The sequence below is a fragment of the Stenella coeruleoalba genome (assembly GCF_951394435.1).
Source record: "Stenella coeruleoalba genome assembly, chromosome: 2".
NCBI classification, from domain to species: domain Eukaryota; kingdom Metazoa; phylum Chordata; class Mammalia; order Artiodactyla; family Delphinidae; genus Stenella; species Stenella coeruleoalba.
In genome coordinates this window covers 178,097,814-178,386,171 of record NC_137147.1, presented here as the reverse complement: position 1 = coordinate 178,386,171, position 288,358 = coordinate 178,097,814, and the positions used below count along the sequence as shown (strand labels likewise).

Genomic DNA, 288,358 nt, shown 5'->3' with positions numbered 1-288,358 from the left:
ACCCCCAAAAGACTAAAATATCTTATAAATAATTGTATATTGACTCTATGCTGAAATGATCTATGTTGAGTATGTTGTGTTAAATACAATAGATGTTATGGTATTAAAATCATTCAAATTAACTATTCAAATCAATCTTACCGGCTTCTTTTTACTTCTGAAATATAACTACCAAAAAAAAAAAAAAAACTTGAATTGCTTCTGTCATTCCGTACGTGGCTTGCATTACGTTTCTGCTAGACAGTGCTGTCAGAGGATTGTGGATTACCTGCTTGGATTCCCTAAGAAAAGCAAAGATTCTTGAACTCTAAGTTATAGTCTATTACCGCTGTTATTTTTTTTTCCATTGGGAGGAACCTCTTAGTATGCACAGGAAGTGGGTTTTTTTTTCTATTGTGGTAAAATATAGAGAGCATATAATTTATCACTTTAAATATTTTTAAGTGTACAGTTCAGGGCCATTAAGTACATTCGCACTGCTGTGCAGCCACCATCATTATCCGTCTCCAGAACCTTTTTCACCTTCCTAGACTGAATCTCCGTACTCAGTAAACAATAACACCCTATTCTCCCCTCCCCCACTCCTTGGCAGCCGCCATTCTACTTTCTGTCTCTATGAATTGACTCCTGTAGGGAGCTTACATTAGTGGAATTATACAGTATTTGTCCTTTTGTGACTGGCGTATTTCACTTAGCATAATACCTTCAAGGCTCAACCAGGTCAGAATTTCCTTCTTTTTTAACACTGAATAATATTCCATTGTTTGCATCGACTACATTTATCCATTTATCCATCAATGGACACGTGGCTTGCTTTTACCTTGTGCTATCGTGAATCATGCTGCTGTGAACATGGGTGTACAGATACCGCTTTGAGTCCTTGCTTTTAGTTCTTTTGTGGATATACCCAGAAGTGGAGTTGCTGGATCGTAGAGTAATTGCATTTTTAATTTTGGGGGGAACTGCTGTACTGTTTTCCATAGTGGCTGCACCAATTTACATTCTCACCAACAGTGCACAGAGCTTCCAGTTTTTCCACATCCTCACAAGCACTTGTTATTTTCTTTTTCTTTCTTTCTTTCTTTCTTTTTTAGTACCATCCTAATGGGTGTGAAGTGGTATCTCACTGTGGTTTTCACTTGTATGATGAGTGATGTTGAGAATCTTTTCATGTGCTTGTTGGCCGTTTGTCTTATCTTCTGTGAGGAATGTTTATTCAAGTCCTTTGCCCGTTTTTAAACGGGTTTTTGGTTTTTGTTGTCGTTGCTGTGAATTGTAGGAGTTCCTTATATATTCCAGATCTTAATCCCTTACCAGACATGTGATTTGCAACTACTTTCTCCCATTCCATGGGTTGCCTTTTCACTCTGTTGGTAGTATCCTTTGATGCACAGAAGTTTGTAACTTTGATAAAGTCCAATTTATCTATTTTTTCTTTTATTGACTGTTGCCAAACCTAATGGCATGAAACTCTTCCCCTCTGTTTTCGTTGAAGAGTTTTACAGTTTTAGGTCATACCTTGAGGTCTTTGATTCATTTTGAGTTAATTTTGTATACGGCGTGATGTAAGAGTCCAACTTTTGGATTCCCAATGTTCAGTACTGTATCTTCTTAGATGATTAAACAATTAGAAAACCATATTCATGACAAACAGCAATAGGAATGTGCTTATTCGGAGATGCCCTTTGATGAGAATCTTTAATGGTAGGAAGAATTTTATATGGAGTATCCCACTCCTTAAACCACAGAAAAGGCTCATGTTTAGTTTCAAAGCTCCCTGGTACTTTTCCTTAAAAAACTCCCATTTTCAAAACTTAGGGAACTCCTCCTTCCACCTCTCCCTGAAAGAGACCTAAAACATGGAGCAAATATTAAACAGAAATCTCAATGAGATGGCTTTAGGATACAGAGGTCTTCTTTTCAATGTTTGATAGCTGTTTACTCTGTGCCAGGCAGTCCCCTTTACTATGATGCTTCCCACTCGTGTGGAAGAGGATATTGTTACCTCTGTCTCACAGCTGAGAAAACTGAGGCTCAGAAAAGTTAAATCACCACAGTGCATTAAGTAGAGTGCCCTGTGCTATACCCAAAAAACAGGGGGTATACGTATATGTGTAGCTGATTCATTTTGCTGTACAGTAGAAACTAACACAACCTTGTAAAGCAACTATACTCCAATAAAAATTAATTTAAAAATATAAATAAAAAAGAAAAGGTAAGTGATGCAGGATCTCAGCTCGATATACGTTTCCAATTCTGGGCTCAGATACTTAGTTAATATCTGTCTCCAAACATTTAGTTAATAACCAGTAAAATTCTTGTAAAATTAAGCAAAATATGAATCCTTATTTCAATAGGACTGGAAGAAATACTAGTGTAAACAATGAAAAGAACTTCTCTCTAGAATTCAACCTCAATCTTGTTACAGATGTGTCCCTACCATTTGTTATGATTCCTTCGTCGTGTCTATTTTTAACTGTTCCCACAATTCTATTGGCAAGCAGATCCCCAGTAAAATGCCACTCAAGATGTCAGAGCCATAGTCTTAATTTGCCTCGTGTTTGTACTTTCGGTTACTGCCATTCTAGTGCTTTTAGCTGATTAGTCTTCACTTAGCTTCAGGTTTTTGTCATTACAAAAGGATACGGAAACAAACGCTTACCGTTTTCTAAATCTCTAACACATATTTAGAACAAAAACTTTCCAGCAATTCCTATACTATTTAGTGACATATTTGTGACCCTCCCTTTCTTATTTTAGGCTAGCACATCATTTGGTACTTCAGTGATCTCTTTTTTATTAAGGTAAAATTCCTGTAAGATAAAATTAACCATTTTAAAGTACACAATTCAGTGGTACTTAGTACATTCACAATATTGTGTAACATCACCTCTATCTAGTTGAAAAATGTTTTCATTTCTCCAAATGGAAACTCTGTACCATTAAATAATAATTTATCCTTTCTCCCTCCTCCCAGCCCTTGGTAGCCCCTAACCTTCTTTCTATTTCCCTGAATTTACCTATTCTAGATATTTCATATAAGTGGAATCATACAATATTTATCCCTTTGTGTCTGACACTTCACATAGTACAATATTTTGAAGGTTCATCCATGTTGTAACATGTTTCAGAACTGTATTCCTTTTTATGGTTGAATAATAGTCCATCGCATGTATAAATCACATTTTGTTTATCCATTTATCTATTACGGGCATTTGGGCTATTTTCACTTTGGGGCTGTTGTGAATAGTGCTGCTGTGAACATTCATGTACAAGTTTTTGTTTGAACATCTCTTTTCAATTCTCTTGGGTACATACTTTGGAGTGGGTTGTGGGGCAAAATGGTACTTCTACGTTTAACATTTTGAGGTACCACAAAGCGTTTTCCACGGGGGCTGTACCATTTTACATTCCCAAAAGCAATGTGCAAGGGTTCGAATTTCTCCACATCCGCACCAACACTTACAATTTCCCATTGTTTTGATTATAGCTATCCTAATAGGTGTCAAGTGGTAGTTCATTATGGTGTTGATTTGCATTTCCCTCACGACTAGTGATGTTTAGCATTTTTTCACGTGTGTTTTGACCATTTCTATATCTTCTTTGGAGAACTGTCTATGCAAGCTCTTTTCTCATTTATAATTGTGTCTTTTTTTTTTTTTTTTTTTTTTTTTTTGCGGTACGCGGGCCTCTCACTGCTGCGGCCTCTCCCGTTGTGGAGCACAGGCTCCGGACGCGCAGGCTCAGCGGCCATGGCTCACGGGCCCAGCCGATCCGTGGCGTGTGGGATCTTCCCGGACCGGGGCACGAACCCGTGTCCCCTGCATCGGCAGGCGGACTCTCAACCACTGCACCACAAGGGAAGCCCTGAGTTGTCTTTTCGTTGTTGATTTGTAAGAGTCCTTTATGCATTCTGGATGCTAAATATTTTCTCCCGTTCAGGAGGTTGTCTTTTCATTTTCTTGATAGTATCCTTTGACGCACAAAATTGTTAACTTTTGGTCAAGTCCAAATTATCTACTTTACGTTTAGTTGCTTGTGCTTTTGGTATCTTATCTAAGAGTCCATTACCAAATGTATGTGGCCTTTGTGTACCTGGCCTATGTTTATAATTTAACAGAAAGCTCTCTGAATCACATTGAACTCGGGTGGCCTCGGCCTGCAGCGGCTTGAAGCAGGGTTTTGGTTCCCGGCCAGTGATTGGGGTCGGGTCGTGGTGGTGAGAGCACCGAATCCTAGTCACTAGACCAGTGGTCAATGACAAGGCCCCGGCCCTATGGCTTTGCAGAAGAAGAATTCCCGCAAAGATAGAAAGTAGTGAAACAAGTGAAGTATTTATTAGGAGAAAAAAGAAGTACAGTACGTGTGGATAGACGCACAGGAGGGCTCAGAGAGAGAGTTGCGCCCTCGTGGCTGTCTGAATCACTTTTATGGGGCATTCCTTCTGGGTTTCCTTTGGCCAATTTTTTTTTTTTTTAACTTTGAAAAATGGCCAATCATTTTTATTTGCCTGGTTCAAAGTCCTTATTTGGTGTATCTCAGGATTTTCCCACGCGTGTGCGCGCACCTCTTAGCCAGAGGGATTCTACTGAAGTGGCCTATGGGTAGACTTAGCCACTTAGCGTCACTCCCCTTTTGACCGCCAAGGAGCCTTTCTGCACGTGTGTAGTCAGGGAGGTCTCCTGACTTTGAGAATGAGGAATATGTGGTCTCTTATCTTTTATCTGGGCCGGGACCAGCGTCCTCTCTCAATTGTCCTGTTATTTCCATCTTAGAGCGCAGGTCCACAAGGAATGAACTCAAACCGTTTGCCCTGAGAGCCCATCTGTCTCCTGCCTCAACATATTTAAGGAAAATATCTCATTCATACTTGAAGAGGCACCTATAGGGGCTTTATAATTAGAGTACTAATAACAGTATTATTATTTTTTTTACCAAGATGGTACACTACATCCAAGCCTTCCAAAGAACTTTACAAATAATTGAAGCCTCACAACATTTTGGCCAAGAGCTGTCATTCTGCACATTGAGGACTTCGAGAGGAATGATATACTTTCGTCACATAAACCATAGACAAGAAACAGACCCAAAATGCCATTCTTTCATCCTAAAAGATCTCAAAGGGTTTATAAATGGAAACGACTAGGCTTAAGCGCAGACCCATGTAGCGAGAACACAAGTGTGCTTTGACCGCACACATTAAGGCCAGATAACAATTCGGGAGGGGTCGTCTACTTGGCTCCAGTATAAGTACCCCAGCAAGAGGAAGGGCAGGCTAGACGCGGGTTACTAGAGGTAATCTTGTAGAAAAGGGAGTAGGCAAGTTAAACCCTAGGCAACAGAAATACAATACTTCAATGAAACGTATGCACAATTTGATCTTACATTATACTACATGCTTACTACGTACCAGCGACCATGCAAAAGCATCACACGTTATTTAATTTCATCCTCACAACAGTTCTGTGAGGTGGGTTCCATTATTATCCCACTTTATAAAGAGGAAGAGACTTTTAGGAAGTTGAAAAATCTCACCCAAGGCTGAGCAGATCACGGTGGCAAGTCATGATTGGAGATACGTATGTATGTGTACACTGTGTGTATATATAGATGTATGTACATATGTATGTTGATTGCAATATAATCATTTCTACTACTGGTATTAGAGATTTGTCTTGGAGTCATCTGACTGTAAAACGGGTAAACAAATAGTAATTCAACATGGGGAAATTTTGCCACCATCTGGCAGCGTACATGTATTTTAACCTATGAAATAAAGATAATGACTCAAAAGGAGGGAAGGAGGGAGGGAGGGAAGGAGGGAGGAAAGAGAATGACTTGCTGAAATCTTGTCAGATCAAGGCAGATTTAATGAACCTCATTATGAAACGAGTCTGGCTCTAAACAGGCCATGCAGTCCGAGTCCTCTGTTCTAAATAAAACTCTACAATTTTCAAAATGGCTTCACGCGTCAGGGCACTGGCTGAAGTGTTGCACTGGCCTTGGTTTGAAGACCCACAAACACCATCCTGCTCTGAGGGGCTTTGGAGAAATCCTTCGTCCTCTGAAGATCAGGCTTCTTGTCAGAAAATTAGGAAAAATAATCTCTACTTCCTGAAGTTGTAGGAACTAAATGTACGAAAGAGCATAGAGAGTTTGACCAATGGAAACCAGTCCATAAATAGTAATCCTTCTTCTCTTATGCTTTCTTATTGGCAGAGAGAGAGTGAGGGGTATCCCCCAAGGTTTGGTTAACTTTCGCTTATATGCAGCAACAGTGAAGGGGCAGCAGGTGTGAAAGAAATACACAGTCAAAAGCTCTTATTAATAATTCTGTTACAATTATTTCCTTCCATGTCTTTCCTGAAAGCGTTAGCTGGCAGCTGTGACTCCTTCAAATGCTGAGCTCTTTATGCAGTGATTCTGAGTCCTATTTGCCAGTTGTTTGCAGGACAAGGGCACTGCCTCTTGCGTTGTGCCCAGTGATGAATGTGACTGCCCAAATCTTTCTCTCTCACGCACACACTCACACAGTCCAGAAGAAAAGGAGGAAACAAAGACATTCATAAAAAGTAGAGATCTGATACGCTAAGATTTTTCCCACCCCAACGCTATACCACTAAGCCAGACACCAAGTAATTGTGAAGAGATAACATTCATTTTACTTAAAATATTATCATGGGAGCTCTAGATCCAGAACACAAAATATCACATCTATATCTTCTTGCTGATGAACAAAGCCAGCTCTGATGGGAACATAGATTAGTGCAGCCACTGTGGAAAGTAGTGTGGAGGTTTCTCAAAGAACTAAAAATAGAGCTACCATGTGACCCAGCAATTCCACTCCTGGGCATAGATCTGAAAAAAACAAAAACACTAATTTGAAAAGATACATGTACCCCAGTGTTCACAGTGGCATTGTTTACAATTGTCAAGATAGGGAAGCAACCCAAGTGTCCATCGCCAGATGAACGGATAAAGAAAATGCAGTATATACATACAGTGGAATACTACTCAGCCATAAAAAATGAGATAATGCCATTTGCAGCAACACGGATGGACTCGGAGGGTATTATGCTAAGTGAAATAAGTCAGAGAAAGACAAATTCTGTATGATGTCACTTATATATGGAATCTAAAAATTGTAACAGACTAGTGACTATAACAAAAAGGAAGCAGACTCACGGATATAGAGAACAAACTAGTGGCTACCAGTGAGGAGAGGGAAGGGGGAGGGGCATTATAGGGGTAGGAGACTGAGAGGTACAAACTATTAGGGATAAAATAAGCTACAAGGACATATTGGACAACACAGGAATAGAGCCAATATTTTATAATAACTATAAATGGACTATAACCTCTAAAAATTGCGAGTCACTATATTGTACACTTGTAACTTCTATAATATTCTATAGCAACTATACTTCAATAAAAAACAAAACAAACAAAAAATAAAATAAAACCAAGAAGCCTGAATACATCTAAAATATATATGTGAATACAAGCTAAAATGTAGCCTGTTGCCAAATCTCTTGATTTCTTTCTCCACAATGGAAATACTATTCTAACCACTTCAGCTGGAACCCTGCACTTTACGTTTCTTCTCTTTCATCTTTCCGTCCCATCAGATAGGAAATGACATTAATTTTTCCTTAACAAATATCTTTCAAAGCAATTCTGGTTTTCTCTCCTCACTGTCATCATCCTAGTCAACAATACCAAGTCTGGCTTTCTCACTTTCCATCTGGAAACCTCTGCGGTGTGCTTGTCCAGAGTCCCCTTCCGCTCTTCAATCACATCTGAGCACTGCCAATAGATTCATTTAAAAGACAAAACAAAAACACCACTCGTGCCAAGTCCCTGTGGTGTGGACAAAACTTTCTATGGAGTTTGAGTCCTCTCTGCTGGGCCCATGGAGGGCCTTTCCCATTCTCATTCTTCCTCCCCAAACTCTTATGCCCTTGAGCCTTGAAATCTCTACTCCCACCACCCTGTCTCCCTGCTTCTTTGTTTCTAGCATTGTGTCTACCATACAACCATCATACATACAGCTTAGTCTGTGAACGAGTGAATTAGCCCATCCTTCACACCATCCACATAGGAAGAGAAAAAGCCTTTGAACCTTTTCTGAATATACAAAAGCAGACCTCACACGCAATTACCTCATGTGGCCATGTGTCTACTCTTTCACTTAATAACTATGAACTGGGGGGACAATAACAGAACAACTTATAAATGTTTTGGCTAGTACATTATTTTATTGTCTTAACAAACCATGTGCTATTTTAACAGAAAATTTTCTAAGAGGGGAGCTTGTAAACGCAGACGCATATACTTTATATAGCACTTTAGAAGTATTCATTATTATTCATGAATCTTTGTGACAGTAAAACCAAAATAAACAAGGGAACCAAAACTCTGTCAAAAAAGAACAGATTGAACCTTATGAAGGATATCTGATGCGCTCTCAGAGATTTCAGAAATCTGTCTTGTTCCTACCATGGCATGTTTGGTTGATGGTTGAAGCCCTTAACATGGAATGCCTGCGTTAGTATAGCATATGGAACATTGGTTTTCCAAAGGCAATTTTTAAAGATTACTTAATCCGGGCTTCCCTGGTGGCGCAGTGGTTGGGAATCTGCCTGCTAATGCAGGGGACACGGGTTCGAGCCCTGGTCTGGGAGGATCCCACATGCCGCGGAGCAACTGGGCCCGTGAGCCAGAACTACTGAGCCTGCGCGTCTGGAGCCTGTGCTCCGCGACAAGAGAGGCCGCGATAGTGAGAAGCCCGCGCACCGCGCTGAAGAGTGGCCCCTGCTTGCTACAACTGGAGAAAGTCCTCACACAGAAACGAAGACGCAACACAGCAAAAATAAATAAATGAATTAATTAAAAAAATAAAAAGATTACTTAATCCTGGATAGGCCATTTTGGGTGTCTCATAACAATTCCAAAGCAAATTTTTAAAAAATTGATTTTATTACCTCAGGTATATTATACATCTCTTGACTTAACCTGTAACCTAGTAAAATATTCTCCCAAAATAGTTTGCACATTCAAATGGTCAAAATTCTTTCATTTGTATTTTAATATCTTCTCAAAAATGGTTGCTAAGCTTTTTTCAAAAGTAAAAATTAGAACTATATATGAAGAATCTCCCCTCCCCTGCCTCCACTGAACACCCACCAAAGCAGAGAGCTTTAAAGTGGCACCTCAGAAACAGTGTTATAGGAGATCGAATTATTTCTGCTTCTTCGGTATTCTGGTGTAAGAATAAACTCTAGTCTCAACAAATAAGGATTTTTAAATAGAGCCAATTAACATAAGCCTCTTTAAAATTTGTTGCAGTTAATTCTGTCCTTCACACTTCGATAAGCTTGGGTTAACTTTCTGTGTTGTTACCTTCCTTTAACATAATGTTAAATGGCAAACGAGTCAGAACACAAATGAGCAAGTAGGATGAGTAATCCATGATTTCTTAAGTTTTGCAGCAGGTTTTGAGGGAATGGTGGTTATTTCCATTCAGTTTTTACTTTAAAATTACTCTTCAAATCCTTCCTGTAATGTGCTGTCATTTCACAAATTGCTTTTGCTAGGTTTTTTTGCTACAAGGATGGTTGGTAATGTAATCTGTAATGCTCTTTGAAGTCATGAACTTTAAAGTTCACGCTGGGGTTGGGGCTATGTGTAGAGTTCAAGGGCTGTAAAACATCATGGGTTCGTTGAGAAGATTCAATGGAATCACACCCATCAATGACTAAGATTGCTTTGAAAATACTAAGCCCTCAGTAAAGGTTAGTTATTATCATTATTTTAGTTATTATTACTAAAGGTATGTCTGGGTTTTTTCTTTTTTTTCCTAGAAAATCTTTTTTTCTTATTTAATTTTTTTTGCAGTATAGCTGATTTACAATGTCATGTTAGTTTCAGGTGTACAGCAAAGTGAATCAGTTATACGTATACATCTATCCAAGCGTTTTTAGATTCTTTTCCCATACAGGCCATTACAGAGTATTGAGTAGAGTTCCCTGTGCTATCCAGTAGGTCCTTATTAGTTATCTGTTCTACATACAGCAGTGTGCTTATGTCAGTCCCAGTCTCCCAATTTATCCCTCCCCCGCTTTACCCCCGGTAACCATAATTTTGTTTTCTACATCTGTGACTCTATTTCTGTTTTGTAAATAAGTTCATTTGTGCCATTTTTTTAGATTCCACATATAAGCGATATCATATGATATTTGTCTTTCTTTGACTTACTTCTCTCAGTATGATAATCTCTAGGTCCATCCATGTTGCTGCAAACGGCATTATTTCATTCTTTTCTGTGACTAATATTCCATTGTATATTTGTACCACATCTTCTTTATCCATTCATCTGTTGATGGACATTTAGGTTGCTTCCATGTCCTGGCTATTGTAAATAGTGCTGCAGTGAACACTGCGGTGCATGTGTCTTTTCGAATTATGGTTTTCTCCAGATATATGTCCAGGAGTGGAATTGCTGGATCATAAGGCAGCTCTATTTTTAGTTTTTTAAGGAACCTCCATACTGTTCTCCGTAGTGGCTGTACCAATTTACATAGACAGTCTTGAATTAAGTAAATTTCTTATTTTTTTGTCTTAATGAATATACTCAATCCGTATGACTCACCCTATATAACGTATTTCAACTTTTCAAAAAATAAGGAAAATTATAGAGTATGCATGAGGACATATAAACATGAACTCATTTCATTTTAAAGCAATTTTAGCACTATGATTGTTGTTTTCTTGATGGAGTTTCTGAATTCTGCCCTCCAAACCCAATGGAGCTTGAAATTATGCCCGTTTAATCTTGAATAAGATACTATTAGATAGAATTATTATCTTGAGGTAACTTCATATATTAAGTAAAAGGCCTCAGAGTTGTGATTTCTGTCTTTTTTCTGAAGTAGAGTATACATGTAGGAAAGTGCACAAGTCATGAGTCTATAGCTTAGTGCATTTTCACATAATGAACCCACATTTGCATAACCAGTATTCAGGTTAAGGAAGAGAACATTATTCGCACCTTCGAAGTACCTCAGTACCCCATGCCTTCTACTAACCAACGACAAAGAAAATCACTGTCATGATGTTTAACACTATCTATTAGCTTTCCTGTTTTGGAATATACCACTGATACATGCACTGGTTTGTATGTTGCTTCTTCCACTCGGTGTTATGTTTGCAAAGTTCCCCCAAGTTGCTGTGTGTAATTGTAGTTTGTTTATGCTCATTTCTGTGTAGTATTTCATTGTATGAATACACAACAATTTACCTGTCCATGTTACTGTTGATGGACATTTGGGTTGTTTTGTATTGGGGGCAATTATGAAGAGTGTGCCTAGGATCATCCTTGTCTGTGTCTTTTAGGAAACATATGAATACATTTCTATTGGGAATAGAAATGTACTGGATTCTATACAAACCCAGGAGAGGAATTTACTGAGTCACGGCATGTGATGTTCAGCTTTAGCTTAGAACAGCCTGAGCTCTTCAACTGTTTCTCAAACAGTTTCCCAAAGTGGATGTGCTTATTTACAATCCCCAAAGGAAGGGTTCTAACTGCTTCACATAATTACCAATAGTTGGTATCAATCATCTTTCTATTTTCAGCAATTCTAGGGGATGCAAAGGATCAAGAACTATAAAGGACGAGGATTTATAATCTCTACTCAAATTAGTTACTTACTCCAACTTCACAGACCTTAGAAGAAGATACAATATTCCCGGGTCAGAGCTGAAGGACATTTTATTACTTCACATCGATTACAGTAACCAGACTACCAACTTGTCTGAATGTGTACCCTGAGCCTCAGTTCCCACTGAGCAACGCAAATAAAGCCAGATGGTACCTGCGTGAGCAGTCAGGTGCATTACGGGAGAGCAATCCTGGCCTTAGGGAAGTCAAATTTTTTATAGTGGGCAGTAAGCAGGCCGGCTTTGCTCCAGAAGGAGATACTGCCTCAATCTTCCAAGGCTGTATGTACACTATATAAACATCAGTGAAAAGGTAATCAGGAACAAAAGCAGGCTCTCAAAGCAGGGTATTATCTCTGCTTGCAAGACATGCAGAAATGCAAGAGACCCATGGAGAATGATCTCTCAATATTAGTATAAGTACATTAGGATTTTAATTTCTACTTCACTGATAATATGGGGGAAAAAAAAAGAATCTTGATCCCTACCTCACACCATAACACAAATCAATCTTAAATGGAGTATAGATATACATATGAAAGGCAAAACAACAAAGCTTTTAGAAGGAACACAGGAGACTATCTTTGTGACTTTGAGACAGGCCAAGATTTATTGAAAAGGATCACCATACATTAATTGTAAAGGAAAAATTGATAAATCTGACTACATTAAAGTTAAAACTTGGAATTATCGAACTGAGTCTTCTATAGGCATCACGTTTAAAGAAAATACATACTTACTGAGACATTTTTTTCTGTATTTTTCTTTCCAGGACCTTTTCAATACTACAGCAAACATAGGTTTGAAGAGAAAGGAGAAGGTATAAGCAGCAGCTTATAACCTCAGAACGTAACTCCAATAGCCTAGAAGATAGGGCATTACAATAGTGGAGGCTTTCTATACCTTGCTAACGAGAAAGAAACCCTAGCAACCTAGATAGTTTTTTTTTTTTTATCAGCGGACTCAATGTTTTTCCTGTTGCCAATGTGGTCAGATAAATAAACGTATCTACAGATGTGCTGACCTGCAAATTAGTACTTGATGTACACACCACGTTTTCATCAGGCTTTTGTTGCAATGAAACATCTCACACAAGTTAAATGGGGTTTATTTTCAGGATGCTTACTAACTTGAGAAAAGATCTGAACACGTTAGAAACCAAGCCTGTGAGGTGATGAGCAGGAAAGGGTTTTCTGTAAACTCAATAAAGCTTAAACTTCAAGATCTGTGACTGGTTTGGATCTTTACCAAGAATCTGGGAGAGACCCTAGTCATTTTATGTTTGTCATTTTATATTCTTTTTCTTATATAAGACTCTTAGAATTGTGTAACTTTCAGACTTGAATACCTGCGTCCACCCCCACTGGCCAGTTAACCTTCTCATTTCTTAGGCAGCAAAGCTTCCCTAATGTGGGTTCATGGTCTTCTTTCCATCAGCTGGTGTCCCAGGATTACCTATCATTTCTGCTTCCTCATGAACTCAGCACCCTGGCCACGCTTGTTTTCATCATGACCTCAGATCCTGCTGTCGCATTACTAGGTGCCTAATTATTTCAATATTGCCCAGTTAAAATACAAAAGGAGGCTAGGGATTGGTCCAGCTTCTCCTTTTGTATTGGACCCCATCACAAATCACCAATCAACCTAAGAAACGACTGACTGCCCCGTGTCAGGCATCTAGTCCAGATACAGGAGGATCCCACTGCCTGCTTCTTTAACACGGGTTCTGATTGCCATCTCTAACACACACACAGGGCGTCAAAAGCTAAGGCAACGGAGAACCTCAGCTCTGGGGTGAAAGTTGAGAGAATGAAACATGGGATGTGTGAGGCTCACTGCCTACGTTAGATAAGGATGTGGCAAGAACCCTGCAACATTTACATACATAAGAGGAAGCTGCAGATCGGTAGAAGTTTGGTATCAGCTTAGATTCTCTGAGCCACTTGCCGGTCTCAGAATCCCTGAATTAGGGAAATCTAAAAAGAGCCTCACACCAGCTCTTCTGTGGAATCCATGGCTTGCGCCGTGCTCCTGACCTGGAAGGCACGGGGAGGATGATGGTTTTTCCCAGAGCAGCCAAATTTACAGAGTGTGCCATTCACTCCCGGGCCCAGAGTCATCGGAAATCAAACCCACTGGTAACAGGTGAGACGTTATCAACGATTACTAAATTATCTTTAAGGTAGTTTAGCGGTGGTCTGATTTGCTTCATTACTAAAGATTTAGGCCAAATATATTTTTTGATAATGAAGATACTTAATTACTAGGAAATGTGAGGAAGAGAAGCTTAGAATGCCTCTGTACTAGGCCAGTTCTCACCAGTGTTTAGAACAGGCTCTCTAGACATGGAACAGAAAGAGAACTCATTTAGCGCCACAAAATACACTCAAGTTTTATAAGGAAAATAGAAAGTTTGTCCTACAGAGGAAATCAATCCCTGTGTGTGTGGGTGGAGAGACAGTTGGGAACATAGGGACACAGCCAAAGAGAGGAAAACACTGCAGCATCAGAAGAGAGGGAGGGAAAGTGGGCAGGAAAACAGCCCATCCATCAGCAATAAAGCCACCGGGGACAGAGGACTTTGGCTGATGGACAGCTAGGTTACCCTGAAAACTGCGGGGCTACTCCATGTGAGGCAGGGACAGAGAACACAGCATTTCCCTCCCTGCTGGGCTTTTATTTGTCCCAAAATTGAACAATAAAGTTCCACAAAGTTTCATATGTTCTCTCTCTCTCTCTCTTTTTTTCTCTCTCTCCCCCTACTGCTTTCTTCTCTTCTTATGAAAATAATGTTGAGTGAATTAATGGAATGAACTAGAGTACACTATGGTATAGATAGATGAGAGAGGGAAGAAGAAAGTTTAAAGAGTGTGCATTTTTTTTCTTTTCTACATCAATGAAAGAGCAAACAAGTCCATATACATTCAGTGAACACTGACCATGAAAAAGCATCGTGCTCATTCAGGAAAACAATGATAATAAAGATGAACCAATAAAGCCAGTGGTTATGAGTCTGTATCCTCTCATCCAAAATGAGGATCCCAAAATGTTGCTAGCTCTCTCCTCTTTTATCTGTCTCCACCTCTCCTTCTGGATCATCGCTGTCAGCACACAAACATACTTTCATCTTAAACAAACAAGGAAGGGCTTCCCTGGTGGCGCAGTGGTTGGGAGTCTGCCTGTTAATGCAGGGGACACGGGTTCGAGCCCCGGTCTGGGAGGATCCCGCATGCCACGGAGCGGCTGGGCCCGTGAGCCATGGCTGCTGAGCCTGCGCGTCCGGAGCCTGTGCTCCGCAACGGGAGAGGCCATGACAGTGAGAGGCCCGCACACCGCGATGAAGAGTGGCCCCCGCTCGCCACAACTAGAGAAAGCCGTTGTGCAGAAGCGAAGACCCAACACAGACAAAAATTGAATAAATTAAAAAAAAAAACAAACAAACAAGGAAACAAACCAACCAACAAATTCCCCTTCAACCCACTTCCTATAGCCCCACTTTCTGACCAATTTCTCTGCTCCCTTTAGCAGACATCCTTAAAAGGTCTGTCAGTCCTCTCAGTTGTCAGTTCCTCTCCTCCCGCGGTCTCTGAAGCACATCTCCATCAGGTCTTCCCCCCACCAGCCTACAGAAGCTGCTTCTGTGCCCCAGTCCTCAGTATCTGACACAGTCAGTCATCTCACTTGACTTCCAGGATGATCTCCTGGGTTTCCCCATAACTTGCTGGTGGCTCATCAGTCTCCTTTGCTGGTTTGCCCTTGTGTCTTGACCACCAACGGTGGAAGATGTCAGGTCCTCTTTTCTTCTCTGTTGACTCTCATGCCCATGGCCCTGTAATCCACTCACTTGGCTTTAAATACCATCTCCATACTCATCATGCCCCCATTTTTCTCTCCAAATGTTGAAGAGACATCTCTAACTCCTCATGTTCAAAACTGAGATACTGAGAGTCTCAAACTTATGTCATCCACAGTCTTTCTTCTTTCAGTTTAAAGAAAGCCTGACCTTCCTAGGATTTGCTCAGACCCAAATCCTAAAAGTCTTCCTTGGCTTCTCTTTTCAGATTCCTCTTGACTCTACCCTCAATCCGCATTTAGAATCTGACCACGTTTCAGGCTCTGAAATCCTGTTACGCTGGGTCCTCACCACCGTCTTACCTCAATTTATTGTAACACGCTCCCCTTACGGTCAGTTCTCAACACGGCAGCCCGACTGATCCTTCTGAAATGTAAGTCAGAGTGTGTCTGTCTGCACTGAACACCTTGAAGGGGTTTCTCACATCACGTGGAGTAAAAGCCAAAGCCTTTGTGATGTCAAGGCCCTGGATGATCTAATTCCCACAACGTCTCCAAACTTCTCCCTGGCCACCCTCACCCGCTCTACTCCAGCCACACCAGAATGGCGCCCTTCTTCCGAAATGCCCAGTGGCTCCCACCTGGGGTTCTTTACTATGACGTGACTGTCCTGTCTTTCTGGGTGCTTTTCTCCTAGGTACAGCCAAGGCTAAGTCCTCCCCTCTTTCTGGCTTTGCTTGAAACTCTCCTTCTCAATGAGCTGACCTTGTCCACTGGATCTAAAATTGTACGCTGCCCCTCCAGTATTCCAGATCTCTTTACATTCTTTCATTTTTTTCTGTAACATTTATGACCTTCTCACATAGTCTGTAATTTACTTAATTAGAATGCTATTGTTCTCTAATTCAAAAAGGTACACACACCCCAATGTTCATAGCAGCACTATTCACAATAGCCAAGACATGGAAGCAACCTAAATGTCCACGGACAGAGGAATGGATAAAGGAGGTGTGGTACATATATACATGGAATATTACTCAGCCATCAAAAAGAATGAAATAATGACATTTGTAGCAACGTGGATGTACCTAGAGATTATCATACTAAGTGAAGTAAGTCATACAGAGAAAGAAAAATATCATATGATATCACTTATATGTGGAAACTTAAAAACGATACAAATGAACTTATTTACAAAACAGAAACAGACTCAGACTTACAAACTTACGGTTACCAAAGAGGAAAGGAGGGGGTGATAAATTAGGAGTTTGGGATTAACATATGCACACTAATGTATATAAAATATAAAAAATAGATAACCAACAAGGACTTACTATACCACACACGGAACTATACTCAATTTCTTGTAATAACTTATAATGGAAAAAATATGAAAAAGAACATATAAATATATATAACTGAATCACTTTGCTGTACACCTGAAACCAACACAACATTGTAGATTAACAATACTTCAACAACAACAAAAATGTTTTTTAAACAATGCTATTGTTTACTGTCTGTGTCCCTTGACCAGAATGTAAGCTCCTTGAAGCACAGGCATTTTCATCTGCTTTCTTCACTGATCACTTCTAAGTACTCTGAACACAGCCTGGCACATAATACAATTAAATTTTTAATTACTGAATTAGTGGGTTCCTATCTTTGAGGAGCTCACATTCTAGTGGAAGAGAACGTACAGGCACAATTCGTGTGTTCAAAGTGTTTTGAGAAGATAGAAAAGGGAGTCATTTACTGTGTTGGGTGTGGGGATTGGTGAGAGCATCAAATAAAAGAGGGATCTTGGAGTTACACCTCAGGGGTGAACAGTTAAAGCTGAAAAGCTGGACCGGAAGCCCAGGGAAAGGGCAGAGCATTCAAAGTAGAGAGTTCACATGTGAAGAGCACAACAGTACAAGGTTATAAGGTATATTGGTGTGAGAGGGGCCAAAATATGAAGCTTGAGAACTTACAGCCTCTGTTATCCTTATTCACCACTCTCACTCCCCAACCACCCTGTCTTCTATCGTCTTTTTTTGTTTGTTTCTTTGTTTATTCTTCTGCTTAGATACTGGACTCTTTTGGGTTGACTTGTTAGAACTCTAATTCCTGAATTGAAGAATGGGCCAAACTTGACTGCACGAGATGAGAACAGAAAGACACCCAGGGGGACAGATCCAGGAAGGTGAATGAGGCTGGGGGTGAGGGTAGGGACAGAGGCGAAAAGAGGAAGAGGGGAGGCTGGGGAGATTCTGAACAGCTGCCATGAAGACCGGAACTTTAGAAAGAAAATGTTTCTCTGAGTTATGCAAAGTGATTTCTCTCTCTACCAGAAGACATGAGTAAAGAACAACATTGCAGTCAGTGCTTTGGGGAGTCCATTTGTGTTGGTTTTCCATAACCCCCGGCCCCAAAGCACCTCTACAAAAAAAATGAGAGTTGATTTAGAAGTAGGATTGACGGGTGCGTCGACTTAGAAGATCGGGTTCAGGATGACTCTGAGGTTATTAAGCTAGAGATTTCGGGTAGAGGGTGACACTACCGGCCAATGAGAGGAACTCGGGAGGAGCAGGTTAGCAACTAAGAGAGAGGGGGGTTAAAAATAATGTGTCCAGATTTCAAAATGTTGAGTTTGAAAAGACTAAGGGACGTTTGAGGGAGATGCCCAAAGAGGCACTGGAATACAAATCTGAAGCTCAGGAGAGCTGAAAATAGAGATTTTGGTGCCGTCAGCAGACGCTGAAACCATGGACACGGATGGAGGTGATCGTCTAGGGACAGTGTGGAGAAGGAAACGAGGACTCCAGGGATGGGCTGATGAGGGGAGGGCAGGGAGAATGGAGTGTGAAGACCAAAAGATATCTAGAAGTTGAATCATCTCAGGATGATTCATGTCTCTGACTTTGCCTCTGTGTCTCTTACACACACACACACACACACACACACACACACACACACACACACACGCACACTCCCTTCCTTTTATGATCAAATGAGGTCCAGAGTCCAAGCACCAAAGGCTGTAAAAGAACACTCCCCCCTTTTGCCTATTCAGCCAATACCTTCTCAACATCTTAGCTAACTCCAGAGTGCCAGATTCTTAGTAGGGACGAGGAAGTAATAATAACAATAAAAACTAATCTTCGTTAAGGGCCAGTTACTGAGCTAAGATTTTACATAGATTATCTCATCTCATCCTCATAACAACTCTATGTGGGTTTTAAAATTTCTATTGAATATGCAAAAAATTAGACTCAAACACTTGAATAATGGCCAGTGATCAAAGGCCCGAGGCAGTGGCCAAACTGGGATTTAAATCTGAACAGTTGATTGGTCCTTGCTTTGCATTCCATCACAATAAGTTGCTATGTTTCTCATTTCCTGATGAGAAAGATTAAGAATCTTATTTAAGAAACTTTCTTAGCAGGAAAGTTGGAAGATTGGAAACAAAAGTTTAAAATTCACAGTGGGGCTTCCCTGGTGGCGCAGTGGTTAAGAACACACCTGCCAATGCAGGGGACACGGGTTCGAGCCCTGGTCGTGGAAGATCCCACATGCCGCGAAGCAGCTAAGCCCGTGTGCCACAACTACTGAGCTTGCGCTCTAGAGCCCACGAGCCACAACTACTGACACTGTGCACCACAACTACTGAAGCCCACGTGCCTAGAGCCTGTGCTCTGCAACAAGAGAAGCCACTGCAATGAGAAGCCCACGCACCACGACGAAGAGCAGCCGCCGCTCGCCGCAACTAGAGAAAACCCGCGCGCAGCAACGAAGACCCAACATAGCCAAAAAAATTTAAAAAAAAAACAATTCACAGTGAAAGAAGAAAGCTATTGGTAATCAACAAACCTGAGTGTAAAAAAGAGATTTTAAAACATGAGTAGATTACGAAGGGGCCAGAGTGATATAAATAATCCCAAGTGTTGGAGAGTATTTATTTATTGTATTAGAGACATAGAAATACACATCTGAAAAGCACTCAGAAAAGAAAGACGGTCTTCATTCCTATCCTGTAGATCATTTCTAACCACACGGCTTTTTCTCTTCTCCTTGTCAAACTCCTAATCCAGATAAATGTTTAGTCATTTTCAATTTATCAGAGAATGTCCAAGTACCTGCACTTAAACCCTCACTACATTTCCAAAAAAGGATCACGTTTCCTGTGTTATGCTGGCTACTTGTGACAGTGGAATCTTCAGATATGTTCTCTACTGGTCTCACGATCTAAGTCTGTTTTTAGCAGGACATTTTTCAGTTTAAATAAATCAAGAGCAATTTAATTTCATCTGTTCTTAAAGATTCCGAGTTTCTTTTTTTCAGGACCCAAACTGCACTCTGTAAGATTTCACCTCTCAAGACTAAATTGTGCTTTGGGTTTATGGACAATCTTAATGTACTAAATTTGTACTAAATTTGTTACTGAATATCACCATCTTCATGGGGTGAAACACACTGGTGGGAAAGCCAGTCACTATAAAATCCTCTATTTTCCAGATCACAAGATGTCTAAAAATAACTCTACTTTTTATGGTATAGAAAATAGAGTAAGCTATACTGCAGTTTCTTGTCAAATGTAAACCAATCTAAGAAGTAGATTTATGTAGTTTTGCTAATTTTTAAATCCTTTACTCTCTTCAAGGCCACCTTTTCCACTTTCTGCTTTCTTACTAAACCATAATAGATAACAAAAACTCACTTTTAAAACTCCATCCCCCCCCCCCACCCAAAATGGAAAAGAAAGATACCAGTCATTGCACTCTATCACTCAAATCTGACTGTGAGAGCAGATGAGAAGAGGCTGAGTGACATTTGGTCCTGGTCAACCTGGGTAGGGTGTAGAAGAGGGGGCACATTTGCTGAAAGTCAAGAAACCAAGCTTCATTTTTGGGTTTGTTCTGTAAGTAATTGTGTGACCTTGGTCAAGTAGTAACCATAGGTTTTACAAGGTGCAGAAACAGATTTACTCATCTCTTCAACTATTCATTCAACAAACATTTCATCACCTGCTGTACACTAACTACTTTGCTAGCCGTGGGTGATAAGTTTTGGTTGGTTGCTGGTAGATCTGTATCCAAGCATGACTTCTCTGTAGAGCGAGTCTTGTTTCTCAGTCTCTCCTACAATGGCAGATCCCCAAATATCCAAGCTCTACTGCTGGGAAATAGCAAGTGGAGTATTAATATATTCCAGTATAAACCTTTCTCTAATAATAAAAATAAATGATAAAATGAATTCTTTACCGCAAGTGTATTTTTTTCTAAAGTTCGATCTTCCCCTCATACTTTGATTTATTTATTTGCTACAGTAAGGAAGACAAAAATGGATGGCATAAGGAACACAACAGAACATTTTAGGACTCAGAGAACTAATTAAGACTGTTACGCAGGCACTGGCTATATCGCCTCTCATTAAGTTGGAAGTCATTGAGTCTTTCACTTATGATAAATCCAGAATCAGGACACCCTTTGACATAAATCATAGCAATATTTTTTTTGGATCTGTCTCCTAAGGCAAAAGAAACAAAAGGCAAAAATAAACAAATGGGAACTAATTAAACTTAAAAGCTTTTGCACAGCAAAGGAAACCATCAATAAAATGAAAAGATAATCTACTGAATGGGAGAAGATATTTGCAAATGATATGACCAATAAGGGATTAATATCCAAAATATATAAACAGCTCATACAACTCAATATCAAAAAAGTAAACAAGGTGATTAAAAATGGGCACAAGACCTGAATAGACATTTTCTAAAGAAGAAATACAGATGGCCAACAGGTACATGAAAAGATGCTCAACATCACTAATCATCAGAGAAATGCAAATCAAAGCCACAATGAAGTATCACCTCACACCTGTCAGATGGCTATCATCAAAATGTCTAAGAATAACAATTGTTGGCAAGGATGTGGAGAAAAGGGAACACTCCTACACTGTTAGTGGGAATGTAATTGGTGCAGCCACTGTGGAAAACAATATGGAGTTTCCTCAAATAACTAAAAACAGAACTACCATATGATCCAGCAATTCCACTCCTGGGTATATATCTGAAGAAAACAAAAACACTAGTTCAAAAAGATACATGATCCGCAATGTTTATAGCAACATTATTTACAATTGCCAAGATATGGAAGCAACCGAAGTGTCTGTCAACAGACGAATGAATAAAAAATATGTGGTATATACACACAACGGAATATTACTCAGCCACAAACAAGAATGAAATTCTGCCATTTGCAACAATGTGGATGGACCTAGAGGGTATTATGCTTAGTGAAATATGTCAGACACAGAGAGAAAAATACTCTATGTTGTCACTAATATACAGAATCTAAAAATTACAACAAGCTACTGAATATAACAAAAGAGAAATAAGACTCACAGATATAGAGAACAAACTAGTGGTTACCAATGGGGATAGGGAAGTGGAGAGGGGCAAGATAGGGGTAGAGGATTAAGAGGTACAAACTACTATGTATAAAACAAATAAGCAACAAGAATATATTGTACACCACAGGGAAATATAGCCATTAATTTGTGATAGCTTTAAATGGAGTATAATCTATAAAAATATCAAATCACTATGATGTATACCCGAAACTAATATACTATTGTAAATCAATGATACTTTAATAATAAATAAATATATTAATAAATTTTAAAAACAGGGGAATACAAGGAAAAATTCAGAACCAAGGGGAAAATTCCAATGTGAAATTTTTATTGAAAAATAGCTATAGATAACTTGGAGTCATGGACATGTTAAAACAAAACACAAAAACAAAAAGAACCCCCCCCCCCAAAGCTAAGTGAGTCAGAAAGGTATATTCTCCCCAAGCATTAGAGGAAAACAGGTTGGACTAAGCAATTATTAATGCAAGTTATTAACGAGAAAAGATGCCTAAGCAATTGTATGCATTTAGTCCTGCTTTAAGTGGTTTTATAAATATATTATGGTTTCCTAATTGAAGCGTAAAAAAAACCTGAATCCTGTTATGATAGAACCAAGCATAATTGGTTGGAAAACTATGAAGTTCCTTGATTCAGTGAACCAACGCCTTTGGACCAAGATCCCCCTGAATGACAATTGCTCTAACATCAGAAGAGTGAAATAACCAGGAAGAAACAATAGTCCCACTGGGATTCTGATCTTGCAGTTGCAAACCTGAAAAGTATAGTTAAAGATAAAGGCTCCTGTCTCAGGCCTTCGCTTACCTTCTCGATATCAATCTTTTCTCTGACCTCACATCACATGCATTCCTAGAATTACCTGAAAGACCTTTGGGTTAAATTTTGACCGTACTTTTGATGTAACTGCAAATGACTAATTTGTTATTCTTTACGTTTTAACCCACTAAATTATTTTGCTGACATGGTTTGTTCAAGCAAGGAATCTTGGTCAGAAGGCACAGAATATCAAGATTATTAGAAATCGGATTGCTGTTCTAACGACTGAGAATGTCTCTATAACTGTACATTAAAACACTGGGCTTAACCATTCACCACATTTTATCTACATGTTCCAGACAAACGACAGGACAAGCCCACACTCAGAAGAAATGTGGCGTGTCCCAAATCTACAGGGCTACACGTTTGCGATAAATGCATGAAGACCAGGACAGGGTCTTTTTCTTATAGCAAGAGAAAGAGTAGGATCCAAAGTCATGATCAGGAAGACCACCGACATCATCGTTGCTCCAACGTGGGCATATTCACCTCTTCTATGATTACTAGCTTCCTAGACCATCCGACTGCAAACTTCTTTAGAGCAGTGATTTGTTCGTTATTATATTCTCAGTGCCTGCATCGACTAGTCAATGCTCCACCAGTGTTGAATAAATGGCATTTTGGGGATATACTTGTGGATTCCATTGGGAGAGCTGTAATCAATGGTCAAATCCAGAGGAGGAATCTCAAGGTTCCCTTCCTGACATCTTCAAGAATTTTTCATTTTCCCTGTCAGCAAGTACAGGCCAGGCCAGCAGAGGGCAGTGTGACAGATCACAGATCTCATGTCAGGGAGGACTTTTTAATAAAAGACACCGAGATACTAAGAGTTTGTTGGTATGTGAGACCCCAGCTTATGGTCATTTGTCTACTGCAGAATAGGTAGTGTTCAGTCTTTTTTCTTAAAAATAGTTTTGATACATGATACCAGTGTGCTTTCATATAAACACTAGGATGTTCAAGAAAGGGGACCCCCAGTTTCTGGCTGAATGTCAAGTGGAAGGCATCACCTCCCCAAAGTGACCTGGGCTCTTCAAGGCCTTGAGATGCACATACAAATGGCCACCACATATTAACATATTGCAATATGGGTCTTTCACTGAAAGCATTCCCCAGGTTCCAAAGAGAGATTCCATGCTCATAAAAACAGGACCAAAAATAGAAGAAGTTACTTCAAACAATCCTGAATGATTTACTGTGTTTCTGACAAGGGGAAAGACAGAGGACATTTATTTTCCCTGCCATGAACACCAGAACGTATTAACATTATTTTTGGCAACGTGGAAGAAAATGCAAGTCATTGCTGCAGTGCATCCTCAAAACCCCATATGCCCATTCATTTTCTAGAACATGTGCAAGTATTTTGATCATCCTCTTTGGGACAAAGTACCAAAGGTCATTCTGAAAGCAAATATAGACTTGAAGGTATTATTAATTTATAACAACTTCTACTGATTAGACTTAAAAAATTTTTTTACCACCTCATTTTAATAATTATGCAAATGTTAAAAAACCTGACATTGGAGCACTCCTTAGTACCCTCAATACAATCAACATTTATTTCTTATTTACTATGCGTTATGCATTCTGCTAGTCTCATTTGTTCCTGTCTTCAAGGAACTCTGTCTTGTTTCTTAACACCTAGAATAAGTGTATAGAAAACAGAAGTTGAGCTGACGGAGTTCATTGTCACCCTCTTGCTGCCTCAAGCTTTTATCGTCCCTGGCTCTGGACAGGGATGATAAAATTAATAAAATAAGATTAATAAAAAAGTAATTTCAGCAATGTTTATTGATTTTTTACTATAGGGAAGTGCATTAAAGGAGCTTAGAACTTGTTCAGCCTTAGAGAAATTCTGCAAACTTGGGGCCAAAGAATTAGCAGATAACAGAGTCTAAAGTTGCTTCACTACAATATGGAGTGTATACTGTGATGGTTAATTTTATATGTCAACTTGCCTGGGCCACAGGGTGCCCAGATATTTTGTCAAACATCATTCTGGGTGTGTCTGTAAGATTGTTTTTGGATGAGATTGAATCAGTGGACTGAGCAAAGCAGATTGCTCTCCCTAATGTGGGTGGGCCTCATCTAATCAGTTGAAGGCCTGAATAGCACAAAAAGGTGGACCCTCCCATGAATAAGAGGGAACTCTTCCTGCCTGACTGCCTTTGAACAGGGACATTGGGGTTTTTTGTTTTTGCTTTTGTTTTCTTGTTTTCAGACTTGAACTGAAATATCAGTTCTTTTTGAGTCTCAAGCCTGTTAGCCGTTGGACTGGAATTATACCATTGCCTCTCTGGTGTCTCCAGATCTATCTATCTATCTATCTATCTATCTATCTATCTGTCTATCTATCGATCTCAAATTTATATATACAATTGACCTTTGAACAACACAGATTTGAACTATGTGGGTCCATTTAATATGCAGATTTTTTCCAGTAAATATGTACGACAGGATTACACCCTCCACAGTTGGTTGAATCCACAGATGTGGAACCGCAGATCCAGAGGGCCAACAATAAGTTACATATGGATTTTCGACTGTGCAGAGGGTAGCACCCCAACCCCCATGTTGTTCAAGGGTCAACTGTAAACGTACATCTTCTTGGTTCCGTTTCTCTGGAGAACACTGACTAATACATATACCCAGGCCGAGACTGGAGGAATTAGGTCATTCACTGCCTATCTACGAGGAACTCAGCATTCTTGTCTCAGATTGAAATTGAGAAAGGCAATGACTTGGGGCAAATCGGATGGCTTTTTCTTCCCGTATTCACCATAATGAATCTACTTTAATAACTGAGAATGCCATGTACCAAAAATCCCAGTCAATCTCCAGGGTTCATCAATAAAAGATCAAGGAGATTTTTCTCTGTTAAAAACTAAAAGGATTTAAAATGTAGCCAATCTGGCTTTGGGGGTTTTGTTTCATTTTGGGTTTTGAACCCACACGGATTTTAATCGATGGATGTTCTTATCGTTATGTTTAATGTACAGAGAATTGATAGTTCAAGCAATTAAATGGAAAAGTTGGCAGTCCACAAAATCAGCTAATGTCCCCCAAACTGTCTATGCCCCGACAAAGTCAGTTAGGCCCCTAGATCAGCTTGCCTGAAACAGAACTTTGTCTTGACAGCTAAAGAAAATACTGTGTGTCTACCTGTGTGGGGTGTGTGTGTGTGTGTGTGTGTGGTGGATCAAAGAAAGTGCTGGCAACTTGTTCTTTGCCCAGTCAGCAGTGTCCAGAGAATAACTGAAGACACAGAGAATTACCTTAGGGTTTACACATACTCAGCCTGTTACTAAAGGTTTGGGCTGTAATGTTCTCCCAGTTCTTGATGCTTATTTCAGGTTCTTCTAAAAGAGAAAAATCTTTTTCTTTTTTTAAAAAAAATCCGTCCTTGTTTCTGAAAGTTCTAGCTTTCTAAATTTTTACTGAAAGGTCAAGACACTCCAGCAGTAATTTCAGACACTATATTACCTGCCAACAATTTCTAATCTTGAGGAATAATCTGTAGGCGAAGGAGGAGGTGTAAGTAGTAATAAGATGAGTTCTGACATTAGACGGACTTGGATTTTAACCCTGGGTCTACTGTCTAACTGTGCGCACTTGAGTAGGTTGCTTACCCTGTCTAACCCTCAGTTTCCTCTTCTAGAAAATGGGTTTGCAATAGTAACAACCTCACAGTTATTATGAGAAAGAATTGAGACCATGTATCTACGTGCTTAGTATAGAGTGGACGTGTGGTAGGCGTTCAGTAAGTGTTAATGATGATAACAATGTTGTCTGCAAAATAAAACTTATACATAGTAAAAAATAGACAACTTTATAAAACATAAGAACGTGTCACTGGATATGGTACTCCCCAGGCTCTCCTTAACTTAAGAAGTCACATACCATATTCTCAACTCTACTGTCTCTTATTTAGTATTTTTAATTGACAGAAAAATTTAGCTTTGGCATAAACAATAATATTTGTGAATCACAGGTTTAATGTGTTAGTTAGGTTTTCTCTAATAAACAACATAAAACTAAAGCTATTAAAATGCTTGTCTGTGTATCACTTAGGACCATCTCATGTCTCCCCAACAATCCATATACAGCATTTTAGGAATAAAGAAATAACAAATAAGGGACTATAAAGAAAAGTAGATAAACATACACCGAGGAGGGCTTTGTGGAGGAGGTGGAATTGAGGAGGGGTTGAGGATAAAGAAAATCAAATGACTCAGATAAGAAATGATTGTAAATGAATGAACCAATCAATGTATCACCATGTCAACTAGACCTTCATACATCAACAGGGCAAGGGAATAGAACACGCACAGACCCTCGTTAACGTTCTTGACCTGATTTGTGGTCCCACAGCTGATCAGAAACAGACTCCCATTTGCAGAAAACTTACAGACATTTTACTCTTTCTTTTTATGTGGGATCACTGAAAATTAAAAAGAAAAACAAACACCTAATAATCTGTATAAATACTCTGCAATGCTGCCACTTTCTCAAAATGTGTCCTAGGCAGGTTATTTTCTCTCTCTAAGCCTTTGTTTGCTCATCCATAAAATGGAGACAATACTTGCTTCAGAAGTATTTATTATGTGGGTTAAATGAGGTAATATGTAAGGTGTTTCTCACTGCCTGATTGAGTTCTCACTAAATGGTGACTATTATTATAATTATTATAACAATTTATCACAGTTTTACCTGTAAGTTTTAACAATTAATTACAAAGAACAATACAACAGAGGATCCACATCTGGCAAAGGAAATATTCCTATCGACTGTATGTAAGTACTCGAGGATGAAGGGAAGAAAGCTTAGTTGCCTCTGAAAGAATACGATGGTTAATCGTCACGCTTCTGAGGCATCAATAAAATATGAGATCGCGTTCACCCTCTTCTCTGGAGGACCTCGGGTACTTTTAAATGGACATCCTGCTTAGAAGATTATATATTATGCAACTGAATGAGTTCATATTTGCTTTGCACCCTGAGGGATTCACTCAGATTTTATAACAGACACTCCATTCATGGATGGAGCAAGATCACGGTTCTCCAGAACCTCTAAGAAGTTGATAAACCGGCAAGAAATATGGGTGACTCACATGAGCTCAAGGGACACAATTACCATTCCTATTTCAATTTGATAGCTGATGCGAAAAAGCAGTCTTTTTTTGCTGTGCTTAATTTTCATGAACTACCATAAGCCTGAAAATTCACTGAAAGGGAATTGTCAGAAGCAAGAGAATAAGACCTTAAAATCTGAGAAAATCTACATGTACAAATATGGTTGAATGGGAAAAGAGTATTTTACTAATATGTTAAACACACACACACACACAATCTCTTAGTATTTCCAGAGCTTCCTTCTCTGAAGGACTCAAAATATTTTGTGGAGGAAAAAAAGCTTTTAAGATTTCTGCAAGATAGATATGAAGACAATACTCCTACTTTGCAAAGGAGAGCAATTCTGTGATTTTCTACAATCTTTATTTACCTCCCTCCAGAGTTGACTAGTTTGAGAAATATGTTGCCTATAGCAACTGTTTAAATCTCAGTGATTGAAAACATTCACCAGCATGAGCAAGGGACTGTCACCTGTTTAAATGAGGTTAGGGCAGCTTTTGTGGTCTTTCTTCCAATGCAAGAGAGCATCCGGCCTAGGGCTCGGCATCACCTTGTTTGTGAAAGACCTGTTCTCCCAGAAATCTTCTTTCCTTTCCTTCTTCTTCTTTCTTCTTTTTTAAAACAGCCCCATTCAGCATCTTCCCATGACCACAAATCACTCATTTCTCTAACAGGCGAAGAAAGAGTACACACAGTCAAATCACATCCCTATTTCAGGGTGTTTAAAGTATCACACAAACAGGGGTCCTCACAGCACCATCAGCTAAGCCTCTTCTTACCCTTCTCAACTAGGGAGGCTTAGTGGCCTTGCAGCAAGTGTCGATGGGAAGGATGAATGGTCCTGACATAGAGCGCTCTTAGTCGTGCCTGAAAATCCTTTCAAAACGTGACCTTCTCATGGACATTCTGGAAATTCTTTTCCTGGCCTTGGCTTTGATGCCACTCCCTGAAATAGCAATGTTTACAGATAGTCCCAGGAAGAGAAAAGGTCTGTGAGCAGGGCCGTGGCATTACGCTATGTAAGTCAACATCACAGGAAAATAATTAGGGACAGAAAACTCACACTGAGTCCTCCGTGCTGATGAGAAGGAGGTGTGTATTCTCAGCTAAAGGCAATGTTGTGGGTTAGGAGTCAAATGCATGACTAGTTGTAGGGGTGACAGAGTCCCGAGGCTGAGTCCACCGGCCACAAACAAATGCAGAATGCACTGGAATTGAAGAGTGAGTCCAAGAGACAGCACTGACTCCCCCTTCCTTCACGATTCTTCTACATAGATGCTCAAAGGTCAGAACCCCTGTGCCAGAGAGTTAGTCAGGAACCAGCGGGCACAGACTATTCATCAGTCACGATGCTTTTATTACTGCAGTAGTGCCAAAGGAGGTTAGAAAAGAAGAAAGCAAGACCATTGCCACTGAGAACCATGCATCTTCCCCTGGCAAGATACAAACCTAATTACAGAAAGACAGGAGAACCCAAGCCCCAAATCCTTTCTTTTTTGTTATGCCCCTAAAAAAAAGTTACTGTGTGGAAATCCCATATTTCCTTTTTCTAAAATCTATTTGTGGGATCTCAGATCTAGTTGATTCTCCTGAGCTGGCCATTAGAGGGGGCAGTGGAAATCACACTGAACATCTACCATCTGCCAAGTTCTGTAAATTAGCTTTATTTCTCTCTCTCTCTCTCTGTCTCTCTCTCTCATCTATCTATCTATCTATCTATCTATCTATCTATCTACCTATTTATCTATCTATCTATCATCTCTCTCCAAGGTTACACACTATCTCAACATCTCATGTAGAAGGCATTGCTAGGGAAGTTAAGAATTGACTGTCTTTTACACTGTCAGTAAGGCATGGAGCTGGGATGGAAAGACATATCTGTTTGACATCACACTGCTTGTTATTTTCACCTGGCCACAAGGGCACCTCTGAGTTTGGTATTCGTGGCTGAGATCCCTCTAGTAAGGGTTCCATAAATTTGCCTGTAGGGTAAAGCCAACGGGGTGGTAATTCCCAGTGAATGAAGGATTGAATGAAGCTTGCACAAAGAAAAGGACAGAGGACCTTAGAGTCTGAGAAAAGACCTGAGGTTTTCCTGCCGGAGCAATACACTGACCCCTGCTCCTTGACTGCTGTCCTCACGGAGAGTCCTTGAAGAACCAAACCATCTTTGTCTCTATTTGCACAAGTGTCCCTCAGTGAACATGGAGAGAGGGGGGATCTTCCCCCCCGACACAGAAATGACATTGCTACTTTATTTCACAAAGAGTATTTTTATATTAGGCAAGTAAAGGATTCTTAGTTACTCTGACAATGTTGGACTATGCCCACAAAGAGGTTAGTGGTCTATTCATCAATCTATGGAAGGACTTCTTCTTCTGAGAAAAGTTCTAATAGAGAGACAGATAGATAGATAGATAGATAGATAGATCAATTGATGGGTAGGTGGCTGGCTGGATAGATGGATAGACTATACAGATAGGCAGGCAGGCAGATATGTAGGTAGGTCAATAGATAGGTAGATGAATATATCAGATAGAACAATAGATGGATAGATGGATGAATATATCAGATAAATAATTAGATAATGTAGATAGATGTGAATATTTATAATTTTATTTTGGAGAACTTGATTTAACTTTCAAACGCTAAGGTAAATCACAACTTGGCTGATATAATCAGCAGATTTAGGGGGTCCTTGCTATGATTTCATGAAACTTATAAAGATCTCCAATCTGACAATTATCACACTGTGTTATAATTATCTATTTACCTGTGTTCCTTGTTGGTACCCAGATCTTCCCCTTTCTGGGATTACTCTTTCTTTTAATATTCAAATAAAATACCTTAAGACAATTTCTTTGTGAAATTGTCTAGTCCATATTCCCAAGAATTCTGTGGAGAACCCAAGTGAAGGATAATTGTTTTCATGGTCATCTCTTCTTATATTTCTAACTCCTGATATATTCTCACTATTTATCTTTCTTTGTTCACAGTCTACACAGATTTTCTCAAAGTGTGGCCTCCATCTTACCTCCTATGTTGCTGCTCCTTTGTTAAAGGATAATTTTTAAAAGTTAAATTGTGACGCTCATACAAATAGAAAATGAACTGATGCCAAGATTTTACTTAACTTATGGTTGAGGGAACCAGTAAGATGTTACCACTGCTTCAAATAAGAATATTTGAAAATACGTGCATATAGGCTGAAAAAAATTTTGCAGATCAAAGCAAGAGTGGTCAATACCACATGGCGATAATCAACTGTATGTCCCCACAATTTGCACTTTTGTGAACAAGAATCATTTGCATTGCTGCTGCCATTCAAGCTAGCAGGGTTGTCAAACAGCTCAAAGACAACGGACGCTGGTGATGGCACAGAGGAGGCTCTGGACAGTCAGTAATCACTTTTCCCATCACAACATCTTCCAGAATTTTTTAGGATATGTTTTCCTCCGTTCTCCAAAGAGAGTTGTTTTTTAATATATTTTATTGACGTTTAGGATTATTAAAACCTGAGACAGTAACAGACAATAGCACATCTCAGAAAAGCAGGAGATAACCCGGAGTTGAATATCCAGTCACTTGACATTGAACCCTCAGTCATCTGTAGCGAAGAGACTTTCTCATTGGCCATCTTCCTCCTCAGAGAAAGGCTGTCCTCACCAACCTCAGCTCTTCTCTCCATCCAGACATTTTCCTTCTTTTATCTGCAAGGAAGCCCTCCCTTCTCTCCCTCCTTCATCCAGACTGACTCTGAAATTTATTCACAGCATCTAAAGGTCTGTTAGATGTTTTCCCACATAGAGACAGGTTTTTGACGTAAGTAGTATTCTGTCCCTCTAGGGCATTCTGTCCAAAATGCTGTCAGCTTTGACAATAAGAGCATTTTTCTTCTGCTCACACAAACGTTTAGGCTCTCTGAGAATATTCTTGAAATTTTCAACACTTAGCCCGCAGTGAGCCTTCGATAAAATGCTGTTCTTTTATAACTTAGGTAAACAAAACCGAAGAAGTTCAGTTTGAACTGAGAAGCCTTCCTTCCTTTTGAATTCAGAAGCCCTCATCTTCCCACATCAACATCTGATCCGGCTCATGACTCTTTCTGAGTCTCAGGGTGCACTGTTCTTACTGAGGAGAATTACTCTCAATGGATGTGAAAAGGACCTCTTCTCCTCCAGCTCAAGTACCCTTTCAAGAGTTGGCCTTCCTTGCCTAGCCTGCGGGTGGGTAAAGGTTACACAGGAAACCTGGCTGATGATTTGAAAACATGACAATCAGTAGGCTAATGAATAACTCAAATTCAGTGTGTCTTGTTCTTTCAATCATGGCTATTTGATGACTTTCCAGAATGTAATGTGGTAAACACTCACGCTTTCTATTTTTGTAAAAAAAAAAAACAAAAAAAAAGAAACAAAAAACAAACAAAAAACTCACTTAGGAAAAGATGAATTTGCTTACAAGATAACTGCAGCAAATACAGAGACATCCTTGATAAGAAGGCCAAATGAAGGCCTGGTAAGAAGAAGAGGCACGGGGAACCAAGGACTGTATTTGCTTCCAGGAGACAGAAGTGTGCACCTTCTTTTTTTTTTTTAGTGTGTGTGTGTGTGTGTGTGTGTGTGTGTGTGTGTGTTGCAAACTCTAACATCTGGGGGTGAGGACGGCAGACAGGAAAATTAAGTGTGTAAAGTGGGGCTGGGGGAAGGTATTTGGACCAGATGGTATAAGTCCCGGGATGATGGCATTATAATTTGAAGGGCAAATGCCTCCTGAAAAGTCTATGGCTTGTACTTGGCAATAGTTGACATGGTCTATGATTTAGGACTAAACATTTCATGGATCCTCTAGGTTTTCACAACCTTTCTGAAGGGAGAAAAGGAAAGGGGTCCTATAGCCTAGGAGTTCTCACTTATATTTGATCCTCTCAATTATCTTAGGTAGCATTCTTATCTTAAATTCGTGGATAATAAGAAGTTAACTCAGAAGAGTTAACTGGGTTTGTCCAAGGTCAGTCTACAAAGATCCCAGGTTGGGATACAGGTTTGGACGACTCTAAATCACATATTCTCATTCTATTTTCTATTATATGCTGCAGCTAGTAGATGGGTCCAAAAAGATGCAATCTTAAAAGTGCTCAGAAATTCAGAAAACACTATGTCACAGGGTCTGTGGACCATAACGTAGGGAGAAGGAAAAACAGGAAGTCATCATTAACAGTTCTTAGAGTCAGTCACTGTAAGTGGTTTTCTATTTAGTTTCCTTTCACTTATTTTAACGAGATGACCTAATCTCTACTCCCATTGTCATCCCAGCCCAAGCCCCACTCGCTAGAGGCCTGAACTGCTAAAGCCACTTCTCCATGGGATGTGACCCAACCCAAGCCACCAACACACATCGCCCGCCTCAGATCGCCGGCCTCCCCTCTTCATATATTACCCCAGTGTTGTTCATAAAAATGTACAACTAAATGCTGAGTGGTAATAGATCATGACTGTATTTTACTCACCTTTAAATGAAGGTTAAAGGACAAGTTAGGGAACTCTCTTAGGATATCACGTTAAATTCGAATGAAGACAGTTTCGTTTGCCCCTTCCCAACTTCATACCTTTGCAAACCAGTCATCCAGCCTGAAATCTGCATAGGCATCGAGTCAGAATCCTATCATCTGGGGGAAAATTCCATCATGGCGGTTGATATACAACTGCTCCTTTCTACATAAAGCCTTTGTTTTTATTACTCTGTAATTTCTAAAGCTATTACATTTCGCTAAGCCCACCCCCAGAATACAGCCTGGGTACAGCTGATGATTAAAGCAAGAGAGACATGGAGACCAGCATCTTCTGAAATATTTGGAGATCAGGTCACTAGGCCAAGCACCCCCAGTCTTTTCTGCAATGATGGCCCTTTATCTACTGGTTCTCCCAATCCGCTCAGAAAGGGAGCTTTGAACTCTTGCCTTGGGCACGCTTCCCAGGAGTTCCAAATATCTCCGCCGGCCATGGGCCAACAAACGACAGCTCAACGATGAGGTTGGGCTGTGTTTGTTTGAAGTGTTCTGTGAACTCTGGCTCCGCATTCTGGGTTGTCCACCATGAGCTGAGCTCTCTTTCCAGCCAACTGGAGGTCTTTTTCCTGAGAACAGTTTTGGCCAACGAATCAGAGCTCAGGTTCCAAGGCTGTCTTTACCTTCCTTCATATTCAATAGTTACTGAAAGTTCCAGAGCGAGTAACAGCTGGGTTTCCACATTAAATTAAGTGCCTGTGATAAGCTGTCCCACTCCGTGGTGAAACATCTCCTTTAAAAACAGAACGTATCCTTCAGGCCATGATCAGCAAAGGCTACACTTTGAAACTAATATACAGTCTCAGCCCAAAACAAGGTGGGACTAGGGCCCCCCACTAACAGTACTGGCTTGACAGGAACTGACGTGTGAAAAAATATTAAGATGTTTTAGAAAAGGATAAACAACAAGGTCCTACTGTCTAGCACAGGGAACTATATTCAATGTCCTGTGATAAACCATAATGGAAAAGAATATGAAAAAGAATTTATCTATATGTATAACTGAGTCACTTTGTTGTACAGCAGAAATTAAACACGACATTGTAAATCAACTATACCTCAATAAAATTAAAAATATACATAAATGTGCAATGTGAAACTGAATAATATTATTTGAGATATATTGCTATTAAAATCTTAGTCTATCAATGACTTGCCTTTTATGGCATTTTTAAAAAGTTACTCACTCATTACGGTTTGACCAACTTGCAAAAGTAAGGCATCTACTTCCTGCCGCTATTTAGTCCCAAAGGAGGTCAAGCTGCCCACGAGGTTCTCCCGAGTGAAGGTTCCTCCCGGTCAGGTTCCCTAGACCCTCTACCACCTCCATATTTGTTTGGATCAACAAGATCACCTTTCAAGTTGCAAACAACCTGTGGAGAGAATAGACATAGCAGACGTTTTGCACGCAGCGTCCACAGAGCTAACATGCTCAGCGAATTCGGTTGCCCTGAGGAAAAGGAGGTGATAATGGGAGGGACTCTCGACACAGAACGTCTGGGAGGGGGCCGCCCCCTGAGGCTCTGACTAGTGCAAAGGAATCAGCACACTTCCTCACAAAGAGCTCCTGGGATGGAGAGAGAAAGGCATAAGGAGGCAGAAAGGGGAGGTGGAGCCCTTTCAGGGCAAAGCCTGTCTTCCTTGACGTCTCCCTAGGTCCCTGGGGGCTGCCATGTTTCCCCCTTAACAGCCCCAGGAAGACAGCCTCCCGATCGTTTTCTATAAGCAGAGAAGTTATTCTTTAAGTTTCAATGACTGACACAGAGCTTCCCAAAGTTCACCGAGAAGGTACCTCTCAAGCAAAGTAGAGTGGAGGATGTGCCACGTGGTTGCCGGGGGAATGAGCTTTCCAGGCAAGGTGGGTTTTACTAAAGCAACTGGATGTTCATCTCCAACCAAACACTGCTTTGTGTCTGGTCATAGCGGAAATAGGGTAAACTTGGATTCAGAAGTTGATGTGCCCAAACATTTATCATCCCTGGAGGGAACAAGTGTTCAGAAAGATATGAAGAATGCAGAGATTGGCTTCAAGAAGGAAGGTCAGACCTTGAAGAGCCCAGGATGGTGTGGGTGTCTATTCTGAGTGAGATGGGAAGCATTGGAGGGTTTTGAGCAGAGGAATGTCCTGCTCTGACGTGGACTTCAAGAAGTTCCTCCTGTTGTGTTGATGATAGTCTTTAAGAACTTGGGAGGAATTGGTTTTACTCTATTAAAGCCCAAATCAGCTCACAGAATCCATGCAAGATGTTGTTCTTTAGCTACTCCAAGAATGTGTATCTCAAAAGCACCCAAACTAAGTACCAATCATGTTGTATACTGTGAATATTTGAACATCTACGTTTCCATCAATTGACTAAGTAAGGTATTGGGAATATTAAACCTAGTGTGTCACTATATAAACCTGGATAATATCTGGTCCCACTTTCCTTATTCATCAACAGAGGTACCTGAACTAGTGTACTCATTCTTTACTTTTATCACATGTTTATAGATAAATATGGTGGAAAAAGAACTATGGTGGGAAAAGATCACACTTCTCTTCAAGGAGATCATATTCTACTCGTGAGAGACCAGAACAAGTCTAAAGAAGGAAGGTATGTGTTTTGTTTGCTTTTGATGCATAGAACTGAGGGTTTTAAAAATTCTTTTGGAAAGGAACTATAAAATAGGAAGACCTGGGAGATTCAGGGGAGACAGAAGAAAATCTGTAGATTGTACTCGATGAAAAGGAGGGGGCTTGGTCCCCCCGAGGCCAGAGAGAAAGGGGCATTCCTTTGTGATAAAAGGTTTAATAAAAATACATGAAGATCATAGGTTTTCAGGTTGGAAGGTAAGGTAATGGTCATAAGAAAAACCTTCAATTTTCCCTCAGAAGAAGGTAAAGTCACTGGTTAAGAGGGGGGAGGATCCTGTGGGGTAGAAAGATTGAGGAAAACAAGGAAGCTTGAAATAGCCACTGTGGAGAAAGGACAGTGACAGCCTGGGGGTTAACGCCTAGTTGTGCCAATCTGTACTTTGTGATGTTTTTTCCAGAGGGTAGGAATGAGTGGAGAACACAATCTAGTTGGTTCAAAGTTGAGGAGACTGCTGCCAGCATGATATGAAGACCGTGGAAGCAGAGGCTGGAGGAAATGGAGAAAGAGTATTTGACATGAAGAAGCATTTGTTCTTGTCTGAATAGGGAGGTAAGAGAGGACCTGAGGAGGTGAAGGTAGCAGTGGCAGCTGGGGTCAGGGAGGGGAAGGGACCAGGTACCTTGACGAGACAGGGGCAGGTGTAGCGGGATCAGGGTGAGAGATCGGGGATGGGGGCCAGGTATAGAGAAGACAAAGTTTGGAGTTCAGGTTTTATAAAGGAGGCAGATGGAGTGGCATGTTACCTGGCGTGTGATGGGGCGGAATGTGAGAGAAGGAGGAGGTCATTGGAATTCAGGTGGTACAAGAGGCGAGAGCTTAGGGTGTAGGATGTACGGAAGCTGATGTGGGGATTGAAGGTCACTGGGATTTCGGCAGCGTTGGGGGAAGAGGTCCTTGTAGCCCTAACATCATATTATTTGGATTTAGTATAAAAGGAACCAACAATTAAGTCAGTGGTGTCTTTTAGTGAAGTTCAGTGAATAATACTGGATAACAATTGGCTAAGGATGTCTTTATTTTATTAAAGCAACTCAATGTTCATCTCCAATCAGATATTGTTGTGTGTCACGTCATAGTGGGAATAGGGTAAACTCTGATTCAGAAATTGATCCGACCAGCCATTTATCAGCTGTGTGGCTTAGCTTCTCCAAGAATCTTTCCTTATTTGGGAAGTCAGAGTAGTAATATTGGCCACTAAGATTGTTGAGGTTTTCACATACTGGGACACAGATGAAATGGATGCCCAAGATGACGTGCCTGGTAGAGCCTTGTTCCTTCCCACCCCTGCCTGTCCTGCCCTGGGTCCACATGGGAGCTACTGCATTGAGACAAAATGCCCCTTTCCCTGGTCCCAGTTGATTAGTTTCAGGTGAAACCAACATGTACCCGCCAACACTTTGCACTCAAACCGGAATGAGTGTGGTCTGTCTTCCTCCCATGGCTGAAATCCTGGGGTGAAAAATACAAAAGGTGTGCGTTTTGGGAGCGAACAGAGCTGATCTGCAGAGAGGTGCCTGGGAATCTCCTCTTTTGCCTCAATGGCAGAGGTGGATTTTTTTTTGAAAGTGCCAGCGGATGCGGTGTGTGAACATCCACGGCGGGGTACCTGACAGCGTTTGCAGGGTCCATAACTGCTTTTATTTTTTTTTCAAGGTGTTTTGTAGGATAGAGGTTAGGAGTCAAAAGTAATCTACATGATTTATGAGACACTGCTCTGGAGTATGTGCATGGGTGCATGAGAGAGAGACAGAGACAGAAGGGGAGGAATTGGGAAGCTGGCAGAGGAGAGAGGGGAGGATCTGAGACATAACCTCTGAGAAGAGTCCCAGCTAAAGAACCAACTTATCTTCAGTCAATAACACCCCGCAAACAACCAGAACCTGCTTCCTGTCTCCACCCGGTACTTCAAGCCCAAGTTGGAAACACTCCTGGGAAGAGGCAACAATAACGTCAGATTATCTTAAAACGAGAAGGAAATGAGTGAAGAAACAGCGATCCGGAGGTGGAGCCCAGCCACAAGGAGCCAGAAAGCGGAGGAGGGTGACTGTTCTGCTGAAAAGTGGACCTTCTAATTCAAAACGCTTAGTCACCAGACTGAGCACAGATAGCAAGAGCGGGAGGAAGGGCTGGGGAGTGTGGGGAAACATCTCACAAAGCTCTCGACAAACTCGCAGTCTTCTGGAAGCTTCGGAAAACCAACTCAGGGGATAAAGCAAACAGCTCCATGGGGGATTTCACAGGGCAAAGCTAGCTAACACCCATCGGACAGAGGCTCTGAACAGTGGAGATGGGTCAGAGAGCATCTTCTACCACTGGCCATGATTATATCCGATCCTCGAATAATCTGTAAAATGTGGCTCCATTTGGATAATCGCCCTTTCGTGCCTAAATGGCCTGGTTAAAAAATTGGCAAATCAGCTCCAACACGGGGAGGGGGAAGGGTGAGCTGGGACGAAGTGAGAGGGCGGCATGGACGTATATACACTACACCAAATGTAAAACAGATAGCCAGTGGGAAGCAGCCACATAGCATAGGGAGATCAGCTCCGTGCTTTGTGACCACCTAGAGGGGTGGGATAGGGAGGGTGGGAGGGAGGCTCAAGAGGGAGGGGATATGGGGATATATGTATATGTAGAGCTGATTCACTTTGTTATACAGCAGAAACTAACACACCATTGTAAAGCAGTTATACTCCAATGAAGATGTTTAAAAAAAAATCGGCTCCACTATTTCACTCAGTCTAAGGTCCCTTAGAGCTCTAACCACACGCTTAAGAAAAACGACATTCATTTTTTTAAATGTCTCTGTAGGGGCTGAGTGAACACAGAAACTGATGTGAGTGCTCAAACCACCTGTTAACACTAGGTTATAAGCACTCAGATGAGTCAATTCTTGTTCTAACTTTATACCTTATCATCAAAATGAAGATACAAACTTTTTAAAAGGTTTATTGAGAAATGAATAGATCCCTGGGAAGGTGTCACCAAGACCCTGCAGATCTGTGGACCCCAGTGTTCGGTAGACAGAGCCATGTCAGGCAGGGTGATCTGACCATTTCTTCCTGGCTCTACGAAGGATGAACGCGGTGGGTGAGGGGGAGACCGGAGACCACGTCTTCAGTAGCCATGGAAATAGTTGAGGCAGAAGGTGAAAGGAGTGAAAGACGGGAAGGGGAGGAAAGAAAAGGAGGGGACAACCTTGAGGGAAGGAAGGGAGGACGGCTCAATGGATCCTCATGGCCACTAGAGGGAGAAAACAGAGAGAAGTCAACAGTGTCTCTAACTAGGAAACACGCAAGGCATCCATACTTAGGTTTCAAGTATCCCAGTCAGGACTCTCTTCTGTGGAGACAAGCTTCTGCGCACAAGTGATTCAACAAAACTCTACAGAAGGAACGCTTAGTCCCGTGTGAAGCGGGATTTGCGATTAGACGCCTTGGGCCCTCTTCTCAACTCTGCTAAGTGTGGAAACTGGAGGGCATGATCCCACAGGCAGCTGTTTCCTGGTCTGAAAAGCGGTGGGCGGGTGGGTGAGTGGACAAAATGCTCAAAGAAAATCCCAGAGCAGCCTGACGGAAAGACCCAGAAAAAAAAAAAAAAAGGTACCAGACAAAAATTAAGTCAGGAAATCCCTCTGTAAATGGTCTGAGCTCAAACGAACCTAGCCTTGAGCAGAGCGAAAGATGCGGTCAGAGATCAGGTTTTGGAAAGTGATTTCCAATCATTGCTCTGTTCTCTGCCGAGGGGAGTAGGCAGCTTGGCTTTGAGAAGAAATGGTCATTTAACTGCCTATCGCTCAGGGCAACCGGTTTAATTCGAAGAGAGCCTGCCTGTGGTTGACTGCTTAAGAAAAGTCAAGTTTATTTGCAAGAGATTTGAGATCGGATTATAAGAGGGGTGTAGAAAGATATCAAGCAGTTAGGAAAACAAGAGCAGATTTTAGATATGTTTAGCAAGTTACGAAAAGTCTATTACATAAAGCCTGAGTTCTTGTGAGAATTTGCTTGCAAGCTATTGGATAACTTCTAAGAAAAATATTAACCGGAAGCACAGAAATAACTAAACAAATCTGGTGAATGAATTTTTCACACACGGAGCAGATGTCACTCCATAAAATCCAATCCAAAACATTTGATCAAAAGGCTCCTTCTCAGACGAGGTTAGAAGTAAGTCAGACGCAGGTGTTCAGACCACATATCAGTTGGTGCCACAGACAGTTGAAGCAGACTTTGGAAATTCCACTGAATCCCTCAAATCCCTAATTTTATATATACTTTTTTCAGTGATATATTACTGGGTATGAGTATAGTCACTATCATTTTGTTGGTTTACTTTCCTTTTGAAGAAAATAAGCAACTGGTAAAACTTTCAAAGACATGCATTTTCAACCCAAGTAACATCTCAGAATGAGTTGTTTCTTGAACAGAGCATCCTTCTGGTGAGTTCTCGTTGGCTACGTCTGCTGTTTGACAAGGGTCATTACTGAGTCACAGACTGACTCTGATCTCAGATTGTCCTCTGACCTTGAAGCCATTGAAGGGAATCAGAATTGGATTCAGAAAGCCATTGAAGGGAATCAGAATATGCCCTCCCCAAATATGCCACTTTGGCATAAAGATTATTTTGAGCTGAAGACAATTCAATCAACGGATGCAAGAAGAATTCCCTGACCTTCCCTTCTCTGCCAGAAAGGAGGGTCAGAAGCCATGTATTGTGTTACATCTGTTGCTAGGACAAAATAGATCATTTATCCTCTTGAATTCCTTTTGTATCATGTACTTATATTATAGTACCTATGGCATTGTATTTCACTGAATTTTCTTCTATATTTGTCTCCCACTTGCTTGAAAACCTTCAAGAGCAAAGAGTATGCCTCGTCCCTCTATTTTTAGCTCCTGGACAAGGGCCTGGCATACCAGTAGCCCTCAATAAAAATTTATTGAATGAATGAATAAAGGAATAAGAGCTTTCTTCAATTTTTGCTGATTTTTACACATCAAAATCTAATACAGTTTTAGAAAGCCATTGAAGGGAATCAGAATATGCCCTCCCCAAATATGCCTCTTTGGCATAAAGATTATTTTGAGCTGAAGACAATTCGTAATCATCAGAGGCAAGAAGAATTCTCTGACCTTCCCTTCTCTGCCAAAAAGGAGGGTATTAATTTCCATGTGTGAAGGTGTCCCCCTCTCTCTTCCTTACCTTCCTCTGTAGCATAAAGAGAATATCAACTCATATCACTGGAGACAGGGGAGTCAACACCCCCTAAAATAACTCTTACCTTCCATTAGTTCTCCCATATATTTTTCCTAGTTACTTCCCCGTAATTTGTCATCCCTCGAAGCCCAGGTCCCTGCCCTTTCTGTTAAAGGGGTACATAAGCCCCTGAGTCTAACCACTTCTTTGAATTTCACTTCTTTTCTATGAACTTTTGTGCACATAAATATTAATGAAAATTCTGTGCCTTTTCTCCTGCTAATCTGTCTTTTGTTAGCTTAATTTGCAGGCCCCCAGGTACTCACTGTAAGAGGATACAGATTTTCCTACCTGACCTTATTATATTTTTTCATATTTCTCTTTATATCTGTCAAAGAAATATTTCTCCTGGCTATATTCACTTTATCTCTTATCTTTTCTCTCCTCTGTTAACATTTCAAAGTATAGTATAAAAGCAAGAAACTTCTACCTTGACCACATGGGACTCTTTTTAAAGACTTTTCATTCCTGTTAATGTCTCAGCCCCAAAAATAAACTCCAGAGGTTTCCACTTTTCAGCCCCTGCCTTTATTAATTACTCCATTTTCTATACTCAGGGACTGTAAGAACATTTTCATCCTTCTATTAATTTTGTCTGTTATTCTGTCAATTTTCACTGTCTTGGAGTATTTTTGATTATAGATTTGGCAAAGTAATTTTCTTCTTTCCAAAGATTACCCCAAACTCTCATCTTTGTTCAGGGTAACAAAACTCTACCCTTGACCAAACTTTGGTCGGGTTGCTTTGAACACTCTTTTCAAGAAGGACTCAACTCTTGGACTCCTGTGTCTATCTCGGCATTGCCCAATTTTACCAAAAGCCCTGCTAAGCCAGGTAAGAGAATTCTCCCACCCTCCATATCTGATCACTTTGATATCTGATTCAATTCCTCACCCATCCCCAGCTGATGTCTGATCACCCCGGCCTGACTGCAGCAAAAATGTCAGGTTGGTTGAACCAGCTTCCCCTTCATCCTGGATGTTTTCTCTTTGTAATGTTCCGTCCGCAGGCCCCCATCCTGCTCCTTGTCTATAAATATCCACTTGTTCTTGCTGTCTTCAGAACCGAGCCCAGGTCTAGGCTGCGGTCTCTCGTCCTCTCGTGCAATAGCCCCTGGATAAAATCTGTTCTTAACCACTTTACTGTCGGACTCTGATTTTTCTTTTACAAGTTGTATAGGGACCAGTATCTCAAAAAGGACCTCTTGCAAAGGAGCCTCCTTTTATCTGTCACTCGCTTTGCCCTGCCAGAGCGTCATTTAAGAAAAACTAAAAACATGACTCTCAATCCTCTCCATTATCCATCTGGTTAGAATCACTAGAAAGACCATAAAACCAAATCCCTCTTTGCTGCAACCAAATGGAAATGACTTAGTGGCCTTGCAGGAACTAGAACCAAAACCAAACATATACGTACTAAAGAGAACCCCAAACAGTAGAGAGGATAAAAGAACCTAAAGAAGCCGAGAGTCGGCAACGTTCAAGCTCTACTGCTTTTTGTCATTCACACCGGGAGCCAAGAAAAGACAAGCCTGGGTTTAGGTAGCCTATGAGTTTCACGTCTCAAGCAATGCACAGCACCGGGCTTCCAGGTGAGTCCACAGCAGTGTTGCACGGCAGCCTCCAAAATTTCTCAAGTATAGTTTTTTCATGTTAAAAATATGCATCTCATGCATAAGTCAAAAATGAGCGTGTGTCCAAGATTTTAACCAACTTGGTAGTTAATGAAGGAACCAGTAAGACACTAAGACTAGTTCAAAAGACACTTTGGATGGATGGATGGATGGATGGATGGATGGATGGATGGATGGATGGATGGATAGATGTAAACAGTTGGTTAAGAATGGTAAAATTTGTTAATAGATGCAAAACAGGTTAATATCTTATGGGGCAATTAAATGTCATCTTTGAGATTATCTTTTATATCTTTATTGTAGAAATGAATTATTTCTCTAGTGAAACAAAATTTATTTGCCTTGTTGTGGGCAAGAATCGACTGCATTGCTATCAGTTTTTGCACGATAACTTCTTCTCTTATATCTCTTAGATATAAAATTACCTAGATATAAAAGTCAACCAGAGGTGCACAGCCCTATAGAATTAGATAATCTCCAAAGGGGTTTCCAGCCCTTTGCTGAAAGGACACGCTAACCGTTTCCCCCCATTTCCAAATCTGGGACAATTTCTCCTGACTTCCTTTGGAATTTGATTTATCTTCCCTCCCTTTCTCTCTCCCTTCACTATTTCTTTCCTTCCTTCCTCTTCATATATTTATTGATCATTTATTGTATTCTAGATCAGCACTGATCAATAGAACTTTTTTTTTTGATGTGGACCATTTTTAAAGTCTTCACTGAATTTATTACAATATTGCTTCTGTTTTATGCTTTGGTTTTTTGGCCGCGAGGCATGTGGGATCCTTAGCTCCCTGACCAGGGATCGAACCCGCACCCCCTGCATTGGAAGGCGAACTCTTAACCACTGGACCGCCAGGGAAGTCCCAGAACTTTCAATGATGACAGAAAGTCCTATGTCCCTGCTTTCCAGTACGGTAGCCACTAACTACTCATGGCAATTGAATAGTTGAAATTTGGCCAGGAGGACTAAAGAGATTTTAACTGACTTAATTTTGACTAGTTAAAATCTAAATAGCCACATGTGACACTGGGGACCATCATGGGAGGCACAGTTCTGACGCTGTGTGCGATTCATCAATATGTAAGGTTCCATGTCCCTCGCCTCCCATCCCTCCTGCCCTCTAAGGTTTATGTGCTCACAGAGAATTTAAGGCAGGTATGAATGCACCGTTCTAGAAGGCACTTGATGCTCTGCGGTCTCGGAGAGGAGACTACGTCTCGCTGGGCTGGTCTGTAAAGGCTTTAGACAACAGTGGATGAAACTTCGACTCGCCAAGTTGTCAGAGAAAGACCTTCCAGGAGGAGGGGACAGGATAGCCAAAGTCAGGAGGTAGGTAGATGTTCAGGGACTGAGGAGTCGTCCTGGCAGGCCACTGCCCAAAGCTCAAGTAGGCAAGCTGGGAAATCTCAACCTTTCTAGAAAGGAAAGGGGCTTGGAAACAGCCTGTAAGGTCCTCTGAAATCACTGAGGATCTCAGGACCTTCTCCTATAAAAGTTCGGGGAAATCACTAAACGCCTGGGGGCAGGGGTGGGCATGGACAGGACCAGATCTTTATTATTAAAAAGCTCCATAAAGACAGCACGGAAGATGGATTGGAAGGCAGGAGCCACCGACGTGCAGGAGACGGGTTGGAAGGCTGTTAAAAACCATCAACGTGTCATACAGAGTGAAGTAAGTCAGAAAGAGAAAAACAAATACCGTATGCTAGCACATAGATATGAAACCAAAAAAAAAAATGATTCTGAAGAACCTAGGGGCAGGACAGGAATAAAGATGCAGATGTAGAGAATGGACTTGAGGATATGGGGGAGGGGAAGGGGAAGCTGGGACGAAGTGAGAGAGTGGCATGGACGTATATACACTACCAAACGTAAAATAGATAGCTAGTGGGAAGCAGCCGCATAGCACAGGGAGATCAGCTCGGTGCTCTGTGACCACCTAGAGGGGTGCGATAGGGAGGGTGGGAGGGAGACACAAGAGGGAGGAGATATGGGGATATATGTATACGTACAGCTGATTCACTTTGTTATACAGCAGAAAATAACACACCATTGTAAAGGAGTTATACTCCAATAAAGATGTTAAATAAATAAAGATGTTAATAATAAAGATGTTAAAAAAAATCATCGACGTGAGAGGTAATACGGTCTGCATCAGAAGGGTGGTAACCAATGAGCTGGGATACATCCATCTGACGTTGCTATAGCCCAGGAAGGAGTTTATTTTTTATAAATATAAATTATATTTATATAAGTATATGTATGTCTCTGTGTATATATACGCACATATATATTTATATATATTTGTATAATATAATATATAGTTACATATAAATATATTTATGTATATTTATATATTCATGTATATTTATATTTATGTATATAATACATATATTTATATTATAATATATTTATGTATAAATAATATATATTTATGTATATTTATAGACCTATAAAGAATGTATTATATATATATATTTGGAATAACACATTTCTTCAAGTGCTGTTTGAACAGAATGACTATTGGGGGTGTACTTAGACATGACAACCCTGGCTCTGACCATAAACAAGTAAGAGGAAGAATTACTTTAGGTTCTAAAGCCAGCTTTGTGAACCTCTATGAGATTCTCAGAGCAGGCTTTTGATGACATATACAGGGTCAACCCTGGACAACATTGTTACATATTAAACACCTTAGAGTGTTCCCATTCCTTCTCCCTGACTGTCCTGCGTAACTAACGTGGGTTTAACTTCTTAACTCGTTATGTACCTGGCACTTCTTTAGGGTCTTTAAATATTTTATTAGTTTTCTGTTAGTTTGTGTTCGTTTTCCAGAGCCGGTGTAACAAATTACCACCAGCTCAAAGGCTTTAAAAGAACACAAATGTATTATGTTACAGTTATGAAGGTTAGAAATCTGACACAGTTCTCGTGGGGCTACAATCAAGGTACCAGCAGGGCTGTGTCTCTTTCTGGAAGCTCTGGGGGGATCCATTGCTTTGCCTTTTCCAGCTTCTCGAGGCTGCCAGCATTCCTTGGCCCTTTGCCCCTTCCTTCGTTGTAAAGAGAGCAATGGTAGGTCAAGTTCTTCTCCCAATAGTTCACATCACTGTGACCTTCTCTTCTGCCTCCTTCTTTCACTTCTAAGGATCCTTCTGAGTACAGTGGACCCACACAGATAATCCCGGATCATCTCCCTATTTCAGTAATCTCCCTGATTTGCAACCTTAATTCCATCTGCAACCTGATTCTCCTTTGCCATCTCCCCACCTCAAGGTCCTTAAAGGTACTCAACTGCAAAGCCCCTTTCAACACATAAAGTGACACATTCACAGATTCCTGGGATTAGGATGTGGGCATCTTTGGGGAACATTATTCTGCTTGCTACAAATGTATTATTTCCTTTGATTCTCACCACACTGTTAGTATGATTATCCCCATTCTACAGAATCTCACTGCACTATTACAGTGATTCTTCTGTGTTGTGGATAATGAACCCAATGCTTAGGGAACTTGAAGGCAGCAACCTGTAGCACACAGAGCTTGCACAGTGGCAGTGCTAGGACTGGAACCCATGTCTGTCTCTCATGCTTAACCTCTTCACCACTAAACCACACTAATGCTCACAAATGTCACTTTCTCCTGATTCCTCCTTTTCTCCCTCAGAGTTTTATTCTCTCTAACCTACCCCAGAAGAGCATTACACCTGGAAGGTATGTCAAGCGTGTTGCATTGTTAAAGCACCAGTGCTTCAAATGATACCTTTCTAGGGGTACTTGCTTTTGCCAACATGAAGGTCTAGGAACAAAGGTCAGAAACTGGTGGAGAAACTAGCAAATTCAGAAGGGATATTTTGAGCTTGGGGCTTTCTCAGCACTTCTGGGCTATAGACGATTGTCTGCTTTGCTTCCTGAGAGGAGAGCCTGGATCCCGTGCAAAGGCTGCTTGAGAAGAAGGGGTGACAAGATTTTGAGAGTGATTGAGAATAAATTCCGATGGCGTCTTCCTGCCCTTCTCCTCCCGGGAGCCATCCACTTACAGCATCAAAAGACAAACTGGCCACATATATTCAACATCAGTTCCCTTTTTTAAAAAAAATTAAGTTTATTTTTAAAAAAGAGAGAAAAGCTAAGATGCGAGGATGAATCATATTATCAGACATCTGCTCAGAGATTAGATGAGCTCATTATGGAAATTCAAGAGTATGAGGCCCACTTGGAAGCTCGTTTCTGAAAAGGTACAGTCCTGTTACTAAGGTGAAAAGGTATCGTGCTATGGTCCATTTTTTTTTCTTTTGCCTTGACCTCCTTCATCAGCTAAAAGTACAACCAATCCAGATGGGTTCTGCTGGGTAGCATTTGGTCCTTTGATGTGAAAGCTGGTTGGGCAGGTGTGTTGAACTTGGGAGATTTAATTGAGCTGCACACGTATGATCTGTGTGCTTTCTCTGTGTTGTACGCTAATCAATAAAAAAGACAGTAATGACAGAGTGAGAACGAGGGAACAATCTCAATAAAGGACGCAGGACTGCTGGGGAGCAGAGTCTGATTTATCCTGAAGTTATGAGGCTTAGTTCCTGGGCCCCTCACCACCCCTCTGGGTTCCAATCAATGTCAGGGGTAGCTGGGAGCAGTTGAGTTTTCTAGGTGGGAGGGGAAGCCAGACTGCAATTGGAAATTGCTTAAAGAAAGAGATAAAGAATTAATTATTAAGAATCCAGCGATTTATTTCTTTATTTAAACACATATTCAATTTTTGATTTTAAAAAGCAAACCAACAGGACTTCCCGGGTGGCACAGTGGTTAAGAATCTGCCTGCCGATGCAGGGGACACATGTTCGCGCCCTGGTCCAGGAAGATCCCACATGCCACGGAGCAACTAAGCCCGTGCACCACAACTACTGAGCCTGAGCTCTAGAGCCCATGAGCCACAACTACTGAGCCTGCATGCCACAACTACTGAAGCTCATGCGCCTAGAGCCCGTGCTCTGCAACAAGAGAAGCCACCGCAATGAGAAGCCCATGCACCGCAATGAAGAGCAGCCCCTGCTCGCCGCAACTAGAGAAAGCCCGCACGCAGCAACGAAGACCCAATGTGGCCAAAAATAAATAAATAAATAAATTTATCTATATATTATAAAAAAAAAGCAAACCAACAAAAACAAATGAACTCACCACTTGCCCTTGTAGAAATCACAGTGCTGTGACAGGAGCAGCCATGCATGGAGAAGGAGGAAAGACTACATTGAAATCCATGTGAAGCAAGAAAGACAAATAATTTGAACCACTGCTGCACTGATTTCCAAACAGAAAAGTGCCAAAGGTCCTGGTAGGTTCTTGTGGATTGTAATGTCTTTTGAAAGAAATTACCCTCATGGAATTTACTTTCTAAAGTCGGGGTGGAGAAAGACCGACAAAAACAAGCACAATATATAGCACTTAAAAGGGAACAAGTGGGGCTTCCCTGGTGGCACAGTGGTTGAGAGTCCACCTGCTGATGCAGGGGACACGGGTTCATGACCTGATCCGGGAGGATCCCACATGCCACGGAGTGGCTGGGCCCGTGAGCCATGGCTGCTGAGCCTGCACGTCCAGAGCCTGTGCTCCGCAACGGGAGAGGCCACAACAGTGAGAGGCCCACGTACCACAAAAAAAAAAAAAAAGGGAACAAGTGCTATGGAGAAAAATAAACCAGGGAACTAGGAAAGGGAGGGCGGTGGTAGTGGTACTAGAAGTGTGGTGTGAGTTTTTAAATGAGGTGAACAGGTAGTCTTCACTGAAAGATGAAATGTAAGCAAACCCCTGAAAAATTAGAGTCCTGTGGTCATCTGTGGGGATGCATCAAGGTGAGGGGAACGGCAGGTGCAAAGGCCCAGAGGCAGGAGTCCAGAAGCAGCCAGTAGCTACAGCAGAGCTGAGGAGGGCTGAGTGGAAGGAAGTGTTCACGGAGTGAGCAGATCTTGTAGGTTTCCTAAGCCATTGCAAGGAGTTTGGCTTTTACTCTGAGTGGTTTGGGGAGAAGTTGATCAGAGGAGTGGTATAATCCAATTGTAACTCAGTAACAGCAATATAATTTAAAAATGGACAAAGGATTTGAATAGACATTGCTCTGAAGAAGATACACAAATGGCCAACAAACACATAGAAAGATGCTCAACATAAATCAGCCATTAAGGAAATGGACATCAAACCCACTGAATCTTTCTGGTATTGTACAAATTGAGAAGAGGCAGTCTGAGGGTAGGTGTGGAAGCAGGGAAAAGAGTTAGGAGCCTAAGTAATAATCCAGGTAAAAGATGAAAGTGCTGTTGGTGGGAGTGTAAAATGGTGCAGCTATATTGGAAAACAGCTTGGGATGGTCTCAAAATTTAAGCACGAAATTACCATATGACCCAGCAATTTGATTCCTAGCTATATAACCAAGAGCACTGAAAACTGTTCATACAAAAACATGTACGTGACCGTTCATGGCAGCATCACTCAAGATGGTAAAAAGGGGAAACAACGCAAATAGCTATCAGCTGATGGATGATAAACAAAATACGGCATATCCGTACAAATAGAATATTATTTGGCAACAAAAATACTACATGATACGGTACATACGCCAACATGGATGAACCTTGAAAATGCTATGCTAAGTGAGAGAAGCCAATCATGAAAGATCACATATTGTATGATTCTATTTAAGTGAAATGTTCAGAATAGGTAATCCATAGAGACAGAAAGTAGATTAGTAGTTTCCAGGGCTTTGGGGAAGCGGGGAAAGGGAGAGTAACTACTAATAGGTACAAAGTTTCTCTTTGGGGGGAATAAAAAGGTTCTGAACAGAGAGTGGTGATGCTGTAAATATACTAAAACCCACTGAATTATACATTTTAAAAGGGTATGTTTCATGGTTTGTGTGAATTGTATCTTATTTTTTAAAAGAAAAAGAAAAAAAAGAATGAAGGTTCTCAAAAGCTAAGTTATTCTTAAAAGAAGATCTATAAGGGGGACATGTATCAATTATTAAGACTTACCATATAGTCACAGTAATGAAAGTACGGCAGCAAAGTAGACCAACAGAACATAAAAAAGAGGTCAGAGGCAGATGCATGTATAGAGGGGAACTTAATGTATAGTAAAATGGCATCGTTAATCAATGGAGAAAGAATCCATTATCTAGCAGCTAGTATTAGGAAGAAAAACAAACCTACCTAGCACCGGATAGGTGGACGCCAAATGGATTAAAGACCTAAAGTTATTAGAAAACACAGAGGAATATTTTTTGTGACTTGGAAGGGGGAAAAGTCTTAAAATCTCAGAAGTGCAAACAGTAAAGCTAAAACTTGATGTGTTTGATCACATCAAAATTATGAATTTCTGTTCAGCAAAGAACATCATGGACAAAACTAATAGATTGACAGAATGGAAAAGTTATCTGTAATGCCTGACACTGACAAAGGATTAATATTCCTGAATACAAGAGACACTTTCATATGAACCAATAAAAAGATAACAACTCTAATAGAAGAAGTCAACAAAGGATACAAAGAGGCAGTTTATAGCAGAGGAAAGTCACACGACTCTAAGCATATGAAACAAGGTTGAAACGCAGTAGACAGAAAAGCACAAATTAAAGCAACAAGGAGGCAGTGCCTAATAAATTGATTGGAAAAGTTAGAAAGTTCGGAAACGATAAATGTTAACAGGGATGTAAGGATACCTGAATCCTCATGCACTCCTGGAAAAAAATGTAGACTGATACCATCGTTCTGGGGAGTGACCAGGCACTTATATTCCCTGACCTAGGAATCGCATTCCAGATATATATTCAAAGAAATCCTCATATGAGTCCATAAGGAGAAGTATTGGAGCATAATTATTGCAGGTTTCTGGGGGAGGGTATCAGGAAGGTGTAGGCAATCTGGCTATATCTCACTGGGAGAGTAGATAAGTAAAATGTACTCTTTCTAAGAATTCACACGCACCCATGTGCGTACACGCACCTACACACAAGGTGTTAAGCGCTCCATAGTCTGAAGAATAAATCTTTCTTTCTGTAAATCTGATTTGCCTAAGCCTATTCCTAATTCTAATCATAGACAATCTCATGTTTTTCTTAAGTCACAGCTCACCTACCCCACACATCACTTATCACACCAGGTACCACAACATACAGCATGGTTTCTAAAACCTACGCTCTCCTAAAGCACACAGGTCATAAGAGCTACGCTCTGGCATCTTTCCCGATTCCGAATTTGTAATGCAGGAACAAGCTGGTTCCCTTGTTATCCTGAGAGCCCTGAAGTCGCACTTGATTCTTACCAGTTTTCCTTCCAGGAGACTAGACCTCCTTTCAAAAGCAGAGCCTAGACAGGAGCTCTTGTTCTATCGACAGACTTCCTGTGACGGCTGCCCACCTGAACTCCGGAGCACCAGTTTTCTGGATCTTACTTCCTTTCCTTGCAAGTTGAGCCCCTTGTAATTCAGCTCACATACTCACCAGCTCTTAACTGTGATCAGGAGAGGAGCCTGCCAAGTTCCACTAGACCTTGAATTTTGCCTACTGCGATGAAGCCTGACTGGCACCTAGGCACGTTCTTTACTCAGTACCTTGATCTAGATGGCTCACCTGTTGTCAGGTCCCGGCCACCTCTATCCACCTTTCATTCTTACTTGAAGCGTGGACCACAGTGCCCAGCGCAGTAGGCTAAAGAATGGCCCCCGCGTTAGGTCCATGACCTATTTCTGGGACCTGGGAATGTTACCTTATATGGCAAAAGGGACTTTGCAGATGTGACTAACTTAGAGATCCTTAGAAGAGGGGTGTTGTCTTGGATTATACAACGGGCCTGGTGTAATCACAATGGTCCCCAAAAGAGGGATGAAGGAGGAGTCCAAAGAGGAGGAGATATAATGATGCAGGCAGAGACTGCAGTGACGCTCTCTGAAGATCAGCGAGGGGCCACAAGCCAAGGGATATAGGCAGCCACTCAAAGATGAAACACCCAGGGAAACAGCAGAGCCCTGGGAGGAAACAGGTCTGTCAACACATTGACTTTAGCCCAGTGACACTGACTGTGAAGTTCTGACCTTCAGAACAGTGAGAGAATTAATTTAAGCCAGGAAGTCTGTGGTAATTTGTTACAGCAGCAATGGGAAACTAATACACCAATAATCACTCTCGGAGTGTTATACCGGAGACCTCCTCATCACAAAACTGAAGGATCTTTTCCTCTTCTCCTTCCTTTCTCCTTCCTTCCTAACGTCTCTTGGGATTTTAAGGGGAATCACCCAGATCTGGTTCTAATTAGTGTTTCCATGCAAGAATTCTTTCTTGGCATTCCTCAGAAAATTTATGTTTTCCTCAATGCTGAGAAAAATCAGTTGAGAAATTGGGGAAAGGGGGAAAGTATTATCATCCTCCAGCAAGAATTAAAGCTTAACCGTCAACGTTGGAGAGGAGAATTTACGATCTAATCATTCTTGCCTGTAGCAGTTGCCATATTATAAGTGTTTGCTTCTGGCCCTGTCTGCTGCGAACAGTGAGTCATTCTGGCACATAAAATAAATATTAATAAGCTTATACACAGTGTATGCTTTATTTAAATCCTATGAAGAATGATTTCAGAAATAACAAGTTTTAGAAGCAAATAAATCCTTAAATTGACAGTTTCTACACAAGATTCTTTGACGTTCTATTCATCTTGCTAAGAGATCCAAACATTACATTATTTGAATATAAGCCAATACTGTTTGCTGGCATTTCCAGTGTTTGAACATTCACTATATAAATTCTACTAAATTTAATATTTGTTTATTAAACAAAAATTTTTAGATATCCATAATAATGAGTTAAGTATATAAAGAATGTTGGAAGTATTTTAAGAATAAGTTACGATTTGGGGGAATTCTTGAGAAATTCTGTAAATTATGGTATCTCATTCCTGAACCCCCAAATTTGTATCTATCAGGACTTTGGAAGCACTAGTTCAAATCCCTCCTCTGTCATTTTACTAGTTGCACAGTCTTGGGCAAATTACAATTTTGAGCTTAAATGCCCTCATCAATCAAAAGGGGACAATATTACCATATAGGTTTGCTGCAAGAATTAAATAACATTATATATGGAAAGCGCCTGAGACATAAGTCTTCAAAAAAAAGGTCAAGAAACCATAGGGGTACATTTTCATAATCTTGGACTTGTATTTTTAGATACAACACCAAAACACAAGCAACTAAAGATAAACTAGATAAACTGAACTTCAGCAAAATTAAAAACTTTGTGCATCAAAAGACATTGCCAAGAAAGTGAAAGTACAACTGACAGACTGGGAGAAAATACTTGCAAATTGTATCTCTGGTATACCTGACCATATTTCCAGAATACATAACGAGATTCTAATTTTCAACAATGAAACAACAAACCACCCAAAGGTGGCAAAGGACTTGAATAGATATTTCTACAAAGAAGATATACAAACGATCAATAAGCACATGAAAAGATGCTCTCAGTGTCCTTCATCATTAGGGATATGCAAATCAAAACCACAATGAGATACCATTTTACACCCACTAGGATGGAAATAATAATAATAATTTTAAAAATGAAGAATAATGTGTTGGTGAGGTTGTGCAGAAATTAGAACCCTTCTACACTGCTGGTGGGAACATAAAATGGAGCAACTCTTGTTGAAAACATTTTGTCAGTTCCTCAAAAAGCTAAACGTAGTGTCACCATATGACCTAGCAATTCCCCTCCTGGGTATATACCCAAAAGAAATGAAAGCAGGGATCCGAACAGACACTTATATGACAATATTCACTGCAGCATTATTCACAAGAGCCAAAATGTGGAAGCAACCCAGGTGTCCATCGATGGGTGAACAGAAAAGCAAAATATGGTATATCCAAACAACTGAATATTATTCAGTCATAAAAAGGAGTGAAGTTCTGATACATGCCACAACTTGGATGAATCTTGAAAGTGTTAAGCTGAGTGAAATAAGCCAGACACAAAAGGACAAATCCTGTATGATTACATTTATATGAAATCTCTAGAATAGACGAATTCAGAGCCAGAGAGTAGATTAGAGGTTACCCAGGCTGCCAGGACATGGGGAGTTATTGCTCGATGGCTCTAGGGTTTCTGTTGGGGTGATGAAAGAAGTTTGAAGTTTAAGTGATGATGGTAGCACAATACGGTAAGTAACGCCACTGAATTGTACACTTAGAAATGGTTAAAATGGCAAATCTTACGTTAAATATATTTTATAATAACAACAACACAAAGAAGAATTTGGGAAAAAAACCATAAAACGAAAGCCCCTACATGGTTCAACAGGCTAATGAATTTGAAATGTAGTTTGAAACCTTTTTCTCATCCTTGCTCTAGGGCACAGACACAAGTCCCATGGGTCTTAGCCCAGCTTTCTGAGGAAAAGCAGACCTTGAGACAAGGCATTTCTCAAAGGTATTTATTTTGGGAAGGGATCCCAGGAAATAGGAGGGGAACAGTGCAGAGAATGAAACAGAAAATAAGGGCAGCAGTTCCATAAGTACATTCTGGGCTCCGTCGTGCTGGACACTCCTAGGAGCTGTGGAGACTGTTACCCAAGGGTAGCATTTGTCACCCACATCCTTCCCCATGGGGGACAGGTTGCCACGCGGGAGAATGTTCTTGCACGTCCAGGCTGGCAGGATGCGGTATCTGCGAGCGGCCTTCCCTCCCATCCTGCTGCAGCGTCAGAGAGGCGCCAGGCCAGAAAATGAAAAAGATAGCTGAAGCCGAAGCAAGCGCCCCCAGGTGGCATCTGGGGTAACAGTGGGCCATAGAGGGGCCCCAAAGAAGCATGGTGCGCCCAGGTGTGCGACTATAATCCTTCCCATGCTGCGAAGCCCTTGTCAGGAAAGCTTGAACATATTTAGACCAGAAATCTATAGTAACTCCATCCTATCTGTCAAGTGAAGTTTAAAACTATTAAATGAGATTTCTGAAGCCTCCACAATTTTACCTCAGTTTATCCATCCTCAATTCTTTGATGACTCACCTCTACGCATGTCTGTGTTCCAGCCCCACTACTCAGCATTTCCCAAACACGGGACAATTTCCTTCAATTGCGCGTTTGCTTGGCTCATTCCTACCATTTAGAAATCCCTTCTATCCTTTAAAAAACCATCTGCTCTTGGGCTTCCCTGGCGGCGCAGTGGTTGAGAGTCCGCCTGCCAATGCAGGGGACGTGGGTTCGTGCCCCGGTCCGGGAAGATCCCACGTGCCGCGGAGCGGCTGGGCCCGTGAGCCATGGCCGCTGAGCCTGCGCGTCCGGAGCCTGTGCTCCGCAATGGGAGAGGCCACAACAGTGAGAGGCCCGCTTACCACACACACACACACACACACAAAAACCCATCTGCTTTTAAAGGAACAGATCAAATCTCTCCTCTACCAAAAAGTCCATTCTGAGAACAAGACAGAGGTGAATCAGGGCGTGGCTAACGACTTGGGGCGTGGCTAACGACTTGGGGCGTGGCTAATGTATAGGGCGTGGCTGGGCAGGCGGTTTCCTGGAGCTCTGTACGGAGTAGTACAGGATGAACCCTACTGTATATACAGTGTATGGAGTCAGGAGGTCAAGATGTCACAAGGACAGCCATGAGAAAAACGGTTCAAAGAAAAGTAGCTAAGAAGTTTAAATGGAGAGGCAGGAAAGCACAGCATTAAATAAGGTGGAAAACTCAGAGGATGTGATAAGGAACGAGAGCCGAAAGAATGGGGCTCCAGCCAGTGGACAGATTCATTTAAAGGGGCGGAGCTGGAACTGAGTCTCTGGTCGGAAGTTCCCTCTTCCTACTTTTTAGCCCATCGCAATCCACATCTGTCCTATGTCTCTCGACACACCTTGCATCAAGATGATAGCTATTTGCACATGTGCTTTATCTCCCCTTACAGATGGTACGTTCCTTGAGAAGTAGGATCATGCTTCTTCTACGCTACACAGTAAAAGGCACAGGGTCTTTCCAAGTGCAAGTTCAATAGATGTATGTTGGACTGGATTAACATTACACACCAAAATAATTTTGGCAAAACAAAACGTAGAGTTAGATTTATAATCCCTTTCCAAATTTCAATTAGTCAGATAGGAAATGCCATAAATAGTAGCTGTCTGGAGTATTCAGAAGGAAGCAGGGCAGAAACAATATTTTAAGTATTGCCTATATGTCAAACTCTGTGCTACATGTGTTTATATATCTAATTTAATCCTAGTGGTTGTACTATTCTACAGATGGGGAAACTGATGGTCTAGACGCTATCCAGAGTTATCCAGGTAGAAAGTGGCTATCTGATCCCAAAGACTCTGATCTCATTAGCACCAAAGATGTTCATGATAAGATGTCGGTGAAAAAATGCATAAACAAATGTCTTCCATCTTTGAGATAATCACGTAGCTGAGCTAACTCTGAAACAGAAAAACCAAAAATAATGGCTGTCACGTCAGGGTCATGTGATTGTAGGTGACTTTTGTAAACTAAAAGTTCCAAAGAGTCTGCAATCATGTTGCATTTCTGGTAAAATTTAATGCAAAAGAAGAGGTCGAGGCCAATCTTCCTCATCGATAGTAAAATATCTTACTCATGACGTTTTGTTCTATTTTATGAGCCAAGCAGCACCAAGGACAGCAAAATGAGGGACCTTTGAACTTCATTCCTCAAAATTCTGCTTTGCTCTGCTGGTGCTCTGATCAGCTCCAGCCCAAGCCCATTTTAAGAGGTATATGGGGCAGTACCCTCAAAGGAGGTTAGAATTAACAGGCATCTTGGCAGTCAGCAAACTCAGCCTCCTTATTTTATAGATGAGGACTCCAGGAACAAGTGACCCTCAGTGAGCCAGGAGCCTGGAGTAAATGACGGCCGGAGGCCAGGGATAAAGGCCTCTGATATTCCAGAGACGTCAGCCTTACGAAAGGCTGGGGGGAGGGGCTGTGAAATCCCCCACCTTTCTGTGTCCATAGTCTTAGACTCCAGTTCCCTCTCACAGTTCTTGTAAATCACTGAGACATCACAGTCCCTAGTACACAAAACTGCTTGGTTTTGTTAATGAAAAGGTAAAAAGAAAAATAACCAAGTATAGAGGAGGAGAAAATAAGCCACAGAAGAGCCCAAAGTGGGAAAAAGACAGGACATGCCTGCAGCTGGCTAATCTGCAATATATGGGGTGGTTGGGTGTTATGGATTGAATGTTTGTGTCCCCCCCCAAATTCACATGTTGAAATCCTAACCCCTAAGGTGATGGTATTAGGAGATAGGGCTGTGGGGGAGGTAATTGGGTCATGAGGGTGGAGCCCTCATGAATGAGATTAGTTCCCTTACTAAAGAGACCCCAGGGAGCTCCACCGCCCCTTCTGCCACGTGAGGACACAGCGAGAAGGCTGTCTATTGTCTGTAACCAGGAAGAGGGCCCTCATTAGAAGCCGGTTGTCCTGGTGCCCTGATCTTGGACATCCAGCCTCCAAAACTGTGAGGAGGAAATTTCTGTTGGTTGCAAACTACCCAGTCCACGGAACTTTGGACCAAGACACTGGGGATGCGAGGAGACCCCAGGTAGAATCTCTTCTCTGGCTGATCCAAAATGACATGGGAGCTGAGAGGAGAGGAAGAAAAATAACAGGTGGAATTCCAGCTATGACTTTCCTGGACCAACCCCCAACATTCCTCTGCAAACTGAGTCGAGCAGGAGGTGGCGTGTGCCGCAGCAAATTGATCACCACGCACTATTCTCACCTGCGCGCCCATCAGCAGGGGCGAGAACAAGCCCCCAGGTATGAAATGACTTGCTCGGTACCATTCAAGGCATGGCAGGACTGGAGCCGGAACCCCAGGCTGCGTGTTCCCTTTATATCCAGATGCTTCCCTAGCTCTGCTCCTCAAAGCCCCAGGTGTTTCCCAGGGGTGCCATTCACAGGTGTTCCACTCAACACCCTCCTTGAGCCAGAAAACTCCCTTCTAAGGTGAGACTTCCTCATGAGAGTTTGTTTGAAGAAAGGCATCCGAGGCTGGGACACTCAGAAGCCACTTTCCCACTCGGTCCTGTCCCTGGAGTACTAAGTACCCCCTGGCCCAAGAAAGACATATTTTTTCCTGCACCCAATGAGGTTTCTTTTACTGTTTAATGTTTCTCAGAACCGAAGGAGACCTGCGAATAGAACATACAGAAAATATCCACCACTCAGCCCCACAAGCTTCAAGAGCTATCACTCCAGATGCAGAAGGGAATCAGAGAGCCCTACGCTGTCTGTCCCCCGGTCCCCTGCAAGCCCTGGCTCCTAAATTAAGGCAGGAGGAAGGGGCAGGCTGGGCTTCTGAACAGTGTGTGAGATAGGAAGAGTATTCTCAGTCATATTGGAAGGGCAGCCGTTAAGCCTGGCAAAGTGGGAGGATGCTAGAAGGAAGATGTAGCCACTCTCTTGGGTTTCTCCTTTCTATTCAGAAGTTCTTCAGGGCACCCTGGTTAGGGGAAGCGGGGGAAGGAGGGGAGTGATTTTGAGTTGGCCGTGACAAGGCAAAGGTGTGAGTCCCAGGCCCTGCGCCCCACCCCCAGCTGGTTGGCCTTCCCCTTAGATGTTCCTCACCAGGGGTTCATTGTCACGGGAGAGCCGGAGCCGGGGGATTTGTCACCATAAAACACTAACACGAGGCAGGGCCCACTGCAGAGTTAACCTTATCTGAAAGGCATTATGTGATCAAGGGAGACTTGGCAACCCTCGTGAGGCCTGCTCGGCAGAAAGGGCCCAAGTGCTGACTGGCTCTGCCCCAGTGCGGTTCCACTCGGCTAAATGGAGGGCTGGGAAACATCCTGCCGCTGTGATGACTGAAGGGACACAAACCAGACCCAGGCTTGCTAAGCTAAGTCCATTCAAAGGAGAAATATTTATATTTTACATTTTAAATAGTCCCCGAGGGAGGCACAATATGTTTTTCATCTCGCCTGGGTTTAAGAACTAAGCGTCCTCGAGAAGCAGAGCAGGCCCCGCGAGTGGCAGATTCAAGTGAGAGTGATGCTCTTATCGCGGAGATCAAGACCGCGGCCTTCCAAGACGGACGAGGCTTTCCGCACAGACACACGCCACAGCGGTTACTCAGAAGAAAAGGTAAACGACGGCCTAACGAGGGGCGCGCATTCCATCACACCCCTGGCTGTCTGGACGCAAGCAGCTAAAATGTCACCTGCGTCCCCATGCTGCTTCTGTATGATTATGTAGCATGAATGCCCATTTCCAGGAATGCGTCTCTTGAGACTATGGGGGAACGATTGACAGATGTGTGCAGAGGGAAGGTTACGAACATTCTAGGAAAACTCACAAAGAGGCGGGGGAAAGGCAGGCAAGCTTCTGATCTGGGCTGACCTGCTACGTACGGTGTGGAAGGAAACTGGGCTGCTTTAGACAGGAAGGTTCTTGAGAGAGAAGGATGACTACGTCCCTATGGGATCAGAGAGAGACCGGTGTAGTCCAGTTGCTCTCCGGAGAGAGAAAGGACCACCCAAGTGGATGGACAGGGCGAGACCCGGATGTTAGGGCGTTGGAAGAAGTCGGTGTCTAAAGAAGTGAGGGAAAGAACCAACATGCAGGATGTCTCAGCGGGTGAATCACTCTCCTCCTTTCCATCACGGGAACAGCCTTCAGCTCTGTGAGAAACACCAGGACCGTCTACCACAAGCTTCACGCGAGGCCTTCAGGAGCCCTGCCAGGGTGTGGGTCCCAGCTTCCTCGCCCTCCAGCTGTGTGACTTTGGCCAAGTCATTTTATCTCTGGGAGTCAGCGTCCCTATCTGAGAAATGGGGGAAAGAATGGTATTTATCTTTTTAAATTTAAATAAGCATGTATAGCACTTACTATGTGCCAGAAACTATTCCAGCTACTTACAGGTATTGACGCATTGATTCATTACATTGAAATAGGTAGCCAAGGTTGTTGTGAGGGTTAAATGAAATCATAGAGGTAATTACTGATAAAACAGCACCCAAAATATAGGAAGTGCTTGGCAAATGTTGCTAACGTTGTTGTTGTTGTTATTATTGTTTCTGAATGGACTCGGTTTAAGCTGGTAACTGGTCTGATAAAAAAATCTTATTAACGGAAGTGACATCATAATAGCTCTCATTTATGGACTGCTCATTACATGCCAGGAACTAAGGTGCGTTGCTTACACAGATCATTGACCTGGCGAGGCAGAAAGTGCTACATCCATGATGAGGACTGAGGCTCAGAGAAGTTAAGGAACTGGTTCAAGTAACCACAGCAAGTAAGTGTCAGAGGCAGGCCTCAAAGCCCAGGCTCTTTCGATACTCCAGGCTACGGAAGGCAGGATAAACACATTTTGTTATCGGTGAACAGACTGCATGAAGAAGTAGACTAGTTTGAACTGCTGATGTGGGTATGTGTGTTCTGTAAACATCAGTGTACTCACATCACAGGAACTACCACCAAGTAATGGGTATACTCACAGTGCCTGAGGTAGTGCTTGGCAGTGGGTTGAGGGTTCCCTATTTCCATTACGTGAGTGATTGCAGACGTGGAATGCTCCCCAACCTCTCATTCTCCCAGTTATAGAGTTACACAAATCATACTGTTAGTCCTTTTGCAAGAAAACTTTTTGCTGAAGAAAGAGACCAATGAGACCCAGGAAAGAAGACCGTAGCCAAAGGGAGACTCGACGCATCCAGGAAGCGTGGAGGCCGGAGTAGGGGTCGGGAGAGCTGGATTCTGGGCTCAGCTCTGCCGCTCACCAATGGCAGCATCTCGGCCAGGCCCATCCTGCTGCCTCAGCTTCCAATTCCTGGATTCCCAAGTCCTTTGATGAGCCAATAATACAGTCAGACTTGGGAGTAGCGTTGGAATTCAGATACACTGGTCTAAGCCTGAGATGCAGTGACCCAGCCATCCTCCTGGTCAGAGCCTGGACGCCCAGCCCACCCGACTCTGCTGTCTGGATTCCTTGATCCCATATGGAGGGAAGGCTTCAGGAATTAGGGTTGAGGCTCTGACACTCTTTCCAATATTGTGTCTGGGCAGCTTCTTCTCTCTCTCTCAACTCCTTTTCCCCAAAGCAAAGTCAGTTTCTCCAAATCCCTTTCCACAGCTTTCTCTCCTCTGTTACTAATCCTTTGTCATCCAGAACTTGCCTCTGATCTGATCATACATTAAGCCAGCCTCCTGTTGTTTTGAGTTCCACCTTTGGAAAGTAAAGAAACTGAGCTTGAATCCATCAAAGTTTCCTACCAGACCTAGCATCCTATGACTCTGTACATGAAGGTATATATACTCACATCTAATGCCTATTTCAGAGAAGAATTCTGTTTGACAGTTAAGGCTCTGAGTTACCAAGTCAACAATAGTCGTTTTTTCTTTTTAGATTTTTTTTTGATGTGGACCATTATTAAAGTCTTTATTGAATTTGTTACAATATTGTTCCTGTTTTATGTTTTGGTTTTTTGGCCCTGAGGCGTGTGGGATCTTAGCTCCCTGACCAGGGATCAAACCCACACCCCCTGAATTGGAAGGTGAAGTCTTAACCACTGGACCACCAAGGAAGTCCCAACAATAATCTTGATATAGGACATAATTGGATAATCAGACAAACATTATTACATATGCTCAAATTTGAGTGTCTCCCCTTGAAATAAGTTGTCAGGAATAAAACCACCTATTTGTATGGAGATTTACTGTTTGAAAACACTCTCAAATGCATCTTCTCATCCTCCTTATACTAACCCTTAAAGAGAGATGGAATTAACCCCTCATCAATATATTACAAACATCAGTGTACTTATGTAAGAATAACCACCTCAAACTTGCATTGAGGGTTAAAGGAGAGATACTTATAATGCCAGGAATAGTGTCTGGTACACAGCTGGTGCTTAACAAATGAAGATGCAGTCCTAGCGCCAACAGTGTTAAGGGGGATAGTTATTCTCATTATGTCATATAATGTAGTGTGGAATGCTCCTCCAAACCTCACTTCTAATATAAAATTACTATCTTCTAAAAAAGACAACTAAACAGAGATCGTATCATATTTTTTACCTATTTTTTCATGTTAGTCATAAAGGAAACACCTGAACAGTGATAAGTCAACAGTTGAGTTCTGGAGCAAGCAGTATACTCTGAATTTGCCTAAAGAATTGGTCATTCGCTACCAAAAAAGAAAATTACAGGCCAATGTCTTTGATGAATATGGATGCAAAAATTCTCAATAAAATACTAGCAAACCAAATCCAACAACATATAAAAAAGAACATACACCACGACCAATTTGGATTCATCCCAGGGTCACAAGGATGGTTCAACGTAGGCAAATCAGTTAATGTGATAAACTCCATCAACAAAAGAAACTACAAAAACCACATAATCATCTCAGTAGGTGTAGAAAAAGCATTTAATAAAAGCCAACATCCATTCATGATAAAAACTCTTACCAAAGTGGGTATAGAGGGAACATATCTCAACATAATAAGTTATTTATGACAAACCCACAGCCCATATAATACTCAACAGTGAAAAACTGAAAGCCTTCCCACTAAAATCTAGAAGAAGACAAGGATGCCCATTCTCACCATTCTTATTTAACATAGCACTGGAAGTCCTAGCCACAGTAATCAGACAAGAAAAAGAAATCAAACGAAGGGAAAAGGTAAAATCCTCATTATATGCAGATAACATGATACTATATATAGAAAACACTAAATACTGCACAAAAACTGCTAGAACTGATAAACAAACTCAGCAAGGTAGCAGGATACAAGACTAACATACAGAAATTGGTTGCATTTCTTTATACTAACAATGAAATAACAGAAAGGGAATGTAAAAAGACAATGCCTTTTACAATCACATAAAAAAATACTTAGGAATAAACCCGACCAACAAGGTGAAAGACTTACATGATAAGAACTATAAAACATTAATGAAGGAAATTGAGATGATTCAAAGAAATGGAAAGATACCACATGCTCTTGGACTGGAAGAATTAATATTGTTAAAATGTCCATACTACCCAAAGCAATCTACAGATTTAACATGATCCCTATCAAATTACCCACGATATTTCTTCACAGAACTAGAACAAATATTCCTAAAATTTATATGCCAAAGCAATTCTGAGGAAAAAGAACAAAGCAGGAGGCCTAACTCCCCCAGGCTTCAGACAATATGATAAAGCTACAGTAATCAAAACGGCATGATATTAACACAAAAACAGACATATGGATCAATGGAACAGAATAGAGAGCCTAGAAATAAACCCAGACACCTATGGTCAATTAATCTTTGACAAAGGAGGTAAGAATATACAACTGAGAAAAGACAGTCTCTTGAGCAAGTGATGTTGGGAAAGTTGGACAGCCACATGTAAATAAATCAATGAACTTAGAACACACCTTCATACCATACACAAATGTAAACTCAAAATGGCTTAAAGACTTAAATATAAGACATGACACCATAAAACTCTTAGAAGAGAACATAAGCAAAACATTCTCAGACATAAATTGTACCAATGTTTTCTTAGGTCAGTCTCCCAAGGCAACAGAAATAAAAGCAAAAATAAACAAATGGGATATAATCAAGCTTACACGGTTTTGCGCAGCAAAGGAAACCATAAGCAAAATGAAAAGTCAACCTACGGATTGAGAGAAAATATTTGCAAATGATGTGACTGACAAGGGCTTAATTTCCAAAATACACAAAGAGCTCATACAACTCAACAACAACAAAAATCAATTGAAAAATGAGCATAAGATCTAAATAGACATTTCTCCAAAGAAAACATACAGATGACCAATAGGCTCGTGAAAGGATGCTCAACATCGTTAATTATTAGAGAAATGTAAATCAAAACTATAATGAGGTACCATCTCACACTGGTCAGAATGGCCATCGTTAAAATGTCTACAAATAGCAAATGCTGGAGAGGGTGTGGAGAAAAGGGAAGCCTCCTACACTGTTGGTAGGAATGTAAATTGGTGCAGGAACTATGGAAAACAGTATGGAGGTTCCTCAAAAACTAAAAATAGAGTTGCCATATGATCCTGCAATCCCACTCCTGGGCATATATCAGACAAAAGTATAATTTAAAAAGATGCATGCACCCCAATGTTCATTGCAGCACTATTTACAATAGCTAAGACATGGAAGTAACCTAAATGTCTATCGAAAAATGAATGGATAAAGAAGATGTGGCGCATATATATATATATATATATATATATATATATATATATATATAAAATGGAGATCTACTCAGCTACCAAAAAGAATGAAATAATGTCATATGCAGCAACATGGATGGACCTAGAGATTATCATATTAAATGAAGTAAGTCAGAAAGAGAAAGACAAATACCATATGATACCACTTATAACTGGAATCTAAAGTGTGACACAAATGAACCTATCTGTGAAACAGAAACAGACCCACAGACATAGAGAACAGACTTGTGGTTGCCAAGGATGGGGTGGGGAGGGATGGATTGGGAGTTTGGGATTAGCAGATGCAAACTACTATATATAGAATGGATAAACAACAAGGTCCTACTGTATAGCACAGGGAAATATATTCAATATCATGTGATAAACCATAATTGAAAAGAATATGAAAAACAATGTATATGTTTATATATATATATATGACTGAATCCCTTTTCTGTACAATAGAAATTAACACAACATTGTAAATCAACTATATTTCATTAAAATAAATAAATAAATGAAAAGAATCAGTCATTGACTTATTATCACAGCCTTTTTTGAAAAAGGTGTCTTAGTCTGTTTGTGATGTTGTAGCAAAATACCATAAACTGGGCGGCTTATAAACAACAGAAATTGATTTCTCGCTGTTCCGGAGGTTGGGAAGTCCAAGCCCAAGATGCCGGCAGATTTGGTGTTTGGTGAGGGACCACTTCCTGGTTTGTAGATGGCGCCTTCTCGCTGTGTCCTCACATGGTGGGAGGGGCAAGGGAGCTCTCTGGGGTCTCTTTTATAAGGGCACTAACCCCATTCATGAGGGCTCCACTCTCATGACCTAATCACCTCCCTACCTCCAAATATTATCACTTTGAGGATTGGGATTTCAACACATGAGTTTGGAGGGGGGATGCAAACAACATTCAGTCTGTAGCACAAGCCTAAGAATCTTCATCCACCTCGTGACATTGTTAGAATATTAACAGAAAGAATTTTTAAATAATTCACAAAAAAAGAGACTCATGCTTGTACACCTATGGGTAAATACTTCAGAGGTCTTATTTGTTATCCCATCCAAAAAGTTAGTCTGGCATTTCATTAGATTGGCCTCTTATTTTTGACTCAACAGGTTTCAGATATGGAGGGAGATTTACAATTTTTGATTGATTCAGTTGCTCGTCAAACAGTAACTCAACGCCTTTTGTAGATCAGGTAAAGATCAAGCTTCTGGAAATACCCAGATGCATGAGAAAATGCAGAGATAGCTCTCTGGTGGGAAATAGGGCAATCTCTACTGTAATAAAACACAGAGCCCCAGAAGCCGTGATAGAGGCTTGATGGGAACATAAAAGATGGTGACATCATCCCCCTGGGCTTGGTGAGACCTAGGAGAATGAGGGAAGAACTTGTAGAAGAACTCGTGCCTGAGGCAAGCCAGGCAGAGGGAACCTCCCTGCAGATACACAGAGGTGAGGAAGAGCAAGAGGAAAATATGCAAAGCAGTCTGACTTGATTGGTGCCTAAAACACAAAGAAGGAGGAGACAAAAATGCAACAGGAGAAGTAGAAAGAGGACAAATCACAGGCAGTCTTTACTCCATGTTAAGTAACTTAGACACTTTCATGGAGGCAGTAGGGAGAAACAAAATATTCTTTTCAATTTATTTATTTACTTTTGGCTGTGTTGGGTCTTCGTTGCTGCACGCAGGTTTTCTCTAGTTGTGGCGAACGAGGGCCACTCTTTGCTGTGGTGCGCTGGCTTCTCACTTTGGTGGCTTTTCTTGTTGCGGAGCACGGGCTGTAGGAGCACGGGCTTCAGTAGTTGTGGCACACGGGCTCAGTAGCTGTGGCGCGCAGGCTCAGTAGTTGTGGTGCACGGGCCTAGTTGCTCCACGGCATGTGGGAATCTTCCTGGACCGGGGATCGAACTCTCGTGCCCTGAATTGGCAGGCGGATTCTTAACCACTGCGCCACCAGGGAAGTCCCACAGACAAAATATTTTGAATAGAGGAATGACTTGATTTGGCGTTTAGACAGTTCATTTTGACAAATTTTTATTTAGCAGCTTTGGGGCAGTAGGCTAAGTTAGAAGAGTACAGAAGTGAATAAGAGCTAGCATTTTACCCTGAAAGAACGAAAGTTGAGGGGAAAAGATAGACAAGGAAAGACGTCACGTCAAAACACTTGCTGAGTACTCTGATGACCTGGATATTTGCAAAGAGAACACCCAGATAGACTTGGCGAACCCAAAACAGCTCCAAAAATAGATGGGAAAATGCTTCTCTTTCCTGAGCTGTACACAGTACATTTGAGTCTTTGCAACACAAGTACATTGTCTTTCTTTATTCCTTGCAACAAAACGCCCCTGCACAGGCACCAGCTCCCAGACTTGGTGGGGGGCCCTAGAAGTCATCTAGTTTCATATCTCTTTAATAACAGCCTTCCTCAACTGTTATTAAACCACCCAAGTCAGTTTGTTCCACTGTTGGAAGTAGATAATGTTAAAAAGGTGATTCTTGCATAGTATTTCAGAGGTTCCTCTCCCAGTAATGTCTTCTAACTCTCGTTTGAGGCAGCGTGTGTAACGAGAAAGACCCCAGACCGGAGAATCACAGTGGCTCTGCCAGTTACTAGCTGTGTGATCTTGGGTTAGTTACTTAAACTTTCTGACTCAAGTTTCTCATCTCTAAAATGGTTTAATATGGGACTTACATGATAAGAGAAATATAGGTAAAGCAATAAGCAAGTCCCTTATATAATAAAGTTCAGTAAATAACAGCTGTTACTACGATGATTAAAGCATCATTTCTGGGGCTTCCCTGGTGGCGCAGTGGTTGGGAGTCTGCCTGCCGATGCAGGGGACGCAGGTTCGTGCCCCGGTCCGAGAAGATCCCACATGCCGCGGAGCGGCTGGGCCCGTGAGCCATGGCCGCTGGGCCTGCGCGTCCGGAGCCTGTGCTCCGCGACGGGAGAGGCCACAACAGTGAGAGGCCCGCGTACCGCGAAAAAAAAAAAAAAAAAAAAAGCAAAAAAACCCCATCATTTCTGGATATGCCTGTGCCCTCGCTTCTTTTAAAAAAAAAAAAAAAAAAAAAACCAAAAAAAAGCAAAACTTTCATGAACTCTCTTCAAATGTTGGTCCCGGTATTGAACTCATTACCTGGGTTCATCACAGGTGATATGGTCACAGAATACTGTCTCTCTTGGGCAGAAAAATATATATATTTGGCAATTTCAGACATTTATTTCCAACTATTCTCCACTGTAGAGAGCTGAGCTGGGTGACAGCCCTAGAAGAGCTTCATCTCTTCCAGTTTAGCCTGATAACCAGGTAGTTCTCTGTGCGGTTTTTTTTAAGGGTGATGCATTTAAAACTCCAAATGAGACCCATTTCTTACCCATAACAATCACAGTAGGTGACCTTGTGTACCTAACATTTCACAACTGCTTCCTGGACTGGTCAGTAACTCAAGTTTCTGATTCAAGGTGGTGACGTGGCGGGATCCTGAACTTACCTCCTCCCACAGACACACTGAATCTACAGCTACATAAGGAACGATTTCCTCATGAAAAAACCCCAAAACTAGTTGAGTGGCTCCTCCATTTTGGACGAATGAGAAGAAAACCCACATGGAAGCGGGTAGGAGGGGCTGAGGCACCATCTCACCATAAACCCCACCAGCGACACGGTGACAAGCCACAGTCAGGAGGAAACTCAGAGCCCCGAGCTCCTCCCCAAGGAGCAAAGCATCTGACCCCCACATCAGGCAGCCAACTCTTCAGACCTGCACCTGAGAGATGAGCCCCCACAAACGTCTAGCTTAGAAAGCCAACTGGGCTTGTTCCGTGAGACCCGTAGATGGCTGCAAACTGAGAAACAACTCTTAAAGGGCTCACATGCTGGGACTCTCACCGCAGGGACCAGGCAGAGGCAGAAACTGAGAGGCGCCCAGACTTTCTACAACAGAAGCTTATTGCGTATCTGTGTATCCCAAAGCGTCATCCCAATGGGGCAGGCATCCTATGTAACAGACATTTACAGTTGGCTGGAATACTCTCCGGACAGAGGCCAGCGGCTGCCATCTCCGTGCTCTCCCTCGTCCTCACTCCAGGTGGCCGGTGTCACCCCAAAAGGAGCTTCTCACTTGTGCAGCACCCTGAATTGTGCAACTTCTGCCCGGCAGACTCATCTGCATCTCGTGGCTCTGGTGCCCAGCGGCACTTACACGAGTGGGTCCCATAGGATTACAGCCAATGGAGAAAGAATTCTTAACCAGCTGACACTCCAGGGACACAGCAGAAAGGCAGAAGATTGGGGTACCCAGTATCTCTGTGAAAGAGGCCTGTTAGCTTATCTTCAGAGCTGCAGCTGGAGGGTCAGGCTTCTACTCAACACGCATCAGAGGGCGGATTTCAATCCTCTCCAGAGGCCTTGGAGGGTGGATTCTATCTCTGCACTTTGCTTCTGTTGTGCTCCAGAGGGACAGTCTCTCCCAGAGGGGAGCTTGGACACACAGCTGGTGCCCCAGTTTTCTGGCTGCTTCCCAGGATGCTCCTTGATCACCTGGGCCGATCACCTGATCAGCAGGGTTTGCATTCATGGGACTGGAACAGATGGAAAGACGGGTCTTGGCCTCCCCCCACCCCAGGGCGCAATGCAGACAGCGGACTGAAACACACGCCCAGTCTTTCTGTGAAGGAAGCCTTTTACCTGTCTGGGGGCAGGCTTTGGGTTTGGCACGCTTACAGGGGCCTGCGAGGTGCTCTCCCTCTGCCCCACTCCAGCTTGTCTGCCGTAAAGGAGCTTCTGCACTGGTCTGGGGTCCCAATCTTTGCTGCTAATGCCCAGGGGACACATCTCGATCTCCTGGCTCTGACGACCAATGGGGCTTACGTTCGTGGGTCCCACAGGACAGTAACAAATACAGAAAGAGTTCTTAACCAGCTCCCACCCCCAGCGCAGGACAAGAGGTAACAGTGAGGCCACCAGTCTCTCTGTATAAGAATCTTATCAGTATATATTCGTTCCGTGGCCTGACGGGCAGGCTTCTAACTAAACAAGCATCTAAGGGCTGACTGTAATCCTCTCCAGAGACCCTGGAGGGTGGGTGCTCTCTTCCACTCTCCCCCTGCTGCACCTCTGTCTCCCAGAGGAAAGTGTGTACATGACCCTGGTGCCCTGGGTTATGTCTGGTGCCCCAGTTTTTGTGGCTGCTGCCCAGGGATGCCCCTGATCACCTGGCTCTGGTGGCCCACGGGGCTTGTGTTCACGGGTCCCCTTAGATGACAACAAATGGAGAGGCTGTTCTTCGCTGGCTACCACCCCCAGGATACAGCATGGGGATACAGCATGGGGATACATGCAGGATACACCCCCAGGAGACAGCAGACTGAAACACACCCCCAGTTCTTCTGTGAAAGAGGCCTATTTGCTTCTTTTGGAGCTTTGGCCTGACAGCCAGGTTTCTAATTAAACAGAGGCCTAAGGGCTGACTGTAATCCTCTCCAGAGACCCTGGAGGGTGGGTGCTTCTCTCTGTACTCTCCCTCTCCTGCACTGGTATCTCCCACAGGGGTGCTTATACTCACTTCTAATGCCCTGGTTTATGTCTGGTGCCCCAGTTTTTGTGGCTGCTGCCCAGGGATGCCCCTTGATCTGGTGGCCAGTGGGGCTTGTGTTTGTGGGTCTCCTTGGACTAGAGCAAATGGAGAGACAGTTCTTGGCTGGCTACCACCCCAGGGCACAGTGCAGAGAGAGCAGACTGAAACACACCCCCAGTCTTTCTGTGAAAGAGGCCTATTGGCTTGTCTTAGAGCTTTGGCCTGAGTGGAAGGCTTCTGGTTTGGTGCACATCTAGGGGTCTACTGAGGTGCACTCCAGGGATGGAGCCTGGTGGGTACCATCTCTGTGCCGTCCCTCTGCCTCCTTCTCCCTCTGGGTCACTAGAATCTGTGGCAGAGGACTATTACTGTATCTTCACTGTTGTGGTCTGAGGGGCAGGGCTCTAATTAAACACAAATCAAGGGGCCAACTACAATCCTCATGAGGGACCAGGGAGGCCAGCAAGTTCCATCCGTGCACCCTCCCTCTGGGCTGCCCCAGATCATCGGTTCTGTGAAAAAGAAGCTCTGTACACATATGGTGCCCTGGGTTTTGTGTCTGCTGCCCAGGTGGACACATCCACTGGAAGCCTGGCTCTGGTGACCAGTAGGGCTTGTGTTCATGGGTTCAGTGGGACAGTAGCAAAGAGAACAAGACAGTTCTTCATTGGCTATCACACCAGGTTTCAGCACACAGGGAGCAGACAGAAACACTCATCTCCCATTCCTCCCCTGAAGGAGGAATATTTGCATATCTGAAAAGCTGCTGCATGAAGGTCTGGCATCCAATCAGCCTGAATCTAGGTGCTGACTGAGATCTTCCTCTCTGGTACAATGACCGGTCTCAGCACACCCTCAACTATTGGAAGCCCCTAAAAGTAAAGTAGTCTGCTTAGACAATCACAAAGGTTTGAGACACAACCAAGATCTAGGGCAACGCTGAACAGTAAGTTTCATTGCCTACATGAGGCCACTCCTTAAGCCTGAGAGAAGTGACTGTTTTATCTAATGCATCTAATGCAAAGCGTTAAAGAAAAAAGTGATGATATGGAAGAATATGTTCCAAATGAAAGAACAAGATACAACCCCAGAAAAAGACCTCAGTGAAATGGAGATATGTGATTTACCTGATCAAAAGTTCACAGTAATTGTCATACAGATACTCACTGAGCTTGAGAGAAGAATGGATGAAGAAAGTGAGAATTTCAACAAAGAGACAGAAAATATGAGAAAGTACCAAAGAAAAGTCACAGAATTGAAGAATATAATAACTCAACTGAAAAATATAATAGAAGGGTTCAACAACAGACCAGAGGAAGCAAAAGAAAGGATGAATGAACTCGAAAGCAGGGCATTGGAATTCACCCAGTTAGAACAGCGAAAAGGAAAAGGAATGATAAATGAGTGAAGACAGCTTACGGGATGTATGGGGCACTATCAAGCAGGCCAACATTCACATTATGGAAGTCCCAGGAGGAGAAGAGAGAGAGAAAGCGGCAGAAAAATTATTTGAAGAAATAACAGTTCAAAATGTTTCTAACCTGGGAAAGGAAACAGACATCCAGATCCAGGAAGCCCAGGGAGTTCCAAAAAAGATGAACTCAAAGAGACCCACACTATGACACATTATAATTAAGTGTCAAAAGTTAAGGACAAAGAGAGAATCTTAAAAGAAGCAAGAGAAAAACAGCTTGTTATACACAAGGGAACCCCCATAAGACTACCAGCAGATTTTTTTCAGCAGACATTTGGCAGTCCAGAAGGAAGTGGCATGATATATTTAAAGAGCTAAAACAAAACAAAACAAAACAAAACACTGTCAAGCAAGACTACTCTACCTGACAAAGTTGTTGTTCAGTGTTGAAGGCAAGATAAAATTTTGCAGCCAAGCAGAAGCTAAAGGAATGCGTCACCACTAGACCAGCCTTACAAGATCTGTTAGAGGCGCTTCTTTAAGCTGAGCAAAAGGGCACCAATTAGGAACAGGGAAACATCTGAAGGTACAAATCTCACTGGTAAAGGTAAATATATAGTAAAATTCAAAATAATCTAATGTAAGGTGGTGTGTTGATGACTTAAAAACTATATGAAGGTTAAAAGACAAAAGTAGTAAAAAACATAATTACAATAACTTGTTAATGGATACACAGATGTACACTGTGACATCAAAAACATAAAACATGGGTGGGGGAAGTAAAAATGTAGAGCTTTAGAATGCATTCCAACTTAAGCTGTTATCAACTTAATATGGATTGTTACAAATATAAGTTGTTTTATATAAGCCTCATCTAACCATAAAGCAAAAACCAATTGTAGATACACAAAAGATCAAAAGAAAGATACCTAAACTTTCACTACAGAAAATCATCAAATCACAAAGGAAGAGGGCAAGGGAAGAAGAAAGAGACAGAAGAATTAAAAACAATCAGAAAAGAATTAACAAAATGTCAATAAGTACAGTTGACCCTTGAACAACATGGGGAGTAGGGGCACTGACCCCCCACACAGTCAAAAGTCTGCATAAAACGTAGAGTCAGCCATCCGTATTTGTAGTTCCTCCACATCCACAGTTCCTCTGTGTCCACAGTTCCACATCCAAGGATTCAACCAACCACAGATCGTGTAGTATTATAGTTTTTACTACTGAAAAAATTCCACATATAAGTGGACCCATACAGTTGAAACCCACATTTTTAAGGGTCAAATGTACTTACCTGTCAATCACGTTACCTGTAAATGGACTAAAATTCTCTAATCAAAAGACATAGAGTGGCTGAATGGATAAAACAACAAGACCCTATAGGAGCCGATAGGAGATTCACTTCAGATGTAAGGACACACACAGACTGAAAGTGAAGGGGTGGAAAAAGATATTTCATGCAAATGGAAAACAAAAGAAAGCTCAGGCACCTATACAAATATCAGACAAAATACACTTTAAGACAAAGACGGTAAGAAGAGACAAAGAAGGTCATTATATAATGATAGGGGTCAATTCAACAAGAAGATACAACATTTGTAAATATTTACACAACTGACTTAGGAGCACCTAAATATATAAAGCAAATATTAACAGACCTAAAGGGAGAAACAGACAGCAATACAATAATAGTAGAGGGGGCTTCCCTGGTGGCGCAGTGGTTGAGAGTCCGCCTGCCAATGCAGCGGACACGGGTTCGTGCCCCGGTCCGGGAAGATCCCACATGCTACGGAGCAGCTGGGCCCGTGAGCCATGGCCGCTGAGCCTGCGCGTCTGGAGCCTGTGCTCCGCAACGGGAGAGGCCACAACAGTGAGAGGCCCGCGTACCGCAAAAAAGAAAAAAAATAAAAATAATAGTAGAGGACTTCAACACCCTACTTTCATCAAATGGATAGATCATTCACACAGAAAATCAGGAAGAAAGTATTAGCCTTAAATGACACGTTAGACGACATGAATTTATCAAACACATACAGAACATTTCATTGAAAAGCAACAAAATATACATTCTTCTCCAGCATAGATGAAATATTCTCCAGGTTAGACCACCGTGTTAGGTCCATCTTAATAAATTTAAGAATAATGAAATCATATCAAGCATTTTTTCCAATTACAGTGGTATGAAACTAGAAATCAATTACAAGAAGAAAACTGAAAAATTTACAAATATGTGAAGGTTAAACAACATGCTACTGAACAACAAATAGGTCAAAGAAGAAATCAAAGAAAATTCCAAAAAATACCTTGAAACAAATTAGAATGGAAATACCACATACCAAAACTTAAGGGATGCAGAAAAAGCAGTTCTAAGAGGGAAGTTCCTAGTACCTACATCAAGAAACTAGAAAAATATCAGTTAAACAACCTAACCTCATACCTCAAGGAACTAGAAAAAGAAAGACGAATAAATTCCAAAGTTAGTAGAAGGAAAGAAATAACAAGATCAGAGTGGAATTTCATAGTAAAATAGACACTAAAAAGACAACAGAAAGTATCAGTGAAACTGTAACAGAGAGAAACAAACCTGACTCCATATTGAATCTATTCGTTTAGCTCTAACTTTTGTGCTCTGTTGCCTGTGCTTAGTCATGCTGGTTCTGCACCTTTCATAAAAGAATGTTGCTTATAACCTGAAATATACAGTCTATCCCATTCTCAAAGCTCTGACCTTTAAAAGTATAACACTTTTCCATTCATACAGAGATAAATAGTTGCAGAACAAATAGTTGCAGACAAACATATTTGTCTTGTTGGAGGTTTGTAGAAGCATTGTGACCAGACTTACTTGGACAGTTGCAAGAATAAAGGATTCTGGTACCAAGAAGTTTGCAACAAACAGCCGCACTCCCTCCCCCTTCAGTATAAAAGAAGCCTGAATTCTAACTTGGGTAAGATAGCTCTTTGGACCACTAGTCTACCGTCTTTTTGACCTGCTGCCTTTCTGAATAAAGTCACTATTCGTTGCCCCAACAATTCATCTCTTGATTTACTGGCCTGTCGTGGGATGAGCAGTAGGAGGTTGGACTCAGTAATAAAACTAAAAGCTGGTTTTTTGAAAAGATAAACACAGCTGACAAATCTTTAGCTTGACCCACCAAGAAAAAATGAGAGACAAATCATATAAATAAAATCAGAAATAAAGAAGATATTACAACTGTTACCACAGAAAAACAAAGGATCGTAAGAGACTACTATGAACGGTTATTGGACAACATTGAAGAACTGGATAAGTTGCTAGAAACATATATCAAGACTGAACCATGAAGAACAGAATAACTGAACAGACTGACTCCTAGTAAGGAGATTGAATTAGTAATCAAAAACCTTCCAACAAACAAAAGTCCAGGACCAGATGGCTTCAGTGATGATTCTACCAAACATTTAAAGACGAATTAATACCACTCCTCAAACTCTTCCAAAAAATAGAAGAGGAGGGAACAAACTTTTTTCTCAAGACGAGCATTACTCTGATATGAAAGCCAGACAAGGATGCCACAAGAAAAGAAAATTACAGGCCAATATCCCTGATGAACATGTACAAGAATCTTCAACAAAATATTAGCAAGCCAAATTCCACAATTCATTAAAAGATCATACACCAGCATCAAGTGGGATTAATTCCAGGGATGCAAGGATGGTTAAACAACCACAGATCAATCAATGTGACACATCACATTAACAAAACAAAGAATAAAAACCACACGATCATCCCAACAGATTCAGAAAAAGCACTTGACAAAATTTAACAACCATTTTTAAAAATAAAATCTCTCAACAAAGTGGGTGTAGAGGAAACATACCTAAACACAATTCAGGCCATATATGACAAGCCCAAAACTAACATTATACTCAAAGGTGAAAAAGCTAAAAGCTTTTCCTCTAATGTTAGGAACAAGACAAGGATGCCTACACTTATCACTTTATTCAACATAATATTGGAGTCCTAGCCAGAGAAATTAGGCAAAAAAAAAAAAAAAAAAAAAAGGGAAGGAATAAAGACGGGAAGGGAGGGAGGAAGGGAGGGAGGGAGGAAGGAAGAAAAGGTATCCAAATCAGAAAGGAAGAATTTAAACTGCCACTATTTGCAGATGACATGAGACTACAAAGAGAACACCCTGAAGACTGTTAGAACTAAAAAGTGGATTAAGTACAGTTGCAGGACATAAAATCAGCATACAAAAATCAGTTGCATTTCTATATACTAACAACAAGTTATCAGAAAGAGAACTTAAGAAAGCAATCCCATTTACAACAGCATTAAAGAGACTAAAATATTTAGGGATAAATATAACCAAGGAGGTGAAAGACTTGTACACTGATAACTATAAAACATTGATGAAAGAAACTGAAGATAAAAATAAATGGAAAGATACTCCATGGTCATGGATTAGAAGAATTAATATTGTTACAATGTCCATACTACCCAAAACAATCTACAGATCCAATGCAATCTCTATCAAAATTCCAATGGCATTTTTCCCCAGAAATAGAAGGAACAGTCCTAAAATTTGTATAGATCCACAAAAGACCCTGAATAGCTAAAGCAATTGTGAGAAAGAATAAAGCTAGAGGCATCACACTTCCTGATTCCAAACTACTTTACAAAGCTGTAGTAATCAAAACAGTATGGTATTGGCATAAAAACAGACACACAGATCAAAGGAACAGAATAGAGAGCCCAGAAATAAACCCATGCATATAGGGTCAATTAATTTATGACAAAAAAGCCAAGAATATACAATGGGGAAAGGACAGTCTCTTGAATAAACAGTCTGGGAAAACTGGACCACCACATGTAAAAGAATGAAATTGGACCACTATCTTACAAAATACACAAAAATTAACTCAAAATGGATTAAAAACTTGAATGTAAGCCCTGAAACCATAAAACTCCTAGAAGAAAACGTAGGCAATAAGCTCTTTGACATCAGTCTTAGTGATGATTTTTTTGGATTTGACACAAAAAGCAAAGGCAACAAAAGCAAAAATAAACAAGTGGAACTACATCAAACTAAAAAGCTTCTGCACAGCAAAGGAAACTAACAACAAAATGAAAGTGAACCTGCCAAATGAGAGAAAATATTTGCAAATCATGTATCTAATAAAGGATATGATTAGACATTTTCCCAAAGAAGACATATAGATGGCCAATAGGTATATGAAAAGGTGCTCAATATCACTATTTATCAGGGAAATGCAAATCAAAACCATAATGAGATATCACCTTACATCTGTTAGAATGGCTATTAGTTTTTAAAAATGACAAGTGTTGGTGAGAATGTGGAGAAAAGGGAATCATTGTGCACTGCTGGCTGGAAGGTCAATTGGTACAGTCACTGTGGAAAACAGTATGGAGATTCTTCAAATAGCACTACCATATGATCCAAGATTCCACTTCTGGTATTTATCTGAAGGCAACAAAAACACTAACTTAAAAAGATGTCTAGGGACTTCCCTGGTGGCACAGTGGTTAAGAATCCGCCTCGGGGGACACATGTTCGAGCCCTGGTCCGGAAAGATGCCGCAGAGCAACTAAGCCTGTGCTCCACAACTGCTGAGCCTGCGCTCTACACCCCATGAGCCACAACTACTGAGCTCACGTGCCACATCTACTGAAGCCCGCGTGCCTAGAGCCTGTGCTCCACAACAAGAGAAGCCACCGCAATGAGAAGCCCATACACTGCAACAAAGAGTAGCCCCCTCTGATGCAACTAGAGAAAGCCCGCGTGCAGCAACAAAGACCCAACGCAGCCAAAATAAATAAATAATTTATTTTTTTAAAAAAGATATCTCTACACTCATGTTCACTGCAGCCCTGTTTACAATAACAAAGATATGGAGGCAACCTAAGTGTCCCTGATGGACGGATGGATAAAGAAGATGTGATATGTATGTATATACCTATGTACAATGAAATATATTCAGCCATAAAAAAGAATGAAATATTGCCATTTGCAATAAAATGGACTGACTTTGAGGGCAGTACACTAAATGAAAGAGGTCAGACAGAGAAATATAAGTACCATATGATCTCATTTATATGTGAAATCTGAAAACAAAAACAAAAACAATGAGCTCATAGATACAGAGAACAGATTAGTGGTTGCCAGAGGCGGGGGGTAAGGGGTGGGCAAAATAGGCAAAGGGTGTCAAACTTTAGTTATAAAATAAATAAGTTATGGGACGTAGTACAGCATGGTGACTATAGTTAATAATACTGTATTGTGTGCTTAAAACTTGCTAAGAGAGTAGATCCTAAAAGTTCTCATCACGAGAAATAAAGAAGTTGTAACTACTGTGGTGATGGATGCTAACTCGACCTGTTGTGGTGGGTTGTTTAGCAATATGCACAAACACTGAATCATTCTGTTGTACACCAGAAACTAATAATGTAATATATCAATTATATTTTAACAAAAAATTCCTTAAGCCTAGAAACCTTTTGGAATTTTAGAACTTAAAGAATTCATGTGTTAAATGATGTTAAGTTGTATGAAAATCATAACTTCCATTAAAAAAAAAACCATGCTGCATAGACTGTAGATCCTCCTGGGAAGAAATTAACACTAACAAGAATAAGCAAAGCCACCTTAAATGACTGAGACCTTAGAGAGGAGAAGGGTTGACTGGGACCAGAGAGGATGGTAAAAATTGTTAAGATTGCTGGACCAGAAATCTGAGATCTCGAGCTGAGTCCTTGGTCAACGCCTTTACAGAGATAAGAGCTTGGGCTGTCATTTAGACTCTCCAAACCTCAACTTCTTCTCTATAGAGGCTGTGTGTTGCAGGGATTGAGGTCACAGATGCTGGAGCCAGCCTGCCTTAGCTCTGAACCTTGGGCAAGTTAACTGACCCCTCTGGGCCTCAGTTTCTTCATCTGTAAAAGGGGGGATGAAAAGAGTGTTTCGCCTATACTTCCAGGCTTCTTAAGAGAATTAAATGGGTCTCATAAAGCACCTTTAATAGTATCTGGCACCTCGTAAGCACTATAAAAAGATTTGCTATTACATCACCATTATAAAATCAAAGAGTTGAACTAAATCTCTGAGGTTGGCTCTTGCACCAGCATGCTGGGATGCTGTGGGCTGAGTCGAGGGGCACTCTGCAGAGCTATTTAAGGGAAATGCTGAGATTGTGAAACAAAACTAATCCATAAACCAGAAACCCTGGATACGTTCCAAAATTTTGTGTAAAGTCAAGGGTAGGGGTGGGAATTGGTGAGAGCCTGGGCGGGTCCCAGCTGGCAGCACCTGTCTCTGTGGGCAGGGGAAGAGGAAGATCTTCCTCTTTTTATACTGGTCAATATGACTAGGGAGATGGAGGGATTTATCATACAAAGAAAGAAAGCCTCTGAGAAGCAAGAGGCTTTGCAAAGCGGGTTAAGCAGTGGTGGGGGCGATGGGCTGGGAGGTGGGGGGAAGGTCCGTATGATAAAGTCTGTCTCTGAGACACGAATGTTGTGGTGGGGGTAGGGCAGGCGTGCAAGTACATTTCACAGGCCCTTCACATGGGGTTAGATCACTTTGGATTTGCAAAACTCTCTTTGGCTTCTCAAACTTCCTGTGATTTCCAGTGGGTTTTGAGATGTGCCTATGGAGGTAAAAGCTTGACCATGGGGGGCTCATTGCCCCACACACCTGGGCGCTAGGGCAGGTAGGAACATCCACTGGGTGAGTTGGCGCCGCTGTCCATGGTGCCCCCGCTGTCCAGGGCAGCTATGTGTACCTCCAGCTGGAGGGCACCTGCCCTGTTTGAACAAGCCAGCACTCCCGAGGGTGACGCCTCATGGACCCTGGACTCTTTTCAGAGCTGGTCGCGTTCCCTCAGCAGCAGGTGCAACAGGTACACGGGCAACAGGGGCAGTGGGCTGAACTCCTTTGGACTCTGAATTGAAATCAAGCTGTGACCATAGCCATGACCTCAGACCGGTTCCTCTCCATCAGCTTCCCTTATTCAACCTCCAGATCCTTAGAAGTGTGATCAGGTGGAACATAATGGGTTTTGCTTATAGTTAGGGAGTTCGGGATTGACATATACATACTACTATATATAAGATAGAAAACCAACAAGGACCTGCTGCATAGCACAGAGAACTCTGCTCCATGTTATGTAACAACTAAATGGGAAAAAATTTTGAAAAAGAATGGATACATGTATATGTATAACTGAGTCACTTTGCTGTACACCTGAAACTAACACAACAGTGTTAATCAACTATGCTCCATATAAAATAAAAAGTTTAAAATAAAGTGAGTGCCTCTGGGCAACAAGAATAAATAAATAAGATAAAGAATAAGAGGGAGGGGCTCACACTGGGTGTAAGCATTATGACACTTGGAGGGAGGCTTCCCACAGGAGATGGCAGACTGGGGTCAACCAGAGGGCCCCCCACCATCTCTCCGGCTCTGGAAGTGAGTCAAGGTGAAAAAACAGTAAGGAAATATTTGAGTGACTGGTTTGGAGGCTTGAGTAGAAGATTGTAAAGACATAAAAAGGTTTGATCTCCATTCCCTACCAAGGAAAGACATTTCCATGAGCCGAGGTACAGCCCCGAGAGGTAAACTGTGAAAATGTGATAAAAGAACGGGACACTGATGATGATGATGGTGATGACGATGTTGATTTAATATTTATCGAGCCTTCAGTATTCTCCAGGCACTGTGCTTCAGGAACAGTAAGCATCTCATACTGACCCCACCACAACCTCACAAGGCAGGGTCTATTTTTAGCCCTATTTTACAGAAATAAAAATTGCTCAAAGAAGTTGTAAGTTTATTAAGTGGCATTGCTGGGATTCCAGTTTAGCGCCTGAACTCTTAATGCACACAAGAGCCCCAACCTGATTGGTCCAGTCTACCCTAGCAACCAGCATCGTCACAATCCACCCCTTCCCCTCCAGCTTCGAAGAGGAAAGGAAGTTGTCAAAGTGCAGTATCGGGCTCGCCTGCTGGCGCAGTGGTTGAGAGTCTGCCTGCCGATGCAAGGAACATGGGTTCGTGCCCCGGGCTGGGAAGATCCCACAGCCGCGGAGCGGCTGGGCCCAGGAGCCATGGCCGCTGAGCCTGCGCGTCCTGAGCCTATGCTCCGCAACGGGAGAGACCACAACACCGTACCGCAAAAAAAAAAAAAAAAAAAGGTGCAGTATCCTGAGAGGGGCGTCTTACAGAGAGAGGCACAGTCGCATCTCCAAAGTCTGGCTTCTGGAAGGGGTGGCGGAGGGGTGATCATGGCTGTGATTTATGGCCATATTTATATACACCCTGGTCCTGGTCAGCACGTGGCATCGGAACCACCTTCCCAGGCCCTGAATTCTGCCTCACAGTAACGTGATACCAATTCTCCTTTCCCTAAAGAGGGCCCTGTCAGCGGGTGATGGATGTTCAAACAAGATTTCTGTATGACCTGCTCCTTCGTTTTTATTCCTCCGGGAGCATTTCTAGTTCAGTGACTAAAAAACAAATCAATCAGCGAGTAGAAATACAGTGGAATCCTAAATTTAGGCCTACTAAACAGAAATACTCCTAACGTTATTGTGAAATCTGGTTTCAAGGAAAACACCATTTACCCCAAAGCTCAGTGAGTAACACATAACTTACATGACTGAGAGGATGACCATGGTCAGCCACCCCAAGTTTAGACTCTGTCCATATTTAGAAGGCAAAAAGTCGTCATACTATTTTTATCATTACCACTCAATTTTGAGGAGAAGAGAATTTCTATCAATTTTTAAGATTGCTTGAGGCTGGAGGTCCAGCTCAAGCTATCGGGTTGCTGATAAGGATTAACACAGAGCCAGGTATAAGGTAGCATGGGGGGAGGGATGGCCAACCCAGAAAGGTACCCTCAGGAGCCACTACATCCTATTCTTAGGATGACCCTTGCAGATGACCTCTGATGGCCAGGTCTTTGCTTACAACCAGAGCACACTGGTGTTGGGTTGCAAAATACTCACTGAAAATGTCCCTCCAAATCCTCCCGGCAGCTGACTCCTGTTAATCCCTCTACATCCTCGGCACCACCTCATCCAACGACAAATTAAACCCACCCTAGATGAGCAGATGCAAACGAGTGTCTATAGGATGGGTAAACAACAAGGTCCTACTGTACAGCACAGGGAACTATACTCAATACCCTGTGATACACCATCATGGAAAAGAATATGAAAAAGATGTATATGTGTAACTGAGTCACTTTGCTGTGCAGCAGAAATTAACACAACATTGTAACTCAACTAGACTTCAATAAAATTTAAAAAGAAATTAAACCCACTCTAACTTGAAGGTTACAGAGTAGCTCACATCAAGATGTTTAATTTAGGGGCTTCCCTGGTGGCGCAGTGGTTGAGAGTCTGCCTGCCAATGCAGGGGACACGGGTTCGTGCCCCGGTCTGGGAAGATCCCACATGCCGCGGAGCGGCTGGGCCCGTGAGCCATGGCCGCTGAGCCTGCGTGTCCGGAGCCTGTGCTCCGCAATGGGAGAGGCCACAACAGTGAGAGGCCCGCGTACCGCAAAAAAAAAAAAAAAAAAAAAAGATGTTTAATTTAGCCAAGCCCCAAACTACTCTAAACTTGAACTGGGAACAAACTCATCCATCAGAGTTTTTCTAACTAAACTGGCTTAAGTTAAGGCTTCACGCCAAAATCAGAACGTGCTCATAGAAACCCAAACACGGTTGGTTCCGGGTGCTTCTTTTCCGTAACCTCCACACTACGTCGACCTGTACAAAGCGGTTTTGTTCAGCGACATATTATCCTCCAATAAAAGGACGACAAAGCTCTACGTGTCGGGGCCGCTTACCTTTCAAGGCAGAGATGAATAAAAGTGCTACCTGCGAACTCTTCATCCGGTAACTCCCGCGGCTGAACCGACGCTCACAAGCGAGGTGGAAAGAGCAGGGGCCTTCAACCTAGGAACTCAGGTCTAGTGTGAGGCTTGTCGGGCGTTAATCAACTTAGTGGGGCAAGAGTCGTGCGCCTGCGCTTTCCTGACGCCAGGTATGTCTGATCTCCATCACGCCAGTGAAGCTCGGGCGGGGGGCGGGGCATCCAACCAGCAGCCTCAGCATCACCTGGAAGCAGTTCAAAATCAAGCCCCACCGCAGACTTACAGCCTCAGAAACTCTAGGGATGAAGCCCAGCAGTCTACACTGGGAAACACCCTCCATCGGTCCTAATGTCCGCCGAAGCCAGAGCACTATTGCATTACGTCATGATACTCCCTTAAATGAAGCTCTAACGACAACTGAAGGAGAAACCCCCCTCATTCTGAAATCAAAGAAAGGTTGAAGAAGATTGTGTTTGGGTGCACGTGGCAAAGACTCTCTGTTGGTAAGTGAGGAAGTAAGTGTATTTGATGCAGCGCCATGAGTCATTCTGGCAGTAAAATGGGCTTTTTTCCCTTGTCAAGATATCTCATTAAAAAATAAGAAAAATAGTAGGCATCTGTTTTCCAAGAAAAATGACTAAAGCCAGAGTTATTTTCTATTTTAATGATTTTGCTAGGTTATCAGGAATGTTGCTTGTACATTTCATGACCTTACCTACTTAAATAATGTTTAGGGTTCTATATTTCCTCAGAAAGAGCATAAAAATACGTTTCACTTAGTAATATTATTCTCGTCAACACACTCTGTTAAATCTGTGACACTTTACGCATTACATCTACTGCCCGACTCAAGTTTTATGTTAAAATTTTTTGAATTTCACCTTTTGTTTCCAGTTCTCTTTGCCGAGAACAGATTTCCTTTGCTGCTTATAGAGAAGAGTGCTGACACAGTAGCCTTTAAAATTCCCAAGTTTGCTCATTTATGAGCATTTCTTAGCCAGTGGGTCACACTTTCAGGTGAACTATTCTATATTGTTTTGTTTTTTTAGCGTTGATTCAGAATCTGACATCCAGTAACAGAAGGTAATACAAACCATCACATTAAAACAAGACTTTATTACATTTGTTTGTAATTTAGTTTGCTTATGGTTTATAATTTTAACCCAACAGACGTTTGTCCACTTCAAATACTACAAACGAACATCCTTTACTAGGAAAAAAAATTTTTTTGGAAGTTTTACTAGAATTTAGAGCGTATGAGTTACTAAAAAGGTGTGAGTTCCATCACAGTGTTGGAAACTAACAACAAAAATTCAATTAAGTACAACCTGACATTTATACACTATAGAAACAAAATTGCATTATACAATCAATAAGTTAATGAACTAAAAGACACACTTCACCTAAGATAAAAATATTTAATTTATAAATCACTATAGAATACAACAAAAGAAACAAAATGATGCCATTGAAATTGATTTTTGAAGGATTTTGAGACTCAACTTATATTTTAATATTTTGTTCATATATAGCCAAGAGTAAGAGGGAAAGCCAACCTAGGGTCAGTCCAAAGTTCTGCAGAAGAAACATCAACCACGGTCGCTGTGTTTGAACATGAGTCATTTCAGGAAGCTAAAAAAAGAATAAAAAACCAGAATAAGATCCAGATATATTCACTGCTGGGAAAAGTTTGGTGGGAAAACATGAGAGACTCTGTTATTCAGAACTTAATAACCTTTCAAATTCCCCAAACAGTTACAAAATGTTTAATACCTACTCTTACCAAAATTCTAAAACATTAGATAAATTAAGCCATTTGATTTGGTTAGAAGGATCTTAGTGATACCAGAAATCTTAAAATGACAGACCTATCAACGGAAAGCAAACCCAACTCTTATTTTTATTTTTGGAAAATGCTTCAATGTGCAATAGATAATAAATGAAAGGTATCATTTTTGATTGTTCTGTTGGGTTTATGAAGTTGCTAAATTCACTGGCTATTACGAACCACATACTTGTTTCTTTTCAAAATGATGACCGAGGTCTTCCTGACCTTTGGAACAATAAAGGCATCATCTCCTAAGGCTATATTTTATTCTCGGAGAGAGAGATGGCAACCACTTTATGTTTGTGAAATGCCGGACGCCATTTAGAGGGAAACGTTCACTCAAGCATCTGTGTGAAATGCCTCACTGTGTTTGTCTCACATTCTTTCGAATCCCTCACCCTGAGAAGGTCAGAGCGAGTATATCTCTCTCATGACAGTCATTTCTATTGGAGCACAGGCTCAGGTCAACATGGGTTGGAGACTGAACTCCGCCTTGGCACTGCTGACGTTTGGGGCTAGAGGATTCTCTGTTGTGGGAGTTCTCCTGTGTACTGAAGGATGTTTACTTAGCAGCATCCCTGATTTCTATCCACTAGACGTCAGTTGTACGTCTGCCCCTAGTCATGACAACCAAGAATGTCTCCAGACATTGTCAAGTGTCCCGTGGGGGCTAAAACCACCTCTGATTGAGAACTCCTGGGTCCTTTTGCCTAGCAAGAGAAGGGCCAAGCGTAAAAAGTATGCAAGGGCTGTAGATGCATGGCAGTGGAGAACAGGCTGACGTAGTTTTTCATGCCTGTATGGGAGCATCCGGTATATATATACCTTTTCAGATTCTTTTCCCTTATAGGTTATTACAGAATATTGAGTAGGGTTCCCTGTGCTATGCAGTAGGCCCTGTTGATTATCTATTTTATATATAGTCGTGTGTACATGTTAATCCCGAACTCCTAATTTATCCCTCCCACCACCTCCCTTTCCCGGTTGGTAACTGTAAGTTTGTTTTCTGTATCTGTGAGTCTCTTTCTGTTTCGTAAATAAGTTCCTTTGTGTCATTTTTTTAGATTCCACATATAAGTCGTATCATATGGTATTTGTCTTTCTTTGTCTGGCTTACTTCACTTCGTATGGTAATCTCTAGGTCCATCCATATTGCTGCAAATGGTATCCCTTGCTTTTTTTTTTTAATCAAAATAATTGGCTCTGTGATAACGTGCCATCCATTCAGGGGTACCTTCTAGCAGCTCACCTTTCCCTTGAGGCCTTTCAGGATGCCCTGGCAGAAGGTCTTATGTGACATTTGCTTTCATTTACATCCATTTTATCATGCCCTTTCTTATATCTTTCCCCCTCTCCTGTTTACTCCTCATAACCCTGTAAGAGGTAAAATTATTAACTCCTTTCAGTTATGAGGAAACACTGGCTCAAGGAGGATGACGACTTATCCAAAGGCACACAGACATGATGTCAGAACCAAGACAAGGAGCCAGGTCATCTCATTATCGTAGAGGATATACAAACACCTACAAAGACCAGCTTTCTATCTGAAATTCACCTCTATTATGGCCAATACATTTCTAACTAATTAGAAAAAAATAGAAAATGCAAACACTAGAAATGTCCCATTAGGCATAAACTAGCCACTGCATGTGATAAAAATACGTAGTAGAATAGACAGATATCGCACTGCCTTCGTCATAAAAGACATCACATTACGGATTCTGTTTTTAAGGCAGACGATATGCACTGGAAAAAAAGCTATAAGACTAACTTTGTACACCTATAGAAACAGACAAACAATGAAAATCAACATTTCAAAACCCTCTAAGGAGATTCTCACCCTGATATGGAAGCTTTGATCTCAATTTGGGTGGCCTGTCTGAACTTCCCATGTCCACGTGGTTTGGTAAGAAAACCCAGCTAAGCTTGCTTTTGAGACAATACTTGGCCCTCTTTTGGATGACTGTGGATGATATGTGAACCGTAATATCTCTTGGGTACATACCAAAATACCAGAGAGTTCTGCAGAAAGTCTTTCCAAAAGATACAAACATAAAATGCCAAGGCTCAGACCACATCTGATCACAGTATTTCACTTGCTCCAAATCTACCCACATTTAAAAAAAAAAATTATATTTTATTTATTTATTTTTGGCTGCGTTGGGTCTTCATTGCTGCATGTGGGCTTTCTCTAGTTGCGGCGAGCGGGGGCTCCTCTTCATTGTGTGCGAGCTTCTCGTTGCGGTGGCTTCTCTTGTTGAGGAGCACAGGCTCTAGGCACTCAGGCTCAGTAGTTGTGGCTCGCGGGCTCTAGAGCGCAGGCTCAGTAGTTGTGGCACACAGGCTTCATTGCTCCACAACATGTGGGATCTTCCTGGACCAGTGCTTGAACCCGTGTCCCCTGCATTGGCAGGTGGATTCTTAACCACTGCGCCACCAGGGAAGTCCTACTCACATTTTTAAAATAATTTCAGTCAGCAAATTTTGAAGGAAAATAAAGGTCCATTTGAATTAATTTTCAAGAGCATTTATTGTTCTTTTCCTCTTTTTAAAATGCCCAGCAAGAGGTTAGATGCCACCATTTTTCCCTGGCTTTCAAGTGAGAAAAGACCCCTTTTCCTCCAGGGCAATTAAATTCTGTTATTGAACAGTTTTACAGATGTTGATTTATAACCTAAGACCAGAGGGGTGAAATGATGGATAGAGTGTGTTAACACTGAAGTAAAATGTAGAGAAAAAAGATGAGAAATGTTAGTAAAACAGCCTTGCCCAGAGATAGCACTAGGAGAAACGTTCTTTCGATTTCTTCCAGATATTTGGAAACCTTGAAGTACAAAGTCCTTCCTTTTTAACCTCCATGCTTGGCAAGTTCCTCAAGTCAGATCAGTGAATGTCAAGATATGATAGTCAAGGTGTTGTCATTTTCTGGAAAATAATCTTGACCTAAGATGCAACTCTTTAACATACCACTCAGTTCTTTTTTTAAATTTTCAAGCAGGCACAGGAAAGAAATTCCCTGAGATGCGCAAAGTCCACATAGTGACGGTGATTTTTCTACAGATAATTGTCCTTGCAAGTTCTATTAACTAATTCAGAGGTAGCTATGATGGTCAACTGCTGACTAGGATTTCTGAACATTTTAGAAAGTGATAGTAAATAAATGTTTTACACTTGAGTCCATCCCAATAATTGTATCCTTAGTCAAACTGAAGCTTTAAAATGAATGTTCACAGAGAAGCTAGAACACATCAGGAAGGAAAGTGGATAAATACTAATATCATGTACCATGTAGTAATGAGATACTAGGGAGGACTTGTCACACAAAAAGTGTGGTCTTTAAAATATCCTCTGAAACTAAGATTCTGTCTCTCCTTCTTGTACATCTAAGGTTCGCACTCCCAGGCCATACAAAGACTTCTCTGTCCATTTCCACTGGTATTCTGAAAACGCTTCCTTGTTGGTGTCATTAAACATCAATTACTGGATTTTGCAACATTTACCTTCATTACGGTTCATAAATGTACATGCTAAAAAAGAAATCTCAGTGTCCAATATTTCTATTGATATAATACACTAAAAATTTCAAAGGCCTTTCATTATTAACAATGTACAATTCAAATATAGAAGTTCAACATTCATTTGTGGAAGACACTTGGCGATATCCCTTATGAAGGTAAAATTGCAATGCAAATATTCTTCCCCTCTCAGGAATCCATAGCTTTTGGCGTCACCAACTTTCAAGAGAAATGATCTGTTTCTCCATTCATGAAGCACAACTAACAACTGGTTTGTGCCACCTTCTTTTCAGAGGGACCTTAAGACCCATCGTGCACACTGAGTCGGGTATGTATTTGCCTTTGGTAAGAAGAACCATGCTTATTCCTAAGAAACATGATGAGGAAAAAAACCTCAGAAGCCTTTTTGTAGGGTGTCCTAATAATGTTTAAACTCTTTAGGGGCACACATGCAATGGGTTGGTCTGTCACATTTGTAAATGGCTTAATTTTGTCCTTGCAGAAGGGTCACTTCTAAGAACAAAATGGAAACTTGGTAATGGAAGTCACCATTTGGTTGGCAAATCTGCAATGATCTGTTTGCATGTGCAACTGTACACTTAATAGTTGTGTCACCTACAAATTGGCACTTGCCAGCTACCTCTAAGGATTAAATTATGAGCCGATGCGGCTGCTGACCTTCTACACCTCCTGAAAGGAGTTCAGGGTGGAGATCAGAAATGAGGTGCTCTGTGCGCTGGAGAAAACTGGCACAACAGGTCCTCAGATAATTAGATATTTTCAGGAGATGATTTTATGAGCCCAAATCTTGCATCTCCTCATATCTAGAAAAAACACTAAAATCCTTCATGCTGACATCTGCTCCTCGTGACTAGCTAATCATGAGATTAGCAGAAACCTTCTGCAAAAAATATGTGCTTGATTGCATGGACTCCCCCTTCACTAAAACCACATATATACTGACCTTCCCCCCCACCTCTCTGAATCAGTTTCTCAGAGCTATCTGAAATGCTGTCTCCCGGGCTATAGTCCTCATTTTGCCCCAATAAAACTTAACTCACAGCTCTCACGTTGTGCTTTTTTTTTCCCGTCGACAGTTGAATATCGAAGACTTCTGGATTCTGGTATGGCATGTAAGGAGATTACGAGTCACCAATTCATCCTAACAAGCGAAAAACTGAACAACCTCAAAGGTTAACCAGCCTTCTTAGATATGTCAGAGAAGTGAGGTCACAGGGCAAACTGCTGGCCTACATATTGAAAGACAAGAAGACACAGAGAGAGAATCACAATTTACTGTAGCAGAAACCACCAGCAGGAACTTTTGTAGGAACCAGCGCCAGGGTAGGGAAACTGGAGCTGTAAGTGATGGATCGTTAGAGGCTGAGTGTAGACAAGCCTAAGCGTTAAAAGCTTCAGGGGGAACCAGTCTTAAGGAGGCCTTCCACCCACACACTTTTGTGAATTTTACTGAGAGGAGCTCTACCAGGTTCTCACAGTGAATATTGGAGAAAAATGCCGTCAAGCTTCCGGACTTCAGAGCAAGGAAAGTTATCAGGGAAAAAGATGGGCATTAGATAAGGAAAAAAGAGTCAATGCTCCAAGAAGACGTAACAATCCTTAATGTGTATGCACCTAACAACAGCATGTCAAAATACATGAGGCAAAAACTGATAAAACTGGAAGAAGAACTAGATGGATCCATTATAGCTGGAGACTTTAGCGCGCCTCTTTCAGAAACGGACAGATCCAGGAGGCAAAATATCAGTAAGATCAAAGTGGAACTAAAGAGCTGGACCGTCAATCAGCTGGATAAAATTGACATCTACAGACCACTCCATCCAATCACAGCAGAACACACATTCTTCTCAAGCTCACGTGGAACATTCACTAAGACAGACCACATTCTGAGCCATAACGCTTAATAAACTCAGAAGAATAGGAATCATACAATGTCTGATCTCAGATCGCAATGGAATTAAACTAGAAATTTATGACAGAAAAATAGCTGGAACATCCCCAAATACTGAAGATTAAACAACACAGTTCTAAATAACATGAGTCAAGAAGAAATCTCAGGAGAAATTAATATTTTGACCTAGATGAAAATGAAAATCAACTTATCAAAATTAGTGGGATTCAGTGAACATAGTGAATAGAGGGAAATTTATGATTGAATGTATATGTTAGAAAAAAAGAAAGATCTAAAATCAATAATCTAAGCTTCCAATTTAGGAAACTAGGAGAAGAATAGCAAATTAAATCCAAAGAAAGAAGAAGAAAAGAAATAATAAAAATTACAGCAGAAATCAATGAAATTGAAAACAGGAAATCAATCGAGAAAAATCGACAAAACCAGAAGTTGATTCCATGAAAAGAGCAATAAAACAGATTAGCCTCTTCCAGGCTAACTAAGAAATAAAGACAGAAGACACAAATTACCAATACCAGAAATGAAAGAGGGGACATCACTAATAAATCCATGGACAATAAAAGGAAAATAAAGGAATATTATGAATAACTCTATGCCCACAAATTTGATAACCTAGATGAAATATACAAATTCCTTGAAAGACACAATCTGCTAAAACTAACACAAAAAGAAATAGACCATCTGAATAGGCCTATTTCTATTAAAGAAATAGAATCAATAATTAACCACCTTCCAAAGCACTAGACCCAGATGTATTCACTGGTGAATTCTATCAAATATTTAATGAAGAAATTGTGTCAGTTCTCTACAGTCTCTTCCCAAAGAAAGAAGCAAAGGAAATACTTTCTAATTCATTCTAAGAGGCCAGAGTTGTCTTAACACCAAAACCAGACAGAGATATTACAAGAAAAGAAAAATAGAGAGCAATATTTCTCATGAACAGAGTTGTAAAAATCCTCAACAAAATATTTGCAACTCAAATCCAACAACGTGTAAGAAGAATTATATACCGCAAAAAGGTGGGATTCACCCCAGGCATATACAAGCCTGGTTTAACATTCAAAAACCAATTAATGTAATCTATATTCCAGTATCAACAGGCTAAAGAAAAATCACATGATCCTATCTATAGATGCGTATAAAGCATTGACAAAATTCAACACCCATTTATGATAAAAACTCCCAGTAAACTAGGAATAGAGGGAAATTTCCTCAAATTCACTATGAACATCTATAAAAAGCTTACAGCTAACTTCTCACCCAATGGTGAGAAACTCAAAGCTTTCCCATAAGAACAGACACAAAGCAAGGATGTCCCCTCCCACCACTGCTTTTCAACATCGTATTGGAAGTCCTAGCAAATGCAGTAAGAGAAGAAAAGGAAATAAAAGGTAAAGAGATTGGGAAAGTGAAAATAAGACTGTGTTTATTTGTACTTGACATGATCATCTATGTAGAAAATCCAAAAGAACCAACAGCAAAGCTCCTGGAACTATTAAATGCTTATATCAAGGTTACAGAATACAAGGTTAATATACAAAAGTCAATTGCTTTTCTATTTACCAGGAATGAACAAGTGGAGTTTGAATTAAAAATATATTACCATTTATATATTTATATTAGTACCCAAAATGAAATACTCAGCTATAAATCTAACCAAATATGTGCAAGATCTATATGAGGAAAACTCTAAAGCTCAAACAGAAGATGTCAAGGAAAAACTGAATGGAGAGATATTGCATGGTTATGAATAGGAAGACTCAATATTGTCAAGATGTCAGATCTTCAAAACTTGATCTACAGATTCAATGCAATCCAAATCAAAATAAAAATCCCAGCAAGTTATTTTGTGGATATTGACAAACTGATTCTGAAGTTTATATGGAGAGGCAGAAGACACAGAATAGCCTACACTATATTGAAGGAGAAGAATAAAGTTGGAGAAGAACGTCAAGACTTACCATAAAGCTACAGTAATTAAGACAGTGTGGTATTGGCAAAAGAATAGACAAACAGATCAATGGAACAGAGTAGAGAGCTTAGAAATAGACCCACATAAATATAGTCAACTGATCTTTGACAGAAGAGCAAAAGTAATAAAATGGAACAAAATCTTTTAAACAAATGGTGTTGGAACTATTGGATATGCACATGCAAAAAAATGAATCTATACACAGAACCTTCATAAAAATTAAATCAAGATGAATCACAGATTTAAATGAAAAACAAAATTATAAAACTACTGGAAGATAATATAGGTGAAACCTAGATGACCTTGGGTTTGGTAATGCCTTTTTAGATACAACATCAAAAACATGATCCACAAACGAACTCACTGACAAGCTGAAGTTCATTTAAATCAAAAACTTCTTCTCTTGATAACATCAAGAGAATGAAAAGATAAGCCAGAGACTGGGAGAAAATATTTGCAAAAGACACATCTAATAAAAGACTGTTTAAAATATACAAAGAACGCTTAAAATTCAACAATAAGAAAACAAACAACCCAATATTTAAAATGGGCAAAAGAGCTGAAAAGACACCTCCCCCAAGGAGGTAGAAGGTATATCGATGGCAAATAATCATATGAAAAGATGTTAAACATCATATGACTTCAGGGAATTCCAGATTAAAATGGCAATGAGATACTGCTGCACACCTATTCGAATGGCCTAGATCCAAAAAACGGACAACACCAAATTCTGGCAAAGATCTGAGGCAACAGGAACTCTCATTCATTGCTGGTGGGAATGCAAAATGGTACAGCCACTTTGGAAGACATGTGGCATATTTTTTGCAGAACTAAACATTCTCTTATCGGTAAGATCCAGAAATCACATTTCTCAGTATTTACCCAAATATTTTGGAAACTTATGTTAATAGAAGAACTTGCACATGGATGTTTACAGCAGTTTTATTCATAATTTCCAAAACTTGGAAGTAACCAAGGCATCCTTCAGTAGGTAGATGGATAGGTAAATGGTGGTACATCCAGACAACTGAATATTATTCAAAGCTTAAAAAAAAAAAAAAAAGCTATCAAGACATGGGGAAAATGTAAATGTATATTACTAAGTGAAATAACAGGCAAAACTATGGAAACAGTAAAAAGATTAGTGGTTGCCAGGAGTTAAAGGAAAGGGAGGGATGAACAGGAGGATCACAGAGGATTTTTAGGGCAGGGAAACTATTCTGTCTGATACTACAGTGGTGGAATACATGTCATTTGTCAGAACCCATAGAATGTACAACACCAAGCACGAATCCTCATGTAATATTGACTTTGGATGCTAACGATGTATCAGTGTAGTTTCATCAATTGTCACAAACATATTATTACAGTGGTGTGGGATGTTCATAGTGGCGGAAGGTGTGTGTGTGGGAGTCAGATGTCATGTGGGAATTTTCTGTAGTTTCTAGTCAATACTGCCATGAACCTAAAACTGCTCTAAACAATAAAGTTTATTAATTAAAAAAAATCCATTTCCTAGTTACACTAACCACATTTCAAGCACTCAGCATAGTCACATGTGGGTGTGGCCACCATCTTAGACCATGCAGACAAAAAAAATTTTTTTTTTATTATCTAAGCCCAGTGTAAATTAAAGAAACACTCAGCATGGCCTATAGGCTTACTGGGAGAAACATTATAATGGTTATGCATCATCTGGTATCGATTATGGATCTAATGATATTTCTTCTGTTCCACCTATACCTTCCTATTTTCTAAGAGTAAAACTAGAAAAAAATGAGAAGGAAAAACTAAAGAATATTTTGAGTTACTGGATTGTTTGGTGGCTACGGCCAAACTACAGAGTGCCATTTCAAAGTCTTTTATTTATACTCAGAACAGGAAGATATTTTACCAAGTATTTTCCATAGTCTCATAACACTAATACACTTAGATTTGTTTTAATCATCACTGCTATGAGGAGCCACTGGGAGAGCTCTATGTTGTCTAGCACATGAGAAAAATTAACTTTTGAATATTCACCCACTCACATATTTATAACAATGTTAATTTTTCAGTTTTTCTCTTGACTTTTGAAGGGTCATTTGATGATTGTTCATTGCTAACATGTTGCTAAAAAATGATTACAAAGAGACATGTAGGAGTTCTGTTAAACAGAGAGGTAGATAGATTACCGTTTTAAATGACACCCCAAAAGTTTATCCAGTGTTTGCGAAACCTAATAACTCAGTCTGTATAATCTTTTGTCTATGCACTGTCTCCAAGAAAATTTTCTGAAGATGTCATCCATGAGAGCACAACTTGCTGAAAAAAACTAGTAAAGCAGAAAGACTATTTTGCCTTTATGAATCCAAGAGATAGATGCACTGCTCTTGTCTGTCTGTCTTCTCCCTTGTGTTGGCTGAGCAACTTACTTGTGTTAGTAAGTATTCCACCACAGACACAATCACATTACCTTTTTGTTTTTCTTTCAGATTGTGGCTCTTCATAGCAGTGATCATCTCATACATTCAATAAACTTTAGATGAATTGTAAACAACCTATGTTACTCCGGATGAGCAAACAAGATTGTATCTGGCATTCACTGTCACAAACTTCACAAAAACAGGGAAGTTGCTCTAGTGAATGAAAAAAAATCAGATGAGGATCAAATTTGTCATTCAGTCCTCAGCAACAATTTAGGAAAATATCATCCTTTCTAACTCTGAAAAGCAGTAGAGATTTCTTTTATTTACTTATTGTCATCAACATAGGTTTATCTATTCATGCAACTTAAAATTGAGGAAGAAGAGAAAACAGTGGATAGAATTGCAGCAGATTTCTGTTTCAGTGAGCTTAAAAAACAAAAGAAGAGAAATGAGCTTATGTGATTAATGATGGAACCCTTTTGACTTGTAAATGTCTTTAACTTACACAATTTTATTCACCATAGAATTACATTAAAAAATTACTGTTTATGAAACATGTCTTTCCATAAGCAAAAATTTGTTACCCAGTACTAATATATACTTTTTTACTCTCGAGCTTTTAAAATACAATTGAGGGCTTCCCTGGTGGCGCAGAGGTTAAGAGTCCGCCTGCCGATGCAGGGGACACGGGTTCGTGACCCGGTCCGGGAAGATCCCACATGCCACAGAGCGGCTAGGCCCGTGAGCCATGGCCACTGAGCCTGCGCGTCTGGAGCCTGTGCTCCGCAACGGGAGAGGCCACAACAGTGAGAGGCCCGCGTACCGAAAAAATAAAAAAATAAATAAAATACAATTGAAAAATTCAGCAAAGTTGTAACATCAAAACCAACACACAAAAATCCATTGTGCTTCTATATCCAAACAATGAACAATCTGAAGAGGAGGGATATTAAGGAAACAATTCCATTTGCAACAGTATTGAAAAGAATAAAATACTTAGAAATAAACTTAACCAAGAAGGCACAAATAAAGGGAATGACATCTCATGTTCATGGACTGGAAGACTTAACATTGTTAAGGTATCACTACTAGGTAAAGTAATCTACAGATTTAATGCAATTCCTATGAAAATACTAATGACTTTTTTTTTTTTTTTGCAGAAACAGAAAAATCCATCCTAAAATTCATATAAATCTCTAGGGACACCAAATAGTAAAAACAATCTTGAAAAAGAACAAATTTAGAGGTCTTGCACTGCCTGATTTCAAAATTTACTACAAACCTACAATAATCAAAAGAGTGTTGTCTTGGCATGAAGACAGACATACAGGTGAATAAACTACAACAGAGAGCCCAGAAATATATTCTTGCATACACAGCCAATTGATTTTCAACAAGAGTGCCAAGACAACTTGATGGGGCAAGAACAGTCCTTTCAACGAATGGGGAAAACTGGATATCCACACACAAAAGAATGAAGCTGGACTCCTACCTTACACCATATACAAAAATTAACCCAGAATGAATCAAAGACCTAAATGTAAGAACTAAAACTATAAAACTCTTAGAAGAAAACATAGGGGGAAATCTTTGTAACACTGGATTTGGCAGTGATTTCTCGGATATGTCACTAAAAGCTCAGGCAACACAAGAGAAACATAAAAGTTTGACTTCATCAAAATTTAAAACTTTTATGCAACAAAGGACATTACAGAGTGAACAGGCAATCCATGGAATGGAGAAAATATTTGCAAATCATGTATCTGATAAAGGGTTAATATCCAGAACATATAAAGAACTCCTATAACTCACAACCAAAAACCAAACAACCCAATTACAAAATGAGCAAGTGACTTGAATAGACATTCTTCCAAAGAGAAGATATACAAATGGCCAATAAGCACATGAAAAGATGCTTAACATCACGAATCATTAGGGAAATGCAAATGAAAACTGCAATGAGATACCACTTCACACCCATCAGGATCACTATTATCAAAATAACAGAAAATAACAAGTGTTGGTGAGGATGTGGAGAAACTGGAACGCTGACTACCACTGGTAGAAATGTAAAATGGTGCAGATACTATGGAAAACAGTATGGCAGTTTCTAAAATAATTAAAAATAGAATTATCATATGATTTAGCAACTCCATTTTTGGATATATACACAAAAGAACTGAAGCAAGGACTCAAACATATTTATACACCCGTGTTCACAGCAGCATTATTCACAACAGTCAAAAGGTGAAAGCAGGGCTTCCCTGGTGGCGCAGTGGTTGAGAGTCCGCCTGCCGATGCAGGGGACACGGGATCGTGCCCGGGTCTGGGAAGATCCCACATGCCATGGAGCGGCTGGGCCCGTGAGCCATGGCCGCTGAGCCTGCGCGTCCGGAGCCTGTGCTCCGCAACGGGAGGGGCCACAGCAGTGCGAGGCCTGCGTATCGCAAAAAAAAAAAAAAAAAAAGGTGAAAGCAAGCCAAGTACCCATTGACAGATAAATGGATAAACACAATGTGATGTACATACAATGGAATATTATTCAACATTAAAAAGGAAGGAAGCTCTGACACATGCTATGACACAGATGAGCCTTGAAGATATTATGTGAGGCGAACTCAGCCAATCACAAAAGGACAAATACTGCATGATTCCACTGATGTGAGGTACCTACAGTAAATGGTCAAATTCATAGAGAAGAAAGCAGAATGGTGGTTACCAGGGGCTGGGCGTAGGGGTGTGTTGTTGTTTAATGAGTATGGAGTTTCAGTATGAAAAGATTTTTTAAGTTCTGGAGATGGATGGCGATGAAGGTTGCACAGCAACGTGAATGTACTGAACGCCATTGAACTGTACACCTAAAAGGGTTAGAATGGCAAAGTTCATGTTATGAATATTTTACCACAATGAACACACACACGTTCACTCACTCCAAGGCTTCAAAAACTTTGATTAATTCTTTAGCTCTTTAGCTTACTGTAATATTACAATAAGTAGCATCTAGAGTACATCTCAGAAAATATACGGTAGGAAGAGGTGTCATTTACTAAGGATTTATTGCGTTCACTTTGTACTGAGAAACATGAAGTTCTGGGTTATGTTTAGATCTCCAAGTCCCAGAGCATAAAATGTCATGTTATGAATGTTTTTGTCCCCTCTCAAAATTCATATGTTGAAACCCTTCCCCTAAATGTGATGGTATTAGGAGGTGGGGCCTTTGGGACGTAATTAGGATTTGATGAGGTCATGAGAACAGAGCCCACATGAATAGAATTAGTGCCCTCGACACAAATTACTATGTTGAGCCAACAATCCTGAAATTGGGAGATTTGTTCCCACTGACACAAGTCCTGTTTCGAATTTAGGTCTTTTAAAATTAGTAGCTATGTTTGTAAAACAACTTAATACAGTAGTTTTAACTTTCCTTACCAAGCAAGAAACCAAGGGCCACAGCTCTCGGTGTGTCTGAGATCACCAAACTGGAGGCTTATAAGGTTCTTTTTAAAAATTCAGCATTAGACATTTTATTTGTTAAATATTCAAACACAAGATAGTATAGGTTTCTACCTTCTCAATGGTATCCCAAGGGAATTCATGAAGCCATTTGCAACAGAAGATAAATGAAAATTTCTCTTTTGAAAACTGAGTTGTAAGCCAAAGACCATATCATTGTCACATATAATTCAGAGAGACAAAGATATTACCTGTTTTTAACTTGTATTTAACTATTCACTTCTCCATTTTTTTCCTTAGGGGAAGCAATTAAGTTAGACAAACTCTTAATTGTATAGCTCAGAAAAGAGAGTCATCAGCCAGCTGTAATATTTTCCTAAGAAATGGATTGCTTTGGAAGATGTGTGTGTGTGTGTGCACGCATGCACATATGGTTTGAGAAACTAGTTAGAAGAAATAAAACATGAAGAGCAAAAAATACACACATTTCTGGTGGCCAATTTTTAAAAATTACAGAGCTCAGTGTTCATCAGAGTTGGGCCTATTAATCATTTTCTCAGTAGAAAATATCTAAGTGTAGGGTTTGACTGATTTTTAGAGAAATCTCTTTTTTTACAGAAAGAGAATGGAAATCCTTCAAAATTGTTGGCAAGAATGATTTTCATACTTCTTGCTTTTGTGAAGAAATAACTGTGAACGTTAAATTATATTCATTGTGCTGCCTGAAATGGTTTTTAAATGCTTCCCATATTTTCACAGCAAAAGAGTGTTTAAACGATGTCAGTTACACACATTGATTTCAAGTACAGTATTTGTTGAAAGCAAATATTCATATCAAGATTATTTTACGTCTTTTATAACAAAATATCCCTTTTCTATAGATGAATATTGTTTAAAGGTCATTACACCTAGATATTGCCAAACTTCAAAGAAAGGATAGCTTACTAGTTTTTTTGGATAAAGGATTCATTTACCAGAGCCAACTTGGGATTATAGATTATTGATTGAATTGCACTGGATTTATTTAAAGTTCTCTGAGAAAGAAAGACTCAATCAAATGCAATAAATTGGAAGATAAAGAAAGCATGATGGGAACAGGGAATAGGACCAAAATATCCTAAACGTGTAGGAATAGCTTAATATTACAGGCACCTGCTTTTAAAAAGATGAGAAACCTAGCTAGGAGGGTGGCCCTTTTGTCAGTCAATTTATGTTCTTTTTACCCAATTCACAATCTTAAAGCTGTTATATTTACTAGACTAAAATAATTGTAGAGAAGCCAATGAATGCCCTTCATCTGGACTGTTGATAATCCTATTTACTGAGTGGGCTTCATAGAGGGATCTGTTTTTTCTGTGTTGGGGTATATTTTCAAAGCAGAGGATCTAAGTTCAAAAATTCAAACTATTCTTTACCCTGCCTTTCATACAAAGAAAATTATCTGGTAATTGGAAAATGCTCCAGGCAAAAGGGGGGCTGTGATATTACTTGGAGGATATTATTTCCAGAAGAAGGTAGATAAGCAAATTGCTCTAAGTGATTCCTCTTCAATCTTACTGTTTCCTCTGCCATTATTATGTCAGTGAAAAGAGGTTTTAAAAGAGCATCAAAACAAAAAACAAAACCAAACACGAACAAACAAAAAACCAAAATAAAAAACCCAAGTGCAGAGCAGAAGAGGAAGCAACCCAGAGATTTATGTAGTGAGAAAGACTGGTGGAGGGAGAGGGCTGGAAATAAGGTACATCCTCAATTAATTCCCTGTGAGGTACACGGAGGGGGCATGAGAGTTTCTTTTGCTTTGGCATGAATTGGTAGGCACTTCCTTCTTCTGTACCTACTTCTCTGAGTTACAGCTCCTCCACTATCAGCTTGGAGGCTATTAACATACTAGATCCTAGGCAGCTGTGCAGTTATCCCCATTCTAGAGACATCTCCAGTCACATCCATCATGATAGCCCCTTGAGATTTCTATGGGCTTGTTGCTATGGAAACAGTTTTGCAGGATTTAAAACCTTAGGAAAAGTGCCTAAAGGTTTGAATCTTGTTTCGGATCCAAAACAAACCTTTCTTTGGCATAACCTGCTTAATGCTCTTCAAAATGAATTAACTTATTCTTCAAATAATAAATCATATCGTTAAAAATAAAGCCTCTCTTATCCAAACTGCTGAAAAAAACAGTACTTCCAGGGCTGGTCTTTTCCTTCTATTTGAGAGATTTTATAAACTTTAGAGATGGTGGCTATGAGAAATCTTCCTGATTTTTTTAGTTCTGGGAATTTTCTTAGAAGGAATTTTCAGTTCTCAGACTTCGAATGAGAAGCTCTTACATAGCTGCCTCTGTTCCCGAGCACATCTAAACCAAGGTTAGTAGCACAGAGACATATTAGTTATCTACGGCTGCTGTTAACAAATCACTACTAACCTGGGGGTTTAAAACAACACAAATTTGGGCTTCCCTGGTGGCGCAGTGGTTGGGAGTCCGCCTGCCGATGCAGGGGACACGGGTTCGTGCCCCGGTCCGGGAGATCCCACATGCCGCGGAGCGGCTGGGCCCGTGAGCCATGGTCGCTGGGCCTGCGCGTCCGGAGCCTGTGCTCCGCAACGGGAGAGGCCACAGCAGTGAGAGGCCCGCGTACCGCAAAAACAAAAAAAACCCCACAAATTTATCTTACAGTTCTGTAGGTCAGAAATTTGACTTGGGTCTCACCAGGCTAAAATCAATGTGTTTGGAACCGAGCAGAACCCTGTGGACTCCCTCCCCCCAAGTAAAAAGGCCCCTTCATGTCCTCTGCCTCTTGTTTGTAGAAAAGCTAACATCTCCCAGGTCTTCCTGGGTCACAAAAGAGCAGGTTCAAGCAGTTAATGATTAGGATAATAGGGTCACAGACAGCGTCTGATGCACATTCCTGAATTGTTTTACAGATACGGTAATTGCCACAAGAGGGAAGTAACTGTATGAAGACCAGACTGCAGTCATGACATGAGCTGCTCCATCTTGAGCAGAACTGAATCTATGGCACAATTCCAAGCACTGGCCTTAAGAGAATGGGATTAACACTATTGCTCATAATAATCTGTATTTTTGTAGGCATGAAAATAATTGTAACTTTTTCTGCTTGTATATGTAAACGGGCAACTGAAGCTGTCAGCCAAGAGATGCTTCAAACCCATGTCAATATCTTTCACACTAAGACCTCGAGGCCCTTTCACAGCATGAAGCAGCTACAGAAGACGGACCTTCATCCCTAATCCCATAGAAATGGAATGATATCTGAGGGGGGTGGGATTTGTAAACAGCTCTTTGCAGGAAACGGCCCACAGCAGGAAACCCCCTTTCTTGTCCACTCAGCAAAGCTACGCTGTAACTAACTTTTCAATCAGGCACCCCCATGCTCTACTCATCTCCAGCCCTAGCACACCTATCAGATCTTGTGCTCACACAATACCTTGCCTAACTTGTTGGTTCTTTCTGTAGATCAAAGAAGTAGAAATGAAGAATAAGTAATTAACAGGTGACCAGATCTCTTCCCTTGCTTCCCCTTCAGTAATCTCATGAACAAACAGTGTGGACAAGACAGCATCTAAAGAAACATCACAAGAAGTCAACAAGCCTGCATGCAGCGGGAGAGGGTGACGACTCTGACCCCCATCTCAACGATTAACTGAGATTACCTCCGTTTTTCCCTTTAAAAACTTTCATGGCCAAGCAGATGGTTTTTGGGGGACACTGAGTCAATCATCTCCCCAGATCACCAGCATTCTGATTAAAAGCAATTTTCCTTTCTACCAACAACTGCCTCTCGGGTATTGATTTTCGAGCGGGGAGCAGCCGGACCTGAATTTGGTAACATATTTTTCCATTTCGGATTCTTTAGGGGAGAATCTGTTTGTCTTTTCCAGCTCCTAGAGGCTGCCTGCATTCCTGGGCTCCTGGCCCCTAACTCCAATTTCAAGTTCAGCAACATCAAATCTCTCTGACCTTTCTGTCATCACATATCTTTGTCTGACCACAGCTGGGGAAGGTTTTCCACTTTTAACAACTGGTGATTAGGTTGGGACCACCCAGATAATCCAGGGTAATCTTCCCATCTCTGGATTCTAAACCTTAATCACACCTGCGTAGTTTCTTTTCATATGTGAGATAACATATTCACAAGCTTCCAAGACTGGCACATGTATATCTTTCAGGGGCTATTATATCTATAAAGAACTAATCTCATGAAATCTTTGTAGCAAACATGGGAGTATGAAAAAGATCACAAACCAATAGATTTGTTTTAAATAAGATTTAGGGAAATAAGATAAACAAGATACATGGATATTAACATATGCATCACAGACACTGCTGATTGTATCAGACATTTCTCCTGTTACGTCACTTCAAATACTCTTTCAAAGCCCTACCACTTACTTTCCATATTCTGTGCAAATAGTAAGCAGGAAAGCAGGTGTGACTATATTAACAACAGGCAAAGAAGACTCAGGACAAGGACGTTTACCAGAGATCAAGAGGGATCGTTCACGGTGATAAAAGTATCAATTCAATTAAGAAGACGGAGCAGCCCCATATATGCATGCATCTAATATCAGAGTATCAAATGCATGAAGCAAAATTGATAGAACTAAGAAAGAAACAGGGAAACCCACAAAGTTAGGTCTGTATTCTAACTCCCTCAAGCATTCCCTCAATAATTAACAGAACTAGTGGAGAAAAAAAATCATCACGGAATTTGAAAATATGAATAACACTATCACCCAGCCTGATCTAACTGACATTCACAGAACCCCTCACCCCACAGCAGTCGCACTCACGTACTTTTCAAGTGAACATGGGGCCATTCACCAGGATAGACCCTATTCTGGGCCATACAAAAAGTCTCAGAATATTTCAAAGGGCTAAAATAATACAAGGTATATTCTCTGACTATGCAAGAATTAAAATAATTAAAAGATATTTTTAAAGCTATAAATATTGAGATATTAGGCAACATACTTTCACACAGTCCATGGGTCAAATAAGAAGAAATCATGAGATGTTGTGAATGTTTAGAAACATTTCAAAATGATCAGTACTGGAAACAGAACATATCAAAATACATGAGACTCAGCAAAGCAGTGCTTAGACGGAAATTTACAGCTTTAAATGCTTATACTAGAAAAGGAGAAAACGTTTAAAATCAATGATACATCGTTCCACCTCATGAAGCCAGAAAATGATCAGAAAATTAAATGCAAAGTGAGTAGAAGGGAGGAAATAATAGAAATAACAGCAGAAACAATAGGAAAAATCATGAAGCAATAGTATATAATCATTGCCAGTTTTTCTGCTTTTAGAATTTGTGCTTCCTGTTCCTGCAAACTTTAGCACCATCAGATCACACAGATCCTTGTTCTTGAGGAGAATACACCAGGGAATGTTTCCACTGAACTTGAAGTTATGTCTACCACCTGGTCACTTGAGCATCTCATGCTAATGGATCAACTAATAGAGAAAAAAGTTATTATGCTGATGGGAACAATCGTCAGTTACCATGAGGAGTAGGGTGATTGCTATACAATGGAGTAAGCAAGGACCGTATCTGGAAACCTGAGAATTCCTTGGAGCCTTTCTTGGTGTTTCCATGCCTGGTGACAACGGTGAACAGGCAACCACAGGAGTTATGGCCTGACAAAGACAAAGAGGATCCCTCAGGGAAGATCTGGGTGTCCTACCAGGAATGAAATCGAGGTCAGCCACAGTGCTGCCTGAAGGTGGGGAGAATCAAGATTGTCTGCTGGAAGGACGGAGATCATGAATATCAAATACTGCCTCAAGACCAGTAGGGTTTAGAGACTGTTTCCACTAACTACCTTGTATTAAGTCTTTGTGGAGACTTTTGCTGTCTACCGCTCTGCAGGGGCTTTGGTATAGATGGAATTCCAAAGTGAAGGACCAGAAGCATATCTGAGTGGTGGAGGGGATCAACTGTTAATGGCCAGCACGTGTGTGCTATTTCATATTCTTTCAGCCCATCTCTCACCCCAGCTACTGCGGCAGACACCATTTCCAAGAGGGCGTTAACTAGTCCTGCACGAAGCCTTGTTTCAGGTCTACACTACATTCCTCCTTCTCTTGCCCTGGGCTCCTCAGCGTGATGGCATGGCACTGCCAGGGAACTCCCTTGGCACTCAGGCATGTATCATCTGAAATGTGGGAGGTGATGCTTATGGGACCAACGGACAATGGGGACAGACGCCCCCTCAGTAGGTCCTGTGTGGCGGATGCCCCACGGTGGTATTGAACTTAATAAAAACCCATTGTTCTATTGACCTTCTATCCTTCTCTGTTTCACTCCGCCTGCCCTTCACTTCTGCTCCCCGGGATCACCTCCCAAGATGACTGACTTCACACACGCCTCTGTCTTAGGCTCTGCTTTGGGGAAACCCAGTCTAGCACATGGATCTTTATAATAGCGAATGAATTTCCTCTGGCCACCCAGAGCTGCGTTCATTCTTAACGTACTTTAGAAACCATTCGATGGAACTGAGAGGTGATGCGCTTGGATCAGGCGATACCACTCGGGAGAATTTTAGGCTGGCAGACTTGCCTGGTGAAGACTTTCTGCTTTGCTGGCATCATTGCTAACGGCCCCATTTTTGCCCCCAGTTCTTTTCCTTTTAGGAGTTTGAAATCACACCCCCAATTTCTTTGAAACAGATAAGCAAAGCAAAACTCTAGCTAATCTTTTCACATTAACCCTGCTCAGAAGATGCCTGGTAAATTTCCAGAATTTGGTAAACGGCCAGTGAATGAAAGTATTCCCCCTTACCCTTTAGTGGCCGTCATTTATTTTCTTTGCTGTTATACAGAGTCTTGAAACCTTGTTTTCTTCCCTTGAAATGACAAAAAAGTATTTTCTTTGGCATGGCCCCAGAGTACAACAGTTAAACTTGCCACTATGTGAAAGAGCTGTATTTGTTTAGAAGTTACTCAAAAGGCCGTGAGAGCAGGTGACCTGGATTATAGGAAGTAGCCCCAGGAAACTCAGAGGATTTTCTTTCCTGTCTTTTTGCCAGGACACTGATTTTTCTTTGGCCAATAGTAATTTGCAATAAGGTCAGGATTTCTTCTAGTTAGAATTTCATAGGATGTCAGCCACATTGTTTCCTTACAAGCAATTCTTTATCCTTACAAGACCGGGAGAAGAAACATCGAGGGGAAAATGATGTCTAGCTTAGGGCTCAAATGGTTCTCGATAATCTTTTCAGGTCAATTTTAGGAGACAAAGAGAAAGGACTAACTACGTACATCCACATCCATCATACCTGAAGAGAGACTACACTGTGTAAAAACACAAAATCAACTTCAAAAGAATATAGCAACTGCCCCCGACGAACTCCTAAAGAAAAAAGGAATTAGAAATGCAAAGCGGTTGTGACCACCTAGAGGGGTGGGATAGGGAGGGTGGGAGGGAGGGAGACCCAAGACGGAAGAGATATGGGGACATATGTATATGTATAACGGATTCACTTTGTTATAAAGCAGAAACTAACCCACCATTGTAAAGCAATTATACTCCAATAAAGATGTAAAAAAAAAAAAAAAAGAAATGCAAAGCTGAAAATTCGGAGGCTCCAGAGTGACCTTAAGGACGGATCTACAGACATTTTACATAAAAGGTAGCTCACGACATTCAGTGATGAGTGGCCGTGTGCTTTCTAAGTCACACAAGGTGAGAAATCCGGATTTCTCAAAGTGGAAGGATGGCGGGATTCTCTAACACTGATTGCGGGTTGCAGACCGGGGTTCAGAAAAGATGGGTAGAATCAGCTGCACCTTTGACTATATTCACTATCAAGATTAGGGAATTCCCCGAGTATCATAGACAATATGTAAGAACATTTCCAAATATGAAAGTACATTTTGGTGTTTACCTCATATACTTGAATCTCATGAGAATTAAGAAAGACCACCAGGGCTTCCCTGGTGGCGCGGTGGTTGAGAGTCCGCCTGCCGATGCAGGGGACGCGGGTTCGTGCCCCGGTCCGGGAAGATCCCACATGCCGCAGAGCGGCTGGGCCCGTGAGCCATGGCCGCTGAGCCTGTGCGTCCGGAGCCTGTGCTCCGCAACGGGAGAGGCCACAGCAGTGAGAGGCCCGCGTACCGCAAAAAAAAAAAAAAAAAAAAAAAAAAAAGACCACCAAAAAGTCAGAAGCATTTACAGTGGGTTTTTCTTTTTTTTTTGGCTGTGCGCCAACAGGCATAGGGGGTCTTAGTTCCCTGACCAGGGATTGAACCCGTGCCTCCCCACCCAAGCCCCAGCAGAAGGGTGGAGTCCTCACCACTGGACCGCCAGGGAAGTCCCCACAGCGCAGTTTAAGATGGTGGTTTTACTTGAAGAGTCCGCTTCTTGAATTCTGCTTATAGAATGCACTCTTCTGGTAGTATAAGCCCAGGTTCCTGCCTTCCAGATTTTTTCCCTTATGAAACAGTCTCTTTAGGTACTTCCAGGACAATCGCAGGTTTCTGCCAAATCACTAGTCAACCCCAATGGCCCTGTTCCACATATGACCTTCAAGATTGTTTATTTTACGTTTCTGCTCCAGGATGCATGTAATCACATGTTTTATTTCTGATCAGATTGGCTTTCTATTGATTTTAAGTCTTAAATATTTCTTTTGTTGGGACTTCCCTGGCGGTCCAGTGGTTAAGACTTCGCCTTCCAATGCAGGGGGTGAGGGTTCGTTCCCTGGTTGGGGAGCTAAGATCCCACATGCCTTGTGGCCAAAAAAACCAAACCATAAAACAGAAGCAATACTGCAACAAATTCAATAAAGACTTCTTTTAAAAAATGGGTGATTTTAAAAATATATATTTCTTTTGTTAATTTATGCCATTTTAATTTGCCTTATTCCCGCCCATGAGACAGGAAAATCATTATGACTTTTATCTTAAGACATGTAAGTTGTAAACTATCTAATAGAAGGTGACCTTAAAAAACTGGCTTATCTTGCAGAGAACAGAACTTAAGAGGCAAAAAAAAAAAGTGAAATTTCCCAGGTTCAATTCAGATTCTAGGGGATGAAACGTGATGATTGAGTTAACCATTAATGTCAGCAAGGACCTCTTCAGGAAAAATATATTGCAATTTTAGAGACTCAATACTATAATCATCTTTCTCATTTCAGCAGCATGATAGCGCTCTGGCAACTTAAAGATAGGGTTGGTTCATTAAGCCAAAGAGCTCTTTAATTTAATGACAAATTCAGTTGAAATATTTTCTAATGTATAAACAAAATGGCTGGCTGGTTAACAGAACTTTTCAGCTGGAAGTATAGGCATCTTTTATAGATGCAAAGCTGGAGCAGAATGAAATGACAATCACTTTTTGACAATTATAAAGGTTTCAATCATTCCACTTAATTTCAGTTAAAAGAACGTCAATATTCTCTGAATCTCAAATTATGTTTCTTCTGCCTACCACTTACCTTCTTGGATTGCACAGAGTATTTCCCTACTCTTTTATACTTTTGTCTATATCCTTCTTCTCTTCTCCCCATCGACCCTTCCGTTTTGCTGCTTTTCCTCTGTTTTGCATTTTTAGTGTTTGGAAAAACAAAATAGAAAAACCACAAAGCTTACCATTTCCACCAAGGATAAATATAAGAACATCCCAGCAGTAATTGTTAAGATCCAGTTTTGAATACATGGATCCGCGGATACCGAGAGCCCAATATACAGTCCTATGAAGGCAGTTAAAGCACTTATAAAATTCATCAGGATGGCAATCTTAATAGGAAGTCCAGAGCTTAAGAGCACAGCAAAGTCTCCTGAAATTTAAGGGAAAAGAAACTAGAATTATCATTTAACGGATGATGCCTTTGTTCAACTCGTGTGCTATCTGTTTCAAATTTCAGCAACTGGGGCCAATTTTATAAGTAACATTGAATGATCAGTTAATAAAACACTTTCCTATATTTCTCTAGGATTTATAGCCTAACTCATAATACTTCAGGAAGTTACATTTCAAGAGTTCTGTTCCTTTTACTGCTCTGGAAGATAGTGTATACAGAGAGAACTGTGACATACTCTCTACTTCCTAATGTCCTGTGACATATTCAACTGAGACAAATGCAAAATAAAAGTACTTGCTGCCCTGGGATTTCTAAAGCTTTTTACCTGGAAACTTGCCAGGCAAAATCCCAAGGCAGTAAACATTATATAGGCTTTTCTTTTTTCACTTAGGCAGGAACTGCTGTGGAGAAAGAGAAAATGACTTAAGGAGATTTTTAAATCATGGCAAAAGTTGGTTAGGAAAACAAATTTTTCCTTTAGAAAATGTTTTACTGCCTTAATTATAGAAAAACGACCTTATTCCCTCTACACTTTTCCTCCAAAAGAAGAATGATCTTGTAATCTGAGAGGCTCTATTTCTTAGTTTTGGGATTGAGAAGAGGTTGAAGTTCAATAAAGAGACATAATGGAAAAGAATATAGAGAAGAATGTCTATATGTGTATAACTGAGCCAGTTTGCTATGCGGCAGAAATTGACACAACATTGTAAATCAACTAGACTTCAATAAAAAATTTTAAAAAAGAGACAGCCTGGGGACTCAGTTTCCTAGGTTTACTGCATAATTAATCCTATGAACAGGTCTTCAGACATTTTCGCTGGCCTGTCGCAGACTGTCACCCTCCTCTGTTGGGTTTTATCATAGTAGCTAAAATAGGACCATACAATATGGCCCCAGACCAGGTTTGTCTTAACGGATTCAGGAAGGACCTTGGATAAACTCCTCAGAGAGGAATGGGTCAGTGATGATCAGTGACAGGACTGGGCAATAGACACAGAACCCAAGAGGTCAGGGGTGGCCCAAGTGGGCAATGTAAATGTGAAAGTGAGATAAGAAAGAGTGACTGCCAAGAGCCCACTCTCTAGGGCACACGTGTGCCTGGGACCAGCCTCTCCTCTTTCTGGACCTGTTTCAGAAATGTCTATTCCGCCTCCTCTTGGTTCCTGGGAGGCAGGATTTGAATTACATGGGTTAGTAAGATTATCCAGAAAAAGGGTCTTACATGAATCTGATACCATACGCCTGTCATTTCAATGTTACACTTGGCTTTAGACGTTTCATCAGGTTGATGAAACCATGGTTTGGCTTTAATTTAAATGTTATTTTATCTCACTGGCCTGTTTGCTGACATAATGGATCAAAAGTTCTCCTATTAATGTTTTTCCCAAATTTAATATGCAGATTTTAAAGTTTTTGCTGAAGCTTTTTTTAAAAAAATTAAAGAATCTTTTTATTATGCCAGTATTTTAATTTAATTTTTATTTTGTATTGGGGTATAGTTGATTTACAATGCTGTGTTAGTTTCAATTGTACAGCAAAGTGGTTCAGTCATACATGTACATACATCCATTGTTTGTTTTTTGCGGTATGTGGGCCTCTCACTGCTGTGGCCTCTCCCGCTGCGGAGCACAGGCTCCGGACGTGCAGGCTCAGCGGCCATGGCTCACGGGCCCAGCCGCCCCGCGGCATGTGGGATCTTCCCGGACCGGGGCACGAACCCATGTCCCCTGCATCGGCAGGCGGACTCTCAACCACCGCGCCACCAGGGAAGCCCCATCCATTGATTTTTAGATTCTTTTCCCATATAGGTTATTACAGAGTATTGAGCAGAGTTCCCTGTGCTATACAGTAGGTCCTTGTAGATTATCTATTTTATATATAGTACTGTGTATATCTTAATCCCAACCTCCTAATTTATCCCTTCCCCCCACCTTTAATGACTGTTTCCCATATAGAATTCTCCAGAATCCAAAAAGAGTCACTTCTGGATCCAGGAAGTATCATAAATGGGTCTAATTGAATTCTATCTTGAGGTACAGGAATTTTTTTTTCTAGTTCTTTGCTTTTGATGGTTTAAATAAATTATGAACAGAAAGTATTCATCTTTCAATCATGTGTTGGAAAAAGAAGCCTAGTAAACCATGGCTAGAAATATATTATGATTTTCTCAGCAAGCAGGAAGAGTGATTCTACTGTCAGACTTACCCATTTCGTGGGGAATTTCATGACACAAGATAGCAATTGTTGTGGTCACTCCTGACTCGGAAGAAGATGAGAAGGCTGCTCCTATGACTAGGCCATCTGCAAAATTATGCAGGCTGTCCCCAACCAGGATCATTATTGCTAACAAGCTAATGGTTTTGCCTAAAGAACCAAAAAAAGGTGTAAGAAGCATTAACAAAGCACTACATAGTTCATGGAATCCTTCAGTTACGATCAACTTTCCCCTCTAGCCTCGACATTCTTAAATTGCACCAGACTGAGTAACTCCACTTTGTCTCAGCTTTCAAAATAGGTCACGACCAGAGATGTGAACACGGCAACCGATATGACACACGGATTTATGGTCACCATTTTTCTAATGGGTCTGACTAATTATGAGATGTTAGGGCATTCGCTCTTCTATCCTCCTGTTCAGCTGTGCCAACAGAAGATAAAAATAACACTGTTATAACTTTCCAAAATGCATTCGATGACCTTTCCACATAATGTCTTTTGTGAAGCATTTTTAAATAATTTAAGACCCTCGGGGCAGAATGCCATTAAAATGGAGTCTATTTTCTGAAACTGTCCCCTGAGTCAGACTGCCCCTCGTGTCAGTCTCCTGGAGTCAACTGTCAACCTCTTGCCACTCTGTGATCGTTCCCCTTTCTGGTTGGTGCTAACCACCCTCCCCTACTGCCTCCTTCACTCCCCAGATGTGACCACGGCAGAACCGCTTCCATCCCTTCCGATCCCAAAGTTAGCTTTGGAACATTCACTGAATGTTCTGTCTTTCCGACTAGACCAACTAGACGTTGGATGAAATAAAGAGAAGCTGTCTTCATGCGCTTCTATTACATTATATACGTTATCTGATTAGTAGACAGCCAATGAAATAAACTGGACCATAATGGGTTTAATTAATGAAATAATTAGATCACAGTTGGGTTCAAGCTTTTGACGGACAGAATTTCTGTTTTCAAAAACCTAAAACTGTATATTAGTATTATGGGTTGGAACCATTAACAAATACAAAAAGTATTCCAGGGATAACACATATTCTGACAGTGAACTACCTAGGTATACCATTTGATAAGAACAGCCATTAAAATCAATTGCTGTAGTCTAATTACTCAGTTGATGTATACTGTGTGACAGGTGTTAGGAGTTGCTATTGTTACTATGAGAACTGCCCACAATATTCTAATAACTGGACGCTCAATAAAAATAGGAAGAGGTTACCTTCTGGTTTCTGTTACCTGGTCTAAGACTGTGGAGGGACTGCACTGTAATATGGTTTACTGGGGGGATATGATTTGACTTATTTCATAGCCCACACTGTGAAATAAGGAACTTCAGTAAACAGCAGATCTAGCCCAGACTATCAGCCAGGAGATAAGTGTACTGCCTGTGTTGGAAAGACATGCCATGCATTTTACATCTCAAAATCATGCTTTATTTAGAACCATCGCGGTGAGACTCAGTTCTCTCATTCTGGTGGTTTCCTAATTCATTTCATCCTTCAACAAAAATGAGAAGATTTTAAGCAACAGTCATAAAAATACAGAATAAATATCAAAGTATTGAATTCAGAGAGTTCTTATTGGCATCGCCTGGAAGCTCTCTGAGCCTAAAAATGCAAACAGGTCACTCAGCTGTTCCTGCCAATTTTCGGAAGTAAAGCTCTTTTTTGTGGAAATAAAATCAAATAATTTAAAGTAATCCATGTGAAAACACTGCAGCATACAAATAAATTGTGATTTCCAATCCGTGCCTGTGCGTATGCCTACATACAGTTTTGATATTAACGGCATATATTTGGATGGAAAACCTTTACCCAATTTATACTTTGCCAAGAAACACTGCAGCCTATTTTTGTTGCCTATTATTTTGTTATCTCTGATGATGGGTTTCTAAATGTCAGATCATGGCCATGTAACAAGCCGCAAGGCAAATACACATATTTGCATATAAACGACAAGGAGCAAGCACATTGTGCATGTTAAGACAACTGAAACATTGCTCAGTGGAAGGTAAGACAAGCGTTCACCGGCAAATCAATGTACTCATTCCAGAACTATCAATAATATTCCACCTTTCCTTCGGTACATGGAAGTCATTTCGAGTTCCACATTTCTGACTTAGCAGAGGTTTTCCATGGTAATACCCAGGCTGGATCTTGTATCGTGCTGCTTTTTGTTTATTTAAATCAGACTGTGGATAGGACTTTCACATCCTGAGTTCCACCAGTGAGGTAATATGAAACAAGTAATCAAATATTTGAAGCTAATTCAATATGTCCCTGGCAAAAAGGGCAGCTGCATAATTGAATCTGGATTTGTTCACTAATCATTCCGTACGCCAAGATGGATATCTGAAGTAGAAAGATATCAGGTCTACAAAATATTTGACTAAGACCATCATTATTACTCCCACTTCCATTATTACAGCCACTCTCTGCTCCTAATTTGACTAGGTGTAGCCTTCTTTCCACTTCCTTTGTTCTAAAAACAAATACAAAGAAATGTCTCTGATATACCTTCTAGGTCTAAAATTTCTCCTGGAACTAAGTATTTACAAGGAAAAATATCACCAATGTCCTGAAAAAAGAATTGGACAGACTACGTAATTACATATTTTGAATCATATAAATAAATTACAGGCGTGAAAACATCAAACACATTCAGAACAGTGATTGTTACCACCTTGTTTGTTCTTATTAGCATTTATATCCTCAACCACATTGCAACCTAAGGATAAAGACCATTCCTAATTTTATTCCCCCGTGCAACCACAGTGCCTAAAACATCCTCAAACATTTTTTATAATTCATTTATTTTATTTATTTATTATTTTTGGCTGCGTTGGGTCTTCGCCGCTGTGCGTGGGCTTTCTCTAGTTGCGGCGAGCCGGCTACTCTTCATTGTGGTGCACGGACTTCTCATTGCGGTGGCTTCTCTTGCTGCGGAGCACTGGCTCTAGGTGCGTGGGCTTCAGTAGTTGTGGTTCGCGGGCTCTAGAGCACAGGCTCAGTAGTTGTGGCGCACGGGCCTAGTTGCTCCGTGGCATATGGAATCTTCCTGGACCAGGGCTCGAACCCACGTCCCCTGCATTGGCAGGCGGGTTCTTAACCACTGCACCACCCAAGAAGCCCTAACATTTCTTAAATGAATGAAAGAATGTGAAAAAATACAGGGATGCATGCCTGAATGAATGATCACAAGGAAATTGTTGCTGCATTAGCATTTCTTAGTTCCTCAATGCTAGAGTTTAGTAGCTATGTAGTCCTGGGCAGTGACTTACCCTCTCTAATGACTGGTCTCTTCATTTGTGTAATTTGAATATTAATTATTCTTACTTCAGTAAAGTGTTAAGAGGATTAAATGAGATAATCCAGATCTCATTAAATGAGATAATCCAGAATATGTTTAGCATTCTGCCTGGCATATAATAAGTATTCAATAAATACCTCTCTTTCTTCTCAGGTAACTAACTTATTCTGATAGGATGGGCATAACTAATCATGACTGCTTAACATTAAACTATTGAGAAGTGTGTTTACAAAAGAGTAATATCAGTGAGAAAAATGGGGCAAAGATTCAGGAGCAACTGATGAAAACCAACACAGACCTTTTAAAAAAGAAAAGTTCTAAGAATCATTCAGAAGCATGAGCACAAGGGAATAAAGTCCTGACCAAAATTGGCTAATCAAATTCAGAAATAGGGAATATCATAGAAAGAAGACGACTGGATGCAAATTATACAAACAAATGAGTTATAGCATAAGATGTGAATAACGAGATAGCACTGATTTGAACTCCACCATGTTAACGACAATATCATAAATGAGATAGACATTTGTGATGAATTATCAGTACACTGTGATAGAAGACAAAAAAAACAGTACTGTCTCCAGGCTTCACGGGAAGTAAAAGGCTCAAATCATCAGGTAAGCAGGATTTTAAACGAGCCTTGATAACCACGTAAGTATTTACACTAATCGAAGTTTCCAGAGGATCAGTTTTAAGCCATTGGGGAAAACATTTTTAAAGAATGAAGTAACACTGATATTAATGTGTAGTAGGTTTCAAAGACTGATAGGAATGAGCCCTTATTAAAAATTTCATTGCAAAATTTTAATAATGAAATACGTACCCAATATGAAATTTACATGGTTTTCACATATTTATTTCAAAACAGATACAACCTCTTTCTATGGCACTTCCTATATTTAATGTTTGGATTTTTAAAATTGGTACTCACATTTTCTGCTGGGGGCGTTCAGACTGCCTATAGGAATTTCAGCTGCCTGTGCATCTTCCGGGCCTTTCTATTTTAAATTAAAAAATAAAATATGAATGATAAGCAATAGTCATCATTTTATCGAAAAATGAAACATGAAGAGTTACGTTGATTATCAAAAGACATTCTGATCCTCCGGAGTATATTAGAACTTTTCAATTTCATAGACAAACACAGAAGGCAGAGCCAAGAGTCTGCAAGCATGTTTTTCCCACTATCTACATGTAGATGGAAATAGCACTCTCACATAGCTCAGAGCCTTCCATAGAGAGCTAGAGGCTACTTAGATAGTCTGTAATTCATTATTAAATTATGGAAGCCTTTATGAAACCCAAGCCGTAGGAAAAAAAAATGATTCTTGATTCTTGACCTCAGTTGGCCCTGCTCCTGTACAGTAAGTAGACTGTGGATCTAGAATTTCTTCTGATCTTTAAGTAGATTGTGGAGAAGAAACCATTGCAAACCCAACACTTCATTTCATTCATCGTAGCGTAAGATGCTGTTTCTGTGGTGTTTCCAGTCAGGAAAAAAAAAAAAAAAACTTGCTGACTAAGAAAGGAGATCAACAAACTTACAAAAGAATACAATTTTAAAAGATTTTTCATCCTTTCACATGACAGGTAGGTGAGATTTTGGAACTGACTTCTACAAGTTGAGATGATATGATTTTATTTCAGAGACTGACTCGTGGTTCAATTTCAGGAAAGACACCTTCCCTCCCTAGGCCTAAGATTCTTGTTCTATTGTGTGAAAAGAATACTTCTTATCTGTCTATGGAACATGTCCTTTTAGAAGCATATTCCTATCACCCCAAATTGTGGAAACTTTGAGACAAATGTAATGTGAGACATAGGCCTCTTTTTATTTAATGTAAACAGAGAAAGTAAACTTAACATTCACGTGTTAGAATAACAGCAGTTATTCAAAAGATGTAACGATAGGCTATTTTTGGAGAAGGATGGCTGAGAAGGTAGGATCTGAAGGATACGGATTAGAAGAGGTAGACAGGCCTCTTGCCTGAAATTGGTGGATCTAGAAACAAAAGAAAAATGTGGGGTTTTTAAAAAATTATGTTATATCAAAGCCTGATTAAGATCAAAAGACTATTAAAAGGCAGGAGTTCAGATATTTATTCCAGGATTTTTTTTCCCAAAAAGCTATATATCGTCACAGTATGTAAAGGAATTTAGAGGCAAATATCTAAAACTCCTTTGATGACTGGAAAGATCTGTGAGTTCCTCTTCCTTAAAAAATTTCCTTAAAAAGCAGGAAATTCGGGGCTTCCCTGGTGGCACAGTGGTTGAGAGTCCGCCTGCTGATGCAAGGGACACGGGTTCGTGCCCCGGTCCGGGAAGATCCCACATGCCGCGGAGCAGCTGGGCCCGTGAGCCATGGCCGCTGAGCCTGCGCGTCCGGAGCCTGTGCTCCGCAACGGGAGAGGCCACAACAGTGAGAGGCCCGCGAACCGCAAAAAAAAAAAAAAAAAAAACCAGGAAATTCAAAATGTATATCTCAGAAATAACTAAAAAAAAACCAACAAAAAAACAGGAAATTGGACCCATCAAACAATCCTAAAAGTTCAAATTATTTCTATTTCTCTTTAGGTTGATCTTGCAGCTTAAATAACAAAAGAAATGGTGAGTATATTATTAGTGAGCTAGAGTAGTCAAATCATTCTAAACTCATTGAGTTAACATCCGAGATGTGCTTGTATATTGGGGCTCTGGACCCTTCATTCACACAGAAGAAATGAGGTCAGCATTAAAGTGATTTAAAAACTAATCTCAGCCTGAAGTTATCTTCTTTCAAACCACATGTGATGTATCTAAACAATAAACACAATAAGGCTTTTGTAAAGACATATTTTTTGTTCACATCCTTGAGTTAGCTCTAGCTCTGCAATCTACTGCCAGACTTGTATTTTGCCCGGTTAATGTGTCAGGAATAGCTTACTTCTCTCTACTCAGGAATCTACTCTTGAACTGTAACCCCCTCCCCCAAGGCCATGGTTATAGGAGGCACGTTTTCTAACTATGTTATATATTTTCATATTTTTCCGGTCCCTTTATTTATGACTTTAAGAATTCAAATGGGAATATTGTTTTGAACTTGATTGGAGGTTGTGTTTTGAGAACTCACACGGAAGATCTCTGTTGTGGAAAACTCAGTGTAACAGAAGGCACTTACTATGAGACATCTCCTTGGACAGAATCACTTCTCTCCTACATTACGAAATGAACCCTCCACTCTTAGGTCCTCTAACTAACTCCTTGCTCAACATTTATTTGGCCTCACCTAGTCATGACTAAGGAGGATTTCTCAGACTGGAGAAACCTCAAGGTCAGCTGGTTTATGAAAACTTGTAAACGGAGTGATTAAGGATATGTTTATTATGTCAATCTGATCCACGTGTGTTTCAAAGAGGTGCAGAGAGCAGTGACTTGAATCTGTGGAAAATGCATTTTACCCTTGAAAACAGCTTTCAGGTGTTTGGCAAAGTTTTCCAAATAGGATTTATCATGATCAAGAATAGGCAAATCAAGAGTGGATTCTATTAATACTTATCCAGCCTACAGATCCTCATCTATTTATCAAGGAATAAAGGAAGGAAGGTAATCAAATCAGTAGAATACTTCAGGTCAGTAACCTACCAACTGGATAGTTGAAGCAGATTTGCCTCTGCCTGACTGGTCACTTAATTCAGTGTTGAACGCAAGATGGCTGGAATGTCCCATATGCCCATTAACCAGTGACATGCCCTGCTGGATGAGGATGGTTTAAAATTAGTGCTGAAGCCAGAAGAACACAGGTGTAGCCTCTGTCAATTCCACAGTTCTATTTAACATTTTGCTTATTGGCCAAAGGGGTGGATGACAACAAAAGGGTACTAGGAGAATTTCATCAGGATAAATACTTGCTAAAATGAATGTTTCAGGGCATAGGACTGCCCTAAAACATCATGCATAGTCTAAATGGTTTAAGAATGCAACTGCAAATTTGGGGGTAGCAGATGCAAACTAATATATATAGTATGGATAAACAACAAGGTCCTACTGTATAGCACAGGGAACTATATTCAGTATCCTGTGACAAACCATAATGGAAAAGAATATGAAAAAACATATATGTATAACTGAGTCACTTTGCTGTACAGCAGAAATTAACACAACATTGTAAATCAATTATTCTTCAATTAAAAAAAGAATGCAACCTCAAAAATTCTAGTCATGATTTACAAAGGCATGAACGGTGGTAATTTTATATTGTCTTTTTATTTACTGCAAAATTAAATTGTGAGTCCTTTCTGATGGAGATACCAAAAGGATGATCATCGAAACTGTATTGTACCCTGTAACTACTAAATGAATATCTCCAGAAAGATATTCACCAATTAAAGTACTTGTAGCTTCTAAAATATTCACATTCCTTTTCTTTTACACAATACCATGAATCTTAAAATTATGTTCTTAAAGCTCATTTTAAGTTCCCTGACAAGTCCAAGGACCATCTGAAAAAAATATAATTTTTGAATGTTCAGAATTTATTTCACTCATTTCCACCTGGTTACATTTCTAATTATTAAGCATAAGTTGATATGTTGGCCTTCTGAATTAGTTTTTCCAGTCCATGAATGCTAGTCTACTGTGTATAAATGGGGATCTTATTATTGTCTTCAATGCTTATGTAGATTAGAACTCCTTTTGTGGAGGTTCAGTTCCTAAAATTTTAGAGAAAGTGGGATTCCTAAGTTTTTAAGAAAGTGTTGGGATTGAAACTGTCATTCCTAATTCCTGAATTACTATAGTACCCTAGCTTGGGCCCCAGGCCAAAGAACAACCCTGATTCATTAAAACAGAAAAAATTTCTACAGAATTTTGTTTAAAATCTATGTATTGTGAAAAGTTTCAAATATACAAAAAAGCTAAAAGAACTGTGATGTCAACACTCAGATATTCACTCCCTAGATCCTACCATTGACATTTTATTACACCTATTTTATCACCCATCTATCTATCTACCATCCTTCTATCCATCCATAACCACCTTACTTTTGATGCATGAAATAGAATTTTAGAATAAATTTAGGGAGGATAATAAACAACAAGTGCTGATATTTTGAAAGACAGTAGTCTTTTAAAAGACTTTTAAAAGATAGTATACCAAAATGTTCATTGCAGCTCTATTTACAATAGCCAGGACATGGAAGCAGCCTAAGTGTCCATCGACAGATGAATGGATAAAGAAGATGTGGCACATATATACAATGGAATATTACTCAGCCATAAAAAGAAATGAAATTGAGTTATTTGTAGTGAGGTGGATGGACCTAGAGTCTGTCATACAGAGTGAAGTAAGTCAGAAAGAGAAAAACAAATACCGTATGCTAACACATATAAATGGAATCTAAAAAAAAGAAAAAAATGGTCATGAAGAACCTAGGGGCAAGACGGGAATAAAGACACAGACCTACTAGAGAATGGACTTGAGGATATGGGGAGGGGGAAGGGTAAGCTGGGACAAAGTGAGAGAGTGGCATGGACATATATACACTACCAAATGTAAAATAGATAGCTAGTGGGAAGCAGCCACATAGCACAGGGAGATCAGCTCGGTGCTTTGTGACCACCTAGAGGGGTGGGATAGGGAGGGTGGGAGGGAGAGAGATGCAAGAGGGAAGAGATATGGGGACATATGTATGTGTATAACTGATTCACTTTGTTATAAAGCAGAAACTAACACACCATTGTAAAGCAATTATACTCCAATAAGGAAGTTAAAAAAAAATACCAATAGCATCAGTTACTCAAGGAAAATGACTATAACATATATTGCTTCTGCTTATACCTACAATACCTAATTAATAGAAATTAATAAAGACTTGTTTTCTGAGTAAAAAAAAAAAAGATAGTAGTGTTTGCTTGTTTAAAAGTTTGTTTAAAAGTCTTTTAAAAGATAGTAGTGTTTGCCCTGAGTACAAGCATTTTATAGTATGTGAATGGGAAGAAAGTCAGGGAATAAGTAGAAAACCATGAAGACTGCAGAATCGCAGGACTTTGTAGGGAAAGTTTATTTTAGTCTCCTGGAGTTTTTTGTTTGTTTACCAGCATTTATGTTTTTAACTGTGCATCTATTTTCTTATAGGGTAATATATAAGAGCAAAAAGAAACAAAATCTAAAAGTAAGCCACACTGCATTTTACATTTCATCATATATGTAGCAATTGATCCAATGCAGGCACAATGGATGCAATTATTCAAGCTGAAAAAAAGATTTGCTGGAATTCCCACTCCTGAGCTTGTTTGCATAATTTTAAATGTCCTTAAGATAGAAATGATGCATAATTTTCAGAATTTTCAAAGTTTTTGTTTGCTTGTTAATTTGCTTCGGGTTAAGCAAGATACCCAAAACACAGACTGGTAGCTAGGCCTTTAACCCCCTTCATTCTCAGACATGAAATATTCTCCTGTTTCTAAACTAGCCAGGGAGGTCAAAAAGGAGGCTATAATAAGTATAGTAATGGGCCAGCAACAGATGTTTGAAACATTAATAACCATGCTTATAGGGAAGCTCTCAGTCAGAATGATCCGTGTGTCCTAGAAATCGGAGTCGCACCCCTTAAACAGACAACCTCATGAAGATGTTAATTACTCTTGAACAAGTATTTCTAAAATAAAAGACAAATATCATGAAGCCCTAACATAAAAGATAAATAAAATTTAAACTATACCTCGGCACTTGGTGATACAAGAAGAAGAAAACATTTTTCTATTAAGAAAAATCCATGGATGCCTCCTATTAATCCCAACAGTTTCCAAATGTGGCCCTTGTGTTCATGGAAATGTCCAGACTCTGAGGCTTCCTGCTCATGTAAACCAAGAACCTAAACAGAAAAGAGATGGAAAGAAAGAACTTCTGATGACTTAAATATTATTTAGTAGGTCCACTGTTGAAAATATATTCAATTTCCATTCGGGGCAACCCCATGACAACACCTGAATTCATTCAAAGCCCAGTTTGCTTTTAGATGTATGAATACTTCCACTATATGATTTCATCAGGGCCAAATACGATGTGAAAAAAGAAAGGAGAGCTTTGAAAAGCTGCTGCTAATGAGTAGACTAAAGCCTAAGCTTATTTCAGCAAGTGGCCTAAATTTTCACACATTCTCAGTCCTTGAGCTGAATTCTTTTCCAGTTCAATCCATCCCGATTTGCACAGCAATGCTTTGTAACAAATCAATATTTTTTTATATCCAAAACAAATATAAAGATACATTTCATCCAGGGTTTCTTCTCCCCATGCCCCATAGCAATTAAAGAAAACTTTTAATAAATGTTCAAATAAGTAAGAAATCCACCTGAAGGACTTTTTTCCATTGAGCGCACTTGTATGCCCAGCAATACTGTCAGCTCTCTGGGACACAAAAGGATACTAGAAAAGCATTAGGAATTTTCCTCTAGTTGACTCATCCCACTGCTTGTCTCATCCATTTGTTGACCTCATGATTTCTTGTGAGCTAGTAAATCAGAATGTATCTTATTCCCTCCCCAGGAGAAGACAGTTTGGGAAATATTGTGGTTTCCATATTTAGGACATTACTAACCATTAAATTTAGAAAAGAAAAAAATTATATGTGTATATGTTCATATAAGTAGTGTATAGATATTTATGTACATATGCATATACACATTGATACATATGTACACATGTGTGAGTATATGTACGGATCTCCATATACACATTGAGTGTATGGACATAACTAAGGACGTATACAGGTTAGTCCACTTTTTCTTTTGGTAAAGACTTAAAAGGACAGGCACCTAATATTTGGAATTACCATGATGTCACAAAACAGAGGACGTTGTCATGTCAGAAAAGAAAACAGAGGAAAACCTCACAATCTCAGAATAAAATGTACATCTTCAAGTTGAATCAATGCAGCTAGTTAAAAGAGGAAATCGTGACAGTGGGATTTTTCTCATTTCTGTGCAGACCTTTAAACACTTGCCGTGCATCACATTCAGGAACCACTGATTTTTCTAGCCTTCCACCACGCCTGTACGGCATCTATCTTCCTCTTCCCAATAACTTATGTCCTCCTCTCTTTCCTCAAGTAAAGCAACTGCCTTCTAAGTGAAACCCAGCTAAGTTCCCCTCTGTAAATATGTCTCTGTAGGGCTGGTGGACAGTCCCACTCCCCCCAACGTCCACCCCTGCTGCCTTGGCCTGTGTACTCTCCCACTCGGGGAGACCCAGGCAGCCTTAAGATCCTGTTGCTATTTCCCAGGATCCTGGGCAATGAACAGCTCTGCACCCACTGCAGTGACCTAGCAACAGGCTTCGGCCACTGCCTCAAGCCAGTAAGCCCTGAAATATTTCCTGAAAATTAGATTATAAGGGAAATTAAAACTAATAATGGTTTGTTTCATTTCTCCAATGCTCACTTTGCAATTTTCAGAACACATAATAATTTCTGAGCCTCTAAGCAACAAGAGGGACCCTGCAGGAAATTGCTAGAGGCTTGTGGAAAACTTTAACATCTCAGACTTTGTGAGACGTGGGGGAAATCATTGGCTCAGCATTACCCATCATGAGAGATTTCAGGAGGAATACATAACCTCACCTGAAGACCCTTCTCCCTGAACTCTTCTGCATCTCTGGTTCTAATCCTTTCATCTCTGACAAATAAAGAGCCTCTGAAAACTTCAGCAAAGAGCCAGCTTCCTGGAGATTGCATGTTTCTTAAAGGAAATCTAGATGCTAATAGTTGGGCAAGAAAAGAGAAATTCAGTTTGATGGTTCAAACGAAGAGAGGTTAATGGTGGAGCTATGACAGAGGTGTGGGCAGGTGTCAAGAGTATGAACGAGGGATAATGAGACACCCGGAAACCGGCAACCCCAGGGAACCATTATCACTCTTAGGGCTGAAAGGGCAAAGGGCAAAGGTTGGAAAGAACTGAAGCTCAATTACTGAAGCTCCATGGGAGATGAAGTTAGGGAGGAGGCCTCCTGCAGGAGGTGTATTACTGCCGGTAATCAGCCACTTCTAGAGCTAGTGCTGGAGGGAGGGAGTGGGGAAGAGATACCCCTGCCACTCTCTCCTCCTGCCCTGGCTTTTCTGTTGTGCACCCGCTGGGGGAACTCAAACAACTATCCAGCCTGCAGGGAGCTGAGGGGGTGCAATCTTCAGGGGCAGAGAAGAGCAGAGCGTGGATCTGATGAGGGGTGGGGGCCACTGGAGAAAAACCAGTACATCTTATAGCCCATTCGTTTTTATTTACAGATACGTACACTTCCTGAATTTCTGTTAATAGGAATCCATATCTGATCACGTATTTTTAAATTTCAAAAGTAAGAATAACCTGGTGGATCTAATGATTAATCATCTCTTTTCTCCTACAAGGGTTCTGGGGAAATAACACTGATTATCACGGAAAACACTGGCCACTGTATCTATGCATCCACGTCACTGTGAAATTCTGCATAAACACCTCCAGTGGCACAAAGTAAAGAGAAATTAGAAACACTCCATCTGAAACGGAAAATAGCCACTTACCTGAGGAATCAGATGGAGCAGAGCATCCCCAGAAAGTGTCCCAACAGCCAGACCCACAAACAGCTGTAAAATGAGCCGATAGCTCTCCTCGCAGCAGTGGAAAAGGGTCAGGGTCGTCCCGAGCATGGAGCCCAGCGTGAGCAACGTCACTGCCATGGTGCTGTAGCCATATTCTAAGCCAAAAAGGAGATTGCAAAACAGTCAGAGCCCCTATGAGGGCCTCTGCCAGTGAACATGCTAGAAGAATCCAGCCTGTGCTATAACCGATAGGGATACAACACTGTTTTGTGAGTGCTCTATTGGGTAAAAGGTTTCAAGGCTTTAATTTGTAAGGAAAAGAATGAAAAGACTTTCTCCAAATTATTCCGTTGCTTTGAAGTTATCCTGACCACCCCTTATGAAAAAATCACCCTAGCAAGCAAGGAGCTAGCTTACCTCCTACCCCCAAAGAAAATAATTTCTCTCACTTTAAACTACAACCTCTATTGACAGACACTGGTAATATTTGTCATTTCATTTCATTTAAACATTTCGAAGGCAAGGAAGCAAGGTTACAGAAGGAGCATATAGTTTGGGCCACTGTAGATCAATATTTGTGGACAAAATGAGTACTTTCTCACAAAAATTCTCAAAATTATTTGTAATGTCAGAAGTGTTTATTATTCTCTGACTAAAACGAGCGATTGTATTGGTAAAAACGGATCAATGTGTAATGGATAATAATATAACTTTGGACAGCCTACCTTTTGGATTATTGCAATAAGTTTTTATAACCCCTAAAATTTATTCTGTATTTCTAAGCTTCTAGATTTTTTAAATGTTCAGAAAGTGCAATTTTTTACAATTATTCAAACAGAAACAAATATGTAGGAGGGGAGAAGAAATAAAAGGGTAAAGGAAGAAAGAGAAAGAGAAAGATTAAGAGAAAGAAATGGCTTTCAGAGTCAAGTATATATGATTTGGGAATAAAAAGTATTCACACACCATTTTCCTTTGGTTGCACATATCCAGAGCGAATACTCTGTTTCAAATTAGAAGTTACTAACGTCAGGCCAAATGGTTTGTAAACAAGGAAGGTAGGTAATTACAAAATTAAACTCTCATTTCCTTTCGTGACCACAGATAGATAAAAAAATCAAACAATTTCAGCTATCATACTATTGCACTTAAAGCCCATTGTGGATTTTAATAAATTACCATCTTAAAAGGTGTTATAATTGAAGATGTTGCACCCTCATCATTCTTGTACTTTTCTGGGACAGTCATTCTCCACAGTACGTCATGTTAATGACACTAGCTGGTAAGATGGCAATAGGCTTGGGATGTGAAGAGGACCCTTATCGAATTACAAGCTCTAAATTATACAGAGATCGAACATTAAAATAAAGTTGGTGGTGTACTCAGGGGAGGCAAAAAACTTTCACCCTTTGATTTTTCCCACTCTCACCGCTACTCCTTCGCTGTGAGTTTTCCCACTCTCACCGCTACTCCTTCGCTGTGAGTTTTCCCACTCTCACCGCTACTCCTTCGCTGCTAGGGAAATCTATAAAACGGCTGTTGTTCAACAGATACAGAGTTTCAGTTTTGCAAGACGAGGCATTTCTAGAGATCTGTTGCAGAGCAATGTGAAAATACTTAATACTACCGAACCGTACACTTATTGAGATGGTAAAGTGCATGTATTTTTTACGACATTAAACAAAAATAACAGCAATAGTCTGGAATGATCATACACCTGCCTAGAGGTTTTATTTTGCTCTAATTTAATACCTATGTTGTTAAAAAATCCCTAGAGATATTTAACCAAGTTTCACATTCCATTCTTCCACAGACTCTCAGTGGGAAAGTGATTCTTCTTGACTAACAGATAAATTAAAGACATTTGAAGTTTAACATGAGCACCTGGGTGCCTAATAAAGTTCAAAGTTGCCACATTTTTATGGTGGCTACAAAAGATAAGAAAATGTCAGGAACTCAACAAGGACAAATTAGGGGCTGGCATTTCCCAGGCAAAAGGCAAAGTTTCAAGTTCTTTAATTCTTCTACTCTCCCCATTGTCCTGAGGGCAGCTACAGTGCGGTTTTGGAAGAGAAAGGATGTTTCATTCCTTGGGAGCTTGTAAATCTTTCTTGACTGGAGTCAGATTTGATATAAATCTTTCCCATCCTTACAACAGAACTGGACCTACCAACTAAATTCTTAACCAATCCTGAGCAGCTTCTTTGAACAGGTCTGAAACGATTTCTACACGGCCATAGCTTTCTTTCCTGGAAATTCAACTGAAGGTGGTGCTTAGGGGTTGCGTTTCAGCATACTGAACACTGTGTTCTTAATAACGTCTCCCTGTGTCGTCCTCTCTTTAACGTCTTACATTCCTGTAATTTCAAAAGGCCAGCAACACAAACCTTTCTCTTTAGTTATATGATGCAACATTTTAAATTGAGGACGGTGCTGTTTTTCTAGGTTCTTTAGTGAGTATGACTTGTTTGGATTTTTCTCAGGAAGACTATTTCCTAGAAGGGTCTAGAAGTTAATTAAAAAGGGAATTAAGCTTTTTTCATGGATCTTCAGTCCAAAACCCTGTTTCCAATTGGCCTGTATAACCAGACCCCGTGCCAGGGAGGTGTCTGGTTATACAGATCCATTTTTGAGCCATCGCTGACCACAAGGTGTTGAATTATTTAGCTGCTCACTTTTAATGAAGCTTTTTTTCCTCTCAGTGAACGTGAAGTTTTAGACATATGGACCTGGCATGTTTTTGTTCACAATCTTCAAATGAATCACTCGATGCAGGATCCATTATGAGTCAGAAATAAGTAACTGAACAATTCTGCTACGATGGGCATTGCAGACTACCTCAAAGAGAAAGAAAAGCAGTTCTGAAAAATATATAAGGCCCTCAGATCAATGGTAATTTTTTTTTTTTACGGTACGCAGACCTCTCACTGTCGTGGCCTCTCCCGTTGCGGAGCACAGGCTCCGGACGCGCAGGCTCAGCGGCCATGGCTCACGGGCCCAGCCGCTCCGTGGCACGTGGGATCTTCCCGAACCGGGGCACGAACCCGTGTCCCCTGCATCGGCAGGCGGACTCTCAACCACTGCGCCACCAGGGAAGCCCGGTAATATTTTTAATATAGTTAAATGTCATATTTTTACTATCCATCATAGATGTTTTTAGGCCACCATTTTTTTTCTCTTGACTTTTAAATGTCAGGTGCTTTAAATTTACAGAATGCGTTTTTGTACGCATTAGCCCACTGGAACTTCACTGGTATACTGCGAAGTCTTGGAGTAGTGTTCACCTACTGCAGTGATGTCATGGGTCACAGGTGAGTGTGAGTACTGATCCCTTCACTTCCTGGGGCTGCCAGCCACAACCGGGAGGCCGGCACCTCCTTGCACTGGTCACCTCCACCCCAGGACAGCCTCTCTGGTTGACCCCAATGTGCCTTCATTTTTACTGTGTGCCACAGTGTGGAAATGGATAGGAAGCCCTGTACTATCACTGCTTCCCACTGTGCAGAGAAAGAGACGGGCTTGGGATATAAAGAGATTGCTGAAGATCGCAGAGTTGGCTGGGGAAGGAAGGCATGACTCAGCTCTGCATTTCTGACCCCAACACCGACGCCCTTTCTCATATTCCAGGCCACCTCTCAACTACGGACTTTGAACTTGGTCCGTGCTTGAGTCAAATACAGGGGACAAACTTGATTTATGTAAGTTATACACAAAACATAAAATATTCGTTGAGAGGCAGTATAGCATAGGTGGTTAAAAACAGCTTGTCTGGGTTTGAATCCCAGCTCTATCACTTACCAGCTGTGTGTCCGTGGGCAAGTCGCTTAACTTCTATGTGCTTCAGTTTCCTCATCTCTAAAGTGAGGATAATAATAATAATTTCTAGCTGGTAGCACTGTGTGAGGACTCAATGAGCTGACCAATGTAAAATGCTCAGAGCGGTGCCTGGTCTATGGTACGTATCCTTCACTCACCATCATTATCGCGTACACTGTGTGCGTTAGCTCTCCGAGGGAAGAACCAGAACTTACTCTCCGGCGTGGGGGGTCCCAGCTTCGCTTGTTGGTCCTGGGGCCGCTGGCAAGAGCAGCTCAGCAACTGCTGGATGATCCCTGGACTCATTTGCTTAAAGTCCTCCTTAGAAATGGCTGAAAGCTTGTTCTGTAGAAATATCTCCACGAATTGTCCAGCAGAGAAGCAAGTCTGTAGGAGGAAGAAAATACACTGTTACCATCCTCAGCACTGAACCAAATTCCCCACCGACTACCATTCTTGAGGAGTCAGAACTAAGTGGAAGGGTTCAAGTCAACCCTTCCACATGAAGCCATTACTATGTGTGTCTCCCTGAAGCCTTCTGTCCATAAATAATTCCCCAGGATTATCTTTCATCTCTGATTAAAGCAGCTGTATCTCACTTTCATTCTGAGTATTATATAGTAGGAGTTTTGCACACTTTTTTCTTTCCTGAAGAGATGCACCGTGTTTTACAATGTGTTGGACAGTGTTCTAACCAGCAGCCTAAGGAAACCTTGAGGGGGGATGGCTTTGTATTATTAACAAAGCTAAAACTTCACAGGATAAACAGGAGCTCTGAGGTCATCGTCTTTAATATTCTCTGATTCAGCAAGCCTTTGTAGGCAACATGCATTTCCAAAAGCAATAAAAGTCAAGGCAATATTTTAAAAAGTGAATATGCTGTATCAACTCGCTGGTGTGTAAACACTGAACGATATGGCTACCTCTGTCCCTTGACAGCCTCCCACCACAAAAACAGTTGAAATCACTGTTATTGCCTACTGATTTCACTCATTTTTATCTAGATCTTTGTGATTTTTTTCATATTGTATAGGGATATCTATGAGATAAGAAGTAGAAACAGACAACAAATGAAACGGGTCTCTAAAACTTGCCTCAAAGCATCTGTCCATTTCAGAAGTGTTAAGGGCTGACATTTTGTGCATCAAAAATTACACTGAAAAGTTTTCATATGTGGATGAGAAGGGTGTATAGTTTCGCTAGCACAAATGCGTGTCTTCTACTGAAATAAGACCCCAATGCGAGATCAGTGTGATCTTTAGTCACAGTAAGGTATCTTTAAAAAAGTCAGGGATGTATACAAGGATCGTCTGATCTGCCATGCTTTAGAAAGTAGGGATTTTAAACAAAGGCACATGGCTAATCAGAAAATCATGACGACACATTTGCTGGATTCTCCCACACAAAAATCCTTCGGGATGATTCCAAGGGTTAAAAAGCTTTATCTTGATTGGGAGATGTTTGGTTGCATGGAACAGGACCTACTCAAACCAGCAGACACCAAGGGGAGGATGCAGGAAGCTTACAGAGGATGTCTGAGATGGGAAGGACAGCCACATTTCAAGAGGAACTGAACCGGAAGCTGGAAAATTAGAACCAATGACTTTCCTCTGTCTCTTTGGGGCTTAGTATTTTCTTCTTTCTGTTTCCCTCTGCAGACATCTACTTCCTTTCAAAATCTGGTCTTCTCTCTTTAATAAACACATGGCCGTATAAGCCCTGACCCTAAGGTGACCTTTCCATCCAAGAACCCAAGATTGGATTGAGTCTGCAAATCCTGACAGATCTGATTGGCTCAGCAAAGCTATAGATGGGTTTTCTTGGTCAAATACTCGTTTGATTCCATCAATTTTGCCCCCGAGACAGGAGGTGGGACCATGCTCTTCAAACACGGCTTCTGGACCCAGCACTGTGGGTGAGAAAGCCATTTCTCAGAAAGGGATTGGGCAAGAACTCCAAAAGTTTTCTACTGCAAGAAGCAGCAGCAGAAAGCTAAACTTGTGATTTTTTTCCCTTTATCAAAATAATTTACACCAAAGACAACAGTCTCTTTTGTATCATTTATTAATCATGGAATAGAATTACTTCATCATTAAAAATACTGGCAACAATAAAGGGAAACTAACAAGCTTCTGATAATGAATCCTTCGTAATAAACATTCTCATTGAAAAATGCCTGCCTGGGAAGTAAGAGAGTGGAAAGATAAACATGAAAAGAATGCCATGCATCTTCCCGCAGTTCACTGTCAAGGAACTGAATAGTTTCTAGTTTTAGAATACCTTCTCATAGAGTAAGGCTATTCTATTATAAGCGTCTATGCCCTTGATATTTACTTGCTGTTCCTGTACTATTTAGGTTATTGTTGCATTACATTTCTTCTGAAATCACTAACACAAATGTCCTTAAAGGGGATTCATTATATCCTATAAAATTTTGGTAGACAAAATGTTTTTAATGAAGACGAAAACAGAATGGAAATTTAGATTATCCCGTCAATAACCTTTGAAATAGCTTTATTTCTTCACATAAAATTTCAACATACTTGTACACTTGTGTGGACATCATCAGATTCCTGTGGAAACTTTACAAACACATTCTCAAGTGTTGCTTCTGGAACTTTAGTTTTGAGAATCCCTTGGAGGGCTTGTTAAAAGACAGGGTGATGAACTCCACAATTGCAGGGTATAATTCAGTAGCTTCTGGGGTGGGACCTGAGAATTTCCATTTCCAACAAGGTCCCAGGTGCTGCTGTTACAGCTGGTGCAGGGACAACACTTTGAGGACCACCGGCCTAAACAATATAGGCAGGATCTCCAGATCTAGCCTCTTACCTTAGGGTCCCCTCAAAAGTCACAAAGAAAGTGACATGTTGGAACAGAGAAGAATTAAGAGGTTGTTTTGTTTATCTTGCAGAGTCAGCACAGAAAATGATTATTACTGTTCTTAGAAGATGCATGCCTTAAGTAGGTCACCCCTACATTTTGAGAAATAACCTTCATTCTTTATGCAAAGAGGGTCTCCATCAGACAAATGGGTTCCCTTCTAAGAGCTGGCGCTGAAGAAACATTTAAAGAGACTTCACAAACAAGGATTGATATAGGCATCGACTCCTGTTACCTTCAGTTGAATACACGAAGTGTGAGTTTGAAAGAATCAGCTTTAATTGATGCGTTTGATATCTGGTCTAATTAATAGAAATTCACTTTTTAAAATACATCGTAGCAAAACTATGGGATAATGCCCGACCATTCCTAACTTACAGGAACGACCTTCACTATCGTTAGAAATATTTAAGGAATTTTGCTCTTTTAAAATACAGATGGCGCTTAATAGGAATATTAACTCATCCAAGATATAAATAACAAAAATAGTTTTACTTCTTTAAGTCAACATTTCTCAAACAGCATAGTTGTTCAGAGCACAGAATATGCCGTCAGACAACCTATGTATATACCTCAGTTTCTGTGAACTTAAGCAACTACGTATTAGCCCCATGCCTCAATTTCCTCATCTGTAGGATGCAATCATATAAGCTAACTTCACACAGCTGTCGTAATAATTACATGAAGAATGCAGGTGAAATTGTGCAGTGTCCAATACATAGTATTAATTTCCTCATTAAATGTAAGCCATGATCATGGAATATCAATTTTTCAAGATGTCAAATAATAAGGGCAGGGAAGGTTTCTATGTGTAACAGAGTCTGAAAAATGCTCGATCCAATAAGATTAAAGAATTTTATTTACTAAAGGACCTCCCCAGACACATTAATATGCTTCAGTGCAACATGCACCTTCAGTATTTCCCAGGCAGATTTGACCATAGCACCGCTTTTCAAGAATTATCTAGGTAGACTAGTGAATGTCCTTTGGAACACAACTTTAGGAAATAAGAATATGAACATGTTTATAGGCTCACATATCACCTTTTCTCAAAAACCTTCTCAGTGCTACCTACTATACAAATATTTCTCTGTTGCTCACAATCCAAAGTAATCTCTTCCTAATCGAATCTAACTTTAAAGTGTTCATTCATCATTGTAAGTTTTTGTATAACGTCTATATCCTCCCACTACCCTGTCAGCGCCATAGGAGCCGTGCCTATTTGTGTTCAATTATCTATCCCTGTTGCCCATGACGGTGACTAGCACATAGCAAATGCTCACAGGTTTGCTGAATTAATTATTCATGCATTCCGTATGGACCCAGTGGAGGAAAGAGTAATATATATCATTCTCCTAAATATCTTGACCTCAAGTTTATGTCTATAGAGACCCACTTGTAAAAAGAAAAAACCCTGCCCACACTGTGGAAATAGAATATTTTTACATTTAAGGAAATCTACATTATCCTTTAACTTTTCAACAACTCTTAGAGAATGTTCACAGCTACTTCCTTTGACAACAGCAAATGATGGTACAAGAGGAATAATGACAATACCTGATCCCAGGAAACTGGACTGTCATCTGATTCTGGGTCCTCGGGTACAGATAGATTAGGGTAGGCCCAATCGTGGACTGTTAGGTTGTTTTGTTTCCTTTGAAGTTGATGGATTCTATCTTTTCTGATACAGGTATTTTTAGTCCAGAGAGTGTTGAGGAGTTGGTCTAGTTCTAGAAATTTCATACAAAATCTGGTGTCACATAAAGACAGGCCAGTTTCAGAATAATCACAATTTCACACGGCCACAGCATAGATATTTACTAAGTAAATTTCTAAGTTCTAATGAAAAGCCAAGGTTTTACTCTGAACAAGAATAGAGAGCATTTAGGGACTTCCCTGGTGGTCCAGTGGTTAAGACTCTGTGCTTCCAATACAGAGGGTACAGGTTCAATCCCTGGTCAGGGAACTAAGATCCCACATGCTGCACAGCATGGCCAAAAAAAAAAAAAAGAATAAAGAGTATTTATATTTCACACGGTAATGATTCTCTCACAAGATCTTGAGCTCTTAGGGCTGAACCGTGATGAAATGAGCAATTCCAAAAATGGAGTGCCTTCTAGTAAGTCAACTAATTCTTTTTCTAGGTGTTCCCTATAAAAATGTAAACAAAAGATGAAACTGATTTAATCCTTAGAAAATTTATTCCCTTTAGGCACTATACATCCTTAGTAGATTAACTATAACTTTAATGTAAAGTCAATCTAACCTTTTTCCTCTTCAGTGTTTAATGCAGGAAAGAAACAGGAATTGAAAAGCAGCTGAGATTACTGGGACAAAAGAGACTTTGTTTTCTAATGCTACTGTGGTATGGGTGTCAGTTTACAGACTGCAGTTTAGTTTCCCTTGGTACAGCTGTAGCCTTAAAAATGACTGATACAGAGAACAATTGAATATTATGGTGAATTTCTTGGGATTTATTCATCTTTCTACTTCTGAAAAAAATACCTCTGGTGTTTTCCTAAATGTTACCATCAGTAGTAGGAGAACTGCAAATTAGAATTACTACAATATTTTATTTTAAATGGCCAGTTTCAACAACAACAACAAAAAAAAAGAGAGAGAAAGAGAGAGAGAGAGACCTGCAAAGAAATGGAAAAGTGTGACTCAGAGTCAGGGAAAAAAGCAGTCAATAAATATGTATCTGAGTATTCCCAGATGTTGGATTTACCAGATGAAGAGTTCAAAGCAGTCATTATAAGTATGTTCAAGGAACTAAAGAGAATAATATTTGAGAAATTAAAGGAAAGTATGACAATAATAAATTAACAAATAGCAATTTTCAATCAGGAGATCAAAACTATATAAAAGTCTAAATGGAAATTCTGGAGTAGAAGAACAGAATAAATGAAGTAAAAAATTCACTAGAGGAGTGCAACAGCATATTGAGATGGCAGAAGAAAGAATTGCTGAATATGGGGATAAATTAATAGAAATAATCTAATCTGAAGAACAAAGAGAGAAAGAAAGAACAAGTCTCAGAGACCTGTGGGAAACAGCAAATATACTGACCCATATGTAGTGGCAGTCACTTGGAGAGAAGAAAGAGAAAGAAGTAGAAAAAGATACTGGAGAAAATAATGGCTAAAAACTTTCTGAATTTGATGTAAAGCCTTAATCTACAATGTTCAAAATATTCATCAGAGGGAATTCCCTGGTGGTCCAGTGGCTAGGACTCCATGCTCTCACTGTCAAGGTCCCAGGTTGGGGAAATAATATGGGGCATGGTCAAAAAACAAACAAACAAAACAAAACAAAACAAAAAGAAGCTCATCAGACATCAAGTAGGATAAATATAAAAGATCCAAACCCAGACATAGTCAAACAGTTGAAAGTCAAAGACAAAGATATATCTTGAAAGCAGTGACGGAAAAATGACTCATCACATACCAGGGAGCACTGATACAATCAATAGCTGACTTCCCATCTGAAAAATAGAGGCCAGAAAGTAGTGGAATAAGATGTTCAAAATGCTGAAAGAAAGAACTATCAATTAAGGATTTAATATCCAGCAAAACAACCCTTCAAAAATGAAGGTGAGGAAGCAACCTAGGTGTCCATCGACAGATGAATGGATAAAGAAGATGTGGCACATATACACAATGGAATATTACTCAGCCATAAAAAGAAATGAAATTATTTGTAGTGAGGTGGATGGACCTAGAGTCTGTCATACGGAGTGAAGTAAGTCAGAAAGAGAAAAACAAATACTGTATGCTAACACATATATATGGAGTCTTAAAAAAAAAAAAAAGGTTCTGAAGAACCTAGGGGCAGGACAGGAATAAAGATGCAGATGTAGAGAATAGACTTGAGGACACGGGGAGGGGGAAGGGTAAGCTAGGACAAAGTGAGAGAGTTGCATGGACATATATACACTACTAAATGTAAAATAGATAGCTAGTGGGAAGCTGCTGCAGAGCACGGGGAGATCAGCTCAGTGCTTTGTGACCACCTAGAGGGGTGGGATAGGGAGGGTGGGAGGGAGACGCAAGAGGGAGGGGATATGGGGATTTATGTACACATATAGCTGATTCACTTTGTTATAAAGCAGAAACTAACACACCATTGTAAAGCAATTATACTCCAATAAAGATGTTAAAAAATAATATAAATAATAAATGAATTAAAAAAATGAAGGTGAAATAAAATTATTCTCAGATAAACAGTGAATGGAGAATTCATTGGTACCAGAACTGTCTGACAAGAAACGCTAGATGAAGTTATTTAAGCTGAAAAGAAATGATCTGAATGGTAAGTCAAGTCCACAGGAAGAAATGAAGAGTACTAGAAATGTAGATATGTGGGTTAATATAAAAGACTATAAATATATTTCTGTGTCATTGCTCTCTCAACTCAAAGAGGAAACAAACTTTTCTTTCAAAGTCTAAAATATGATAAGGGTACAGACCATTCTCAAAATATTTACCATTATATCGGGGTTATTAAGCAATGTAATTAGATGACAAAGAAAAGACACATGAATTGAAAAAGAAGAGGCAAAACTGTCTGAAAACTCTAAAAAATTAGGGCAAAATAAAATGAAAGATTGAATCATGGAACAGGTTATAAAATTAATCTAAAAAAAATCACTAAGCTTCACACAGACAAACACCAGTTAGAAGCTATAATGAAAGAGAGGACCCCAGGTAAGAGAGCCAAAAGAAAAGTTAAATGCCTAGGTATAAATGTACCAGGAAACGTCTAAAACCTATGTGAGGGAAATAATAAAACACTCCACAAAAGCACACATGTAGATAGGCACAAATAGAAACACTATGGGATATAAAAATGCAACATCTTATAAATATCATTTCTAAGTTATTTTATAATTATTTTGCAATTATAATAAAATTATCACAGGGTTATTTTTTCCCAGAGCTTGACAGTTAGGTGATATTTGTTAGGAAGAGTGAACAAGCCAGGAAGACCCTGAAAAGAAGAGCAATGAAGAAGGCTAGCTCTATCAGAAATTAAAATATACTATAAAGCCACTATAAGTAAAACAGTACAGTACTGGCACATGGATAGACAAGTGGGCCAATAGAACAGAATGGAAAACAGAAATAGACCTGATTGCATTTATCATTTTATTATATAAAAGAAGCATCTCAAACCAGTGGAGGAAATAATTTCCACTGCATTTTAAATAAAAGGTATAAAGAAAACTGCATAGTCGTATAGAGAAAATAAACTGGATCTAATCCTCACAACATGCACCAGAATTAATCCTAAATGGATCAGAAATGCAAGCATACAAGTACTAGAAGAAAACACGAGTAACTTCTTCTATAACCTGGGAATGTGGGAAACTTTCTCAACTCTAACTCAAAATCCAAAAGCAATAAGAGAAGTTTGATTAATTGGTTTATATAAAGATAAAAAATATTTGGAGAAACAATTATCCCAGCTTAGTCAGAAAAGGTACAAGAGGAACCTGGAATATTTTATACTGGAGAGCAAGGGAGATATAAAATGTGTTAAGGGTTTTGACAAAAGGACTTACAGCCACCTTGAATAAGATTCCACTTGTCAAAGAGGGAACGATCTGAGTACCAAAAGGATAATAATGACAATAGATTGAGAGATAAGAAATCATAATGATATAAAAAGAAAAGCTCATTGTTCCTTGAGGATGCAAGGAAACTATGTTATTATTTTGTAAAGTGGTAAATTAAAGAATCAAGAGTTTATCCTTACTTTGCTTTAAGAACCTCAATAAAATGAAATTGCGGTGAGGGAAATATTTTCCACTATAGAATTATTACACTGAAACATGAAGAAGAACTGAGAGAATCAGAAGATCACCACTGTGTAAGCCCCAAACAACTGATCAATCTAGGCAATGACCATCAATAGCTTATAACTTCTCAGAAAGAGACAACCAGATGTTATGTGCTGCCGATGGAAGATACCAACGATCAGACTGTAGCCCCAAATAAATAAACAACCTAAAACTAATCAAACCTCTACGTATAAAAATCAATATACATGAAACACGTTGCATAGAAACACATGTAAGGGACTTCCCTGGTGGTGCAGTGGTTAAGAATCTGCCTGCCAATGCAGGGGACATGGGTTCGAGCCCTGGTCCGGGAAGATCCCACATGCCATGGAACAACTAAGCCTGTGCACCACAACTACTGAGCCTGCGCTCTAGAGCCCACGAGCCACAACTACTGAGCCTGTGGCAACAACTACTGAAGCCCGCCCGCCACAACTACTGAACCCGCGTGCCTAAAGTCCATGCTCCTCAACAAGAGAAGCCACCAAAATGAGAAGCCCACGCACGGCAACGAAGAGTAGCCCCCGCTCACTGCAGCTAGAGAAAGCCCGCGCGCAGCAACGAAGACCCAGGGCAGCCAAAAATAAATAAATTAATTAATTTAAAAAAACAGAAACACATGTAAAATGAGTAGGAATGCAATCAGCAAAATCCAGATGGGATAAATGATCCCTTTTTGTTTTTTTCAACAAAAAAATTGCAACAAAATAGAATGGAGGGGAAGGGCATGGTGCCTATCAAAAGTAAAACGTCAGAGACATACCAACAATTCACATTTTATGGACCTTATTTACATCCTGGTTCAATAAAAACTAAAAATACTTTTTAAAAAGCAGAAAAATGTGAACATGGAGGAAATTTTTATGATATTAAAGGAATCATTCGGGTTTTTTAGCAGTGATATTTGTAATAGATGCTTTTAAAAAAATCCTCCTCTTGGGCTTCCCTGGTGGCCCAGTGGTTGGGAGTCCGCCTGCCGATGCAGGGGACACGGCTTCGTGCCCCGGTCCAGGAAGATCCCACATGCCGCGGAGTGGCTGGGCCCGTGAGCCATGGCCGCTGAGCCTGCGTGTCCGGAGCCTGTGCTCTGCAACGGGAGAGGCCACGACAGTGAGAGGCCCGCGTACCGCAAAAAAAAAAAAAAAAAAAATCCTCCTCTTTTAGAGATTCATACAGAAATATGTACAGGTTGATCGCTTCAAAATAATCAAGTGATTGGAAGAGGATGCAGGCAAATATAAGATTATCCAATTGCTGTTAATTGTTAAGGCTGGGGACTGTGTACATGGGGGTACACTATTTTATTGTTTCTACTTTTGTTTATGTTTAACAATCTCTATAATAAAAACATTTAAAAAAATTAAAAATACCATACTTTTTCCCCCTCTACCCCAAAATACAATTGGTATCAGTAGAGCCCTAGCTCAGAGGCAGTTGTTAGAAAAAAATGCCTTGGGGCCTCTGGAATAAGCATCTAATTGCACTGGGATGGGATGGAATTCTGACTTCTCAAATGCAAACGTGACTGCTTTGTGCCCAAGTGGGTGATACTGAACACCTCTCACAAACAATTATTTTAGTTTTTTTATCCAGGGTCCATGATGGTCAATATCTAGACAACTTGCCTTGATCTTACAGTACAGCTTGCCTCTAACTGTATTCTGTATTCCGGTCTGATGGCTCGTCCTATTTCAGGTGGCATACATTTTTACTTGAAAAGGGAAATCATTCCATTCCTTCGGTTGATATACAAACTGTCCTGCTAAAACTCAATCACTCAAAATCTGCATTTAGCAATTCCTGTTTGCTACATCAAAATCATTCTCAGCATAGCATGCTTTTCCCGGCCTATTTCCTAGTGATGACATCTAGGTAACACGATTGAATTATACTTCAATTTTCATCTTAATAAAGATTTCTTTCTCTCATTTCTTAAAGCAAATACAGACGAATTGCAGAAAAACACACCTGTCGTTCAGTGGGTTAGACAAACAAGTCAGAGGAAGTTCTGCATGGAATTGTATGACTCCTAGCTCTTGATCCCTTTCAGAGTTAGAAGATTTATCTAGATCATGAGGGTGTTGCTGGTACCTTGGAAAATTTGTATTTCTCTTCTATGTTGTGACTTCCCAAGAGGAAGAATGTGACCTTGGTGTGTGTGCAAAGCAGGGCATTCCGATGCAGATGAAAAAATAAGTCATTTCACTCTCAATGTCTTGTCAAGTACAAAGAAACGCGTGAGACACACATTCTGATTCCTCTCATGATGCCTTATTTTACCTCAGATCCTCCAACGCTGGCTGTCACGAACGCAGCCAGGACGCGTATTTCACAGTACTTTTATTTAACATTAAATGACTTACTTTTATGGTTCCAAGCAAACTGCTACCAAGCCTCTTGCACCCTTTAGAATACTATTTTATCCTTCTACGTGATACTCTGTGCCCCCGGGCCCAGCACTTTGTACCAAACAGGAAAGTGTTCAGTTAGTCCTAGTAGCAGATCATAAAAATCTCTCCCTTTGGCGCTCCATCCACAATTTCATCATCCCTGCTCAAACGAGCTGAGTGCTTTTTTTTTTTTTGCAGTACGCAGGCCTCTCACTGTTGTGCCCTGTCCCGTTGCGGAGCACAGGCTCCGGACGCGCAGGCTCAGCGGCCATGGCTCACGGGCCCAGCCGCTCCGCGGCACGTGGGATCTTCCCGGACCGGGGCACGAACCTGCGTCCCCTGCATCGGCAGGCGGACTCTCAACCACTGCGCCACCAGGGAAGCTCTGAGTGCACATTTTTGCCTTATCACCACATACATATCATAGCATGTCTGCCCTGAAAAGGCCCCCTGGGCTGTCTCACTACATGCTGAGATTAAAAGGGTCTTTAAAACATACCTGGACAAATTCAGTCGTCGCAATGATTCTGCTTTTGTTTTTGGCAGTTTATATTTAGTAGGTGTGACTGGGAAGCGAAATTCATGAAAAGCATCCTTACCTGATAGATGGAGCGTATTTGTACTATTCAAGGAACTGAAAATATATTCTGTAAAATAGTCTGGGGACGGCAAGTTTCTTTGTCCCAGACAAACACCTTGAAGGGACAAAGCAATGATTGTCTCCGCCAACTGAGGAAGTGTATTTTCATCGGCACCATCACTGCTTGAGATACCAGATATTTTCTGCAGCACTTTGGTTTCCATACACTGAAATCAGACACAAAGTAAAAAGAAAATTTTAACTTCTGAAATTATTCTGATTAGAACATCTCTAGGATTTCCCCAAAAGACAAGGAATCATTCTTCTAAAAGAGGAGTGAATTGTTTGTGGGAATGTGCCTACCATCATTCTCTAGTCTCAGATAGAACTCTATCTGGAAAATACTTGTTTCTTTCATCTTCCATGACACTGAATTTTCTAACTCCCATCCCATTGATTCTTATTTATCTAATCTTTCTCATTGTCCTACTGTAGAGCACAGGGAACTATATTCAATATCCTATGATAAAACATAATGGAAAAGAATATGAAAAAGAATACACACATATATATATGTATAACTGAGTCACGTTTCTGTACAGCAGAAATTAACACCACATTGTAAATTAACTACACTTCAATAAAATTTAAAAAATAAATTTCCCCTTAAGGCCCCAGAGAAACCACTGAATATTATAAACAAGAGAATGTACAATAAGGTAGGTTACAGAAGTGTCACTCAGGTGGCAAAGTAGTAAATGGATTGACAGGGTTAGAACTTGAGGGCAAGAAGTCTAGTTAAGAAGTTATTGATTAACCCAAAATATCTCGTGACCTAAGACGGTAGCACTAGACATGGAAAGAAGCAGATGCATTTGAAGAATATTAAGAAGTTAGCCTTGGAAGGACTTGGAAGAAAATGTGGAGGAGTGCAGAGTCAAAAATGACTCAGGGGCTTCCCTGGTGGCGCAGTGGTTGAGAGTCCTGCCGATGCAGGGGACACGGGTTCGTGCCCCGGTCCGGGAAGATCCCACGTGCCGCGGAGCGGCTGGGCCCGTGAGCCATGGCTGCTGAGCCTGCGCGTCCGGAGCCTGTGCTCCACAACGGGAGAGGCCACGACAGTGAGAGGCCCGCGTACCGCAAAAGAAAACAAAAAAAAAAGACTCAGGTTTCTGGGTTTGACAACTGTATAATGGTAATACCGCCCACTATCCCACAAATTCTCCCCGCAAATACCCAGTATATATCTGGTGCTTCCCTAGGTACTGGAAATGCAGTGGTGACCCAAACCAAAAGCAGTGTCTGCCTGCCCTGGAGCTTAAAGTTCACTATTGCTAATGAAACAATAACGTAATCAAATGTAAGTTGGTAACTTTGGCAATTGCTTTGAAGGAGAGGTACATGGTACAATGATGTAAAAGTAGACAGCTATTTGACCCAGTCAGGCAGACCCAAGGCGGCTTCCTTGGGATTGTGGCGCACGTGTGCACACATGCGCGCACGCGCGCGCGCGCGCACACACACACACACACACACACACACACACACACACACACACACACACACACACACACACACACACACACACTGACACACACACTGATCTGAAGGAGTGGGAGAAAGGAACAGCCCAGGCAGGTGACACAGCATATGCAAAGTTTTTGTGGCAGGAAGAAGGATGGCAGATATGCACAGCTGGAAGGAGGGCAGTCACTGGAGTGGGCGGAGTAAGGGGAGCATGGTGAAAGTTGAAGGTCTACTGGCATTTAGTGGAGTTTGCCCCTTATCCTCAAATCAACTGGAAGCCAAAGGGGAATTTTGGGCAAGGTCTGGGAATGGGGGTTATAGGACTGGATGTGTGTTTTGACAAATTCACTCTGGCTACCTGGTGGAGCACAAATAGACTGGAAAGAGAGTCAGTGCTTCCTAGTAGCACAGTAAGAAGGCTATTACTGTAGCCCAGGTACAAGACAGTGATGATGATAATGGAGTAAGTCAACAGGTTAGGGATCTCTTCAGGAGGTAACAGCAGTAGGACTCGGATTAGATATAAAGGGGGAAGAAATCTGGAAAATAAAATTTCTAGTTGGGCATTTGACTGGATGATGATGCTATTTGCTGACCTATGAAGGGATACATGAAGACTGGATCTCGTTGGGTTGATTTATAACCTTGATTTGGGATATTCTAAGTGTGAGGTGCCTTTACCATATCCTTAAAGAAAAGATGTTGTATAGTCTATGTGGGTCTGGAGTGCAGGGAAGAGGTCTGGGGTGGAGGTACACTCTGGTGAGTCATCTTTAAGTATAGATGTGCTACCCCAGAGAAAGCATATAGAATGATGGGCGCTAAGACCACACCTGGAAGAGCAGTAATGCTTAAAATCTACACAGAGAAAGAGCCTGCAAAGGTGAAAATGGGGGTCAGAGGGAAAAAAAACAGGAATGTGCGACGTCTACAAGCCAAAGTAGAGACTATTTCAAGAGCTACATAAGCAACATCGAAGAAAGAACAGGTTCAGAATAGAAATATGACTTTTGATTTTAATATTGAGTTTCAAATGCTGAGGAAATATACACATGGAGATTTTTAAAGATGGGTGTATATATGAGTCGATGGCTCAAAAGAGAAATCTGGGCTGGCTTGCAACAGAATTGAAAGTCATCAGTGTTTAGGAGTGCTTGACGTTGTGAGAGCATCTCACTCGACAAGAAGGATGCCATGATTTAAGGGACGGCAGGTCAAGTGGATCCTACAAAGGAACCTGATACAGAACAGCTGGACAAGTGAGAAGAAACCAGGAGACGGGGGTGATGTGAATGGGAAAAAACATGAAGTATGGGCTGACAGAAATCAAAGAGCAAAAGAGAGCTTCATGGAGGCAAGACTTGACAAAAGTGGGAGAGCAAAGAGAAGGACAGAGATGGTTGAGAGATACAATGTACAGGAGTGTGGGAAGGAGGAAGTATGTTCATCCAATGAGGACGCAAGGGTAGGTTATGACGTCAATGTTGCCTTCTTGTGACATAGGACAAGGTGGGAAAAGTGTGGATCAGGTTTATTTATTTATTTATTTATTTTATTGAAGTATAATTGATTTACAATGTTGTATTTAATTTCTGCTGTACAGCAAAGTGACTCAGCTCTATATATATATATATTCTGTTTCATACTCTTTTCCATTATGGTTTAGGGAGCTATATTCAGTATCCTGGATTTATTTCTTTTTTAAGTTTGTAATTGGTGAGCTTGGCAAGAGCCTATTCATAGCTATGGTGGGGAGCAGCGGGGAAGGCGGAGAGGCAGTTACCAAAATTTCAACAAATTTGGAGAAGTAGCCAGAAGATTCATGGATGACAAGAACAAGTTAAAATAACAGAGTGTGAACCTCATAGAAGTGTGAGCTTCTCATGGAGGGTGTGAAAGAGTAACCTCTCAATGTGCCACTGAGGACAAAGGAGGATTCTAACCATGGTTTCCAGTCCCAAAGTCCTCAGGATGTGGTCACGAATACCCGTTCTCCATAGAAGAGGCAGGGGTAGTAGAGCACCGTGTACATTTACCATGGAAACAGCAAAAGAGTGGCAAGAATGGAGAGAGGTGGTTGCATTAAGAGATTGAGTCAGGAGGATAAAACAGAGGAGCAAGAGAAGGAAAGGATAGCGGGACATTTAGATTTTGGACCATTAGGGAGGGGCGCTAAGTCAGAATATGATGGTGTAAGGTTGTTTCTCTTAGTGAGCTGGTTAAGGCCCGCCTGGAGTTGCTGTTAGTGGCTTGACCTATGGAGGCTGAGTCCCATGAAAGCAAGACCTAGAAATGCTAGTCATGGTGGGCCTGGACCGCCAGCATCTTCTGTGACCTTACACCCCCTAGTCAAAGAGAGCAGCAGCCTGCAGTGAGGTGCCAAGAGGCCTCCTGCAAGTCTAGAATGACTGACTGCCTAGCGGAAGCCTACCCCAAGGGCATGGGCCACAGAACCCTTCCCAGGAACTGGTGACAGTGTATCCTCCAGGAGATAGTTGTTCTGAGGCCTAGCACAGGGTTATGACTCATCAGTAGCTCACTTCTTCTTGACTGAATAGATGAATAAAGTAGGTGTACACATAATATTGAATTACTTTATTCTGCTCTAGGAATGTTTAATCTCACATACTTTCAGAAGCCCAGGTATTTGCAGTATATGTTGGATAACCATAAATCTACATTAAATATATAGACTCCATCTGCCTTGAAGTGCTGGCTTTGCATTTGCATTTAACCTGTATCAAGACAGTAGCACACAGGATGACTAAAATCCTAGTGGCTCATTTGAACCAATCTTACATTACGGAGACGTTGAACTGAGGAAATTCTAGGTAGGCACACCTCCCTATTTAAGCAAAAAACTGAATTCTATACAGGAACCCCATTTTATCCCTTGGAAATAGAGAGAAAAAATATAACCATGTTTGAGAGCCACAAGATTAGAGTTACTGAAGTGATAGCCCCAAAGTCCTTAGTAAACAGTCCTTCCATTCATTCTGCCAATTACAAGAGAAATTTACAGCAAATTGGAGGACATTTTTGCTGGCATTAAGTTGTAGCATGATTGCACAGATACCTTTGAACTCCTAGAAACCAGAATTGAGGTCAAGAATCAAATTTATCACTATATGTTGGTATAGAATGAATGTTTGTGTCACCCCCCAAAATTTGCATGTTGAAATCCTAATTATCAATGTGATGGTATTAGGAGGTGGGGCTTTTAGGAGGTGATTAGGTCATGAGGGTGGAGCCCTCATGAATGGAATTAGTGCCCTTGTATAAGAGATCCCAAGAGCTCCCTTGCTCCTTCCACCAGGTGAGGACACAACAAAAAGATGACCATCTGTTAACCAAAAAGTAGCCTCTCACCAGACACCACATCTGCCCAGCACCTTGATCTTGGACTTCCCAGCCTCCAGAACTATGAGAATAAATTTCTGTTGTTTATAAACCACCCAGTTTATGGCATTTATGTTATATCAGCCCAAACGGACTAAGACACATGTCAATGAATAATTCAAGAGAAAAAAAAAAAAACACATTCTGCCACAGTCTTCAAAATGTGCTGGTGGCTCCTCAATTCATTCTTTAAGAAAATATGGCTTAAAAAACCCCCTGTTCAGAGAACGTTTTCAGCTTAAACTTCCCATCACAAAGCAGAAAGCAAAAAGGTAATTGAAAGGCCAGCTTTTGCTGGAATAGTAATGAAGGCAACAAGACACCCATTTCCTAAAAGTGGGAACTGGGAGAAAAGAAAAGCACTTGGGACCCCTGACCACATGCAGCACCAATTACAAGCCACAAAAGAGATAATGTCTGTGCTGTCATGAATAATGCTTTTTGCAAGCTGCATCCTCAGGGAACTAACTAATGACTAATTCATATCTCGCCAACTCTTAATGCCTAATCCTTCCCTTGCCAGAAGGCAAGGCAAATAGACACACTGCTCTCACCGCTACAGTTCAGTCCTTGGAGACTGATCAAAAGCCATGAGTCACACTCACTTTAGTGCTCAGGGGGACTCAGAACAGAGCTGCCCCGTCACCTGGTCTGCCTGCCCACCCACCCAGCTTCCGCCTAAAACTCATCTGACAACTGATTAATCATTACATCCACAGCCCCTTCTTTTTTCTTTAAAAACAAAACAGCTTTGTTGAGGTTTATTCTGAATTATTTTAAACAAAATAAAAAATAAAGAAACACTTTTGTACATTCACATGATTAGTTGTTACATTTCCCCCTTCAGACTCAGAATTTTAAATTACATCACTTAACATCCCATCACTAAAAACCACAATTACTTACCTCTCAGAAGTTTTCGAGCATCCTAGGAATGAATCAGTGACAAAAAAAAATCATGCTCTGAGACGGTATCTTAGCAGCAGAGCTAGTTAGCAATTCTGACTTTCTTACCTGGCTTCTGGAAGTGTCAAAGTACTGCCTGGTGAAAGCCAGGATATCTTCCGTCTCATTCTGTGAAAGGAAATAGGAGTCTTCATCCTGCCTGAGGCTCAGAAGGCTGTGTAGGTAAAATGTATACTCCTTATTACTCATGTTGAGCTTGGAAGAGCAGATCTCTTCCTGATGAATGATGTAATAGAGGAGGAGAAGAGAAACTCTCTGGACCACTTCCTCTCTGGGCTGATCCTTGAAATCTCCTCCAGCTATTAGTAACAGGGCATCTGGTTCGAAGCACTGTGCAAAAAAACCCCACAAAATAATAATAAAAAATAAAAAACAGAAACAAAGCTTGACAAATAGTCCCAGAACATTAACAACCACAGAGTCTCTGTTGCTTATTATTTTATGAATAGGAGGGAAAAGTAGGCAGCCTCCATAGCCCATTCAAGTAAGACAATCATGGTTAGACTTTTATATGAAAAGGATGTCCTCCCAGAAGCCCTTATTCCCTAAATGCAACCCTTCTATCTCCAACTATATTAACGCCAGCTGTCACTTCTCTGCCTTGATTAACACCAGCTGACTCTGGCTTTTAAAGTGATGCCTCATTGCATTTAGAATGAAATCCAAGCTCCTTATAATTTTCTCCTCAGTCTGGCTTCTGCCCATCCTACCTCTCTTACCTTATCTTAGCCTCCCTCCATCTCTCTCACTCAACTTCTGCCCCTGCGATTTTCTGTCAGTTCCACCAGGCTCTTTCCCACCTGATTTCTCAGGTCTCAGTTTCAAGTGCCGCTTCCTCAGGGATGCCTTCCCAGATACCATTTCCAAAGTCCCCATCCCTGCCCCGTGTTCTCCGGCACAGCACCATTCAACAAAAATATCACACAGGCTACAAACGTGAGGCACGTTTTACATTTTCTAGTAGCCACATTTTAAACCGTAAAAAGAAACAGGTGAAATTAATGTGAATAATGTATTTTCTGGAAATACATGTGCAAGATATGATCATTTCAACACATAAACAAAACTCTAAAAAAGTACTAATGAGCTATTTGATGTTCTTTCTGTCACACTAAGTCTTTGAAATCTGCTGTGTGTTTCACATGTATCAGCATATCGCAACTGGGATGAGCCACATATTAAGTGCCTAACAGCCACAGGCAGCTCTAGCATTACCATTTTTCCTTTTTTTCATAGAACTAGGATTCTAAGGTTACTATGTCTCCTTGTTTCTTTTCTATTTCCTCTTGAAGACAACTGGCTCATTAAGGCTGGATTTTGTCTGTTTTGTGCACAGGTCTGTCCTCAGCCTCTAGCACCATGCCTGGCGCTTAAGAAGAGTCAAAGTGGAATGAACGAGTACCATCTGCTTCTCTCTTAGCCTACCTAAGAGAACTGATGTCAGTCCTTTCTGAGACGCAATCAGTTACCACATCCTGCTATTAACAGAAATGCTGGTGGTTCGAGAATTACTAAAAATGCTTCCATGATGCTTTGTTTCACAACCCACAGGCAGACAGCTGGCTTATCTCATCTGGGAAGTTTACATGGCAGAGGAAGGTGTTTGGGATAATGGGTTGGGACAGTGAGAAAAAGATAGACACAGGGGTTGTGGAAGAGAAGCTCTCCCAGCAAGATAAGAGCTGTGTTTCTTCGAAGACAGTTGGGTAGCTTCTGGGAATGCTCCCAGCGTCTGAGAAGCAGCTCATGACACGGCACCAGCCTCAGAGTGAAGGCATCACGAGATGCCTATCTGAAGGACATCCCTGGTGGTCCTGTGGTTAAGAGTCTGCTCTTCCAATGCAGGGGACGCAGATTTGATCCCTGCTTGGGGAACTAGGTTCCCACATGCTGCGTGGTCTGGCCAGTAAATACATACATACATACATAAAATATGCCTATCTTGAGCCCCAGGGGAGTTGTCCCACTGTGGGATGATCTACTATGAAATCTGTTCATCTGTTCTCTGAGGTGGAAGTTTCAGGGGTCCTAATTCCATGTCTGCTGTGTGTCCCACTGGGTAACATCTGGAAAATACCATCTGAGCCAGAAAGAAACATGTCATCCATCCGTGAAGCAAAGCATTAATCACGTTCTTCACAAGCCACACAGATTCCAATTTCTCCCCAACTCAACTGTGAGAGGCCAAAACCTCAGCCAACAGAGGCAGGCTTCCCAACGAGATCAACTCTGAGTGTCAATATTAAACTCAGCCACCAGACCCGCAGCAGCCCTTTCCTGTTCCATCCTCAGCCCCAGAGAAAAGTCCATAGGTTGGTAGCTGTTAGACGGGACTGACAGGACCCAGGCAGGTGAATCAGCTGAATCGAGCTTTGTGCCAAATAACCTCCGGAAACTAAAGTATCGGGAAAACCATCGGTCACATCAGCTACCATTTATCGGAAGCCATGTGTCCAAGACAGTGCTAAGTATCTTCCATATCAAGGCATCCCTCAGAGTATAAATCTCATTGGTTCTGGAAAAGGTGTCGGATAATCAATTTTTCAAAAGGGGGAAACTCATTGCATTATTTTAAATGGAAAAAAAAAAAAGCCCACATCATAATCCACCACGTATTTCTGCACAATCAAAAGCATTCAGAATACCAACTACCCAATTACTTAATTCATAAAGAATTCATTAACAGGTACATATATATGCAGTATGCAAAGACCCTGCACAGAATTAAGTATGAAGCATGTTTTCCTTCTATGAGGAAAATAGACCCTTAGTATGTGTGTCAGCCAAGTTTAAGAGCGGGTGAGTAACGTACCTAAAGCCACACCGTTAATAGTGGCTGCCCAGTCTTAATTCCTGCTCTGCCAGTGATAGACTTTGTACTTGCTGTGCAGCCCCTCACCAGGTAACTTTCTCTCCCTCCTGTTTGGTAGGAAGAGATCTGGTCCAGTAGGAGGCTAGGGGATTGGCAAGGTTATCATGCCCATCAGTGAGAACACGGTGCAGCCAGCGGGCAGGACAAGTTCACCTTTAGAGGCTTCCAAGTGCTATGCAGCTCGTCTGATGGCGCCGGGAGGTGGGAATAAGAGCGCCAAGCACAGGTAGGACCTCCGTGAGCCACCAGACCACGTGCATGTGGCCCAGGTGTGGTCGTGTGCTGGTTGCACACAGCAGTGTCTGTGGCCACCCTGTATCCCATCCAAGCAGCCCGAGACCCTTGTCCACTCGTGGCTCCTTCTCCAGGCTTTTGCTCTGTGCCTTTCTAGGGGTGAGGCAGGAGGTAGCAGAAAAGAGGGTAAGATAGAGTCCCCTCTCCTATCAGAGCAGGTACAGTCCCCTCTCCTATCAGGCTAGATAGAGTCCCCTCTCCTATCAGGCTAGATAGAGTCCCCTCTCCTATCAGAGTAGATAGAGTCCCCTCTCCTATCAGAGTAGATAGGGTCCCCTCTCCTATCAGGGCAGGTAGAGTCCCCTCTATCAGAGTAGATAGAGTTCCCTCTCCTATCAGGGCAGGTACAGTCCCCTCTCCTATCAGAGTAGATAGGGTCCCCTCTCCTATCAGGGCAGGTAGAGCCCCCTCTCCTATCAGGGCAGGTAGAGTCCCCTGTCCTATCAGGGCAGGTAGAGCCCCCTCTCCTATCAGGCTAGATAGAATACCCTGAACACAATCGGGCAGATGTTCACTCCAGAATTTTTTTGTAAAAGGCTTACATGTTGGAAGGTAAATCAGTTTCTGACTTGGAAAAGTTTAAATAAGTTGTGGAAGCTGCTCATTTTATCTTGCTAGAGATTTGGGTCATCTTGAATGAACAGAGGTAGTCTACCCCTTGCTTAAGTTTTGAGGCCTGCTGAAATGGAACTTAATGGTGAATCAGAGGACCACGTGGTGAAAACTCTGTGCTCTGATATTTGAGTCTTTGACAAGTTACCTTAATGCAGAAGGTGGTGGCTTGAGGACGGAGTGGTGCAGGGAGAGTCGGAAGAGCTAACAAGGTAAAATCTCTTCTGGGCGTGGACGTGACAAAAATTGCTATGGGGGTTGGTGGGGGGCCTGGGATTTTCAGTTCATCACCACTAGATTTGTTTCAGTTGTTACAGTTTTCCAAAGTGGCTCAGTTGTGGTTTGGGAGAGGATGTTTAGCAAAATTGTGCAAATACTGGCACCCCACAGGCATCAGATCTGTCCCAGGCTCTGACTCCAGTAAAGTGATTCTTTTTTTCTTTTTTTTTTTTTTTTTTTGCGGTACGCGGGCCTCTCACTGTGTGGCCTCTCCCATTGCGGAGCACAGGCTCCAGACGCGCAGGCTCAGCGGCCATGGCTCACGGGCCCAGCCGATCCGCGGCATGTGGGATCTTCCCGGACCGGGTCACGAACCCGTGTGCCCTGGATCGGCAGGCGGACTCTCAACCACTGCGCCACCAGGGAAGCCCCTAAAGTGATTCTTTGTTTAAGAAGAATGGCCTCATTCAGAAATAATCCATTGACTTCCTTTGAATCTCATCAGGTGGAGGCATAAGGTTTAAGAGGAAAAAAAAAACACAGATTCTGGGAATTCGTTTTTCTACTTCATAAGGAAACAAACTTTGGTAAAAAAAAAAAGACTAGTCAAATTGTGAGAAGTCCTCTCTACTAAGCTAAATGGACTACTCAGATGTTTGGTAGTAATTTTCTATGAACCCTGGAGCCAAATCAGATTGCCTTTTCCCAGCTGCTTAATTCAGCTTTGTTTACTGTTTGTGTATTTCAGGCGCGAGCCTCAGCGACAAAGGGCTATATGAAATCTTCTGTGTTAATAAGGCAGCTGTCAGAACCTGCAGGGTAAGCTTGAGGAATTTTAGACCAAGAGATGTTTAGAATTTGATTTTGCGTTATGGGTAAGTCAGCTGCCTTCTTTTAAGTTCTTAGATTTTTAAAGTTCTGTTTTAGGAGGGGGCAGGGTTGCTAACAATTGACTATACAACACAAGAGGGAAATTATATTTCTTCCTTTTCCTCCCAGACAAAGATCTGGAAGGATGTCAGCTGATGACGGGCGCTAGCTTTTTGTGGGTCTGTACTAGATTTAGTGGCATTTCTAAGTGACAGAAAGGCAAGTCTTAACTGAGAAGAGTTCAGATAAACTTTCTCGATAAACAAGTTAAGATAAAGCTTGATGCTTTCCAAACTTTATCCCATCACCATTATGACAACTCGGGGATGCGGGAGGGAATTAAATGCAGGACCTGAAAGCACTGATTCTCTCTGAATGTGTCTGAGAATCGCCTGGAGATCTTGGTTAAAATCCCCAAACCTCGGGCTTCCCTGGTGGCGCAGTGGTTGAGAGTCCGCCTGCCGATCCAGGGTACACGGGTTCGTGCCCCGGTCTGGGAGGATCCCACATGCCGCGGAGCGGCTGGGCCCGTGAGCCGTGGCCACTGAGCCTGCGCGTCCGGAGCCTGTGCTCCGCAACGGGAGAGGCCGCGGCAGTAAGAGGCCCGCGTACCGAGAGAGAGAAAAAAAAAAAAAAAAAAAAAATCCCCAAACCTCTGGGGACAGTCGAGGTGGGCGGGGCCGGGGGACGAGCAGGAGGGGGCTGCAGAGGAAAGTCTTGTTTTCTCAGCAGCACTGAAGGTCCTTCACAAAAGCTGCTCCAGTGACCTGGAAAAGGGGGCACTGGACATTTCCGCGAATATGACAGGGGAAGAGAGCTTGAGCTCGTATATGCTTTCATAGATGGTCATGTGACCTCACAGGGAGCCCCCTGAGAAAGGAATCAGCATCTCGGCATCCTAACAGCTAGACGGTGCCAGAACAAGGACACGGACCCAGTGCTGACGGACTCCAAACCAGATTCTTTTCCCTTCCCCACGCCTGGAACCCATGCAGGCTCGTGGTTCTCATCATACCTGAAGTGGAATTTATTCTTTTGGAGTTAATTAATCCCTCATTAAATGTATTAAAACCCCCTTCTCACCCTTCCCGTTAAAAAATTAGATTAGATGATGATGATTGGGGTAAATTGGAGACTTCTGAGCAGGTGAAGCTGAGATCAGCCTCTTTTTTTAAGCTTAGTCTCTTAGAGAAAGAGAAACAGCGGCAGCAGGAGGGTGAAGCTATTACAGACAGCGTTTCACTTCCTAGGAATGGAACAGAAACTCAATTGGCCAAATACTTGTTAATGTCATAGAAATCAAAAAAATGTACAAAACAACCCATTGCCCCCCCAAAATGGAGAATAATCTTGCCTGTTTACACCCCCCCCAAGCTAAAGTAATATCCAACCAGCCTTAATAAGGCATTTCATGTCATTAGAGAACATTTCTCTGAAGCGAATTCTCGGAGGACATTAATAAGATATGACTCCTAGTTATTTCCGGTGGGAAGTCTTCTGTTGCTATATATATAAATTACTGTCATCACAGATGAGTTGCCTTTACAACACATGTTTTCTCTGGGAACCCTCGGGAGTTTTACTGATTACTGAATTATTTACTGTTTGCACAGAGCAGAGAAAAATTCTGTTAGCAAGACCCTTCTGTGAAAAAAACAAAAACAAAAACAAAAACATTTGGCCAAGAAATGTTTCCCCCAGAACAAAGCGTGATTGAGAAGATCTGCTAAAATTTATTTTGGGGAGAAATGATGTGCCTCTCTTATTTAGTTAGTTATGTCTTAATTTATTTACTTATTTATTTGTGAGTGAGTTCATTCTGAAAAATCTCATCTCAGGAAAGGAATGCTCAGACCGTTTGGGTCTGTTTTTTGTCTGAAGTCATTTTAAGACATGGGCTCTTGCCTCTGGGGCTGCTCTGGTCATCCCCCCTCCCCTCACCCAATGGAGACATTCTGATGTTACATTAAATGCTGATTTTACAGTAATGCTGATTTTACATTAAAGTGGCCTGCAGAGATTTTTAAAAATTCCATCCAGGGAAAGTGAAATCTCAATCTCTGGAGAGGAAGCTCCAGCCTGGGTGTTTTGTGGAACCTGGCCAAGTGATGCTAATGGACAGCCAGGGTTTGAGAGTCACTTGATAGACTAGGAAATGCCTGGAAAATGGGTTTCTGGGGCCCATTTTAGCCCCACTGGGAGCACTTCCCTTCCCCAGCTTAGATTCCTCATTTTTAAGCAGATGATAATCCAATTCATTAACTCCCCACGATGCAAAATATTAGAACACACCTACCGATATCTGGGAGAAAGTACTTAAAAAATTCAACATGAGATAAATAGCAGATTGGTATTATTATGCCTCAGAAAACCAATGGCATCTATCTAACCAATCATGTTCAAGGTCACTGCAAGCTCATTAAAAGGATTAGCCAATCAGAAAGAAAAGGGATCTAGAAGTGCATACCTGCAAAATAAATACCTCTAAACCTGCGGAAGCATTGTAGAAAGGCTTACTGAAGCATTACCATTTTAATAAAAACAAGTTCTCCCTGTCCCTAAATGCCATATGCAGAATGCTGTATGATTTGTCATATCCCAAATATGGGCGTTATTACACCATAATGCATTGCCCACTCGGATACTGGAAGGTTTGCAATGGATTTTTCTTTCCTAAAGTAAGCGGCTAAGGAATGCATGGCTCTCTTTGGAAAATGCCCTTGTCCCTGATCCCATTCTATGGCACTAACCAGATTGCAATCTCCTTGCCTTCCGTCTGTCCTCCGTGGGCACCCGGTTTTCTCTAGCAGCGTTCTGATGAGGCTTCTTGAGTGGTTCAGGGGCGTGGGCTCTTCTGCCGAGAGAACATGTAGAACTTCCGTCAGTTGCCCTGGACTCCAAGTGCCGCTGCTGTCTGGAGTTGAGGGTCTTTCCGTCTCCGTCAAGGGAACCAGGCTGAGTAGCAGGAACAATGGCCCCCCCAACACAGAAAGCTTTCTCCAGAAGCACATTTCCACTCTTCCTCTAGCCCAAGTCTGCCTCTGATGGCGGTGGGTGGGTTGGTGTTCACAGTGTCAACTTGTAACTGGAGGAATGTCTGTGCAAAGAGGAAAAATAAAGCCTTTAATTACTGTGCCTGCAACAGGTTTGAAAGGATTCATTAATTGGGTGGCTAAGCTGATTGGCAATGACAAGCTGTTTCTGAACAACTGGGGGTCTGTAGCTCACTTATAACTCCCACCAACCGGCAGGAAACTATGGTGGGTGTAGACTTTCAAGCTGTACAACAGCCAAGAAGTGTGTTATATTGTCTCTCTCTGAAATAGACAGAGTCAAAAATTAGGAAGAATGCATTTCACTGTCCATCCTGACGGTGCTACAGGTCATAAGACCCGGGGCAGGAAACACCCTCATTTATTTTTTTATTGGAGTATAGTTGATTTACAATGTTGTGTTAGTTTCAAGTGTACAGCAAAGTGATTCGGTTATACATACGTATATATATATATTTTTCAGATTCTATTATGTAGTTTATTACAGAATATTGAGTATAGTTCCCTGTGCTATATAGTAGGTCCTTGCTGTTTACCTATTTTATGTATAGTGGTGTGTATACATTAAGCCCAAACTCCTAATTTATCTCTCCACCCCTGCCAACAGGAAACGCCCTCATTTTATCCCATTGATTTATGGGCCTCATCAGTGAAGTAAGTAAATAAAAGTAAACAGAAAATACATTTGAATAAATTACAGCTATCATGTTGAGTTAGAAGATTTTTCGATAAGGAAGGGACTAAAAGAAAATAGTAACATCGAGAACATACTGGTTACTTTTTAGTTTTCAGTTGATTAAAAGTATGAACTATCTTGGAAAAACAAGAGAGTTTCAAGGCCACACGAGCCATGATACATCCACATATTCAGGCCTCAGCAAAGAAGTGAAAGGACAGCTTGAGAACCAATCAGCTTTCTGGAAAAAAATTAATATCTTCAACCGACTGCTTAAGGAATGCAAAATGTTAACAGCATCTCATGGCAGATCTTGGCCCAGAGATGAGCTAATAATGACTGTGGGGTAGTGAGAAAAATACTTTCATGGTTTAAAAAGAAGAAAGAGAGAGAGAGTTTAAGATTCTTATGTTAGCGTTTAAAAAATGACAGACGATGATACAAACATTTCTAAACCCTGTGCTTACCTTCAGACAAAAGACAAATGATTATTTATCTGGAGCTCTGTGGCCTTTTAAATCTCAGAGAGTATTTCATGGTTACAAAGTCCTCTGTTTTTAAAATTCCTTGACTGTGTGCTGGGAGCTAGAGAGGATTATTTCAGCCCAGAACAGTTTTCAGTTGCTATGGAGAATAACAATGAAGGTGGATAAAAGTGAGAACTTTCTGTCTGGCCGATTTTCAGGAAAACCAAATTAGTGTCGCTAATGAACCTGACTTTTTATATCAATATTGACCAACTGTCTTAGAATTCTGAGAAGAACCTTAGAATTTCCTACAGCCACTTGTCCTTTAAAGGACTGAGCTAGGTCAAAAAAGTTCCCCTTGTAGAATGGAAAGGCTTTTGTGTTAGGTCAAGACATTTTTTCCCCCAGAGGATTCTGTGATAATTGTTTTATCCACATCTCAAACCAACGATTTGTTGAAAAGATAGGCTCATTAGAATTTTATTTTATAAGGTGCAGAGGTTTAAACGATTTCAGGCATTCGTGAATTCATAAATAGATTTTTCAAAGAAAAAGTGTTTGCTGGAGGAATAAAGTTCTTACCTGGGACGTAAGTGGGAAACTTTAAGTAGCTATATATATTCTGATCCCAGAGCCTGTGGTAGAGGTCATTGCATAAGGCCCTCGGGTCCTGTGAAAAGAGCTCTCACTAAGTTATTGGGGAATAAATGACTGAAAGAACAAATGAAGTGGTGAATTTTATAGGAGGTAAGAGACGTCAAGACCCAAGATTTCAAAGTGGACAGTGTACGTGGAAACAGCACACAGGCTATAGACACACCGAGTGAACCTGAAGAGTGTAGGAAATGGGGAGAGGCTTGAGTCTGCTGCTAAGGTGCTAGCTGAGTGAGGAGGGGAAGGAAATACAGAGAGAAGGAAGGCGACATCATGAGTGTCCTCAGCTGCTCATTGGATATGAAAATTGGGAGCAACCGGGTGAGAGAATCCTAGGCCCAACTGATAACCCTGTCAGGAATACGGAAGGCTCACCCTCCCAGAAAATGGCCGGCTGCTCTGAATTACACAGCACGGAGCCCTCGGGTTTAGCTAAACTGTCAAGGGAAGGGCCTTGGCCTGTTTCTCAGGAGCTCTGCGGGGAGATTACCTGGAGTTAGAGTCCAGAACCAGCGGTCCAACAGAAGAGCGAGGAGGCGGTCAGGCCCTTCCAGCCGTGGATCCGGAGCACGCAGAGAAGCAAAGGGACTGAGGACCAGAGGGCGGCACTGCGAAGCTCGCTGCAGGCTCCCGCCCCTGGCCTGTGGCCCCGCCCCCCCGGCGGGGAACACCTGAGCATCGTTCCCAGGCTCCACCCTAGCTAAGTCTCGGGCACTTGGTTACGAGGCAACTAAGGGAAAGCGGCCCAAAACCCACTGAGCAAATTATCCAGTCCTGCCATCACCTGCTACTATTAAGAACCTCCACTTTGCCTTATTTCCGGAACTAAGCCCTTGCTTCCTGGCCCACCTCCAATTAGCAGGTCCCCAAATGGGCCCTCCCTGCCCGAGTCCCACTACATAACCTTCTCGGTTTCGGCAGCACTGGATCTTGATTGGCTGTGACCAGTGGTCCCGGGACAGTGTCCTCTGCTGGGACTTCGGTATCCTTTACCTGATTCCCTGATGGATGTCCAGGCTGGAAGTCCCGTATTTCCTAGTCTGAGATGCCCTGTGCCTAGAGAGCCCCTCCTCATAGGGTCCCAGCGAGTTATCTCCTGCAGAAATTCTTAAACACCCATCACTAGGCTCAGCTGATCCCGGCACCTCCACCAGCCCAGCCACAAGCCAGGAGGCTCCCAACTACGCGAACTTCTCCCCCAGGTCACAGCCTGTATCATTTGCCCCCCAAGGCTTGCTCTCCTCTCACAGTCATACCTAAGTCAGCTAACAGCCAGGTTCCTCGTCCTGTCCCAGGGTGAGACAGCCATTGAGGTGGGGGGTGGGGTGGGGTAAGGAGAAGCCTGGAAGGCAGGCTGGAAGGCAGGCAGATCCCGGGGAAGAAGCAGGAAGCGAACACGGGGGTGTGGCTTCCTTAGCCTGGTGTGGGTGGTAGCTGTAACTCTGCATCCCCAGCCTGCCTGCTTCCCCAGCAAGCCTGAAATCAACCTTCCTTAAACACCATTATACTTGCAATCCAAACCGACCTCTAGGGGTAATGAGTTTCAGGTGTGAACTAACCCACTGTACAAAGAAGGAGCTCATTGACTTCTGATTGACATTTACAAGGATTTAACCCGCATGTGGGACCAGTCTCACCTGATGCAGTATCTCCTGATACACAGACCCTTTTTTTGTGCTAAGGCAGGAAGATGTAGTGGATGGGAGGTGGGAGGGAAGCAGGAAGACTGATTAATCCATCCTTCCTTCAGCTCGCATTCTTTGCCTTTTGGGATGGCCTGAGTTTCAAACTTCTACCTCATGTCAATATAATGTATTTACATGTGTACTCTGCCTTGACCTGGAAAGAATTTAAAGGGGCCCACCAGGTAAAAAGAAATACAAGATGTCAACTGCTTAAGAAGAGACCGAAACAAGAGTAGAACCATCTTGTACCGTTCAGGGCTGCCATGTACAGTTTTGCAGGTTGCATACTGTACGACTCTAGGGTTCATCATTCACTTCCGTAATCACCACAGATTTATAGATTTATTAAAACACTTTTCCAGCAAATGTTCTGAGGAAAGGGGGCTTTGAGCTTGTGGTAGGACTGCATGTGTTTCTCTTCCTCAGCATCCAGGCTGGTGGGGCCATCTCTGGCTGTAAGATGCGGTCCTACAATCTGAGCTACCTCTGGGCCTCACTTCTCCCCACGTCCTCCCTTTATGCTGTCTTCTTCCCTCTTTTCCAAGACTCTAACCTCTCTAAATCATAATTATAATAATGTTTATTAACATTTTGGAGTGTCTTTAATGCCTAGGCACTGGGCTAAGTAACCTTACATGTATTTTCTCATGTAATTTCAACTGAACCTAATGAATTTCTCACTGTACATTTCAGAAATCCCCGGGGTCACACAGCTAGTAGATGCCACCAGAAATCCAGGCCTGTCCACATCAAACTGGGTGCTTATACCACCAGGCAACTGTCTGTTGCGATGTAATCCCATGTTTTTATTTGTAAGTCCCAGCTTCTTTTTACAATGAAACCTGGGATACACAAAAGAAGCAGGCAAGAGTACATCATAAAGAAAAGAATCCTTTTCCATATACGTCATTACACAGTATCGAGTAGAGTTTAAAAATTTTTTTTAATTAAAAAAATTTTTAAATAAAAAATTCATGTGATAGAGCTAGATTAGAAAAAATAATAATAATCTGCTACATTGTGATTTTTGCATACTCACCAAACCCCCTTCAGCCCAAAAGTTCTCAGGAAAAAAATTTTTCAGAAAAAAAGTAGAACTTTAAAATAAATAGATCCTCAGGGTCTCCTTTTCTGTATTACTTAACAGGACTACCCAGTAGGCATTTGAAACAATGCTACTCCTTCTTCAACTGCTCTCTCAGAGGAAAAACAGAATATTCAATTAACAAGGCAGCATCTACAGAGTAAATATTAGTTTTATTTATCTCCTGATTCTACATCACTGCATTTCCAAAAACTAGAAAATGTCAACTGTTTTAAATGTAGACATTTAGATTATCTTTGATTTGGAAACTGATAGTAAACATGATTTTTTACAAAACACACATCTCATGTGCAACTTTCAAACAACATCTCTTTCTCCTTATGAAAACCATGTATGATTACTAATAGAAAAAAAAACTGCAGAAAATACCTAAGAGCATTAAAAAAAAAGAGGGTGGTCTCTCCACCAGAGATAACAGATGGATTATGTTGTGTGAGTGGTTTTAAAGCTCACTGTTTGTACTCATTATACAGTGTCGGTCCTGCTAGAAATGGATATTATTTTATTAGTCATTTCAAAAATTCACCTTTCAGTTTGGTTTTGATGATCCTCATAGCTGGCTTTCCACATCCTTAATTTCCACTCTTTTTATTTCCTGTCTCTCCATAGTTCTTTCTGTGGGAAAGGAGCTTTGAGTGCAGACGTTGCTAGAGGTCTACCCGATATCCGTTCCTCCTGCCTTCATTTGTTGGGCAGCAAAGTGCCCAGCTAAAAACTCTCGCTTCTGCAGACTCTTTAGAAGAAGACACGTGACACAGCTTGGAGATGACGTGAGTGGCAGGCTGCTGGGGGCATCAGAGAGGCCCTCCTGCCTGAGGTGCAGAAGTGACATCACATGTGGCCCAGGGTGAGGTAAAGAGAAAGAGAACAAGAGCCTCCCCCTTCAAGTTGAAGCAGGAAGACAGAAGAAGGGGAGCCTGGGCCCTAGAAGTATCATCCAGGTCACCCCAGGAGCCCTGGTTGCCTATTCTTGGAGCGTTGGTTGAGTGAAATCCACAAACCCCTATCTGTGAAATCCTTTTTGTCAAATTCTCTGTTGATCTGCACCAAATGCAAACACTGGTACCCCTTGAGACAACAACGATACGTCTTGCCATCTTTTTCTGCCTCTTGAAATGACATTTGCAGACATGGAGAGAGCTCATGGAAATGGAGAGTTGGAATGAGGAGGCCTGGTGGCCAGTTAATTTCCCAGCTACTTCCTGAGTCACTCTGGGTGAATCACTGTGTAAACAGATATATGAGTCATCCATTTCTGTACCGCAGGTTACCACAAGCTTGGGCTATGAACAGGACACGTTTATTATCGCACAGTTTCTGGGGTCAGGAGTCCAGGCGTGGCTCACGTGGGTCGTCCACTCCCAGCCTGGTTTCATCAGGCTGCAATGCAGGTGGCAGCCGGGGCTGGGGTTTCTTTTGAAGACCGGACTGCAGAGGATCCCCTTTCAAGCTCACGTGGTCCTTGGCAATCTAATGAATTCTAATCACAGGGTGACACCCCCTCATTGAACTGGTCAGAAGTAAATTACAGGTTCAGCCCACACTCGAGGGGAGGGGATACGCTAAGGGTGTGAATACCAAGAGGTGGGGATGACTGGGGCCCATAAGGTATCAAAGGGAGCAGAGCAGAATCACTGTGCTGTACACCTGAAACTAACACAAGATTGTAAATCATCTCTACGTCCATTTACAGAGCGAGAAGCGTGGGAAATGATGTGGGTGAATATGATAATTAACATTCCAGAGGCTGTGGTTTGCATCTGTAGTCTTTTCTGAGGGGGTAGGGAAGATGGAGCTTCTGACATCTTTCTTCATCTCCTAATCACTCTCCAACTGGTTTCGAAGTCCTCCTGGAGTTAGCTACAGATATTACCAATCAAAGGCTGTATTTAACATTTCATATTTACTCAGAAGCTTGAGTAACAGTCTAAAACACTGGGAATTGTGTTGGTTTTTTTTTTAATTTAACTTCACATTTGTTTGATCCTAAATTTGAGAACTTATCCTTTGTCATTTGAAAAGGATATTTCATAAAGTATATAACCATCAAACATATTTTTTTACTCCACACACTAAAAATATTGCAGTTTCTAGAATATTTTTAGGAAAACAGCAGAATCCTTATTGAACACTTTATTCTGCTTTTAAGATTGAGACTTTGGCATTCATTGTCAAATATGTCAAATTATGTGACTTGGGCTGAAATTTCTATCTTTTGAATATCCTTTAACATGATGACTTTTTAAAAAAATTTCAACTCAAATATTGCCAAGAAAAAGTGATTCAACATTTATGTTGATTAAACTAATGCCATTCAAGAGCATTGTGTAAACTAAATTGTTCAGTGCTTAGTACTCAATGGATTTTAGTCTCAGCATGAAAAATATCTCATATTTCTAATATTTGTGCAATCTTTAGGCACATGATATAATTTAAAAAGTTGTTATTTAAGCATTTATGTACAATGTTATATAGATCATAACTATGTCAAATATATTCACGGCAAAAATATTGACTATAAAGTATTCATAGTAGTTCCCCACTGGTGGTAGGAATATAGGTGAGTTTTCTTTCCATTTCCAATATTTTCCAAAGTTTCTATAATAAACATGTATAATTTTGCGCAACAGGGAAAAAAAGCATCATTTTTAAAAGAGAGGATTTGACTAAATCCATGGTTTTCCTTTTTAAATTATTTGTTTAGGCAGCAAAACTCTTCTTTTAAAAGAAATTCTTAGAAGTAACCACATATGCGAATCTGAGAAGAGTGATGATTGTGTTTTGGAGGTGTTCTTTCTTGTTTCTGGAACTCCACAACATCCAAGCGTTCTTCAGAACACATTTTTAAAACCACTAGACCAGACAGTTTCTAGAATTCCTTAGAGCTGGCTGCAGTGGTAATAGGAGCCTAACAGACCTGGGGGAAAGGCCCCAAGTAGGACTTATGGGATCTCTGAGCCATTTTCTCTTCATTTTTAAGATGGATATATCATCTGCCCTCAGGGCATTGGGTACAATGGCACATTGATGAGCTCAGTAAATGGACTATTGTCACACTGCAATCATTATCTAAGCCCTATGGTGTAATTCCATGAAAAGTCACTCTCCGGTCCCTCTCTCTGGCTCTTTCTCCAGGCCACTGAATTTCCCCAGGTTCTAGGATTCATGATAATCTCTCAGGCTGAAATGGTCCTTTCTCCCCTCAGCTGATTAACCTAGAGTTAGTTTTAAGACCAACTCAAATACCACTGCTTTCGAAAAGCCTTCCATGAGTCCCATGTGTGGTAGAACCCCCATCATCTGCACCTTGTGATACTCTTTTATCCTACTTGTCCAATGGTGTGTTAATTCACGTGTTTATATCTTGTTTATGCCTCAGCTCACCCATTAATGGGGCACGGGTCTTAATCATTTTTATATTGCTAGCATTACACACTGTATCTGATAAGTAGTGAGGGCCCATCAACAGAAAATAGTGGCCACAAGCAGTGAACAGTAATACAGCCGTTTTGCTCCACTAGATATAAGATTATTAGCAGTTGAAAACAAAGAGAGGAATCTACTGATCAATGTAGTATCAGAGTAGGTCTATGATTGAATGGACTTCCTACTGTTATGGACACAGGGCAGGAACTGGCAGTGGAAGATGCCAGCATAGGCAAGATACGAAAGTACAGAAGTGCACTTGAGTCCTGAAGGTGGGCAAAAGTCCCACCCTTTGGAAATACACCTCAAATCAATCCAGCGAGCAATTTTCCCTACAAGGTGTTAAAATGTAAGTCATCGAGGCATGAGAACACACTGTCCAGTTAATTTGTTAAGCTTACCTATCCAATATTGAGGAAAACCATTACTTTTCCAAATGGTTTAAATTGTTCAGTCGCTATTAACTCACAAAGCTACTGAAAGGCCGAGTGGCATCCATGTGTGTGAAAAATACGGCTTTTCTTTATCTTCTTATGTCAACTTCAGTCTGACTCTGAGCCTCCACGTCGACTGGCTGCAGAGAAATTCTATCCTAAGCTGGGGCAAAAGTCCCAGGTCAAACACCCGGGAAACCCTCTAATCAGTGGTACACTCTGGTGATTGTTAAGAATCTTCTCATCCCAATTCCTGTGGTCTGCTTTTGTTCACTTCCTCTCCTGTTTCCATTCTGCATCTGGGACTCAGAATCTTTGCTCAGACTGAAGCCTCTCTGTCTCAGTTTGAGGCACTCCTCTGATGTCTTGTCACCCCAAGAGAGCAAATTCTCCCTTCCTTTGCCTTTTTGTCAACAGATGGAAAGATGATCCCTACCCGCGTTAAGGAGGGCAACCTGCTTAACTCAGCCTACAGATTCAAGTGCTGATCTCATCCAGAAACATCTTCACAGACACACCCAGAATAACGCTGAACCGATTATCTGGGTACCCTGCGGTCCCATCAAGTTGAGGCATAATATAATAGTAACTACCATATCGACATCTGATCGTTTATTATTGAAACCCAGCTTCCTGTTACGTTAGAACTTCTGGAAACTCAGCTTCCCTTGGGGGCTATGTAGCATTTCCCATGTGAACTTCTTTATACTTTAGAGTTTAAGAGAGTATAAATCTCAATCTATTGAGGGCCTGAATAAAACAAAAAGGCAAAGGAAGGGAGAATTTGCTCTCTCTGTGTGACAGTCTCTGAGCCGGGCCATTGGTTCTTAGATATCCTGAGGCTTGGCACGGTGGAATACGCCTGCTTGAAGACAGTCCAAAAGAACACAGTGGCTTGGATTCTCTGAAGATCAGCTTCAGGAAAGGCTACCTGATACTGTCTCGCCTCCCCAGACTTGTATTCCTCGCTCCTCTCTGCCTGCATGGAAACCCCAGAGGATCGAGATTTTGCTGCTTGTTAAGGAAGAGACGTGGCTTTGAAACGTGAGCCAGGAGGAAGCGAAACAAGCCCAGTGCCTCTACGCATCTTGATGTTGAGCTCCGAGGAAAACAGCAGCTTCCCAGGCTCCAGTTGGCCAAGGCCTCTCGGAGGCTGTCCCAGATTCTCCGTCGCTTGGCAGTGGAGTCCGCATCAGCTGCTCAGGCTGAGGTCCCAAACTGGGTCTGCTTCCTTCATGCTCTGCAAGTTTGGCTTGGGTGTCCTCATTGGGTGGGGAGTGGCCCTGTGGATAGTCAAAGCAGGAGTCCCAGTTCCTGCTTTGTGACACACCCACCGTAGGTGCTTGAGACCAGCACAGGTGTATCTGGCCAGGCTGCAGTCCATATGGGGAGGTGGCTCACGGCACAGGTAGGGGGCTGGCGGAGTACGTAGGATATGGAGAAAGACTCCCAACAAAAGCAATTCTTATGTAATCCATCTCTAGTTACAGCCTACCGACACATGGCAGCAAAGGCCCAGACAGAAGCCTGGACATGCCCAGAGAAAATTGCAACATTTTATTATAAGACCCAAGATCAATAACACAAACACAGAGAGACTGTAGAGGTTTAGCCCATCTTGCAAGCTGGTGTCTCCTGGACGGAGTCAAACCTTGCCAGGTAAAGGCAACGTCATATGCAGAGAAGTAGGTCCCTGGAGACTATCAATCCCACACCCTCCTTTCTTCTTCATTGGATACGTCAAATTCCCCTCCTGTGTCCCCAGTTCAAGAGCCAGGGCCTTTGAGTTTTGGAGTTAAGCCCCAGGGTGGCACATGGCAGTGAGCAGAACACATTCCAGGACAAGCTGGAATTCATTTGATAACCTGTCTCCGTGCCTGACATTTGATAGGTACTTAATCAGTTTCCCTATTAGAGCCTTATTATTATTATTTCCTTTAGAGCCAAGGGTTACTCTGATTTCCAGAAAACTTGGGCAAAATAAGAGACAAATTCCTCTTTGAAAGATTTATGGCAAGTTTTCTCAAAGAAGCAGATGAAGATTCTTTCGCTCTTTCACTTCTCAAGAGAACAAAGCTGGATTACAGAGTTAAGATGGTCACGAGCATGAGAAGGTTTCCATTTACTTCCTTTTATAAGCTGAGCAAACTCTGACCCGAGGAAACTGACATTTCCATGAGGTGAGCGTCTTTATGGTGATAAACAATTCTCTGTTATCGCCAACAGTGTAGAGAAATGGTTCTTTCCACAAAGATCTAGGGTTCTGCCCAGGACAACATAATGTCTGGCTTTTCCCCTCCTTGAGTTTATGTTCTAAGATTGGATAAGAGGGACAAATTGTCAACTCACACATCTTCATTCATGGTGATTGTGAAGGGAATGTATAAACACTACAGCATTGGGAGAATGTCTTAATCCATTGGGGCTTCTATAACAAGATATATGGTGGTTTATAAACAACAGAAATTTATTTCTCACCATTCTGGAGGCTGGGAAATCCAAGATCAAGGCACCAGCAGATTCAGTGTCTGCCGACAACCTGCTTCCTGGTTCATAGATGGCCATCTTCTCTCTGTGTCCTCACATAATGGAAGGGGCAGGAAGCTCTGTGGGGTCTCTTTTATTTTATTTTTTAATATTTATTTATTTACTTACTTATTTATTTTGGCTGCTTTGGGTCTTCGTTGCTGCACACAAGCTTTCTCTAGTTGAGGTGAGCAGGGGCTACTCTTCCTTGTGGTGCGCAGGCTTCTCCTTGCGGTGGCTTCTCTTGTTGCGGAGCACGGGCTCTAGGTGCACAGGCTTCAGTAGTTGCAGCACACAGGCTCAGTAGTTGTGGCACACAGGCCCTAGAGCACACGGGCTTCAGTAGTTGTGGCTCGCAGGCTTAGTTGCTCCATGGCATGTGGGATCTTCCTGCCCCAGGGATCAAACCTGTGTCCCCTGCATTGGCAGGCGGATTCTTAACCACTGCACTACCAGGGAAGTCCCTGTGGGGTCTCTTTTACAAGGGCACTAATCGCATTCATGGGGGTTCCACTCTCATGACCTAATCACCTCCCAAAGACCTCACCAATACCATCACCTTGGGGGTTAGGTCTCACATATGGATTTTGGGGGACACAAACATTCAGACAATAGCAGAGGATATAAGGGAGTTCAGAAAAGAAGTGAAGAAGTGGATTTTAGCACCTACAGTTCCTGATTAAGTAACAGAAAGAATAGAAAAACTGCAGCTTTCGTTAACTCCCATGCTGTATGGCTATAAGGCTTTGACCTCACGGATTATGTGAGATTTCTAATAGCTTTGGGGAGAATGAAACCTCAATGTAAAGTGATTCCAGAATGGAGTGCTCATCAAAATCACAGCCTGAGGGCATCAGAATCCCTTGGGATGCTTGTTGAAATGCAGATTCCAGGATTGGACCCAGGTCTACTTAATCAGAATCGCAAGCATGGGCCCAGAGGAATTGGTATTTTGAATAAGCTCTCCATGTGACTCTTATCCCCATCAAAGTTTGAGAACCCCTGCCTAAACTCCAAATCAGGACCAAGCCCAGGCAGTCTTGAACTTTCTTGCCCTTAAAGAAAACAAATTAAGTCAACAGAAAAGAGAACATGGTAGCTTCGTAGGTTTCTTGAAAATGAGGGAACTGTATGTACATGAGCTGTAACCAGACCCATAAGGAGAAAGGTTTTCTCAACCCGCAGAGCGAGTTGAATGAGATCAGTAGTTTTTGCCAAAACCTAATCCTGCAGACCTGCCATGAATAACTTTAATATTTTAAAGCCCTCACAGCATAGCCAGGATCCCCAACCAATTCAGAAAGCCTTTCCAATGTTAGTGTCACCTTCTGCTGAAAGAAGTTGCCTGTCAGGGGTCCCTTCTAAATGAAAAACATTATTTACAGAACGCTAAAGAAATTCTAATACCAAAATATGTGCTCCTGGTATGTTGTTGAGAGGTTTGGGCAACGTTTCCAGCAGAAGTCTTCTAAAACATTTTTATGATAACATTTAAAATCCAAAACAATGTTTTAAGGAAATTGTCTTATTTGATAGTTGGAGACAATAAGAAAAACCAGAAGTATGAAGAAACAAATTATAATGTTACTATTTGGGGTCATATCTTCTCTTTGGTAACAAATTAAAAAGTAATTTAAAAAAATGAAATGATATTCAGGGTAGCTTTTCTACATCAGAAAATTCACCAACTGCTCTCCCATAACTGTGAGTCATACTACTGTATTCATGTTGTCAAGAATTTTGAACTAATAAGGAATCCTGAATAATTAACCTTCTCAGTAGTACTATTTAACATATTTCTTCATCACCAAATTCATGGGAAGTTCTTATCTGTTTGCTCTGTTCTGTTTTGCTAGTCAAGCCAATGCCTGAGTGCCACACCTAGATTCTAGTTTCATGGGTCTGGGGTGACGTTCAGGTGATTACAATGTATAACCAGTGTTGAGACATCCATTTATAGCCAATGCAATAGGTTTTCCTTAAGTCATTAGAAGACAACTTCTCAGCAATATAGGTGCTTTACATTCCCAATAATACAAAGGTTTCTAAATTCAGATAGGACTCTCCACCTCCAATTTTGTTATGGAGACAAGCCAGTAATTGTTCTATGCATCCCACAGTTATATGACCTAAGTCTCGGGGGGAGGTGGGTCTCTGAGCCTAATTCTTACCAAGTTTACTGGAGTAACTTAAAACTCCAAATTTGAGTGTCTCGGTAAAAAAGAGTGTTATTTCTGAGGGCCTCTCTAAATGAAGCCAAGTCACACATGCAGCTTTGATTTTGTGGGTTTTAAGGCAAAGCAGTAGTTAGACGTGTCATCAGGTCAGAGCCTGACATGACATCAGGATGCTGTGAAAGCAGGTCAAGCAGAGGGAGGACCAAAGAGAAGATGACTTCCTGTCAGTAGCTGAGCCAGTTCCTAAACTCCAGCCCCTGACCACATGCATCTCACTTTCCTCCCTAATGACAATGAGCTGCTTCTCATCTCAGTGGCTTTGCTCAAGTTTTTCCTGTCTCTGGCATCCATTCCTACCTTCCCTCCTTACCCCTCGAGATACTTTCTATCATCCCGTCAGACTCTGCTCAGTCTCTACTCAGATGCCACCTCTCAGCAGCTGTTCCTGACACTCAGACTGGTTCCCTAGGGAAGCGAATAAAACTTAAGCTTTGGGGCCCCTCACTCACATGGGTCCCTTCCAAACCCCTGGGAGGGGCCCCAGAAGTGCTTTCATGTGGTCATGTTTCTTAAATAAAATCTGCAGAAGTAAGACGTTTTAACCATAATTGTTCCAGACTCTCCACTTCAACTACCCTTCTGTCAAACTTCCTCTTGGGTTAAGTCTTGTTAGAGTGACCATGAGAAATTTTGAGAATCAGGGTAACCCCAAATTCCTACTCCATGTCTCTCCCATCTGGGGTTAGCAGATGCAAACTATTATATATAGAATGGATAAACAACAAGGTCTTACTGTATAGCATAGGGAACTGTATTCAATACTCTGTGATAAACCATAATGGAAAAGAATATAAAAAAAGAATGTAGATATATGTATAACTGAATCACTTTGCTGTACAGTAGAAATTAACACAACATTGTAAATCAACTATATTTCAATTAAAAAATAATTTAAAAAAGAGAGAATCATGGTAAATGGACACTGAATTTGGAATACATGCAGTTTAGGTATAGTGGAATAATATGTTTACTAATAATATAACTAGTGGTATCAGTATAAGAATAGCATGTCAGTCAGGATTCAGAGAAATAGAACCAGTAGAAAATATTAACACAGACAGATAGATAGATGATAGATAGATAGAAAGAAAGATAGATAGATGGTTAGAGGCAGGAAGATGTATATAGAGAAACTACAAGAAATTGCTTTATGCAATTGTGCCAGACTGGCCCAGCAAGTTCAGAGGGCAGCCCATCAGAAAGGGAAGGTCAGGAGCAAGGTGAAACCTCATGGGCCAAAGCTGTTAGCTACAGCAGTAGTCTCTCCTGCCAAAAAAAAAAAAAAAAGCTTAAGCCCAATTTTAAGACCATTTAATTGATTAAGTCTGGCCCACCCAGAATAATCTCCCTAATTTAAAGTCAGTTGATTAGGGATTTTAATTCCTTCTGCAAAATTCTTTCCCAGAGCTCCTCGATTCATGTTTGATTAACTGAATACTGTAGTTCAGCCTAGTAAAACTGACACACCAAAAAGTCACCTCACAAATAGCTTCTAGTAATATACTTAATCCACTGTACCAAATTATCCAGCCTTGACTGAAAGGTTGAAGACCAGGGTTTACACAGCAATATAAGTGTATTGTAATGTACATGGGACCAAAGTAAGTTGCAATTAGAGGAGAAACAATTAAATACATGAAACCAGAAGCTATAGAAATTCTTTCAATTTCCAGAGTGTAAAAATGTAAGTAGAAATTTCAGTTATCATCAATGCCTAGTCAAAATGGAAGATATAAGTAACATAGTATATACAATGATAAAAGAACTACACTTATTTTCTTTTTTGATCGGACTGTGATATTGGAGCTTTACCAAATATACGACTTGGAATATGTAACTAGGAAAACATTTTTGGAACATTTCAATGAAACAGCAAATTCTTCCATAGATACTGGCAGACTGCAGATTTGGATGTATAGAAAATATACTTTATTTTTTCATTTTAAAATTTATTTATTAAATAATTAGGAGAAAATGCAAGTAAGTTAAAGGTAATATGAAATAAAGCAAAAACCTAGCCACAAAACCGATAGAAATTATTCTGAGATCAGGATAGAAACAAGAACAAGAGAATTTTCAGATAACTCCAAAAGGAAGGAAGAGCTAAATTTCAAGTTGAAGTAGGGAAGAGACTCATAGGTTTTATGTCAACTTAGTTAATGAAGGGAATGAAGAAAAGTGAATCATATGAACATATTAGAAAAAGATTTCAATTTTTACTGATTTGACACAAAATACCAACCTCACCAAAACAATCAAAATATGCCATTAGAAAAACAATATCAACAAACTGATTAGTGAGTATCATCAAATTCAAAGGTACTTGAGATTACTTATCGCACAAAAAAGAAAAAAAAGGCTCAAAATGAGTGCCCTGAAATTTAGCATATGAATATTTAGAAATATTAGAATATGAATATGTATATGAATGAAATTTAATAGAAATGTTCCTATATTTGACCATAATCCTAAAAATTTATATCATGTTATCAATAGCAAGTTGTATGGTTAAAAGAACCTTTTCTAAACTATCAAAGATTTTTAAAAATTCTGATCAATTGTACTAAAGACTCCATCATCTTTCTTTTCCCTTTATAAAAAAAAAAATGACAAAACCATTGCCATATAAAGTGGTGTGATGGTTAATTTTATGTGTCCCCTTGGCTGGGCCCTGGTGACTTTTAGTAAAGCAGATTACCCTCCACAGTGTGGATAAGCCTCATCTCATCAGCTGAAGGCCTGAAGAGAACAGAGAGCCAGAAGAATTCTGCTACCAGACTGCCTTTGGGCTCAAGCTGTAACTCTTCCCTGGGTCTTCAGCCTGCTGACCTCTCCTGTATATCTGGGACTTACCAAGCTCCAGGTTGCATGAGCCAGTTCTTTAAATAAATCTATAGAGTATGTAGGTAAGTAGATTAAAATATGATAGATGATAGATAGATAGATGATAGATAGATAGATGATAGATAGATAGATGATAGATAGATAGATAGATGATAGATAGATGACAGATAGACACAGATAACTGATGGATAGATGTATAGAGCCCTTTGGTTCCACTTCTCTGGAGAACCCTACAAATACAAGGGACAATAAAAAAAAAAAGCATTATAGAAGTATGTTATGGGCTGAATTGTGTCCCCCGCCAAATTCATATGTTGAAGCTCTAACACATAGAACCTCAGAATGTGACTGAATTCAGAGGTAGTGTCTTTAAAGATTCCATTACGTTAAAAATGAGGTTTTGGAAGTTCATATAATTCAACATCAAAAAAACAAACAACCTGATTTTAAAAAATGGGCAAAAGGCCTGAATAGACATTTTTCCAAAGAGGAAATACAGATGGCCAACAGGCGTATGAAAAGATGTTCAGTGTTGCTAATCATCAGGGAAATGCAAATCAAAACCACAATGAGCTATCACCTCACACCTGTCAGAATGGCCACCATCAAAAAGAACACAAATTGCAAACGCTGGAGAGGATGTGGAGAAAAGGGAATCCTTACACACTGTTGTTGGGAATGTAAACTGGTGCAGCCAGTGTGGAAAACAGTATGGAGGTTTCTCAAAAAACTGAAATAGAACTACCATAAGACCCAGCAATTCCACTCCTGGGTATATATCCCAAAAAAGAGAGAAAACACTAATTCTAAAAGATACCTGCACCCCAATGTTCAAACCACCATTATTTACAATTGCCAAGATACAGAAGCAACCTAAGTGCCTGTCAACAGATGAATTCATAAAGAAGATATGGTATATATACACAATGGAATATTATTCAGCCATAAAAAAGAATGAAATTTTGCCATCTGCAACAACACAGATGGACTCGGAGGGCATTATTCTAAGTAATAAGTCAGACAGAGAAAGAAAAACACTGTATGGTATTACTTACCAGTGGAATCTAAAATATACAACAAACTAGTGAACATAAAAAAAAGAAGCAGACTCACAGATATCGAGAACAAACTAGTGGTCACAGGCTGGGGGTCAATATAAGGGTAGGGTATTAACAGGTACAAACAGGTATAAAATAAGCTACAGGGATATACTGTACAACATTGGGAATATAGCCAACATTTTATAACTATAAATGGAGTATAATTTTTAAAAATTGTGAATCACTATATTGAACACTTATAATTTATATAATAGTGTACATCAAGTATACATCAATAAAAATTTCCCCCAAAATGATCTTTTGTGTCTGGATGTCCGCTAGACTGTGCAGTTCTTGTGGACAAGCAATGCTTCTCACCCATATTTGAATCTCCAGGACCTAGCTCAATGCCTGGCATATGTATTAGGTGCTCATGGAATACTTCCTGAACTAATGGGTAAATGTACAAACAGATGGCTGAGTGAACACTGAAAATGGATGAAGCAAGATATTACCAGTCTCTCGAGATATCATCTTTAATTTTAGAGTTCAAGTTACAGACTATTCACATTGTTTTGAGTTCACCTGGGAAAAAAAATATCCTTAAGAATCTTCTGGCTGCGGAATTCTGATGAAAACAAGTGCAAAGCCACTGAGGAGAGCACTTAAACATTTAATCCCCAGAAAGAATTTCCAGTTAAAAAACAAAAACAGGGGCTTCCCTGGTGGCGCAGTGGTGAAGAATCCGCCTGCCAATGCAGGGGACACACGTTCGAGCCCTGGTCCAGGAAGACCCCACATGCTGCGAAGCAACTAAGCTCGTGAGCCACAACTACTGAGCCCATGTGCCACAACTACTGAAGCCTGCGCACCTAGAGCCCGTGCTCCACAACAAGAGAAGCCACTGCAAGGAGAAGCTCGTGCACCATAATGAAAGAGTAGCCCCCGCTCGCCGCAACTGGAGAAAGCCTGAGTGCAGCAATGAAGACCCAACGCAGCCAAAAATAAATAAATAACATAAATAAATTTATTTAAACAGAAACAAAACAAATCAACTACAACAACCAAAACCAAAAAGAAATGCAAAAAAGCAAACAAAACAAAAACTGCTCTTCTCTGCTTTATAAAACATCCCCCCCTCCAAAAAAATGCTTATTAATATGTTACTACTTAATTTGGGTACATATATAGATACAGGTGACTTATCTATTTGATTGTATGTTTGAGTGGATAATGTGAGGGTGTGAAGCATAAAACTCAGCACCCTGCCGAATACAGTTTCTTGAAAGGATAAGACATTTAAGTCTGAGATATATGTTGTTTGAAGTCCAAAATATTTTCTGCAAAAACGCAGCTCTGAGTTATGATGAAAATGACTTGTGTAAAGAATTTGTAAATCGTGCCCACTCATACACTCCTCTTTCACATCTTTCTCTTGTAACTTAAAAGAAAAAAATATGTATATATGAAGATTTTTTTCAGTATAATTAACCACATGCTCCTTTGACACCATAGCCATTGTTTCCACTGGAACTTCCTCTAATGGAATATGTTGTGTTCTTACCAGGAAAATAAAAGCAATTGGTTTTCTATTGTCTGAAGCATGAGAGTTGTTTGTTCTCAGCAAGCTTTCCCACAATTACCCACCTCTCTCATCCTGTTTCTTTCTACCTGTCACCTATCTAAGGTGGGGTATTGCAAACCTCACCTTACCTCCTACATAGTACACTACTTCTTAGTCCTTTTTGAATTACAGACTCTCTTGAAAATCTAGCTATTTTCTTCCCAGAAAAAAAAAAAGGCATAAACACAAATAGAGACATTTTGCATACAATTTGGGGGGCCTTCATAGACCCCTTAATGCCATCTAAGGAGTCCTGTTTAGGGACCTCAGGTAAGGAATTTCTGCCCGTGAGCAACCCCTTGGAAAAGGCAAGAATGAGCTGGGAGCGTGGTACCCATGCAAGATGTGACACCTCCAATGTATTTCACAATGTACATAAAGCTTTATCTAAGGCAAAACTTTTTAAGCAAAAAAGAATTGTTAAAGTGAGAAAATGATATTAAAGACCTAATTCCCAATAACAGCGCCTTTGATTGTTGAATTCTGAAATAAGTCAGTGTTACAGGGGAAAGATCCAGGGAAACTGGCCAAGTCATTACAGTAAAAAACTCATTTTATGCACAGTGTTTTAACAATCTTTTTTTTTCCCAAACAGATGAAGAGTTTAAAGAATTCCTCTACTAATAATATCATTTATTTTCAGAGTACAGTGAAGTGTAAAGTAAATGGATAAATAAATCTCAGTTAAAAGAAAATTTACACTTACCAAGATCACCAAAATACAAATCCATTAAAAATAGACCTTTTTTTTTTTTTTTTGCGGTACGCGGGCCTCTCACTGTCGTGGCCTCTCCCGTTGCGGAGCACAGGCTCCGGACGCGCAGGCTCAGCGGCCATGGCTCACGGGCCCACCCGCTCCGCGGCATGTGGGATCTTCCCGGACCGGGGCACGAACCCGTGTCCCCTGCATCGGCAGGCGGACTCTCAACCACTGCGCCACCAGGGAAGCCCTAGACCTTGTTTTTGATGTCTATTTCACATTATCTAAATACATCCAGTTATGCAAATTTATATTTTTATTTCACATCTTTGCATTCTTGATATACATAAAACAGGACAAAGAACACATTTGCAATATTCAGCCTGGAAAATCCTGCTTGGGGCAAACAAGATTCTCAGCTGCCTTATTCTTTCCGCACGTGTAAAAATAGAATTCTAAATCATTGGGGTAAGAATCAAGATGGGTGTAAGAAACAAAGTGACTAAATTGCTGTGTCACCCCAGGTTCTTTGTACTTGGCTTTTGAAATGCTCATCTAATTACTGAATAACTGTTCAATGGGTAACAGCTCTTTGGGAGCTCCTTAAACGATTTCAAGAAGCTTAGCTGGTTGTTTCTGGGCTTCTTGTAATCTGTATGCAGTTGACACTAGCTACACACCAGTGCTGTATATTCACCTAAGATCTTTTTAAACATAGTAGTCAATGTTGCTATCCCTTTTTTGTGAAAACATCTTGCCAGGCTAGAAAATGAACAGTTATTTTTTCCATGAGGCAAAGGAAAAGGACAGACCAGTGTAATACAGCACTAATTTGAAAGGAAATAATCACATTGAATGAAAGACTTTACCATTTTAGTTATAATCTTATGAAATTCAAATATACCTAAATCACACCGTGATTCTAGATGACTGCGTGTTCATTCTGTTCAATGTTGCCCATGAGATCTTTTGTATCACTAGTTCCTGGACTCGATCCACTATTAAAATAGAGAGTGTTCTCAAAAGTGTCCTCTCGAGGGAAAGGCACACGTCTTTTCTTATAAAAGAAATACGCAGCGAAGCCAGCGCCCGTTATGATCAGGAGGACCACTATGACTACCACTCCTGCCACGTTGGAAGATGGTTTGGAAGGGCCCATCTTCCTTGGGTCAGCTGTAAATAAATAAACATGTTAGGAAACGAGTTAAGGGGAGGCAGAGAGTAGAATGCTATGGAAACAATACAACTTTCTTCTTAGGAAGACTAAAATTCACAAATTTTCTTTCCAGTGACATTTGCCAAACAGAATGCAGGACATGAAAACAGAAGTCCATGTGATACAGAAGATTATTTTACATGTTAAGATGATTATGCAGTTGCAAGAATATTTCATGTATCTACGTAGCCCTGAACTGGTATAATATTTTATTTTATTTATTTTGTGTGTGTGTGTTCATGTGACCCTTATTTTATTTAACAATGGCCCCAAAGCCCAAGAGTAGTGATGCTGGCAACTCCAATATGCCTAAGAGAAGCCATAAGGTGCTTCCTTTAAGTGAAACGGTAAAAGTTCTCAACTTAATAAGGAAAGAAAAACATTTGCTGAGGTTGCTGAGATCTACAGTGGGAATGAATCTTCCATCTACGAAACTGTGAAACAGCAAGAAAGTCGTGCTAGTTTTACAGTTGCGCCTCAAACTGCAAAAGTTACGGTCACGGTGCAACATTTTATCATTTTAAAATATTTACACCTGTTTCAAAATAATTCGGGGAAAAAAGAAAGTGAGTGGTGGAAATCTGAACACACGAGTATTAGTTCACAGACAGCACTTACGAAGTTAATAAGGGGGCTTTAGGCAAGCTATAGATCTCACTTTGAGTGTTTCTGGCAGCAAACAACATGAGTGAAAGAGGATCAGTTCCTTATTCAAGCTGTCCATAAAATCAAAACTTAAAACATTGCTTAAAAAAAAAAGAAAAGAAAAAAATCACAGGGATTTCTAAGAGAAATTTCCTCGGTGGATTCTCATAGGGCAACCCTTGGTAACAGAGCAATCAATGTCCTCTGTAAGATCTATGATAAGAACACCCACCTGACGCCAAGGCCTGCTCTCCTAGGGCATCACTTAAGGAAGGTCGATGTCATAATGACAAAGGCTAGTATAGCTCAAGAAATGCGACTGAGAGTGCAGGGCGGATAGGAAGGGATTACTGTGGTTTTTAAAACAAACAAATTTGATTGATATATTACTGATATGGAAATTAAAATTTCAAAATGGTCTTACCTTTTGTTGTAATTAATGTATGAGTAGGTTCAGCATCAACAACTGTTTGTAAAATAAGAAAATAATTAAATACTGTTTGTAAAATAAGAAAATAAATACTTATGAAAAACCCATAATAGTTGCATGTAGATAGTGAGCATTATTTGGTTTACAAATACATCAAACCATCCGTGTTGGATTGATGGTGATATATGATATAGACAGACAATAAATAGATGATAGGTAGGTAGATAGATAGATGGATGATTGATTGATAGATAAAATCAGCATATTTATACAGATTGATCTATCTATCCATCCTATAACAGCATCCTATAGCTGCATGATGAGTTTGAATACATTGGAAGATCTGAAAATATGATCTCCCCGGTTGCATTTGAGCCACTGATACTCACCCTCAAAATATACCCAATCTACCCATAAATAATGTATCCTAGGCTAGCAGTTTTGAAAATGGCTCACTGAAGCATAAGGTACTACAAGGCATTTGAATGAAAAATAAAATAAGATTCCAACATTGCACCAAAGGGTGTGGTATCTTAGAACAGAGCTTTCAAAGAATGAAGAACTATGCAATTCTAAAATAAAATAAAAATCTACTGGGGATGGAGTGTTAATTTATCCAACTCATTTATTTAAATCTCTTATCTAATTTATAATTTTGTCTCTTGGGAAAGATATTACATGAAGTAGAATAGCATAAAACATTATGGAAGTCCAGAGATTATCACAGCATGGGCATATAATATTATTAATTCCCCCAGCCCCTGTCCTGACATGGTCTGTCATTCAATCTCCGAAGGAAACTTAATTGGTGTTACATGATTTATTCCCTAATAAATTCTCATTCCTCCTCACCGTCCACTTTGGTTTGGCCAGGGTAAGTATTTCACCCCTTCTTCTCGCACGCCATAGGCCTGGCTCTCCAAACTGCTCACAACTTCGCAAATGCATATGCATGGATATCCCATTATAAATGTATTGATATACCAAAATCATTATGTCAGTTAAGCAGAAAGAGAGTGTTTTGTGCTCACTCAAAACTGCAGACAGCAACTGATCACCACGGCAGATTGGATTTCTCACTTATAAAGAGGGAGATGGACTTCCCTGGTGGCGCAGTGGTTGAGAGTCCACCTGCCAATGCAGGGGACACGGGTTCGTGCCCCGGTCCGGGAAGATCCCACATGCCGCGGAGCAGCTGGGCCCGTGAGCCATGGCCGCTGAGCCTGCGCGTCCGGAGCCTGTGCTCCGCAACGGGAGAGGCCACAACAGTGAGAGGTCCGCGTACCACAAAAAAAAAAAAAAAAAAAAACAACCAGGGAGAGGTTTCAAGGAACCTGTAATCGCATTATATTGATAATTACACACCTGATATCAATATGTGAAAGAGATGGGAGCCTGGAAACACACATACCATAGGACAAATTCTAACTTACGTTTTGGTCTTTTACAAATGTATCCTTTGTAGGAAGAACAGTGAATATTACTCCAAAATCCAGAAGATGCATATAAAGCGACACAATCATTTCTTTCTCCAGAGGGATCGCCTGTCTTCCAGTTGACAAAGGAGAGTGGGTTGTTGTTTATCCATAGCCACATTCCTGATTATCAGAGAAAGCCAATAAAAATAGAAGTTAAAAATAACTTGCCTTAAAATAAATTCAACTTATTCATGTAAAATTTCTAAGCATGTTATTTTATACTGCAATCAACAGCTGTTTTACAACCAAACTTTTCACAGGCAAGATAACAGTAACTAGTTGTTACAGGGAAACTGAGAATGTGTTTCTCATGTAGTTTTAGTTGAAAATTTATTCCTAATTAGTATAAATATGTAAACTTATCCTCCCCTAATTGTTTTTTTCCTGGCAAGAGATAGAAAATATTTTTTAAAACTTCTTTAACTTAGCTACAGTAGATATTCTTTAATTAGCAACTTTCAAGATAGCCTAATATGTGAGTCATTTCAATTTTCACTTCTTACCTCAAACGAAAATATGAGTTTGAATTTTCAAACTCTTCACAAATGAATCATTACTTAAGGCAAGACTTTCTAGGACTGAAAACTTGTTTTACCTACAACATTTTGAAATGTTTGTGATTCAGTAATCATGGTGCAAAGATTACCTTCAACGTTTCTATACAATCCTATCCAAAAATTGGCTTTGCTTTGAAGCGGCTCAACTCGGTATGACAGGAAACTCGATTCAGCAGCACTTTCAATGGTAACCAGAGAGGAACCTGCAGAGTACAAAAGGGTAAATATGATGGCAGTATATTTAAGTAGTTGAAAATATTTTTATCATGATAGTATTGATATTAAGAGCAATAAAAATCATCCCACTATCTCCACTTAAGGAGAAGAATTGCAAAGAGTGGCCATTTGGCTTCTAAGAATTTGTTTCCATTCTGAAAATATTATTTTTTTAAGCATCATTTGTGTACAAGCACTTAACGACTCACTGCAGGATATACAATGATGAATAAGACACAGAATGTTTAAGAAGGTTATGGTTCAGTGGGTAGTAATGAGTTGAGAGTACAAAGAAATGTATTAGGAGAATATTTGTTTTAGGGGAAGAAACTAAAAGGGAGCATGGAGGAGACAGAATTTAAGATACTAGGGAGCATAATATTTCAAGTAGAAAGGATAGAAAATAATTCCAGGAAGAGGAAGAATAAGAGAAAAGATGAAGAGAAAGGGAAGCATAGAGCTTCTTCATGAACAGAGATAGCTCACAGATGCATGGAATTCTCCATATTTAGTTTTTAGTAACAGGATTTGAAATAGATAGGTAGGTAGGTAGGTAGGTAGATAGACAGATAGACAGATAAGGCAATTATTGGGGTAAATGAATAGTGTTAATAGATAGTTCAGTTTGGCTGGATGAATCTGGTCAATGGGTGAAAAAAGACTTGGGTTAGGTCTCACTGCAGATGGTAGGAGACTGGTATTTAGGGTAATGTGGTGATTAAAAAACAGTTTTTTTCAGGCAGCAGAATGATGCAATGCACTCTGGGAGTATTAATCCAGCTGCACAAAAAGGAGAGAGGAAACAGAAAGACTGCTTACATGACTATGGCCTTGACAACCCAGTCAAAGACTGATTCAGAGCCAGCACTGTATTTTATAGTTAAATTACAGAGTTTTAAATAATAACAACTTAAAATATAATTTAAGCAGTTATGCCAGACATTTTGCTTTGGGCTTTATAAGCACGATGTCACTAAAATTTTACAACAATCTTATTAAATTAGTACTACTGTTACTCCATTTTACAGATAAGGAACCTAAAGTCCAGAGGGTAAGTAATTTACCAAGATCCTAATGATAGAGGAGGGCAAAGTCATGGCATGATCCAGGCATCTGGACCTTGAGGACCTATACTTAACCATATGCTTGCACCCCATGTTACTGGGTCCTGGATTATTCTCTTGATGACTGTTTTCATTGCATAATTTCATAATCCACTATTAAACATATTTCATAGACAATAGCCATTTCAATGTATTTGTGACATATTTTGATGAATGTGAATCATTCATTAACAGGAAAATATAGTTATCTAAAGTTGAAAACGAAGTTTCTACACATTCACTGCAAGATTTTTTAAAAAAAATACTCAGCAACATGAAAGAAAAACATTTTTTTAATTAAGAGAAAGCAGGTTTCAAGTGACATCATAAGGACTGGCAGAGTAAGTACCCCTGAAATTCCTCTCCTCTACAAAAGCAATAAGAACACTAACAAATTTTTCAAAATCAACTTTTTCGGAACCCTGAAAGTTAACCAGCAGCTTGTAACAATCCAGGAAGCATTTATTCAAGAAAATGCTTGACTCTCAGTAAGAAAAGTAAGCTACATGGTGTTTTAACTTGTCCTAATCCCATAGCTTTATCCCTAGCTCTGTGACTGCATTAAAAACCAACGGCCTCAAAATCACAGTGAAAACCAGAAGCCAGGAAGACACTGGGAAAGTCAGAATGGGATTGGGGTTCTTTATAAGTCACATTCTCAAAGAATTTCCATTATTTGATCTCTCTGACATTTGCCTGGAAAACCTCACTTGCCTTGATTTGACCTGACTCAGAGCTCATCCAATGTAAACAGCCTTTTCCTTGGGGGTATTTGTCAAAAACTAACCGTGGCAAGTACCTAATATCACAGCTGCCTGAAGCAGTGTGGGAAACAATTTTAGGTTAACAACAAGGTAACCAAAAAACTAAAAGGAAAAACTATGGAGTAAAGTGTCCATAGGGAGCTTTAAGAAGCATTGACCTATTGCTGGGAGCCTAGAAGGCCACAGACACACATTGGGGTGTGTACACGCCCAGGACTATGTGCATGCCCATGGAAGATCTGAAAAGTCCCTACGCTCTCACCTCTGGCTGACCCTGAGGGTCTGCACAAGCAGGAAGTGAAGGCTAAGGCAGAGTTTTTAACTGCCTATATGAGTGTTGAAGGCATGTCTTCAGACCGAGCCCTTCAGTAAAACCTGGGGAACCTTCTGGTTCTAGGCACTAAGGAAATACGTTCCCAATCATGAGCTGACCACTAAACTAAGTAGGCAAGAGACTTCAGTAACCGCACTTGAAAAAGAATACAAAACTTTACAGAATTCATGAGGGAAAGTTACTAAACAAGCAAATAACAACAAACAGCAATGAAAACAAACCTTGTGGAGTGGAAATAAACTTATTTCCAGAGTTAAATATTCATTTTTCAACAAAAAATTATAAGAAATGTAAAGAAACACGGAAATATGACCCATACCAGCAAAAGAAGCAGTCGATACAAACTGTTCCTGAAACAGCCACACCTCTGACTTACTGGACAAAGACTTTTTAAATCAGCTATTTTAAAGATGTTTAAAGAACTAGAATAAAAAATGTCTAAAGAACTAAAAGAAAGTATGAGACAATTGCTCACCAAATAGAGACTATTAATAAAAAGGTAGAAATTGTTTTTTAAGAAATAAAATTCTGGAGTTAAAAAGTATAATAATTGAAAGGAAAACTTCACTGGAGAGGCCTAACAGTGAGTTTGACTAAGCAAAAGAAATAATCAACAAACTTCAGATTATCCAGTCTGAATAATGAGGGGAAAAAAGAAGAAAAATTTACAAAGTCTCAAAGATATTTGGAACATCACCAGTCAAATCAAGATACACATAATGGGAGTCCTAGGAGAGGAATGAGATAAAGAGGCAGAAAGAATACTTGAAGAAATAATGGCCAATAGCTTCCCAATGTTGATGAAAAACATTAACGTAAACATGCGGGAAGCTCAACAACATCCAAGTAAGATAATCTCGAGAAGCCCCACATCATAATCAAACTATCCAAAGACAGAGAATCTTAAAAGTAATAAGAGAGAAGCGATTCATCACGTCCAAGAGAGTCTCGATATAAGTAACACTGCTTTCTCATCAGAAACCCCAGAGACCAGAAGGCAGCAGGATGACATATTCAAAAGGCTGAAAGAAAATGACTGTTGACCAACAATTTTCTGTCCAGCAAAACTGTCCTTCAAAAATAAAGGAAAAGTTGACATTCTTTTTTATTTTTAACATCCTTATTGGGGTATAAATGCTTTACAATGTTGTGTTCGTTTCTGCTGTACAACAAAGTGAATCAGCCATATGTATACATATGTCCCCATATCCCCTCTCTCTTGAGCCTCCCTCCCACCTTCCCTATCCCATTCCTCTAGGTCGTCACAAAGCACCGAGCTGATCATCCTGTGCTATGCAGCAGCTTCCCACTAGCCTTCCATTTTATATTTGGTAGTGTATATATGTCAATGCTACTCTCTCACTTCATTCCTGCTTCCCCTCCCCCCCATTCCCTCAAGTCCGTTCTCTACATCTGCATCTTTATTCCTGCCCTGCCACTAGGTTCATTAGCACTGCTTTTTAAAATTCCATATATATGTGTTAGCATACGGTATTTGTTTTTCCCTTTCTGACTTACTTCACTCTGTAGGACAGATTCTAGGTCCATCCAACTCACTACAAATAACTCAATTTCATTCTTTTTTATGGCTGAGTAATATTCCATTGTATATATGTGCCACATCTTCTTTAAAGACATTCTTAGATAAACAAAAATGGAGAGAATTTGTCACTAGCAGATCTACTCTACAAGAAATACTAAAGAAAATCCTTCAGGCCAAAATAAAAAGATAGTTGACAACAACTTAAATCCACATGAAGAAATAAAGACCACCAGTAAAGGAAACTACATAGGTAAAAACAAAAGACAGTACGAATTTATTTTTTGTTTATACTTTTGTTTAATCTTATATGATTTAAGGACAACTGCATAAAACAATAATTATAAATCTGTGCTGATGGGCATACAATGTATAAAGATGTATTTATATGATAATAACACAAAGGACTGTAGAGGGAAAGGGGCTATATAAGAGCAAAATTTTGTACTCTATTGAAATTAAATTTATATTGATTTGAACTAGATTGTTGCATATTAAGATGTTATTTATCATCCCCAGGGCAACCACTAAGAAAATAACTAAACAACACATAGTAAAAAATATAACAAGGAAATTAAAATGGTACACTAGAGATTATCTATTTAATGTTAAAGAGGGTAGAAATGGATAGAGGAACCAAAATACATAAGACAAATATAAAATAAATTAAAGGGCAGATATAAATCCTACCTTATCAGTAATTACATTAAATGTAAATGGATTAAGTACTCCAATCAAAAGACAGAGATTGGCAAAATGAATAAAAAATAAAAATAAATTTTAAAATAATACAACTATATTTTATCTACAAAACACACATTTGAGATTCAAAAACATAAACATGTTAAAAGTAAAAGCATGGAAAAAGATATTCCATGCAAATAGTAAATAAAGAAGAGCTGAAGTGTCTATATTGATACTAGACAAAAGACTTAGACAAAAATTGTTACTAGAGACAAATAAGGATGTTTTATAATGATTAAAGTTTTAATTCATCAAGAAGATATGACAAATATAGACATATATGCACCGAACAATAAAGCCTCAAAATACATGAAGCAAAAACTGACAAAGTAGACTTCTCCTGACTCAGAATTTAAAGGAAAAACTCATAGGGAGTTTTTAAACTCCCTGTGGCAACATATAAGTCTCCTGAAATTCCCTTCTCCCACATATACACCAGTGAGCACCTACACATAGAGCAATTCTATCAGTAAAATCCAGAAACTCAGTGACTCCTACATATAGGGCAACTGAGAAAACACAAACATCTAAATGAGTAGGAAAGGCTGAGACACACTCTCTTCATAAACCCCACCCATGGCGCAGTGCCGTATAATCAGGAGGGAGCCCCTAATGGCCAGCTTCTCCCTGAATAGAGAAGGGTTTCAACCATACATCTAGCACCCCAAATTTTTAGGCTCCTGTTCCTCTATTTGAAGGAATAGGCCCCCCAAATGCCTAACTCTGGAAGCTAATGGGGTTTGCAGCCACGAGACCCATAGGACCACAGAAAATGAAGCAGACGTTGTTAATGGGCACCGAACACTTGCCGTGGCTTGCCGGGAGCCGTATAGGAAGTGCCTTTGAGTCTCAGCACGGACGAGACCCATAGTGCCAAGCAAAGCTGGTGCTGTCAGGTGTAAATATGGAAAAGCAAAGTTCTCGTTTGCAAAGCTTCCTGCCTCCTGGTGGCTGGTGCCGTGTAATTGGTCTCTCTTGCCCAGTGCTGTAAGCTGGGCCCTCTCTGGAGGAGAAACCTGGGTTCCCGAAGACATGTGATCAGAGCCGGGGCCCCGCCAGTTGGCGAGGGAATCCCAGGGCAGGTGCTGGGCGTGGAGGCCACGGGGGCATAGGCTACCAAGGTGACAGAGAACTGACCTTCTCTGGGGGCGCTGCACCTCGCTCACTCGCACACCTCACATCTCCCTGCTTGGCCCCGGAGGATGGCTGGTTAGCCAGAGACGGGTAAGATTCCTCAGGGAAGGAACAACCTAAGACAGGCACAGTCGCAGAGGGGCCATCAGGAGAGAACTTGGGGGCCAACAGAGGTGGGGCATAGACCCTCACCCCCCCAACTTTGCAGGAGCCTGAACCCTCACCCCTTTTGAGAGAGGTCTCTTGTCCCCATGGCTGCTTCGCTTCCCACGCCCAGCTCAGATGGGAACCCAGGTAGCAGACCAGAGACCTGGCCAATGGCAACTGCTCTTCCACCGCAGCAGGGCTTTGTTTCCCATTTCCTCCGTGAACCACAGCTTTTCTCTGTGTGGAAGCAAAGCTTTCCTCTGTGTGGCTCCCCTTGTCTTCCCCTGCCTTTGCCTAAGGTGATTTTTATAGGATTGCTTTTGGTGTTGGGAAAAATGTATAGTTTTAATGCAGGGGTTTAGGAAAGACCCCAATTTAGGGTAAAAATCAAGAGAAAGATTATAGCTACTTTGGCTCCTTTAATGATTATATTTGTTGGGGAAATATAATGGTGGGAACATTTCTGCAGCAGCTTTGTACTTTAAAAGATGCTGGGAATTACTTGGGTATGGTGGCAAGGTTTTATGCAACAGTGGGTTTAATCAATGAGTTTACGGTACAATGTCCGCTCCCATAGTTTTTTAGAAGTATAAAAAATGATGTGTATTGTTTTGATTGTTTTGATTACTATTGTAGGTTAGGAAATTTTTGGGTATGGTGGTGGGAAGGTTTTATGCTACAGTGGGTACATAATAAATTAGATAGAGTAGGCTACTTGGTAGCCTTTTATAAGTAGAATTGTTTTTTGTATAATTTAGTGCCTTGTTTTGATTATAAAGGTAGAAGAAAATAGTCTATAAATATTTACAATTGTTAAAAGAATAATGTGCTTGAGTTTGTGCTTTGAATAGTTGGGTGATTGAACAAGAACATATAGGTACAAGAACATCTAATTTTCTAAGGAAGACGATGAAACCGCAGACTGTGTTCCTGACGTAGATGTGACCAACATGTGACTAACCACAGGAGAAGAAAGAGACTCTGGGCGATGGGAAAATTACCTAACCTGTTTTGATCAATCTGCTGATGTAAATCACCTTTGTTTTGTGGCCTATGTGGGGGAGTTTTCGGCGTGGAAATGAAAATGTTAAATTTGAAAATGAGATCATTTTATAGTATAAAAGCTTATGGAATCTTGAAAATAAATTTGTCAGATCCTTGCATCCTCTGAGGTGTACTGAGTTCTGTCCACGCCGACTCCGTCCTCTCCTTTGGGTGAATCCTGTTCAGCTGGGGCTGGTCCCCAGCAAGTGGCGCCCGAACAGGGACCTGAAGGGGTAAGTATAATTTTCGGACGGATAGGAGTCTCACCGTAGGGTGCTGCAGACCCCCAGTTAAAGGAGAACTGGTTAGGAAGGTGAGTAAGGCGGTGTCAAGATGGGACACGCTGAGTCCAGAGAGAGGCTCTTATTTATTGATATAGTTAAACATATGATAAATGGAAGAGGAATTAAGGTAACTAATAAGCAATTAACTCAGTTTTTTCAGTTTGTACAGGAACAATGTCCTTGGTTTCCAGAAGAGGGAACAGTTAATATAGAAACCTGGCAAAAAGTGGGGCGGACTTTGCAAGTATATTACAGTCATTTTGGGCCTGAAAAAGTTCCTGTAGACACTTTTGCTTTGTGGAATTTAATTAGGGAAAGTATTGCTCCCCTGCTTGAGGGTCAAAAAAATCCTTATAAATACCCTCCTAATGTTGATGAAAGTACTCCATTACTTCCTCCGAAACCTCCACCCGATGAGGGTGAAGTTTTAGCTGCAGCTTTTAAAAATTGTGTTACTAAGGACAATGATTCAGAGGTTGAGGATGACTCAAAACCTGAGAAATCGAATGTTTTTGCCGATCCGCCTTTTGATGATGAATTACCTAGGGCAGATGAAGATGATTTAGATGCTGCAGCCTTTGATTATATAGTCCTGATGATTGGGTGTCATCAGAAATGATAAAGATGGGATATGATCCGGATAAGGGCTTAGGAAAAAATCAGGAGGGACAATTATTTCCAATAGTTGCAAAACCAAAAATTGATAAATGTGGAATAGGATATCCAAATTTATAAAGGGGGCCATTGTTCTAAAAGCAGCTGATCCCATAGTATGGCTGTCTGACGAGCCAATATGGGTGGAACAATGGCCCCTAACAGCTGAAAAATTAACAGCTGCAAAATTATTGGTGGAACAACAATTATTAGCAGGACATATTGAGCCTTCTACAAGTCCTTGGAATACTCCCATATTTGTTATTAAAAAGAAATCTGGAAAATGGAGATTATTACAAGATTTAAGAGCTATTAATAAAACTATAGAAACAATGGGTGCCTTACAGCCCGGCCTGCCTTTTCCAGTTGCTATTCCCAAATATTATTCCATTATAGTAATTGATTTACAAGATTGCTTTTTTATTATACCTTTAAATGAAAATGATAGAAAACGATTTGCGTTTAGTGTGCCCTCTCCTAATTTTATCAGACCATACCAGCGGTATCAATGGAAAGTTTTACCGCAGGGCATGAAAAATAGCCCTACCTTATGTCAGAAATATGTAGACCAAGCCATATGTAATATAAGACAAAAATATGAGGAAATATATTTAATACATTATATGGATGATATATTATTGGCCCATAAAGATAAGGCCTATCTACATCAGGCATTGCAGGATATGATGGAAGCCTTACAGGAGTATGGATTAAAAGTTGCTCCAGAGAAAATTCAAACTGAGCCTCCTTATAATTATTTGGGCAGATTAATACAGGAATTTTCCATTCAGCATATACCTTTTCAGCTAAGAACCGATCATTTGGTTACTTTAAATGATTTTCAAAAGTTTTTAGGAGATATAAATTGGATAAGGCCCTTATTAAAAATTACTACTGTGGAATTAAAACCTTTGTTTTTGATATTACAAGGAGATCCTAACCCCTTATCCCCTAGAGAGTTAACTGCAGAAGGAAAACAAGCCATAGAAAAAATAGAAAAAGCTTTAAAAAATGTTTTTATTAAAAGACTAGATTATATCAAACCTTGGGATTTAATTATTTTAAGGACTCCAGTTATTCCTACAGGATTATTATGGCAAGATGGACCATTAGAATGGATACACTTAGCAGCTAATCCTAAAAAAATTGTTGCTTCATACCCATTTATGGTAAGTTTAATTATCATAAAAGGAAGGAAAAGGAGTAGAGAATTGTTCGGGAAAGATGTGGATAATATTATTGTGCCCTATAATAAAGAACAATTAGAAGCCTTGTTAATGTTTGAAGATTATTTGGGAATTGCTTTAATGGCTTATACAGGACAAATATTGTATCATTTGCCAAAGAATAATTTATTACAGTTCTTTAAAGATAATGCTGTTATATTTCCAGTATGGTATAGAAAAGAACCTTTGGAGGAGGCTGTATTAGTGTTTACTGATGGCTCTTCAACAGGTAAGGCAGCTTATATTATTGGAAAAGAAAAATATAGTTTAAAAACAGAAGGATGTTCTGCACAGCAATCTGAAATAATGGCAATAATTGAAGTATTGAAGAAAACACGAAATTGTAAAATTAATTTATATACTGATTCTTTATATATAGTTAAATTATTTCCCGCAATAGAAACAGCAGCCTTTCCTGAGAATAAGAGTACAATTATTAAGTTGCTTAAGAGACTACAAAAGAGTATATGGAAAAGAACACAACCTTATTATATAGGCCACATTAGAGCTCATTCTGGATTGCCAGGGCCTTTAGCAGAAGGCAATGCCTCTGCTGATGCCCTGACTAAAATTTTTATAGTAGATGAGAATAAAGTACAAGAAGCAATAGAATCTCATCAGCTGCATCATCAAAATGCTAATGCCTTAAGATATCAGTTTAGTCTAACTAGAGAAGCAGCAAGGGAAATAGTAAAAAATTGCTCTGTGTGTCCTACACAAACTAATGTACCTCAACAAGGAGTAAATCCCCGAGGTTTGCGAGCTAATGATTTGTGGCAAATGGATGTGACTCATGTACCCAGTTTTGGAAAGCTGTCATATGTACATGTTTGTGTAGATACCTTTTCACATGTAATTGTAGCCTCAGCTAGGACCGGAGAGGCCTTTAAGGATGTGTGCCAGCACTTGATGTTTTGCTTTAGTTATTTGGGAATTCCCCGAAAGTTAAAAACTGACAATGGCCCTGCTTATGTTTCTAAATCTTTTCAGCAATTATGCCAACAGTTTGGCATAGCCCATAGTACAGGAATTCCTTATAATCCACAAGGACAAGCTATAATTGAAAGAACTAACCAGGTATTAAAAAATATGATTTATAAATTGCAAAATGGAGATTTAAAATATTTTTCTCCTCATCATTTACTTAACCATTCTATGTTTGTATTAAATTATTTAAATATGAATGATAAAGAGAAAACTCCTATGATGAGACATTGGGAGATAAATGAAGAAAGTATAAAACCAAAGGTATTATGGAAGGATGTTTTAACAGGAAAATGGAATGGACCAGATATATTACTAACTAGTGGTAGAGGATATGCTTGTATTTTTCCTCAGAATTTTGATTCACCAATTTGGATTCCTGATCGATTAATTAGACACCCTGAGGTGGGAAATTTATCGAAGCATTTTTCAGAAAAGAAATCACACTGCTGAGATGGCGGAATTACATCCCCGGGAAGAAAAACCAATTAACCCTACGGCCTGCGATAAAGAGGTACAAACTTCTCCTGAATTATTGGAGAAAAAACCTATACTGCCTTCTCGTTCACGAAAAAGAAGGTACGCTGTTTCCACCACTGAAGCGGCTCCAATGACTTGGGGGGCAATTAAAAAACTTTGCCTGACTGCTAAAAATACTGTGATTACACAAGAATTGCCGTTGACGACTCCTAATTTTTTTGTGGCTATGCTTACTTTGCTTTCAGTTCAGGTGAGCGCCAATGATACGCATTGGATTTTCTTTCCAGATCCTCCTATTTTACATACGTGTACTTGGACAGATTCCATTATTCCAGTGACTTCTTCATTCCCTGACTTGACCGATGGCATTCGAGGAATACAGGGCTATAAACAATTTGTTATTAATTTTAACTACTCATTTACAGGTCAGACTGACTTTCCTCCAATATGCTTTTTTCTTGGCTCAGGGTCAATAGAAAATAGTCGAACAAAAAATGGATGTTTGTCAGTAGTTGATGCAGGATTTTTGACAGATTCCCCTAAAAGGCCCCCTAAAGAGCCAGTAGGAAGAGATAAAACCACAAGATATTTATGGTCATTGTTAGGGAAAGTTGTAGGACAAAATCAAGTTTATGTTAATAAATATCCAGCTAAAGTTGTTCATCCTTCTAGATATGATGATTGTGATGAGGCTGCAGGGGAAGCTACAAATGAATGGATTTGGATAAATATTAAAACTGGATATCCTTTATGGATATATTGTATGTATAATAAAGAGAATAAAATAACCATTCCTGGAACTAGATATTATATTTCAGATTGGAGTACTAATTTTCCTGAGGGAGATTATAGAACATATTTAGAGAAAGGCATATTATATCCATGGAATAATTCCTATATTCCCCGTCCATTGAAGGTAAATAGATGGAATAGTCATGGATGGGTGGCTCCTATTTATACTTTTGTATATGAAAATAAAACCTATTATCAACCTCAGTTATGGAGATTACCCTTAACCACTCGTAAAATAACGTTAATTAGAGCTACTACCCATATGGAAGAGTACCATGTTCAAACCTGTGTGTCATCTCCGTATTCCTTATTGCTTTCTAATGATAGTGAAAAGTTGCAGATTATGCAGTATAATATGAGATTTTATATTACCTGTCAGCAATGCATACTGACCACTTGTATTGTTCCTGAAATGAATGTGTCAACCATAATGGTGTTAAAAAGACCAGCTTATATTATGTTGCCAGTAGCGCTTAATGAATCTTGGTATACAGATATAGGGGCGGAAATTGTAAGACAGGTTGGAGAGCTCATACGGCCAAAAAGATTCGTGGCTACTTTGATTTTGGGAATTTCCGCTTTGATAGGAATACTGAGTTCTTTTACTGTTGCAACATATACTTTAGTAAAAGAAGTACAAACAGCACAATATGCTAATGATTTATCAAAAAATATATCCTTGGCTTTAGCGACTCAGGAAGCAATAGATAGAAAGTTAGAAGCTAAAGTTGATGCCCTTGAAGAAGCAGTTTTACATATTGGTCAAGAACTTACTGCTTTAAAAATTCGCCTATTTTTAACATGCCATAAAAAATATTCTTGGATATGTGTTACTCCCTTAAAAGTAAATTATTCTGAATATTCCTGGGAAAAAATTCAAATGCATATTTTAAATATATGGAATTCTAGTGATGTAGGAATTGATTTGGAACATTTACATAAACAAATTCATGATATTGCAGCCTCTCAATATGATATAAATCCCTCTAAGGCTGCTGCAGAATTTTTACAAAATTTACAAAGTTATTTTAAGGGTAATTCCTTTATGCATATTTTGATAAATTATGGGGCTGCCGGAGTGGTTATAATTTTGCTCCTTATTTCTTTTCCAGTCATCATCCGATTAATTCAAGTTGCCCTCCAGAGTGTATATAAAACCAAAGTGAAATTGCATACTGCTTTTTTAAAAAATAAAAAAGGGGGAGATGCCGGGAGCCGTATAGGAAGTGCCTTTGAGTCTCAGCACGGACGAGACCCATAGTGCCAAGCAAAGCTGGTGCTGTCAGGTGTAAATATGGAAAAGCAAAGTTCTCGTTTGCAAAGCTTCCTGCCTCCTGGTGGCTGGTGCCGTGTAATTGGTCTCTCTTGCCCAGTGCTGTAAGCTGGGCCCTCTCTGGAGGAGAAACCTGGGTTCCCGAAGACATGTGATCAGAGCCGGGGCCCCGCCAGTTGGCGAGGGAATCCCAGGGCAGGTGCTGGGCGTGGAGGCCACGGGGGCATAGGCTACCAAGGTGACAGAGAACTGACCTTCTCTGGGGGCGCTGCACCTCGCTCACTCGCACACCTCACATCTCCCTGCTTGGCCCCGGAGGATGGCTGGTTAGCCAGAGACGGGTAAGATTCCTCAGGGAAGGAACAACCTAAGACAGGCACAGTCGCAGAGGGGCCATCAGGAGAGAACTTGGGGGCCAACAGAGGTGGGGCATAGACCCTCACCCCCCCAACTTTGCAGGAGCCTGAACCCTCACCCCTTTTGAGAGAGGTCTCTTGTCCCCATGGCTGCTTCGCTTCCCACGCCCAGCTCAGATGGGAACCCAGGTAGCAGACCAGAGACCTGGCCAATGGCAACTGCTCTTCCACCGCAGCAGGGCTTTGTTTCCCATTTCCTCCGTGAACCACAGCTTTTCTCTGTGTGGAAGCAAAGCTTTCCTCTGTGTGGCTCCCCTTGTCTTCCCCTGCCTTTGCCTAAGGTGATTTTTATAGGATTGCTTTTGGTGTTGGGAAAAATGTATAGTTTTAATGCAGGGGTTTAGGAAAGACCCCAATTTAGGGTAAAAATCAAGAGAAAGATTATAGCTACTTTGGCTCCTTTAATGATTATATTTGTTGGGGAAATATAATGGTGGGAACATTTCTGCAGCAGCTTTGTACTTTAAAAGATGCTGGGAATTACTTGGGTATGGTGGCAAGGTTTTATGCAACAGTGGGTTTAATCAATGAGTTTACGGTACAATGTCCGCTCCCATAGTTTTTTAGAAGTATAAAAAATGATGTGTATTGTTTTGATTGTTTTGATTACTATTGTAGGTTAGGAAATTTTTGGGTATGGTGGTGGGAAGGTTTTATGCTACAGTGGGTACATAATAAATTAGATAGAGTAGGCTACTTGGTAGCCTTTTATAAGTAGAATTGTTTTTTGTATAATTTAGTGCCTTGTTTTGATTATAAAGGTAGAAGAAAATAGTCTATAAATATTTACAATTGTTAAAAGAATAATGTGCTTGAGTTTGTGCTTTGAATAGTTGGGTGATTGAACAAGAACATATAGGTACAAGAACATCTAATTTTCTAAGGAAGACGATGAAACCGCAGACTGTGTTCCTGACGTAGATGTGACCAACATGTGACTAACCACAGGAGAAGAAAGAGACTCTGGGCGATGGGAAAATTACCTAACCTGTTTTGATCAATCTGCTGATGTAAATCACCTTTGTTTTGTGGCCTATGTGGGGGAGTTTTCGGCGTGGAAATGAAAATGTTAAATTTGAAAATGAGATCATTTTATAGTATAAAAGCTTATGGAATCTTGAAAATAAATTTGTCAGATCCTTGCATCCTCTGAGGTGTACTGAGTTCTGTCCACGCCGACTCCGTCCTCTCCTTTGGGTGAATCCTGTTCAGCTGGGGCTGGTCCCCAGCAGTGGCTATTCTCCCAGGGCCCAGCTAAGAGGGAACAGATAAAATGCCCGTCCCTCAGTCTTTCCCTAGAAGGGGACTGACTGCATACTTTACAGCCTGCTGCCTGGGGGGTCCAGCTGCTAATTTGCATGCAGCAAGGGGCTAGCTGTGATCCTCCTGGGGGAGCTGGTGGGCCCTTCTGCCACCTTCTTTCTCCGACTTGCTGCAATGATAAAATCAGGTCACCCACAGGTCTCTGGAAGGAGCTTAGACACACACCTGGCTTATATACTTTCCCAGGTGCCCGAGGGTCCAGTTTCTAATCAGTCTGCTTTTATGTGCTAACTGTGATCCTCTCCTTTGGGATATCATCAGGTATTAGCACACCCTCAACCACTGGGAGTCACTAAAAACAAAGACAACAGCTGGTATAACCACGAAGTTTTGAGTGACAAACAGGAACTTGGCCTGGATTGACTGATGAGCTTCATCTCCCACACAAGACCACTCAAGACTGGGAGAGGTGCCTCTTTTATTTAATGTGCAGAAACCAACACAGAGAGTCAAGGAAAATAATATCTTCCAAGCAAAAGAACAAGATACATCTCCAAACTGATATTAATAAAACAGAGACAAGTAATTTACCCAATAGAGAGTTCAGAATAACAGCTACAAAGATACTCAGTGAGGTCAGGAAAGTAATGCATGAGCAAAGTAAGAATTTCAACAAAGAGAGAGAAAATATTAAAAAGTACCAAAGAGAAATCACAAAGCTGAAGAACACAATAACTTAAATGAAAAGTTCAGTAGAGGTGTTCAACAGCAGACTAGAAAACTGGAAGAAAGAAACAGTAAACTCAAAGAAAGGGCAGTCAAATATATCCTGAAGCAAAAAGAAAAAAAGAATCAAAAAGAGTCAAGCTAGCTTAAAGGACTTATGAGACAACAGCAAGAGGATCAATCTACACATTACAGGAACTCAAGGAGAAGAGAGAGATGGGGGCAGAAAGCTTATTCAAAGAACTAATGGCTGATAATTTCCCTAACCTTGGGGAAAGAAACAGACATCTAGATCCAGGAAGCATACATAAGGAGTGCCAAATATAATGAATATAAAGAGACAAACACTGAGACACATTATATTAAATTGTCAAAAATTAAAGACAAAAAGAGATTCTTAAAAACAGCAAAAGAAAAGCAACTTGTTACATAAAAGGGAACCCTTGTAAGACAAAACAAATTTTTCAGGAGAAACTTTGCAGGCTGGAAGGGAGTGAGAAGATATATTTAAAGTGCTTAGAGATAAAAGCTTCCAGCCAAGAATACTCTACCTAGCAAAGCTGTCATTCAGAATTAAATGAGGGATAAAGAGTTTTCAAGACAAACAAAAGCTGAAAGAGTTCATCACCAATAGACCAGACTTATAAGAAATGTCAAGGGGAATTCTTCAAGCTAAAATGAAAGGACACTAATTAGTAATATGAAAATGTTTGAAAATATAAAACTCAATGGTAAAGGTAAATGTATAGGAAAATCCAGAATATTCTGATACTATAATGGTGGTAAGTAAATCACCTATAACTGTTGTATAAAGGTTAAAAGACAAAAGTATTAAAAATAACTATAGGGCTTCCCTGGTGGCGCAGTGGTTGAGAATCTGCCTGCTAATGCAGGGGACACGGGTTCGAGCCCTGGTCTGAGAGGATCCCACATGCCGCGGAGCAACTAGGCCCGTGAGCCACAACTACTGAGCCTGCGTGTCTGGAGCCTGCGCTCCACAACAAGAGAGGCCGCAATAGTGAGAGGTCCACGCACCGCGATGAAGAGTGGCCCCCACTCGCCACAACTAGAGAAAGCCCTCGCACAGAAACAAAGACCCAACACAGCAAAAATTAATTAATAAACTTCTACCCCCAACATCTTAAAAAAAAATAACTATAAATACAATAATTTGTTAACGTATACACAATATAAAAAGATGTAAATTGTGACATCAAAAATATAAAAGGTCGGGGGAATGTAAAAATACAGACTGTTTGCATACATTCAAAGTTAAGTTGTTATCAGCTTTAAATACACTGTTATAACTCTAAGATGTTTCATGTAATCTTCACAACAACCACACAATAAAACCTATAGTAGATACACAAAATAAAAGGAAAAGAATCTAAGTAATACTACTGAGAAATCATCAAATCACAAAGGAAGTGAGCAGAGAGGAAGAAAGGAACAAAAGAAAGTCAGGACAGACAGAAAACAATTAACAAAATGGCAATATTAAGTGCATACCTACCAATAATTACTATAAATATAAATGGACTAAATTCTCCAATCGAAAAACATAGAGTGGCTTAATAGATTAAAAAAAAAATCAAAAAAACACAAGACAACTATATGCTACAAGAAACTCATTCCAACTTTAGGACATACATAGGCTTAAAATGAAGGGATTAAAAAAAATTATTCCATGCAAATGGTGTTGAGAAAACTAGACACCCACATTCAATAGAGTACAACTGGTCCACTCTCTAACACTATACAGAAAAATCAACTCAAAATGATTAAAGACTTGAATGTAAAACCTGAAATCATAAAAATCCTAAAAGAAAATACAGGCAATAAACTCCTCGACATTAATCTTTTTGTATTTGACACTAACAGCAAAGGGAAAAAAAACAAAAATAAACAAATGGGACTACATCAACCTAAAGAGGTTCTGCATAGCAAAGGAAACCATCAGCAAAATGAAAATGCAACCTCCTGAATGGGAGAAATTTTCTGTAAACCACATGTCTTAATAGAGGTTTAATATCTAAAATATACAAGGAACTTATACAACTCAATAGCAAAAAAATAACCCAATTCAAAAAATGAGCAAAGGACCTGAACAGATTTTTTTTCCAAAGGAGACTTACAAATGGCTAAGAAGTACAGGAAAAGGTGCTCAACATCACTAATCGTCAGGGAAATGCAAATCAAAACCGCAATGAGATATCACCTCACACTTGTTTAGGCTAGCTATTATTAAAAAGATAAGAGATAACAAATGATGCAGAGGAGGAAGAGAAAGGGGAACCCTGCTAGTGTGAATGTAAATTGGTACAATCCTTTTGGAAAACAGTGTGGAGGTTCCTCAAAAAATTAAAAATAGGACTACCATATGATCCAGCAATCCCACTTCTTGGTATATATCCAAAGGAAATGAAACCACTATCTCGAAAAGATAGCTGCACTCCATGTTCATTGCAGCATTATTTATTATAGCCAAAACATGGAGACAACCTAAGTATCCACCAACAGATGAATGATGAAGAAAATGAAGTATGTATATACAATGGAATATTATTCAGCCTTTAAAAAGAGGGAAATTCTGCCGTTTGCAACAGCATTGATTAACCTGGAGGGCATTATTCTAAGGAAATAAGCCAGACAGAGACAGACAAGTACTACATGATATTACTTATAGGTGGAATTTAAAAGTCAAACTCACAGAAACAGAGGGTACAACAGTGGTTGTCAGGGGGTTGGGGGGTGGGAGACATAGAGAGATGCTGGTAAAAGGGTACAAACTTTCAGTTATATGATAAATAAGGTCTTAGGATCTAATGTATAATATAGTGACTACAGTAGATAATACTGCATGGTATCACTGAAATTTGCTAAGAGATTAGAACTTAAGTGTTCCCACCACACACACACACAAAAAGGTAAATATGTGACGTGATGGTCATGTTAACTTGACGGTTAGGAATCCTTTCCCAACAAATATGTGTATCAAATCATCATCTCTTACACTTTAAATGTATTACAATTTTATGTCAACTATACCTCAATAAAACTAAAGAAAAAAACTAAACATAAAAGTAAAAAGAAGTGAAAACTCCAGACTGACTTTTGAATGAACCTGAAGGAAATGAGCATGTAACCCTTGCTCGCCACTGTTGAATGAAGAGCCCTGACTTAGGGCATAATCAAAATTTAGCCACAAAGTAATTCAGTCAAGTATTCAGTGGGATTTAATTAAGTAGATTTTTAAATGCACCCCGAAAAGTTCACTTTATTTGACATTTTTCTTTCAGGAGGGAAATTGTTCATCTATGTCATGTCACTTGAGTTTTGTTTCGTATTTATTCACACAGATAATCAGATCTAAATGCTTTTCTATTCATGGGAAAGCAAAATGGTTCCTGGGCACTTGTGAAGCCTGAGCCGATCAGTGATAAAAGATGAACGTGACACTCTGAATAATAATCCTAACAATTTAGAATATTGGGGCAGAAAGACTTGTTCAGCGAGTCACTGCTTTCTGCTAGAATTCTTTCACCTTTCGAGGCTACAACGTTAGAAATTATATTTGGGGGGCATGATGTCGACCTTTCTGTTACAATATAAATTATTAAGACAAAGAAACAAGTAATTTTACTTTCCTTAGGTTTTTAATATACAGCGTTACTAGCATCCTGGTACTCTACATGGATGATTGTGGGATTTTCTGACGGTAAATGTGGTACTTACCCATTCGAAGACATTCCAGAGAAGCTTGGCCCCAGTTCCTTGTATATGAAGACTCGATATAGTAGCAGTGACCATGGAAAGGAATCCACGCTGTGTGCTCTGACTCGGGGCATCTACCAGGCAGCTGTGGAGGTTCAGTGGCAGGGATTTCTGTTAATAAAAAGACATTTCAAATAAAGTAAGACCTGAAGTTTCTTTAGTACATAGAATAATATATAAGCCATTAAGGAAATTTTCATCGCCTATCATTATTTTTTTTAAGCTCTAATGGTAATCATTTGGATATGCCATTTCTATTATTGAGTATTCTTTTTACTTTATCATTTTTTTCATACAAAATGTATTTCCATAGAAGGTACTATGGTATAACAGCGGTCAATCACATTCATAATTAAGCATGAGGATCTACAGATAACCTACAAAGACATTAATAAGTTCCCCTAAAAGGTCAACCATAAATAATTTGCAAAGGCAGTCTTCCTTCTAGACAGTTTTCTTTTTCTAGGATCCTAGCCCTTATAAAACCTTCTTAGCTATGACTGACATTGATGTTATAACTAAACGGTATAGGTAGAATTCTAGGACTTTACCACTGTCCGACTCTATAACTGTATTCTAGGACTGTATCACTGTATTATCACTGACTCTGATGAACCTACGCATATTCTGATACAATTATTTTGATATAGCTGTGCCGTCAACATCAAAAGTAATCATCATTTCCTGAGGACGCTGACATCATAGATTCAGAGGCCTATCCCAATAATAAAAATTCAGAAATGTATAAAGAGGAAATAAATTCTAGCAACGAAGAAAAATTTCTCTCTCTGTTATTTTGATCTCTCTATATTTGTTTATTGCCAGGTCAGTCTTTGGTTAGGTGAAGGAATATGTTTTATATTATCCTTAAGCCACCCCAAAACATGTGACTGTTTAAGAATATCAACGGTGGTTTGTATCAGCTTATTGAGAAAATTTCAAATCCCTTGATTGTTTTTGTGGATTCAATTACCGTCTGATCTTTTGCAGAGAAAATAAAAACTTTCATTGCAACGTGCTGTCTTCCAATAGCCGTCAAGATCCATATAAACACACGCTGACTTCAGTCTGGGCTCATCACTGGCCCAATTAGTGTATCTCACCCTCCATTTATCGGTCCAAACATATTCATTATTGGTCTGCAAGAACAAGAACAACTATTCACATGGAGCCTGGCTTCGTTTAGAAAATACCAAAAGAACCCAGCAAGGAGTAAAAAGTATAATTAAGACTGTGATTTGACAAAGAATCTTCAACATTTGGGAATTAAAAGAACATTATAAATTTTTTCTACCAAATCAAATTCAGGAAATGCAGCCTTTTTTAAGAAAAAACGACTTCTTAAAGCTCCCCATGAAGACATCGTTGGAAGCTATTCTGCAAAACACAGACTTAAAAACCTATGTCTTATTCTAGAAAACTCTCTTTATTTGCAGGCCCTCAGTGCAAAAGAGGGGTTTTACCTTTGGAACAAATAAAACACGTATTATATTATCACTGAAATGATAATAAAAACTAAGTCATTTTCCTTGCACTCATGGACCCGAGAGAAACACTTTTCTAATCTTCTTACTGTTTGGCTGTTGAAACAGGGCCAACAACAAATGACTTATGCAAGGTGACGTGGCTGGATAAGAGAGGAGCCTAGGTCTCTTACCTTCCAGTTAGGTGGTCTTTCAACCAAAATGAATCTGATGGCATCTTTTAAAGATAATTGTTTTATTCAATTTGCATACTGCTTATTAAATTTATTGGGGCAAATTTATGGTCACATACAAATTAACTGACAACATCAAAAAGACTACTTATCAATAATGTTCTTTTGACGGTCTAAAAGAAATTTTACAGGTAAAACCTCACAACAGATGCTGTATAACCTTAATCAGAGATGAGTGAATTTTTAAACCATTCAAACAGCTGTCCCCTTTTTAACTGCATTATTTAATTTACCAAAGCAACTACCAAGGATTTAATGACAAAATCAAAAGCATGCATTATCTCGAGTTAGAATTTTGTAGTATTCTACCATATTTAATCAAATAATGCTGGCATAATCATTAACTCCATAGATGTAATAAATAGAACAGTATTGTTTTAGCTATAAATGTTGGGATAATGGAAAGCTATTTAATCTTTCTAACAATAAATAAAAGCCTATTTTAAACTCATAAGAGAATTGGGACCATATTTGTGAGAAGAAAATATATGAATTATCAAGAGAATTAGTTACTAAAAATAGATCCAACATAGAAGTAAAGATGCCATGCTTAAGTTTAAACACAGAAATCATTGTGTAACTACTTACTTTGAAATGTTTACTAACCTACTTGGGAAATACGCATTGCAAGAAGTGTAAATGTCGAGCTCTGCATCATGGTGGAAGAAGTTCTACAAAGTCTGGCACCAGTCTGCTTTCCAGCTCTACCCCCTTACCTCCTTTTATTTCTTCTTGGTACTCCTTCCTTATGAGCCACCATCCCAGACCACATCTGTAAAGTTTGACTTTCTCAGAGAAGCCCTGTTGGTCCTCTCCCCTTGCACAAATGATCGCTTTTCTCTCCTCTCCCAGCACTTTGTATATACCTCTCTTTGACACTGTATTATCTCTTGATTACTTGTTGACATCTCTATTTATTGTACTAGGAAGTTTGCTGATTGACTAGTTAGATGGATGGATGGATGGATGGAGGATAGATGGATCCCCTGGCATCAGAGAAGACTCATTTTAGGAAAATGTTGGCAACTCCCACACCACTCTTAGTTCTGTGTCTCAACCCTCACTCTACACCATCTTTTGCCAACCTTCCTTCTCTGTTATGGAATACAGGGAATTGACCGCAATGAAATCTGTCACACACGGATGGAAGCGGCCCAGCTTCAGAACAGATAGCAACTCTAGAATGACTTTCCACAAAAAATAAGGAATATCCTCATCGCCCAGGAACTATGCCCCTGACGCTTTCTTAATTCCTTTCTTAATTCCTATCCATAGTTGTCATCATGACACTAGAAAGAAATAAGTTAATAAATAAAACTGTTTAGATGCAGAACTTAATTTTCATACTCAAAATATACAGTAACGCTGTATATTAAAAACCTAAGGAAAGTAAAAATAATACTTATCAGTTAGGTAAGTCTTAGTTTGATTTCTGACATAACATCACGAACTTGCTAGATCCTTGCACTGGGTCCTAGAGAGATTGGGTCTTGTACATGTCAGTATCATTTCCAAAGCCCAGCAGGTTTTTACACACAACAAGTATTCAACAGAATGAACAGAAGAGAATCATATTCAATCACAATTTTTCGATCATGTCAAGTCGCACGTGTTTCCAGCATCTCACCAAGTTACTGTTCAGGGCGATCCACACAGGTTCATTCAGCGTCTGCATCTGCATCCACGCAAACGCATTACTATAGGGATCTAGAATGCTAGCGATCAGGGAAGTGTGAAGCTTGCAATAGTCATCTGCTTCATGCCACTGCAGCTTTAATTTCATGAGTGAGTAGCTACTTTCGCCATATTTAATAAAGCCATCTGTTGGAATTGTTGTTGGAGAACTAGGCAAGGAAGGGTCTGGAATCAAAAATTATTTCCATTAATATTAAACATTACCTGAGCGCCATCTGTACATGACTTCTGTACCTCACACATCCTAAAAAGAATCTGAACATCACAATTCAAACTGTCAGGGGTTAAACATATTTTCATGAGCCATTTCACACCAGAACACAAAGTTCTATTTTTTAACCAGTATGCCTGACTGAATTAAGTCATTTCCAAATGCTATTTAGAATATTAAGGTAAATACACGATCAAGTTTCTAACCTATAAAACCAAAAAGACTTGCAAATACTATGAGATCTAGTATCTGGATGAAAGACACGCCACAGTTTAATCTCATAAATTAAAGAACATCTATCATCCTGTCAACACGAATCTTTTTTTTTTTTCCATCTTGGTCAAATTTTAAGGTCAAGAACAGTCTTCCTCTCCTTCCCTTCCCCCACCCGACTCTGTTCCATTCCACCCATGAATTTGCATCTATTTGTATCTATTTGACTTCACCTGTGAATCCTGTACCTTCAAGAAACTGGTTTATGGTCTGGAATGAAGCCATATAACAGTTTCCACTTCATTTAACCTTGATCTCAGGATCAAGCTTTAATCTTATGATGATTTCCCATGTGAGCCCCATATCTTATCCAAACTGAAGCCTTCGCAAGCTGGTGTCACTCTGGCTTTCTGATCTTTCCTCCTCAATCTCTCAGCATGCGTTTCTAATAACGACTCTAGACTCACCCATACTTTGGGCCACTTACTGTCAAGACCCCAAAAAATCTTGTTTCTGGGCGCCTTAGCTGATGCCTTAGGGCAGAACAGAGGTCAGCGGATGACAGCCAGAGGGTGAAATCTGGCCTGTTGTCTGTTTTTGTAGCCCATGAGTTTTTAAATGGTTGGGGAAAAAAAAACAATGAAAAATATTTTGTGACATGTAAACAATACATGAAATTCCAATTTGTGTCCATAAATAAAGTTTCAGTGGAACTCGGCCACGCTCATTTGTTTACATACTGTCTATGATTGTCTGCGATCACAGCAGAGTTGAGTCATTGCAACAAAAACTTCATGGTCTACAAAGCCTGCAATATTTATAATCTGTCTCTTACAGAAAAAGGCTGCCAACCCCTGGTCTAGGGCTTTAGATGTCCCTGCCTACTGATGTTGTCTTGGCCAATTCTCCAACCTGTTCCACTGCATACCAACCCAACCCACCATGTGCCCTCTTCTGCCACTCCAAGAATGCCAAACTTTCTTTTGAAGCATCTGGTAAGGCAACAATTTTAATTCAGCAAGGAGGGCAGCCTCCCCTTTCTTCTGCTGTTGCTGCCACCGTGTGTTGATAGAAGAGCATTAAACCAAGAGACCCAGCCCCGGATCCTTACGTGTTACAGCCAGTAGGAAGTAAACAGTCTCATCGTTTCCCAGCTTGGAGAGAGCTGGGTTTGTCTTAACAACATGGGAAAAGTTTTGGACTGCTAAAAGTGCCCAATGAAGCTTGAGAGAAAGCTTTAAGAAGCTTCGCCAAAGGCTATACGCAGCCAGGAAATTAGCTCATTTATCCAATTAGCTTGTTTATTAAAACACTCATAGAAAAAATTATAAGGAAAAAACTAAATCACTGAGAGGACACTTTCAGGTGGTTAGATTATGGGTCATCTTTTCTCTTTCTGCTTTTCTGTATTTTCTAAAATTTCATCAAGGGATTGTTCTTAAGCGTTTTATATTCATATGTGTTCATTCACGTTTTTATTTAGGTATCTTTATATATTTACATGAATTCATATATATTCATTCATACATACTCATATATATGAATAAAAGCAACCCTGTTTTACTTTTTATTTATTTAATTTTATCCTTTTGGCCACGCTGCACAGATTGCGGGATCTTAATTCCCCAACCAGGGATCAAACCCAGGCCCCAGCAGTGAAAGCCCTGAGTCCTAAACACTGGGCCACCAGGGACTTCCTGAAAACAACACTGTTTTAAAAAAATACTGAACACACATTCTTTGTTGAAATTTTAGAAAATATAGAAAAGCATAAAAATGAGAAAAAAATTACTTAGACTCTAACCACATCAATATCTTAGTGTTTCCTCATAATTGTTATATATAGAGATATATAGATGTATAGACATATTATATATAATATAAATGCAAATATATATACATAGAGAGAGAGCGTTAGAAAGAGACAGTTTTTGATAAATGAAGAAAAATACAGTAGTACAGTGAAGGAACGAAAGGTCTTAATCCCACGATGCAAACACATCCACTATTCCTATTTTGATGCATTTCCATCGCCTTCTTGTTCTTTTTTTTTAAGGGGGTTCAAAGTGTTTTTTGCGTCATCAGTAGTCTACAAAATTTCATATTCTGTCTTTTTCACGTTAACACTGTCGACCTTTCCTGAAACCCAAGTCATTAAAAATTGTCAAAATATCTTTTGTTGGCAGTAAATATTCTATCCCTTGTGTTTACAGGAAGAAGAAAAAGAAGATTTTAAACAAGTTTAGGAACCATCATTCCCTCCTGGAAGGGGACTCCCCTCTTTCCCCAAAGTGTGGAAGCACAGATGCGTTACCAGTGGCCTAAGATTCTGGTGCTCGAAGGGTGTAGCAGAGAGAGAAAAGCGGCATGGCCTGGACCTTCTTTTGGATCAATAGGAGGTTAGAATTCCTGCAGGACTTTGCAATCACCTGAAAATATCTTCAGTGATTTTCAGTCATTGTCAGAAATTGATATCAGTTCCCTGATTCCCCAGAAAGTATAGAAAAATTTGTTAGATCCGGGAGATCAAGCAGCTTCTAATTCAAGCTCCTCTGAGAGCTCTGCTCAGGGTGACAGCAACCCACCTCAACTTCAACCCTCATCTCTAATCTTTTATTTTCTGAACCTCTTCTTATGTAGCCAAATGTTTCTATTCTAATTTCACTCGAAACTAAAATGCACACGACCATAATCTTGATTCTTGGTCGATATCCACATATCTGTTTTATTTTCTTTGCACCATAGTTAGGCTTCCTAAGATGAAAAAAGGACCACAAATAAAACATCTACATTTTTAGAGACACAGAATATATAACAAGTAATGAGGCATATAGGGTGTTTGGGGGCAACGGTTCTCAAATTACACAAATTGAAGTGAGGTATCCCTGCTCTGACATTTTTTACTTTTAAGGTAGAGGTAAGCAAGCAGCCCAAATTTCTAACAAGATTAGAAAAAGTTTCAACCTCTAGTTTAACCTGTGCAAACTTTCTGGTAATGGATGAGGGGGCGCATTCATGAATAAATTACGGAAAATATCCTTTTTGTCTGTCACAGCCATCCATGGATGAAAGTGAGAATCAAATAAACATGTTGATGGGGACTTCCCTGGCGGTCCAGTGATTAAGACTCCGTGCTTCCACTGCAGGGGGCGCAGGTTCGATCCTTCGTCGGGGAACTAATATTCCACATGCCACACGGCACGGCCAAAAAAAAATTTTTAATTATTTAATGAAAAAAATTTTTAAAAAACAACGTGTTGATGTGCAAGGGAAGGGTCACTTTTTTAAAACAAAACTTAATTTTTTTAGAGCAGTTTAAGGCGCACAGCAAAATTGAGAAGAATGTCACTTTTTAAAAAGTATGGAAAAACCCCACCCCTTCCAGCCCAGCGTGGTCCGGTAGGACTTACCGGGAGGTGTTCGGCATATATAACCTCGCTTACTGTCACAGGTGTCATCCATCCATTTTCCTGCGTCCCTTGACTTCCCTCCGATAATAAGAACACAGTCAGCCTGTATATTCATGGAGAAGAAAAAAAAAAAGCCAAATGTGGATGGATAATTATTTAAACCAATTCATTAATAAGCAAAAAAAAAAAAAAATCCTTTATCCCTAAACTCCAACTTTAAGGATAGTCCTAATTCATCTACAGCATGTTTAATTCATCCCTACTTTCCATGCTACTGGCCAATTTTCACGCAGATCCCTCACTGAACCCTTGCTATTTTAATTGAAAATTAAGCAGAGTTGGATAAACTTTGGAGCTGGTTCTGAGAAACGCTGCTGTCAGAAATCTCATTAATTCCCTGAAAGCTACCACAGCTTTCACCAGGGCCAGAGACCTCTTCTCAGCCTCCAGCCTCATTATCCCATGAGCCTCAACTATCAGGAACCCCTAACCGTACATTTCAAAGATCCTCTGCTCATTCCCATCCCCCTTCTTAGCTATTCTTATCTTTCATTATCCTGGCTCAGCATCTCTGCTCTAAACCAGGAAACCTACACAGAACAAGGATGTTTCCACTACACAATGCACGTGAACATTTCTCTCCCACTCTCTTTATCAAACTATATTTAATCCTCTTCATTTTATAAGTCCTGAAATTGTAACAACACAATATATGTGTTTTGATTCCAGTTTTGTGGAATACAAACTTTATATTTTTACACACACTAAGAAAAAAATCTAGGAATAAAACCAACAAAACAGTGTTGTTGTTTTTTTCCTGGAAGGTGAGTTTACAGATTTTGTTTGTTTCTGTTGTTTCTCCTTTTCATTATGTTCTAAAAACAAAAAAACTTGTGCAACATTGAATTTTTTTAAATGAAATTTACCACTCATCCAGGAAATCTTTCTAAGCAAACCCTATCTCACTCCAGTCTACTTTTCAGCCCTCATTTATGTAATAAGGATTGAAAGAATTTCTCCCCCGAAAGTCACTTACCCACAACCAGAATATATCTACCCTACACGGAGCTACCAAATTAATTATCATAAAGATGCCATCTTGATGAGATTGTTTTTCTGCTCAAAACCTTTTTTTTTTTTTTTTTTTTTTTTTTTTGCTGCCTATCTGACAAAGTCCAAACTCTTTCCCAGGGCATCTAAATTTCTCTGAATTCTGCTTTCCGCGTTCTAAAGTTGATGCCTATTTCTTTTCTGCATGACACTCCTACTATATTTAAAGCTCTTTACTTCCGCCCAAACCCATCTTGTGCCTTTTTCTTAAAGACTTTATTCACCTTTCCCACTTAACACAACCTTCTCCAGCCTCTTGCCATGATTCCCTAATCATGATGTTTTAAACTTCTTGGGAAGAAGACCCACATTCTTCTTCACATGCCTTCTTTCCATCAAATGAAGAGCTCCACAGATATGTGCTGCCTGATTAGATCACTACATCCCACGGTAAGTTTCCTTCCTCCTAACTACTATCATGCTTTATAGCTGATCTTCTCATTACACACTTTCATTTTGTTCCTCTCGTCTTTCTTGTAGAAGACTTGGGGTCTAGCTTAGGTGTAAGCTTCTTCAAGGTAGAATAAAATCTTATGTGCCTTCATGGATTCCACAATGCCTAGTATGGTGTTTAACACTGATTAGTCAGCTTCAATGATGTAAGATTAAAAACAGGGAAATAAAGAAGCAATTGTCATGTACCACAATGTTCATTGAAGCTCTATTTACAACAGCCAGGACATGGAAGCAACCTAAGTGTCCATCAACAGATGAATGGATAAAGAAGATGTGGCACATATATACAATGGAATATTATTCAGCCAGAAAAAGAAATATAATTGATCTATATGTAGTGAGGTGGATGGACCTAGAGTCTGTCATACAGAGTGAAGTAAGTCAGAAAGAGAAAGACAAATACACTATGCTAACACATATATATGGAATCTAAAAAAAAAAAATGGTCATGAAGAACCTAGAGGCAGGACAGGAATAAAGACAGACGTAGAGAATGGACTTGAGGATATTGGGAGGGGGAAGGGTAAGCTGGGACGAAGTGAGAGAATGGCACTGACATATATACACTACCAAACGTAAAACAGATAGCTAGTGGGAAGCAGCCGCATAGCACGGGGAGATCAGCTCGGTGCTTTGGGACCACCTAGAGGGGTGGGATAGGGAGGTTGGGAGGGAGACGCAAGAGGGAGGGGATATGGGAATGTATGTATATGTATAGCTGATTCACTTTGTTATGCAGCAGAAACTAACACACCCTTGTAAAGCAATTATACTCCAATAAGGATGTTAAAAAATAAATAATTTTAAAAAATCTTTTAATTTTTTTAAAAAAGAAGCAATCGTCTGTGTCTTAGGTTAATGCACTTAGCAGAGTGTGTGACACATAGTTAACACTCTGCAAACAGTAGCTCAATCATGATGATGACGACGACGATGATAACTTCAGAAGCAGTAGGAGCTTGCAGAACTACACCCCAAATACTACAACACTTTCAAGAGTTTAGGGGTAGCTGATGCAAAGAACATTGCTAACTCTGGGTTCAAGCGTACATGCTGACGGCAGCCTGGGCCCATACTGGAGCTGGCTTTCCCTATTCTTGCTACCATCACCGTCTATGTCCTCCCGCCCCCAACCAAAGATGAAGAGTTCTTAACTGAATGTATACCCCTTCCTTCAAGGCTGGCTCAGTCTGAAACAGTTAAAATGTGCAAGAATGAATCGGATCAAAGAGTACTCTGGCAGAATTTTTCACAGATTAACCACTAATACGTCGACCTGAAGCAAACCGACAGTGTATGGAGAGGTGACGGAAAGCGATATTTACATCTTCATAAGAAAGACTACTCCTTCTCCCACCAGGGTAACCTTTCCCCCAGTTTGTGTAATGCACTCCTCGGCCATCCGTCCAAAGGAACGTGTGCTCTGAATTGACATCATTCAGCCCAGTCCAGGCGTGAAAAGTGGAGTTTTTCATATGATACGTAAGGAATGCTGAAAGACAGTTTCACAAGATCATTGTGAACTTTGAGGGGAAAGACTCCAATATCAAAAATACTCAGAATACATTAATTTATAAATACCGAGCATGTGATCAATGTCTTTATTATCACTTAAAAGCACTTACCATGAAAACAACCACATTCTAACCTGAGCAGCATGTTATCACGTCAACTTTGGACTTTGTTTCTCGTAAGAAAAGTCTAGGTTTCATCTGGGTCACTGCAGAGAGTTGTATAGGTTGTGCCCTAAAGGACCCTGGGGCGCTGGGGCCGGGGAGGCTGAAATCCACCCTATGCCCCACCCTCCGTTTTGTACACCCAGATCGGGGTTATGACTGCCTACCGTCCTGCACGAAGAGGTACATTTTTCTAATTCACGCATGGTCATCCTGTACTAGTTAGCACGTGTCCTGTTTCTATAAATAAGATAACCTGATTATACTGGGTTGACCAAAAAGTTCGCTCGGGTTCTTCTAAAATGGATTAAAGACCTAAATGTAAGGCCAGACGCTATCAAACTCTTAGAGGAAAACATAGGCAGGACACTCTATGACATAAATCACAGCAAGATCCTTTTTGACCTACCTCCTAGAAGAATGGAAATAAAAACAAAAATAAACAAACGGGACCTAATGAAACTTCAAAGCTTTTGCACAGCAAAGGAAACCATAAACAAGACCAAAAGACAACCCTCAGAATGGGAGAAAATATTTGCAAATGAAGCAACTGACAAAGGATTAATTTCCAAAATATACAAGCAGCTCATGCAGCTCAATATCAAAAAAAACAAACAACCCAATCCAAAAGTGGGCAGAAGACCTAAATAGACATTTCTCCAAAGAAGATATACAGATTGCCAACAAACCCATGAAAGAATGCTCAACATCATTAATCATTAGAAAAATGCAAATCAAAACTACAATGAGATATCATCTCACACCAGTCAGAATGGCCATCATCAAAAAATCTAGAAACAATAAATGCTGGAGAGGGTGTGGAGAAAAGGGAACCCTCTTGCACTGTTGATGGGAATGTAAATTGATACAGTCACTATGGAGAACAGTATGGAGGTCCCTTAAAAAACTAAAAATAGAACTACCATACGACCCAGCAATCCCACTACTGGGCATATACCCTGAGAAAACCATAATTCAAAAAGAGTCATGTACCAAAATGTTCATTGCAGCTCTATTTACAATAGCCAGGACATGGAAGCAACCTAAGTGCCCATCATCGGATGAATGCATAAAGAAGATGTGGCACATATATACAATGGAATATTACTCAGCCATAAAAAGAAACGAAATTGAGATATTTGTAGTGAGGTGGATGGACCTAGAGTCTGTCATACAGAGTGAAGTAAGTCAGAAAAAGAAAGACAAATACCGTATGCTAATACATATATATGGAATCTAAGAAAAAAAAAGGTCATGAAGAACCTAGGGGTAAGACGGGAATAAAGACACAGACCTACCAGAGAATGGACTTGAGGATATGGGGAGGGGGAAGGGTGAGGTGGGACAAAGTGAGAGAGTGGCATGGACATATCTACACTACCAAACGTAAAGTAGATGGCTAGTGGGAAGCAGCCGCATAGCACAGGGAGATCAGCTCGGTGCTTTGTGACCACCTGGAGGGGTGGGATGGGGAGGGTGGGAGGGAGGGAGACACAAGATGGAAGAGATACAGGAACAAATGTATATGTATAACTGATTCACTTTGTTATAAAGCAGAAACTAACACACCATTGTAAAGCAATTATACTCCAATAAAGATGTAAAAAAAAAAAAGAAACGAAGACCCAACACATCCATAAATAAATAAATAAATAAAATTTAAAAATAAATAAATAAAATAAAAAAGTAAAAAAAAAAGATGTGGCACATATATACAATGGAATATTACTCAGCCATAAAAAGAAACAAAATTGAATTATCTGTAGCGAGGTGGATGGACCTAGGGTCTGTCATACAGAGTGAAGTGAGTCAGAAAGAGAAAGACAAATACCATATGCTAACACATATATATGGAATCTAAGAAAAAAAATGTCATGAAGAACCTAGGGGTAAGACAGCAATAAAGACACAGAGCTACTAAAGAATGGACTTGAGGATATGGGGAGGAGGAAGGGTAAGCTGTGACAAAGTGAGAGAGCGGCATGGACATATATACACTACCAAACGTAAAATAGATAGCTAGTGGGAAGCAGCCGCATAGCACAGGGAGATCAGCTCGGTGCTTTGTGACCACCTAGAAGGTGGGATAGGGAGGGTGGGAGGGCGGGAGATGCAAGAGGGAAGAGATATGGGAACATATGTATATGTATAACTGATTTACTTTGTTATGCAGCAGAAACTAACACACCATTGTAAAGCAATTATACTGCAATAAAGATGTTTTTTTTTTAAAAAAAAGGCATGGAGATTAAAAAAAAAAAGGATGTTATGGAAAAACCCGAACGAACTTTTTGGCCAACATAATAATAACTAGGGGCCAAAGAGAGCTCTTAACCTTAAAAAGTTCTGAAAATAGAAACTATTTGTCAAAACGAAAAAGCATTAGGCTGTCAAATGATCACCACCTTGGACTGACAAACCGAAAGAGCTACCCAAATGGAACTCCTCCAGGACAGCCAGTTCCTAAGGGGTCAGCAGCCATCCACACCCACTGCGCATGCTTGGACCCAGGGGGCATCCCGGTGCTAAGTGCTCACATCACTGGGAGAGAAATTCAGAGAAAGCAGGACAAATATGGCCTCTTGCTTCTTTATCAATTCTGTGGCAGACAGGATGGTGGCAAATATCCAGAAACTCTAAGAGGCTTAAATATACATGTTCCCCATCCCTTCTCCAGCAGCCCATCCCCATGCCTGCCACACCATGGCAGCCGCCTTCTGAGGCCAGCAACCTCACCTGCCAGGAGCTGTGGACACCAAGGACACTAGATGGGACCGAGTAAATGAGCACGGACTCTACGGGACAATTTCCAAACTCTGCTTAAACATGACTCCTGAATGCAAATAGGAAACCAAATGACTAAGCACTTGGGTTACTAATAGAAAATGTAAAGTAGAAAGAAGGCCACAGAGATCATCTGTTTATTCATGAACAAACAGTTCCACAGAAGGGTCATTGCTACAGGCTTACTCTTCAGCAGAGTAACAGACGCCACGACACTGCTCAGAGATTTGCTTATTTCTCTATTAACTCAAAGTAAAAAAAAAAAAAGAAAAGAAATTTCTTATAATATTTTTCAGAAAGAAAAGAGCATGGGTAGATATTTACTTTGGTTTTTTTTATTTCCTAAATAAGATCATAACTCTTGCCTTATCCCCAACTTGAAATGAAACGTGGAAAAGCTCTACCTGCCAATATTTCTACACTGACTTGTTTTCTGCCAAGAACCACAAAAAGAATTCAACAGCGTGTGCCTGGGTTGCCAGGAATAATGTTAGTTTATCTGAAAATTGTTCCCTTCTGCACATCTCTACGACCCAGGTTCTAATTTTGTTATGGCAAGAATCAGCTCTTTGTGGTTAAGAGAGGGAATCAATTATTGTGTTTCTCTGCTGGGTAGCTAAGCCCAGAATGTGGTAGACCAGTTAGAGAAATGTGAGTGTTATATTCCTGAATTTTTTTTATTGTGTGCTATGGTTTGACACTTTTCTTTCAGTGTCTGGCAAGCTGCTGAACTTGTCAAAGGTTCTCAGTGAAAGCCTGGTTGATTTACTGAAGAATGTGTTCCAAGAAAGCACATGGTAGCATTTATGGAGTGAAACTAACACTTAGGAGAGCGCCACACAGCGTTCCAAGGTCTCTCTTCTTTCTTATCTTTTTTGAGGTATATCATTTTTTCCAATAAATGATTTTGGAAGTCAAAGAACCTCTGAACCAAACGGGAACTTAGAAATCATCCAGTCTACATCTTTCCCCAACGACAGCTCCTAAATTCCTACACACAACAAATATGCATTGGGCATCTTCCATGCTACATACCAGTCAACACATGTGACTCTGCAGCACCCATTTCAGTACCTTCCAACAAAAGCATTTTCACAGCCCTTTACAAGAACTCACGAAGCATCCCATCCAATTCGTTCTAATTGTTAGAATAACCTCCTAATTTTGAGCCTACGTTTGTTTCCCTGTAACTGCCACTCATGGGTTCTAAGTCTTCCTTCTTTAGTGGGACGATCCTTCAAAGTTCACATCCTCTTTTCCAGGCTGTGAAACCTAGTGTCTTTCAAACCGTCCTCACTCGCTGCTGGCTGTGGTTTCCAAACCTTCATCAGTTTAGCTGCTGTCATCTGAAAGGCCCGCAGTTGGTCACCATCATTTTTAAAGTAACTAATTTAACCTAATATCTACTTCCAGTAAGGTGGCCCCAAAAAGACCATGTGAAAGGGGTCAAGTACCTTTCTCTTGACCACAGTATAATGAATTTTACAATCTGCTGTATGTAAGTGGTGTGTTTCTTCATCCTGTTCTTCAAAGCTCTGGCTTATCCTTACGTTTTATCAAATTTTTTTTTCTCAATTTGTTCAAAGTTCATATTGAAAAATTAGTTTTATTGCATTATAAATTCTATATCAAGTGACTAGAAGAGCAGTAAATGGAAAATGAGCAATTTCTAATTTTATTCCTGGAACTACTCTTCTTCTTTGACTCTTTGGTGAAAAAACTGGTTTGGCAGAAACAGATGGAATTGAAGCTGGAAGACCCAGTTTGATTCCCAGTCCTACCCCTTGCCCTGTAAGCTCCCTGATCTAAGGCTCCCTGAGCACATTTCCTCATTCACAAGGGACTAATGATTCCTGCTTCATAGACTTGTTAGGGAAATGGAAAGGCAACTTACATGTAAAACGCTCAGCATAAGGCCTACAGCTAATAAAATAGCTCCCAACATGTGCTTGTTTTCCCTTCCTAGTCTTTACTCTGGAACACCAAAAATTCATTTACTATAAGCAACATTCTACCATTTTAGGGGAAAAAGTTACATATTTATGTTCATCATCGACTGTAAAACGGCCCACACACCTTGCTCTTTTTCATTGTGTATGGACACCAGATTTCCTCCAAATCCTATGCAAGCTTTTCGTGCCTCTTGCCAATTTTTTCTTTCTTCTTCAACAAATCCAAAGATTTTGAAACACTCGGATGGAAGGAGGAAAAAATCATAGGGATTAGATAAAGATAACAGTATTTGCTCTAAAGAAATCAAAATGATCCATGAAGATTAGAGCTAAATATACATTTGCTCACAACTAAATAGAAATGCAAAATATTGTTAGTTTTAGGGCTTCCGTGGTGGCGCAGTGGTTGGGAGTCCGCCTGCCGATGCAGGGGACACGGGTTCGTGCCCCGGTCCGGGAGGATCCCACATGCCGCGCAGCGGCTGGGCCCGTGAGCCATGGCCGCTGAGCCTGAGCGTCCAGAGCCTGTGCTCCTCAGCGGGAGAGGCCACAACAGTGAGAGGCCCGCGTACCGCAAAAAAAAAAAAAAAAAAAAGGAAAAAAAAATTGTTAGTTTTATTACCCATCAGCTTTCTTTGCAAAGTTTTTTCTCTCTTGGGACAAAGGGCACGACTATTTGGGTAATACCATCAAGTCTACTATCAATTCCCACAGAGAATTTAACATGGAATTTCCACATGTTCTTGCCTAAAATTTTTAAAGTGATGAGCCAAGCAAACATTAACTGGAAGCTGAAAGATTTGCATTGCTACTCTCCACACTAGTCAGTGACGTGACTACAACTAAGTTTTCTTAGTACCTTGTAATTATAAAAATTCCAACCTTCCTTACAACCTCCTGGGACCGAGGGTGTGGTAGGGAGAGCCGTGGCATTGATACTACTGTTATGGCGTTGACAAATGAAGGCATTTGGAGAACCACAGTTAATGTCATTCCAGAACCCTGACAAAGAACAGAATAGTTAAATTAGATTTACATGCTTAAAAACAGTGTTTTTAAAAAAACTTTTTTAAAAACACTTTTTTTAAAAAAAACACCTTTGTATTGAAGTACAGTTGATTTACAATGTTGTGTTAGTTTTGGGTGTAAAGCACAGTGACTCAGTTATATATATCAAATTCCTTTCCATTATAGGTTATTACAAGATATTGAATACAGTTTTCTGTGCCATACAGTAGGTCCTTGTGGTTTATCTATTTTATATATAGGAGTTAAAAACACTTTTTAAAATGTGTTTAGTTTATAATAGCCAAGACATGGAAGCAACTGAAATGTCCATCAACAGAGGAATGGATAAAGGAGTTGTGGTACATGTATACAATGGAATATTGCTCAGCCATGAAAAAGAATAAAATAATGCCATTTGCAGCAACCTGGGTGGACCTAGAGACTGTCAAACTGAGTAAAATAAGTCCGGGAGAGAAAGAGAAATATCATATGATACTGCTTATATGCAGAATCTAAAAAAAAAATGATACAAACGAACTTATTTACAAAACAGAGATGGACTCACAGACTTAGAAAATGAACTTATGGTTACCGGGGCGGGGGGGGGAAGGGGGAGGGGGATAGTTAGGGAGTTTGGTATTGACATGTATACACTGCTGCATTTAAAATAAATAACCAACAGGGGAAAAAAAGATAATAAAAAGCTTACCCCCCAAAAAAATAAATAAATTTTAAAAATGTGTTTATATTTTATAAGGATTCTCAAAAATGGTTTATGCTACAAACATCATTTTTACACAAGAGAGAAGAAAGATCTATGTGATACCCTTTTGCGCTTTCACTTAAACCAGTAATAGTTCAACTTTATAGAGAGTTTACTATGAGCAAAGCACATACTAGATGTTGCAGGTTATTATCTAAATAGCCAGTAATTGCTAATAATAATAATCTAATAAACTTTATATACAAAGCATTTGCTTAGTGTTTTAGATGTATTATCTCAATCTTCTCAACAACTGATACATTCTGTTATTATTCCCATTTTACAGATAAAGACATAAAGGAGATAGATAAACATTCTGGATACTTTCCTCATTCAGAACATGAAAACATGTTTCATAAAATGAGAAGTGAGCAGATTGTATCATTTAATTAGAGTAAATGTTAAGCATCCATTCTCCTTACAAACTGAACAGTTATGTTGCTAAAATCAGAATTCTCCTTGATTCTCTCTCCTTTTCTTGTCTGATTTAAGCACACAACTTGCTACTTTTAGCCTAAGGACGTAGCAAATGACACGTCACAACACAAGGCAGATTCAAGAAGATTGTGATCTTATCTACCTGAATTTGAATACATGGTGACACAGTTTTCATCATCATTTGCAAAATTGGGTTCCCCTGTGGCCCAAGCCACATAATCCACTTTGCTTCCGTCCATCCAACTGGAAAAGAAAATTCAGCCGTTTAGCAAAAATCCAATCAGAAGAGTTGGCTACAGCCTAGTGGTGGGAACAGGCAAGTCAATCAAGATGAAGACAGCACAGCATCCGAAGCAAAGAGAAGAGAGGTTTCTAGAGAGAGCAGCAGGAAACCCCCACAGGTCATGGGTGCTCCCCCGGGGAACTGAGGTCTCCTGTAGTAACTGGATGCCTGGCTCGTCTGCTTTCTTTTCCCTCCCTGGAAGAAGTACTTTTATTCTTGATGTGAGAGAAGAAATGGAGATCCCAGTTACCCTGGAAGTGCACCAGAAGTAAACATCCTCCCATAGGACTTCTTAGGCATGAGTCCCACAAAACAAAACCACCCACAGACAGACGGAGAATACAGAGTTTCTCACTGGGCCTCTTCTCTGATTTTCATGTTTACTCTGGTTTCCCCTAAGGTAGGTGAGCCAATACTCATTTCCATAAATTATGGAAATTCGGGGGCCGTTGGTGAGCTGGAAGGACACCAGGAGATCACCGAATCCGACCCTCTCATTTGGAGGATGGTTAAAACGGATGCTTGTCCAAAGGAGCATCACACACTTCTGATCTTTAAAAATAATGAGAGTGAGTTTGGGTCTTTCTTGCCAAAAATGCAATAGCAGTCACATGGAACATATGTGGTTAATACATCTACGCAGGAGCCAGGAAGACAAACTTGCTCTTCAAACTTAGAAGAACGTGGGTACTGATGAACAAGGAAAGAAACCCCCCAAAATGTACTAATTTCCTCCCTCCTGCAGCTCTTGCTGGTCCCTGAACCGAATGAAAAACAGTATAGTCATTCCTTTGAAGGGAAAGCATTTCAGGCAGTTGAAAGAATACTTCAAAAGCAGTGCTCCGAAAGCAGGAAGAGGTGCAACACGAAAGGCCCCTTTGGTTCTAGGCACCAAGGACCATCCAAATGGGAATAATTTTTCAAATAGCTTCAATATTCATATCTGTATAATACATCTTCCTAGCAGACGATTTACTAACAGTTGATGACCTCCTGAAACAAAGAGAGGTGACATTTTGCAAGATCCAATCAGAGTCTGAGTTGTTGGAGATTCATAATGTTGAAATATTTAACAGGATTTTAAAAAATTGGTTTTTGTTTTTAAGATGCTTTGTAGATGGAGAGCCCAGCAGGATTTTTTTTTACATTCATTCAGCAGAACCAAAATCTGAAAATCACTTTTTGTTGCTCATCACAGCACTGTCCTAAGCAAAGCTGTTTTATTTTGATTTACTTACGTAAACTTTTTATCCAAGCTGATCAATAAACCAATAAAATATGCTGGCTGTGCATCATTCCTGTTGACCTAGAACATGGAAGTTTACATGTAGTTCAATCTGTACTTAGATAAGCAAATTCTTAAATAAAACCTACAGATTAACGAGGCAGGCTATTTGGGGGCTTTTCTAAGGAGGCATTCAGACAGAAACTTTGTTGTATATTCAATGGTTTTCGTAGAAATAAAAGGAAAAGTATGCACGTTATATAACAACCTGCATTTATATAGCAAATACCTGAAGACATTCTCTGTAACATCAGATGTCATTAGACACTATTAAAGACGTTCTTTAAAACAAAGTAGCCATTTGGGATTATGTGTCTAAGGAAAGACTTCTCCACCCACAAATATACTGGTGCAATATTAGGAAAGATCCTGAGAATTTCAAACCACGGTATATCTATGAAGATGGAGATAAGTCATGCTACACTCCAATACCTTTGTGATCAAATGAATTTTTATTCTTTCGTTACTGTTGAACTTATTTTTTTCCTTCTCTCCCTCTTACCTCCTTTCTGGAAAACAATAAAGATGCCATGAAGATTTTTAAAGAGAAAGATCAAGCCAAGGACGCTTGGAAAGAAACCAGTTATATCTTCACTGTTAGCTGACAATTTTGGCACAACCAAAAAAGACTTTTATATGAATAATCAAGCTGTACTATCTATTAACCAAGAATCTGGTTAAGATTAAGACATAAATTATAATCAACTTGCACTAAACACAAAGGGTCCAGGATTGATATATATCAACTAGTTAAGAACGATAATCTTTGAAAATCAAATCAGTGAACTCAAAGCCATCAAGTCTGGATTCTCCCAAAGCCCAGGCTAAACACTGTTTCTGGGTTCTCTGATTCTCCACTGAATACTCCAGCAATCAGGTCATTCACTTCTGCGATGGCCAATACCCAGCACCCCTGCCCTGACACTCACATCTTTACCCCTGACCTTAGGAGGTTCAAATTCAGCACATAATTGGAAATTGCACCAAGGGGTAGCAATCGTAGACATTGTCTTTGCTTAGCACATGTCACTGTTCCATTCTTAAATTAATCATATGCTTACATATTTCCATAGAAACTTCTTTTCGCTTTCACTTCGGATAGAAACAAGATCTCCAAAATTCCTCTTGCAAAATTCTCGTGCCTTGTCCATGGTTTCCTTCTCTTTGCTAAAATAATACTGGTAGTCTTTGTAAATAGCCCACCCATCGTCAGTGACTGGTGGATCTGAAAAATTAGTGGAAAAAAGGTGATGAATTTTATTTAGACAAATTCAAGAATCTGGTATGTATGCCACACAAAAGCAAAAAGAGCAGAGTAGCGCTATCAGAGATATCTGCAGCTCTGAGAGCTCAGAAGAAGGAAGTTGATGCCAATACAGACTGAATCACCCAAATCCAAATATCTACTTTCCACTAACTCTGTAAAAAATAGTTACTTTTCTTCTCAGCTAAGTTCCATGATCATTACTGGGTAAAAGAACTCCCAATGTTACATTCACCGATAGGAGCTGGAATGACTGACATACACACACCCATGATGTTTTAGGTTCAAAGAGTGGAAACTGTGAGAAAGCAACTTTCATCTTAAATCTAACAAAGAACTTGTAAAAGATGGACCTGGGTGCTTCAATGTGTAATTGAAGAACTAAGGAATTCAGGTACCAGGAGGGCTCCGAAGGCTTTTTCCCAACTATGGAATTCCATGATTCTGTGCTATAGTAGTTTGAGGAAAAGCCCCAAAGATGCCCAGGTCTTAATCTCTGGAATCTGTGACTGCTATACAGGAAAACGTACTTGGTAGACATGATTAAGTTAAGAACCTTCAGGTGGAGAGATTACCCTAAATTATCTGGGTGGGCCCTAAATGTAATTCATCAGTATCCTTACAGAGGGAGATGTGAGTACAGAAGAAGGTGGTGATGTGACAAATGAAGGAAGATGCTACACTGCTGGTTCTGAAGATAAAGGGAGGGGCCATAAACCAACACATGCAAGGAATGCAGCTCTAGAAGCTTGTGACAAGGAAGTAGATTCACCCTTAGAGGCTCTGGAGGGAGCATGGTCCTGCCTATCCCTTGATTTCAGCCCAGGGAAACTGAGTTCACATCTCTGACCTCCAGAACTGTAAGGGAATATACGTGTGTAGCTTTGAGCCACCAAGCTTGTGGTAATTTGTTACAGCAGCCGTAGGAAACTAATACATGAGGGCCTTGGATTTGATTCATGAAAGCTGAGAAGTGATATTAACATGCCTTATGTTTGTGCATGGAAGTATCTGTCTGGAGGAGTAGAGCCAAACTTTCATGAGATTCTCAAAGATATTAAGAACCTCTTCTCTCCACCTTCCTAGGGTAAGGTTTTTGGTTTGTTTGTCTGTTTTGGTTTTGTTTTTTGTTTTTTTTCCATTGAGAAAGGAAAGAGGAAAAAAATGAATCTATTTTCTATTTCTATCAATATAGAAATCAGGAAAAAAGGAAACACCTACTGTCTTGAGGAGCTGGGGTTGGCTCAGGCTTTGGTGTTTGTCCTGGAAAACAAAAGAAAATTAGATATAAACAGTGCTTGAACTTGTGCTATTACATATCCTTCCTGTTTCACTATTTTCACGGGTCAATAGAGCTAAAAACTTAACTGCTCTCTCTTTCTCTTCCTCCCTCCCAATCTTCAATTCTCCTATCAGTTGTGGGGGAGAAGAATAAAGAGAAACAGAATTAGGAGTTAAGAGTTAATCAGATCAGGTTCAACAATACCACCAGAAATTAGAAGACAGTTTTTTAGGCCCCAAAAGTAACATCATAGAAAAGAAAGAAAAGAACATGAGTTTTGGAATCAGAAAGTCTAAGTTCAAATCCCAGTTTGGGGGTTAAATGTCTTACCCTTAACTTTCTCAACTGCAAAAAGGAGTTAGTCACACACGTAAAGAGATGGGGTAAAATGTGAGTTCCTTGTGTTTAGAAAGTACTCAATAGATGTTCGTTTTGCAGTGGTGCATCTTATAACGAGCTGTGAAAGTACTTAAATTTTCATTATTTGAAACCATTAAATACGAACTATTTATTTACAAAATATAGTTTCTTCAAAAAACTTATTCTTGGGGCTTCCCTGGTAGCACAGTGATTAAGAATCCACCTGCCAATGCAGGGGACACGGGTTCGAGCCCTGGTCCGGGAAGATCCCACATGCCGCGGAGCAACTAAGCCCGTGCGCCACAACTACTGAGCCTGTGAGCCACAACTACTGAGGCCACACAACACAGCTACTGAAGTCTGTGCGCCTAGAGCCCGTGCTCCGCAGCAAGAGAAGCCACTGCAATGAGAAGCCCGTGCACCGCAACGAAGAGTAGCCCTTGCTCGCTGCAGCTAGAGAAAGCTCGCCTGCAGCAACGAAGACCCAACGCAGCCAAAAATAAATTAAAAAGAAAAGAAAACTTATTCTTACTAAATGTTTGTTTTATGAAACACTACATAAAATATTTTTCTTTCCAAGTAGTTACTAATACTTGGACTTTGCTGGAATCCAATAAAAGGACTCAAGTTACTTAGCTTTGGGTTTAATGAATTTAACATCTGTAAGAACAGAGCTACTAATAATACAAAAGGAAATTAGTCTTTGGTAGCTAAGAGACTTTTAAAGAAAAACTGGCCACTATTTATTCTTCCATTCTAAAAACACTGGAAACACTGCTCTTAGCCAGAGTAAGGAAAATAAGCAGACAGACAGTAGGAGAGCGACACAGTATCTTTAGCGATGGAGCTGGAACAGTAGCCAAGGATCCCCGACAGCAGGGGGCGACGTGGTTCCATTTATCTGTCCACAGAAGAGGAAGTGATACATATTTTGGTTCAAGGGTGGACCTGTTTATCTGAAAAGAATCTGACTTGGACATGTGGAACTTTCTGAGTCACAAATCATGACGGATAAGTATGCATTGATCATTTGGGGCCATCAATAACATGGTGGGTCTTACAGCATCAGGGGCCTCAAAATGGTACCAGTTCTTTGACTGAACATTTCCTTGAGAAATCCATAAGCAGCATATTCAGGCTGAGGGAGACTTTCACCTATTGGATGACTAATGTGGGTCAGAGGGTGGAAATGCCCAAACAGAAACTGCACCCTCATTACTCTGCTTACAGAGTAGAACACCTACCCACTCCCATGCCTATAGGACCTGAGCGAGAACCGCAGCTCGTGGGAATTATTTTGGAGGATGTGACTCTGGTCCAGGACTCCCGGGTGGCCTTTTGATCTTCTGTTCCTTTGGAACATTTATCTGTGCTCAGCGACTTCATTCTTATCCTGTGAAATGATGGCCCCTGCCAATTCCCTTATTTTGTTTGTTTGGTTCCACAGATAAAGGGAAGATATTGGGATCACTGGAGGTTAGTTCTCCAATCTGAGATAAAGGAGAGGACAGATCGTCATACCTTTTCGTATCTGGCAAATCCAGTTGTTAAGATGTTCACAGTTAATATCATTCCAGGACATACCAGGGTCACCTTTCAACTCACCACAATACTCAACATTTTGATAATTATTAGGTTCTCCATAAGCCCAATTTTCATATGAAACCTATATTAGAAACATTACATTACAACCATTAGCCATTTTTATCAGTCAATGCCAATCAACCAACCAAACACAAAAGGAAAGATGTTTACATTTCTTGATCGCTTCAGTTTTTTTCCACAATAGGTTTGTTTTGCAAACAAGTTTTATGAACACAGCTGGGAAAGAAATAGCTTTCATTAAATGAAACTTCTGAAGTCAAATAGAGTATGCTATTAAGTATTATAAAATTTTCTTTCCCCCTTATTAAATAGAATGGATCCAGGGCCATGAAAGTGGGATTTGTATACAGGTAAAACCTGGCAAAAAGTTCCACTTCTCAGTATTGGGAGTTCCTCAATTTATAACTCATTCTTAAAGGATAATATTTCATTGTGATATTGGAAACTTTCTTTTTACTAGAGGGGTAGGAGAGAGAAATATAATTAGTTCTCCTTACAAAAGAAAAGACTTATGAAATGTTACTAAGGAAGCTACCAAACGTCGCCAAAGTGAACAGTGGAAATAAATGGAGGGCTGGGATTAGGTCCTCTGCGGAGTTCTCAGAGTGGAATCATAGCCCACAAGGTTTTAGAATAAGCATCATGATCTATTTTCCAGAGATCTAAATATAAAATCCATGTTAACAATGGAGCCATCAAGTAATCCACCCTACCGAGCACCTTGAAAAGTTGCTGATGGGTTGGGACAGGAAGTAGAACTGAAAGTATACAAAATCACTTCCTGTGATGATGGTCAGCACATGCCACAGCCTCTCACTTCCCCGTTCCTGAGAATGGAGAAGTCTGACAAAGCCTAATGGTTTCTAATGGAATATCGAAAGTTGTTTCCATACCTCCTAGTCTACAAGAGGTCATAAAACACTCACTTTTTAAGAAGTCTAGCTACTTGCATACCAACTTGGCATGAGAGAATGAAGACATTATTTTATATCAATTAGGGGAAGGAGTTTCCTAATTTTTTTTCAGCCAGTCCACCATGTTCCACCTTGGGTGAACAGGAGAACTGTCCTGGGACAGGGGCAGAATAATGGTCCTAAAGCAGCATTCATTTTGCATAGCAAAAGGTCTCTAGCTCTCATAATAACCCATCTTACCAAAAATTTGGAGTAAGCCAAAAGGTTAATACCCAAATAAATACATGATAAAGTAAGAAAATGATATGTTAAGTCAAATTACTCACAGGAGATCCATCACTCCAAGTAAAGCCCTCAGAAGGACTTCCATATGTCAGTCCCAACCAAAACAGTTCGTGGTAGCTTCCACTAGCTCTGCAACATACAAGATATAAAGGTAGCTTATGAACCCAGTTTGGTTACCTATGAGTCCTAATCCAATTTGAAAATGACCCCCAAAACATAAATTAGTTAGTACACAGGTAAAGGGATTCAATGATTAAATGTAAGCTTTATGCAACAGTTGTGCATTTTGGTACAACCTGTAAATATCCTGAAAACAAGCTGCTGTTTGAAAGAACTGTAAAGCATTGGAAGGTACTCATTCATTTATTCATTTAACAATATGTACTGAGTGTCTTATACGTTTATAGAGCAATTCATCACAGGATTTATATCTATAAAATTAAAGCATTTAGAAGTGAAACTAAATCAAAAAGTGCCCACGGATTCAGGATAGGATATATGTATCCAAAGCAGCATAAGGAGCCAACAATTCTGGAAATATGAGAATTTTCTCAACATCGTTAACACCCAAGGGGTCAAAGAAAGGAGTATTGTATAGAAAAGCTACTTACGTTATTAATCGCCATATTGTTTGCTGCTCCTCCTTATTATTGACACTAGCTAGATCTCCACCCAGAGCTCTACAAAAATCTCGAGATTCAAACCATGTTTTCTTCTCATGTTTTCCTTTTGTAAACAGCTAAAGGTGATACAGATTCAGAATTTATTTTACACTTCATAGCTTATCAAACCAAGAGAAATAATCTACTTGTGATGAGACTTCATTTATAGAAAAGCAAGACATTACAATGGCCCCAATTTGGGGGATGATTTTGTTGAGAAAACCTTAGAAAACGAACTTATTTTATGGCACCTGGAGAAGTCAGATTAAAAGCTTTAGGCGTATGGGTTTGGCATACAGCTTCTTGTAGAAGACAGGATTAATTTGGTTAAGTGTAAAAAGTAGCGTTGAGATGGAAGAGAATGGAAAGAAACTTGATATAGAGAAAGTAAACATGAATTTAAAAAATTTAAGGGCAATAACCTCCCTAAGATTGCGTCACAGTTTGTTATCCTGTTTAGCTTAAACAACGAATAACGCGGCAGCCTTCCAACATTTTGTTGTTATGTTCTTAAAACTGCCTTTTCCTTTTTCCTTATGGATGTATATTTTAACAACGATTGGAGAACGTGTCATGACTGACACTTATCGGGGAGAGCATCTAAAAAGATGGGATATAAGCTAAACTAAAGCTAAGATTTATAGAATGTAGAGAATATGTCATATTATCCACAGTGATAGTACGGGAAATACCCATCAGGATGCAAACAGTAAAGGAGTTCATCGTATCCACCAACTTTTATAATTTTCATTCATTATTTCTCATGAGACGTGGCGCCCACCACTGCACGCTTGTAGAAAAAGGGATTTGCTTCCAGTGGACTATGGTTGCCCAGCTGTCATAGAGCAACCCAAGGCGATCTTCACCTTGACCTTACTTGAGTTATCTGGATACAGGTAACTTGAGCAACTTTCCACTGCAGTAATTCTCAAGACTCCTGTGAATATCTCAAGTTGTTAGACGGTGATATAAGATTTTATTTTCTTAAATCAATTTACTAACAGCTGAATTTTATGACTAATTCTCACATCTTAATATGTACAAAGATGGTCTATATGTTTTCAAACAAACCCTACCCCAAGCACCTCTCAAACCATAATTTCTAGGGAAGCACATATTTGGATTCGTTGAACATCCACCTGGATAACATCTGCTGGAAGCCCTGGTTCACTTCCCAGCTCTGGAGAATTCTACTCCTTCTCTCAAAAATTCTGCAGCTCATCTCCACAGCCTGCCACCCTCAGGCGAATGGCTGTGCATAGGCCGAACCTGGCCCTTGTGCAATAGCTCAAAAGTTTCCAGAGGCAGCAATCAAATACCTGATTGGCTTTGCATTAGTCCTCAATCCATTTGTAAAATCCTCTCCTGTCTTGGCTCAATATGTTCCCTTCTATGTAAATTATGCTTTTAGCTTTGACTGGCTAATCTGGATTGAACGGCTAATCTGGATTGAACAGCTAATGAGTCTCTGTTGCTGCTAAGTAGAAGTTACCAGCTCAACTAGCCCTGGAGTTAGAGGAGACTAAACAACCTCATTCTGACACATGTTAGTAACTCACGTTCTTCATCAGCTTTGCCTAACTGTCTTACCAAACATACCAGGGCCATATGCCTCAAAGGACTGAACAAAAGAAGTCCAGAGAACTGGCCTTTAGAGAACAATGTCATTAAGTGGTAGAGAAGTACATTGCTATATTTGGCTAAACCCAACCTTCTCTAGAAAGAATATGATTTACAAGAGAGAAAAAAAACCCAAATGCTTAATTCACTGGGGTATGGGGTATGTTTTTTGTTTGGGTGAACTTGATTGCATAAGGAGAAAACGGATGGTCCAGTCTAGGAATGTACTGGTGGATAGCAGGATATCAAATTGTCATTTATAGGTCACTGAACGGCCATGTGCCCCTATGGGAAGTCTTTCATCTCTCATCAGGCATAATAATCAGGGGTTAAATCAGAACAAGGGAGTATACTCTCCAGAATCCCAGTGCGACATGATCGCAGATTCGTTTATCAGTTCACTTAGCCTAAAGCTTGGGCTCCAAGAACAGAGCCAAAATGAGATGCCACAGGCTAGCATGAGGGGGAGCAGAAATTTTCACTAAGATAGAAAGAAGTGCGAGCTCATACTAGGGCAAGCAAGCATGGGAGAGAGGAAAGACGCCAAGAGTGGGAGGTGAAGAAGGAAAGGAGGCGAAGAAAGGTGAGTTGTGTTTGTGGTATGGGCTGTGTTTGCTGTGTTTGCTGGTCTAAAAGCAACTGGTCCTTAGCAATCCACCCAAGGAGAGCTCTTTAAAAACAGTGGATGCCCCAGCCCCCTGCCAGATCAATAAAATCAGGATTTCTACAGGTGGAGCCTGGGCATTGGTTTTGTTTCAATTCCTTAGGTGATTTTAGGCTGAAGCATATCCCAATTCTTTAAGAGCTCAGCAACTGAGACTTACCTTGAAACACAAGCTGGTTTTACTGGAGGTGCCCCAATCCTCTGGACATTTGGGTTCCGGGGTGGTTGTAGGCTCTGGTGGGCGAGTTACTCCTTCTGCCCAGTGTTTGCACACAAATTTTGCCTTTTCTTCACATCTCAAGACATCCCACAAGCCCCCTGCAACCCCAGTTCTCATGGCAACACACCCGGCTTTCCGTCCTGCAGGTAACAAAGCAGAATTCACTCAACAAGTGATTGTGAAAGCCAGCTATGTTCACGGAAGACCGTTCAACCCTGAGCCTCAAGCTGTGGGATCGAATCTACATGTGATGAGAAAATGTAGAGGATCCTGCAGCATTTGGCTACTGATTTGTGCTATTTTTGAACCATTATTTACCTTTTATTTGTGTGGCCTGTATCCCCAACTGAATTATGATCTCAAATGTCAGGGTTTTGGTAACGTTTTGTATTTCTAATATCTGGCAGGGTGTCCCCCTCAACACAGACATTTAACAGTACAATAGTTTTAGTATGATAAAATTTACCGTAATGACAAAAATAACATTTTGGGTTTCTTTTCCCAAGGAAGTTGATTTTTTTGAATTTATTTTTTATTTTATATCGCTGTCTAGTTGATTTACAATGTTGTGTTAGTTTCAGGTGTACAGCAAAGTGATTCAGTTATACACGTACATATACCCAAAAATAATGGGGTTTTGATGTTTCTTTCTTTTTTAAAAAAAATTATTTAAGATCTGTTATTTTTCTCCTGGGGTCCATGTAGATATCTGAGAACAGAAGTTCTTTGGACTTCAAAATGAGACACGCCTGAGCTAGAGATTTTAGATCAATTACTCAACTACTATGAACCCATTTCCTCGTCTTAAAATGCAAATACTGCTACCTACCTTACAGAGCTGTGATGCACGCCATCTTTAATGGATAAAAAAGTACATAAAAGACAGTGTGGACTACACTAAGCTTCATGGTTTGAAGCTTTCTGTTTTACCATCATCATTATTTCGAAATAGTAATTAAGATAGAGCTTTGGAAACATTAGGATTCCTTGCTGCTAAGAGGAGATAGTCTTTGGTTGCTGTCCTTTTAAAGGCAGGAAATGTTTAGAAGTAACTCTCCAAGTTCTGGGGACGTATATTTTTCCCAAAGTATTTTCTGTAAGATTGCTAATTCCCTATGACTCGGGTTTGATCCATTTTTATTCCCTAAGGATGTTACAGGATTAATCTCCCAGAATCCTACTGCTAAATGATCAACACCAGTGAAATGAAGGAGTTTTGCCTGGAGAGTAAGAATTACCACCCTTCAAAAAAACAAAAACGTGCACACAGCTCTTAATATACTGCCCTGTTCTTTCAAAATAAACTGAAGTCTTACTATTTTTCAGAATGTTCAATAATTAAACAAAAATCACACCATCCAAATTACTGATCTCTTTTCCTTATTGACAGCTGAGGATACAAATTTTTAAAACTTCTGAAGATTAGGACTTATTAGGCCAAGTAGTTAATTTGTGCCCTTAAGCTATATTATTCCTTCTTTAGCTCTTTATCCAGGCACAATGAAACACTTGCTATAAGGACATTGAATTTCCTAAGTGCAGTCATACTGAATTATGTCACAGGCTAGACACCAGTGCATAAAGAAAGCAAAGAACCTTTCAAAGTCTACTTCAGAAACTTCTTATTAAAGAAGGCAAATCGGGCTTCCCTGGTGGCGCAGTGGTTGAGAGTCCGCCTGCCGGTGCAGGGGACACGGGTTCGTGCCCCGGTTCGGGAAGATCCCACGTGCCGCGGAGCGGCTGGGCCTGTGAGCCATGGGCGCTGAGCCTGCGCATCCGGAGCCTGTGCTCCGCAACAGGAGAGGCCACAGCAGTGAGAGGCCCGCGTACCGCAAAAAAAAAAAAAAAAAAAAAGAAGGCAAATCAAAATTTATAGGGAGGGAGGGTGATCTTAGTGCAAACAGCCTGGATTTGGAAATTACAAAGATTAGTCTAAATCCGTGCTTATAAATTTTTCAAGTTCCAGTTTCCACCTCTTTACAATGAGGATACTTAAACTTACCTTGCAGGTTTCCTATAAGGATAAAATTAACTCCAAGGCATATCAAGGGCTAAACGGGGTAGCCCATTCAAGATATGGAAATAATGAGTTCCACACAAGCACTACATCTTGTTCCAGATTTAGCGCAGTCATAATTCCATTCATAGTTACACTGAAAAGCTTTATACCCCTTGAGGACAGTTTTAAGTTCTCAGAAGTAAGTTAACCATTTGGAATCTTTATGACCATTTAGGATTTCATCACTGTTTCATAAATACTTCAAATAGAGCGGTACCGGATAACCTAGCAGTTTCCTCTTCCCTTTTTTTTTTTTTTTTTAGACCACTGCAAACTATGGGAACTGCAAATGGGAACATTTTTAAAAGGAAAAGCAAGAAGAGAATGAAATATGAGATAATAAAATCTAAAAAGCACAATTAATTTACATAAGTCTGTTTGGAAAGGTGCTGTGAAGGAATTACAGGCTTGGCCCGATGGACGTGTAGGGTAAATGGAAACTCAAGACCAAAGTGCTGGGACTTCCCTGGTGGTCCAGTGGTTAAGAATCCACGCTTCCACTGCAGAGGGCAGGGGTTCCATCCCTGCTCAGGGAACTAAGATCCCTCAGGCCACATGGTGCGGCCAAAAAAGAAGAAAAAAGAACACAGATTCTTGGTCCGCTCTCCAGACCACCTGAAACAAGACCGAAGCTCTGAACATACCTGGCATATCTGAATTCCAGTGGGTGAACTGAACCCCTTCCGCGATGGTCCACTGAAAAGTTCCTTTGTTTTGTACATCTGAAAGTCCTATCCAAAAATATCTTTCAGGCCTCAATCCAACCCAACTAGTCAGAAAGGCTTGTTCATATCTTAAAAAAAAAAAAAAAATGAACTAAATTTTAGAAAAATGTGAATTTTTCTAATTATCCACATGAAAAATATCTCAATTGTATGCCTGAGCTATGCTTCAGTTGGCAAATCAAACCTATTGTGTTCTATTTACATGTCATTTAAATAATGCAAATTTTCACTAAGGAAATGTGATCTTATGAAGGAAAAATATCATACAGCTGATTGAATAAAATCATTCAACTGTACCCAAACTATTTTTCTCTGTTGCTCACCAGTCCCTCTGTTCCTCCTCAAAGTGAAAGAGAACTCAAAATGCAAAGGAGAAAACTATCGCCTTTTAAAATACATTGTTTGAAAATCAGTCCACTTTTCAAATATTTCAAGTGCTCTACACAATTCTTGGTGAAGTAAGTGGAGAGGTTGTAACATTATCGAGGACAATACAGTTAGAAAATCTGTGTGGATTTTCCACTCAATTTCATTCTCATTTTTCAGCTCTGAAACAAAAGAGAAAATTATCAAGAAATACAGAGAACTAGAGATTCAATCTCTAGAAAGAACTGGGAGCAGAATCACAAATTCCAGCGTTCGCTCTCCTCTGGATCCCGTCCTTATATTTGACGTAATCTGGTAATAATACAATGTAGTTGGTAAGGCAAACAAAATTTGTCTTAATTGATAAACAGACAATGGCGCAGCAACATATGCAAAAAAATATCTCTTTGGAGCAAAAGAAAAGTGATGTCCAGAGTTTCCAGGAACAAAGGGAGCTGTAGATGGCTCCAGTGAGAATAGAGAGAGAAATGGAGAGAAAGCCACAATAACAGAACATTTGTTTGACCCTAGTCCGAATAATTTCATTCCCTAAACTGAACAAACCAAAAAAGTTAAAAAGTAACAACTCAATTTTTCTTAAGGCCCCAAAACCAAATTGAACCACAGAGTTAGTGAGTTCCTGAACACAAGTATTACTGAAAACACATAAGGAAAAGCAAACTTAAAATAGAAAATCTAGGGAAATCTCTATTCCAGTAGACCAAAGACCAACAGTACAGATCAGAACATGCTCCCACAGTACTTAAAAATGTATAGCTCACTTCCAGGTCATAAGATAAAAATTATCTATGATCTTATTTTCAGAGGTTAACATTGTATCAGGGTATTACAATGTATCAGACATTTAATTATACATGAAAAAAGAATGTTGAAAATCAAGTTCTTTTATAAAGACTATATAAATTCTATGACATCTTTCACTTTATCAAAGAATTTTTAATATCAATAGCATCCTCTACACTTTATTGGGTCTGTGTTGAAAGGTCAATAAATATAACTTACTGTATTAAAACTCAATGATTTTTACCTATTTACTTCCAATCAAATGGACATTTTTAAAAATTTCTTTTAAGTTTCTTCTGTGCCTGATCCAGTACTTTGCAAAAAGCAGGAGAAAAATAAATACTAAAACCTAAAGAAAGATGGGACTCTAGACGTTAAAAGTTACATAAAGGCTTCCCTGGGGGTGCAGTGGTTGAGAGTCCGTCTGCCGATGCAGGGGACACGGGTTCGTGCCCCGGTCTGGGAAGATCCCACATGCCGCGGAGCGGCTGGGCCCGTGAGCCATGGCCGCTGAGCCTGCGCGTCCGGAGCCTGTGCTCCACAACGGGAGAGGCCATAGCAGTGAGAGGCCCGCGTACCGCAAAAAAAAAAAAAAAAAAAAAAAAAAAAAAAGTTACATAAAATTCTCTGTGTCCACATCATTTTCTGGACCTAATAATCTAGTAAAACTAGCAAAGCAAAGCAAAACAAAGAATGGAAGACTGGAAAGAATGAATAAAATATTCAGTAAATCTCTCTGCCTTCTTTTTTGTTGGAGGTGGTAGTAAAGATAGAAAGTATGATTTTTGACCTGACAAATTTTACTTACTTTTTTTGCTTTAAAAAATTTGAGATCTGCTACATTTTTAAAAAGTTAGATCTCTCATGGAGCTCAATATCAAAAAAACAAACAACCCAATTAAAAAATGGGAAGAAGACCTAAATAGACATTTCACCAAAGAAGACATACAGATGGCCAAGAAGCACATGAAAGGATGCTCAACATCACTAATTATTAGAGAAATGCATATGAAAACTACAATGAGGTATCACCTCACACCAGTCAGAATGGGCATCATCAAAAAATCTACAAACAGTAAATGCTGGAGAGGGTGTGGAGAAAAGGGAACCCTTTTGCACTGTTGGTGGGAATGTAAATTGATACAGCCACTACGGAGAACAGTATGGAGGTTCCTTATAAAACTAAACATAGAACTATCAAATGACCCAGCAATCCCACTACTGGGCATATACCCTGAGAAAACTGTAATTCAAAAGGACACATGCACCCCAACGTTCATTGCAGCACTATTTACAATAGCCAGGACATGGAAACAACCTAAATGGCCATCAACAGACGAATGGATAAAGAAGATGTGGTACATATGTAAGATGGAATATTACTCAGCCATAAAAAGGAACAAAATTTGGTCATTTGTAGAGACGTGGATGGTCCTAGAGTCTGTCATACAGAGTGAAGTAAGCCAGAAAGAGAAAAACAAATATCATATATTAACGCATATATGTGGAATCTAGAAAAATGGTACAGATGAACCTATTTGTAGGGAAGGAATAGAGATGTAGAGGTAGAGAATGGACATGTGGACATGGGGGGGAAGGGGAGGGTGGGACAAATTGGGAGATTAGGTTTGACATAAATACACTACTATGTGTAAAATAGCTAGCTAGTGGGAACCTGCTGTATAGCATGGTGAGCTCAGCTTGGTGCTCTGTGACGACCTAGATGGGTGGGATGGGGGTGGGTGGGAGAGAGGTCCAAGAGGGAGGGGATATAGTTATACATATAGCTGATTCACTTCCTTGTACAGCAGAAACTAACACAACATTGTAAAGCAATTATACTCCAACAAGTAAATAAATAAAGTTAGATCTATAAACAACATTTACCAGAGCATTAGCAAACTGTTCTGAACATTGTTTTATGCTACTAAAAGTAGCAAAATATTTTATTGTGTTTTCAATGAAGAATCCAAATAAAAACATGATTTTTAATGCTCCTATATTTACAAACCACACTTCAAGATTCAATGGAATTTACTCAGAAATTTAGAGCACATTGATATGCTTTTTTGGAAATGGTTCATTATTTGATACATTTTTTTAAAAACATGAAAATAGTTGCATACCTGTCTTCAATAGTTGTTAGGTAAGCCTTCTCATTCACACAGGTTTGGTTTGCTTCTGTAAATGTTGAAAGTGTGTGTCCAATCAAATAGCAGTAGAAGCCATGTCTTTTCCAGCCCTGTTGATGTTATGAAGCAGATTATCATGCATATTTATTATATAATATCATTTTAATAATTCCTCTATGATGAAACACAAATTGATAAACAACAGAAGTGTGTAAAGAACACAAATAAGAATCATTTGACATGCAATGAAAACAATTTATGTGAATAAGGAAAACAGGAGTGCATTGTTCCTCAAATGGCAATTATGATACAAAATGGGGTGAGGGGAGTCATTCTCTCCACTTCTGATGCAACTTCCAACAAAAATGATTTGTGACATGTTTACCCAAGAAACTGAACAAAATGGCTCAGATCTCAGTTTTAGAATAGGTAACCACAGGAAATAATTTGCAGAGTAACAAGCCTAGTCACCTATTGAAGCCAGTAGTAGATGGTGAGTATAAAGCTGCACCACCTGGTCACAGGATAGCACTTATCAAACTTTTGGCAACATGATTTGACGTGCTTCCTCTCCCACACTTCAAGCACACAGAAATAAAAGCATGCTAAATAAAATCATAACAATAAACAGAAAATCCATACTAGAGTTTGGGAGAAAGAAGGGGAAATCTCCAGGTATCAAAAATAAATACTAGAAAACTAAAGAGCTGGGATGGAAAATGCACAAGCAGAGACTGTAGTTGCCTGGTTATGTATCAGACCAAGATTAAGGTCCTGGAGTCTAGGGGCTGGGGTATTAATGTCCATACAGATTAGGATATTTGGCCATCAGCCCACCTGAGGCAGGGAGATAGAACTGAAGTCCTTGTGTAAAGATGATACCCACGAAGGGTAGCCCCTCTTTGAAAGGAGAGCGAGAAAACTCCACCCACAGAAGGAGGAAATGACAGAGATTCTTGTCACCTGCCTGGGGTTCTGGGTGAAGGAAGAAAAAAAAATTCTTCTGTTTGAAAATAAATACCACGTCTGTGCCATAGATGGGTGCCAGTGCCAACTTTACACTCTCCACATTGTATGAGAATCTAAGCCCCCAAAATAAAATATAAAATGTAGTCTACAGAAGGAGGATCTTGCAGGCACTTTGAGAAGTAAAATGTAAAACCACATGACAGAAATATGTCCACAATCCAGGCCATGTAAGACTATGACATTTGAGGGTCAGGGTGGGGATGGGATGGGGACGAATTCACAATCAAAAATTATAAACCATGTGAGAAAAATGCCTCATTTTAAGGGAGAGTCAACAGTTTAACATTATAAAACAATCTGGAAAAAATATAAAAAGAAGCATGTTGAAATGATTTAAGTGACAAAAGAAGAAACAGAATCAATGATGAAAGATCAAAATACTATGAACAAAGAACGAGAGGATTCAAACACACACAAAAAAGAATTTCTAGAAAAGAAAAACATGAAGTTAAAAACTCAATGGCCAGATTAAATATAGAAAATACGGTTTCAGAAAGATTAGTAAATTGACTGAATGTAGGAGAGATGAGAATATGAAAAGATGTTTTAAAAATCATATAGATAGAAAATATAAATGATAGAATGAGAAGGTTGAAAATCAACCTGAGAGAAGTTTCAGAAGCACTGAATAAAATTAATGACTGGTAATTTTCAAGAACGGAAAGATACAAATCCTCAAAATGGAGAGGCACACTCAATACCAAATGGACCCAATAAAATAAATCCAAAACTGAACACACTGTACTTACAGAGAAAATGAGATCTTAAAATCAATCAGAGAGAAAATACAGAGTATCCACTTTTTAAAAAAAGATTTAGTCTAGTAGGAATTCCAATGGCAAAAATAAAGGCCAGGAGAGAATGAAATAATATGTAAGGTGCTGTCAGAAAACAGCTATCAATCTAGAATTCTAAAATGACCTACATAAGTTACTATGCAGGGTGAAGATGAATTCAAGAGATTTCCAAACAAAGACAGAGAGTTTTCCACTCCCAAATCCCAGGGAAAGGAATTCTAAAAGATTTACTTTGGCAAGAAAGGAAAGACAAGAGGAGCAAGTGGGCTAAAAGTCTACACTGAGCAAAGAAGTCAATAAATGTTAGTAAATCCAGGTCTAACTGCCTGGACAAATAGCAAAGATACCTAATTGGTGGTGGGAAGTTAAAGAATGGAATAGTAATAAGATCTGTAGTTTAGTCAATAATATTGTATTCATGCCAACTACCTGTAGTGATCATGTACTCTGGTTAGAGAAAATGCTGTCATTGGCTGAAGTGGAGTGGAGGATACAGGGGAATTCTCGGTACTCTTTTTTTCAACTTCTTGTGAGTCTAACATTACTTCAAAATTTGAAAAATTTTGAATGTTTGAGTGGAATAATTAACATTCATTTTGTTCATGAGGCAGAGAGAGATATTGGTTAACTTCAAGTCAGGAATGCATGTTAAAAATATAAGGGGGGGCTTCCCTGGTGGTGGTGCAGTGGTTGAGAGTCCGCCTGCTGATGCAGGGGACATGGGTTCGTGCCCCGGGCTGGGAAGATCCCACATGCCACGGAGTGGCTGGGCCCATGAGCCATGGCTGCTGAGCCGGCGCGTCCGGAGCCTGTGCTCCACAATGGGAGAGGCCACAGCAGTGAGAGGCCCGCGTACCGCCAAAAAAAAAAAAAAAAAAAAGCAAGCAGCTGGAGAAAGAGGTTCCAGGGAAATACCATGCAAAAGATAGTTTCTGTGGCAATATTAATATTATTTAAAATTGACTTTATGATAAAAAAAGCATTACTATGAATGAAGAAAATAATTATATAGTTGAAGGACTGATTCACCAAGAAGATATAATACAGATCAAAGTACATAAATCAAAACTTGATACAATTACAAGGAGAATATTTTGTCAAGCAGACAAAATAATAGAAATATAGAATACCTGGATAATATAATTGCTAAGTTCTATCTAGTCACCATATATAGAGCCCTGAACCCCCAGATCAAAGATCATTCTGTTCAAGCACAGATGGAATATTTATAAAATATTTATAAAAACTGACTATGAACTAGATAATGAAGAAAATCTCAACAAATAACAACAAAAACTTTATATGAGCACAATGCAGTGAAATTTAAATCAATAGTAGCTCCCAATTATTTAGGAACTAAAACACAAACAAACCCCCATCACTACCAGCAAATGCTACCACTATGAAAACACACACACACACATTTCTAAATAATTCATGGGTCAAAAAAACCTTCATGGAAATAAAAACTCTTTACAATTTAATCATATGAAAACACCACATAACAAAACTTGGTGGCTGGTCCATCGTTTCAATTCCACTTTTATTTCTGAAAGCATTTTAATACACATTCACTTTAATGTCATCTCCATTAATTCCACCCTCTAAGCTCCTGGTGGTATGTTTTATAATTCTGGATTTCACACTCGTCTGTGGGATTCCCAATCAGCCTGGGAAGGAGGACTTCTGCATAAAGAGGATTTACATTTGCGTCCGTCAGACATCCAGGAATATTAGCAACTTGAGACCACTTCATGTTAATTTCTTAGATCAAGGTTTCCCATGCAGGTAGCAATGAATTGAAAACTGAATCCCAGATCTTTATGACAGAAGGCCTGTAGTTTTGAATTCTCAGAAATACGTCTACACCACCAAGTACCCAGGCCCAGACAAAAAAACTATTATCTTCCTTTGTTGACAAGTGGATTTGTTTTCTAGACTTTCCAGTGATTTGAGGAAATCAGTGCCTAGAGCATGTGTTTTTAAACCGGCTAAATTAATATCTCTGAGTTCTTGTATCTTCTCCTGTTTAGTTAGAAACATAATGTTTATCTTTTAAGATCACTGAAAGCATAATAACCACACTCAACAAACAGTTGGCCAATATTTTCTTCTTCTTCTTATTTAACCTAATGATTAAATTGGATTTTATCATTATAGACATGACAGTTCACAGAAAAAATATACACAAAATTTTGATTGTGTAGAAGTAATAAAATTTGAGGATTGGTTTACTACTTATAGAAAATTACAATAATAGACAGTCTCCTGTACCTGCATATGATTAGGCAAAGAATATGTAAGTATACTGGTAGTGAAACCAGCAGTGAAAGTGTACTTGGCAGGAAACTTGGGTTCTAGCCTTACCTCTGTGTGACTCATACAAAGTTATCACTTCTCTGGGCTGAAATTTCCAGAACGCAAAAATTAAAAGGGGTTCTTCAAGCATCACTAAGATCCTTTCTATCTCTCACTGTATGATTTTCTGTGTTTGCTCTATTTTTCTTTATGGTTTAATTGGTCAGTACTCAAGTATGTTTCATGAATTCTGGTGTTTGTTATGATTTGATCACAACTTGACACTCTTGGACAGAAAATCAGTTTCTACTTTATTTTTATCCAAGAGAAGTGAGAAAGGAAAAAAGAGGAAGATGGACAACTCAGCGATCAAACAGGAAAATGACAACCATACGCCCCGTATTTTGCTTTTAGAAACAGCGCCACAGAAATCACTTACTTTAACCTCAAAGAAAGATAAGACCTGCGGGGAGGTATTACTAACTGTGCTGCAGGTGAGAATAAAGCACGATAGGACTGCATGGTTTGACTTGGTTTAACTGAGTTACTACCTGGTACTACCAGCGAGAGTCTAGACCTCCTGCCTCCCAGACCCTCAGGGATCTACTGAGAAGACTCCCCACCAGAAACAGGCTCACCAGAAATATTATAAATGGAAAAAATGACTAAGGATTGTTTGCTATCTGCAAATTAAAGTTATCCACTGGAAATGTCCTTGATGACCCATCGCGTCATAGACTACCACTACCTGTAAGGTGAAGCAGTTGGCCCCTATTGTTAAGTACCTTCACAGACAAAAATAAAGCTATCACATTATATCTGCTGATCTGAAACCACTGCGTGCTTTCTGTACTCACTCTCCGGCAGCCTGTTTCCACTTCCACTATTCCTGGAGTTTGGGCTTGTGATTTCATCTTACAGATGTAGCCAAGAGACTGTTCACAGGCCCGATCCGCCCAGTACCCATCCTGCAGAAAGCAAAGGAAAAAAAAAACCAAAAACTCAATGATCATCAGTTGTTTGGTGCTATTTCCTCATAACTGCACCTCTGAAAAGGGAAATAAAGGTTCGAGGTTATTAAGAGAAAAAGGCATCTATGAAAACGAAAGGTAAATGGACATTTTGCCAGGAAACTGCAAATTTGGCTACAAAGATATAAAGAGATTGTAGCCCCAGTATGTTTTTTATGTCTTTGCTGTCAAGCCACTCTGGAGGGGGATCTAGAGAGAAACGAAAAATGCTCATAAGCCCTTAAGAGATGGTCCCAACAGAAGGTTTACCTCCTCCTCCATCCCTATGGGCAGCTGTTTTCAAGTTAACTGAGTACGTTTAAAGCCACCCAGAAAGAAGGCCCAACCTGAAAACACACCTGAAACCAGTTTTCTTCCCTCCATTCTTCCCATTTCTATTGATGAGGGTCCCTCCTGAGCTCAGGTACCATATTTCACTCTATTTCAAATTCCACCCTTTCTGCCTTCCTTAGAGATTTCATGTTAAAAGACTTCTCTTCTCCTTCCCTTAACTGCTAAACACCTTGAAAAATGTTTTCCGTACCCACTACAACCTGGTACTCAACTCTTCAGCCAGTGTAATATTTGCAAATTGCAGATTAGGTTTGGCTGCTCCCAGGCTAATGCATGTTTTCTCACGGCCAGTATTTTCCCTACACACCCCTCTACCTCTCACTCCATGCTTTCAGCCACACTGTCTTTTGAGTTCCCTACAAGTAGGATGCTCTCTGGTTTCCCCTTCCCAGGACACACTTCTGCCTATTCTTTCAATAATTAACACATACTCTTTTCTTAAGCTTTCAACTTATCACCATAATAACAACCACAATGATAAAAACAGTAGCTAATACTTACTGAGCAGGAAGTTTGGGCCAGGCACTGTGCACGTTATACACCTTAACCCATTTAATCCTTATACCCACCATATGAGCTGGGTATGATTATTATTATTATTTTACAAGTGAGGAAATAAGCCATACATCAAAACCAAGCCCCTGAACCACCAGCTTCATTCTCTATTAACAAAAGATCACTTGATGATATACTTAACCACCAGCTTCATTCTCTATTAACAAAAGATCACTTGATGATATACTTCAGTCGCTAAAGGGATATTTAAGACACGGAAGCCATTTTTTCATATTTGGCATCTCTTTGTAACCTAAAAAAAATCTGTAGCTCTCCAAGCACAGACTCTAGGCTGTTGGACCCAGAGGAGATTAGCTAGGTCTCCATCCACTCGGGGCAACCAGCGAAAAGTAGGACCAAAGCTCTGAATTGATTAATCAAGCCATATAAAAACATGTGCCACCACCTGTGGAGAACAGGGAGCCCTCCTACACCATCGGTGGGAATGTAAATTGGCGCAGCCACTATGGAGAACAGTATGGAGGTTCCTCCAAAAAACAAAAATAAAACTACCCTATGACCCAGCAATCCCACTCCTAGGCATATACCCAGAGAAAACTATAATTTGATATATGCACCCCAATGTTCATTGCAGCACTATTTACAATGGCCAGGACATGGAACCAACCTAAATGCCCATCGACAGAGGAATGGATAAAGAAGATGTGGCACATATATACAATGGAATATTCCTCAGCCATAAAAAAAAGAACAAAATAATGCCAATTGCAGCAACATGGATGGACCTAGAGATTGTCATACTGAGTGAAGTAAGTCAGACACAGAAAGACAAATATGTATCACTTATACGTGGAATCTAACAAACGTGTACAAATAAACTTATTTACAAAACAGAAACAGAGTCACAGATGTAGAAAACGTATGGTTATCAGGGGAAAAGGGGGAAAAAGGGGGAAGAGATAAATTGGGAGATTGGGATTGACATATACACACTACTATATATAAAATAGATGACTAATAAGGACCTGCTGTATAGCATAGAGAACTCTACTCAGTACTCTGCAATGACCTATATGGGAATAGAATCTAAAAAAGAGCGGACATGTGTGTATGCATCACTTTGCTGTACAGTAGACACTAACACAACACTGAAAATCAACTATACTCCAATAAAAATTAAAAAAAAAACGAACTTAGAACCAAGCATAGGAATGACATGGGCGTTCGTTACTGGTTAATTTCATCTTTGAAATGAAAGTTTCTGTCTGTTGCTTTTCTAGTCCTCTTGAGAACTTGGGTGTGCCAGACAATTGAGAGACTCAAAAAACTGAATCCGAATTCTCGTTCAACCTTGATCTATGTCAATTCAGTAGAATAGCAACAATGGAAACAACCGTACGTAGTAAGTGGGGCAGAAGGAAAATTTCCTTGTGGCTTTCGCTAGATATCAGTAACTAAAGTTGCCTTACTTTGCCTTTCATCACCGCACAGTCTTCCTGCCTATTGTTTTCATGACTTGGTTCTCCACGAAGCCATTTGGTAAATGTTACAGGGGATCCATCACTCCATTCAAAGTACATTTGAATCTTGATGTCATTTAAGCCAATCCATAACTCATCACTTGGCTCTAAACAGGAAGAAAAACACAGAAGTCATTTACCCAAAGTTTTCTTTCTAAACATCAGAAGGTTATCAGGAAAAGAAGACCCGTTCCTTATCAACAACTCCCTTGATATTATCACTAGCATGAAAGACCATCCTCTTGAGCTTCAAACGGATCTACCTCTGTAGACTGAGATGTCAACTACATTTTATGTTGTCGATTTTTTTTTTTTTTTTGGTGGTACGCGGGCCTCTCACTGTTGTGGCCTCTCCCGTTGCGGAGCAACAGGCTCCAGACGCGCAGGCTCAGCGGCCATGGCTCACGGGCCCAGCCGCTCCACAGCACGCGGGATCTTCCCGGACCGGGGCACGAACCCGTGTCCCCTGCATCGGCAGGCGGACTCCCAACCACTGCGCCACCAGGGAAGCCCCTATGTTGTCAATTTTAGTTTAAAATGTGTAATGTATTCTTCACATTGTGGATATGACTGTATTCTTTTGCTGTGCTACTGCAAATTCTATCTCCTGGGAGTTGTTAAACAGAAACTGAAGTGGGTCCATCATGATCCTCTATCTTGTGAAGCTGCTTTTTTGTTATAAATCATTTACCAACCACACTCATGGTGCTGGAAATACAGCAGCTTCTTTATACATAAATCTATTTGACTACTATTAAATCTTATTGAATGTTTTAAAATAATAAAAACTAAGAACCACTCCTATTTTACTGACGATGTTATCAAGAACATTCTAGGGGTTTCTGTTAAAGTTTAATCACTGTAATAGGAGTGAAAATGATCCATACAGTGAGAAGATATATAAATGAAGGGCTGGGCTGTCTTCTGGCATTTAGCACTTATTTATTAGTCTATGTATATGAATGAACCTGCCACCATTTTCACTAGAAACACCAGAAAAACCCAAATAACAAACAGAAGTTAAAATAAAAACACCAGGTATAGATATAGAAGAGGATCATTCTGTTTTGAAAATTCTATGAAGAGCATTATTGATTTTATCAGTGGTTTTAATTCTAAGAATTCTAAATATCGTAAGTAAAAACGGGACCAAATAGAAGGCCTGAGGTCTCGTGACTAAAATCACACACATTTCCATATTTTAAAAACTGAAGGAATACACAATTCAATATCTATTTAAGTTTCATATGTTCTTTAAACAGTTAAATAAAATTACTTGCCAGAAGTTTGTAAAGATGATGTTGTAGTAGAAAATGAGAAATATGCCACATTGTATAGGAATTTCCCTAAACGGTTTAGTCTCTTCCTCCTAAAAGTGTCACTCAACTTTGCTTTTGGAGAAGTCCCTGACTGGCCTGGTGCCAGTCCCAGCAGATGTTTCCAGCACCATGAAACATGAATGGCATTGCCAGGATGATCCCTTTTCCTTTCACTGAATCTGGCAGATCATGTTCTTTGGGCAGAAAATATAGGCTCCAAAATGACTTCATGTACCCCTCAAGGTTTTTAGGTTCAAGACCAGTGAAAACCTAAACTCCCAAGTCCCACGATTATAATAAAGTATTAAGAGTTTCTGATAAACATTTTTCTCACTAAACTGTTCTCCCCCTGTAGCTTCTGTACGCACAAGCTTGATCCTACAAAAATATATAAGATGCGAGCATAAAGTTGTTAGACGGACTTATCAACCTGTTAGGGAAGCTGTCTTTGTTGATGGAGTCATAACTTATATGCGTAGGTCCCAATGTATCCCCTGTATTTCCATGATTACCATGAAAGATATCAACTCAACTAGCTCCAAAAAGGTTTTCTAGGTTTCTGACTTAGAAACAATCATTTTAATTTTATAACTTTCCTTTACCTTTATCAATATGATTTGTATTGTTTTAAATAAATAAATCTTTATCAATAATAAAAAAGAGAAGGTTTCCATAGTGAAAGTTTACTAATTCTCCAGCTGAGTTTAAAAGCAACCTTCGTCACCAAACTCCTAAAATAACTACAGCAATAAATATATAAGGTTCTCCTATTACTAGACCATATTATATAAAGTGGAGCAAAATTTGCACGTTAGCCCTACAGCCTCTTAACTAATGTGTTTCCCACCGATTCACTTGCAAACCTTATTCCCTACTATTCCCTTATTCCCTTATTCCCTAGAGTATCATGCCATCTCTGTCACGATATTATTCAGATACACTGGTTTTGATTACATTAGTATCGTGTAGTCCAGATGCTCCAGGACAGGTAAATGTAGAATAATCGAGAAATTATTTATGGGCTGTAGCAGAATATCATCGTCACCCTACCGAACTCAGTGAGGCGCGCAAAGGAGAAAGGACTCCGTTCAGCACTGGCACCGACAGCAGCAGTGCTGGGGATGTTCTACATCTTTTTCTGAGACTACGTTATTCTTCTCATCTATTTGTTCATTGTTTTTTTTCTTCTCCCCTACCCCCACTCCTATCCATTTTCAGGCAGTAAGTGTCAGGAAGCAGTCCCCACCATCGCCACCATCCATTTCCTCTTGTTTTGCTCTCTGGAAACGAAAAGGTCCAGCTATTCTGCAGTAGCATAAGTGGAAGCAGAAAACGATCATGGTTGAATCAGCAAGTACGGCTGAGTGCCCGTCATCATTACTTCCTTCCTCAGCCTCCTCCTCTTCAGGATAAGCATATTCCCAACTCGCTTTACTCACTTTTGAAATGTTTTTGATAGGGCCAATCTTTTAAAACTTTACAATATTGAGTTACTACATTTTCTCTTCGTCTCTTAGAGTCCTAAAATGGAGATGCAAATTTCTTGAAAAGGTTTAGGCCACCATCTAACCACTCCAATCAAATAAATTCTTTCTTTCCCTGCTCATCATTCTAGCAGCCTTAGCTAGATTAATAAAGAAAATAAAATTCAGAGGATGAGATGGTTCATTTAGAGACCTTTCCTGTGAGACAAAACATGGGCCTTAAAAGAGAAAATACATCCGTACACACAACTAATTCCAACTAGTGAAATATTGTTCACAAATTTAAGGTAGACTGCTCTGAATCCAGATTATATAGAGAAACACAGTATTTTTTTTTGAAACACAGTATTTTTAAAACTATGCATACGTTGATCCCATATTAAAAAAACTCAAATGTTCTCTTAGTGGTAAAAATTCTTTAAATTACTACATAATTTTAATATTTGAGGCATGATCGATATTTGTTACTAAATTGTTCGTTGAATTGTTAACTTGAATTTATTAGATTTAACATTTATGATCAAATTTCCCGAAGATGGGTGGTAAGTCAGGAAGATGAGAATCAAGTGTATTACAGACGAAGTTCCTACCGTAGCCCAGCTGGGAGATAATGAAGTCAAATTCCTCGATGCTGTGTACACTTGCTAGGTCACCACCTTCCTTCCTGCATGCAATCAAGGCATCTCTTTGGAGTTTCTTCTCTTCTCTGTAAATCTTGTAACAGTGACCTGCATACGGCCACCACTGACTTGGACAGTTGGTAGGCACATCACTTTCTAGAAAAAAAAAAAAAAAGAGTTTGGAAAACATTTAAAAGGAGCTTTTTTTTATTGTTTTAAAAAGTTTTTAATTTAACGATATTTTCTATCATTCTCTACAGGAAACAGTTCATAGTCATAGGCAAATATAGCTAATATTTATTTTTTGGCACAGATATTCACAAAAGATAGACGAGATTGTGTTTGCTTTTAGACTAAAGATGATATGGAAGTCATCTTTCATTTTAAAATAAAGCCAAATGAGAAATCTGTTCTTATTTTCAACTGTACCTACAACAAGGCCACAGTAAGATACAATAGATTGTCTCATTTCGTCTGCATTTTATCATCGGCAGACCTGTCCTAAGCATGTTCTATAAATACTGGAAGCACAAGAGTTTTGTCATATAATGTATTCATTCCTCAGAAGATTTCAAGTTACCTCTATTCTACGGGCATTAGGAAGCCACCCATTCCTCAGAGGATGGGCACGACTCACAAGGCAGGCAGGAGAAAGACGTGCTGACACAGGGCCTAGAATGGGTGGGGGGCGGGGGGGGGCACCAAGGAGCTTCTGAAACCATGGCAGTGTGAGCCGGCCACCTGTGCCTTTGAACCAACCCACTGCCGTGCACTTGCTCCCAAAAGATGGCACATAACTGCAGAAATCACAGGGACTTCGATTCCAAAGTCTTTCAGGCAAAATCTGAATCTGCCACAAGCTGTGTGATGTTGGGTCAGTCACATCGCATGAACCAAACTATCCAGGTATGTAAAATATTGTAAATCATATGAATACTAGTACTAATATTAAACTACCCATCCTCACTGTGCTCTGCACTTGAGATAATATGACTATAAATTACAAATACGACAACAATGTTTAATCAAACCAGTAACAGTGACCAAGGTCCTAATTATTGCTACTAGTAGTCAGGGTCAAATTTCATGACCTTGATTATACATTACAAACATGACAGTAATGAGCTAGGGAAAGTGACAGTAACAATGTTCGAAGGCAAGAGACTTGCTTCATTCATCCTCATATAGGCCCTGAAATGGCACAGGGCCTGGCACAGAGTAAGTGTCATGAATTGTTGGTCAAGAAAAAGAATTGAAGTTATATTTACTAGACAACAGCTTATTATGACCATTTTGTGGATACTATTTCAAACAGCAATTGAGCAATATATCTTGCGTAAAGAGGGACTATATTGCCAAATGAATGTCAATTTCTATATTTAAGTTTGATACTAAATGTTCTCAAATGTGCTGCCTTAGTAAAGGTTCAGTACAGGGCACCTTTGTTATCCGTTTCATGTATCAGTTCCATAGTCTCTCAAAATCTGGGAATGTCTGCATCACCTTTGTATAAGCATCACCTTTGTATAAGCTCAAAATTCTGTGTACGGTCATTCAAGTAAATAGGCAGTCCTGAGATCCAAACACTGTATTATTATAACAGAAAAATGCATATTTTTAGAAAATCTATTCCTTCTATACAGTTCCAGTGGTGACCAAAAAAAAAAAAAAAAAAAAAAAGTTAGTATCACTCTGGAGCCCTCTTGTGGGATATTTTAATTTTGCTGCTCAAGAAGTTGAAAATGATGCCAGCACATGCTGAGGGCTTCAGAAACTAAACAGATGCACTTTAAAAATATTTCAAAACATGAAAACAACCGATGTAGAGGCGTCCCCTGGGGCAGCCACAAAAAATGGCTTATTCCTGTACAGCAACACTGTCTGACTGAAATATAACATAATCCACAAACGGAAGCCACGTATGGAATTATCATACATTTGCCAGTTGCCATGTTAAGTACAAGTCTCAAGAGAGACAGGTAACTTCCTTTATAATAATACATCATATTTAACCCAATATACCCAAAATATTATCATATCAATATGTAATCAATTAAAAAATGAGATCGTTCACTTCTGTTTTTCATGCTGTGTCTTGTGAGTCCGGCGTGTATTTTACACTCACAGCAAATCTCTGTTGGAACTAGCCGCATTTCATGTGCTCAGTGGTCACATGTGGTTAGTGGCTACTGAACTGGACAGTGCCGCTCTAGCAACCTAGGGGTCATGGACGAACAGGGTGGCATTGCAAAGACAAACAGGGGACGAGGTGGAACCCTTGCCGAAGAAAGTCACCAATAATGTATGCTGCATAATCCTAACTCTGATATGCTTTTCCAAGCTCTGGTTTATTTGAGTTTACAGATAAGATAGAATGATTAATCCAGGAAGTATAGAGAAATTCAAAAACCAATGGGAAGTGAAAGTTAGCAAGTGAAGCAAGTAAGGCATGTAACCGAGCAGGACCCTAGGGGGCCTTCCTGGGACAGACCCCCTCCCCCATATCCTCTGCTGTAGCTCCCCTCTGAAGGACCCAGATAATAGTATCTCATGGACATTTCCTGAGTTGTTTTACAGATGCTAAAACCACCACCAAATGGAAGAAATTAACGACTTGATGATCAGGAGCGTGTTGGCACCTAAGGATTGATAACATCAACCCCTGGGACACTGCCATGTTCCCTCACCATCAACCAATCACAGAATTTTGCACAAGCTGATCACATACCCTGCAACCCACCTCCCTCGCCTGGACTTTACAAACCCCCATAGGGGGGTTCAGTGTTTTGAGTACTAGCTGCCCTGGACTCCTGGCTTGGCACCTGCAATAAACCCTGCAATTTCCTTCACCACAACCCGGTGTCAGTAGATCCGGCTTTACTGCACGCAGACCAGCAGACCCAAGTTTGGTTCCAGGAACAGGCATAGCACAGAAATAAGAATAATGGACTGAGTGCTTGACAATATGAACAAACATTCACAGGAAGAACAAGTGTTAGTATTTCCACTTAATAGATAGGAAACTAAAACTGGGGTGTTAAGGAACAAGGCCAAGTTACAGAATTCTACCTCCTTACCTCAGACATGATAAAACCACCATTCTCCTCACCCCCTAAGTGGTAATTCCAAACCTTCTGAAGGAGAATTATAGGAGCTCTTCCAAGAGGGAAGGATTATATCAGTACCCCTTCTCATATGGGAGGAATAGAGGAGACGAAATACAAAAATGACTGAGGTCTCCCTGAGGCGTGCCCACAGCCATAAGGGTGACCCTGTAAAGTACAATCAGACCCAATAATGGGACCCTCATCTATATCCATTGGGGAGCTCCGCCATGTTTGTATCCATCAAAATGGCAAACACACCCACTCTTTGATCTGGCAATTCCACTTCTAGGAATAATCACACACATCAAATGACACATGTATAAAGTTACTCACTGCGGGATTGTTTGTAATAATAAAAAATTGGAAGTAAACTAAAGTTCCATTAATAGGGGACTGGTTAAAAAAAAATATGGTCTCTCCCTGCAATGGCTAACGTTCAGCCATAAAGATGAGCACAGAAGCTACCTATGTACTGTAGGGAACGATGCCCCAAATTGTTATTAAGTGAAGAACGTAGAGTAAAGTGTATCATATGCTGCCATTTGTATAAAACAGACAAAAAGAATCACAAACATATTTATTCACATATTCATAGAATAACTAGGTAAGGATATACACCCAGACACAGTTATTCAGAGAGGAACTGCAAATCTGAAGTAAGAACTGGAAGAAATTATTATTATTTATCATGTTGTACCACAGACTTTCTAGCCATGTCGATCATATTTTAAAATAAATGAAATTGCTTTTAAAAGTCAAGGAGCAAAAAAAGTGAAGAATGCCACGCTGTCAGATTTCCCAAGGAGAATATATATATACATACATAAATGACCATGGAGTATTAAGTGTCTCTCCAAAAACAGGTGATGGTGAAAAAAATGTATCAACAGTTAGTTTGCTTTTTGTCAATTTGAAGAAAAAAATGCATTCTGGGCTTAGTAGCTTAATTCTTCTATAAAATTATGATAGAGAGCATAATTGCAGTTTTTCCCGCTGGTCTAGCCTATATATAAAATTCAGTGACTACTTCTGGGATGTTTTATTCCATTTTGGTGAAGACTTCAGTGTATATGTTAAACTAAATAACACTGGTGCCCAGATACGCCATTAAATAGTGAGGACATAATAAAAACATTCCTTTCAGATACTGATTTCCTAGCTTGGATTCCAGTTTTGTCACATGTGCGAGTTTTTTATATCCTCTGAATATCTTTTTCCTCATCTAAAATGTGTGAATAATAATACCTACCTCACAGGGCGGCTGTGAAGATAAAATTTTTATTAATGCTGTGTCAAAGGCTTTGCTCATGCCCAAACACTCCAGCACACTCAGGAAAGGTTAGCAACCACCAAAAAGACATTCTGTAGGAATATCATTAAGTTGATACCATAAATGATCAACAAAACCTGTCACTGCCTACAGTTAGGACTAGACTGTAATTTGATCTTTAAATTATAATATTTTATACACTTCAGATCAAATAGATCACTTACCTGAGGGGATAACAAAAGAATTCAAAGTTGTGTTGCCCTTTTTACAAATATAGCCTAGCTTCTGAACACATTGCAGATTTTCCCATTTAGCACTTTTCCCGGGATTTAGTGACACACAGCTTTTTCCTGGTTCCGCTGATGGACTTCCTTTGGGGAAAAGAAAAAATAAAAGTGGGACTATTATAGGAATTGCAAGTAAATAGACCCCCCAGAGCCTCGTGCGTTTATCCTTGGCATTTAATGGATCCCCACCCTTTCTGCTACACATTCACAAAGAAATATTTAGTGCCTGCAGAGCAAAAGACATGTTGGGTGTCTATTTGTTTTCTCATGGTTGGATCATTCCAATACCTGAAATGTTGATTATATAAGTTTACTTCTTTGAAATAAATTTTTCCCCACAATATCAAACAATAAAGCTAAACCTTAAACCCTGAACAATCTTCACACTGGGTTACTTTACGTATGATGGGGGGTAAATAACAAAAGAATACACGACGTTCCAAATCAGCTATATTCAACATTGTCGATACCTCCCCAGAAACCTAAGGCAAGCTAACGGTGGACCAGCCAGAGAATTTCTGGACATGGGAAAACCTCCTCCAGTTAGAAAGAAGAGGCAGGAAAGAAGGCAACGCGAGGAGAAAGAGAAGCAAAGAGATGCTAGAAGCAGCAATGTGCCACAGCAAACGCTGATAAAGTACTCCCAGAGCTCAGACTCTCTCTCAAGATTTTCAGCTCAGCCTACTGAAGAATACTTCCAGCAGCTAACCTCTCATCTCACTGCTTACTGGAAACGGATTAAAGAACGAGGTCAGGTCAACCTTCTTAATGCAATTGATACATGCATAGAGGCCCACATTTCTCATGCTTTTCCACCACTTGAATAAATGATTTTGAAACCAGTGCTCTAAAACCTTGCTCCATCTCACAAGAGAAGACAGGGTGATGAGTCACATTTTGTCAATGTTTCTTCTTTGTGACCTCTGACATCTTTACGACCTGGACCTGGACCACACTTTCCCTTCCCGAAAGATGGGAATCACATCACCTGTTCCATAAAGCCTTTGTCAAAAATTTTTGGAAGTTGCTTGAACAGCTCACAAAGAAAAAATTGTTAGTGATAAGGATAAAGATGTTTTTTAAGTGTGTTGATAGTATGACCAAAATTCCAGTATAACTGAACTAACAGATCAGGTACCAGTACTAGAAAGAAACTTTCGGAAACAATAATGTATTTTACAGCTAACGGTTATTATTTAATATATGAGCTGGTAAATCATAGTAATACAGTTATTTATCAATAGAACACAAGACCTACTTTAATAAATCAACTCTTTGTCTTTCAATGGTTACTATAGTTATATATTTGAATTCACACGTCTATACCTTTTGTGTAAACTATCGTCACTTCAAATGTAGATGTATTTTAATAGGTGCTTTACTTGTCAAGTACTCAGTTGAAGGCTGATTGAACAACTTATACAATAACAACTTCTAATGTTCCACAAGGTTTCTAATTTTCATTTGAAGAAACTCTCCTATTATTTCAGAAGGTGGTTTAATTTTGCGCCTACTTCTCAGGAATTGGTTTAATAAGGAAGGACATTTCTTTTCCTTTCTCATTAATATTCCAATTTTATTCCTCACTTTCCCAGAATCTAGACCCCTCAATTTTCTCACTGAACTCTCAGAATGCAAGTGGTTAAATATTACAATAATCATCACTTAAAACTGAGTAATAAATAAAATGATCTGCCTACAATAATTAAGCAGCAAAGAATAAACTCTAATCCCCCAACAAGTGATTATTATTGTCTAATGATCTGACTGAGCCAACCGGCATTCTCCAATAGTGTGACTGAGTCAGTAAGCTGACATATGCAATTCTCACTCATAGATAGCACCTCTTATATTCCCTTGCAGCAGTGTTTACGTCCCATATTCCAGAGGAAAGCAGAGCTGACGCTTAGTGACAGCCCTGCAAACATCATGCCTTGAAGGAGGACATTGAAAGTCAAATTTCATAGTAAAATCTAATCGGTTTAAACCGACGTATGGGCTCTAAAAATTCCCTCTCATGTTTTAGCATATCCCGAATATTATCTATTTATTTCAAAGTTTTTCTTTTTCATACCGTAAGTCGGTAACATGGAAAATGTGGAGAGTTTAATTTTCTAAGCCAAATGCAAAAACCATTCGATGGCTTTAAAAAAAGAAGTTTGACCATATGAAGAAACACCACACTAGTATTTTCCATAGCAGAACTGGTAAATGAAAATGTGACCCGTCCTTTCTCACACCTACGGCAGACACCACTAATCCTTACCTGCACACTTTCCTAATAAATCAAGGTTAGTACAGGATGGGGCCTGGGTTGGGAGTGGAGAATCATACTCAGTAGAGTGCCTTAAGCAGCCACGAACAATGGTTGGTATTGGTGAATAAGATGAAGACGTTTTGTCATCATTGGTCCTTTTGTTTTCTCAGAATAATTTCTGTATATGTAAAACATCTTTATCATCTAGTCTCCTTTTATGTTCTGTTACCTCTATGTTACAACAGTACAGAAATAATTAGCTCAGAGTATTTTCTGTCCTCCAAAAAATGGGAAAGCCTTTGAAGGCTTGATCATCCCCTGTGTTTTTCTACAACTAAACTACAAACTGTCAACAAAACTGCTCATGAATGATTATGCTAGTATGGAATATTACAATCTGTGGCTGGTATTATTTTTAATCCAACTCTAGTCGATTAAAAATAGGAGAAAATGGCATCAACGTAGACCTTCAGATCATTATAACGATGACAGAAATACTGCAAATATCTCATGGCTCAAGATAATGAGAAATTCTCCAGCCTAAAACAATTTAAATTTCTTAAATTCATAGTGTGTGTGCAGATAGAAATAAATATGTATAAAATCTTTGAATATACTATGTAGCATTATATATTATATATATATCATAAATATAAAATCAAATTTTTGAATATAATACCTAGCAAATCAAGGATGCTCTGCGAATATATACTTTAACAAAGTCCCCTATTGACCTGTGTGAGTATCCTTCCAGACAAGTCCTTATCCCAGAAAGCTGGAATAACCTAATGGTGTTAGAGTATTCAAATCTAGTTGGCAGGTTTCAAAGCAAGGTGAGAAATAAACTGTACTTGATGTAATCTCCCAGTTCTTCTCTTTGATATCTACATGTGAGCTGATGAAGGTCTCCATGGTACCTAGCTAAATTAAACGCAGATGAATTCAACCAGCTTAACGCCACCAAGTTAATCAGACGAGCTTAACCCTACCTGGTAACCAGTTCAAGTATCGGAACGGACTGCCCCCACTCCACTGCCATCCACTGTTGAAACTCAGACTGTTCAGTCCAATCCAGAGTCCGGAAGTCAAGGAACTGGTTAACCCTTTAGGACAAAAGCAAAACAAAAACAAAACTGACATTCGGAAAAGACGGTGAAATCAAACTCAGAATTAGGTACTTGAATCAAAATGTACTAGAGAGAAGTAACGAAGATCATGCCGAGCATGTCTCCTTTGATCCTCTCCTCAGCGGGAAGCAAGTACAACCGTTACCTCCACGGGCATGTAAAGAAACAGAGGTGAGAACACAGAAAAGCCAGCAACGGTCTCGCTAAGCGTCTAAGGATCGTGTGAATGTGCTTCTAATTTGGAGAAAACTCTCTTTGACTATCGTCAAACAAAAACATGTTTACTTCATTTTAGAGTAAAACTAAGATTTCTTTTGTACCAAAGTCACCGTTTTCTATCATGAAAAAGTTTAATACGCACTTCAATCTATTTCACTCTCATAAGTTATTACCCGACCTCATATTTTAGAACTTACGCTCAGAATTTTACTCGATGACATTTTAAAATATCCATTTTTTTCCTCATTAAGATGATGATTAAAAACTAAACACTAAGTGCTTGTGTTACTACGAATAACACTTAGGCAGCTAATAAATCATAATTACAATGTTTCAAAGTCTGTGCTAGGCCTGAGATGCAATAAAAAACAAAACAGAAGCAACATGGACCTCAGTCCACCCAGGTTAAACAACTCTAATGTGTTATTACCTGTAACTTTTTAAAAACCATGGATTTGCTGTTCTCTCTATATTCTTTTTAGTTGATTTAAAAGAATTAACGGAAAGGAAAACTATCGTCTGTCTTAAATAAAATACCAACCTGAAGTGTCTATAAACATAAAAGGTAATCATAAATGGACCACTTTATATCTACTGTTCTCTAGAGGATATATTCCCCAGTCAAATTTTCCAATGGTGAGAATAACCACTTACTATAGTCAGGGCACTGTTTTCGCTCGTTTTCAATCCTCACAAACTCTAATTAGGTACTGCCATCTCCATTGTACAGATTAGGAATTTGACACCCAAATAGTTTAGATGACATGTGCAGAGTTGAAATTTAAACCTAGGTCCTTTTTGGGATTTAATTCCCCGACCAGGGACCAAATCCACACCCCCGCATTGGAAGCACAGACTCTTAACCACTGGACCGCCAGGGAAGTCCCTAAATCTGGGTTCTTATGACATCAAATCCCAGACCCTTTAGCTCTGATGCAACCAACTAAGCTATCCAAATTCACCGAAATTTTCCCCAAGTTTTCATTAGCTGATATATACGCACATTCATGTCACAAATTCAAATGAAAGGGGATTACAGTGACTCGATGCCCCAGAATCCTATCTCACATTTTTTGCTCCCCAATGCCATAAAAGCACAGATCACGTTCTTGGAGAAATGTGACCGGAATGCTGTCAGTTTATTCAGCACCTGGCAGAAAGGCACTGACAAAGGGAGAACCCGCTTGAGGATACTGACTAGGTTGATATTGATTAGGTAGGTTGATGCTTAATGAACTGAACTGAATCCAATACTGGAGTTATTTACTGAAAAGTAAACCCTATTGCGTAATTTCTTTAAAGTAATAAAAATGGGATGAAATTAACTACTAGCATGTAAAAAGTCAGTGAAAATTAATTCAGATCCACTTATCTTTATCAAGTGTTGTAGAAAAAAAAAGTCGGAGTTAGTACAGCTCTCGCCCTTAGGTACTTTATACACTTTGAGAGGTATCTCGTCCAGGGCCTTCATTTTACAGATGAAGAAACTGAGGACAGAGAGGTTAAGAAACTTGTGGAGAGTGAAACGGAGGATGAGTAAATTAGGACTTGCACTCAGGGTTCACTTTGGTGTTCCAGCGAATTCAACCCTTGCTTAAATTAAATTTGCCTGTGAGTTACTATTATTGATATAATACATTTTCCAGATAAGTTTAGATGTTAGAGCACCTTTAAATAAAGAACCATGAACTAAAAAGATATTTCTGATAAATGTCATCCCTCCCCAAACAATAGTCCACGGCAGAGCTCACTCTGGTTTACCTGTGAAGACTCAGCATTTGGTTCTCCAAAGTTGGAATTTTACCAAAAAATAAAATACTTATTACAAGCTATGTCAAGGGAATGACATTATCAAATGGGAAAATCTTAATATTTCTCTAGTCTTAAATCTCTGCAATGAGCATCATCGACTATGACTGCATTCATTACAAAGAAAATACTGATAATGAAGTGATAGAAATTCATTCACAGTAAATCAATTTTATAGTTATTCATCTCATTGATGGTTTCCCTTTAGTTCATTAATTATTTTACATAGTTATTAAAACTCTTTTGAGTACTAAACTATTACTTATGTCTCTTTAGGGTAAATTAAAGAAACCAACAAAAACGGCCATCTCACCTCATTCATGTAAATAGATAACTTATAAGGTGTCAGGAGGAGATGCCTGTCTACCAGTCTGTACCTTAGAAATGTCATTCTGGGATCAGTGTCATGTTGATACTATATTTTATGTTAATAATTATTTTATTAAATACCACTGAACATTGATTTTTTCATAAATTATTTTTCTTATTGAAATATAGTTGACATACAATATTACATTAGTTTCAGGTATACTACATAGCGATCTGACATTGCATACATTATGAAATGGTCACCACAATAAGTCTAGTAACCATCTGTGCCCATACAAAGTTATTACAATATAATTGACCATATTCCTTATGCTGTGTATTACATCCCCATGACTTTGTTATATAACTGGAAGGTTGTACCTCTCAATCCTCTAACTATTTCACCTACTCCCCACCTGCCCTCCCTTATGGCAGCCACCCATTTGTTCTCTGTATCTATGCATCTGTTTTCATTTTGTTTTGTTTTCTAGATTGCATACGTAAGTGAGATCAAGAGGTGTTCATCTGTCTCTGACTTACTTCACTTAGCATAATACCTTCTAGATTCACCCATGTTGTCACAAATGGCAAAATTTCATTTTTTATGGTTGGGTAATATTCCATTGTACATATGTATATATACCACATCTTCCTTATCCATTTGTCTATCAATGGACGCTTAACGTTGTATCCATATCTTGGCTATTGTAAATAACGCTGCAGTGAACACTGGAATGCATATGTCTTTTCGAATTCGTGTTTTTGGGTTTTTTCCAGGTAAATAATCAGAAGTAAAATTGCTGGATCCCATGGTAGTTCTATTTTTAGTTTTTTGAGGCCCCTCCATACGGTTCCCCACAGTGGCTGCACCAGTTCACATCCCCACTGACAGCACATGAGGGTTCTCTTTTCTCCACATCTTTGCCAACACTTGCCTTTTGTTGTCTTTTTGATGATAGCCACTCTAACCGGTGTGAAGTGGTATCTCACAGTGGCTGTGATTTGCATTTCCCTGATGATTAATGATGTTGAGCATCTTTTCATGTGTATGTTTTCTTTGAGAAAACGTCTCTTCAAGTTGTTTTGGTTTTTCTCGGGCTTTGGGGGTCTATTTTTGATGTTGGGTTGTATGAGTTCCTTGTATATGTTGGATATAGCTATTCCCCAAAATCAAATATTCTGGTATGTTTTAAAACTTATAATAAAATACACATATCTAAGTTTTCAAAACTATGAATTTTTGAACAGAACTGTGGGAATAAATAAATTAGATTTTGCCTGAGTTTGCTTAATTAAATTACTACGTTTGGCATGATGAGAAAAGATGATCACTCTTTAAGGAAATTATCCTTTGAGACTCTCCTTATCTACTCTAGGTACTCCTAGGCTTGTTTTGAAGAATTAAATTAAGTAATACTTCTTAAAACAGGGCCTAATACACAGTATATGCCCAATAAATGTAAGCTATTGCTATTATTAATATTATTATTATTACTCCATGTTGAATTCGGGTTGGCAAAAAGTGTGATTTACAAACAGATTTCAAGCTTTGTGTTAAGTATATCACTTAAAGCTGATGAGTGTCATACACAATTTTTTCTCTAATGTGTTTTTAATTTTATAAAGAAGATGGCCAAATTTTCATTTCTTTTTTTTGCGGTATGCGGGCCTCTCACTGTTGCGGCCTCTCCCATTGCGGAGCACAGGCTCCAGATGCGCAGGCTCAGCGGCCATGGCTCATGGGCCCAGCCACTCCGCGGCATGTGGGATCCTCCCGGACCGGGGCACGAACCCGTGTCCCCGGCACCGGCAGGTGGACTCTCAACCACTGCACCGCCAGGGAAGCCTCCCAATTTTTTTAGTATTATTACACAAAGCATCAATTCCACATGCTAAACTTTTTAATGTTTAATTTTCCTGCATGTATCGTCTGAAACAGTTTATACCTACTTTTGAACTTAGTTGTAATAGAAGACGTATTACTGTCCAATAGTACACTGTATTGTTCTTTTCTATACTGTGGTCCAATTTGTTCTCCACCCAGCACCATACGGAAACTGGCAAAAACAATCAAGGTAACTAGCCAATTTCACTTCTTATATCTTATTTCAGTTCTATAAATCCTAATCCTATGCATACATAGTTATAAATCTGATTCAGGAACTGAGGATTCAATAGGGTGTTCCAACATTTTTGAGGGTAGAAGAGATGATGAAATGACTCTGGGTGATATAAGAATTGGCCGCTGGGCAGAAGCTGTTAACCCAGCAGATAATGTGAAATCAGACTGCCAGTTTAGAATAAATTTACTGGAGCAAGGAGCTGCTGACACCTAAATTAAAGGTTCTCTTTAGTGCTTTGGGGGCCACCAGATCCTTGCTTATTTTTAAGTGAGACCCAGGCAGAGCGTAATGGAAAGACAGTGCTGAATTCCAATTCAGTTATTTTCAGAATGGGTGGCATTAGGCAAAATTCCTACCTTCTCCCTCCTAATCTGTTATCTATAAAGTGGGGACAATATTACTCATTTACAAGGTTGGTGTCAGCTTTAGAAATAAAGCTCAGTGTCTGACACACAACAGCTGTTTAATAAATAACAGCTAATTTGATCTCAGAGTCATAAGAGGCTTATACCTTTTAGAAAAATGAAATTTACTACTCAAAATTCTCACATAAAAGAAATCATATTTTAAAAGCGTAACTATGTGTGGTTTTTAAAAAATGTTAGCGCCCTATTTTCCAGAAAGGAGTAGATGACAATCCCTCACTCACCCCAGGATTTTCTAGTCTTCCCCAATATATGCCGAAAAATCCCAAATGTCATGAATATCTTCCCTCTAGAAAGCAAAAGTCTGGTTTATTTTTTAAATTCCCCGTCAGACTTTTTTTGGTCCCCTAATGCATGGCATTTTTGACTTAAAGAAAAGCAGGAAATATTACAAATCTCATTCGAGAAGTCATTCCTACCCGGATTTCAGTTAAAATTTGCTGACTGAAATTCCGGAGGCTTGGATAAGATTCAAATAAGTATCTGAGGTGAACTCAGCCTCCCAATCTCTTAGGGCTTGTTTGCGCTCCTGGGGACACAGTAATAGCCCTTGCTGATTAGAGAAGCATTTCCTGCAGCCAGAAGGCTGATAGCGGGGCCAGGAATGAGGAAGTGAGTGGCCCAGAGACGCTGTCCTGCTCACAGAGCCTCTTTCCCCTAGCAACTGGGGAAGAGTTCAAAAGTAACCTGTGCTCTGTCCCTTGGCTTCCAGAAAGCCAGAAAACAAGCAAACCTCAGAAGAGTCAAGATAACACAACCCACAAACAGATTCCTTAAAAAAAAAGCCAAGTGAAACCATTTCAACTCTGAGGTTTCTCTAACCCGTGCAAGCCAGCGCAAATCACACCAGGATTGTCTCAACTCATTCTCTCTCTTCCTTAATCACCTACATAAATTTTGTCTTATCTCTGTCTCTGTTTTCCTCTTTTTCTCCTTATTTTTACACATGGTTGCAAATACTGGTCCCTCTGTACTTTGCCCCAATACTGCATACAAAGACCCCAAGGACCAACACAAAACAGAATCACTGAGCAGACAGAGGCGTAATCCCACCTCTGAGCTCACGAATGCCCATAGTGAGGTCGCGTTGCTTTTCTGTTGTCAATCTCTTTAATGATGGCTGAAAGAAAATGGTGGCTTGCAGCCTATACTGAAAGCAGAAGATTTTTAAATGTTATACTTGGTACAAGAAAGATTTCATTACAGTGGAGCTAGTACTCACGATTTAGTCCTCAGAAATGGACTAGAAAAGTCTTTCTTACCCAATAATGCTTCGTGTATTTCACACGGTGGTGCTAAAAAACATTCATGTTACATTTTTTTCTGCCCAAAATAGAACGCAATCAACATCGTCAAATGCAATTAAAAACTAATAACTTATAGGAGAAGTGTGTTCCAACTGGTGGAGAGGATCACCCGCAAAGAGCTGGAGAAAGGGAATCCTAGGTGATGAGACAAGGCTGGGGACAGCTCTGTCCCCTGTAACAGTTCACACACACTCTCCCACTGCAGCACAGCAGCCTCAGGTCATCGCCCCCAAGGTCCCCCAGCTTCACAGAGCCGGGGCCCAGGCGGTCAGGCTCCTGAGTCTATGCTCCTTACTCCTGAGCTCTGCTGCCTGCTATCCAGGCAGATGCAATCTGTAGGCTTTGCTGATACAGCAGGTACTGTACCCAGTGCTTTGCCAGGTGGGGTCCCCATCCACTTGCCCTAGAATCACCTGGAAATTTGATAACATGCAGATTCCAGGACCCCACATCATACCTACTGATCTACAGTCGCTGGGGTTTGCACCCAGGCAGCCTCACTTTAACAAAGTTCCCTGGTGACTGTTAAGCAACTTCACACTTAAGAACCACTGTCTTCTCGCCATAAACTGACCACTGGTCCAACCGTGAGGGTGAATTTCTAAACAATGTTTTTTCTTGTGCTGCATCCTCACTTGTCAGTCAGCAAACATCCCTTGAGACTGTCTTCCCGGAAGGTTCTGGGTGAATCTCTTTAGGGGTTGGGAGGACATACATATTCACAAGACATTCCTCACTTTCAGCCATCTGCCTCTCAAATCCATTCTCTACACAGCCTTCAATTTGCTTATAATTTGTATTTATTTGCTTGTTTTCTTGTCTATGTGTTTTCCCCATTGGACTTTAAGCTCCATGTGGACAGGACATGGCAGGCTTTGGTCACTGCTGTGTCCCCAGGAGTTAGCACAATGCCTCACACAGAGAAATCACCCATCTTGTAGAATGAATGAATGAATAAAAATCGAATGTATTTATAGTCTTGTAGGGGAAGTGGGACATATGTAAGTAACCACTGTAAAAGTGGTAAACAAATAAGAGAAAAGCAGATGGAAATAGAGAAGACTGCATTTCAACTATATAAAATGTGGGGAATTCCAGGTACAAGAAATGCCATGGGGACAGATGTGGAGGTGAGAAAGTATGAGACATAGACGAGGAACCCAAAAGTTTTCTCTTGTCAAGACTGCGAAATGCACAAAGGGGAACAGCAGTCAGTGGACAGGTGACAGCCCCCGAATGTCAGGCAAAGGTGTGTTGTTAATTATTTGATAGGCGATGAGAAGCCACTAAGAGTTTTTGAACATGGGGGTCACTGGATCTGAGATACTTTCAGCTAGTAAGCAGGGTCAGGGTGAACGGGAGGGAGGGGATTAGGGCAGGGAGTCGAGGATGCTCTATCTCCCACACTCGTTTCTGGTCCTGACCTCTCCGCTCCTCAAGTGTGGATTGCAGAAGCTAAAACAGACCCTCTCATCTCAAGCAAACATTAGCCCTTTTCATCTTCACAACCTCATAAGAACAAATGCTAAAAAAAACAAAATTGTAGAAAGAGTATCAGTAAGACCTGAAAACCATTAGAGTCTGGGAATTTGAAAGACAGGAGGCAAAAGGACGGCTCTTCACTTGTCCCTGTTTGTGGTGGCAGCTCTTCAGTTTATCGTGTTAAATTCTCCCACGCTAATGGAAAACCGATGGCTTCAAGCCAGTATAGCACCCGTGTCTTGTGTCCAAGAACAGCATCGCTAACTGATTGTAGCATCTTCTACTCTGAGCCCAAATAAATCCTCCAAATCATTCTCAGCACAAGTTCTAGACACTGACACAACTGACAGAAGAAAGTGGGCTCATGAGCTGAAACCTATTCGCCATCCCAGGTGTCTTTTTCGGGGTGCACGTTTGTCAAACCCTCTGCACCATCTTCTTAGGACTGACTCTATCATGATGTCTCGAATTATTCGTGTTGTATGCTTTTAAGTTAAACTATACGGAAATAAAATAATCATGATTTCACAACTCTGTTTTCTTTTCGCATCTTTACCTGTCAGGTATGTCTGCTCATGTATCTCTGTGATGCTCAAGAGTTCAGCATCCTGTTGCTGGCAGCTCTTCCTCGCCTGGTGCCAAGTTAAAGCCGATTTGGAATTTATCTGGTAGGAAATGCTGGTCAACGGATCTTTATTCCATAAGCTTTCACTGCCCTCGACTGTAAAAGAAGTCAAAAGGAATTGACTACCTTATGCGTGGAAAGAATTTTCAGTGAACAGTATCTTTTAAACAATCTTGGTAGCATTATTGCCTAAAGCATTATCTTTCCCTTATTTTCTTTCTTTTAATCAGTTTTAAAGTGACTGTGAGATTTTCTTTACTCCTGAAATGAAGAGGGGGAGTTTTCAAAGATCGACCGCATTCCATCTCCTTCATGTGCCTCCAGAAAGACAGGGACTCACCATCTCTATTTTTCCATTAGGACATTTGAGATCAGATGAGTTGGGAAGTGAGGCAAATACACAGACTAAGAATAGAGATGCCAGCCCAACTTCCTTAATCTAGAAAAACAATAATAAAGAGAGAAGAGAAAATAAATATGTCTTCTCTCAGCAACGGCTATTTCACCTGTACATTCTAGTTTGGTCTTTTTAGACCAGAGACACAGGCATTAGAGGGGAAGGTCATAGACTCCACAGACAGACTGACCAGGACCTGCCTCCAGACTCTGTCACTCACTGGTGAGTCACCCTTAGTTAAATTGTTAACCACCTCTGGAGTCTCATGTTCTTATCTCTAGCACGTATTAAACATAGGCAGCTCCTGGCAATAGCTGATTGTTACCTTTTCTTCGCTCAGAGTAAAACACTTTTTAATTCAAATTTTTTTTTAATTTAAAAAATTTTTACCTTTGCTATTTTATGATTCCCAATATACTCTATAAACGTGGCTACAGTCTATGAAAGGCCAATAATATAGATGGATAAATATTATTGATTGCATTTTACACATAAGATGTTTGAGAAATGAGTCAACAGATGAAATATTTTTGTGTGCTTCATGATATAAAAACTTCTCTTTTGTCTTTTTAATAATGTAAAATTCTACTTACAAGTCATGTGAAGTCATAATCCTTTCATTTTTTTATAAGGAAAAGATTACGTAAACTCAAATTTTCTGAGGAGTATTCAACTTGCTAACAAATTGGACAGTTGTCCGTGTGTATAGAGCCTACACCATATATATGCATACAGCCAACATTATACATACACATATAGCCCACACTTTATATATGCATGTAATTGTGATTCTTTGTATCTGAAGTGACCTTTTTCATATACTTACCACACACTATGATATGAAATTTGTGGTTCATGAAACACCAAAGAGGAAGAAAACTATATCAACATTTCATTTGGGCAACAGCAGACATTTCTAAGACGTTTTAACTATAAAATTATTATATATTCACATAAAAAATATATTTGAATTAGTAATGTTAAATTTAAATTACCACAGTCTGAGGTCTTACTAGTTTAATGTGCAAATGGATTCTTCGCCCTGTAAGTGAGATCACTCAGATGAGACTGGTTTGAGGTCTTGAAGTCGGAGCTATTTTAAATAAATATTTTTAGAAATTTGGAGGTTTTGCTTGTAGTGTGGTAGAAAGTGTGAGCTATAAAAGAAGGAGGGGATGATTTTCTCATCCAGAAATGAAGGAAAGGGCTACAAAGGACCAAAGAAAGAAATGCAATTTGCTGCTTCTCTTCATTTAAAGAAAGGGTATTTTGCATTTTCAATCAAGGGATTAAGACCTATTTCTCAAGGCATGCATAGGTTTGCTGACTCTATATCTCCCCAAGTGGTTCAAATTCCCACAGTAAACCAGCACAACTGACTCTGAAAGCTAAAATTGCAAGCTATGGGGAATTGAGAGAAAGGAGTCTTTTCCTTTTCCTGTTCTCCTGATACTTGAAAATAAAGTCTAAATAGAAGGAAAACATTACAATAAACACTACAGAGGGCAGTGAAGAGCATGTACTGAGTGTCACTAGGTCAACAGCCGGGACCTCGTCTTCCTGTATTGAATCTGCTAGTTTAAGGCTAACATCAAATAAAATGTTCTTTTGAAAAAAACACACAAAGCAAAGACAATGAAAGAGTTTGGGAAAATGCAAAGCCCTTCAAGAAAGGCATGGACTGTATAAAATGTGCTTTAAAATTGTAATGCATGTTGAAATCAAAAGTGTTTTAAATTTCCAGTTATTTTACCTTTACAATGAACTAGGCCAAATACATAATTTGCTTTGGAAGACATAAATTGGAACCAATGAGACTAAAAGCTTATTCTAGAGCCTACCCAGTTTATCTCTAAAACACATGTCTAGCCAAGGTGTTGTTTTTTTTTTAATGATTGGTGGCTGGCCATTTGTCCTCCATTTAATGACTCATTAAATCATACGTGCAGCCAGCAACGTCCCTGTCAGCACCATGTAAGTGCAGGATGTTACAGCTGGACCCGTGAGATCTGCAGCCCCAAGACACTCCATGATAACGGATTTAGAAAATACCATTCCTACAAAGTCCAGAGGAAGATGTTTCTCAGTCACTGAAAAACGAGTCTTGCTTTATCTCATGAGGAAAATGTTCAGTTTTGTTTTCAGACAAAAAGCCTTCTAATACAGAGATCAGACATCAGTCAAACTTTCATGGGAATCAAACCTTTAAAAGTTGTTATAAAACAGAAATGCATTTACCTCACCCAAGAATGGGAGAGCGGTTCCACCATGAACACAGGAAGACTAAGTTTTTGTGAGTATTCACCCAGAACTGAGGGACTGGACCCAGAGGGGAATTTCAATAATCTATGGGGCTGAGAAATCAAATTAATTTTTAGTAAGATGTTTAGGGATTAAAAATCAAAAGCGATAAATAAGCACAATTCTTGGAATTCTGTCTTTAACTTGACAGACTAAGATATGTTTGTAAATTGGACCGTTTTTTACAATAACGCTTGGAATACCGCGACGGTATGTGGATGTGTGATCCTGAAAGTTTAGTGGGGTACGCGGCACTGTTGCAATGCAGGTGGTCTCACAATCAGCCCAGACTGTATCTGAGGCTCTGACCCAGCGCCCGCCCCTTGGCAGGACAGCAGGAAACAGGAGCTCTGATCCACAGAGTCTGAAGTAGCAAGTGGTTGGGGGTAAGAAGTTCAGGGGGAAGGAAAGGAAGCCGATGCTGGCAGCAGGAGGAAGGTGTGGGTGATGGAGAGAGGGAAGCCAAGAACCCTTCCTCCTCTGTCTTCTTCAGCCACATCCCTGCCTTCCAACACGAATGCCCTCGTCCACCCCACCTAAAACCTGCTGCCCTGCTTCTTTATAAATTCTAGAGCATGGAAAGGACACCAAGAATTTTTATGGCCCCCTCACTTCAATACAATACAATGCCACTTATTCTGCATCATTGCAATAAGACTTACATTTTCATTTTAAAACCCCTCCAAGCATAGACGTAACTGACTTCCATTGAAGCTATGTTAAATTAAATAATAGTCTTCTTAAACTTAATTTAAGAAGAGTAGCATTACTATCATTTTCACAGTGAGGAACCCTTTTCATTACATCGACACAAAACTCAGGAGCCACTCACATCTCTCTCTCTCTCTCTCTGTCCATCAAAACCAAGGCTGTGGCATTGCTTAAATTCTGTTTTTGATCTATAGTTTAATAAAGGTAAATCATTGCGGGGGTTGGAAAATGGGATGCCCACCTGTGGCATTAAGTATATATTGCATCGTATACAGTATAATTTGCCCTGAAGTCTTAGAAAATAACTGACAGTAACAGTGGAATTTGAGGAGAAGTCGTAGTTAGTGAAAATAAAGGGGTCATTTGAGGCAGCCTAGGGCTGAGAGTCAGAAGATCTGTGTTCTTGTCTTTAGCCAATATGGATCACTCCCTCCATTATAAAATGGGACAATGACATCTGTAGAGGGTGTGGTGGGGTATGATGAGATAGGAAATGAGAAGTCACTTGGAGGAAGAAATGTTCTCGATAAACACAAAGTCGGATCACTAGGTTGCATACTGAACGTGCCAAAATTGTCTTGATGATAAAGTTACTTACATTTCAATGGACAATATCCAAATAGCCTATCCACGTCATAATCTGTAGTGGTTCCACACCAGAGCCATCCGTCTGATCGCCCAGCAGTTGTGCAATCCGCATACCACTTGTTTTCAAACTTGAATGGAAATGCACAGGTTGCCCCATTGGCATTGCCCAGGAGTGTGTACATGGCTAGAAGAGACACATTGACTTGTACTTAGAATGGACGTGAATCTCCTGAACGATTACTTTCCAATCACAAGGTTACTGCAAGGATCGGTCTTACGCTTCTGATCACAGCTCTTACACTAACACAGGGAATTCCTTTGTATTTCCCTTCTCTTGCGACTCCTGTCTTTTGCTGGATACGTGTGTCCTCGGGAAAAACTCTAGCACCACTTCTATGCTGCTGTCTTTTGCAATAAGATTTTCCTCTTTGCTCTCTTGAGCCAAAAACAGTCAGCTCTACGGACAACAACTTTGACTTCTGCATTTCCTCCAAACAGGGAAAAGGCCATCCTTCCCCTCGGTTGGAATCAGAGAATTACTGAATCTCTAGATTGAAAAATAACCTTATAGCTGTGTAACCCAAACACACAGTCAAAACTTCAATCCCCTCCAACCACTCCTGTCCAGCCAGACTCCGCTTGAGTCCCTCAACAACGGCTACGAGAAAGGGTAGGAACTTTAGCATAAATCTCCAATTCACATCATGGAAAGAAATCACTTAAAACCTTAGATACGATCTATAATCAGTATTTGTCTTTTTTAAAAAAATGAGTCCAAACAGATCAAAATGTGAAACTCTAGGTTCACCTAGAAAGGAAAGTTGAAACAAATATAGGATTGTGGACTTCCCTGGTGGCGCAGTGGTTAAGAATCCGCCTGCCAATGCAGGAGACACGGGTTCGAGCACTGATCTGGGAAGATCCCACATGCCACGGAACAACTAAGCCCGTGCACCACAACTACTGAGCCTGCGCTCTAGAGCCCGCGAGCCACAACTACTGAAGCCCACGCACCTAGAGCCTGTGCTCCGCAACAAGGGAAGCCACCACAATGAGAAGCCTGTGCACCGCAACAGGCAAGAGCAGCCCCTGCTCGACGCAACTAGAGAAAGCCCGCACACAGCAATGAAGACCCAACGCGGCCCAAATAAATACATTAATTTCAAAAAAAAATAGAGAGAATCGTTATGGATCACAGTTTGGCGTAAGTCAAAAGGAAGCTCGTATCTCCATTGACAGCCAAACCACTCAAGTAGCTAAATGCTCCAGTATGTTCAGTCTACCTTTGTAGGGATACCTCTTTGGGTGATAATAATCCTCTATATTGAAATATTCAGTCTCTTGTGACAAGTTTATATTCAGAATTTTTTCTAGGTAGGAATACTCTTTTCCTAATTAAGTTTCATAGATTCTATGACTTTAAAAAGTTCTTTAAAGACATCTTGAAAGTCACTAAGATAATATAACATTTGTAAAACACATAGCACAGCATCTAACATATGTAAAGAGCACAACAAAAAAAAGCTACTTACCTCCTTTCCTTTTCCTTTGCTCGTACTTATTTTGTCCACCTTAAAAGCTAGGTTTATTCTCGGTTCCCTCAAAATGACTCTTTTGCCAATTGCCCAGCTGTTAGTAACTTTAAAATGTGATTCTAGCTTTTGTTGCACTAAGTTACAGGACTAATTTTCCGAATCATAGACTGTATAAAGAACATGCTGGATTTGTAATAATTACACCATTGTTCCTTCATACGAAGAAAGCGTGATAAGACCACCTAGGGCTAGTGGTACTGTTCATTCAGCTAGCCAAGGAATTCTCAGTGCTCAGTTTACAGATGTCAATCAGAAATGGCTTTTTAAGGACTAACTGGATTTATTAAACAAAGCACTGATGAGGCCAATTTGACTCACAAATCACGTCACTGCACTCAATTGACTCTTCCTCTTGAGGGCCACACTTCGAGACAATCCTCAGATCCGTCCAAGTCTACAAAGTCTGAGTCGATCACTCAAAATTAAATCCTTGGCCTCAGACAGTTTTCTTCCCCAAGTTTTCTTTAGAGAGACAAAGACTCTGCATACATCCTCTCTGCATTGTCTTTACTTCTAATGCATATTGCAATGAATCGATTGCAAGATCACTCTGAAGGGCTAGATCTTCTAGCAGGAACATCTTAAGTATTGGGAGAGACTTAGGGAGTATGCAAAGTGTGGTCAATGGACCATCTGCATCCAGCCACACAGTATTGATAAAATAATTCAATAGATCCCTAGGCCCTTCCCCCAATATGCTAATTTAGAATCTAGGTGGGGGGGGGAACTTGGGATCTGTATTTTTCACAAGCTCTCCAGATGACTATTAAGCATCTTAAAGTTTGAGAACCACTATCCTAAATCCTATGCATATTTTTCTCAAAGCAAACAGAAGACCAGAAAGTAGGGGCAGGGGGTGGAGAGAGGACTACAGAACTTCAGCGATATCTTTTAAAATAAAATGAGAATTCTCATCTCTGATCACCAAACTTCCTTGTGTTGGATTCCTCAATTAGAACGATTGTCTCACCTGTGGAATTTGACTCAGTCAAGTTTGGTTCACCCTTGTCCTGCCCTATAATTTTCCGACAAGTTTCTCCTGAAATGCTGTGCTACTTAGGTTGCCTCTTAGGTAATTTCTAAACCTACATTATGTTCAGTAAAAGCCTTGGGATAACTTCTTTCTGAGCCCTCCTTCGCACTCTTCTTCAGTTCCTACTCTCTTCTTCTCTTTATAGAACATAGAAGGAAAATGGAAAGCTGTCAGATCATCACCTTGCAAAGAGCTGAACTCCGATGATCTGCGTACCTGCCGTAAGCTAAGTTCAACCAACATTTGCAGCCTCAGTAACATAGTAATTTTGCAAACAGCTTAATCTCTTGCCCCAAGAGGCAGGCTCTTTCTCTGACCTTGAGGTCGTTCTAGATCACACTTCACAGAAATCAAGTGTCCAAACCTGGAAAGTGGTTACAACGTCATCTGACTCAAGAAGCCTTTGTAAAGGGCTTCAAGTTCTTTTTTGGTTTTTGTTTTATCTTTTTTCTGTGCAGCCACTAGAGAATGAAATTTGGCAAAGATGAGAGAAGACTAGATACTCTGATTTTATTTAACCTTCAAGAGTTGAAGGAACCAACTACATATACAATTATTTCCTGCCCCACGGGTGCTACCACTTTCTAAAACAGCAGACTAAAGACGCTGAAGGTTAGTTTATAAGCTAATTCCTTAGCTTTTCTAATTTGCTGATTATTACATAATGTCTCTAAATACCCATAAGGTAACAAATAAATTAGAAACATTTAGAAACCAAAATTGTCAAGATTTCATTTTACACAGTCTGAATTGGTAAAGAATGTTGTTCCACGGATCATTTGTTCAGAGGTAATGTAAACCAAAGGAAAAGAAACATTTCGTTAAACTCTTATCACGACAATCATACAGTGTAAAATGGAAGACACCGGGTCAAAGATTACAGTGAAAAGTAATTTCTAAAAACGGTAACCCACTGTTAAAAAGAAAATCTTAGCAAAAGTTACAAGAAATGTCTTCTCATTAATCACAAATAGCTAAAGTATCATTTAGGACTTTGAACCACATTTACTCATTCACAGAACACAGAAGAGTTCCAGACACAAAAGTAATCAATTAATACTCTTCTAGTCCAGACTAAACAAGAATATGCTTATTTCCTTGAATTCGTTTCCAACCAAGAAGATGAGAAAGACTTGACAGAAAGGAAAAAAAAAAAAAAAAATGCCAAGCTTCTTACCTTCATAACCTCTAGAGCATAAATCATCTGTGGTTCCGTAAACTTTCCATCTGCTCCATAAGCCTGATCCCTTGTAAAGCATAATGTTCTTTTCTTGTCTATTGCCATAGTTAAAAAATAAATCTTCTCCCTTGATTCCCAAAAGCGTGTCATTTTTGCACTCCCATCTCTGAAATTCACTCTTGGAGTCACAGGCATACAGAGTGACGGCGACCCAGTCACTTTTTGATGGTACCCCTAAGCATAACTTCAAGGCAACGCTCATGATCTGCGATTCAGACACCCATCGGAATTTCTGCGCTTCGCTGTCTGGGTTGCAAACTGCAGTTTGAACTGCACTGGGAGTTAATGCTTCCACGCAGCGCCTGTGATCTTCATTGTATATTAAAAATTGCCTAGTGTCTGTTAAAAAAAAGAAAGAAAGAAAGAAAGGATGCTTAAGTGGATACATAGGACAAAGACAATATTTTAGGTCAAAAGTTCTCAATGTTTCCATTTCCTGAAAGACCTGTGATCACAGGAAAAGGGTTGAAATTGACTCAGCCTGGGCCGGCTCTGCTCCCTCCGTGGGTCCCTGAAACTGGAGAGAGACCGGGTTGAGGGGCCTCTTGGGAGCATGTGGCTGGACATCTTCAAGATGTCCTAGTTCAGACAAGGAACCTTATGAAAAGACTTAAATGCACACAAACTGTAGTGGAGTAAACACAAAAGGTAGGTAACGGAGGAAGAAATAATACTCATCTGAGAAAAGCAAATTTGGGGATGAATACAATAATTTATAAAATTAAACACTTGTGTATCCTGGAATAGAATTTTGAAGTCCTACTATCCCTATCCTTTTTGAGATAGATGAAACCTATACCCAGTGATTCTAACTATAACATTAATTAGTAAGGTTTTTCGTATTTAAAAAAACAATTTTGGGCTTCCCTGGTGGCGCAGTGGTTGAGAGTCTGCCTGCCGATGCAGGGGACACGGGTTCATGCCCCGGTCCGGGAAGATCCCACATGCCGCGGAGCGGCTGGGCCCGTGGGCCATGGCCGCTGGGCCTGCGTGTCCGGAGCCTGTGCTCCGCAACGGGAGGGGCCGCAACAGTGAGGGGCCCGCTTACCGCAAAAAAAAAAAATAATAATAATGTCCAGCAAATTTGTGAGCTAAGTATCTTCTGGGAAGCCCAGAGGTCTGGGCAACGAGAGAAGTTTTTTTGTTTTCTTTCCCATCCAACAATAGGTATCTTGGACACCTAGTGTCTTTCATTTCATTGGCATATTCAACCTAACCTCTGCATAACAAAAAGATACAAAAATGCATTTGATAGTGTTATAATTTGTGAAGTTTGCAGTAAAGGTTGAATAAATGTAGGTTTTATATCATTTAAGGTAGTATTTATGAGAGTAACTTTATAAATAACAGTTGTTTTATACTTGTAATTTGGGGCTGGTACTTTAAATAAGTATGTATAGATAATTTATGCTTACAGTACATAGCTGCTAGCTGGCAAAACTCAACTTCCTCTTGACAAAAAGAAAAAAAGAATAAAACGATCTGGTAAGCATATTTTTGTCCTTTAAATCAAAATTGGTTTCATGTTTTGTCATGTAAAGTTTTTTCCTTTTTGTCTATTTTTTTAATAGACAAATGAAAGGAACTGACTATTTTTTGTGGCACAAATACAAATTAAACACTTCTTGTGAAGTTTCACTAAATTCTTTCTACTTAAGAGGTTCTTTCAAAATGAGCTGGGATAGTATCACAGATGTTTGAGTGTCTGGCTGAATGAGCTTGGTCTTTTTTTACGCTTGATTTCAACTTCAATTTATTTTTTTTAATTGATTTGATGGAAGGATAAATTGATTTACAATGTTGTGCTACCTTCTGCTGTACAGCAGAGTGACTCCGTTATACATATACATACATTCTTTTTCATATTCTTTTCCATTATGGTTTATCCCAGGATATTGAATATAGCTCCCTGTGCTATCCAGTAGGACCTTGCTGTTTATCCGTCCTATATACAATAGTTTGCATCTGCTAATCCCGATTTCAATCAGGTCATCCCAGCGAAATTATCAAAGTAATCACAGCGCCACTAAGAGAGGCCGTTGCTTCCACAAGCCAAATTCTATCTACCGTCCTCAGCACCCCGTGGGGTTGGCTCCACTTACACTCGGAGATCAGTCTTGGACTATCAACTTCAAGGTCCTAATGGATCTTTGCCTGAAAAGACTATGTTCTCGGGCTGCATCTGCTCTTGTCTACACTCGTTAGAGACCTCTTGCCTCTGTCTTGCCTGGGTTCCTAATTCAGTGCTCCTTCGAACCTCTGCCTAGATTCCTTGGCTGGGTTCCTCACGTCTGCTGGTTTGATTTCTTGGAATCGGGACTCGCTAGAGCCTGAATTCCGAAGATCTGCTTCTGCTGGCACCTTTGGGATTGACGCCTGTCAACAGAACATGCGGTGTCACCCAAGCTCCTCCCATCTAACTGAAGGCCTTCCCAAGCCTGATCTGTGTGAGGCAAAATGAGGAACTCTGTGCGTTGGTAATACAATTAAAATGTTAATAATATTTTGTTTTGTTCACAGTAAAACCCAGGAAATAAGAAGATAAAATGTTCTTTAGAAACAGTGATAGGATAAATTACCATACACAAATGTAAATGTCCTCATCTAAAAAGGTGCTGAACTCTGCAAATGCTACCATAGATACCTGTAGACTCAGCTATACTGCCCTCCACACTTCATTTGTGTTGGCTAGTCCACCTGTTATTTTCCTGTCTAGACTTACCTTCCACATTTCACAGTTTTTCTCAGTACCATCCCAACAACAAATCTCTCTTCCACCTCCTACTTCAGCCATTTGATTTTACTGTTGAGTGGCCAACACTTAGTAACTGTCTAAGTTCAGTCAACCAACGAGTTGATAACCAACCATTTAAGGTAAGGTGCTTGGAAGTCATATTGCATGAATAGTGTTCCTCTTTCAGAATTTTTATACTTACCTGACTTTTATTTCGTGTACTTAATTTTCGTCTGTCGTTCCATCTTAAGTTCACTCTAAATATGATGGTATTTAATGAGCAAACATCCAATATTCTCTTTTTCATTAAGGGCACCATCATCCACCTAGATCCATAAGCCAAAAACCTAGGAGTCATCTGGATTTCCAGCTTTCCTTCACTTTCTAGGACAACAGTAGAATCTGTTGGCTCTACCCCAACACATACCATGATGGTTCCTTTTATGTGTCAAATTGGCCAAGACATGGAATGCAAATATTTGGTCAAATACCAGTCTGGATATTGCTGTGAAGCTTGTTTTGGGAGGTTTTTTGTTTTGTGTTCTTGTTCTAGATAAGGTTAACATTTAAAGCAGTAGACTTTTAGTAAAGCAGATTACAGTCCATACTGTAGGTGGGCCTCATCCAATCAGTTGAAGGCCTTCAGAGAAAACAGACTGAGGTCCCCTCCAGAAGAGGAAATTCTATCTCTAGATTGTCTTTGGACCTGAACTGCAGTATCAACTCTTTCTTGAGTTACCAGCCTGCCAGCCTCCACCACTGCACGAGGCAATTCCTTAAAATAAATCTCTCCAAAAAGACATTGACAGATAGATGACAGATAGATAGACAATAGGTAGATAGATAGATGGTGGGTAGAGAGAGACACACACAGAGATACACACACAAACACACACACACACACACACACACACACACACACACACACACACACCCTACTGGTTCTGTTTCTCTGGAGAAACTTGACTAATACAAATACCCTAATCCATTCTTTTCTCTTCATCTCCACTGCCTCACCCCAGACTAAGCCACCATGTTCTTCCTCTGATCTTCCTCACTTTGAAACTGGAATCATCAGAGATAATGCCTGATCTCCCAGTTTCCTGGTTGACATGGGCTTAACATGTCACCTGACTCCAAACTGTAAACCCTACCTAATGTCATGGAATGTTTCTACTTAGCCACATAAAAGAGGCAGATTTCTCTCTGTTTTGCAATCCCTTTAGCAGATTGACGGTGCATATCACAGTCGGCTTGAATAGTTATTCCATAATAAAATTATTTTTTTTTCTTCTACTTTCAGGGAGAGGTGGTTTTCTAGGTTGGAAGAGATTTTGCTTTTTACCATATCTCTTCCCACATTTAAACCCTTCAAGAGGACCACTGCACACATGGGAAAAAAACCCTCCAGTCTCCATGTCACAGCTTACTAGATGGGGCTCGATCCAGCCCTGCTGACCCTCTGCTCTCACCTCCTCCCACCCTTGTTCTCACTCACCACCTGCCAGCCACAAAGCCTTTCTGCTCCTCAAGAACTTTAAGCTCATTTTCACTGTAGAGACTTTGTATTTCAAGTTCCCTCTTCTTGAAATACTCATTAAGGTTCCAATTCAAGTGCCAAATCCTTAGTGAGCTAACAATCCAGATTTTACTCGTTTATTCTCTATATACTATTCATAACCATCTTAAAATATATATTTTTAAAATTTTGTTTACTTGTGTTTTGTCTGTGCCCCTACTGGAATGTAAATTGGCTGAGTAGAAAGACTTATCGTTCCAATCCAGTACTGTATTCTCTCTTTTTGGAGCATAATAGTCCCTCAACAAATATTAGTTGAATGAATAAAAGAAGAGTCATTAAATCTGAAGCATCTCCTGACTGTAAACCCAGTTACATTCTTTTATTTAATAGTTGATTACTGATGATGGTTCTATTTCATAAGACTTTTTCCCTTGAAATTTTATTTTTACCAAAGAGTGATTTATAAATGTTTATACTTATAAAAGGAGTACTTGGGGACTTCCCTGGTGCCGCAACTAAGGAGCTGGAGAGGCACAACTAAGGAGCCTGCAAGCCGCAACTAAGGAGCCCGACGCAATGAAATAAATAAATAAATAATTTTTTTTTTTTAAAGGAGTACTTGGAAATGAAAAGCTTCTATTTCAATACAAACTTATCTCTTCTTGCTTCCTTTATTTATCTTTGACATTAGGAAGCGGTGCACGTTTGATATTGCCTTTGCTACACAATACAAGGAAATGTAAAATCATTGCTTTATGATCCCGCATTCATACATTATTCTTCTCCTCAACTAGTCAACATGTACGTTTTGCTTTTATCACTGTCTCCGTGCAATGTCTCTGAGTTAAAATGTCATACTTCTTCCTCTGAAAATGATTCAAGACCTTGACCAAACGACAGCCTGTGGCATTTCTGTCACTATTAACCAGACCAATGCTTCATTTGGATAAACATTCGATTTTTGTTTTCTATACTAATTTTTTTTTGTAACAGAAATATTGCAAAGCTGAACAAATGATAACAGATGATACTTACACATCAGAAATGTATTTACAGAATTGAAGAGACCCGTCATCCATCCTAACTCAATCTTACTAACCTCACACTTATTTTTCAACAAATAGGTGCTGGGCACCATGCTAGCGACAATGCAAAGACAAACCAGACACGAATTCCCTGCCACAAGGAGCCCACACTTCAAGGGGAGAAATATCAAAGGTCAAAATACATTTAGGAAAGAAGCAAGAAGTTTCCACACAATGCCTCAGGTTAAAAATGGCTGAAACCTAGATATCCAATATCACAGGTACCAATTTTCTTTTAAGCACATTTGAACCATTTTAAAATGATAACATTGAGCAAGTCATTAAATTTCCAAACTTACTGGCAAAGAAAGTTACGTTACTAAAGGAGACAAGTTAGAGATATAACTATTATATGCTGTACTTCCTTGTACGTGTTTAGGCTTTCCCCACCAACAATACATAAAATGCTGACATGAAAGCATAAAAGCTAATAACTTCTGGAAGACAGAGAAGCTGGATAAGAGGAAAATAAGTGGGTATTCTGTAGCAGATGCTACCAGAACCATTTCTTCCTGCCTTTTGCCATTTCAGTGAGCGCCAGCCCCGGGCCCCAGTGGCATCACCACATCTCTGGGCCGGGGGGCATTTTCTGGCCATCAGAGAACGCTTCACACACTGCGAAGACCAGTAGGGTCAGAGAACGAACTCCTCCTAGGAGTAGCCCTTTGCCAGTGACCAATGGCTACAGACGAATAAACAGCCCCAATCTTTGCACCGTGGGTAGGATGATTCTGAGGCGCACATCCTACATTGTCACCCAGGGCACCTAGCAAGGCTGAGCTACAGCTGTCCACGGGGGCCATGGCTCCTGGACCCACCATGGACCAGCGGCCTTTATTCTGGTCTCATGTCCGCACCCTTCAGCTAGTCTTTCCCAGGACTGGCTCCCAAATAAACTACTTCACTCAAATCATTGTCAGAGGTCACCACCTTGAGCCATCAGACTAAGAATCTATCTATTAACCCCTATAAGTGAATGTACACCCACAGATGTGTCTCCAAAGAACTGAAAGTAAGTTAATAAATAAATATTTATTTTTATAAATTTATAATGTTTATAAGTTAAAAATAAATATTTATTATGAACCTAGTATATGCAAAAAAAAAAAACTACAACAAGTGCTGGGGGCAGGGGAAAAAACTAAGGATCACACTATTAGGTTTAGCGATGTTGAACAAAAGGATAAAGGAAAAATTGAGAATGATTTTATTTACCACTTCAATCCTTCATTCATTCATCAAATCTTCAGAGAACCTACTAATTTAAGTCCCTGCATTTGGCTATCTGGGGAGGTCCAAGTATGAATCCAATATGGGTTGTGACCTCAAGGAAAGAATAGAGGCTGGGAAAAGGAACTCTGCCAACTTCCTGCCTCCCCTCCTAAAGACAGGGATATCTACACCCTCCCTGGGTTCGTTCACTCCCATCTCAGTAGCTCTCCCTCAGCCTGCTGATCCCTTTACCTGTGTCCTGGATTCCATCCCCTCCTGAGGCTCTACTCACTATCCTTCCCTTTCTCCCCTATATCCTCAACCTCAAAATGCCAGCCTCTCCCCCAATTTCAAGACAAACAAACAAAACCTGTAGGTAAGATGTTGACCCTACACAGCTTTTTCTTCTTCCACTCAACCACACTAATTAATCTTTATGTATCATGTTCACCTGATTGTGACATAATCAGAGCTGTACTGCTCACTGGCTGTGTGACCTTGGTCAAGTTTCTAAACTACTCTGTGCTGCCTTTTCGTCCCCTCCCCCCACAAAGAATGAGGAGGAAAGCACAGGACCTGCTAGTTGTTGTGAGAAGTAAATGAGATCATCTAAATAAAGCACTGAGAACGGTTCCTGACACAGAAATTGCTTGATACATGTAAGTGTATTCTTATCACTAACTTGGGAAAATCAGTCTTAAAGGCAATGTGAAATGGTCCAGAACAGGATGAAACCAGAGAAACAGAGAACCTTTGCAGCAGCCCAAAGAGAAGGACAGAAGGACAGAGACAATGGAGACCCCCAGAGTTTCCAGGTGATGTGGTGGAGAGAGGTATATTCTTCTGGGTCAGCAAACTTGCAGGCAAATGCTCGTTCCACCGTTCACTAGCTGTGTTGCCTTAGTTAATCATTCTAGTCTCAACTCCAGATCTGTAAAATAAGTATAATAATGCTCTCTGATAGAGTTGCTTTGAATTTTCTAAATGAGATAATTTAAGCAAAGCACCCAGCATACCATTTTGCAGAGAGTAAACCTTCAAATGTTAGTGTCCTCTTTCCCATCTCCAAGTGAAAAGTCTAAACAATTGATACAAAGAGAGGGGCTAAGTAAGTCCTTCTTTGACAGACTGTTGTTTTGAAGCACGTTTATGTCTTTCCTGATGGACACATTCCAGCTGGTAAATTACATCTCCTTCTTAGCCTCAGAGCCAAAAGACCATGGTCAAGAATTAGCTCTGGTCCTTAATGGCTAGCTGACTTCCAAGCCTCAGTTTCCTCGTGTAGTAAAATGCGGACTGTAACACCCACCCAACCCATCTCACTGGGATCTGATTAAGGATCTGATTAAGGAACTGCAAGCAATTACTTAAAGTGATTAAAGCTCTGAAAGGGCTCTGTGACCTTATCTTGGTCTGTAATTAGAAGAACCTGTCCAACAGTGCTTACTTCTCTGTCAGTTTCCATTCCTTTTGAAAGGGCACTTGCCTTCCCATCTCCTTTTACTTTCACTTTTATTCTACGTGATTTCCACTAGTTCCCTCTATGGACCCATGTAACCATATGGTATTTCCATTCAATAAAGCTTGATGGTTGCCAGGAGGCAAGAGGACACTGCCGTTCTCACATCGACATCCGTTTCCCTCTCTCTGCCACGCAGATAACAAACCACTTCAGAAGTACTTTCCTGTGCAACTCCCCTTGTGATCTGTGATCTCCTGGTTCTCCCTTAGCTGCTCAAGGTTCAGTCTCAGACTGGGTTTCAGGATCAGTGTCATCACTGTAATCTCCAGGTCCCTTTGAAGACGAGGGTCTTTGTCTTAACTGAGGTTGAGTGTATTTGATTCTTTTTTTTTTTTGACAGGTTACCTTCTGTATTTTCTTTTTTTAAAACTTATTGAAGTCTAGTTGATTTACAATGTTGTGCTAATTTCTGCTGCACACAGTGATTCAGTTATACACATATATATATTCCTTTTCATATTCTTTTCCATTATGGTTTATCACAGGATATTGAATATAGTTCCCTGTGCTAGACAGTAGGACCTTGTTGTTTATCCATTCTCTATATATAATAGTTTGCATCTGCTAATCCCAAACTCCCAATCCATCCCTCCCCCACCCCCCTCCCCCTTGGCCACCACAAGTCTGTTCTCTCTGTCTGTGAGTCTGTTTCTGTTTCATAGATAAGTTCATTTGTGTATATTTTAGATTCCACATTTAAGTGATATCATATGGTATTTGTCTTTCTCTTTCTGGCTTCTTTCAAGCGTATTTGATTCTTTAAAGCTCACATTTAACCAGTGGTGACTCTTCCTACCTAGAAATTAGGTCCAACACCCTCAGAAGCCACTGAAATGTCACTCAACAAAGCAATTGTCTTCTTGCCTATATCTGGAATATCCTACATCCACAGATCTTCATCTCTGAATTATAGAAAAATCAGAGGTTATTTGGGACAACAACATGAAAAATAGACAACTATAAGAGCAATTGAAAAACGAAAGGTGACAAAAATTTGGTTTTGGTCAACAATGTCTGAAAGTATGTCTTAAATCTGGTATCCAAAACAAGTCATATGTATGAAGGAAGAAATGAGAGACTAGAAATGAAGAAAAGTTAGAAAGAAAGAAAGGAAGAAAGGAAGGAAGAAAGAAAGAAAGGAAGGAAGGAAGAAAGAATGAAAGAAAGAAAGAAAGAAGAAAGAAAGAAGGAAAGAAAGAAAGGAAGGAAGGAAGAAAGAAAGAAAGAGACAGAAAGAAAGAAAGACAGGAAGGAAGGAAGGAAGAAAGAAAGAAAGAAAGAGAAAGAAAGAAAGAAAGGAAGAAAGAAAGAAAGAAGGAAAGAAAGAAAGAAGAAAGAAAGAGAGAAAGAAGAAAGAGACAGAAAGAAAGAAAGAGAAAGAAGGAAAGAAAGAAAGAAAGAAAGAAAGAAGAAAGAGAGAGAGACAGAAAGAAAGAAAAGGAAGGAAGGAAGGGAGAAAGACAAGAAGAAAAGTAGAAATAAGGAAAATTTTATGAAAAATGAAAACTAGTAAGGGAATAGGCAGTGGGCAACTGTTCCCTGAAGATGTCCAAGATTGGTATGAAACCAATCATCTGTGGAGCAAAAACGCATTGCTTCTGTTTGATAGAAAGAACGCTGCCCTGGGAGTCAGCAGGCCTGAGCATTCAGCAGGTTGTGCCACTAACCAGTGAGACCCTGGAAAGATCACTTAACCTGTCAGGACCTCAGTCTTCTTACCAATAAACGAGGAGGTTGGATGCAGTACAGCAGTGGGCTAGAGGTCACATTCACTCTGTTAGTTTTTGGGTTTTTTCACCCTTAGGGGCCAGTGAGAGCCTCTTACTGACACCTCTTCCCAACTCTGCTTCCAGTGGCCTCACGTTGGTAGTTTGAAATCAACCATGGTGGGAGTCTCACACCGTGGAGATCACTCCATGCCACAAATCAGTGCTTTTTCTCTTCTGAGAACCAACTGTTACGTTTACCACCGCTGCACTGCCTGTGAGCCAAACCGTCCCAATTTCAAGCTAAACCTCTGTGCCTGAGCAACTCTCACTGTACCTCTACCACGATTATATCCCCCACTGAGGTCTAGACGTTGGCACAAGAACTGAATGCAGTTCTTCCTGCTAAAGAGCTCACTCTCCCTCTGCTATGCTCGGCCACCCGGCCCCATCCAGGCACAACACGGGGTCTCGTGGTGGTGATGATGCAGGATGTTCTCAGGGAAGTGGGAGAAAGGGTTCTGGGTTCGAAAGAAACCACAGGAAGCAGGGAGATCTTTTTTGGGGGGTTGTATAAATGGGAAGGGAGTCCAGGGGAGGGGGTACGGAGGGTTTGTATATTTATTCTACCGCTAAGTAGGTGCCCTGCTTTATCCAGAAACCTCCGTTCATGTGCCACTTGGGCCAAGAAAAGGTCAAATAAGAATTAAAGGCTCTCAAGTTAATAACAAATTTTCTGGAAAGAGCTCCCTTATACATGTTTTTGTTTTTGTTTTGCTTTTATTCTTTAAGTAAAGATCCTTCAGCACTCTCCTGCTTCTCCCATAGTTGTGTCTATGAAGAGGAAGACATTCATCAGAGCAAAAGGCATCCTGCTGTCTCCAGGAGGGAAAACTGCCTAAGCAAAGTGAGAAAGACTTTTTGCCCCCAAAACATTAAGAGCAAATTTAAAGAAACTTAGGGAATTCCCTGGCAGTCCAGTGGTTAGGACTCTGCACTCTCACTGCCAAAGGCCCTGGTTCAATCCCTGGTCTGGGAACTAAGATCCCACAAGCCACGCAGTGTGGCTAAAAAAAAAGAGAAGAAAAAAAAAGAAATTTAGGGGCTCTATCTGTGGTATCTGTGCTGCCCAGTATGGTAGCTATTAGCCCCAAGGGTCTATTGTACACTTGAAATGAAGCCAGTCTGAACTGAGATGCCCTGTAAGTATAAGATGCACATTGGATGTTGAAATTTTAATTTTAAAAAAATGAATGTAAAAATATCCCAGTAAATTTTATACTGATGAATGTTGACTAATAATATTTTAGATACATTGGGTTAAATAAAACATATTCATAAAATCAATGTTTCTTTTTACTTTTTTAAAGGTGGCTGCATAATGTGGCTGACGATGTACCTATTGGAAGGTGCTGGGTTAGGGTCCAGGTCTCATCCAGTGTCTGTCTGAAGACCTTTAGTGACAGAGAACTTACCCCTAAGCAGAACATTCTATTTGAGACAGCGCAACCGTTAGAAGATTTTCACTGCTCTTAGTTTTAACCTTTGGGGTCACAAAGAATATATTAATCCTCCTGCACAAGACTGTTTTTCAAGATGAAGACAGGGGTGATGTGGAGCTCACCTGCCCTGCTGTCACACTCCTCACTGTCTGAGGGATGCGCTCTGCAGCCAGGACTCAGGTAAAATGTGTCCTCGGGCTCCAGGACTCTTTCCTCGGCATTGTTTTTTTGGGAAACTTCTCCTTTAAATGCTAACGCTACTGCTTGTATTGAACAATTGATTGCTATCATGGGACTAAAAAGAAGTCACTACTATTGACAGCTGACACTTAGGACGCAACTACTCTGGGTTATATTATGTTCTAAATATTTTACACAGTTCAACTCATTGAATCATTGCCACAACTGATGAGGCAAGTAATACAGTGCTCCTTACTTTACACACACAACAATTAAAGCACAAAGAAATTAAGCAGCGTCCCGGCAGGGGCCAGGTGCAAACCATCCTGCCTTTGCTTGTGTTTTTATAATCCCCACTACTTCGGGCTCATGGTGAGTTAACGCTTTCTGTGATGGAACACTGTCCCTGGGAGGCTTCCTGGTGGTGGGGAGTTTCCGTCTCCTCCGTGGCCCCTACCCGCGTCCAACTCAACAGGGCATGGAGCGCCCTTTCGCACAGGCTGGGCGCAGACGGCGTTTGCTGATTTGAGAGGAATGAAGGGGGATCGGGGAGCCAGCATTTCCAAGTTGAAACCCGTTTGTCCCATGTAAAAAGAGACCTGGAAATAAAAATTCCTACAGGCACTCTCATTCCAAGGGTAAAGCAGGTTGAGACTGAAATAGAAGAGAGAGTATTTCTTCTACTTCTCCATAAAAGAAATAGAAGAGAGAGACTCCATAATGTCTTTGGGCTTCTGAAAAGCTCTGAATCTATGCCTCACGAGCAATCATCAGTCTCCAGGAAAAAAAAAAAAGGGTGAGGTGGACAGGAATAAATCAGTGTGAACAACTTAGAACACAGATAAGGATCAACGTGGAACATAGATAAGGATGAACTCTCCGGACATCGCTTAGATATGGAATCTAAAAACAGGGTACAAATGAACTTATCTACAAAACAGAAATAGAGTTACAGATGTAGAAAACAAAAGTATGGTTACCAGGTGGTAAAGGGGGGGAGGGATAAATTGGGAGACTGGGACTGACATAAGCACACTGCTGTATATAGGACAGATAACTAATAAGGACCTACTGGATAGCACAGGGAACTCTACTCAGTACTCTGTAATGACCTATATGGGAAAAGAATCTAAAAAAGAGTGGATATATGTAGATGTAAAACTGATTCACTTTGCTGTACACCTGAAACTAACACAACATTGTAAATCAACTATAATCCAATTAAGCAAAAATGTAATGGCTCATTCACAGAAAAAGAGATGAGTTCTAAAACTCCCATGGAATCTTCGGGCGGGGGGACGATCTGCAATCCATCCTTAGACCTACCATGAAGAGAGACACCAGTGCCGCCTTCCTTTTGGTCAAAAACACTCAGAAGTTGTTGGTGGGGGGTTAGATAGAAACTGAAAATTAGAATCGGCCAACCACAGAGGAAATCGCTCTAAGAATAAAGCGGGGAAGAGGCAACAGCAGATGAAAGAAGAGGTAAGAGGAAGATGGGGCTCTGTGGCGCTCAGGTCAGGCCGCCCCTCTGCCCTGCCAAGCGGCCGCCTCCTCCGGGTGCCCCGCTTCCAGGCCTGGGGACCAGGCGGAGGTTTGCCGCAGAGCTGGTGGTGCGGAAGTCCTGTTTTCTCTTCCCCGCAGGTGTGGAAGAAATCCCTCAACCCTGACCCAGAGGGGAGGGGGTACCCCAGGCCCCAAGTCAGAAAGCTTCCAGGTCAGAGCCCACTTACCCAGGAGCTGCACGGCAACCGGAAGGAGAGAAAGGAAAGACAGGAGCGTGGACAGCTTCATGGCCCAGGGTTGATCCTCTTCTTGCAGGGATGGAGAGCAGAGAGCCGGGAGAACCAAGACAGTGAGGGCGCCGGCTCGCCCCGCCCCTCCCCCCCTCTCTGCACAACCGGCTGAAAAGAAGCTTGGAGGCAGGGCCCACTTTTAAAGGGCTTCTGAAATTAGGGAAAACCTCCAATAAGGAGATATCCTGTCACATGAGGGCGGTTGGAAAAACAGGAATTCAAAGTTACAACTTTGCTTTGTAAGCTAACTTCTGAGAAGAGCAGACACAGGGGAAGGGGAGAGAGGGACACGTGGGGGGAGAGCGATGAGGAAGATGGGGGAGGCGAGAGGGGGCCGGTGAGAAATGAGCAGCCGGGCCGGCCTGCAGGGCAGTGGGAAGTGAAACTGCTCTGGACCTCCTGGTCCTGCTCGGAGGATGGGGCCATGGGGAGGGCAAGCTGGAGGCCACTACCTGGCCTGGAAAAGTCAGGTTTCCTCTGGGAAGCCACTCGGCAGACAAATCCCACCGGAACATGGTAGAGAGGGTAGGCACTAAGAAAAAGGACAGTTTTCTGGGGGAAACATACTCTTAAGAGCTGAAACGGACCCACCTCGTTCTCCATATTCAGTGCTTAGAGCCTCCTTTTTCCTTAGAAATCTTCAAAAGAAACTTCACGTGGAGCTTTGTTCCTTTTGGCTAGAAGAAAAGTGAAATGGAGACTAAGCCTAGGAAAGAATCTCAGTCATAACAGGAGGGAGAAACTTCTAGAAGTCTTTTTCTAGAAATTTCTCTAGAGAGCCAGAGAAAACAGTGACAGGATTTGCAGTAAAGCCTCGCTGCCCATCCTCGACCATAGTGATCTTATTCAGGTTCGCTAGGGTCCTCTTGCAGAAAACCTGCTCATTTGGTCAAAAAGATGTATATTCATTACAAGATAGGCAGAATACTTTCTTTCAAAAAAATGGAAACAGGTATTTCATTAAGCACCATATTAACCCTAAACATCTATTTTGTTATTTTTTCAGAAGTGAAATATGAATTAAGAACATTTTGAAGAAGATATTAGTAATTAGATAGCCAACCCACAACTGGCGTGTGGGAAATGTTAGCCAGTCAAAAAGAAGCTACTGGAAACATTGTATTCTTTGAAATTTTAAATGAATAGTTTGTCTTCAAGTGGAAAGCTCACACACAGATTCACACCTCTGTGATAATGTTATAAACTTTGCTTCCTAATAAAAAATGTGACATTGTTCTCTTACTGAATTTTTTTTTTAGCATTCTAAATTTAAGATTATTCTGACAGGATGAAAAAGATGGTAAAAATGTAGGGCACAAGAAAAATGTTTCTTTTTTTGTTAAGCTAACTCTTCACTGACATAAAGAAGTTGGTTACAAAACAGAGCAGATGAAACAAAATGTTGTTTTCTAAAACAATGCTTCACTGATTTATCATGAGAAAAAAAATATTTTAAATGAGGCATTCATGGTTTTTAAATGTAAATCAATTCTATAAATTTAAAAAGTTTGGCCTAATTTGGATTTCTATTAATTTCAGAAGCAAATAAAACTTAACTGAATTCTCCCTACACTCATATTCAGGGTTTTTTAAATTACACAAGTGTGTCATATGGCCAACCAGGATCAGTGGTAGAATCTGTGACTTTGAAACAAAAGGAGGCCAATTGTCCCACAAAGAATTTACCCCATAACACTGACCTTACTGAAACAAAGATTTAACAGGCTAAAAGAAAAAGAAATCCAACTCTTGGGGGAGTGAAGGTGGAACTGGAAGCTCTAGAAATCCATCATTCTACCTCAACAGCTACTGAATTGGCAGAAAGTGTCTGGAGGAACTATTTTGGAACTCTAGACTCTAGTGGAAACCTGGGAGCATCCGGTGGAGAGCTTGGTGGAGAGGCTGCTAAACATCAGTGAGTTTCATCCTCTCCCCTGTGGTAGTGGCTACCACCCTCCACTCCCCCATCTCTGTGGCAGGTAACAGTGAGGGTGGCAGACTGTTTGGTGCAGCTTGCCAGAACCAGGACAGACCGTCAGGAACTTGTCCTCCAAATATCAGAGTTGTGCGTTCTGAAGGCTGACTGCGCTCTTCATTGCTTTCACCACTTCTGTTCAACGTAGTACTGAAAGTTCCAGCCAGAGCAATTAAGCAAGAAAAAATAAAAAAATAAAAGCATCCAAGAAGATGTGGCACATATATACAATGGAATATTACTCAGCCATAAAAAGGAATGGAATTGAGTTATTTGTAGTGAGGTGGATGGACCTAGAGTCTGTCATACAGAGTGAAGTAAGTCAGAAAGAGAAAAACAAATACCGTATGCTAACACATATATATGGAATCTAAAAGAGAAAATGGTTCTAAAGAACCTAGGTGCAGGACAGGAATAAAGACGCAGATGTAGGGAATGGACTTAAGGATGCAGGGAGGGAGAAGGGTAAGCTGAGATGAAGTGAGAAAGTGGCATGGACATATATATACTACCAAATGTAAAATAGATAGCTCATGGGAAGCAGCCACATAGCACAGGGAGATCAGCTTGGTGCTTTGTGACCACCTAGAGTAGTGGGATAGGGTGGGTGGAAGGGAAAGCAAGAGAGAGGGGATATGGGGATATGCGTATGCATATAACTGATTCACGTTGTTATACAGCAGAAACTAACACACCACTGTAGAGCAATTATACTCCAATAAAGATGTTAAAAATAAAACAATAAAAATAAAAGCATCCAAATTGGAAAGAAAGGAGAAAAAGTATCGCTCTTCACAGATGGCATTATTTTATATGTGGAAAACCCTAAAGCTTCTACAAAAAACAAAAACAAAAAGAATGCTAAAGCTAATAACCAAATACAACAAAGTTGAAGAATATAAAATCAAAACACAAAAATCAGTTATGTTTCTATACACTATTAATGAAAAATCTGAAAAGGAAATTAAGAAAACAATTCTATTTACAATAGCATCAAAAAGAATAAAGTACTCAGGAATAAATTTCACCAAGGAGACAAAAGACTTATACAATGAAAACTACAAAACATTGCTGAAAGAAATTAAAGAAGACCTAAATAAATGGAAAGCTATCCCATGTTCATAGAATGATAAACAAAGCACTGTTAAGATGACAATACCACCCTATCTCTTAGAATACTATCTCTTAGAATACTACCCTAAGAGATCTACAGGTTCAATGCAATCCCTATCAAAATCCCAATGATTTTTTTTGCAGAAATAGAAAAACCCATCTTAAAATTCATAAGAAATCCCATTTAGCCAAAACAGTTTTGAGAAAGAACAAAATTGGAGATTTCACACTTCCTGATTTCAAAACTTACTACAAAGCTACAGTACTCAAATAGTGTGGTACTGGCATAAATGAGTCATAATGACTAATAGAATAGAACAGAGAGGCCAGAAATAAACCCTCGTATTTGCAGTCAATTGATTTTTTTACAAAGGTACCAAGGCCATTCAATGCAGAAAGGATTCAAAATGGATCAAAACCTAAAGTTAAGAGCTAAACTATACAATTTTTATAAGAAAACATTAGGAAAAAAACTTCATGACATTAGATTTGGCAAATGATTTTTTCTTTTTGGACATGACACCAAAAGCAGAGCAACAAAAGAAAAAAGTAGATAGATTAGGCTTCATCAAAACTAAAAACTTGTGTATCAAAGGATACTATCAAAAGAGTGAAAAGCCGACTCACAGAATGAGAGAAAATATTTGCAAATCATACACCTAATAAGGGATTAAGATCCAGAATATATAAAGAAATACAACTCAACAGCAACAGCAAAGCAACTTATTCTTAAAATGGGCAATGGACTTCAATAGACATTCCTCCAAAGAAAATATACAAGTAGCCAATAAGCGTGTGAACAGATGCTCAATATCATTAGTCATCAGAAAAGTGCAAAGAAAACCACAATGGTATAACGTTTCACATCCATTAGGATAGCTATTATCAAAAAACAAAAACAGAAAATAACAAGCATTGATGAAGATGTGGAGAAATTGGAACCCTTGTGTATTGCTGGTGGGAATGTAAAATGGTATAGCCACTGTGGAAAACAGTTTGGCAGGTCCTTAAAAAGTTAAATGCGGAATTGCCCTATGATCCAGCAATTCCACTTCTAGGTATATACACAAAACAATTAAAACCACAGACTCAAACAAATATTCGTACACCAATGTTTATTGCAGCATTATTCATAGTAGACAAAAGGTAAAAGCAATACAAGTGGCTATCAGTAGATGAATGAATAAACAAATGTGGTACATATATACAATGGAATATTATTCAGCCATAAAAAGGAATTCTGATATGTGCTACCGCATGTACAGTCTTGAAGTAATACAGAAACAAGAGGACAAATATTGCATGATTCCACTTCTATGATGAACGTAGAATAGGCAAATTCATAGAGACAGGAAAAATAGAGGTTACTGGGGACTGGTGTGGGAGGGGAGAATCAGTGCTATTGTTTAATGGGTTCAGAGGTTCTCTTTGGGATGATGAAAATTTCTGAAAATGGTGGTGATAGTTGCATAACATTGTGAATATACTTGCAACCACTGAATTGTACATGAAAATGATAAATTTTATGTTATGTATATTTTATCACATTAAAATGAAATCCAACTCTTAGCATCCTCTTTATACCCTTCTACTAAGTTTTGGTTCTAGTTTTTGGTTTGCTATTGATGACAGTGGTTGTTTTCAACTAGTACTTCCTTCAAGCTAAAGAAGGATTTCTATAAAATAAAGGAAATCCTCATTTTTTCTAATTGGTAAGACAATTGCTGAACTATTTCATTTCCTCTTAGACTTTCCCTTCACATCCACGCAATTCCATATAAGATGAACTTAGTGACTCCTCTCTTCTGAAACAATTTCAAGAAAATTAGCTCCACAAATTATTTGGTAACCTGTTCTACCATTTCTCCTAGCTAAAACTGGTGACTGATGCAGAAGTTTGTTTTGTTTAACCATCTCTATCTTTTAATGGGCAAATTTGCTCAAATGATAACAAGATAATTTCAACTCAGAAGGAAAAAAGAAGATACAATGACGCAGTTAAGTAAAAACTTTAAAAATGTAAAGACAGAAAACTGTTTTTTTATGTTCTTATTCCTCGATTTTCCAATCTTATCAAAATACATCAAAACACCAATAATGCATTTGCAATTTAATAGAAAATAATTACCTTATAGCAATCAAAAAATCTTTGTATTGGATTATTTATCTAAAATTTGACTTTAATTTGTAATTCTCTTCAGATGGTATATTTAGATTCACTGTAATCTACAGTATATGCAGACTATTTGAAGAGCCTATGAGTTTTATAGTTTTGCAATCAATGTGTTGTTTTGTTTTGTTTGGCATGGCATACATCTTTATAATATATTGGGTGGGCCAAAAAGCCTTCGGTTTTTTAAGTAAAAATAAAAGACACATTTTTCATTTTCACCATGAACTTTATTGAACAACGTATTCACCCTTTCATTCCACTACTTTCTGCCATTTTTCAGGCAACTTCATAATTCCATCTTCCCAAAACTTTTTGAGCAAAGAACTTTCCCAGGTGCCTTTTACAGTCTTCCAGGGAACTGAAATTTTTTCCACTAAGAGAATTTTGTAAAGACTGAAATAAGTGGAAATCTGAAGGCACGATGTGTGGTGAATACAGAAGATGAATAATAACTTCCCAGCCAAAGTGTAATAGTTTTTGCCTGGTCATCAAAGACACATGCAGTCTTGCGTTATCCTGATGGAAGATTATGCGTTTTCTCTTGACTAATTCTGGATGCTTTTCGTCGAGTGCCATCTTCAGTTGGTCTAATTGGGAGCCGTACTTGTTGGAATTAATGTTTGGTTTTCTGGAAGGAGCTCATAATAGATAACTCCCTTCCAATCCCACCATATACACAACATCACCTTCACTGGATGAAGACTGGCCTTTGGTGTGGTTGGTGGTGATTCATTTCGCTTGCCCCACAATCTCCTCTGTTCCACATTGTTGTACAGTATCCACTTTTCATTGCCCATCACAATTTGTTTTAAAAACAGAACATTTTCATTACATTTAAGTAGAGAATTGCATGTGGAAATATGGTCAAGAAGGTATTTTTCACTTAACTTCTGTGGAATCCAAACATCAAATCAATTCACGTAACCAGGCTGGTGCAAATGATCTTCAACGCTTGATGTCGATATTTTGAGTATGTCAGCTATCTCCCACGTGTATAACGTTGACCGTTCTCAATTATTCTTTCAATTGATCGCTATCAACTTCAACTGGTCAACCCGATAGTGGAGCATCATCCAGCGAGAAGTCTCCAGCACAAAACTTCACAAACCACTTTTGACATGCTCTATCAGTCATAGCACCTTCTCCATCCACTGCACAAATATTTTTGTGCGTTTCATTTGCGTTTTTACCTTTCTTGAAATAATAAAGCATAATATTCCAAAAACGTTGCTTCTTTTCTTCCATCTTCAATATTAAAATGGCTACACAAAAATTTACCAATTTGATGTCTTCTTTTTTTAATTGGAGAATAACTGCTTTACAATGGTGTGTTAGTTTCTGCTTTACAACAAAGTGAATCAGTTATACATATACACATGTTCCCTCTTGTGTCTCCCTCCCTCCCACCCTCCCTATCCTACACCTCCAGGCAAGCACAAAGTACTGAGCTGATCTCCCTGTACTATGCGGCTGCTTCCCACTAGCTATCTACCTTACCTTTGGTAGTGTATATATGTCCATGCCTCTCTCTCGCTTTGTCACAGCTCACCCTTCCCCCTCCCCGTATCCGCAAGTCCATTCTCTAGTAGGTCTGTGTCTTTATTCCTGTCTTACCCCTAGGTTCCTCATGACATTTTTTTTCTTAGATTCCAGATATATGTGTTAGCATATGGTATTTGTCTTTCTCTTTCTGACGTACTTCACTCTGTATGACAGACTCTAGGTCTATCCACATCATTACAAATAGCTCAATTTCGTTTCTTTTTATGGCTGAGTAATATTCCATTGTATATATGTGCCACATCTTCTTTATCCATTCATCCGATGATGGACACTTAGGTTGCTTCCATCTCCGGGCTGTTGTAAATAGAGCTGCAATGAACATTTTGGTACATGACTCTTTTTGAATTATGGTTTTCTCAGGGTATATGCCCAGTAGTGGGATTGCTGGGTCATATGGTAGTTCTACTTGTAGTTTTTTAAGGAACCTCCATACTGTTCTCCATAGTGGCTGTATCAATTTATATTCCCACCAACAGTGCAAGAGGGTTCCCTTTTCTCCACACCCTATCCAGCATTTATTGTTTCTAGACTTTTTGATGATGGCCATTCTGACCGGTGTGAGATGATATCTCATTGTAGTTTTGATTTGCATTTCTCTAATGATTAATGATGTTCAGCATTCTTTCATGTGTTTATTGGCAATCTGTATATCTTCTTTGGAGAAATGTCTATTTAGGTCTTCTGTCCATTTTTGGATTGGGTTGTTTGTTTTTTTGTTATTAAGCTGCATGAGCTGCTTATAAATTTTGGAGAGTAAACCTTTGTAAGTTGGTTCATTTGCAAATATTTTCTCCCATTCTGAGGGTTGTCTTTTGGTCTTGTTTATGGTTTCCTTTGCTGTGCAAAAGCTTTGAAGTTTCATTAGGTCCCATTTGTTTACTTTTGTTTTTATTTCCATTTCTCTAGGAGGTGGGTCAAAAAGGATCTTGCTGTGATTTATGCCATAGAGTGTTCTGCCTATGTTTTCCTCTAAGAGTTTGATAGTTTCTGGCTTTATATTTAGGTCTTTAATCCATTTTGAGCTTATTTTTGTGTATGGTGTTAGGGAGTGATCTAATCTCATACTTTTACATGTACCTGTCCAGTTTTCCCAGCACCACTTATTGAAGAGGCTCTTCTTTCTCCACTGTACACTCCTGCCTCCTTTATCAAATATAAGGTGACCATATGTGCGTGGGTTTATCTCTGGGCTTTCTATCCTGTTCCACTGATCTATATTTCTGTTTTTGTGCCAGTACCATACTGTCTTGATTACTGTAGCTTTGTAGTATAGTCTGAAATCAGCAAGCCTGATTCCTCCAGCTCCGTTTTTCGTTCTCAAGATTGCTTTGGATATTCGGGGTCTTTTGTGTTTCCATACAAATTGTGAAATTTTTTGTTCTAATTCTGTGAAAAATGCCAGTGGTAGTTTGATAGGGATTGCATTGAATCTGTAGATTGCTTTGGGTAGTAGAGTCATTTTCACAATGTTGATTCTTCCAATCCAAGAACATGGTATATCTCTCCATCTACTTGTATCATCTTTAATTTCTTTCATCAGTGTCTTATAATTTTCTGCATACAGGTTTTTTGTCTCCTTAGGTAGGTTTATTCCTAGATATTTTGTTTTTTTTGTTGCAGTGGTAAATGGGAGTTTTTTCTTGATTTCACTTTCAGATATTTCATCATCAGTGTATAGGAATGCCAGAAATTTCTGTCCATTAATTTTGTATCCTGCTACTTTACCAAATTCATTGATTAGCTCTTGTAGTTTTCTGGTAGCATCTTTAGGATTCTCTATGTATAGTATCATGTCACCTGCAAACAGTGACAGCTTTACTTCTTCTTTTCCAATTTGGATTCCTTTTATTTCCTTTTGTTCTCTGATTGCTGTGGCTAAAACTTCCATAACTATGTTGAATAAGAGTGGTGAGAGTGGGCAGCCTTGTCTTGTTCCTGATCTTAGTGGAAATGCTTTCAGTTTTTCACCATTGAGGACAATGTTGGCTGTGGGTTTGTCATACATGGCCTTTAGTATGTTGAGGAAAGTTCCCTCTATGCCTACTTTCTGCAAGGTTTTTATCATAAATGGGTGTTGAATTTTGTCGAAAGCTTTCTCTGCATCTGTTGAGATGATCATATGGTTTTTCTCCTTCAATTTGTTAACATGGTGTATCACGTTGATTGATTTACATATATTGAAGAATCCTTGCATTCCTGGAATAAACCCCACTTGATCATGGTGTATGATCCGTTTAATGTGCTGTTGGATTCTGTTTGCTAGTATTTGTTGAGGATTTTTGCAACTATGTTCATCAATGATATTGGTCTGTAGTTTTCTTTCTTTGTGACATCCTTGTCTGGTTTTGGTATCAGGGTGATGGTGGCCTCGTAGAATGAGTTTGGGAGTGTTCCTCCCTCTGCTATATTTTGGAAGGGTTTGAGAAGGATAGGTGTTAGCTCTTCTCTAAATGTTTGATAGAATTTGCCTGTGAAGCCATTTGGTCCTGGGCTTTAGTTTGTTGGAAGATTTTCTAATCACAGTTTCAATTTCAGTGCTTGTGATTGGTCTGTTCATATTTTCTATTTCTTCCTGATTCAGTCTTTGCAGGTTGTGCATTTCTAAGCATTTGTCCATTTCTTCCAGGTTGTCCATTTTATTGGCATAGAGTTGCTTGTAGTAATCTCTCATGATCTTTTGTATTTCTGCAGTGTCAGTTGTTACTTCTTTTTCATTTCTAATTCTATGATTTGAGTCTTCTCCCTTTTTTTCTTGATGAGTCTGGCTAATGGTTTATCAATTTTGTTTATCTTCTCAAAGAACCAGCTTTTAGTTTTATTGATCTTTGCTATTGTTTCCTTCATTTCTTTTTCATTTATTTCTGATCTGAATTTTATGATTTCTTTCCTTCTGCTAACTTTGGGTTTTTTTTGTTCTTCTTTCTCTAATTGCTTTAGGTGCAAAGTTAGGGTGTTTATTCGAGATGTTTCTTGTTTATTAAGGTAGGACTGCATTGCTATAAACTTCCCTCTTAGAACTGCTTTTGCTGCACCCCATAGATTTGAGTCGTCATGTCTCCATTGTCATTTGTTTCTAGGGTTTTTATATTTCCTCTTTGATATCTTCAGTGATCACTTCGTTATTAAGTAGTGTACTGTTTGGCCTCCATGTGTTTGTTTTTTAAAGATCTTTTCCTGTAATTGATATCTAGTCTCATAGCGTTGTGGTCAGAAAAGATACTTGATACAATTTCAATTTCCTTAAATTTACCAAGGCTTGATTTGTGACCCAAGATATGATCTATCCTGGAGAATGTTCCATGAGCATTTGAGAAAAATGTGTATTCTGTTGTTTTTGGATGGAATGTCCTATAAATATCAATTAAGTCCATCTTGTTTAATGTATCACTTAAAGCTTGTGTTTCCTTATTTATTTTCATTTTGGATGATGTGTCCATTGGTGAAAGTGGGGTGTTAAAGTCCCCTACTATGAATGTGTTACTGTCGATTTCCCCTTTTATGCCTGTTAGTATTTGCCTTATGTATTGTGGTGCTCCTATGTTGGGTGCATAAATATTCACAATTGTTATATCTTCTTCTTGGATTGATCCCTTGATCATTATGTAGTGTCCTTGTCTCTTCTAATAGTCTTTATTTTAAAGTCTATTTTGTCTGATATGAGAATTGCTACTCCAGCTTTCTTTTGGTTTCCATTTGCATGGAATATCTTTTTCCATCCCCTTACTGTCAGTCTGTATGTGTCTCAAGGTCTGAAGTGGGTCACTTGTAGACAGCATATATATGGGTCTTGTTTTTGTATCCATTCAGCCAATCTGTGTCTTTTGGTGGGAGCATTTAGTGCATTTACATTTAAGGTAATTATCAATATGTATGTTCCTATTCCCATTTTCTTAATTGTTTTGGGTTCTTTATTGTAGGTCTTTCCCTTCTCTTGTGTTTCTTGCCTAGAGAAGTTCCTTTAGCATTTGTTGTAAAGCTGGTTTGGTGGTGCTGAACTCTCTCAGCTTTTGCTTGTCTGTAAAGGTTTTAATTTCTTCATCAAATCTGAATGAGATCCTTCCTGGGTAGAGTAATCTTGGTTGCAGGTTTTTCTCCTCCATCACTTTAAATATGTCCTGCCACTCCATTCTGGCTTGCAGAGTTTCTGCTGAGAGATCAGCTGTTAACCTTATGGGGACTCCCTTGTGTGTTATTTGTTGTTTTTCCCTTGCTGCTTTTAATATAATTTCTTTGTATTTAATTTTTGACAGTTTGATTAATATGTGTCTTGGCATATTTCTCCTTGGATTTATCCTTTATGGGACTCTCTGTGCTTCCTGGACTTGATTAACTATATCCTTTCCCATATTAGGGAAGTTTTCAACTATAATCTCTTCAAATATTTTCTCCCCTTTCTTTTTCTCTTCTTCTTCTGGAACCCCGATAATTCGAATGTTGGTGCATTTAATGTTGTCCCAGAGGTCTCTGAGACTGTCCTAGTTCTTTTCATTCTTTTTTCTTTATTCTGCTCTGCAGTAGTTATTTCCACTACTTTATCTTCCAGGTCACTTATCCGTTCTTCTGCCTCAGTTATTCTGCTATTGATCCCATCTAGAGTATTTTTAATTTCATTTATTGTGTTGTTCATCATTGCTTGTTTCATCTTTAGTTTTTCTAGGTCCTTGTTAAACGTTTCTTGTATTTTCTCCATTCTGTTTCCAGGATTTTGGATCATCTTTACTATCATTACTCTGAATTCTTTTTCAGGTAGACTGCCTATTTCCTGTTCATTTGTTTGGTCTGGTGGGTTTTTACCTTGCTCCTTCATCCGCTGTGTGTTTCTCTGTCTTCTCATTTTGCTTATCTTACTGTGTTTGGGGTCTCCTTTTTGCAGGCTGCAGGTTCGTAGTTCCCGTTGTTTTTGGTGTCTGTCCCCAGTGGCTAAGGTTGGTTCAGTGGGTTGTGTAGGCTTCCTGGTGGAGGGGACTAGTGCCTGTGTTCTGGTGGATGAGGCTGGATCCTGTCTTTCTGGTGGGCAGGTCCACATCTGGTGGTGTGTTTTGGGGTGTCTGTGGACTTATTATGATTTTAGGCA

General features: G+C 40.0%; 2 protein-coding genes across 8 annotated transcripts; both read right to left on the bottom strand.

Annotated features, from left to right (window-relative positions):
• Nucleotides 1-83,324: 83,324 nt before the first annotated feature.
• On the bottom strand, nt 83,325-153,905 carry SLC39A12 (solute carrier family 39 member 12). 5 transcript variants are annotated; one of them, XM_079914384.1, is made up of 14 exons: nt 153,725-153,905; nt 153,163-153,250; nt 151,135-151,481; nt 143,566-143,847; nt 137,645-137,852; nt 130,371-130,543; nt 126,146-126,317; nt 122,097-122,269; nt 119,268-119,420; nt 116,191-116,301; nt 113,501-113,567; nt 109,241-109,399; nt 106,824-107,011; nt 83,325-83,721 (listed from the first exon to the last, which is right to left on the bottom strand). In XM_079914384.1, exons 3-14 carry the CDS (start codon nt 151,393-151,395, stop codon nt 83,593-83,595), a joined length of 2,076 nt encoding a protein of 691 aa, XP_079770510.1. In that variant the 5' UTR covers nt 151,396-151,481; nt 153,163-153,250; nt 153,725-153,905; the 3' UTR covers nt 83,325-83,592. The 5 variants fall into 5 exon arrangements, with proteins under 5 accessions (XP_079770510.1, XP_079770511.1, XP_079770512.1 ...); XM_079914385.1 differs by lacking the exon at nt 153,163-153,250; XM_079914386.1 differs by lacking the exons at nt 153,163-153,250; nt 153,725-153,905 and adding an exon at nt 152,581-152,808.
• A 15,407-nt stretch (nt 153,906-169,312) lies between these two features.
• MRC1 (mannose receptor C-type 1) lies at nt 169,313-277,139 on the bottom strand. Of its 3 annotated transcripts, XM_079913785.1 has the most exons (31): nt 277,052-277,122; nt 276,398-276,475; nt 263,139-263,540; nt 259,344-259,517; nt 255,268-255,432; nt 246,900-247,013; nt 243,591-243,737; nt 238,960-239,145; nt 235,516-235,673; nt 233,024-233,134; nt 228,037-228,152; nt 224,660-224,808; nt 221,897-222,096; nt 219,402-219,529; nt 218,832-218,919; nt 217,508-217,652; nt 215,566-215,607; nt 214,142-214,305; nt 213,034-213,101; nt 211,655-211,755; nt 210,163-210,305; nt 209,428-209,542; nt 204,217-204,383; nt 201,326-201,428; nt 197,424-197,656; nt 195,053-195,218; nt 194,041-194,190; nt 175,271-175,384; nt 174,580-174,744; nt 173,141-173,182; nt 169,313-172,028 (listed from the first exon to the last, which is right to left on the bottom strand). In XM_079913785.1, exons 2-31 carry the CDS (start codon nt 276,456-276,458, stop codon nt 171,778-171,780), a joined length of 4,368 nt encoding a protein of 1,455 aa, XP_079769911.1. In that variant the 5' UTR covers nt 276,459-276,475; nt 277,052-277,122; the 3' UTR covers nt 169,313-171,777. The 3 variants fall into 3 exon arrangements, with proteins under 3 accessions (XP_079769911.1, XP_079769912.1, XP_079769910.1); XM_079913786.1 differs by lacking the exon at nt 276,398-276,475 and having other exon boundaries at nt 277,052-277,139; XM_079913784.1 differs by lacking the exon at nt 277,052-277,122 and having other exon boundaries at nt 276,398-276,774.
• Between the last annotated feature and the right edge of the window lie 11,219 nt (nt 277,140-288,358).

What these genes read in the sequence shown, in the direction of transcription:
- SLC39A12 (XM_079914384.1), bottom strand. Translation starts at nt 151,395, where the DNA reads ATGTGCTTCTGGAGAAAGCTTTCTGTGTTGGGGGGGCCATTGTTCCTG. An exon ending in TTGACACTTCCAGAAGCCAG is followed by an intron (nt 137,853 to 143,565) that starts GTAAGAAAGTCA and finishes GTCTGATTTCAG; the next exon opens with TGTATGGAAACCAAAGTGCT. An exon ending in GTCCAGTTTCCTGGGATCAG is followed by an intron (nt 126,318 to 130,370) that starts GTATTGTCATTA and finishes TTCCTCCTACAG; the next exon opens with ACTTGCTTCTCTGCTGGACA.
- MRC1 (XM_079913785.1), bottom strand. Translation starts at nt 276,458, where the DNA reads ATGAAGCTGTCCACGCTCCTGTCTTTCCTTTCTCTCCTTCCGGTTGCC. An exon ending in TTCTTTTGTTATCCCCTCAG is followed by an intron (nt 239,146 to 243,590) that starts GTAAGTGATCTA and finishes TTTTTTTTCTAG; the next exon opens with AAAGTGATGTGCCTACCAAC. An exon ending in TATCTCCCAGCTGGGCTACG is followed by an intron (nt 235,674 to 238,959) that starts GTAGGAACTTCG and finishes CTTCCTGTTTAG; the next exon opens with AGCCAAGTGATGAGTTATGG.